General features: G+C 37.6%; 10 protein-coding genes, 3 long non-coding RNA genes and 5 pseudogenes across 20 annotated transcripts; 8 read left to right on the top strand and 10 right to left on the bottom strand.

Moving 5' to 3' along the window:
• Positions 1–21,557: 21,557 nt before the first annotated feature.
• LOC147496155 (tubby-like F-box protein 5 pseudogene) lies at positions 21,558–22,685 on the top strand (annotated as a pseudogene).
• A 6,106-nt stretch (positions 22,686–28,791) lies between these two features.
• LOC147496154 (WD repeat-containing protein VIP3 pseudogene) lies at positions 28,792–29,732 on the top strand (annotated as a pseudogene).
• Positions 29,733–29,859: 127 nt separating this feature from the next.
• Positions 29,860–30,835, bottom strand: LOC147496153 (protein RTF1 homolog pseudogene; annotated as a pseudogene).
• A 37,100-nt stretch (positions 30,836–67,935) lies between these two features.
• LOC147496150 (putative calcium-binding protein At1g02270) lies at positions 67,936–84,186 on the top strand (annotated as a pseudogene). The gene is made up of 11 exons (XR_015198013.1): positions 67,936–68,192; positions 68,369–68,536; positions 68,632–68,736; positions 68,837–68,942; positions 70,261–70,480; positions 70,603–70,682; positions 70,771–71,122; positions 71,937–72,047; positions 72,122–72,229; positions 72,715–73,140; positions 84,072–84,186. The product of XR_015198013.1 is annotated as a putative calcium-binding protein At1g02270 (transcript).
• Positions 79,288–80,347, bottom strand: LOC147496152 (uncharacterized). The gene is made up of 4 exons (XM_086568531.1): positions 79,960–80,347; positions 79,792–79,887; positions 79,588–79,686; positions 79,288–79,504 (listed from the first exon to the last, which is right to left on the bottom strand). The coding sequence occupies exons 1-4, from the start codon at positions 80,190–80,192 to the stop codon at positions 79,288–79,290; spliced, it is 645 nt and encodes a 214-aa protein (XP_086424657.1). The 5' UTR covers positions 80,193–80,347.
• On the bottom strand, positions 81,647–83,777 carry LOC147496151 (uncharacterized). Its single transcript, XR_015199605.1, has 3 exons — positions 83,629–83,777; positions 81,859–81,892; positions 81,647–81,781 (listed from the first exon to the last, which is right to left on the bottom strand). It is a non-coding gene; the product is annotated as an uncharacterized LOC147496151 (long non-coding RNA).
• Positions 84,187–87,149: 2,963 nt separating the features above from the next.
• LOC147496149 (Heavy metal transport/detoxification superfamily protein) lies at positions 87,150–87,978 on the bottom strand. Its single transcript, XM_086568553.1, has 2 exons — positions 87,711–87,978; positions 87,150–87,516 (listed from the first exon to the last, which is right to left on the bottom strand). Exons 1-2 carry the CDS (start codon positions 87,832–87,834, stop codon positions 87,254–87,256), a joined length of 387 nt encoding a protein of 128 aa, XP_086424679.1. The 5' UTR covers positions 87,835–87,978; the 3' UTR covers positions 87,150–87,253.
• Positions 87,979–91,773: 3,795 nt separating this feature from the next.
• LOC147496148 (uncharacterized) lies at positions 91,774–92,294 on the bottom strand. The gene has a single exon (XM_086568552.1). It carries the CDS (start codon positions 92,198–92,200, stop codon positions 91,967–91,969), a length of 234 nt encoding a protein of 77 aa, XP_086424678.1. The 5' UTR covers positions 92,201–92,294; the 3' UTR covers positions 91,774–91,966.
• Positions 92,295–93,610: 1,316 nt separating this feature from the next.
• LOC147496147 (uncharacterized) lies at positions 93,611–94,174 on the bottom strand. The gene has a single exon (XM_086568530.1). It carries the CDS (start codon positions 94,172–94,174, stop codon positions 93,611–93,613), a length of 564 nt encoding a protein of 187 aa, XP_086424656.1.
• Positions 94,175–104,158: 9,984 nt separating this feature from the next.
• LOC147496146 (heavy metal-associated isoprenylated plant protein 9-like) lies at positions 104,159–106,248 on the bottom strand. Its single transcript, XM_086564945.1, is given in 6 exon segments — positions 104,159–104,569; positions 104,572–104,807; positions 105,194–105,284; positions 105,398–105,570; positions 105,665–105,860; positions 105,964–106,248. Coding segments are annotated over 6 exon segments (969 nt in total). The 5' UTR covers positions 105,985–106,248; the 3' UTR covers positions 104,159–104,317.
• Positions 106,249–108,358: 2,110 nt separating this feature from the next.
• On the bottom strand, positions 108,359–115,187 carry LOC147496145 (IAA-amino acid hydrolase ILR1-like 5). The gene is made up of 5 exons (XM_086564942.1): positions 114,730–115,187; positions 114,513–114,638; positions 110,186–110,500; positions 109,193–109,321; positions 108,359–108,933 (listed from the first exon to the last, which is right to left on the bottom strand). Exons 1-5 carry the CDS (start codon positions 115,057–115,059, stop codon positions 108,520–108,522), a joined length of 1,314 nt encoding a protein of 437 aa, XP_086421068.1. The 5' UTR covers positions 115,060–115,187; the 3' UTR covers positions 108,359–108,519.
• LOC147496144 (IAA-amino acid hydrolase ILR1-like 3) lies at positions 115,185–118,789 on the bottom strand. Of its 2 annotated transcripts, none has more exons than XM_086564943.1 (6): positions 118,346–118,789; positions 118,149–118,274; positions 117,144–117,458; positions 116,259–116,387; positions 115,555–115,997; positions 115,185–115,337 (listed from the first exon to the last, which is right to left on the bottom strand). In XM_086564943.1, exons 1-5 carry the CDS (start codon positions 118,673–118,675, stop codon positions 115,608–115,610), a joined length of 1,290 nt encoding a protein of 429 aa, XP_086421069.1. In that variant the 5' UTR covers positions 118,676–118,789; the 3' UTR covers positions 115,185–115,337; positions 115,555–115,607. The 2 variants fall into 2 exon arrangements, with proteins under 2 accessions (XP_086421069.1, XP_086421070.1); XM_086564944.1 differs by having other exon boundaries at positions 115,250–115,337; positions 115,555–116,007.
• Positions 118,790–122,221: 3,432 nt separating this feature from the next.
• On the top strand, positions 122,222–124,914 carry LOC147496143 (F-box protein At3g07870-like). The gene is made up of 3 exons (XM_086564937.1): positions 122,222–122,361; positions 122,453–122,511; positions 123,701–124,914. Exon 3 carries the CDS (start codon positions 123,706–123,708, stop codon positions 124,912–124,914), a length of 1,209 nt encoding a protein of 402 aa, XP_086421063.1. The 5' UTR covers positions 122,222–122,361; positions 122,453–122,511; positions 123,701–123,705.
• A 1,023-nt stretch (positions 124,915–125,937) lies between these two features.
• Positions 125,938–201,084, bottom strand: LOC147496139 (uncharacterized). 2 transcript variants are annotated; one of them, XM_086564935.1, is made up of 7 exons: positions 201,008–201,084; positions 199,664–200,907; positions 192,512–192,751; positions 129,619–129,849; positions 128,927–129,088; positions 126,555–126,732; positions 125,938–126,466 (listed from the first exon to the last, which is right to left on the bottom strand). In XM_086564935.1, exons 2-7 carry the CDS (start codon positions 200,429–200,431, stop codon positions 126,372–126,374), a joined length of 1,674 nt encoding a protein of 557 aa, XP_086421061.1. In that variant the 5' UTR covers positions 200,432–200,907; positions 201,008–201,084; the 3' UTR covers positions 125,938–126,371. The 2 variants fall into 2 exon arrangements, with proteins under 2 accessions (XP_086421061.1, XP_086421062.1); XM_086564936.1 differs by lacking the exon at positions 201,008–201,084 and having other exon boundaries at positions 126,647–126,732; positions 199,664–200,864.
• On the top strand, positions 132,881–136,771 carry LOC147496142 (pentatricopeptide repeat-containing protein At4g15720 pseudogene; annotated as a pseudogene). Its single transcript, XR_015198009.1, has 2 exons — positions 132,881–135,399; positions 136,480–136,771. The product of XR_015198009.1 is annotated as a pentatricopeptide repeat-containing protein At4g15720 pseudogene (transcript).
• Positions 171,483–172,195, top strand: LOC147496141 (uncharacterized). The gene is made up of 2 exons (XR_015198011.1): positions 171,483–171,601; positions 171,925–172,195. It is a non-coding gene; the product is annotated as an uncharacterized LOC147496141 (long non-coding RNA).
• Positions 178,515–179,593, top strand: LOC147496140 (uncharacterized). The gene is made up of 2 exons (XR_015198012.1): positions 178,515–179,159; positions 179,270–179,593. It is a non-coding gene; the product is annotated as an uncharacterized LOC147496140 (long non-coding RNA).
• Positions 201,074–227,164, top strand: LOC147496138 (uncharacterized). Of its 4 annotated transcripts, none has more exons than XM_086564940.1 (6): positions 201,074–201,298; positions 201,410–201,470; positions 203,149–203,196; positions 205,256–205,379; positions 205,707–205,779; positions 226,784–227,164. In XM_086564940.1, the coding sequence occupies exons 4-6, from the start codon at positions 205,295–205,297 to the stop codon at positions 226,875–226,877; spliced, it is 252 nt and encodes an 83-aa protein (XP_086421066.1). In that variant the 5' UTR covers positions 201,074–201,298; positions 201,410–201,470; positions 203,149–203,196; positions 205,256–205,294; the 3' UTR covers positions 226,878–227,164. The 4 variants fall into 4 exon arrangements, with proteins under 4 accessions (XP_086421066.1, XP_086421065.1, XP_086421064.1 ...); XM_086564939.1 differs by having other exon boundaries at positions 201,075–201,298; positions 203,149–203,208; positions 226,784–227,163; XM_086564938.1 differs by lacking the exon at positions 203,149–203,196 and having other exon boundaries at positions 201,084–201,298; positions 226,784–226,936.
• The last annotated feature ends 52,084 nt before the right edge of the window (positions 227,165–279,248 follow it).

Here is a 279,248-nt window from a genome sequence, read left to right as displayed (position 1 = left end):
GCCCAAACCATGGCTCCAAGCCCATGCACGAATTTTGATCTGAATGTATAAAACAAAAGCTTAGTTCATTGTTAATGGTAGATAGTTAGGTTAGAAAATAAATTAGATTAGTTAGCCTCCATTAAACCTTAATTCTAGATCTAGTTTTCATTAGATTAATTAAGTTTAATTTCATTTCAATTCTTGTTTTAGATTAAACTCTCAAATTATTGTTCTTGATTGATTAGATAATAAAATAGTTATTTTGTCAATTTCGATTTATAGATCTAAATTCCATTATTGTTTGTTATCATTTCATAGTTATTAATTAGATTTCGATTATTGTTTAGTGAAATCGCATAAAGTTAGAATCTTTTCATTATGTTTAGTTTAGATTTAATGGGAATTGTTAGTTTGATGAATCAAGGCTAAATCCTCCATTAGAGGGTTGATGAAGCCTTGATGAAAACTTAGTGGTTAGTATAGAATTGGTTGTAGAATCTATTCCACTCTCTAGAAAGTCGTGTTTTCGCCATGAGAATGGGTGGCGACTTCACATGCTAGTTAGTACTTTCGGTAGAAATGCCATGAACACTAGGGGGATTAGAACTCGAATTTCTTGCCGAAGAACGTGAGAATCGAGATACAAGAATCTATACTAGGTTATTAAGTTGGATTCGAGGTGGATTCAATTCCCCCTAATCCTTTATCTAGATTCAAAACAAGCATATTTCCATAGTATTCAGTAGTTAAATTCAACGTAGACTCATTTTAGTTTCATCGTGAGTATAACACCCCTTCAGAAAGCTCTCATTGACTTAAGAGACTAGTTAGACTTTTAAAAAACAATCCATGCTAGGGAACTAGGAGTGGAACTAACTTTCGTACTCCATTTAGTGCAATTCGCGACGAGAGTAGAAGATTTGATAATTGACACGTAAAAGTTTTAAGTTTAGTTTACTTACGTTTGAATTCATAGTTCATTTTCAGAGGTAAACTATTCATTTTAAAGTTATCAAATGGCCACGCCATCTTAGTTGCACTTTAGCATTGTTTTCTTTGTAGAAGTAGTCATTTTAAGTCCCATTAAAACCCACCCACCCTTGTTTGATTCATCTTGTGGTTATTCGTTTTTCGAAAAATTCGGAAAAAAAACGGGCCGCGAGAAGCCAGAGGAGAGCGCCACCCACGCTATATGTTAATGGAATTTCAACAATACACCGAAAGCCGCCAGCGCATTGAGCGAGAATTTATGTTCTGGAATTTCAACAATACACCGAAGCGCCTTCAAAGAGAAGAGCGACCCGCTAAGTTAAGTTCGAATTTTCTTCTTACACTGGCGCCTGGCGCTTCAATGAGAGCGACCAGACGCTTAAGTTCTTGGAACTCGAATTTACACCGCGCCAGCCATACTAAAGAAAGGCGCCAGCCTTAGCTGAAAATTTCGGATTTCCCCTGGGTTTGATTCAACTTCGAAGTTGTCAAGTTTTTCAGTGTTCTAATCTCTTATTTACATTGAACACGCTGCGTAAACAAGACGCTATTCAAACGTAAGCAAGGAGGCATTCATGTACTCCTTCTTCCACTCCTCGCATCTTCCGTCGAGGAGGAGTTTTAATTCTAGTATAATCGGGCTTGTTTTTCAGAGAAATAAATACAACACGCCTATCTAGAATTTCACACACTACACCCGATATTATGGTTGAAGAAAGAGAGACTCCTCTCTCACTTTTATAAAGCTTTGGCGATAGCCCTAAATCTTGCATCGTTTCTAGCGGACCAACGGGGATTTTCGAATTCCCCCAAACATATTTAATCTGTTACCCGTTTTCCATGGTCTAGACCATGAAAAACCTTACCAACACATGCGTAGGATTGAACAAGTCCTTACAACATTCCATCATCCTACCGTTGGTACGGAACAGATTAAACTAAGGGTATTTCCCTTCACCTTAGCCGATAAGGCGGCGTCTTGGTTAACTGCCCAAGCGCCTAATTCTGTGGACTCGTGGGCCAAACTTGTTCATTGTTTATGGAACATTTTACCCACCCCTAAAGACGGATGAAATACTTTCCAAGATTCATTTTTCCGACAAAATCCTCATGAATCATTTTCTGAGGCTTGGAATCGTTTCACCGATCTGCTTATAGAGTGTCCACACCATAACTTAGCTAAAGACACGTTAGTTCGTGCCTTTTTCAAAGGACTTCTACACCACCATAAAGAAGTCCTTGACATAATGAATGGGGGTAGTTTCCTAAGTAAAGGAGCCAATGAGGCTTACAAATTTTAGAGGATCAAACTAAAGCTTTAAATAACAACTGGGGGGTAGTGGCGATTACTCCCGCTCCGCTAGTTCTTCTTCCACGATTAAGGCTACCAAGTATGTTTGAGGTTAAACCCGATCTAGAACTTAAAAATTTAATCGAATCTCTAACTAAAAAAGGTTGAGGCCATTTAAATACAACAACAAAGCCTATCCCCGTCATGAATGTAAATTCAAATCCATGTAGTTTTGTTGGAGTCCCCGAGCATCCCGACTCCCACCGGCCCTATAGCCTATGAACATTCTTGTTCCATTAATAGTGAACCTAACGCCCCTTGGAGACAAAATCCCAACTTCGGTTGGAGAAATAACCAACAAGTCACACCTCCAGGGTACAATAATCAATATGTTAGGCCACCACACAGTTACAACCAAGCTACACCCAGACAAGGATTGTGGTGGGGTAATTATAATAATTATAACAACCAAGCACAACCTCGACAAGGTCAAGCACAAGGTCAATATAGTTATAATAATTATAATGCTAATAGAGGTATCGTTCCGGTAAATAATAACTATCACAATCCGCCCATAAATAACCAACAAGTCATACCACCCATGACCATTACACCCACACAACCGGATCGTCTTGACACCTTCATACAAGTGAGCCAACAACTTTTCCAAACCATGGCTCAATCTAACCAACACATTCTACAATCTGTTAATAATTTAAACCAACAGTTAGCCCAAGAGAAAGCCCAACCAAAAGTGTTTTTCCGTGCCAAGCGATACCCAACCCTAGAACAACAAACACGGCCTTTGAGGTAAACGGTAATACTAGTACGGAAACTACAAACGTGGGTGAGCTAAATGCCATCACCACTCTCCTCCGCTCGGAAGAGTGGTTGATAACAAAGTAACTATGCCTATAGTTACCCCCATCAAGATTCCTACAACGGATATCGAACTAGATACCGAAATAGAAACGAAGAGCCTACAACCGTAGAGGTACCGTTAAACCACAACCTAAGAAACAAAAAGCCAAGGTTAAACATCCTGTTGATCCATATGCTAATTATAGAGAGAAAACACCGTTTTCCCAAAAATTAGCCATGTTAACTAGGGATACAAATTATGAGGAGATTAGGAACGTTTCAAAAATCTAACTATAAACCTTCCCCTTTCGAAGCTATTAAAAAGCTACCACACCATGCTAAGTTTCTTAAGGAGTTGTGTACTACTAGGCGTAGAAGACCAATATACCAAAAGACGCTTTTTAATGAGAACAATTCCCAACGCTTATCCGAAAATAATGGAATTGTTAAGTACAAGGACCTCGGTAAGCCCCATCGCATACAATGCACCTTAGGAGATTCTCACACGACGAATCGGCTTATTAGACACGGGGGCTAGTGTTAACTTACTCCCATTTTATTTGTATAAACAAATAGGTCTAGAGGAGATGCAACCTACTAAAATGACATTGCAATTAGTCGATCGGGTCTATTAAGTATCCTAAGGGGTGTGGTTGAAAACGTGCTAGTTAAAGTCCAAAATTTTTACTACCGGCCGACCGTTTGTCCAAGACCTGAGAACTCACTAACGACTCTGTACCTATCATTTTAGGGCGCCCTTCTTCTTAGCCAACGCTAACGCTCATAAACCGCAGCGATGGTTCGATGTCCTTGTCCTTTGGCCATCTTTTCTCGTTGAGGTAAATGTTTTAAAACTAGGACACACGATATCCGATTCATCTACAAATGGAGAGGTTAGCATGATCGAGAGCTTAGCTCAAGATTACTTCAAAACATGTTTCGAGAAACAGATTTTAACAAATTCCTTTCCTTCGAAATTCGACTTTAACAATCACTCCACGGTAGTAGGCGAAATAGAAGAAGAATTCCTCGCAACTCTTTTGCACCACTTCTTTACCACTTCGCGAGTCCCCCCTTGCCAACAACCATTCATCCCTTGATGCTATGACGGAAGATGAATTTTTCAATCTTTATCCCAGTGATCCTTTTGACCCACCTATTGAGGAATGTCTTGCATATATCAAGATTTCTCGATGATATGGACTTGAGAGAGCTTAGTGAGAATCATTCACCTTCCATCACCAATATTCCCCACCCTCCACCTTTTCAAAGGAACCTCGAAGTTTGCACTTTCGATCCTTTAGTTTCTCCTGCGGCTTCATGATTTTTAAATCCACCTAGTAAACAAATACTTCCCAAGGATAAACCACTTGACACTTTCATTTTCAGACTTGAGGCGGTCCCTAACTACACCATAAATGAGTTTTGTGCTAAACCCACATCCTCATTTTTCCATGCTTTTCTCTAAAACTTATCCCAATCCACCATATATCTTCCACAACCATTCACTTTTCCACATTTATTCACTAGGACACCCTCTCGTTCAAAGATGAAACCAAAGGTGTATGCTCGGTTATGTTATAGGTCTATCCCGGCTTTCATTCCACTAGAACATTGTCCTAGGAAATCTTGGTGCTTGATTGTGTTTGGATATGTTTTCTGTGATATTTATTTATGGAATGATCCACAACTATTTCGGTTGTTGATATATGATAAACTGCATGTTCATACATATGTTTAGATAAAGTCTCGAGTATCTGACTATAAACGACTCAATTTCTGTGTTTGGTGCACTTCCTTTCATTTCAATATATTATTGAGTGCACCATTCAGGTAACCGGGCCCTCCCTATGGAGTGTGTGGCTGTAAGTACCGGATCCTAAGTCCACGTTTCACATAATTCACGTTTTCCACTCTTGCATGTTTTCTCGGTTTTTGAGTCATGTTTCTCTATGGTGTGAATTATGTCTTTACTGCTTATTGTTTTCCTTTATATTAAACCTAATTCATAAAAAGTAAAAAAGTTTAAAGATATAAAAATAATAATCTAGCAAGTCTAGGGAATCTGACTTTAAAAGACCCCGTTTTAAAACAAATTTTTACAAACCTGTTTTCAAAAATTTGTTTGGGGAATGGGTGTTGGTTTTTCCATTCTTGATCACTTAAATTCCTATTCTTACCCCCACCTCGCTCCCTTGAAGAGTAGCTAGATTTGTACTTGTTTGTTGTTTTGATGTTGTCTTTTATTATTTTTAGTAGATAGGATGTTACGTTGTTAAATTCCGTAGTTAATTTTGACTTTTGTAGTGAAATGTTGTTTGAATGACAATATGAATATAATGTCGTTATTTTCATTGGCGTGATTAGTTAATGTTGATCCCACCTTCCCAAACTGTTTGGGGGTGGTGTTATCTATTCCAAAGATGATTTTATATAAACTTCATTCATTCTACACTCACAACCCACACTACACCTAACTTCCATCACTCACCTTTCACTCCCACGTTTCGCCTCATTTTTCAATTTTCAGCAACTCCGAAGACTTTTCAGGCTTTCTACAGGAGCATTCAGCGCTCTGTATATTTTGTTCTGAATTTTGCTCTCAAGCCGAGCCTGACTCGCCATCTATTCTAGAGCTGCCGCCTTAAGTTGAAATATTAAAACACTGGAATTTAAAATTTCAGACGCGACTTCCGTGGACCGGGACCAGAAAAATTCCAGTTTTTCGGGTAGTTTCGGATCATTCATAGCTATTCCAGAGCTGTAATTTTGAGATGACATCTCCTATAATAATACCAGAACAGTCTTTCAAAGATTTGTTCCAAAGCACTACTTATGGTGCTTGGTTTCGCGAGGTGATCACACACGTAGGCTAGGAACCGCTTATGGGTCTTGCTAGCAATTGTTCTTGGACTTGCCATGCCCGCTGAAATACAAGACCCATGATGCTATTGGGTAGATAATATGCATGTCCGGGAGTGGAGGTAAGTTTTAGTTTCTGTTAGTGTCTGCTTATGTCCCAAGCAATTTCATTCTGTTAACCCCATAATGGGTGGAACTCTTATAGAGTTGCGTCAATTTTTATTTCCTATATTAGTACGTTCTAACCTTGTTTTGCAGATGTTTCTGAATTTCACGCGCTTCAATGGTATTTTTCCTACCCTCTTTATTTAAATGCTTTGAGGACAAAGCATGCTTTTTTTGTTTGGGGGCATAGAAACACGGTAATTAAGACATCTGTTAGGATATAGATATATATAATATGCATTTGTTTTCTAGTTAAAATTTCAAAATTTAAAAATATAAATAAATAAGTTTATGCTATACACTTAGGAATATTGGTATTGTTTTCTTTCTCCATGCTCTTAACAATCTAGAAGTCTCACATAGTTGTTGCATCGTAATAATTGTTAGAAACTTAGGTTAATATGTAGGTAATAATCTTTGCATCTATCTATAAATATATTACATGAGTATCTATGATTGTTAGCAAGAAGTTTCTGAAATCTAGGCTAGAGTACTTATTCTACAAATCCGTGGAGAATATAGCCTAAAGCCTTTATATGAGCTAAAAACATTTGAGAAATGACACAAGGGAGAAGTAAAACCGGATAGAGAAATCACACGCCCACTTGCTTGATCACTAAACCATATCCTAAGTGAGAATTTAGGCCTCTTTTGGATCGATATAGCCAGAAATTCAAACCTATGAATTATTTTCCGCTTAGTCGCCACTCGAGCCTTTCATTAGCCCTTCCATAAACCCAATTCCTTTACCCTGTTACAAAAACAAAAACAAAAAAAAAAAAAGAGAATAAATCAACCTACCCAATTTAGAATAAGTCCCGAGAATAGAATGAGTGAAGAAAGAAGAAGAGAAAACCCGTGTAAACAAAAATTGTTAGTTGCTTCAGAAAATAAAGAAAAGAAGTTTCCATCCAAAGAAAAAAAAAAATAGAAATAAAATAAAAAAAAAAAAAAAAAAATAGAATAAAAGGATAGAAAAAGCCAAGGAAAAAAAAAAAAAAAAAAATGGCTAAGGATGGAAACAAAGTGTAGAAGCAAAAAGAAAATAACAAGGTTTTCTAAGTTACATAATAATGAAGACTCTATTATCTCAGACTTGTCCTTTTGAATATCCATTTCCTTCCTTCTTAAACCATCTCCTAATCCCCCGTGAACACCTAATAAAGACCTCTAGCTCAATTAGGAATAGGTTAGTGTGATAGTAAGTGGCAGATGTGTTTGATCGACCCCCGCTTCCTTGTTGTCATTGAGATTGTAAGGTAAAAAGTGCCCACTCGCATTAATCGGAGTAGCTTTAAACTTGAGTGGAAAAATCGAGTGTTGTTTCTTGACTATTATTGTGAGAACCTATTTAAGGACGCTTATTCCGAAGTTCTCGAGAAACAAACCTCGCTAAACATTTTATAGTACTACTCATTGTATATGTTTATTGTAGATGATTGATTATTATGCATATATTAACTTAGGTTTTGACTTGGTTATTCTTATGTAATTGCTAGAGAGATGTATAGATAGTTGAGCATGAATAAGGAAACAATAGTTTTATTTTCTTAGTCGCCAGAAGATAGATAAAGTTTGTGAGTACCTTCATCGAAAACTCTCACACGAGGTTATAACTCGTCCACTAGGGAATTCCTAGTGGTTTAAGGCCTTGTTGCATATGGTCAATGCAATCGCACTCAAATAAACGAGAATAGTTAGAACTCCATTTTTGGTCACTTATTCTAATTTTCATATTTGCTTGAGGACAAGCAAAATGTTTGTTTGGGGTGGTTTGATAAGAGCCCAAAACTGTAGTTTTAACCCCTTAATAATCATAATTGTTAGACCAATTATGTGAATAATAAGTAAGAGTTAACACCGACACGTGTTTTTATGCATTTCGGGCTTCAAAGTCCATTATGTGCGAAATGTACCACTTTAGCGAGATAAAGGAGCAAAAGTCGCAAGAGAACTTCCGAAAGCCGTAATCTTTGGACTCAGACCTCGAATTGGGCCTACCTTATGTCAAAACGACCGGCTCGGAAAGAGCTTTGCAATGGTCTAAGCCTTGACCCAATCAGAGGAACAGAAGTGGACGAAAAGTCTGTTGAAGCCAACTGCAGCTGAAGAGGCCTTTTGGATCGAAAAGAATTGGGTTTTGGGCCCGATTCTTCTCGCCCAAACCATGGCTCCAAGCCCATGCACGAATTTTGGATCTGAATGTATAAGAACAAAAGCTTAGTTCATTGTTAATGGTAGATAGTTAGGTTAGAAAATAAATTAGATTAGTTAGCCTCCATTAAACCTTAATTCTAGATCTAGTTTTCATTAGATTAATTAAGTTTAATTTCATTTCAATTCTTGTTTTAGATTAAACTCTCAAATTATTGTTCTTGATTGATTAGATAATAAAAATAGTTATTTTGTCAATTTCGATTTATAGATCTAAATTCCATTATTGTTTGTTATCATTTCATAGTTATTAATTAGATTTCGATTATTGTTTAGTGAAATCGCATAAAGTTAGAATCTTTTCATTATGTTTAGTTTAGATTTAATGGGAATTGTTAGTTTGATGAATCAAGGCTAAATCCTCCATTAGAGGGTTGATGAAGCCTTGATGAAAACTTAGTGTTTAGTATAGAATTGGTTGTAGAATCTATTCCACTCTAGAAAGTCGTTTCGCCATGAGAATAGGTGGGCGACTTCACATGCTAGTTAGTACTTCGGTAGAAATGCCATGAACACTAGGGATTAGAACTAATTTCTTGCCGAAGAAGCGTGAGAATCGAGATACAAGAATCTATACTAGGTTATTAAGTTGGATTCGAGGTGGATTCAATTCCCTCTAATCCTTTATCTAGATTCAAAACAAGCATATTTCCATAGTATTCGTAGTTAAATTCAACGTAGACTCATTTTAGTTTCATCGTGAGTATAACACCCCTTCAGTAAAGCTCTCATTGACTTTAAGAGTTTAACTAGTTAGACTTAGAAAACAATCCATGCTAGGGAACTAGGAGTGGAACGAACTTCATACTCCATTTAGTGCAATTGATCGATCGAGTAGAAGATTTGATAATTGACACGTAAAAAGTTTTAAGTTTAGTTTACTTACGTTTGAAATCATAGTTCATTTCGTAGGTAGACTATTCATTTTAAATTTTATCAAATGGCGCGCCGCCATCTTAGTTGCACTTTAGCATTGTTTTCTTTGTAGAAGTAGTCATTTTAAGTCCCATTAAACCCACCCACCCTTGTTTGATTCATACTCGTGTGGTTATTCGTTTCGCCGGCCGAAAAATTCGGAAAAAAATACCTGCGCGCCAGCGCTTCAAGAGCCACCCAGCGCTATGTTTATGGAATTTCAACAATAACCGAACCGACGCCAAGGAAGCCGACCAGCTATGTTGTTTGGAATTTCAACCAAAGAGAGCGGAGCGACCCGCTAAGTTATGGAATTTTCTTCTTACACCGACGCCGCCTTCATGAGAGCGCGACCAGCGCTAAGTTAAGTTATCGAACTCGAATTTACAATCGAAGCCGAGCGCTTCTAAGATCGAAGCCGCCACCGCCTTTAGCTGAAATTTCGGATTTCCACAGTTTGATTCAACTTCGAAGTTGTCAAGTTTTTCAGTGTTCTAATCTCTTATTTACACCGAACACGCGTAAACAAGACGCTTATTCAAACGCCGTAGCAAGGAGGCATTCATGTACTCCTTCTTCCACTCCTCGCGATCTTCTCGTCGGAGGAGTTTTAATTCTAGTATAATCGGGCTTGTTTTTCGAGAAATAAATACAACACGCTTTATCTAGAATTTCACACACTACACCGATATTATGGCTGAAGAAAGAGAGACTCCTCTCTCGACTTTTATAAAGCTTTGAGCGATAGCCCTAAATCTTGCATCGTTCTAGCGGAATCTAACGGGGATTTTTCAATTCCCCAAACATATTTAATTGTTACCCGTTTTCCATGGTCTAGACCATGAAAAACCTTACCAACACACGCGGAGGATTGAACAAGTCCTTACAACATTCCATCATCCCTACCGGGTACCTTAACAGATTAAACGGAGGGTATTTCCCTTCACCTTAGCTGATAAAGGCGTCTTGGTTAATCGCCCAAAGCCTAATTCTGTGGACTCGTGGGCCAAACTTGTTCAAATTGTTTATGGAACATTTTACCCACCCCTAAAGACGGATGAAATGCTTTCCAAGATTCATTTTTTCCGACAAAATCCTCATGAATCATTTTTCGAGGCTTGGAATCGCTTTCACCGACCGCTTATAGAGTGTCCACACCATAACTTAGCTAAAGACACGTTAGTTCGTGCCTTTTTCAAAGGACTTCTACACCACCATAAAGAAGTCCTTGACATAATGAATGGGGTAGTTTCCTAAGTAAAGGAGCCAATGAGGCTTACAAATTTTTAGAGGATCAAACTAAGCTTAAATAACAACGGGGGGGTAGTGACGATTACTCCCGCCCGCTAGTTCTTCTTCCACGCGTTAAGGCTACCAAGATGTTTGAGGTTAAACCCGATCTAGAACTTAAAAATTTAATCGAATCTCTAACTAAAAAGGTTGAGGCCATTTCGTACAACAAAAGCCTATCCCCCGTCATGAATGTAAATTCAAATCCATGTAGTTTCGGTTGAGTCCCGAAAGCATCCCGACTTAATCGCCCTATAGCCTATGAACATTCTTGTTCCATTAATAGTGAACCTAACGCCTTGGAGACAAAATCCCAACTTCGGTTGGAGAAATAACCAACAAGTCACACCTCCAGTGGTACAATAATCAATATGTTAGGCCACCACACGCTTATAACCAAGCTACACCAGACAAGGATTGGTCGGGGTAATTATAATAATTATAACAACCAAGCACAACCTCGACAAGGTCAAGCACAAGGTCAATATAGTTATAATAATTATAATGCTAATAGAGGTATCGTTCCGTGAAAAATAATAACTATCACACCTATAAATAAATAACCAACAAGTCATACCACCCATGACCATTACACCCACACAACCGGATCGTCTTGACACCTTCATACAAGTGAGCCAACAACTTTTCCAAACCATGGCTCAATCTAACCAACACATTCTACAATCTGTTAATAATTTAAACCAACAGTTAGCCCAAGAGAAAGCCCAACCAAAAGGTGTTTCCGTGCCAAGCGATACCCAACCCTAGAACAAAGAAACACAGCCTTTGAGGTAAACGGTAATACTAGTAACGGAAACTACAAACGTAGGGTGAGCTAAATGCCATCACCACTCTCCGCTCGAAGAGTGGTTGATAACAAAGTAACTATGCCTATAGTTACCCCATCAAGATTCCTACAACGGATATCGAACTAGATACCCGAAATAGAAACTCAAGAGCCTACAACCGTAGAGGTACCGGTTAAACCACAACCTAAGAAACAAAAGCCAAGGTTAAACATCCTGTTGATTCATATGCTAATTATAGAGAGAAAACACCGTTTCCCAAAAAATTAGCCATGTTAACTAGGGATACAAATTATGAGGAGATTAGGAACGTTTTCAAAAATCTAACTATAAACCTTCCTTTTCAAGCTATTAAAAAGCTACCACACCATGCTAAGTTTCTTAAGGAGTCAGGTACTACTAGGCGTTAAGACCAATATACCAAAAGACGCTTTTTAACGTAACAATTCCCAACGCTTATCTGAAAATAATGGAATTGTTAAGTACAAGGACCTCGGTCGCCCTATCAGACAATGCACCTTAGGAGATTCTCACACGACGACCGCTTATTAGAGACGGGGGCTAGTGTTAACTTACTCCCATTTTATTTGTATAAACAAATAGGTCTAGAGGAGATGCAACCTACTAAAATGACATTGCAATTAGTCGATCGGTCTATTAAGTATCCTAAGGGTGTGGTTGAAAACGTGCTAGTTAAAGTCCAAAATTTTTACTACCCCCGACTTCGTTGTCCTAGACACGTAACTCACTAACGACACTGCACCTATCATTTTAGGGCGCCCCTTCTTGGCATCGCCAACGCCATAAACCGCCGCGATGGTTCGATGTCCTTGTCCTTTGGCCATCTTTTCTCGTTGAGGTAAATGTTTTTAAAACTAGGGACAAGATCCCGATTCATCTACAAATGGAGAGGTTAGCATGATCGAGAGCTTAGCTCAAGATTACTTCAAAACATGTTTTCGAGAAACAGATTAACAAATTCCTTTCCTTCGAAATTTCGACTTTAACAATGACCCCTCGGTAGTAGATCTAAATAGAAGAAGAATTCCTCGCAACTCTTTTGCACCACTTCTTTACCACTTAGCGAGTCCCCTTGCCAACAACCATTCATCCCTTGATGCTATGACGGAAGATGAATTTTTCAATCTTTATCCCAGTTGATCCTTTTGACCCACCTATTGAGGAATGTCTTGCATATATCAAGATTTCGATGATATGGACTTGAGAGCTTAGCCGAGAATCATTCACCTTCCATCACCAATATTCCCACCCTCCACCTTTTCAAAGGAACCTCGAGTTTGCACTTTCGATCCTTTAGTTTCTCCCAGGCTTCATGATTTTTAAATCCACCTAGTAAACAAATACTTCCCAAGGATAAACCACTTGACACTTTCATTTTCGGACTTGAGAAATCCCTAACTACACCATAAATGAGTTTTGTGCTAAACCCACATCCTCATTTTTTCCATGCTTTTTCTCTAAAACTTATCCCAATCCACCATATCTTCCACAACCATTCACTTTTCCACATTTATTCACTAGGACACCCTCTCGCTCAAAGATGAAACAAAGGTGTATGCTCGGTTATGTTATAGGTCTATCGACTTCGCTTTCATTCCACTAGGTCAGGTCCTAGGAAATCTTGGTGCTTGATTGTGTTTGGATATGTTTTCTGTGATATTTATTTATGGAATGATCCACAACTATTTAGGTTGTTGATATATGATAAACCTGCATGTTCATACATATGTTTAGATAAAGTCTCGAAAGTATCCGACTATAAATCCGACTCAATTTCTGTGTTTGGTGCACTTCCTTTCATTTCAATATATTATTGAGTGCACCATTCAGGTAACCGGGCCCTCCCTATGGAGTGTGTGGCTGTAAGTACCGGATCCTAAGTCCACGGTTCACATAATTCACGTTTTCCACTCTTGCATGTTTTCTCGGTTTTTGAGTCATGTTTCTCTATGGTGTGAATTATGTCTTTACTGCTTATTGTTTTCCTTTATATTAAACCTAATTCATAAAAAGTAAAAAAGTTTAAAGATATAAAAATAATAATCTAGCAAGTCTAGGGAATCTGACTTTAAAAGACCCACGTTTTAAAACAAATTTTTACAAACCTGTTTTCAAAAATTTGTTTGGGGGTGGGGTGTTGGTTTTTCCATTCTTGATCACTTAAATTCCTATTCTTACCCCCACCTCGCTCCCTTGAAGAGTAGCTAGATTTGTACTTGTTTGTTGTTTTGATGTTGTCTTTTATTATTTTTAGTAGATAGGATGTTACGTTGTTAAATTCCGTAGTTAATTTTGACTTTTGTAGTGAAATGTTGTTTGAATGACAATATGAATATAATGTCGTTATTTTCATCAGGCGTGATTAGTTAATGTTGATCCCACCTTCCCAAACTGTTGGGGGTGGTGTTATCTATTCCAAAGATGATTTTATATAAACTTCATTCATTCTACACTCACAACCCACACTACACCTAACTTCCATCACTCACCTTTCACTCCCACGTTTCGTCTCATTTTTTTCAATTTTCAGCAACTCCGAGATATTTTGTTCTGAATTTTTTTCAGAAGGCCACGCTTCACAGCCGAAGCGCATTCTCATCTCTGTATATTTTGTTCTGAATTTTGCTTTCGAATTCTAAAAATATGATATGGCGCCTATATGATGCCGACTCCGTGGACCAGAAAAATTCCAGTTTTCTCACGGGTAGTTTCGTTGATCATTCATAGCTATTCCAGAGCGTAATTTTGAGATGACATCTCCTATAATAATACCGAACAGTCTTTCAAAGATTTGTTCCAAAGCACTACTTATGGTGCTTGGTTTTCCGAGGTGATCACACACGAGGCTAGGAACCGCTTATGGGTCTTGCTAGCAATTGTTCTTGGACTTGCCATGCCGGGCTGAAATACAAGACCCATGATGCTATTGGGTAGATAATATGCATGTCCGGGAGTGGAGGTAAGTTTTAGTTTCGTTAGTGTGTCCGCTTATGTCCCAAGCAATTTCATTCTGTTAACCCCATAATGGGTGGAACTCTTATAAGCGTAAGGCCGTCGGTTTTATTTCCTATATTAGTACGCGTTCTAACCTTGTTTTGCAGATGTTTTGAATTTCACGGCGCTTCAATGGTATTTTTCCTACCCTCTTTATTTAAATGCTTTGAGGACAAAGCATGCTTTTGTTTGGGGGCATAGAATCACGTGTAATTAAGACATCTGTTAGGATATAGATATATATAATATGCATTTGTTTTCTAGTTAAAATTTCAAAAATTTAAAAATATAAATAAATAAGTTTATGCTATACACTTAGGAATATTGGTATTGTTTTCTTTCTCCATGCTCTTAACAATCTAGAAGTCTCACATAGTTGTTGCATCGTAATAATTGTTAGAAACTTAGGTTAATCGTGAGGTAATAATCTTTGCATCTATCTATAAATATATTACATGAGTATCTATGATTGTTAGCGATAAGTTTCTGAAATCTAGGCTAGAGTACTTATTCTACAAATCCTGTGAGAATATAGCCTAAAGCCTTATATGAAATAAACATTTGAGAAATGACACAAGGGAGAAGTAAAATCCGGATAGAGAAATCACACGTCCACTTGCTTGATCACTAAACCATATCCTAAGTGAGAATTTCTAGCTCTTTGGATCGATATAGCCAGAAATTCAAACCTATGAATTATTTTCCGCTAGTCGCCACTCGAGCCTTTCATTAGCCCTTCCATAAACCACAATTCCTTTTACCCGTTACAAAACAAAACAAAACAAAATAAAAAAAAAGAGAATAAATCAACCTACCCAATTTAGAATAAGTCCGAGAATAGAATGAGTGAAGAAAGAAGAAGAAAAAACCCGTGTAAACAAAAAAATTGTTAGTTCAGAAAAATAAATAAAAAAAGTTTCCATCCAAAGAAAAAGAAAAATAGAAATAAAATAAAAAAAGAAAAAAAAAAAATAGAATAAAAGGAGTCAAAAAGCCAAGGAAAAGAAAAAAAAAAATATGGCTAAGGATGGAAACAAAGTGTAGAAGCAAAAGAAAATAACAAGGTTTTCTAAGTTACATAATCTGAAGACTCTATTATCTCGGACTTGTCCTTTTGAATATCCATTTCCTTCCTTCTTAAACCATCTCCTAATCCCCGTAACACCTAATAAAGACCTCTAGCTCAATTAGGAATAGGTTAGTGTGATAGTAAGTGGCAGATGTGTTTGATCGACCCGGCTTCCTTGTTGTCATTGAGATTGTAAGGTAAAGTGTGCCCAATTGCATAATCTTTGGAGTAAGCTTAAACTTGAGTGGAAAAATCAGAGTGTTGTTTCTTGACTATTATTGTGAGAACCTACTTAAGGACGCTTATTCCGAAGTTCTAAAACAAAACTCGCTAAACATTTTATAGTACTACTCATTGTGTATATGTTTATTGTAGATGATAGATTATTATGCATATATTAACTTAGGTTTTGACTTGGTTATTCTTATTCAATTGCTAGAGAGATGTATAGATAGTTGAGCATGAATAAGGAAACAATAGTTTTATTTTCTTAGTCGTTGAAGTATAGATAAAGTTTGTGAGTACCTTCATCGAAAACTCTCACGAGGCTATAACTCGTCCACTAGGGGAATTCCTAGTGGTTTAAGGCCTTGTTGCATATGGTCAATGCAATCGCGACTCAAAACGAGAATAGTTAGAACTCCATTTTTGGTCACTTATTCTAATTTCTCATCTTTGCTTGAGGACAAGCAAAATGTCGTTTGGGGTGGTTTGATAAGAGCCCAAAACTGTAGTTTTAACCCCTTAATAATCATACTGTTAGACCAATTATGTGAATAATAAGTAAGAGTTAACACTGATTACGTGTTTTTATGCATTTCAGGCTTCAAAGTCCATTATGTGCAGAAATGTACCACTTTAGCGAGATAAAGGAGCAAAAGTCAGCAGAACTTCCGAAAGCCGTATCTTTGGACTCAGACCTCGGAATTGGGCCTACCTTATGTCAAAACGACCGGCTCGGAAAGAGCTTTGCAATGGTCTAAGCCTTGACCCAATCAGAGGAGCAGAAGTGGACGAAAAGTCTGTTGAAGCCAACTGCAGCTGAAGAGGCCTTTTTGGACTGAAAGAATTGGGTTTTGGGCCTGATTCTCTGGCCCAAACCATGGCTCCAAGCCCATGCACGAATTTTGGATCTGAATGTATAAGAACAAAAGCTTAGTTCATTGTTAATGGTAGATAGTTAGGTTAGAAAATAAATTAGATTAGTTAGCCTCCATTAAACCTTAATTCTAGATCTAGTTTTCATTAGATTAATTAAGTTTAATTTCATTTCAATTCTTGTTTTAGATTAAACTCTCAAATTATTGTTCTTGATTGATTAGATAATAAAAATAGTTATTTTGTCAATTTCGATTTATAGATCTAAATTCCATTATTGTTTGTTATCATTTCATAGTTATTAATTAGATTTCGATTATTGTTTAGTGAAATCGCATAAAGTTAGAATCTTTTCATTATGTTTAGTTTAGATTTAATGGGAATTGTTAGTTTGATGAATCAAGGCTAAATCCTCCATTAGAGGGTTGATGAAGCCTTGATGAAAACTTAGTGGTTAGTATAGAATTGGTTGTAGAATCTATTCCACTCTAGAAGGTCGCGTTTCGCCATGAGAATAGGTGGGCGACCTCACATGCTAGTTAGTACTCGGTAGAAATGCCATGAACACTAGGGATTAGAACTCGAATTTCTTGCCGTAAGAACGTGAGAATCGAGATACAAGAATCTATACTAGGTTATTAAGTTGGATTCGAGGTGGATTCAATTCCCCTCTAATCCTTTATCTAGATTCAAAAACAAGCATATTTCCATAGTATTCGTAGTTAAATTCAACGTAGACTCATTTTAGTTTCATCGTAGTATAACACCCTTCGTAAAGCTCTCATTGACTTAAGAGCGACTAGTTAGACTTAGAAAACAATCCATGCTAGGGAACTAGGAGTGGAACGAACTTCGTACTCCACTTAGTGCAATTCGCATCGAGAGTAGAAGATTTGATAATTGACACGTAAAAGTTTTAAGTTTAGTTTACTTACGTTGTGGATTCATCGTTCATTTCGTAGGTAAACTATTCATTTTACAGATATCAGAAACGGAGAAACACACAAACAAATTATTTTTTATATGCTTACAAGGAAATCAGACCATACTAATTAGTTACCCATACTGATTTATCTCTCGGCCTTTTATTCCTTGAACTTTGGCTGTTTGTTGTGATCGACACTTTGTTGAGATGAGCTATGAGGGCATTCCATAATTTTTGATTGTAGCTCATCAGCTCATGAAGCCATATAGGATGTGAGGTAAGAAGGGTACTACTTTAGTCATGCATCAAGAATTTGCTACATGGACTTCTAATTTGCTCATTTCCTACTATTTTACTGGTTGCAGGAAAAGTGGGGATCAAACCAAAGCAATCTCATATTGGCATGGATAAAGAAGCAAGTAAACCTAATACCAGTACTCCTCAAGCCCTTCTTAGTAAGTACTCATACTCTCTTCTATTATTTTTTTTTGTCGAAAAGATTGTGTTAGAATTATATTTTGAGTTTAGGAAATCTTCAAATTAGTTTTCTTACTAACTGCTAGATATATGCTAATTTATTCTACAGAGTGGTTACTGAATTTTGAGCAGCGGGGAGCAGAGATATTCAATAACAATGCCTTAAGACTTCGTGCTAATTAAGTCAGTATTTGATGAGTCTAAAGGGGACTTTGAGCAAGTGGTTACTGAATTTTGAGCAGCAGGGAGCAGATAATATATATATATACAGACAAGGTAAAACTTCTACCTGCATTGCAGGGGATAATCATTTTGTTGACTTTAGTTGACTCAACAACTTTCTGTGCTTCTTGAAGGTCCTTCGTTCATTTCTCCTCCGAAGATTAAAGTCGATGTTGAGAAAGGGTTACCCCCAAAAAAGGAAACAATACTTAAGGTAGGGATGTCCCAATTGCGAGAAGTAGTTTTACCGAGCTTTTGTTGCGAAGGATCTTGAGGTTGTTAATACTGGTGGAGAGCGTAAACATTTTATGAATATAGCTATGCAGATTAAGTAAATGTTGTAACCATCCATATCTATTCCAAAGTGAGCCGAAGCCGGCCCTCCTTATAATCTTGGAGACCATCTTATTACCGGTCAAGGTATATCTTATTTACGTAATGCTTCGGATTTATTGGGATTTAATGATCAATCAACTTACTTCCAATTTATTCCCCCCCTCCCTCCACCAAAGGGAAAATGGTTCTTTTGGATAAGCTACTTCCAAAGCTGAAAGAACGAGATTCGAGGGTCCTAATATTTTCCCAGGTCAGTATTTGTCCCATGCTCTGTGGTGTTTTACTTTTCTCAAAATAGTTCTCATTCATGGTGTAGTGATTTCCTTTTAAAATTTGGCCTTTTGGCACATTTACTTTGTAATTAGATAACTAGACTGCTGAACATTTTGGAAGACTATTCAGTGTTACGTGGGTACAAGTACTACCGAATTGACTGGAATACTGGTGGAGAAGACCGTGATGCTTCCATTGAATCCTTCAACAGTTGCACATATGATGAAGTTCACAGCTAATGATGATAGAAGAAAACGCAAAGAAAACAGAAAGAGTGGAGACATAGAGATGCGAAATCAGATTCGTTGTTCTGGAGAGACAACGGAGACAGTTAAGAATAAGGCCAGTGAGTACACCGACTCTGCTGCCCAAAAGGCGAAAGAAGCAAAGGACACAACTGCACAAAAGGCAGGGGATGAGTACACCGGGGTCATTGGCGTTTACAATTGCCAAGGCGCAGCATGGAGCAATGTAGAGAAGAAGAATATGTTCCATGAAACCCAAACTGAGGCCTCTACAGGTGCTGTGAGGGGCAGAGACGTTCACCTCATTTCTAAAGCTACAACTGAACCTGATTGGCAGGGTAGAAGGGTTCATTACTCTCAAAACCTGGAAGACTCACTTTGGTCAATTCTGTTCTCTCTGCCCTTCCAACTTATGTGATGTCTTGTACACTGTTACCTTTAAGAGTAATTTATGAAATGGATAAAATCAGGAGGAATTTTCTATGGGGACATATAGATGGAAAGAGGAAACTCCATTATTTTGCATGGGAGAAGGTCATTTGCCCTACGGATCTGCGGTGGTCTTGGAATCAAGGACCTGCAATTGCAAAATATCGCATTGCTGGGGAAGCAAGCTTGGAACCTACTCCAACCGGTTTCTCCTTGGGCTGTTATTATGAAGGCAAAATACTTCCCCAATAGCCGGTTTATGTTTTCAAAGTGTCCAACCTCAGCGTCAAGAATCTGGAAGTATATGCATCTTCTCAGGTCCTTGTTAAACATGGGTCTTAGATGGCAGGTTGGTAGTGGGATTTCTATTCGTGCTTGGCGAGACGCATGGATTCAAGACTCTCCTCTGGGTTTACCACTTCTTGAACAACCACAAAATTGCACTCTTGACAGAGTTGCTGACTTTATCGAACCGGTCACTCGAACATGGAATGTGGAGTTAGTCAATGCTTGGTGGCCTCGAATATGCTCGCAAGATTTTATCTACTCCATTGGCACTTGAATTCCATGATGATGAGTTAATCGGGTAGCAAACAAATATGGTCTATATACGGTTAAATCATCCTACAACCAATTTGCTTAGACAAGTGTGATCAAGCTTGGTTAACCGCATTTCTATCTTCAATAAGATTTGGAAGCGAAATTACCGCGAAAAATCAAGTTCTTCCTATGGCGGGGCCTAAACCAAGTGATACCAACTTCTGACCTCCTTAGAAGATGCAAGTTCGGGTGGACAAAACATGTGCATTCCCGCGATTCCGATGAGTCACGTTACATCTTTTTATCCTTGTTCCTTTTGCAAGGGCGGTTTGGTTGGGTCTTAACCTACACCAAAAGGTTTTAGAACCTAATATGGTGGACTTCAAAACTTGGCTTTTCGAGATTTTACAAACTCTTTGGCAGCGGGATGACGATTTAAGTATAACCTTTACAATAGGTCTATGGCAAATTTGGAAGGATCGTGAATGAGAATAGATTTAAATGCAAGCGGTCGAGCCCCGTGCAATGTCTTTTCGAATTAGAAGACTAGTGGAAGATATAAGCAAAGCTTTTGTATAGAAGATCGAGCCCAAAGTTGAAAAACACCTCTTTAATGGTAATGTGGTCTTTCCCACCTTTGGGTTGGTTCAAACTAAATCTTGATGGATCATGCATTGGGAACTTCGGGACCCATTTGGAGCCGGGTTGTGTCATAAGAGACGCGATCTTGGTCACTTCATGTTTGGAATTGCCGATTCTATCGAGTCGGCTCTTCTTTGTTGGCTGAATTCTATGCTTTAAAGTTGGGACTCATGGTGGTCGTTCGACCTTTTTGAATAGAGTGGTGATTGAAGTGGACTCTAAAGCACTATTTCAGATGATTACTAGTCTGACTAGTCATTGTCCGATGGAGGTTTCAAAGTGTTACTCAAAGATATTAACAAGTTATTGGCTCAAATTCTTACCACAACTTTATCATGGACATATAGAGAAGCTAACAGGGTTCTTTGATGCACTTGCGGCCATGCTTCTTCAATAGCTATGGATGATCAATGGTGGACCAACTACATACCGACTAGACCATTGGATTATCAGCAAATCTCCAACGTTGTTCCTTCTAATTGTTCATTTTGGTGGCTGCATCCACCATCTTTTCTTTTGAATGTTTAGATTTCGATCTTCGTGGTGTAAAGTTTGAAAGAATGATCGGACAATAAAAACGCTGCCTTTAAAAAAAAAAAAAATGTATTGCATCAATTTTCTAATTTCCAATTAATTATTCAAGGTGGTGTGTAATAGCAACTTCTACTTATCCTTCTGTAATGTCCTTACAAACATGACATAAAATAACAATTATAAAGTGCTTCAAGTCTATCGTAAGTGGTCTTATTAATGCCAAATGAAAACTTATAATGTAACAAAGCCTTTTCCAAAAAAGAATACTTTTCGAGATTTGTAAGTTGAGTAGATAGTGATCTAGTAGTCATAATGAAATACTTGCGGAGAAAAAACTAAATCAGTGCGAAACATGATGGCCACTTGGCCATAAACCATGGTGCAGAAGGAGAATGGCATCGGTACATAATGCAATTGAGTTGGTAATTACTTTAAAAGTTCTATGTGTGCTGAATTTAATATATATTATCATATATAGTTGGTACTTGGTTCTCCTCCCCAGGCACAACGTTCTCATATATTATCACAGTCAAGCCTGATAACCTACAAAAAAGTAACATTCAATCTAGTAAATAATACAACCATTCTTGTCGATATTTCCAAAGATATTTCCATACATTAAATTAAGCCAAAGATATTTCCATCAGTACGATAGCATATTGCTTCATCTAATTAAAAAACAAACACGTAGACTATAAACGTCAAAAAGATTGGTGACTCTTGGGGACCATGGACAAATTGGTTTACTAACTATAAGGGATGGGCAATGTTAACTTCTATATATTAGTTCATCAAGAAGTTCCAAGCAAAGACTTCTTATCCTTGTCAAGCATAACTTGTACTAAGATCCCCTCCCCTCCAAAAAAAAAAATATTATAAGATCAAAATTGGACTAAAACATAAGTGAGAGATCGAAGAATTCACTCCAAGCAAGTTTCTCCGAGAGTCCTAGCTGGTAATTACAACATAGGCACCATAGGATATGAGCTAAATGTTTTGCGTGCCAGAGGACCTAGGAGAATGCAATGCACCATGTATTCAATACCCATTTCTTCTATTCTATAAGGGGGCACTGCACCCACACCAACTCTGTTCCCTCAGTCTCTTGAAGAACAATTTTGTCTCTTGCCAACTCCAATCTCCAAGGATCGATCAACATGTTGATTTCAGCTCTAAAAAGCTATCAGAACCACTACTACCAGTACGGGGTGCAAATGAACCACTTATCTTGAAGAACAAAGCACCTCGATGGCATGAGCAGCTACAATGTTGGTGCTTAAATTTTCGAGGATGTGTTACAATTGCTTCTGTTAAGAATTTCCAGCTAGTGGCAGCTGTCGAGCCTTCCCACAATGTTACACAGGAAGAACAGGAGAAAGTAATACTACAATTTGGAAAAATAGGGAAAGATATCTTCACTATGGATTATTGTTACCCACTCTCAGCCTTCCAAGCCTTTGCAATTTGCTTGAGCAGCTTTGATACCAAACCAACATGTGAATGACTTTGGATTATCGGCATGTTTTTTTCTTCTACATAAGAGCTCACTGTAAATATGTCAACTGGAAGCTATTTCGTACTTGCCTCAGAAGTCAGCTCCATTATTTTTTGGATAGGAAACATGACTATTTTCTGCGCTTTTTTTACCAAAGACGACAAAAGTTGTTTGTTCTCCACTCTCATCTTGTACGCATAGTTTAAGTAGGTACATGTTTAATTTTTAAAGTTGTAATTAGTAATGAATTATAAAACCGAAGATGGAGTATTTATTAGTGATTTCTTTACCTGTCTTGTGGAGTCTTGTATGTTGTTTCACAGTTAGTGCAAAAAGGTTCCGATCCTTTGTCAACATGCTTATAAGTGCAGTTCTTGCATGATTTGTAGCTCCATTGGTTTTCAAATATCTTCACAAACTTTGCCCTGCAAGTGAATTGCTCTCCCTGCAAAAATTATGTTGTATTATTAGTTCAGTTTTTATTAATTTCAGCACGGTATTATTTAGGTATCATAAGAGTTCAAATTCTACGAACGAAAATTTATATTTGTTGAATGTCGTCCCAATTTCTTTCGAAGGAGATACTATAGTATCTTTAGTGAAAGAAATAGTGTACTTAGATCTTACTGGACGATATCTTCCGGTTGTTTCTTTGACTTCAAATTTATCAATTACAAATATGTCTCCTTCTATCAGTTTTTTTTTCAAACATGTGTTGGATTCCTAGTGAAATCTTTGCATGAATTTGATTCGACTGCACAATGTAATATAAGTGGATTAAAATTCAAAAAGTTTTTTGATATAAAAGAAGTCATTTTTTTTTAGTCTGTTCTACTTTTTCGTCAAGTAGCAACATGTGTAGACCATATGATTGTGTCTTGTCCTGTAGATTAACAGCTTCCCAGATTCTGCTTATGCATGCTCGAAGTCGTTCACCTCATCGAAAAAATTCAATTTTCCAGTCATAATGTTCTGTTACAATATATATATATATATATATATATATATATATATATATATATATATATATATATATATATATATGCTATTAGAATTACATTTCGATCACAATTATGATGAATATTCAACCGTTTGCTATGTATGCATGAATGATGTATATATATATATATATATATATATATATATATATATATATATATATATATATATATATATATATATATATATATATATAGCTATTAGAATTACATTTCGATCACAATTATGATGAATATTCAACCGTTTGCTATGTATGCATGAACAGATGTATTATTTATGCTAAATTCATGGATTAAAATAACACATGGTTACTAATACTATTAAAAAATCTAATAAGATTGAAAAAGAAATTATTGTCATGTGTACCTTTTCTCTGTAGTAGCTCTATAGTTTTCTGAAAATTATATTACTCGAGGCATTGTTGTGTTATATTTATAAGTTCCAAATGTCTTATTCTAGTTTTAGAAGTATACCTGTTTTGGACTTGTACCATATGTAGAAGTTGAATTAAGCAATACTTATCTAAATTAGAAACGGATTGTGTGTAGAAGTTGAATTAAGCAATACTTATCTAAATTAGAAACGAATATAACTATATAAAATAGAATTGTTTTTAGTATGGTAAAGGCCGGACCAATCCAAGTTTGGCCCACTCTATATAGTATTTAGTGCAAATACTTCACCAGGCATCCCCCTACCAAATCTCTTGGTGTGATCATTCTTAAACATTAAGTAATAGACATGCATGATAATTCCGACTTGATGCATGGTCCTCCTGCATTCTTAGGACACCAAAGTAGTCTAGATCAAATTGATAACTCGTAATTCCAGTGCCCCATTGTAAATCCAACCATTCATTCAATTGACATGTTTAATCTAAATCGTTCCTTTTATTGTGATGGTTACAATAGATATATGAAAGTAAGGACACATTCTGGTAAAGCCATAATAGTTTGGCTTGACGGTTTCTCAAATGTTCAGTCATAGTACTCATCGTATAGTCTAGATAAAACTTTTGGTGTCGATTCTGTCCAGATTGATGGATCCTTTGTGTTTTCTGGAGTCCACATTCTCTAAGATATTAAATTGTAGTACTCCGACCTGCGATTACGTCAAATTAATTGGTTATATGATATTTTCTCCATGGTTAGTTAGAGGGCCATTATTTGATTAGACATGAGTTGAAGAGATTATGGTTTCAACAATTGCTTACCTATGTGGATTAAATCCTATTCTCATGGATGACGAATTAACATGTTCTATTATTTGTGATGTTACCATCTGAACCATGTGAAATCGAAAATGTTTTTTGTCTGTTTATGTTGTAACAATGAATTACTGAAAATCGGAAGTTTAGATACATTCCATGTTTATCCTTAGTCCTCTAACATCACATTATTTATTTGTTTGTAAGCCCTATTCTTTGCAATGTAGTTGAAACAATAAGAGTTCTAAATGCAAGAAAAGAACTTAGAAGAAGTAGTGGTTACAAAAGATCTTAATTAATATGTTCCGAAAGGTAAGTCTTCCATCACAACTTTTTATTTGCTCCTTTTCATCAGCATTTCATCTTCTTCTCCAAATTATTCATCTAAATTCTTCTTTTCTTCTTTTTTTTTTCTAAACGATCTCCCTGGACTTTATTTTCTACTTCATCTGTCAATCCTTTGTAGTCTTCATAATAAATATTATTCTTGTGTATCCTGTAGTAACAGAGTCTGTTTTGCTCAATTATAATCCACGGATCACTTAATTTTTGAGTAATCACCATTCCATTGCAGTTGAAACTATTTTCATCAACATCTATGCTATCTATGTGGTTTACCTGCATTATTTTATAGAATTTTAGTCACAATTAATATAAAATTTGATTCATATATAACAGAAAATATGAATATGATACTGAACTATTTTTTTTTTCTTATTATTCGAATTAGGGTTTTAACCGTATTAGGTTGTAAAACATACACTATTATTTCTATTGTTAAGAACAAATACAGCGAATAAATACCATGGTAGATTATGAAATTACCTCGTAGATGATTTTATCTCTTATTAATAATCTGCAAAAGAAAATAAAAATTGTGTAAGTTTTAAAACAATATTCACTACGATACTTAGATAAGCTGTATAAAAATTGTCAGTATAAAAAGTTTTTTTTACCTTCAAGCCATCTTGAATTGTCGTGATCACGGAAGTTGTGTTGTTAAATTTATAAGGATCTATTGTGATATGATTTTAGAAGTTCAGTTAAACTCATCTTTTATGAAAACTCTAATTCAGTCGTGATGTTTATTTCCAAATTTGGATTGTCTTTCTAAAGCAGAATATGTGCGTCAACATAAGTAGGAGTCCATTGATATGTGGCCTTTTATTGAAATGACTTTCTAACTCTGTTCAAATTTATTGCGATGTACATTCTAACATTTTCAACATCGGTAGAAATTGAAAAAAAATCATAAATGCAAAGAACCCCTTCAGTCAACCAAAGAAATTCACCAGAAGCAGAAAAAAAAAACACAACACAGCCAAAGAAAAGAAAACCTTTACAAATTTATTGGGTATCACGCGGAAACACACCACATAACATATACACTTCCTGTTGTAGTATCAAAAAAACTTTATTTTATCAAGAAAGCTTCTCTATGTTGATGAACTTGGCTTGAGGTTTTACATTCTTCTAGTTGGCTCATTTCTTATTTGCTGCAGTCATGGACCCTTTGCTGAACTTGCTAAACATTACTCCACTTGTCTCATTTCTGATTTGCTCCAGTAATAGGGTAAGAACTAATCTTGGGTAATGTGCCTTGTGCTAATTTCAAAACAGGATGGATTCTCTCACTGGTGCAACACTTCAGCTGTAATAAGGCTTTCCAACAATCTCTTTCCCCCTTGTCGTAGAGCCTAGCCTTAAGGTTGTGCCCTGAGCCTGAGGTGTCACACATGGCGATACTTCTAGGTGCGACATTCCAACTTGCTCCTACATTAACAAACAGATGATTAACAATAAGAAACCATAATACTATGAGCAACCAGAAGGGTTCGAGAATTATTTAACAAAGTAAATCAAAGTTAGCTATTTAGTCACTTTGACTCTATATTATTGTGCTCTGCCTCTCTATCACACATTCACAATTACAATTCAGCTTGTGACAAATACGACAAAATCACAAAGTCATGCAATGTTATCCAATCCAAGTTTAGAATTAAGCAGTAAAACAAATAGCAAATTCATACATATAGACATATAAAGTATGCGTATACTCACAATTTTGAGCTGTGGAGAAGTAGTAATCCTTGGTTTGACATCAAATTCTTCAGTCCCCATCACTACTACATCCAAATTCTTCCCTTCCACTCGTTTTTCTTCTTGTTTTGGTACTTTGATGCACTGTTTTTCTGCCATGATAGAAAAAAAACTCCTTTCGGGTATGTTTTATTGTTTTAAAGTCCGAAACGATATTATGTTAACGTAGTAACGGTATCGGGGATAGGTATGTAGTAGTAGGTTGGGAAAGTGATCATCCTTGCTTCAGAAAGAAAGAAAGAAGTGTATGATATTCTTTACAAAAGGTGGAAAAACACTTGTTATATGATTGAGGATAAGTAAAGTATGGATGTAACCCTTTTTATGAGTCCTTAAAGTACTGACATTTCCACACTCTTATTTAGTCGGTTTCCTTAATGGTTATTTTCTCGCTTCAGTTTTGTTACCAATTATATGATTTTCCTTTCAAATGCTTCCTATTTTATATATAAGATGTACGGATAACCATGAACTATGACCTTGAAATTTACATTAAGTGGGAGTGTACCATTTAGGCGTACATACCTTGTTGTACGATGCAAAGTTGGAGAGTGAACCCTGATTAAAAATTTGTAGTAGTTGTTAATTTGAGGCCAAGTGAGTGGGCGAACTATATGGGGATAGTTTCGATCTGCAATCTCCATCCCCTAGACGTCTTTCAAGGGAAGAACAATTATGTTTTTTGACGCTTGAATCATTGCCTCAACCTTCCAGTTTTGTTTCTTGTGTATCAACTCCCAAGTTTTGATTAAGGTATATAGTAGCAAGAATTTAGGTAATTTTTCTGAGGACTCAAACAACATTTTTCTATTGATGTCAGTATGGCTGTTAAAGTCAAGTAATTATGTATTCACACTATATGGTTGTGTACAATTTTTTATTTGATTGGATCGAGAAATTTTCTGGCTATTTGGGTTCTTGGGTAAGCTTCCTGATTCCATGAACGGATTTAGGCACCTGTCCCTAGAATGCTGTCAACTCTTGTGTTGAGCTAAGCCCGTGTTTGATGCTTTAGAGAGGGTAGCCTATGGGTCTGGTGATGAAGACATTTAGTTTTTTTTTTTTACTTTTGGTTCCTCCTAGCTATACCCAGTTCATTAGCGCATAAGGAGAAGGTTCATTAATGTGAGTAAAAAATTCTGGCATAGAAACTTTGACAGAGTAACTCATCATGATGTGAATAAGACAAACTCGCTCCTTAGGCCTATCCTTGTATTTACTTTGATGCTATAAAGCTTGATTGGTTAAAAAAATAGCTTTCCTTTTACACGTTCAATGTTGTTGTTTTTGTGGTTTGCGTGGAAGTTAGTGAGATTATACTTAAATACGCATGCTGTCTTCTTTATGCTTCACTGAAGTATGCTGTGGCAATAACTAATAAATATTACGCAAAAGCAAAGATGATCTTAATATTTTGATGAATTCTGACCAATTATAAAGTATCGGTTTGTATTATGACTGAAGAAAGATGGCACCCACTACGTGTTTGTCACTCTGGAAAAGGAAGAATTGCATTATTAATAGTAACAACAATATCATTATTTTAATTCGATATGCCCAGATGAATAACTTAGGTTCTTAACAACAGGTATTCTGTTGAAGTTGTGATCATGTTTTACCGGTCGAAAAAAGAAAAGAAATGAAACAGAAAACAGTTGTGATCATGTTTTGTTTGTAGTGATGTTGTGGATGTGTTAGCTTTAGGGAAGAGTTGCCCGTCACATATACATTGAGAAATCCAGAAACCATAGTCTGTCCCTTTAAGTTGTCGTGCCTTGTTCGTTTAAGCATTAAAAGACATCCTGATATATGTATGTGCAGTTGCCCACAACTCCCGTGAAGTATTGGATGAATGTTAGTACTCTCAATCTCTGTGAACTCCTAAACCATTACTGTTCGTCACTTTGTTTTCTATACTTGCTTTTATGGATATATTGTTCCCATGACTAAGAAAAGGAACCTACATGATAAGTATCAACCTAACCATTAACGTGATTTGCATTCTTGCTATCACCGTGTATAGTGAATCCCATTAAATATCGTTGCTAATCAAACCCCTAAGGTAACATGTTCGTTATGTTTATCGTAGTTCTCTCTTTGTAACTCATTGTCACAATTTCATTTCCTTTAGGGAGATGCTTCGGGCAAAGAGTGGAGGGGAAGTGCATCATCAAGTTGTGGGACACCGCCACTTGGCAATTGATTGTGACTCTGTGGGTCCCTCGATCCCCGAATCATCTAAGCCCCTCCGATAAGGGTGGCAGTGGCAAGTCCTCCAGTCGCATGGAGTCTTGATGGGAGAAATTTAGCATGTGGGTCCATGGATGGCACAATTTCTGTATTTGACGAAGCGCAAGCTAAATTCCTACACCACCTTGAGGGCCACTTTATGCCTGTTAGGTCACTTGCATACTCTCCTATTCATCCACGTGTGCTCTATTCAGCCTCGATGATGCACACATACATATGTATGATGCGTAAGGGAAGAGCTTGGTTGGAGCTATGTCGTAATTCGAGTTGGGTGTTGAGCATGGATGTGAGCCGGATGGTACCGCGACTTGCTACAGGATCAAGTGACCGGACCGCCCAACTTTGGGATTTAAGCATGAGAGCTGCTGTCCGCATAATGAGCAGCCACAAAGATCAAGTATGGGGGTGGCATTTCATCCACTGTGAGGATCGCGTGAGGGTCGGGCCGCTTGTGAGCTTGTGTCGATGATAAGAGCATATCATTGTATGATTACTCATAACAACATGGTGGCTGTAGAGAGAAAAACTGTACTTTCAGATGACTTGTTTGGCTAAAATGAACACAACCGATATTCATTTATGTTTAGTTGAGCTAGTAGAAGTCACTTATACAATACTTCCTTGTTATCATACTTCACGTAAGACCTTCAGGTCACTAACCGTCGCAGTGATCGCGTGCCTCTTACCATCATTCTCGACTTTAAGCGCCCAATGGTGGCCTCTATCCTTTGCTTTCTTCCCATATATCCCTTTGCGGAATCCCTAAGAATCGCTTCAAAATTATCCAAATGAGATTTCAAGCTGAAAACGGTGCAAGGAGTTTGATCAACAGAGCATTTGTATCTACCAATTTTCCCTGCATTGGCTCGCTGCGCTTAAAGCTGCATTTGTCGTTACTTTCAAGCCAGCCACTCTAGTGACCCCCGCTACTCATCGATCCACTACCTACACCTAATCGATTCAAGAACAACGTCCCCATTTGCACAAGCTGCAGCCTCATCTCCTCCTATGGTGTTTGATACATAATAGTTTCTTGACCTTGTCCATCTCCTAGAGAATGGATCATATCCTTCTTCACCCTCTTTCAAGCCCGTGTTAATTGCCTTCTTTTCAGATGCCATTTTGAAGTTCACCGCCCTCTTTTTCTTGTTCATTTCCGCCAACCTCACAACCTTGGTGTCCAATCCCCTTTTCTGCTCAGAAATTGTCTCCAGTTCCTTCAACCTGGCCTGGATCCTCTCCACTTCCGCCTTATTCCGCTTGCTCTCTGCCACCTCCATTTCTCTCCTCAGGCTTTCTTTTTCAGCTGCAATGTTCAATGGCCTCGACGACACGGATTTCTTCTCCTGCAACATTATTTTCACAGTTTCCGATGAGTAAACATAACTGATTGCCTTCTGTATTGTCCATAGGAGTAAAATTTTATACCAACAGCCTACCACATCTATTAACTCTGCAAGATATTCCATTCAATGTAGTCATTCTCATCCATCAATTGCATCAGTTGTCGCATTTGTGATCTTCCATTCTTTTCAACATTTCTTAATCTGGCGCGTGCATTGTATATGTGTTGCAACTTAGAAGAATTATTTGGATCTCGCTCTTTGATGACATTAAGAATCTGTTTTGGCTTGACTCCACGTAAGGTCATCTGAAACAAAACCTTTTGCTCCTCAGGTGTTAGCCTACCCCCATATGTATGACCCCCCTAAGTTGGTCTTCGGCGGGTGGTTGTGGCGACCACATTCAACACTCACCTTCCACTTATCATCATGCCCAGCCCTTTCACAATCAAGGAACAACCTGGGTGTCCTTCTTTTGAAGAATGATCAAATTTCTTGATCACAATAATGGAACCAGTTTCCTTCCCTATTCGCCCAGCCCATCCGATAAGTTCTTCACGACTCTCAAAGACCTACAATTCAAACAAAAAACATATAATTTTAACAAATCATAAAGAGAAAAACTAAAACTTATAAGAAGGAAAAGTAATATGTCTGTTATGAAATGTTCTGTCAGATCAACATTCATAAATTCATTCTAAAAATTCCACTTTTAAAAGCGAGATGTATACAAATATGCACAAAGAGATGTTTATACATCTTGTAGGTCTAGCATATTTTCGAAAGAGCTAAAGATGATTTTGCATGAGGTGAGGCAACATTGAGTTTTAGACCGGGTTGTTGACTTTCACACATTCTCACAACATTAAACACGTTGAAAAAGAAGTTATTGATTTGATGAAGCAAGTTTCATTTCCTATGCTAACAAACACATGATAAACAATCCTCTTCTACAGAAAGAAACTGGAGCATGGGGAGAAGATTGGAAGTTTCGTCAAATGGTTCAACTTTCTTGTAAGTCACAACCATCAATCTTGACGCTTAAGTAAATTTTAACTTGGTCTACGATAAGAGAAATTATAGTTAATGAAAAACACAATATAAATTGTGATTTATAAAACCGATAGCCATCTATGTCATGTGGAACAACCTATGAACGGGTTGCGTTTCATAATTGTATTATAATATATTTCCACTCCAACTTTTATAAGTCAGACCTATATTACATGGAATATAGTGCATAATTTACATGTTCTAGTTTTATTGTGTAGGTCTATCTGAAGGATTTTGTGACAATGAAAACAGCTAAATGGGTATAAATATTAAAATACCTGTAAACGGAAAGAGTGTCTGTCCATGATAAGCACTTGCCCCATTCATCCACCTGTTGGGCAAAAGTAACAAAAAAACTATTAAGGCTTTCAAATCTTCTACAACATCCCTTATCACGTAAAGTCTGAACCCATTGTAGACATCAGCAATAAAAAGTTTGGACATAGATACATGATATTCTGAAAAACATATAACAAACCAGAGAACACGCTGTGTACAAAGATGAAAATGAATGATCTAAATAGTATAACCAATGTGCGAGAGGTAAAAATGTGTGAAAGAGCAGAAGTCAATGTGAGACAAATGAAGGGTCACACAAACTTAAAGATAGAGAAATAGTTACATCTTTCTAAGTTTACTACAATTAACAAAGACTCCCAACTTTCCTCACAAAGCTAAAGATGGATATTATCAATGAAGAGAATTATTATTGCTCAGTTGCTTACAAATCGTTAATCTTGTTAGTACCTTCCCACAATGGCCTAATCCAATTTCAAATCATAATTGAAAAAATCTATAAACGATTGATGTAACTCAGAAAAACCATACAAACCATACCTGACGAAGGGATTGCTAGAGCGTGTTGGATTTCAAAGAGAGTATAGAGAAGGATTTCTTTAACAGATATTTTTGAGTTTTGAGGGTACCACAAACTGAATACCATTGTTATAACAATGTAACACTGATCAGATGGTACAAAACCTGTCCAAGTTCCAATTGACAATTGATCTTCATCTCTCTTCCCATTCAACCTACGCTAACAGGAACCAACTATAACCTCAACTTATTTACTGTTTGAAATGTGTTGAGTAAGTTTCAACAGCTAATCCTGCTTCTTAATGCTATTGGAAGCTTTATTACATACTCTGATTGTTGATCACCTTCGCGAACGATGGGAAACGTAATGCATTTGAATGTATCTAGGCGGGATTAAGAACATAACAGATGAGAAAAGATAAACTCATATACTAATCCAAAGAACCAAATAAAGGAAATCTACGGGTTGTAGAACTTCAAGGGTCCCTTTTTTTTTGCTATGGTCCTCATTCTCATCTAGTGGGTTCATCGGACGCTTTGAAATCAATCGGCCTGGCTGGCCCTTCCGTAGAGCAAAAGCATGAAACCAATTACTCCATCGTGACAAAATTGAGCGATAGCATTAACACATAAATCCATTATCCAATCATAACATAATTACAATGGAGGGACACAAACAATTCGGGATCATCTACACGGTTTGAAATTTTGGTTTTGGTTGATTGTTTATGAGAATGATCTGCAATGCAATGTCACACACGATACCGCAATGTCTACACCCACCGGAGGTTAAGTACCAATTGGAGAATTCAGGGTCACTCATTTTCACCTTAAAGTGGAGTATCCTTGGTTATGCTATATATTTTGGATGAATCTGATCTTGTGTGGAGATAATCCATATAGTGAGGAGAACATATCCACGCCAAATCATGTTTGGATAATGAGAGGCTGCATCAAGCAAGTCATATATTGCTCATGAAGTGGCCCAAAAATAATCTCATTCAATAATGGTGTTGGAACTGATGACTTCGTGATTTCCTTTTAAAGCCAAACAACCCTGCAACAATTTCCACCAAAGTTTGCCCTAAAGGCCCCAGTGTTCGGGATAAGCTTCCCCAAATGACACAAAGAAGGCGCCTTGTTGCAGACCGACAACAAAGCTTCAGTAATGCCAGATTATTAGAGAAGACCTTTGAAGATTTCTGAGGATAATGAAAAGGGGAAGAAAGAACTAACCTCAAATCTGTCAAGCAAACAGGAATCATTCCTCAAATCAGCAGAGTTTTGAGAGTGTCCACGTGTCCCTAAGTAATTCGATATAGTAGGCGTTAAAACAGAAAGTTAGCAATTCCAAATTCACGCCCAGGCGTTTATTTACTTAAACAGAGACAAATAAGGAATTTTCGAACAAAACCACACTCCACGAAAACCGAAAAACCCAAACTCTTTATTCTCAAATCTCAATCACTTCGGTCTCCAACTCTCTATAGCAATTGTGAAAAATGAAAAAAAAAAGATCTACTGGCTGCCAACATCATCGATCGCCTCTTTCTCTCCCCCATTCCTCAACAAAAAAAAAAAATGAATTTTTCGAGAGCAAGATGTATTTGGAGAAGAAGAAGATAATCATCATAAAGGGTGGGTTCATTGCAAATGTTCAGGTCATACCAAGTATGGTGCCCAATGATAGAGGAGATCTTTCTTTGAATATTTGAGAAAAGAAAAAGGTGTCCGTGTTCTTCTACTTCAATTTATTTATATATTTATTTATTCATTTTGAATAAGTGTATAAGAGCCAATTGAAATTGTTCTCTGAATTCTTATGTTAGGGGTTGACATGGTGCTATAGTTTTAACATCTTATTATTGAACCTAGAAGTTCGAGGAAAAAATACTTCATGTGTACCCCAGTGTAAACCCACATAAGCAAACTGATTGCTGTTTTTTTGCTGCAATGTACTCTCTTTGTCTCCCTATACATGTAACCAAGTCAAGATGCTTCTATGGTATTGAAAATTAAGACATTCCTTCACAATACAGTTACAATTATGGTGGAGTCCTATGTTGGTTCAATGTGATATATGCCGCCGCCAATTACCCAAGAATTCACTATGAAATGAAATAAATTTGGACCCTCAATAGCTTTGTATGCAAAGACTATTCCACATTTTTCCTAATTCAAGATGGAGGAAAGATTACCATTCTATCTTTTGAGGACCTTAGCATGATGATGGTCATTCCCAAAACTTTTGGGTCGCAACTCATGACTACATGATTCCCAAAGATTACCGTGATGCAGGTTGTGCAGAATTAATGGTCATTAGCTCTTTTGCCACAACCGGGTTGGTGGCTACTTGCTCTGCATTTTCGACAAAAAGATTTTAGGAATATGATTCATTTTGCTCAGGGGCTTAAGGCCTTCTTCTTTTCTTTTTGTGTGTGTGTGTGTGTGTGTGTGTGTGTGTGTGTGTTTTTATTTTTTTTTCCCTACAACCCTATCTACATCCATATGCTCCCCTCTCATTACTTTTTATGTTCATTGAGCTTGAACTTGATATGTATATCAATCAACCAAACTTGCCCATATTTGTTTTCTCGCTACAATATGATGGAGTTTGGACCAATTCTTGACTTCAGATTTTTTTCTTAAGTTCGGACTTACCGTACTGGATATATTTTGCGCTTTATTCCATCTCAACCCCGCCTCGATGATACCACCATTGATATAGGGGCAAGTTTTATCTCTCGATTTTTATTATATTTAATTTTATTCTTTGAAGATTGAAAGACACTTATTTAGTATTTAATAAAATCGGATTTCAATCAAGCTCAATGAACATAAAAATCAATGGTGGATCGTTGATATGAATTTTTAGAGAGTGAGATCCGATTTCAAGTTTGAGTGGCCATATTAGCGTAGATTGCTTAAATACTGTTCAATTGGAGACTAGAGAGTATTTATGATATGCTAAGAGTGTATGACTAGGCCTGAATTGGTTAGGGTGTGAGTGTTTTTCTCTTTTTCTATTTTCCTAGCTACCTAAGCAAACAAGCCGTTCGCTTAGGTTCAAAGTGCTACGGCAAAATTGAGGCTGGTGTTTTAATGTTTAGTCACATAAAAAACTGAAATTGGTCATCATCACTCCCATTTCATCGCTTAAAAGTAGGAACTAATCAATGAACCGAACCTAATCCCCCCCTAATGATCACAGAGGTCTACGAAGTACTACGACTACTATCATAAGCTAAGTTGCCACCCTCCGATTGTCTTTTTCAGACCATTATGTTTTAGTTAGGTTAATTAATTCATGAAGCCCCAAACATTAAACTAGACTTTATGTTTTCGAGTCGCAGCCTTGCAGACGGTTTAATATATTCACTCGATTCTCTTCATTTGTTTTCTCAGAAATCAACTTTGTCTCTTCCTGAATTGAGTTTAGTAATATGAAACTTGGGATATAGACAAAGAAAGAGAGATCCCTTCAAGTTGAGGCAAAGCAACTCTGCGTGTTGGGATATTTTAGTGTTCTCGTTTTGGGCAAGAGTAGCAACTAGCAAGTTGCAACACTAGCTCTTGAATTAGATATCAGAGTTATGAAGCTTAACAGAGCAATACTTGATAAGGTCACAAGGATAATGTTATCATATTGTCGATTATAGTCCAAAACCCAATACTATATACTACATTTTTATAACATATTACTATATTAGGCTTCATTTTTGGCATTGGTAAAACAGTTTAGTACTTTTGTTCTTATGATTTTGAACTTACAAAGTTACATGTAATGCATGCACTATCTCCTTTAAAACCAAACATGACCGAAGTTTGTGGTCCGGAACTCATTCTTTAAACTCAGAAAGTCAAGCTTTATCAAAATCACTATCTTTGAGTGAAACTTAAAGATTTGAGTAATAATGGCTCATGGGCATATGGTTTCCATTTACGGTGTCCGGTTGGCTCCCCTATCCAAATTGTTTAACCCTGCCTATTAGAATGGTTCTGATTTTTGTGAGACCGTGATTTTTGTGAGACCGTGCTTTTGTCTCCAGACACTAAAAAATGTGGAATTCCCATATGGTAGGCTTTATAGTCGTGTATTCAGACTCAAATGTTGTTATTGCATTATCAACTATTATCTCCAATTGAAGTGATACTAAAAAGAATTCTATTACACTTGAAAAGAACGTTATATTAAGAAAAAAAAACTTCTTCGCCATGAATTTTAATTTTGTTGTTATAATGCTGGTAGATTAAATTTCAACCCTGCATATTAATTGTTTGAGGAAAGTCTTCATAACAGTATTACATGAAAGGAACACGTGGGTTTTCTTCCGATGATATATCTCTTGCCTCTCTCAATGCATCTACTCATCCGTAAGTTGTTAAATCTAATATCAATTGAAGTTTTATGCTACCAACTCAACGCTATGTCTTAATCCTTCTCTCTTTTTTCAAAAATAGTAATATAATAAACAATAAGGCCACTGAAATTTAATTGTATGAAATTTACTTACTATGGTAGTTTGATTTTATTAAACTAATGGTATTACTTGATTATTGATTGATTTTTTTGTTTCAGAGTAGTTCGAGAACTAAGAATATAATTCACGGAGCAGATATCTACAATTATTATTATTATTATTATTATTATTTTGAAATGTGTGTTGCAATGTAAGTTTTTTCATTGAGGTATTGTTGTGCTTAAATTGATAAATCAAGAACGAAAGTGTTAACAATAAGAACCCTTCTTAAGGTCTGTGATTGAGTCCACCCAAATTGGAAATTGCTACAAAGCTACAATAATTTTTCTAGGCAATGACATACCTACAATGGACCTGGATTGTCCTTTTAAGTTAGAAGGAACAAATGTGAGTTTTTAGACTTCTTATTTTGGTTTTTATGTTTCATCTTTAACTGAAGTTATATGAGATTATACATAGCTATGAGATTATTGGTCGATTGGTACTTGCATAAATGCATAGCCCGTAAGTTGTACACTTCAAGAAGACTTCTTTTTGGCAAGATTGAATGCTAGATCTTTAGCATTTTTAACATTCAGTGTCAGTATCTTGAAGTGCTGGCCATGGTTTTCCCTTTTCACTAAGTTTCTATTTCACTTTCAAAATTATAATCGTGAAAAGCATTCCTATAATGTAAGGCCATGTAGACGGCAATTAGAAGTCTATCCAACCACACCATGATGGTAAAAGTGTATAAACCGGTGTTAAATGGGGCAAGATCGCTAATATTATATTACTAAGTAATGGAGAGTTCATATTTCAAAATTTATCATAATATTTATCTTCCCTTCCACATAGTGGATAGTTGGCTCAAAAATTTACTTTTCACAAGATCTTCTCCCTTCTTACATCCTCAAATCTCAACTAAGTCTGTAAGCTCTGAGTTATTAGCTAGGAGCAATTTTAGAGGATTGTTCGTAAAAAAAATAAACCGTCTTCCTTTTAAGCGTTGCTAGAGAATTGTCGTCTTGGCTGGAGGACCTTAAGGGAACTTTAAACATTACCACTAAGATTAAGGAGCTTTGGCACACTGCATTCATACATTTTATAGTTCAATTATGGAAGGCTAGAATAAGGAGGTTCACTGATCCCACAAGATGAAGGTTGCATTACAATTTTGTTGTGTCAACTCATTGGATTGATCTTTGATTCTTTGTCCATGCTTGAATACATGGATGAAAGATACTAATAAATAAACTTGGATCGTTTTGACACACTTTTGAGTTGTGACGGAGAGCTGCTCTGTTTGTACTCACCGAAAGTAATCATCAAAATGTCTACTGCAGGCATTAGGGCTCATCTTTGCTAATAACATGTGGCAGAGGCAGTTTTGCTTTAGTTCTGTGTAATGATGTGGTGAATATCTTTGATCTGCCCTTTCAACATGATTGTTGGTTAAATAGCCATTCCTGCTCTTTGTACTCCCTCTAGATTGCCCAAAATCCATTTCCACAACCTTGACATTGTCTTCAATGTGTCTATCCATCTACATGCAGAAAAATCAGATTGCAGATTAAAGGGTGAAGAATTTGTATTGCTTTCATTTATAAGAGAGATTCTCCCATCATAATAGTGGATATGTGATAAGAGCCCAAAACTGTAGTTTTAACCCCTTAATAATCATATTGTTAGACCAATTATGTGAATAATAAGTAAGAGTTAATACTGATTACGTGTTTTTATGCATTTTCAGCTTCAAAGTCCATTATGTGCAGAAATGTGCCACTTTAGCGAGATAAAGGAGCAAAAGTCAGCAGAACTTCCGAATGCCATATCTTTGGACTCAGACCTCGGAATTGGGCCTACCTTATGTCAAAACGACCGGCTCGGAAAGAGCTTTGCAATGGTCCAAGCCTTGACCCAATCAGAGGAGCAGAAGTGGACGAAAAGTCTGTTGAAGCCGAATCTAGTCAAGAGGCCTTTTTGGATCGAAGAATTGGGTTTTGGGCCCGATTCTCGGCCCAAAACATGGCTCCAAGCCCATGCACGATTTTGGATCTGGATGTATAAAACAAAAGCTTAGCTCATTGTTAATGGTAGATTATTTAGTAGAGAATTAGGGTAGATAGCTTATATAGAAAGTAGCCATTAGAATAGCTTCTAGATCTAGATTTAATTGTTTTAATTAAGTTTAGTTCCATTTAAATTATTGTATTAGATTAAACCTTTGAATCTTGCTCTTCAATTTGATTAGATAAATAAAGTAGTATTCTTTATCAATTTCGATTTTGTCATTTCCAATTCTAGATCTAATTTCAATTCCTCGCCCTTATTTCATTTTAGTCATTAAATTAGATTTCATTATTGTTTAAATGAAGTAAATTTCAATCTTGATAGTATGTTTAGTTATAATAATATGGGAAATGATGTTTTGATGACTCAAGGCTAAAACCTCCATTAGAGGGGTTGATGAAGCCTTGATGAAGACTTAGTTGTTTAGTATAGAATTGGTTGTAGAATCTATTCCACTCTAGAAGGTCGTGTTTCGCCATGAGAATGGGTGGACGACCTCACATGCTAGTTAGTATCCGGTAGGAATGCCATGAACACTAGGGATTAGAACTCGAATTTCTCGCCAGAAGAACGTGAGAATGAGAGACAACAACATTCTACGCTAGGTTGTTAAGTTGGAGTCGAGGTGGATTCAATTCCCTCTAATCCTTTATCTAGATTCAAAAAACAATCATATTTCCATAGCATTCAGTAGTTTAAATTCAAATAATCAATTTCATATTGCATCGTTATTTAAATAACATTTCAGCATAAAGCTCTCATTGACTTAAGATCGATTTTTAGACTTAGAAAACAATCCATGCTAGGGAACTAGGAGTGGAACTAACTTCCTACTCCACTTAGTGCAATTTGCATCGAGAGTAGAAGCTTTGATAATTGAGATCGTAAAAGTCAGTTTTAGTTTATTTTTACGCTTTGAATTCATCATTCATTTCGTAGGTAAACTATTCATTTTATAGTTATCAAAATGCCGCGCCATCTTAGTTGCACTTTAGCATTGTTTTCCTTGTAGAAGTAATCATTTTTAAGTCCCATTAAACCCACCCACCCTTGTTTGTTTCATACCGTGGTTGCCCATTTCAGCTTTGACAAATTCGAGAAAAATATAATGAGGCCTGAAGCTTCAAAGGAGCGCCAACCCGCTTAAGTTTCTGGAATTTGACTTTACACCGAATTTCATACCACCCGCTAAGTTACATCGGAATTTGACTTTTTGAGCGAGCGACCGCTTAAAAACACTGTGAATTTGAAAATTACTGAGAGCTGAAGCGCGAGAATGGCCGAAGCCTCGCGGTTAAATTTTTGGATTTCTTTTGATTTGAAACTTTGATCTTTCATATTTTTCAGTGTTCTAACTCGCTTCTATACACCGAACAAGCGTAAAACAAGACGCTTATTCATAAGTTTAAGCAAGGACGAATCGTATTCCTTTCTTCCACACCTCAGATCTCCGTTAGAGGTTTATACTAGTATATCGAATTGTTTGGAGTGTTGCATGTTTAGTTAAGTTCGACTTAGTCTTGCATGAGATTAAGGTCCGCCTAACAAAAACACCTAACGAAATACACAACAACATCAACAATCAAATCTATCTAGTATACCACCCACTACACCTCTAACTACTATTTCACACACACCACCGATATAATGGGGAAGAAAGAGAGACTCCTCTCTCGACTTCTACAAAGCCTTGAGCGATAGCCCCAAATCTTGCATCGTTCTAGCAGACTCCCGATGGGGATTTTAATCCCTCCAAATATTTTTAATTTGTTACCCGTTTTTCATGGTTTAGACCATGAAAAACCTTATCAGCACATGCGTAGGATTGAACAAGTCCTAACAACATTCCACCATCCTACGGTTGGTACGGAACAAATTAAATTAAGGGTATTTCCTTTCACCTTAGCCGATAAGGCGGCGTCTTGGTTAACTGCCCAAGCGCCTAATTATGTGGACTCATGGGCTAAACTTGTTCAGCTGTTTATGGAACATTTTTACCCACCCCTAAAGACGGATGAGATGCTTTCCAAGATTCATTTCTTTCGACAAAATCCTCATGAATCATTTTCAGAGGCTTGGAATCGTTTCACCGATCTGCTTATAGAGTGTCCACACCATAACCTAGCAAAAGACACGTTAGTTCGTGGCCTTTTTCAAAGGACTTCAACATCACCATAAAGAAGTCCTCGACATAATGAATGGGGTAGTTTCTTAAGTAAAGGAGCCCTGAGGCTTATAAATTTTAGAGGACCAAACTAAGTTTAAATAATAATGGGGGTAGTGACGATTACTCCCTCTCCCGCTAGTTCTACTAATACGTTAAGGCCGCAGTATGTTTGAAATTAAACACGATTCCGAAGCTTAAAACTCTAATCAATCACTCACTAAAAAGGTAGAGGCCATTTTGTATACAACAAAAGCCTATCCCCGCCATGAATGTAAATTCAAACCCATGTAGTTTCATTGAGTCCCGAAAGCATCCCGACTCCCATCGCCCTATAGCCTATGAACAGGCTTGTTCCATTAATAGTGAACCTAACGCCTTTGGAGACAAAATCCCAACTCCGTTGGAGAAATAACCAACAAGTCACACCTCAAGGGTACAATAATCAATATGTTAGGCCAACTTAACAGCCTTTTAACCAAGCTCCACCACGACAAGGATGTGGTCGTGGTAATTTTAATAATTATAACAACCAAGTGCAACCTCGACAAGGTCAAGCACAAGGTCAAGGTAATTATAATAATTATAATGCTAATAGAGGTATCGCTCCGGCCAATAATAATTATCAAAATCCACCCATAAATAATTCACACGGAAATAGTTCCAACCACACCACCCGCGGACTACTACACCCACACAACCGATCGCCTTTGACACCTTCATACAAGTGAGCCAAAAACTTTTCCAAACCATGGCTCAATCTAACCAAAGCTTCTACAACTGCTAATAATTTAACCCAACAGTTGGCTCAAGATAAAAGCCCAAACCAAAGGTGTGTTGCCAGTCACGCAATACCTAATCCTAAAACAACAAACACAGCCTTTGAGGTAACCAATAATACTAGTAATGAATATGAAAATGTAGGTGAGATAAATGCCATCACCACTCCGCTCGGGCAGAGTGGTTGATAACAAGGTAACTATGCCTATAGTTATTCCCACCAAGAGTCTCCTACACCTACTATTTTACTAGATACCAAATAGAAACTCAAGAGCCTACCATCGTAGAGGTACCAGCCATAAACACAACCTAAGAAACAGAAAGCCACGGTTAAACATCCAGTGATACCATTGCTAAATATAGATAAAACCACCGCTTCCACAAAAATTAGCCATGTTAACTAGGGATACAAATTACGAGGAGATTAGGGACGTTTTCAAGAATCTAACTATAAACCTTCCCTTCCTCAAGCTATTAAAAAGCTACCACATCATGCTAAGTTTCTTAAGGAATCAGGTACTACTAGGCGAAGACAAATATACCAAAAGACGCTTTTTTAACGTAACAATTCCCAACCTTATCTGAAAATAATGGAATTGTTAAGTACAAGGACCCTCGGGTCGCCCCATCGCATAATGCACCTTAGGAGATTCCTATACGACGCACCGTTATTAGACTCGGGGCTAGTGTTAACTTACTCCCATTTTATTTGTATAGACAAATAGGTCTAGACAAGATGCAACCCACTAAAATGACGCTGCAATTAGTCGATCGGGTCTATTAAGTATCCTAAGGGTGTAGTCGAAAATGTGCCGGTAAAAGTTCAAGATTTCTACTATCCGCTGATTTTGTAGTCCTCGATACGTAAGTCGCTAACCACTCGGTTCCATCATTTTAGGGCGCCCTTTCCCCGCAACCGCCAATGCGCCATTAATTGCCGCGGATGGTTCAATGTCCATGTCTTTTGGCCATCTTGTTTGAAGTCAATGTTTTAAAACAAGGACACAGCCATCCCGATTCGCCTATGGATGGAGAGGTTAGCATGATCGAGAGCTTCGCCGAGATTATTTCAACAACACGCTCCCTCGATAATCATATGCCCAAAATTCTTTCCTTTGGAAAGTCGACTCCAACATTTTCATTCCTACACTAGTCGATACACATATTATTGATGAGGACGGATAGATGACTTTCTCAAAGATGTAGAGGACTACCATAGTAATGTGGATATGACCAATCTAGATGAGGAATTGATGAGTTTCTTCGAAAGTAGGTGACAATTCACCCTATCAAGAACTAACTTGCACAACATCCACCTCGATTCCTCCTTCCACCCTTTCAAAGGAATCTCGAAGTTTGCACTCGATCCTTTTGTTTCTCCCCGTGTTTCATAATTTTTAAATCCTCCTAAAAAACAGATACTCGTAAGGACAAACTATTTGACACCTTCATTTTCAGAAGAATTGAGACATTCCCCCTACACACACAATGAATGAAGTTCGGTGCTAAAACCACATCCTCATCAGGTACAGCTGTCTTTCTACAACTTATCCATATCCACCATATTCTCCACAACCATTCACTTTTCCACACTTATTTACTAAAACACCCACTCATTCAAAAAATTAAAAAGAAGGTGCATGATAGGTTACACAATAGGTTATCCGACTTCGCTTTTCATTCCACTAGGGGCGCCGTCAGAGGGAAATCTTGGTGCTTGATTGTGTTTGGATATGTTTTCTGTGATATTTATTTATGGAATGATCCACAACTATTTCGTTGTTGATATATGATCAACCGCATGTTCATACATATATTTTAGATAAAGTCTCGAAAGTATCCGACTATAAACCACTCAATTTCTGTGTTTGGTGCACTTCCTTTCACTTTAATATATTGGTGAGTGCACCATTAAGGTAACCGGCCCTCCCTATGGAGTGTGTGGCTGTAAGTACCGGATCCTAAGTCCACGGTTCACATAGTTCACGCTTCCACTCTTGCATGTTTTTCTCGGATTTTGAGTCATGTTTTCTATGGTGTGAATTATGTCTTTATTGCTTATTGTTTTTCCTTCTAAAAAATATATATATATATATATATATATATATAATAATATAAAAAAAAAAAAAATAAATAAAAAAAAAATAAATAAAAAAAAAAAAAAAACATAGTAATCTAGGAAGTCTCGAATCGACTTTAAAAGACCCATCGCTAAAACAAATTTTCTAAGCTTCGTTGTAAAAAAATTTGTTTGGGGTGGGGTGTTCGTGTTTCCGCACTCAAAATGTTTTATGTCCCATTAGAGTTGCTTTAGGCCGCTTTATATTGTATTACGATTCGGATTGACATAATCTATTAATTTAGAGTTCATTCGCTCAAGATAACTTACGCCATGCACGCACTTCGAGGCGTTTTCCACTATCTCGTATGTCATCTGAAGTCGGAATAGAGTGTTTTATGGATCATTGATAGGAAATTCTCTCCTGATCATTTCCATATCTCATTCGCAAAAATCGGACCGGTAACGGTTGCAATTTTGATTTGAAGTTCGCTAAAAAAAATCAAAAAAAAAAAAAAATTTCGATTTTGGCTTTGGGCCCAACCCGCACCACCGATAGCCACGACCGCCTTACTTACCTCCCACCTAACAGTTCATCATCTTTTTCCTCCATTCCGCCATTAACAAAGCTCCAAAACCTAAAACAAAAAATAAAAATTAAAAAGAAAATACAATAAACCCACGCCCAAAATCAAATCCCAACCCCAAATCTTTCTAAAACAATACCACCACAACCCCCACCGATTTCCATCACTAAAACCCACCGAAAAATTCATAATTTTTTGCGCCGCCACCACTCCACCACCACCACTTTTTTTCAACCGCCTATTTAAAATCCCACCACCACATCACATTTCAACCCTCACTCCATTCCAAACACTAGATGGCTCAACAACGCCGAATTTTACCGAGCAAGTTTTCATCGCCGACCACTTCGCTACCGCTTTTACGTGACTAAAATGGCTAGTAGAGACCGGAGTAGTTTATGGTATTTCGACCAAGCCTTCTACCACTTTAAGACTTGGTCCGACGGTTCTACAACACCGTGGAGTTGGAGGGGAGTAGGATTTTGTGTTGGTAAGGAAGAAGAGGGAAGGAGTTGACCATCGATCGTTGGCCGAGATTCTAGGCATTCCGCCTAGAATCCATCCGATGCCACTTTACAGAGCCCCAGCTTTGACGGGTAGAGCCTTTGATGGGCGCGGATCGCCATCAATGGGAGCTACAATACAAACTCCCATTGTGTTCGCCAGCATCCTCAGACCAACCCGGCGGCAACTGGATCGGGTCGGAATGTCCTAGGGAAGGACAAGGTCGCTGGGATCGGTCGGTCTGCCCCGCCTCCACATCTTATGGGTACTCCAGAGAGAAGTAACGATTTTGTATCTTGGAGTTTTTGCCGAGCATGATTAGGGGGGTCGGAAAGTCTTTGGCACCTCTTCCCGTGTTAATTACCAAGATCATGTCAAGATGAAAAAATTCCGGCCACCGATAGATTTACATTACCCCGCACCAGAACCCGTGATCTATAGGAGTGTGTCCAACAACGCTGGATATTGCCCGCCGGATAGGGAAAGGATGAGATAGAGGAGGAGGATGAGGATGATTCGGAGGAGGATGAGGAGGACGGACTTGCTTTGATAATGATGCCTTCCAGAGGTGTTCGTCGATGCGTAACGCATGGCTATGCTTCATAGGGCACGCGCTCACTAAACACTATCTGTGCAGACCTCCGACTCGACAGCCACTATTCATCACAACTTCGGAGATCCGCCCGAGAGAGAGGATGAGAGATGGGAACAGCGAAAGGGCTGAGATGGAAGCCCCCGGCCAGCTTTAGAGTGGATATGCTTGCACGCTTCCCACCTCATACGACTCGCCTCGAGGACACAGCCTATTTAGGCATGAGCCGCCGCCGACGAAGGATCGATCATCGCTGGACCTTCGGGAGCCCGTGAGCCACCACTAGAGAGTGCCCTCCGCCACCGCTGGCAGGTGTTTAGAGAGTGAGGATTGATAGTGGTTGTTGTTTTATTTATTTTTGTTGTTTTTATTGTAATGTAACTTTTATTTTCGTGATTTTGAATTTTGTAGTGAAAGGTAATTCAATGAAAATTTTAATATAAGGGTTATTTTCAGTATGTGTGGTTGTTTCATATTGATCCCACCTTCCCAACTTGTTCGGGGGTGGTTTTATCAATTCAAGCTTTATTTTTATATAACCCAAGTTGTTAGAATTTATGCGGAGGAGTAAGGTGAAAATATGGCCGCTTAGGCATATCTATGATTGAGAATCATTGTAGGATGAAATCTAGATTAAATAGGTACATTCAATCATAAAATCAACCTAAAAGATACCGGGTTTGAATTAGAATCAAGAAAATGAGTTGTTTCCGCTTTTAGTGGTTTGGAAATTTTAGATTTCCTCGAAACCGCCAGAAATACTTTTGGCAACTTCCCCGATCCGCTTTTAGCAACTTAAAACCTATATAAACTTCATACATTCTACACTCACAACTCACACTACATCTAACTTCCATCACGCACCCTTCACACCCGCTGATTCCCACGCTTTCGCCTCCATTTTCGCGAATTTGAATCGAGATACCCGCCTTGCAGGAGGCCACACTCTACACTACACAGAAAATTTTGCTCAGAGCCGCCTACGCTTCAAGTCAAGCGACACTCGCGCCAAACACCGGAATTCCAAAATACAAAAGAGCCGACTCGCCTCTTAGTTGAGCCGCTCGCCCGCCTTCCGCGGGACCAGAAAAATTCCAGTTTTCCGCGAAGTTGTGCCCGGTTGTTTTGCAGCTGTTCCAGAGCGTAGTTTTGAGATGACATCTCCTATAATAATACCGAACAGTCTTTTTCAAGATTTGTTCCAAAGCACTACTTACGGTGCTTGGTTTCGAGAGGTGTGATCACATACGCTGGCGGGAACCTCTTATGGTAAGACCGGCTGAACTTTATTCTCCAAAGACTTGCATCTTATTTTTATAATAACCGCATTTTCTTTGAGAGACCGGATGGAGAACAAGTGTTCTCCATCAACATTGACGATGAACCAATGGAAATTACCGTGTTCTTGCTAGCATTTGTTCTTCGACTTGCTATGCCCGCCGAGATACAAGACCCATGGTGCTATTGGGTCGATAATATGCATGTCTACACTTACGAAGTTTTTGCACGAGGCTTATGGGGCGTGCATTTTCTCAGATTGAGGACCAAGGGGACTATAACGCTGTTCCTTGGTAGCCCCGGTCCATGAACATAGGAACTGTTATGTTTTGGATTATGCTAAACATTTTGTGGGAATGGCGTTTTTCTTCCGAATGAATGACGCCACTTGCAGCGATTTTCCTTGCTTTTAGCCACGGGACGCCGGGTTCTATGACCTTCCCTAACTTTGATGTCTAGTTTAGCACGAGCCCATACCATGAGGCATAAGTACCTTCTTATGCCCCGCTCTAATTTCACGATTATGCTATGTTTCTTTCCCGCTTTTTTGTACACGCTTCACGGATTGGATTAGGGTAGACACGGTGACCCACCAATAGTATTATTCGATCTTTCCGCGTAATGACTTGGCAAGGGTGGCGGATACAACCTCACCAAAGTTGCACCCTACACCCCATCGCACCAAGTGGCACTTAATAGGTTAGCAACCATAGATGATAAATGGGTGAAGCCCCGGCAAATTATCATAGCATGGCAGACGCTGAAGGAGCCCCACTTCTTTATAGAAGTAGAGGATGACGAAGATGAATTTAATAACAAATGGTGAGGAGAGGTAAGTTTTAGTTTCGTTAGTGTCCGCTATGTCCCAAGCAATTTAATTCTGTTAACCCCATAATGGGTGGAACTCTTATAGAGTCAAGCGCCGCTTTTATTTCCTATATTAGTACGTTTCTAACCTTGTTTTGTAGATGTTTTGAATTTCACGCGCTTCAATGGTATTTTTCCTACCCTCTTTATTTAAATGCTTTGAGGACAAAGCATGCTTCTTGTTTGGGGGGGCATAGAAACACGGTAATTAAGACATCCGCTAGATATAAATATGTATAATATGCATTTGTTTTCTAGTTAAAATTTCAAAAATTCAAAAAATATAAATAAATAAGTTATGCTATACACTTAGGAATATTGGTATTGTTTCTTTCTCCATGCTCTTAACAATCTAGAAGTCTCAATGAATTTTTGCAATACGTAATAATTGTTAGAAACTTAGGTTAATATATAGGTAATAATCTTTACATCTATCTATAAATATATTACATGAGTATCTATGATTGTTAGCAGAAGAAGTTTCAAATCTAGGCTAGAGTACTTATTCTACAAATCCTGTGGAGAATATAGCCTAAAGTCTTATATGAGTGAAACATTTGAGAAATGACACAAGGGAGAAGTAAAACCGGATAGAGAAATCACACGCCCACTTGCTTGATCACTAAACCATATCCTAAGCGAGAATTTAGGCCCTTTGGATCGATATAGCCAGAAATTCAAACCTATGAATTATTTTCCGCTAGTCGCCTAATCGAGCCTTTCATTAGCCCTTCCATAAACCACAATTCCTTTACCCCCGCTACAAAAAAAAAACAAAAAAAAAAAATAAATCAACCTACCCAATTTAGAATAAGTCCGAGAATAGAATGATGAAGAAAGAAGAAGAGAAAACCCGTGGTAAACAAAAAAATTAGTTAGTTGCTTCCGTAAAAATAAAGAAAAGAAGTTTCCATCCAAAGAAAAGAAAAATAAAAATAGAAATAAAATTAAAACTCCAAAAATAGAATAAAAGGGAGTCAAAAGCCAAAGAAAAAAAAAAGAAAAAATATGGCTAAGGATGGAAACAAAGTGTAGAAGCAAAAGTAAATAACAAGGTTTCTCTAGTTACATAATATGAAGACTCTATTATCTCAGACTTGTCCTTTTGAATATCCATTTCCTTCCTTCTTAAACCATCTCCTAATCCCCAGAACACCTAATAAAGACCTCTAGCTCAATTAGGAATAGGTTAGTGTGATAGTAAGTGGCGATGTGTTTGATCGACCCCGCTTCCTTGTTGTCATTGAGATTGTAAGGTAAAGTGCCCAATCGCATTAATCGGAGTAGCTTAAACTTGAGTGGAAAAATCAGAGTGTTGTTTCTTGACTATTATTGTGAGAACCTACTTAAGGACGCTTATTCCGAAGTTCTTAAAACAAACCCGCTAAACATTTTATAGTACTACCATCAGGTATATGTTTATTGTAGATGATAGATTATTATGCATATATTAACTTAGGTTTCTGACTTGGTTATTCTTATTCAATTGCTAGAGAGATGTATAGATAGTTGAGCATGAATAAGGAAACAATAGTTTTATTTTCTTAGTCGCCAGAAGATAGATGAAGTTTGTGAGTACCTTCATCGAAAAAACTCTCACGAGGTTATAACTCTCGCCCACTAGGGAATTCCTAGTGGTTTAAGGCCTTGTTGCATATGGTCAATGCAATCGCGATCTCAAATAAAGAGTAGATAGAACTCCATTTTTGGTCACTTATTCTAATTCTTCTCATCTTTGCTTGAGGACAAGCAAAATGCCGCTTTGGGGGTGGTTTGATAAGAGCCCAAAACTGTAGTTTTAACCCCTTAATAATCATATCGTTAGACCAATTATGTGAATAATAAGTAAGAGTTAATACCGATTTGTGTTTTATGCATTTCAGGCTTCAAAGTCCATTATGTGCGTAAATGTGCCACTTTAGCGAGATAAAGGAGCAAAAGTCAAAGAGAACTTCCGAATGCCATATCTTTGACTCAGACTTCGAATTGGGCCTACCTTATGTCAAAACGACCGGCTCGGAAAGAGCTTTGCAATGGTCCAAGCCTTGACCCAATCAGAGGAGCAGAAGTGGACGAAAAGTCTGTTGAAGCCGAATCTAGTCAAGAGGCCTTTTTGGATCGAAGACTGGTTTGGGCCCGATTCTTCGCCCAAAACATGGCTCCAAGCCCATGCACCGATTTTGATCTGGATGTATAAAACAAAAGCTTAGCTCATTGTTAATGGTAGATTATTTAGTAGAGAATTAGGGTAGATAGCTTTATATAGAAAGTAGCCATTAGAATAGCTTCTAGATCTAGATTTAATTGTTTTAATTAAGTTTAGTTCCATTTAAATTATTGTATTAGATTAAACTTTGAATCTTGCTCTTCAATTTGATTAGATAAATAAAGTAGTATTCTTTATCAATTTCGATTTTGTCATTTCCAATTCTAGATCTAATTTCAATTCCCTCGCCCTTATTTCATTTTAGTCATTAAATTAGATTTCATTATTGTTTAAATTAAGTAAATTTCAATCTTGATAGTATGTTTAGTTATAATAATATGGGAAATGATGTTTTGATGACTCAAGGCTAAAACCTCCATTAGAGGGGTTGATGAAGCCTTGATGAAAGACTTAGTTGTTTAGTATAGAATTGGTTGTAGAATCTATTCCACTCTAGAAGGTCGGTTTCAGCCATGAGAATGGGTGGACGACCTCACATGCTAGTTAGTATTGGAGGGAATGCCATGAACACTAGGGATTAGAACTCAAATTCTCAGAAGAAGAACGGAGAATTGAGATACAACATTCTACGCTTAGGTTGTTAAGTTCGAGTCGAGGTGGATTCAATTCCCTCTAATCCTTTATCTAGATTCAAAAACAATCATATTTCCATAGCATTCAGAGTTTTAAATTCAAATAATCAATTTCATATTGCATCGTAAAGCATAACATTTCAGAAAGCTCTCATTGACTTAAGACTGATTTCTTAGACTTAGAAAACAATCCATGCTAGGAACTAGGAGTGGAACTAACTTCCTACTCCACTTAGTGCAATTCAGATCGAGAGTAGAAGCTTTGATAATCGAGAACAAACCCAAATAAGCTTTATTCCCGCCATTTCCTGTTGCATGGTTTTCTCTTTTTCTTTGCTCAGTAAAGTAAAATATCACTGTTAAAGCAGGGCTTTGAGAGAAGGTCTACATTACAAGTGGGGAAAAAAATAAAAAAAGAAAAATAACCTATAGAAGGAATAAAACGACCCAAAAAAATCCGGAGAAATGCAACCCATTACCCTGTGCCTAAGAACATAACACTATCCCACCTAGCTACAAAGACTTCCAAAAACATTATATAAGCTCTTTAAAAAACTTTGGCATTTGATTCATACTTTCATTACAATTATCCCTAAAGTGAAGGAATGGAGAGGATCAAAGACTTTCAGCCTATTAGTTTATTGGGTTAATGGGTTCTATGTACAAGATTCTCACCAAGGTGCTTGCTACTAGGTTGAAAGGAGTAATGGGATGTACCATATTTCAATACCTAAGAGTGAAGGAATGGGAGGATCAAAGACTTCGCCCATTAGTTTATTGGGTTAATGGGTTCTATGTACAAGATTCTCACCAAGGTGCTTGCTACTAGGTTGAAAGGAGAATGGGATGTACCATATTTCAACATTCAAACACTTTTGTTAAAGGAAGGCAACATTCTTGATTGTTGCCCCATTGCTAAATGAGATTGTAGGATTCCAAGGTGAGGAAGGGGTGGAGGAATGGTGGTTCAAGTTGATATGATGAAGCGCACTCGACCATGTTTAGGTGGAATTTTCTTGATTATGTTATGGATAAGATGGGGTTTGGGATCAAATGGAGGAGATGGGTTCTGATTTGTATCTCATATTCCCAATTCCTCTATTCTTGTAATTGGTTCTCCAAGGCTTTTAAAAAGCTCAAGGGGATTCGACAAAGGTGACCCGCTATCTTCAATTCTTTTTATCATGGTGACGGAGTTTCTAGCAAGATGACTTCAAGATTGGGGAGAATGGTCTAATAGATGATTTTAAAGCTTCTTCAAGAGAAATGCTATCTCCCAGTCTCACTTGCAATTAGCCGATGTTACCATGTATTTCGGAGGGTGCTACTGAGATGGGAAAGCTCACGACAAGAATCTTCTTTGGTTTGAGATAGATTTAGGACTAAAGATTAAAATGGGGAGGTCTAAAATCTATGGTATAAGAGAAGTGGAGATTTTTCCACGATACTTGGGCTTCCTTAGGGGAAGTAAGTTGAAACCTATATGGGATAAGATATGTGAGAAGGTGGAAGCCAAGTTGGCGGGGTGGAAAGTTAAATTTTGTCCGAAGGAGGAGAGTCACCTTAATGCTTATTCTTAACCAAATTCCCAATTATTATTTTTTTTTCTTTTTCCTATTCCTAAGGGAATGATTGATCAATTAGGAAATGGTGATTAGAAGATTTGTGTGAAGCAGTGAGGATAAGAGGAAGATTCATTGGGTTAGATGAGATAGGGCTTTGCCTCCAATAAGGAAGAAGGGGGGCATGGGTTTGCCATTTATTTTTCATGGGGAAAGTATTGCTAGCAAAATGGTTGTGGAGATATGGAGAGCAATAGTGATTAAATAATGGAAAAGGGAAGTGAATGGAAACCAAAGCAAATTCAAGGCCGTGATGGTATTACACTATGGAGGAGCATCATGACAGAGTGGGTTTTTTTTCCAAAGGGGTTACTCTAATACCGCCGTGAGAATAGTTTCATATCTTTTGGCATGACACATGGCTGGGAGAGAAACCACTTTGTAAGCAATTTGCCACTTTTCTATGATCTTGTGGCAAAACAATAATGCTAGTGTAGGAGATTATGCTAGAAGAAGTGTGAATAGGATGGAACGGGAAGTTAAAGGAGGTTAAAATGATTGGGAGGTATTTAGTTTCATTATTTGTTGGGCAGTATTTATCTAGAGGGGATAAGTTTTTGCTAAGAAGATGGGTGCTTTGGAAGGGATAAAACAAAGTATTCATGGTGAAAGCTATTTGTGGGGTTCTCACCACCGAATCATGTGAGAGCATTGAAACCTCAAGAGATTATAGTAGATTTTTCATATAGGAGGATTTGGGTGCCTTCTATTCCTTTTAAAGTGGCATTCTTCACTTGGATGACTTTTTCTAAGGAAGGTTCAAACAGTAGATAAGCTTAATAATTAAAAGGAATGAATATTGATAATAAAGGCTCTTATTGTGGAGGGATTTGGGATAACGGGTCATATCTTCATTTGGGTGTTGTTTTGTTGAGAGGATGTGGGAGGTACTTTTTGCTTCATTCAACAAGCCTTGGGGGACACTGCCTAATTATAATTGAGGGTGCACTTGGTGCGGATATCATAAAACATGCTCTATCACCAAAGACAAGGTGGATTGGGGAACGCCTTCCTAGAGCACCTGTTTGGGTTCTATGGATTAAAAAGAAATTGGAGAATAATTGAGCAAAAGACCAAGGAAGCATTTAATGTCTTGTTGGAGGATCAAGGAAGTACTTTACAATTGGTCTAGGGTTGTATTTTGGATTTGAGGCCTTCAGATTTCTAGACTGTGTAATTGCTAACATTGTAATGGGAACTTGAATGGTGTCTTATGTTTGGGGTGTCAATGTAACTGACTTAGTATCTTGCTAAGTTGGGATTAACCTTTGTAATTTTTATCATGTCTTTGAATAAATGAATACCTTGTACCGCTAAAAAAAATATATATATAAAAAAAAAACCTTGGATCATCGAAACTAAAAAAATCTATATTGAGGGAATACTCTCCTTATGCATAGTTGAGATGCTTTGCATACATATCATCCGTGTTTCAAAGTACTGCATTTTTTTTTTCTTTTTGCCTCTTATCTTTCCTGGAGATTTTTTAGGAATTGATATTTTCAGTAGGCCATTTTGATGGTTCAAATTCATAGGGTTTGCCTTTTTGCTAGTGAAATTGCTATATTCTTACCAGTGGACTATTGAACTACTGATTACCAATTTCCTATGTTATTTGCAGGCTGAGTTGGCGAAGTGCTTAGAAAGGGATGGTTTCAAGTCTGTCCGTGAAGCAGTTGGCAGATTGCAGATAGCTTTATTACATTCATTCAAAATTTATGATCGAAAGAGCCTAATATGTCCTCATACAACGAAATTGAAAGAGCCTAATGCGCCTTACTTTAAACTTTAAACATAGATGTTAGAGCCGTTTTGCCTTTGGTTCCATTGTAATTTATTTTCATCTCATCTTGGCTATAGGGTACCGTTTAGTTAACTTTCAAAAGAGAAAAAAATATGAAAAATTTAGATCTGAGGTTCCTAATTTCCTTCCTTTTTATCTTCAGGCCATAGCAAAACAAAGGATTGAAGTTCCTAATTTCCTTCCTTTTTTATATATATTTTCTGTTATGTTTCTTAGTGATGAAGGATTGAAGCACAAGACATTCTGTTTCCTTTGTTTTTGCTCTTCCCTTCTTTTTTGTGGTCTCTGCAGCAGTAACCGTGTAATTCTTCACTTTTCACCTGCCCCCTTATTCTAAAATCTAAACGGGTTGCGGCCCTTCCATTCTAGGTTCTGAGTATGTGGATTACTTTCTGATTCGTTAACCTCAAGGACTAAATACCCTCCTCAATGTTGGAATGTTGGATAGGAAAAGTTAGTCTTATCTTGTATCACTGCGAGCTGAATTCAGAATACGAAAAATGGTAACATGCTATGTAAAACTACATGAGCCTTTACTGAAGACTGGAAGTAACACGGAATTTCACACCGTTTATTGTTCATGCAATGCACATTGTTTTGTGGCGATTCGCCTTACTAGAATATCTGCTCCAAAGTTTAAAAATAATTAGAGTATTAATGATTAGGCCAATGAAATTACTCAGTGATCGTCTCAAGCTCATTATAGTTGCAATTTGCATTGACTTTCACGATTGGTCTGCTACTCTGAATTTGAAATTCGCTGGTACAGCTGAAAGCCTGATACATTGCCACTGATACAGCTGTTCTGCAGCGACAGTTTATATATAGCACGATGTTACCTACATAAGTACAAATAGCACAACACACTTAACATACACGATACACGGACACACCTTATACTCCACAGAATTACTATAGGTAACATTCCCTTGCGATGAAAAATTGAAAAATGGTAAACTTAAATAGATATGTGCTGGCGTGCGGCATATCCAACAATATATCTCTGGGAGTTAGCAATATTATACCCCCTGCCATCACTGTTTTCTGCCGCTAGATTTACCAGAATGGTTGCCACTTCGTGAAGTTCCGGTTACCTTTTTTCTTCCCTTTCTTCCCGTCCTTCGCTTCTTTATGCTGATTAGGTTCAAAATAGTCCATGCTGGTTTCAATATGAACACCAGGATCTTTAAAAGTGTAGCTACCACCAAACATGATTGAATTATTGATAGCTTGAAAGTTGCTGTTCGTATAGGTAGTAAATGCTTTATCCTCTTCAGCATCCGATATCTTCTTCCAACTCACCTTGCATGGTAGCGCCAATATTGTTTCCCTGCAAGTGTGATGACTGTTACATCCTGTTCATCTTCACTCTCACCGTGACGGGTCGAACTCGACTTGCCAATATGGTGAAGATCATTGAGGTGATGAGTTAATGCTGTGGTCATTTCTCTGATTTCATTGTGAAGTTGTTTTCGGTTGCCACCTTGTGTTGTAGATTGATCATGTTTTTAGAACCATGGTTATGACGAGGAGAGGCTCTTTGCTGAAAGAGTGGTTCTTTGTTCTTGCATATGTAGCTCTCTAGGAATGGTTTCATCTTATGAAGGAAATGGAAACGTTACTATTTGAACTTTGGGGAACAAAGGCAATGACTTGCATGCAAAACAAGGTATTTGATGCTGAAAGCAAACAAAAATAAAGAACTATATTCTTTAATTTGCTCTTGGTATTAAGGGTTGCTTGATGGTTTTCTCTCAGGTTCCCTTTTGTCTAGTTAGGGACATATTTTGAGCTGTATAATTTCCCAAGCCTGGAAGATAAGTTTAACGTACATAGCCCCTATAAAAATAGAACAAGCCCTTAACCTCGAAAAAGTTGTTACTTAGATGATAGATCCAATGACTAAACAGTGACGTACTTGAGCCTTACACTTGATTTACACTTGATGTTTTGTATGTATTTGTGAACTAGTCTATAAATTTAGAGAATCTTCTCGAATAAATTGGATTGCATAGAGCAGTATTTTTATGTACTAATTTGAAACTCGCCGCCATAAATTATGCTTGATTGAATGAGGTTGAGCGATGAAAAATCGACCCGGTGTTTCGTTTCCCGCCGCACTAAGAAATCACACACTATTTAGACTTTCTAAATAATTAGAGAATCAAAATTGAGAGCTTTGGATTGCAGGATTTGCAGGTGTGCTCAGAGTCTCATACCGCCTGAGTGAATTCTTTAAGCATCAAATTCACTGTTCATTACTTCAGTGTTGAGCACCTAATCTGGGCATCGGGCAGCATTATTATGGGTATGACCCGATTATGTACAAATCTGGTCCCTCTTTGTACGTGCTATAAAATGACCATTATACTGGTACTTCTTTCCTGTGTTCAAGGTGCATTTTGTGCGGATGGTCTGATAAAATGATGTTCCAAAGCATTTATTGAGAAATATACGTTTATCCAACCAAAACAATTCTTAGGGGAGCATGTATTGTCGTGCTAAGGAGTTGCCATTGTTACAGTTAATGATCCTTTGAGACAAGTTTTAAATATTCCTTGAGAAACAGGCATTGATAATAACAACTTTGGAAATGCACGTGGCACATTGGTACCATGCCATAAGCGAAGAATAAAAAACTGAGCACATAAATAATCACTTCATAAAAAGTTTAATTTATTTGCCTAGTTAAAATGCACAACAAGTACAAGAAGTTGCGGGGAACAATTTTGCCTAGTTTTTGCTAGAATGCTTGATGCCACAAGGAGGCAGAGACCAAGATTCTCATTCTCCTGCTACTAACTCGTCCTCTCCTGCCAATCCGGCCTACTCGTAGTTAGGTTGCATTACGCGTGCGTGTCTAACTAGCAATTTGTATTAAGAAGGAAGAATAGAATTACAAGAGATAGATTCTCAATTGTACTGATACTTTAATTCTCAGTTCTCATAAACTTGTTACTATCCTCACAAGACACGAAATGCAATCAGCAGGCTCCAAAAAGGCCCACCATCACTGGAGCAACATTTACTCACTTGTGTACCGGACACAACAACCCACATGACTACCCACAACCTTCTTATCTCTAGTGTTCACAGATGCGTACAACTCGTATTAAAAACACCTAACAATAGGAGCCATTCCAGCACTATATATACAGTTATGCGCACAAACACACACCATATTATATATTCAGTGCCATAGAATTATGTCTAAAAGAATATCACTGTAAACACTTCTTTAATTTTAACTTGTACAAGCAATGGAAGCTAAGAAACTCACTGAGAAGAGAATGAAGAAGCATTCGAGACACTACACAGCTACACTAAGCTTTTCAGCGAGTTTGCCCAATGACGTTCAAGGGGTGTATGCTGATAGTATATGTGCAGTGAAGTACACTATGGACCCATTTGTAGATTTGAGAGAATCAATACTAGAGATGATCAAGAATGTGGGCGTTCGGAACTGGGAGGAGATGGAGGAGTTAATTTATTGTTACGTGGTTCTCAATTCGTCCGAAATCCATGGATTTATTGTACAAGCTTTCCTTAGTTTATGTTGTTCTTAATAATTCTTTTAATTTCTTTTCGTGAAATGAATAAGATGTTCTATTAAGTTAACACAGAACTCATTCTAGACTTCTAGTATACGCAGCTGGAAGTTTTTGAATGATTTTTTTTCTTATTCTTTCTGTCCTACACTAATCAAGTAATCATAGTAAACCTTTTGTGCTTCTCTAGCTCTGGCAATTCACTGACAAGAAAGATGTAATTTGAAGCTAGGTTCATTACAGTATTACACCAGGTAGAAAACAACAACCAAAGAGACAAAACACAAGATTTATAGTAGTTCGGTGCTATTGCGGCAACCTAGGTCCACTGGAGAAGAAAGAGATTTATTGCTTGATTGATTTTTAGGGTTCTATTACATAGATATATATAGGCACAACACAAGTGCACAATCGTCTGTGTTGTTTCTAAAAGAGTGGAGTCTTCCCTTTATAGAAACACACAAATCTATTGAACTGTCACGAACCGACTAGCATGCACGCATGCGGCTTCATCTTGCACAACCGAAGGGCACTTGGCGCTGTCTCTTTCTTCTCCCACACTCCCCCTCAAGTTGGTGCGAAGATATCTAGCGAGCCCAATTTGGAGAGTATATCATGGAACTTGGAAGCTGGAAGTCCCTTGGTAAAAATGTTTGCAAGCTGTTGGTCACTACAAACAAAGGAGGTAGTAACAATGTTAGACTATACTTTTTCAATTAACAAAATGACAAATAACTTCAATATGCTTAGTTCTCTCATGGAACACCAGATTTGCTGCAATGTGCATTGTAACTTGATTATCACAGTAAAGTGTAGTTGGCATATGCAAACCAAAGTATAAATCCTTTAGAAGGGCTCGCAGCCATATAATTTCACTGGTGGTGGAAGCCATAGCCCTAAAACGAGCCACCACATTCTATTTCTTGCTCTTCCAAGTGACCAAATTACCTCCCACAAAGGTACAATAACCAGAAGTAGACCACCAATCAACTGGACATCATGCCCAATCAACATCTCAGATATGTAGTAATAGATGTATGCCCGTTTTCGCATCCAAATACCTCTACGGCGACTGACCCTTTCGGATATTGCAAATATTCTAGAAACTACATTCATATGTTGAGTCCTTTGAGTGTGCATAAAGCGACTAACCAAGCTTACTGCATAAGAAATATCTGGTCGGGTAATAGTTAAATATATTAGTTTACCAACTAATCGTTGATATTGATCAATGTCAGTAAGAAGATCACCGATGTTGTCCAACTTGGCTCCACTATCAGTTGGAGAATCAGATGGTTTTACCCCCAGCTTTCCTACTTCACACAAAAAATCCAACACATACTTTCTTTGATTAAGAAATATGCCCCTCTTTAAATAGGCAATTTCGATCCCAAGAAAGTACTTCATAATACCAAAATCCTTGATGGTGAATTTCTTGTGTAGTATAGGTCCTTGAGCTTAGAGATTTTGATATGGTCATTACCTGTGATAACTATGTCGTCAACATAAATAAAAACAACAACCAAGCCTGACCTGCTAGACTTAACAAATAATGAAGGATCAGCATCACTCCGCTTAAGACTGGTCATGACTATAACAGAACTGAGCTTGGCATACCATGCTCGTGGAGATTGTTTAAGTCCATAGATAGCCTTTTTTAACTTGTATACTAATCCAACCTTAGCCTCCTTTGGATGTCCAGGTGGGATGCTCATATACACTTCTTCTTTAAGATCACCTTATAAGAATGCATTTTTAACATCCATCTGAAATAATTTCCAGTCTTGATTTACAGCTAGAGATACAAGAACTCTAAATGTGTTCATCTTTGCAACTGGTGCAAAAGTCTCCTTGTAGTCCTGACTATATGTTTGGGTGAATCCCCCTTGCAATGAGTCGAGCTTTTTAGGCCCTCTAAAGAACCATCTTGTTGAACTTGTTTCTGAACACCCAACGAAAATCAACTGTCTTCTTTCCGTAAGGTAGCATAACAATCTCCCAAGTTTTTTTCTTGTCTAGAGCACGAAGTTCTTCTTGCATTGCCTTTCTCCATACTGGACGAGAATTAGCTTCTCTAAAGTTCTTTGGTTGTTTGCACATCATCGACTAAACTTAAGAAAACATGATGAGATGAAGTGATATTGGCATAGATTATATACTCCTGTAGAGGATATGAAACGTCAAGCAATGAATAAAAATTCTGATGAGTCACTGGAGGATGTCATTCTCTATAGGATTTATAGTAATCCTTGAGAGTTACTTGGAGGTCATCTCTCCTCGATTTGTCGAGGAACCGGATGGGTTTGAGAATCTCGGTGGAGCAGCGCGTGCCTTAGTTCTTCTTTTGGGATGAGGGGCGACGCTTTGTCTGAATAGGCCCAACTATAATAGGCCTAACACGAGAATCAGAATCAAGAACTTTTGCAGTGAGAGGGTGCACGCGCCTTTAGTTCTCAAGATGGGTGAAGGCGACTAATACCTATATGTAATAGGCAATGTCTTCTTCAGTACAGGTGCCAATAACTTCTGCGGTAGGAACCATACCTTCACCAACTGCTGGGAGAGGTGCCAAATCTGCCAAACACTCCCCCTGGGACCAATTCCCAGACACAGCTAGAGCTTGAAAGAAAGCTTCAGATTCTACAAATCGTACATCACGAGAGACAACCAGTTTTCCTATAGCCGGATTGTAACATATGTAACCTTTCTGTGTGGTAGAATAACCAAAAAAAATACATCGAGTTGCCCGAGCATCAAATTTATCTCAATGAATAGTTTGCTGATGTACATAACAAACACACCCGAAAACCCACAGATGAGAGAGATCCAGCGACCTAGACTTGAGCACTTCCAATGGTGACTTAAAACCAAGAACCTGACTAGGAAGACGATTAATCAGATAGGCAGCAGTTAAGACGCCATGAGACCAATATTGCCTAGGAACATTCATGCCTAACATAAGAGCACGAGTAGTCTCAAGAAGATGTCTGTTTTTTCTTTCAGCCACACCATTCTACTGAGGTGTGCCAACACAGCTAGTTTGATGAACTATCTCCTGGCTATGAAGGTACTCAAGTAACAGACCTTTGCAAAATTCAGTGTCATCTTCAGATCTAAACATCTTGATTTTAGCACCAAACTGATTAGTAACCATATTGTGAAAATCTTTGAAAACAATCACAACCTCAGTCTTGATTTCAACAAATATAACCATGTAAAGACGATTTATCATCAATAAACAACACAAAATACTTATAGTCATCATAAGAATTAACAGGAGCAAGTCCCCATTAATCAAAGTTGATTAACTCAAACAAATTATTAGACATAGTATGCGAGTTTGGAAAAGTTAAACGAGTTTGTTTAGAAAATTGACAAACATCACAAACATCATCAGAGTTTATAGAAACATGCGGAAACAAATTTGATAGGATACAACTAGATGGATGCCCACATCTTTTATGCAAAATTGCAAAGTGCGACTTTCAACTAAACCACTAGCTTGACACGCCTTCTTATGAGACTTCAACAAATAGAGCCTATTGGAATAAATTCCTTCACCAATCGTCCTCTTCGACTTTCGATCCTAAAAGACGATAGAGTTAGGAGAAAAAATGACATCACAATTTAAAGAATTTGTAATTTTTCCAACAGATAGAAGTTGGACAAGGAAGGAAGGAACAACAAGAGCGTCACTCTTGAGACTTCGATAAAAAAAATCCACTTGACCACTACTTATAATGGGAACGGTGGATCCATTGGCTATGGAAATATTATGTTTTTTGGTTTTGGACACAAAATTATGGACAGAGGTAGGGCAATTAGCCATATGATCAGTAGCCCCCGAATCAATTATCTATGAGTTACTATTTTTTGGCATAGTGAAATAAGTATGTAAATTACCTGACACATGAGTTGAGACATATTGACCTTTGCTAGATGGCATGGACTTAGTGAGTTGTTGGAGAATTTGACTCAACTTATGACTAATATCCCGCGTTAGAAATTGATGTCTCGATTCTTACATCATGATCTTTTTTGGACAGTTCCCTTTTAAGATACGGATGTAATTTCCAATAACGGTCCTTGGTGTGCTAGTTTTTTTCACAATGATCACAGTGAGTCGGTTCCCTTTTTCCCTTACTTTTTTTTGAATCCCTGCGACTTCTTTCGAAAATCGTTTTCTGCCAGTAGTATAGTAGATTCAGAGATTGAAGACTTCAACTCAGAGTTCATGGTTTTCTTCCTTGTTTCCTCTCTCTGAATAGTTGCACAAACAGCAGCACTTGAAGGAAGAGTGCTTTCAATTAGAATATTATTTTCCATATTTTCATATTCTGGTTTAAGACTACAAAATATTGCAAAGATTTTATCCTCTTCAGCCCGTTTCAAAAGAGTCTTAGCATCTCGTGGTGTATGGACGATATATGTTTAACTCATCCCACAATTTCTTGATTCCCAAGGTGTTCTATAAAAAGTCTTCTCATCTTGTTGCAAAACAATTGTAAGTTGAAGTTAAAAACACGAGAATTATTATGGTTTCCGTATAAATCTTCAATTGAATCCTACATCTCTTTGCGAGAATCGAGAGAAAGTAAAAATTCGTGAATAGTTGACTCCATCGAATTGAGTAACCAAGATCGAATGTTCGATCATTGGAAATCCAATTCTTATATTCGGCATCATCAATGGCAGGACACACCTTTGCACTGTTAATGAACCCTAGTTTTCTTTTGCCACCCAGAGATAACGAAATAGCCCTAGACCAAAATATATAGTTTGTTCCATTCAAAAGAATTGATGGCAGTTTCCAACCGGGATTAGGTTCAGTCTCTGTTGTTACGACAAACTTTGGGTTTGGTTTTGGATTTGTCATAGTTTTTTTTTTTTTTTTTTTAAGTAAGTTGAGGTTGATTGAGAGAAGAGATTAAACACTCCGCTCTGATACCATGTAGAAAACAACAACTAATCAAAAAGACAAAACACAAGATTTATAGTGGTTCGGTGCTATTGCGACAACCTACGTCTACTGGAAAATAAAGAAATTTATTGCTTGATTGATTTTTAGGGTTATATTACAGAGATATATATAAACACAACACAAGTGCCCAATTGTCTATGTTGTTTCTAAAAGAGTGGAGTCTTCCTTTTATAGAAACATACAAATCTATCGAACTCTCTTTCTTCTCCCACACACAAGACATCCACTAATAAGGATGACTAACGAAATGCAAGCACGTACTATGTCAAATTGTCAATTACAAAATGATGGTAAAAGTAAGCTAACTTCTAGTAATTAATGATACTAGTCGTACTTGCTCAGACCACCCAGACCCAATGAGCTACCAGTTACAAAAGCAAATGTTTTCTGCCAGATGTGTTTACGCCTAGATGGCTTAAGTACCAGTTCAGAGTCCGTGACGTGCACAAAAAGACACCGAAAATTTTGACACTGGTACTTTCCTGGCAATTTCAGGGAAAATAGTGGTTTTCAGCCCATTGAAACTTCAGCCATTTCCAAGACGTAAATCATTTTCTCGTTCTTAGTTTGAAAATGCAGGTAACAAATTGGACTCCTCACTCCTCAGCCACTATGGCCAATTGGGCATTGCGTTTTTTTTTGTCATTGACTGTATTTTCTTCATAAATCCCTTTCGATTGCTTTGCTCTTAGTACAAAGCAGAACACAAGTTTGCTTTAGACCTTTTTAGTCTCTTTTTTTCTCACTATCCACTTTAGACCTTTAGTCACCAAAAGAAGAAACAAACATTTTTCTCAACAAGCAACTTGAATTGGTTTCCTGGGGACAGGTTAGGGAGAAAATTCATAGACTTGGTCAATTAGAGTCATAAACGAAACTGCTAAAAATATGTGATGCCGCTAATTAGAACTCAATTTAGACACTTCTAACACTTCTAAATAACTATTAGAATTCAATTATATACCGCTAGACCTACTAATCCGACTTACTAATTCATGCCTATTGATTTACATCAAAACACGAGTTCTGCCGTGCATGTCAATGCAAACCGGCCAACATTGCAGAATGAGATGATTTTAATTTACATAAATAAATAAATTATATAATTAAAGATGGAGAGAAAAATATTTTGTTTTTAACCCACTTTTCCCTGAATATATTTCTCATTAATTTTTTTTTTCCCCAAACCCTTATACAAATCTCTAAAATCTTCTGTTACACCCACCAGATCACTCATTCTGCAAGTTTGCAACAACTAAAATTACAACTTCCATTTGTATCTTCTATTTTACCCATGAATTGAGATTAAGTACATTTGCCAACAAGGCTTTCGTTGTACCCAAACTTTGTATAAGTTTCTCATCCAAGTATAAAGAAATGTCATCTCTCATCATCGTCTTATAACAAGATATCCACTATTTTTTTTTTTAAATGACAATTAATAGTTCTATAATGATTTTGTTTTTAAAAAATAAGTCATAAAAAATAAGAGTTAAAATGAACAATGATAGAGGAAGAGGAAAAATCATAGTTTTTTTTTTGTTTGGTAAAGATGAAAAAAAGTAGAGAAATATGAGAAGAAAGAAAAACTTACTTAATTGGTTTTACATTTTTCACTTCGAGAAATGTAATACCAAGAATCTTACTACTTGGCTCAACAAGCATCAAAAAGTATAAGTTCATAGTTAATTTGATAGATTTGTTACTTGGCACTAGTCATTCCTAAGAATATTAAAATCTAATTTATCACTTAGTTAAAATGTTATATTTTTTTTTTTTTTTTTTTTTTTTGTAAAAATAAAAATGTTATTGTTGTTGCACATATAATATTGGCTTGCAAACATGTTCATATTACTTCAAGTTTAACTTACATAATTTATCTAATAGTATACACATCATCATACTTGCCTTAACTTGGTCCACTATGAATGAGTGGCTTGCTGCAGAAAGTGATGATATCAGGTTTCACAAATATAAAACTTAAGAACATTTTTTTTAGCTGAATCACCAACTAACATTAATACAATCTTATATAACTCCGGCTCATTCATAATTATCATTGAACCATGCACATAGCCCTCCCTCCCTCTCCCCACACACACACACACACACACACACACAAAAATAATATGGTCAATCCAAGTTGACTTTTCTATTGTATGTACTTGAAAGAGAGATCCTAATTTCCCCATCTAGTGGGGAAAAATTCTAATTGGCTCATCTAGATGGGGGTAATACTAGTTAACCCAACAACTTATTGAGTCTTAGTTGAAGAGAACTGTGAATTATGATCATATTATCTATGGTCATTAGATCTTTATTCAAGAGTGGAATTCAATTAAAGATGGAAACTAACCCTAGAATCTCTAATAATTACATAAACAATAAAAAAAAAAAATGAGAGAAATGATCAATGCTTTTTATTTTTTTAATCTTACTTCTTATTTATTAATTTATTTTAGGAAAATATTGACGGGCCTATAGTGATTCTTCTACCGCCATTAATTGATTCTGATTTATTTCCATTTTGTTTTCTTTCTTTCTTAAATGCCTTTTGTTATTTTCACTTAATTTCTTAAACATTATTGAAGTAATATTGCTATACTAAAGTCTACACCCAAAACGTTATAGATGCCAACTCTCGATGACATGCTCTCCATGATCCCCAATTTCATCTTTTAGCTTCTACTTAAAAACACTTTTAGGTAATTTATATATTTTTTTTCCGTACTCACCACATTCGCATATCACCATTTCACCTCTTCCCTAAGCAAATTGAGTTGATTGCAAGTTAAGTCATGTTCCATTAGACAACATATATTCGTTAGAGAAAAAGAAACTGTAACTTACGTACCATCTAGTGTTCCAAAAGAGATGAATTAATAAATAAAGGAATTTAGGGAGTTTTGAGGGGACATATAGTTATTATACAATTTCAATCAATTTTAATAAAACATTCAAATATGTTGAGACTTGAGAGCACCTTAGCTTGAAAGAAAAAGAACAAATTGAATATGAGAATAGAGTAAATTTTTACAATTGGACTATGGAACAAGTTATTGATAGTAAATTGCACAAGAGGCGGCGTTACCTTTTTCATCTCATTGATTGATTAGAACGAATTTGTGGACAAGCTTGTCCACAAACATCAATTTTTCATTGGTCCAATCAATTTTTAGGCAGAAAAACACACTTTTCGGGGCAGCTAAATAGTTTTTCAGGAAGCAAAACCACCAATCAGCACTTGATGTTTTGTGGACAACAAACAGTTGCCTTTCCACAAATTTGTTCGGTTGATTGATTGACAAATGTGTATTTGATTCATTAATAATAGAATAGTGGTAGACAATTTTTTAGTTTATTTATTTTATTTGATTAAAAAATATCATAATCAACATTATTTCAGCATCACCTAAATTGATAATAATATCTCAAATGAAAAATAATAAAACATACAAAATATCTTAACCTCGATCAATACGCCCCAAGTAACGTATCACTCTCACGTCTCAACAAGAAATTAAATAAAGTGGTCACCAAAGCAAGATTAGCCGTAAGTAAAAAAATTAGCGAGATGACATATTTTGTTTTCTTTGACATGTTTCATAGTAAAACAATGACCTAATAAACAACTTAGGGTTAGTTAGTGATGCCCCCTAGATTAGCCAATTAGGATTCTCTCTCTCTCTCCCTCCCCCACCCCACACACACACACACACAAAACACGGTCAATCCAAGTTGACTTTTTTTGTGTGTACTTGAAGGAGAGATCCTAATTTCCCCATCTAGTGGGGAAAATCCTAATGGCTCATCTAGTTTGGTAATACTAGTTAACCCAACAACTTATTGAGTCTTAGTTGAAGAGAACTGTGAATTATGATCATTTTATGTATGGTCATTAGATATTTATTCAAGAGTGAAATTCAATTAAAGATGGAAACTAACCCTAGAATCTCTAATAATTACATAAACAATAAAAAAAAAAAAAAAAAATGAGAGAAATGATCAATGCTTTTACTTTTAATCTTACTTCTTATTTATTAATTTATTTTAGGAAAATATTGACGGGCCTATAGTGATTCTTCTACCGCCATTAATTGATTCTGATTTATTTCTATTTTGTTTTCTTTCTTTCTTAAATGCCTTTTGTTATTTTCACTTAATCTCTTAAACATTATTGAAGTAATATTGCTATACTAAAGTCTACACCCAAAACGATATAGATGCCAACTCTCGATGACATGCTCTCCATGATCCCCAATTTCATCTTTTAGCTTCTACTTAAAGACACTTTTAGGTAATTTATATTTTTTTTCCCGTACTCACCACATTCACATATCACCATTTCACCTCTTCCCTAAGCAAATTGAGTTGATTGCAAGTTAAGTCATGTTCCATTAGACAACATATATTCGTTAGAGAAAAAGAAACTGTAACTTACGTACCATCTAGTGTTCCAAAAGAGATGAATAAAGGAATAAAGGAATTTAGGGAGTTTTGAGGGGGACATATAGTTATTATACAATTTCAATCAATTTTAATAAAACATTCAAATATGTTGAGACTTGAGAGCATCTTAGCTTGAAAGAAAAATAACAAATCGAATATGAGAATAGAGTAAATTTTTACAATTGGACTATGGAACAAGTGATTGATAGTAAATTGCACAAGAGGTAATATGAGAATAGAGTAAATTTTTACAATTGGACTATGGAACAAGTGATTGATAGTAAATTGCACAAGAGGTGGCGTTACCTTTTTCATCTCATTGATTGATTAGAACGAATTTGTGGACAAGCTTGTCTACAAACATCAATTTTTAGGCAGAAAAACACACTTTTCGGGGCAGCTAAATAGTTTTTCAGGAAGCAAAACCACCAATCAGCACTTGATGTTTTTGTGGACAACAAACAGTTGCCTTTCCACAAATTTGTTCGGTTGATTGATTGACAAATGTGTATTTGATTCATTAATAATAGAATAGTGGTAGACAATTTTTTTAGTTTATTTATTTTATTTGATTAAAAAAAATGTCATAATCAACATTATTTCAGCATCACCTAAATTGATAACAATATCTCAAATGAAAAATAATAAAAACACACAAAATATCTTAACCTCGATCAATACGCCCCAAGTAACGTATCACTCTCACGTCTCAACAAGAAATTAAATAAAGTGGTCACCAAAGCAAGATTAGCCGTAAGTAAGCCACTAAAATTTCTTATTGATCAAAATTTATAGAAGTTGTCGGTGGAAATTACTAAAATATCAAAAACAAACCCACCTTAAAAATTTTAAAAGGAAGACAAGACAGAGGTCATATACTCATATCATCATATGCATGAATCAAATAATTTCATAATCACAAAACGAGTACATGTTTCACATTAGCTTAGCTGGACCCAGTCACAATCCAGCCCAACCCGGCCCAGCTCACTTGATTCTCATTCTTCTATCATCTCAAAAACCATACAACAACAAACGTTTCTCTCTTCTCTTCTTCTTCAAAACTTCTCACATTTCAGCTTCTTCCTTAAAAAACCATAAACACATTCATAGGAATCTTTCTCTTTTCTATTCTTATCTATTCTTTCAACAACAACAACACAACAAGTGCTTTGTTCATGGTGAGTTTCTCTTCTTTTTTATATATTTTCATTCCTTGCCTTGTAACATAGACTCTTGTATTGGTTCATTCCTTCATTTGGCATCAAAGTTATTATCTTTCATCGTTTTTAAATGATGGTCATCTATTGTTTTCAATCATATTGTTCTCAAATTTGGTTTTCTGTTTTATAAATAGGCTGTAGATTCAAATTTTGTGAAGAGTACTTCGGGTTCTATTGTTCAAGAGAGTAGAAGGAAGGGAAGGATTTCCAGAATTGTGAGCCATGCATTAGTGGCTGAACCTTGTATTTCTTGTACTACATTTAACATTCTGGCTCCCATTTACAAAAGACTTGACAAGGAGGTAAAAAAAAAAAGAATGGTCATTTAGTTTTTGTTGAATTATCTGTGTATTTGGAACTTTGGATTGATGCATTGGTGTTTGATGTAAAAAAACAGAACCAAAGTTGTCGCGAGAGCGAGTATAAGGTGTATTGGTTAAGCAGGAATCAAAGCATATTGGATAGGTTGTTATACGATAGATCGTCCATTATATGCCTTCAGGTGAGACTTTGTATTCCTCGTGTTTTGTTGTTTATTTGTGTCTTTTATTGGCGTGTATAGTTTACGGTCTTTGGATGCTGAATTGGCTTTTTGTTGGTAGGAATTTTGGGTTGGAAATGAAGAGCTGGTTGACATTTATGAGAAAAGATTGGGGGATGCTGGTTATATAAATTTCAAGCTTGCAAGGACGAACAATCGGGGAGATGGTATGGTCTTTCACCATTTCTAATTGGTTTGTATTGGTTGGCTATCATGTTGAAATTCTCTGTCAAAGTTGGAATACTCCATGTTGGAGCTTAATCAAGGATGTGGTACTGATTATTTTTTTATTACGTGAGCAAATTCATAAGGAGTTCAATTCAAAATCGTGTCATCGTCAAAGTTAGGAGACTTGGTCTAATCACCTTGATAACATCTTTAAAACTTAGAAGACATGAAAACTTGACAAAGATGTTTTGTGTTTGATATTAATGTTTTGTTTACTAAACAAAGATGTATGCATACATTATCTTGGTGGAAAGAAGTCATTTTCAAGCTATATTACTTTCCTCCTACCTAAAATAGATACTATATCACTTGTTTGTGTTAGGTGAAGTATGTGACCAGAATGGCACTGCCAATCACCTCCCATGGTTTGGGTGGATAATTATTTCTAATATGCTTTGAAAGTTCATTAAATGGAGTAAAAGAAAGTCAGGACTTAAATAGTAATCTTCAAATCTAATGATAATACCCCGTCTGTCTCGTACTTACAACTCTTGCTACTGCTTCTTACCTGGAATTTTGGTGCAGTTGGATGTCCGACTTACCTTCACATGTACAATTTTAAAAAGTTGAATGTGGCTGGGATCGAGCTATGCCAGACAAAGTTGATCTAGGATTCACTGATTCATGATCCACCATTATGCATTAAGGTTTTCATATGTGTATGCAGAGAAATTATATGTATTTTTGGTGTTGTTCAAAACACTAGATCTCTTTGAGGCCTCTCAAAACATTCTTTAGTCCATTATCTGACGAATATTGTTTGACGTTATCTTAGGACTTTGAAAACAGAAAGTCTGGTCTATTTATACCTAGCCACTGGGCTAGTAAGTACTTTTTTTTATATATATGACTTCCACGAATAGAGTCTGTTGCTGGTTAGGTTCTCTAGAAAAGACCCAACCCGTTTAAATTTAATCTGCATACAGACACTTTTTGGGGATTCAAACCGAAATATGTGGTGAATTAGAAAGTCTTATATCTGTACATCCTCAAGCATTCCCATTCCACACACTACCCACGCTGTCAGTAATTCTTTGTACTATACGTTCTTCTTCAGTTTGTCAATAACAAAGAAAGGTACATGAAGATGAAGAGGAATATCAGTAAAAGTGTGACTGTTGATACGTCATTTTGTGTCTTTACCAAAGAATAAGAAAAATAGAAAAAGGAAAGGATCTAGTTTACCATTGTTATTTAGTCCAAGCTTGTGCTGTAGTGTCTCCTCCTTTTTCTGAAGAAATATATCTTTTATTGCAGGTTTGCTTACTGCTGTACACAAGGATTACTTTAGGATTGTAGATTATAGAGATTTGCTCTTCAATGACTTTGGAGACGCGTTGCCCAGATTTTTACCGTGGAATCAGTCATACCGTTTTGGCAATGTTTGAATGGAGGCGTTCAGCAAGAAATCCTCATTGTGAATACCCATTTGCTATTTCCTCATAACTCTAGCCTGTCTATTATGCGACTGCATCAGGTAGATAAACTTACCTTTATATATTATATTATTATTCTATCTCATTTGTTTTAGTTCCATTTTTCTTTCCCTAGTCAAGAAAGCAGAGTTCTTAGCTTAACGCCTACTATTTTGTGTAATAGGTATATAAAATTTTGCAATATGTGGAAACATATAAAAAGAGAACAAGCTTAATTCCATGCCCACCATACTCTCTTGGTGAGTTTTTCATTTATACTTCTGCAGTTGCTGTCTTGTAGATATTGTGAAACAAAGGTGTCTAATATTTTCCGTTACATGTTGTTCTGAAGTGACTTGAATGGGAGCAAGCGTGGGCACGTTTACAAGTTCCTTAGGTCGATAAAGGATTTGTTTCATCATATGATACTGCACATCAGTACACTGACAGCGATGCAGATGCACACAAGGTCATTATATTGGGTTTTCACATTTGTATGGTGGTTGAAGAACATCCCTTCATTTAGTCTCATGACCTATCAATTTGTATTTTAACTATTGTGGTTTCTTCTGACTACAGTGGGTTAGTCACATAATCATCGAGGAAACATCTGTGGTGTAGATTTTATATGGCTTCTAAATCCTACAAAGTACAAAAAACCGTTAAAGACAAGTTGGAGTGAAGCTGTGTTTAGTATCATTAAGGTAAGCAATTGGTTCTACATATATTGCACTTTCTTCGAACACGTTTATCAGTTATAGTTGATGTGTGTGTCAGGATGTTGCCTTTCCTACGATTCATTTGAATTGAGGTATGTCAACTATTAGAAAGTTGGCATATTGAAAAGGAAAAAGAGAAATAGCATTTATATAGTCTTAAAAACATGCTATACCATTGTTAAAATGATCGTGTAGCCAACTTATTTGCTTATTTAATTGGCAATATGACATTGAAAGTTCTGACTCCTTCACTAGCAAAGGCTCTGTGAAATGAAAAACCAGCTAGGGGAAATGTCAAGCACTTGTTCTTTTGCAATATTTGGTAGAAAGAGACACTTAGGCACACACACCTCTGGTCTCGGAAGGGTGCTTCTTCCTGTCCAGAGCATTCAAGACTTTTGATCTTTTTCAAAAAAATTATTTTATTTTTATGTCTTCTATAGAGGTTTAGCTCAAAGCATGAATATCTGTAGTAGGCAGTGGATTTCCCATATTATTGGATTTGATTAGTTTCAGCCATCCTCAAATATTTACATTGTTCATTAGTTGGTCTTCGCTCCCTCAGCTGCCAGCACAAAAAAAAAATGAAAATAAGTTAAGAGTCCATTCTTGATTCTTCTCCCCAGTCATACATTTTCTTCAATTATATATGGATCATAGCCATGCACCCTTGTGTGTCAAATTCAGAGATATCAATTGTATTTTTATTTTTTAATCTTGACCCTTTTTGGAAGTAGCAATCGACTGCACATTCAATTTTCTATTCCTCATCCTAAAGTTCTCTTCTCTCTTCTTTCAGTACCAACTTCGTGAGGCTTCTCTGTTGGAAACTGATGCTTTTGCCTTTCTCAAGGCTGATAGCCCTGGCGAGTATATTACCTTCTCAGGTTTCAGTGAAGCACTTCATCAGGTACTGTACATTCCACTATAGTGATTTACTTATCGATTCCTATAAAAAGTAACTCTAACATTACAAATTTACAGCTATGCTTGACTGGTCATCCTCATGGACTTAGTGCTGAAGAAACAAAGGACTTGTGGAATAAAGCCGACATAGATGGGAATGGTGTTGTGAATTACAAAGAATTTCAAGTAACTTACTTTTAAATATCCTTCTTTTTTTGGGTAACACTACACTACATGATGTTTTCTCCAATCATTTTACTGGTGAACTATCATTCAATTTCCGAGTACAATATTCTTGTATGGTATACTGTACTCAATGAGTAATGAGCTGTATCTCCTTTATTTTCTGCTTAATGAATTAATCAGTGTTTGTTATAAAAAAAATAAAATAAAATAAAAATTACTGTAGGCAATAGGTAGAAGCTCTAAGCCTCTTGAAATGAAAATGTTTCAGTGGATGTGTTATGATTAGTGCACTTGAGCGTAATTAGTTATGCACTTAGGCAACATGGTTAGTATTAATCGTAAAATACTGTAAACCTTAATGAACAAAGATTCCTTCCAGGATTTTTTGTTTAGCTTTTTATGCATTAAATGGAGCATGTAGTAGCTATATTTACTTATGTACTTTATGAATATGATTGTCAATCAAGTTGAATTTGGCATTGCAGAAGCGAATCTGGAATCCAGCAAGGTTTGAGCTGACAGAAAAAGGTTTTGAAGACGGAGGAGCTGAGGAGACAGAGGAGCACTCAGTTGGTTTTAATGTTAAGAATGCAGATCTTTTCCCCAGTGAAGTGGAGAAAGGAACTTGGCCTGAAGATTACTTATTATCTGATCATGCACGGCTGACAGTGGTGTTCTCACCTGCAAGGGTGCCATGTTCTCCTACAGTCTGCTAGTCAACACACAAGCACTCAGGAAAGGTCCTGATTTTGAAAACATAAAGAAAAAAAAACAGAGAAAAGTAAAAGAACTAAAGAAGAAAAAAACGATTTTGTAGTTCAAAGATAAATGTATTTACATAGGAAGATGATCCTCATTGTAAAAGCATGTGTAACACTTACCTCCCAGTATACTGTGTATATAGTACTAGGGTATGCCCGTGCCGTCGGGCTTTGATAGAGTCGCCTCGGCGCTAACTCATAGAAGCGACCTGAACTTGAACACACCCCTCTCCCCGTTTTGATTCTATTATCTGGCTATTGTTCTATTTATGGTCAAGAATGATTATTAGGCTGAGAAACTCGACATCACACTAACTTGAACCACCTGAAGGGTGATTTGGATAGAACCTCCCCATTATTTGATGATTTTCCAATGTTTTGGATCATGTTAAAAGGCTGCAAAGACAATTCTCATTCAATAAATCGGGTAGTGATTTGCACATATGTTCTAGACTCATTCATCTAAATGGACTTAAACATAGAAGAACATCAATTAAGCCAAATGAAATAAGAACAATATGAGAAACAAATACATAATCAGACTCCAACAAGTGGTTTGAATGAGGACATCAAAACAGTACCAAAAAGAGCACCCACAAAAGTACGCCAAGAACAAAAAAAAGTAGCAAAAGTACAGATAACATTGTTGACAATCATAACTCTTCCAGAAACCCCAGCCTCGTTCGCCAATGTCAATGTCATTATCATAAATCCCAAGCCTTGAGGAAACTTCATCGAAGAAGTATGTAATTATCTGTTTTAAATTCGTTAAATTGAGTGAGTAGGAAATACTATATATACTAAAGAGAAGAAGAAATTTACAATTTAGAAGTGAAACAATGAACGATTGTATTCACCTCTAGACTCTTTTTCTAGTTTTGGAACAAGCAAATATGTAACGCCCAAAACTCAAACAATTACAAACCTATGACGTGGTTTTATAGTCAAATTCGGCAAAGATCTCCCTCGTATTTTTAACATTTCATAAATATAAAACTGTCATAACACGAAAATCACAATCATATATTTCTCATTGGTTAATCCATTTACTTAACCGTCTCGACGGATGCGGTACATCCAAATAACCGGCTTACAAAAATGAGACCACTTCAACATTATGACTTAGTACACCAAAGTATTTGACCTAATGCGGATCATCAAAGCACCTGCGTACAAAGTCATTACGAAAACACAAGTAAAATACATACATCGAGTCCCATAACTATCAAAAGGTCTACACCTATAACAAATGATATTTACAATGTATACATATACCATATTTTCTAAAATTTTCATTGGGGTAGTTCCATAAACGCGACTTTGTGTAACGCTAATAAATCAAAGAACAAACAATAGCCACCGAAATGCTACCTACACTAAAATACCTATAAAAGCAGTAGAACCAAATCAAAGCTCAAATCAATCAAAATTAATACTTTTTGACAAACCCAAAACCAAAAAATAGAACCCTTAATAAATAAGCAAATAAATACCTGTAACAACACCAGAAGAAGCTCAGAGTAAACCTTTACATAGAAGAAAACAAATAATTCATCTCTGGCTAAACGATTTTAAAATGAATTGAATCTTTACATGGAAAATCAAAGAGATTGAGTTATAAGAGAAGAGATGTTACCTGTTTCACTTGATCTGAGAATCAGGAGAGATCACTAAGTTATAGTGATTGGCCAAGGTCCCATCGTCCGTTCATGGATGAAAAAATTAAACAACACAATAAGTAGAGACCAGGGGAAGGAAAAATGAAAAATGAAAAGGAACATACCCGAGAATCGTGAGAGATCACTAAGTTTGAAGATATGAGAATTGAAATTTCTTCGTTGACTAAATACCATATAAGCGAGGCGTCACCATTTAGTAGGAATTGAAATAGATTTGTATAGAACTATAAATTCAGGTGTTATAAGATCAAAAAAGAAGAAATTAGGGGAAAAATAACTAACCAAGGTTAGCAAAAGTTCTTTAACGCAATCTTGACAAAATGTAATTACACACCAACTCAAAACCTACATAATTTGAGCGGAAAGCAAATTAACCAAGTAAGAGCAAATACAAATGTATCAATTTGATGACTATAAATTCAATGAGAAACTACTCAACACGTGACTATAAATGAAAAGAACTTACGGATTATAGTAAGACTTACGGGTAAACAAAGTTTGGGGTGTGACTTTCGAATTTGGAGGGAGGAGAATCTTGATTAAATGCGAAGAAGTACACCTTGATAGTCGCGACATATAATTGACCGTGGCTGAAAACTTGGTCGCGAAGGTCAATCCCCACATACTTCACCGATTGTCCTTGTGACTTATTTATAGTCATTGCATAAGCAACACGCGAGAGAAACTGTCTTCTTGTCATATGAAAAGGAAAATCGAGAGAAGGCGATGGTGACAAAGATATTCTTGGAATAAATGCATGATTACCCGCTTTTCACCCAGTCAAAATTCTTGTGAAAAGAGCGTGAGGTCGACAGTAGACCACCATCAATCGGGTTCCATTGCATAATCCATCTTTGGGAGCAATATTTCGCAACAACATTATAGGACAACCGACTTTTAGGTTGAGGCTAAAGCGGTGGTAGACCAATTTGGATCAAGTGAGTTTAGGTACTCATTTGGGTATTGGTTAATATTGGTTGGATTAGATTTGCATCCTCGTCGCCATCTTTCTGCGCAGCTAGAAAGAGAGTACTTTCCCACAGGAACATATTTAAAGCTGCTGCATTAATATCATTGACATCATCATTGCGTCTTGAGATAGAATTGTCGCTTCGAGTTAAATATTCGGTGTAGCTGTGGTAGGTTGATTTAGGCGAGGATATGTAGTAGAAATGAGATCCCGAAGATTTGCACATCGATGAATTGTTGATGGTAGTTCAATTTGTCTCGCTTGGGTCACTTCCTATCTAATTAACCAGAAAATAGTAATGAATATTAGTACGAATAAAAATAGTACAAAGAATGATGCAAATGAATATCAATATTAAGCAAAATAGTACAAAGAAAAATACGGTTTGGTACCTCCATTAAGAAATTTGCGAGCCTTAATATTTGTAGAGTTTCCATTTTCCAATCGCATGTTTTGGGCAAGAGTTAGAACATGAATGTGACTCGGAGGAAGGAAGACCAATAAAGGAAGCACGCACAATCGTGCTCGAACCCCTTTGGGTATAACTGGAAGGCATTGGCGGAAGTCACCACCAAGTACAACTGTTATTCCACCAAAAGGTTTATTATTGTCGCGAGTATCGAAGTGTCGCGATCAAAGCGCCTCCACACAAAACTTATTTTGCATTGGGACTTCATCCCAAATAATAAGTTTAGCTTCCCTGAATAATTAGGCATGCATTGAATTCTTACTAAACCCACAAACAGAGGTATCAAGAATATCTAGTGGGATTTAAAGGTCGAGTGGCGATGCGACCACCGACCCAATAGTAATGAAGCTATTCGGATGAAGCGACCATAATAACAATATGCCCCTCAAAGACCGACCGTAGCGGCGATTGTGTTGTAAACAAAAGTTTTACATTCTGCTTTGCTCCATTCAAAAGAAGAGTTTCCCTAAATTTTGGGAAGCGGAATCTATCAATCATTTGATATGAAAAGCGTTGCTCTGCATTTAGGAGAACCCATTTGCCATGTGCTTTTGCATTTTGAGGATCAAACTGAAATTGTCATTGGTCCCATATGAGTGGGTTTGCAACAACTAAGTTCCATCTTGTAGTTAACAAAGGCAACGGCATTAGAGGGAAATTAGCCGATTGATTTACCCGACTCTATCAAAATCTCATTTAAGAGAAATAAACCATAATCTTGCACTTGCCAGGGTAGGTTCGGAATGTTGAACATTGTCGCGAAGCTTATGTGGAAGGTCATCACATATATTTTCCCAAAAATCATTCCACAATGTTTGGGGTTGCAAAGGATTGCACTCTGCGAGAATAACACAAAATAGTCGGTGAAGATGATATCCAGTCTGCATGGTGAAGCTTCTGTAGACATTGCACCCATTATTTGTCATCTTCCGAAGTCCACGTGCAAACACATGCATCTTTAAAAGTTGGAAGTGGAGGACCATTATCAATCCTTTTCGGATCATCAAATGATTGAGGTCCTTTTACAACGGTTAGAAGTAAGCGCCAAGTAAAATCGCTCACGGAGTTAGGATAGGGCGAAATACATTCTACCAATAGCAAATTTTCCTCTCGTATCCTTCTTGTCCAAGTCGAGATTGTTTGTTCGGACATAGTATTCGGGGAAACTCTTGATAAGTGAGGCTTCTTGCTCTTAAATCGATGCACAACAATCAAAGAAGGCGGTCAAAGTTGACTTTTGGTGCTCCGCCCTTGATAGTATATCATGTATTGGTTCATCGGCTTTATAAACTACGGTGCATTCCAGGGAGATGAAGTGCCAAGCGCCTGTAACCGTGGGAATCTCCTCATGAAGATGAAAACTTAATAATCTCCAAACCTTCCGGTGGGCCAATGTATCTCGCATCCAAGTATTGTTGGATCTCATCCAACTCATTCAACACTATTGTTGTCATGTCATGCCCTTTAAATATATACTTATGAATGTATTTAACACAACGGATCCCAAAGACAAACCGACATTAATATGGCGGTTGAACATCTTAGAAAGATAAGGATTATAAGGAACAACATCCCTGTTATCAAGCAGTATGCCCCTCATTAATATATGATCTACCATTGTCACGACGACGGTAGATGGGATATCCATCTTTATCCATGGTGGTAGCATCCGCAAAAGTCCGTGGATAGTGATGCTTGCATCTACCATTTACCATGCATGGAGAGTTAGGATTATTTAGTCCACATGGACCATGAACCATACATGTGAGGACAGTCGAAATAACTTCGGGTTAGGTTTACGGATCGAAACTCTGCACATACAATGCGATCAACTTGGCGGTATACGGATCTTGTCGGAATGTCGGAGATATATAAGTGCATGCATATGGGGCAACCAGCGTTTACGGAACTCAATGGTGTAGACATGTGCAACGGCATTACCAAGCACACCTTTCTTTTTAATTTCATTCATCAAGGCCCGCCGCTTTAGTTCAAAGACACGGGCCCGCGACCTCCGGGTCGTCGATTTGCGATTTGGTGCTTTCGGACAATGCCTCAACAACTTCGTCCCGGTCGCGGATTTGCGGTCATTGTGAGAAATATATCAGGATGCTTATTGTAGCGATGTGATGGCCATTGAATCTGAAAAATTTGAACATGTGCCTAGGGCCGCCGACACAAGATGCCGGTAAGACCACTCGTCTTCCAATCTGGTTTAGGTTAAAGCTTCACCGCAACAACATCGGTGATACCTTGATAAAGTTCATTTCGAAGCTTGTCTTCTCAGCGTAGCCTATAATATCTCATTTTGTTCGTTCGATCCTTTGCCCATCCATCCACCGAAACTCTTGAAATAGTTTGTGCCCGCGTAAGATTGCGAGAATATTCTCCGTATGTTCAAATATCCGATAAGAGTAGAAATCCATCCGTGTCAATCGGTCATTAGTATTTGAGCGCCTCATATCGGTGACCACCCAAGCTCTCCATAAGGAAACATTAGCACATAATGCAAAGGCAAGTAAAATTTGGATGACATTCAGCGATCTGCATGAATTCTTGCCCTCCTTTAAGATATATCACAATATCCCTCATATTATCCTTCACGCCATCCCGTGTAAAATGGCGACAATCTCATCTGCGGTTGGCAAGTTATAACGACGTCTGTCTCTAGTAGCACCGTAATGCAAATAAGCGAGGTACATTGAAGTTCTCACCATGTTGAAGAGAGGCGGATCTAAGAACATCGATGCATGGCGAAAAGTAGCAGAGAAGCAATTATCTTTGGAGCATAGTTGCATGAATTATCTTGAACATCGTGTTCAAAGCGGGGATTTGAAGTTGGCGATATCCAATGCGACCTTTGGGATCATATATGTAAAAGTGAGAGTAAGTTGGCTGCCGCCCCTGTCGAATTAGAGATCCGGTTCTATGGACTTGGCCCGACCATGTATAGTAAAAGGCCTTGGACCTCGTCCGATAAAGACACGCTCATTTCCTCCAAGGCTCGTAAATGCGAAAAGCTTGGTTGTATTGTCTCATGTACTTCGAAATGACTTTGACTTGCGATCATTTCCATCATATAAAGCTTTTAAGGCTGGAGGTAATGGCGTAGTGGAGGCAATTTGACTTTCCCTTTGCAAACAACAAGTCGAATCGAGGGCGTGATAATGATGAATCTTTTAGTCGTTCATCCATCCAATGGAGTGCATTACAAAATGGACGAACATCCATTCTCCCAAGGAGTGTCTTCCTTGTTCAATCAGACGATTAGAAACAATATTGTCAACTTCGTCTTCATCATCACTTATGTCAGCATTATTAGCAGAAATTGGACGGTCAAAATCATTATGGTGAAACTCCTCACAATATTGTGCAGGATCCCCAAATGGTTGTTGTCTGCAAGATAAATAATTGTATATATTTTGACAAAGGTGCTATTTTATTGGTATTCCAATTTCAATAAGTGTGAAGAAGTATACCGCAAATTTCGGTTAGTTGATGATGATGTAGAAGCTGCATTTGTCGAATGTGATGTTGGATGGACAAAAGATGAGGTAGAAGACCTACAGTTACGCGTACTGCGAAGAAACTTGTGATGTTAGGTCGGATCTTATGGTTTTCTTTGAAACTATAAACCAAACCACAAAGAACCAAGAGAAAGATGTAATAAACCACGTACTAACCTTGCATTTTGGTGAGATGGTGTTGGTACAAAGTTCTCATTGGTTGAATGTGGAATTGCATGAGGTAAGGATACGGAAGCAGAAGAGATACATGTACTACAATAAAACTTGCACAGGTGAGTTATATATAGATTTTGATTAAAGAAAATTGCTAAGTGAAGTACTCACGTGTTGTTTTGATCCGATGAATCAGCATGGGCACTTGATGTGACACGTTCTTCGGAGAGTGTAAATAGCCTTACAGGATTAAGGAATGATAGAGATTTCCGAAGAGACTCTGAAGAAGAAAGACGTCGGTATGGTGTTGCATGAGGTGTAACTGGACTATTATGTGTTTGATGCTTATCAGCTTGAAGTGGAGTTTGTGGAAGTGAATGAGAGTCATTCAATGTTGAACTCATCAGTTGGTGGTCAATGACATGACGGGTGACTACTTGTGCACTTTGGATGGTGAAGTTTGTGCTGCCAATTAGGTTAGTGCTCCTTTCTCTTTCCCTTCGAGCACGTTGTCCTAGTATTCTATTTGTTATCTGCACCTAATTATAAGTATAATCAACCGAATAGATTGGGAGAAAGAGGAATGCATGGATGATAGCAAAGATGGTAGTTAGTATTAAAATTAGAAAGCGTGAAATGTAAAGATGGATGACCACATGCAACACGGTTGGTGGGTAAATATTATACATATATAAGGCATTAAATGGAAGTTATTAAATAGCGATGAATTTACTACAATTATAGTGTACAAAACACCTTTTGACAATGCATGAGCAATTATAGTATTATTTTAATTAAAGCTTTTCTTACATGAGAACCGGATGGCGGAGAAGTGCTTGATGCTTGTCAGCTTGAAGTGGAGTTTGTGGAAGTGAAGGAGAGCCATTCAATGTTGAACCCATGGGTTGTTGGTCAATGACATGACCGGTTGCCAATTAGTTTAGTGCTCCTTTCTCTCCCCGCCGAGCCTTGTTGTCCTAGCATTCTATTTGTTATCTGCACCTAATTATAAGTATAATCAAGCGAATAGTAAAGATATGAATGCATAGATAATAGCAAATATGGCAGTTAGTATTAAAATTAGAAAGCGTGAAATGTAAAGATATGAATAAAGTAGTCAAGGATAATAAGTGATCGAAGACCCAAAAATAAAAAGCAAATTATAAATGAATAGATGGATGACCACATGCAACACAGTTAGTGGGTAAATATTATACATTTATACATATAAGCTAGCATTAAATGGCAGTGAATTTACTACGATTATAGTGTACAAAAAACACCTTTTGGATAATGCATGAGCAATTATAGTATTACATTTTAATTAAAGCTCATCTTACATGAGAATCGGATGGCGGGGAGATGAGATAGAGGAACACTATCGATGGAATGCCGCACATTTATAAAGCAAAAGAAAAAAAATAAGACAATGCAATATACATAAGCAGCAGGTGTAGAAAAATAATTCGCAAGTAGGAAATGAGATTCATAAAAGTCAGTATATTAAATGGCGATTGAAACACCTTATGGACACGATACATCGGGGCCATTACATTTTTTTTAACCGGATGGCGGGGAGATTAGATAGAGGACATTTATAAAACAAAAGAATAAATAAGGCAATGCAAGAGAGAAATACACGGAAGCCAAGAGGAGGTTGAAGATTGAGCCTATCTTGGGGAACAAAGACATGTTTGTTTTGGTTTGAAGGTTCCTTAAAAAGGAGTCCATAGGGCATTTTCCTTTGTCAAGAATTGGTTTGCGAGGGAAGCTATAAATATTTGAAAGAGAGTTGAAAAATGTGATGTAAAACCAATAAGAGGGTAACTCAAAGTATGTTAATAGAAGTTATCAATACCTGGGGGCGAGCAGGTCGTTGAGGAGTAGGTGGCTGAAGGTAGAGTCCATCTTGAACTGGAACATAAATATTGTTTTTCTTGTTCGAAGGATCCTTATAAGGGTCTATTGGACGTTTGCCCTTATCTATGGGATCCTGTAGAAACAAATAGAAATAGATACTCAATAAAACCTACATAAACAAACATAAAAAGATAGGTGGGGATAACATACCATTGAAAGTCGAATCTACAATGAAAAAGGGTGCCTAAAAAAAAGACAAAGCAGTAGTGATTATTTCGCATGTAAAGGTAGTAGTACTTAGGTAAAACACGGATAAAAATTAGGTGGCAATAAATAAAACAAAAGGGATTTAAAAAGTAGAGGGTAGCCGACGGTAGTAAAACCACGAAAGCGATGATTATTTCGCATGTAAAGGTAGTAGTAGGGTTTCGCATGTAAACACAGATAAAAATTAGGTGGCAGTAAATAAACAAAAGGGATTAAAAAAATTAGACGGTAGTAAACCACGCCGAAATTTAAAAAAAAAACGAAAAACAAATGAGAAATAAAAATCAGACGATTTAGTTACATGCTTTAATTTTAACTAAAAGGGAGAGGTAAGACTTGGCACTTAATTTTAATTTTAATTTTAATTTAGTTACATGATTTATTGAACAATTCTTTGTTATATATACCGGTCAAAATACTACACCTATTAGTTCTAGAAAACGGCCTATTAGTGTTATTATTAAAACGGCCTATTTATGTGTCCGAACATTCTTGGATTGCTGTTTTAGTGTTATAGGATTAAGATATTTAATTACATTCTTGGATTTCTTTATATATACCGCCAAAATACTACACCTATCTTCACGAATATTAATGTGTCTTATTATTAATTAATGTGTGCGAACATTAAAACGGCCTATTAATGTGTCGAACATTGTTTTAAAAGCGCCAACGACTATCAATGTCTGAACATTAAAACGGCCTATCAATGGTATAAATGTCTATACTTGAAGCTATTACGGAAGCTATTAACACCTTGGCTCCAATGTCTGAACGTTGATAACATAAGCTATTAAAACGGCCTATCAAGATATTAATGTGTCTAACATTGCTTTTGAACTTCAACACACTTGATAACAGAAGCAACAGATGACCACCACTTAAGCAAATAAAATGTTAGAATCATCGAAAAGCAACAGAAATTTCAGCTGTTTGGCTCCAAGAACCAACCAACTTGAACAATTCATAATACAACCAAACTGAATTGTTCAAACACAGCCATATGATTACATTGTCCAAAAGAACCAAAGATGATTTTAGAAGAATTAGGACGGAAAAAATAGATAACTTAAATAGGGACAACAGGTACAAAGAAGAAATTACTGATGATAAGACTCAAATTCTAATCTCGAACAATACAGTCAATCACGAAATTATTGTAACATGAGCTAGAAAATAAAACAACTACATAACATGAACTAATGTGCATTTCGTCTTAAGGGGATTCGGAACCCAGGTAATGGGACAGAAGGAAGTGAGGGGAGAGTTGGGATAGCAGGCATTGTTGGAATTGGTGGTAGGTCTGGGTTTGGGTGCAAGATTGGATCTGGGTTTAGAATTGGACGAGGGAGGTACAAGAGGATTATTTTCTAGAGCAGGTAAAATAGGGAACATCAGCTGTTCCCAGGTAGTAGGAACGTATTCAAGCGATGGTAGCGGAGATGGAGTGGCTTCAAGTTTGTTATTTGCATTTAACAGTCGACGATACGCCACACACGAGTAAGCATTGCAGTGAAACAATAAGCACAACAATGTGTCTGACGAAATAAAACAACAGATGTAAAGAGTCCAAACTGATTACTGCAAACAGCATGCCCAGTTAAGACAGCAGCATCACCAAGCAGAGCAAACAATAATAATAATAATTATTATTATTATAATAATAATAATAAAAGGGTCAACAGATGTAGTGCCAATAGTTCAGTACGCTACCTTGAGGAGTTCTAAAGTGCGTATCTCAGAGTCGATGTCATAATCAGATTTGTTGAGAAGCTTTTCTGCAAGCATAACACGATATTCATTAACGAGCTGATCCTTTGAGCCAATTATGCCAACAATCATCCCAAGTATGTCAACTACCCTTCAATGGGTCAGCCTCTACAGGATCAGGTTCCCAGCTGCAAAAATGACAGCACCAAGGATAGGGTTAAAGAACTATAAATGGAAGCCATGGATCTTAAATTAAAGTAAGAATAGGGTATTGATGTTTTGTTTGAAGATGAGGAAAAGATCCAGTAGATCCGAGTGTTAGGGCGTAAGGAAGCATACTCTTTGGGATTGCCTTATTTTGCCACGCCATGGCTTAGAAAACTGATAGTAGCTCGAATTCTGGATGGAGGCCTGCCCCCCACAGGTGTGTTTTATTAGATAGATAGACTACGTTTATGCACAACTCATGTGCATCTTGATGTCAGAAAGCAGTTGGGATTATGCGATTGACGCAAATTATTGAACCAAGCTTATAACCTCAAACAGTCCATACTATCTTGATATGCTACTCTTCTCTACACATGTTAATTGGTCAGTATATTTTGTGGTACTGTTCTGCTATGTTCATTGGTGGAGCAGTTAAAAGGCGATGTCTCCAGAAAAATTTAGTGCTCCCTCTGTTGATGCTATATGATCCCAATATAATTTCGTTGAAGCAAGTGCTTCAATTATATGTCTTTGTTTGTTCAAATGTTTTTGGTAAGAGAATAGTTTTTATGTTGCGGTACAGATCAAGTGGATCGTCCTGATCCTCAAATGATGCAACTTGGTCTGGGTTTATACTTCATACAAAGATGCTTTTGCAAATTGAATGGACCTCCGTTCTGAAGCAGAACCTACTTGCATCCACCAAGTGACAGGCTCTGTTGTCTGCCTCGAGGTGTGCTTCTACTGTGAAGGTGCACGAGACGACATGCAAATGTTAACGAAGGTTATATATAGATTTCCACAGCAATCTACACTGGGCTTATCTTGGTACTCCATATATTGTCTTTAGCCATTGGGGACACATGATTTTCAAAATTCGAATATAAACAAAAATTCACTAACTCAAATACTCAATACCATTTTCATAATTGTAAATGAAACTTCCACGATTCTCCAAAATTCCTTAGTATTTATCAACTAGATAAGGTAAATACTAAATTGATCCTATTATCCATACTGATCAATGATCATATAGTCCAAACAGAATAATTATCGAAAAACTATTCAGAGAATATATTTAATAGTCTAGTTAGATATCATTATCACACTATCCACTCAATAATAGTACTCCAAAATTGATGAAAACAAGAAATACCAAAAATGCATTCAAAATTAATCAAAGCACAACATCAAGAAATTTCTCAATTAACTAATAACAACGACAACTCACTCATTTACATTCCTCCTAAAAAAATTAAAAAAAAGTAAAATTTAAATATGCCACAATATACACATCTAGTTTCTAAGGTGGTCAAGCTGAATAAAAGAAGAACAAGCTCCATCTCTCAATATATCTAACTAGTTCTCGTAATGGCTCTTCTATGAGGTGTAGAAGTTGATGTAGAAGAGAATGGAATATTCCTCAAAATAAGAACACGCATACGCCTAGGAAAAGGTGCATCATGGAACAGTTGCTCTAAAACTCTTGCTAATAACACTGTGTACTCTTCTAATAACTCTGCCAGTGTTGACACCAATATCATCTTTCTTTTTTTTCAGTTGTCTGGTTTCTGTCTTTGATAAGTTGCACAAAAAGTTGTATGAAAATGCTCATATATATATATGTAAGAAGTTGCTAGAGCTGTTTTACCTATGTTCTGGTGTATTCTGAAACCTATGGTACCAATTCAAGTGCCCAGCACCCACAGCATGAGACTTTTTGTGTTTGGTTTCAGTGGGTCAGTCTGTATTAAACGTGGTTATCTGTTTGACTTCCACATGGATGTTTCACAATTTAAAACAGATGATGGGTCATGTGATACTGTCGTCCAGTCGTTCTTATCTATTATCATTTCAACAGTTTATTTAGGTGTGCATAAAACCGACAAAACCGGATCGAACCGTTTGGTTTTGGGTCGGTTATATTTATGAGTCGGTTTGGTTCGGTTAAATATATTTGAAAACCGATAGAATTAGTTAAGTTGGTGATTTAGTTCCAAATCCGATCTAAACTAACCTAATATATTGTTGATGTTGTATTTATTGGACAACGACCTGATGACCTGATTGGTAGGGAATGGTGCACTCTTCTTGGGGTAAAAGTTGTCTACGTATCAAATTTTTTGAGATAAATTTGAATCAAATCTTATGTAGTTCATCTCTTTCTATTTATAGATATTTGAGCTGACCTTCCATATTTGCTTTGAACCGTTATAAAGTGTAGATTCACTTTGTGTACTATCTTGATGATTCGTCATTATTATGCTGTTACAAAGTTAATGTCTCCTGAATTGTGGCGTTGATTAAGCTTTGAGATTGTGCTAGTGGATTTGCTTAAATAAATAATCAGAATCTTTGGGACGTCTTGAGAGCTAGGTCGTGGATACGATCTGATGGTGTGGGACGAGCTGAAGGTGGACGACCTAGTATATGGACATGTAAACTGTAGTGTAGAACGGAGAGTAATTACATATATAATATATATTAAAATATATATATATTTAATTGATTTAATTTTAAAATATATGAAAATCGGTCGGTTAATATCGGTTAAACCATAAGCTAATTGGTTCGGTTCGGATATTAATTTGGCTGAAAATTAATTTGGTTCGGTTAGTATAATACATCCGGTTCGGTTCCAAAAAATTATAAACCGATAAAATTGATTGTTGTCGGTTTAAACCCAAACCCACCGGTGCACACCCCTAGTTTAACTACACTGATCATTCCAGAAATGATCAATTATTAGTTAATCATGATACGGTTTTATTTGTAATCTGTTCAGTTGATTTGCTAACAGACACTGGCAAGTTTTGTTGTTACATTCACGATACTTACTTCTTATCCAAGACTTTTGGACTATATGAATATATGATGGTTTTTTATCCGTCGTGATAGCCAATGTGGCAATGTCTCAACATAAGTACATAACCCCCACCCACAGTCTCTTAGTGAAATATCTCGGTACAACAGTGATACTTGTTGAGTAGAGATGAGCCAACTGCCAAGCCTTGGATCATGGATGTGTACGCAAGTACGCAAGCTAATGATCAATAGACTAATCATGTATGGCTGACTTGGATCACTTGCTTACTGGTAACACATGCTCCACTGGACTGGTCCTTTTGAATTTCACTATACAGTGGGCGTCCTGTTTTCTGGCCCGTAAGAGTAGGCCTATTGTGGGGAAATGGGCCGTGGATAATTGGGTGATGTATAACTAACATGCACTTGTGTTTTGAGTTGTGAGTTGTGATTAGAAAGCTAGTTTTATGTTTTAAGTTGTTGATATGAGAAGTACTTCGATTCTTGCAAAGTTGCATGAATTCATGAACAATATGTCATTATGATTCCGAGAAACTCTATATAGTATATATACATCGAAGTAAACAGCAAACATTGAGCTACATAGTTATTTAAGTCAAAATGAAAGTGTTTTTTGTCTGAAACTAGATCTGATGATAGCATTCTTCCATGCTTTCCAGCTCAGGGACCTAAGTAATGGAGCGAACGCTGGCTTGGTGGGCTGATGAGTAATACACGGCCCATTATCAATATCCTCAGAATTCCAAAAACAAGCTTCCTTTCTCTTGCTTCTGATAGTTGCTAACACGTCGAATTTGTTGCATATGCCCCAAATTGTCACCTTTTGCAGCTTATAATCCACGCTTACAGAGTAAATCCCTGAAAATGTAAGCATGGGGTAATTTGTAAACACAGTACTATGGACCTCAAGTAAAGCCCAGGCCGAATAAGCATAAATTTAATCCCGATCTAAATCCTAATGAACTTCTCAGATAGGTGAGAAGAAAATTCACAAATCAACATATTTTTACATGCCACAGTACCATACGATTCAAACATTCAAGTGCACGTACCTTTGAGATTGGATAACGCCTTCTTTACTTTCCTCTCGCAGCCATGAGAATACAAAGGCACCATCATTTCCACATATTGTGCTTCCACATTCTTGTATGCCGGCACAATTTGCAAGTTTTCCATTCAAGCTCTAGCCTATAGTAGCCTAAACTATACTGTGTTTCGACAACTCTTGCTAAGTATATATATTTGGCTTCTCTGTATAGTTTCTAACTTGTTTGATACCATAGTACTATAGAGGAGAATTTATATATATAGGCTTTTATTTGAGTAATTGACATAAGCAGCTTCATTAAGCAACATGATCCAGGCCGTCCGGTTGACAAAGATTCTCTAGTAAAGTAAGCTATGTACATGCATGCATGACTAAATCTCTATCTATTGGAGTTTGGCATTTCTTTTGTTCTTTGTTATGCTTTTCTGTTGGAAAAGGAGGATGGTATAGTTTGTGGTTTGTTTTCTATATTCTTCTAGTGGTCAGTATTTAAAGATGGTTATGGGTAGTGACTCGGAGGATGTAAAAATGAGTCATCGTTCATCATAAACTTTTTGCTTGCCTACTTGCTTTTAGGAAGCTAGCTAGTGTGCGTGGCTCACATGTGGGAAATTTTATCTGATGTATATAGTCATCTGATGTGGGAAATTTCTTTCTTTTTATTTTATTAACAAGAAAGGACGTACTTGTTGAAATGTAGTTTGTTTTTTGACATCATGATGATTTCCTCATCAGCATTTTTTTTCCTTTTACTTTCCCCCCTGTTGTTTGTTTTAAAGATTTAGGGTGAAAACTGAAAAGGTTTAAAAGAAGCAGATTAGGTGGAGCCAAGAGCCAACTCTATGTGGTTCAGTTCAAAATCTTGAACAAAGACATCCAATTCCTTAGAGTTGAAACAGTATAAATACAGGAGTGCAAAGGTAGGTTTTTCAACTTCATCTACATTGCGCTACTCTGTGTTGGCTTGCTAATTATTTCATGGAAGATCCCCCAACTCCCACGTAACTTATGAATTGCATGAAAATCTACTTCCAATACCCACAATCCCACATGCATGCTCTAAGGAATTAAGTAGTGCCATTTAATTTATACTCGAGATAGAAGAGAGTCATAGAGTCATAGAGAAAGCATATAAAGTCTACGGACTTCACAAAAAATTGTTAATGATTGTATTACATGAGAAGTGGTTGATACTTGATAGACGAAGAAAAAATTGCATGTTAATGATTGTATTACATGAGAAGTGGTTGATATGTTTTTTTTTTGAAAAGGTTATGGGGTTGAGACAGACCTTACATGTTGATTAAACTTCAAAGAGTTACATATCTCCCTAAGAGTATGATCATAAGAGGGAGAATCACCACTACAACAATACTAGGCTCTAAGCCTTACAATCATGAGAAACTCAGGAACATAGTGGGCCCACTTGGGAACACACACAAAGAATTAACAACATAAAATCATCTAATGTTGTGTGCCACCAAACAAAAATTTATCCCTAAAGACTGGATGATCATTCCTTAGATGTTTTTGTCTATACTCGAAGTTATAGAAAAAAGTCCCACATTCACCGCAAGCGTATGTTAAACCAAGAGTATCATCCGAAATCTCCTTAATATATCCATCAAGATTTTTACCTTTATTTCTTGCCTTGGAATCTTGCTTAATCATAGCTAAGGTTTGACTAATTTCACCGGCTAAACGCCCCTTGACCACACTTGGAGAGAGTTTTTTCCTAGTTCTCTTTGACCTAACCGTAGTCCATTAATTCCTCATCAGCTTGAGTTTCTTTCTGAACTCTTGACCTTGTACTAGGTAGAGAGATAGGTTGTACTTTATATCTCGTCTGTTGGTTCATGGGAGCACAAGCCTGCTCACCAATCAAGATGTTCTGGGAATCATTTGTAACCACAGCAGCATCCACTTGTGCTAAAGTAGTATCCACTTGAACCACAACATCCACGTCAACATCTCGATGAGTATCTTTAGCTGATGCCACATCTATATGTGTACCAACTACAACCTCAGCAACTAAAGCTCTAGCAGTATCAACATCGATGCTAGCAACCACAGTACATTAACTTGAGTTGGAATAACAACCATAAGAGAACCATCCTCAACCTCACTAACTTGAGATGTAGGAGAAGCCACACTAGTGATTTTAGCAAGACCCACAGATTGTTCTTTAGTATTGGTATCCCTTATCAATTCACTAGCCTCCACTTGTGTTGTTTCCTCACTGATAATCACAGGTGTGTCCTTATTGACCCCATCTGTGATATCTTTCCCATAATCATCTCTTAGACAGCTGGTTTGCTCTTGTTGCCCTTTCTTCTTAGGTGTTCATGTATCTCTGTTGTTATTGTTGTTTTTGTTTGCCTCTTTGAGTCATTGGTGGCTTTGCCGAATGTGTGTTTATTGCTATTTCCTGTGTTGCATTGTCTTTGTTCTTCAAGCACTTTTCATCTGTATGACCAAAAATAGGATTTTTGGCAAAAGTCACCCCTGAACTTGCCCCCGATAACCACTTACCACTCTAAACTTTTTTCTAAGTGAAAAAAACCCTCAACTTGCTAATGCCAAACGCAGCTGTTAGTTGGGTTACTACCGTTAGTAAGATATGACGTATTTCGTTATGTAGATGATGTCATATTTAATTTTTCTGGAGTGGTGCGTGCCCCTTGATTAGTTGGATAGTCAATGCCAACTCAGATTAGTCAAGTCAAAATCCCCAAATTGAAACCCTAGTTCTCATTTCTCAAGTCAAAATTCCCACGCCTACAAAATTAAAACCAAGCCCAGCCCAATAGCCAATAGCTTCACACGAACTCTTCTCTTCTCCAACTCCAAACCCTATCACAAATTCCAAACCCTAGTTCAATCAAAATCTCCCAAATTCTAATCAATTTCGTTCCATTTTCTTAACACTTTTGAATTCAACTACATCATGTCATCTGCATCGGTGAATTCAGTTGGTTCTTGTTTATGTGGGGTTGAGACAAAAATAAGAATGTCAAATACACTGAAAAATCTAGGAAGAAAATTCATCAGGTGTAGATACTATCCGAAAAGGTGTGAATTCTTCACTTGGGAGGATGATCTAGAGAAAGAAAAGATCAAAGCACTTAAGACAGAAAATGAAAGACTGGATAGCCAAGTTTCTGAGCTGAAGAAGGCGAATGAAATGAAGAAAATGGTCATTGTTATTTTTGTTTGTTTCATATGCTTTTATTTGTTTAAGTGACTGTAATGGAGTTTTAGTCTAAAATGGGGTAATGGAGTGTTGTAAGTGATTGTAATGGTGCTGTAGTGGTGTTGTAGTAGTGCTGTAGTGGAGTTTCATTAATGAAATGTTGTTGGAATTTGTATTCGAATACTTACAATGAATGGATGAAATGTTCCTTGAATTTGTGAATAGGAACATTTGTGAATAACTCTGTTCAGTTCGATCAGTTGATTGTATTTGAGTCTCATTGTTTACAGTTTCGGTAACGTGGTGGATTCAAATATCTCTGTTCTCTGTAAGGAAGAAATTTGAGTTGTACATTATTACATTGAGACTGTGCTATTTAGATGTTGTGACAATGTTACTTGGTTTTGAAAGACCACCAAATGGCAATGCACTTCCTTGATGATGATAAATACATACTTGGGCATGAATGCTCTCAGTTCTTGTTTGATATTTGTATGATTTCATGACTACTCTATATATGTTTTTGGATTTTGAAGGATTCCTTTTTTTAATAAACCTTTTTTCATACATCGTTTTGTCTTTGGGCCACTTCCTGTTTATCTCCATTCGTTAGATTGGAAACTCACATCCTTGCATGTAGCTTGATCTCCTTTGACATTTCGATCTGTAGTACTTTCTAGTTGTTTAGAGAAAGGTTGAGTATGTGATCATCTTAACAAAGACTAGCTAGGTGATCATCTTAACAAAGACTTCAAAAAAATTTATTGGAACTTTCGAACCTTGAAGATGCCTAAAATTTCTTACTTGTCTAACTGTAGTTTTTTTTTTTTTTTTTTTTTAAGAACTTCTGAATAACAGAAGCAGAAAACAACTAGTATAGAAGTTTGAGTTTTGTTAACCCCTGCTTCTAAATGTTCATCATCATAGTACAAAGGTGGAGTGGACTTAACAGTGGATGAATTAGTTCCTATTACACATCCGGTGGTAATAGACATGAGTCATAAGACATGAAATCAATATTTACATTATTATGAGTTGAGAGAGTACAAGGATTTCTGGTATTGCTCCTACTCGAAGTTGTAGTGTTTGTCCACAGTCTCAGATACATCCCAAGTGCAGCTCATACCTTTAGGAAACTCGACCAAGTCACCAGCCCCAAACTCAACGAACTCATTATGTCCATCAGGATACACCTTCACCTTACCCTTGGGCCAAGTACGAACACCGAGTTGAGTGAGTTTAGATTCGGGTGGGTTGCTTTGTATCTTTATTCCCATCTTTTCCTCAATCTCAATTGCCATAGCTCCTTCTCCTCCTTCCCTCAGCGTGCTTCTTCTTCTACTTCTGTTTTGGCTGTTGATTATACTTATAAGCCCCTAATGATTCTAATTATTACTATTGATATTGAAGAAACCGAGTGAGAGTGGAAGGGCTTGAATGCGATTTTGGTTTATTGGCCCTATGGCTCCTCCCACAACACTGGCTTGTGATTGAAATGAGAAAGGTAAAGCTTTAGAGTGCAATTGCAGGCGAAGTAATTGTGTCAAAGACTCAAAGCTGAAAATGCAATCTGTCAGAAAATGCACTTGATATAAAACCTGTCAGAAAATGCAAATATCTTACCTGTATAAACCTGTCAGCCACTATTATCAACCTGGTCAGAAAATTGGCAAAAGCACACAAGCTCTTTGCATTAAAAAAAAATGACAAAAGCACACAAACTCTTTGCATTAATAAAAAATTGGCAAAAGGACACAAACTCTTTGCATTAATAAAAAATTGGCAAAAGCACACAAGCTCTTTGCTAGATTATATAGCCATCTGATAACACACTTTGCATTAATCAAACATGGTTCATACATTGTCTTAGACCAACAAACATACCCAAAAACATAAGTAAAAAACAAAACAAACCCCAAAACATAAGAAATAAATCCAATATTATGTCTATCCCTTCTTGTTAGTCATGTCACACAAGCTCTTCGTCCCTGCAACAGTTTGTGATCTTGTACTCTTAGAAGGGCTACCAACACTAGATGACTTTGTTCCTAATGTTGCTCCATCTTTCGAAACTGCGACAACCTGAGATGGGCTGGAAGCACTTGATGATTGTGTGCCTAACGGTGCTGCACTGCTAGCATTTGTAGATGTCTGCAAATCAATGTTTTTGTTAGGTGGTTTCCTCTTTTTTGGCACCATACTTGGGTCGTACATACCTGGCTTATACCATTTGCCCCTTTTCTGCCCCATAAGCTGCACAAATGAAGAATATAATTTCCAAATTAAATCCAACTACATATTTCACAAAATAACTCTTTTACGCTTGTATATCAAAACTTATATGATACCTTCACAAAAGTCCTCCCAGTTATTTCGGATGTATGCACTCCAAATCCAATAGGTGCCTTTTCTTTAATTTTTCTTTGTTGAACAGGTACATTGGCTGGTACATCATTGCTCGGCACTTCATTGGCTAGTACACTAGCTGGTACATCATTGCTCGACACTTCATTGGCTGGTACACTGGCTGGTACATCATTGTTCGGCACGTACTCCATTGGTTGGTACACTGGCTGGTACATCATTATTACTTGGTATTGCATTCTCTACGTCAGTGACCTAAAATTGTTCGAGCACAAATTAAATTAGACAATTTATTGTTATATATACATCAAATAAACAAAATAGACATACTTATTGGTTCTGGTGGTTCAAAGCCAAAGTGGTTCTTTACACCCTGCTTTGTTATGCCCATACTCCTTATAATTGGAGCATCGCATTTGCTTTCCTCTCCTTGATAGTTTTCCTGACTTGTCCAAATTCTCATGTGGATCCTTCCTCCTATTCCTTGCTTGTCTTCCAGGCATTCTTATCTTTTTTGGAGGTAATAACTTAGGGAATTGTGTTTTTTTCCATTGTCTTCCGCCACACAAAGGAAGTATGAACTCTTCATAAGCCTTGGACACCGAATCAGCTGTATACCATAATGCCACATAGTTGTCAGGATTATCTTTTCTACAAAAAATGGCTGATATTGCATGAGCACATGGAATGCCATTTAAGTCCCACCTTTTGCAAGAATAAGTCCTCTTTCCTGTGTCAACAACATACGAATCATAGTTTGACTTTCTTATTTCAAACATATTACCCCCAGAGTAAATACTAGTCCACTTTCTACTCTCCAATTTGTTCTCCTCTAAAAGTTTCCTAATTCTTGGTGCCAACTTGTCAGTCCATCTCTGAATTTTCGTGTTTTTCTTTTGTATCCCGGTCATCAAATAAATTCTAATGTCCTCCAGCATATGAATGATTGGTTTCCTTCTTGCTTCAATGATTTGGCCATTAAAGCATTCACTCATGTTGTTTTCTACTGCATCACAACTAGACGTGTTAAGGAAATATACTCTACACTATTGCTTTGGGTTTTGCTTCTTTCGCAAGTAATCTTCAGCATCTTTTGTAGCAGCCTTAATTTCAGTCATTACACTTTCAAATTCTTCTTCAGTAGGACTCTTACTAGCTTTCCAAAACAATGCCCTCAACAAAGTACCGCTAAAGGTCTTCCTAAAGTTCGCATATATATGTCTTGCACAGCACCTGTGTTCTGCCAAAGGCAATTGTGTATCCACTGCAGCTATGAGACCATTCTGTTGGTCTGAGATCACAGTCCACCCAAGCCCATCTACCTCCCCAATGTCCTGAAGCAGCAATTCCAGAAACTAAACCCAAGATTTTGTGTTCTAACCTTCAATCACTGCCCATGCAATTGGGTACATTTGATTATTCACATCTCTACCCACAGCTGTCAACAGTTCACCTTTAATATGACCCTTCAAAAAGCATCCATCAAGCCCAACCACAGGTCTACAACTTTTCTTTTAACCTTTTTTCAAAACATCAATACAAACATACATTATTTGGAAAATATGGGGATTTTCACAATGAATTTTAACAGTACTCCCTGGATTTCTGCACAATATCTCATGAGCATAGTCCCAAAGCTTGGCATAGTGCTTAAGCATCACTGAGTTGATCTCCCCCAATGTCATCCTCCTAGCTCTAAAACACTAACTCATTGAAACGATTGTTGCGTACGTGTTCAACACATTTTGCTTAAAGTCAGCCAACTTCCACTTTGGATTGTTAAGTATATCCTGACGATATTTCCTTACAAGCCATCTAGAATTACAAACTTTTGCATTGAAATCTCTGACACATGTGTGCACACTCTTGCAGGACTTTATCTGATAGCTATTCTCACATTGCATAGGACTGGCATGCAATCTCCAATTACATCCAGCAGACTTAGCTGTTAATCTCCTACTTTCATTTTTCTTAAAGAATATAGGATGGCCATTTGCAACTCCATAGTCCTTGAGACAGTTCTTCAACTCATCTCTACTAGAAAACCTCATCCCCAAAACAGGTTCAATCAATTTCATATCTATATTTGAATCAAACACAGGCCAACTAGCTTTCTTTCTCTTAATGCACACCCTATCACCATCATCATCAGTCTCCACAGGGCTATCATAGTCATCTGAGTCTCTATAATCACTATCTTCAAAGTCACCAATGTTGTTACCTTCCAAAACTTCGTCCTCTTCACCAACACCACCACTAACACCTTCACCAACACCACTAACATCTTCACCAACACCACCACTAACACCTTCACCTTCACCACCACCACCACCACTAACACCTTCACCTTCACCAGGCCATCACCACCACTAACACCTTCACCAGGACTGATTCTCTTCTTATCTTTAGCATTCCTCAGTTCAATAAATTTCTTCCTCACCTCAATTAGTTCATCATCATCATCACTGACATGGTTTAAGCTAGCCACATCACTATCAGAGTCATTATACTCATCACTGTCTTCTTCACTCCCACTCTCACCAGGTTCTATGTGTTCAACATAAACATCAATGCGTGCAAAAATATCCGTTAGTTTTAACATCTCATTAACATCGTTATCTTTCAAAATCATTCTCAAACCCTCTTCAAGACATAAACCAGGACTGTTATAGTACAACTTACAACTGTTGACATTATACCCCAGTCATTTTACCATTTCCTTCAGAGTAAAAACATTCAAGCTATTTGGAAAATATCCATAATCGCTTTTCACATCCCCTCTTCAAGACATAAACCAGATTTGTTATAGTACAACTTACAACTATTGACATTATACCCGATCATTTTACCATTTCCTTGAGTAAAAACATTCAAGCTATTTGGAAAATATCCATAATTGCTTTTCACATCCCCCCCCCCCCCCCAATATACTATAAGCTAGGACTACTCTCAAACCGACCCCCCCCCCCCCAATGGTATATCTGTAAAAGGTATAATTTCTCCATGGAGCCAGGGTTTTTAATTTGTGGGTTTAGGTGTTCATAGTCGATTTTGGATTTTGGATTTTGATTGAACTAGGGTTTGAAATTTGTGATAGGGTTTGGAGTTGGAGAAGAGAAGAGTTCGTCTGAAGCTATTGGCTATTGGCTATTGGGGTGGGCTTTGTTTTAATTTTGTGGGTGTGGGAATTTTGACTGGAGAAATGAGAACTAGGGTTTCAATTTGGGGATTTTGACTTGACTAATCTGAGTTGGCATTGACTATCCAACTCGTCAAGGGGCACGCACCACTCCAGAAAAATTAAATATGACGTCATCCATATAACAAAATATGTCATATCTTACTAACGGTAGCAACCCAGCTAACAGTTGCATTTGGCATTAGCAAGTTGAGGGTTTTTTTCGCTTAGAAAAAAGTTTAGTGAGGTAAGTGGTTATCGGGGGCAAGTTCAAGGGTGACTTTTGCCAAAAATCCCCAAAAATATTGCAGGCTTCACACTTCTCTGGAACCCAATCATAATCCAAACCAATGTCAGCATCATTCCCTTCTCCTAGTTTAACAGTAGTGGATGTTGGAAATCCAACCCGTATCAACAACCACACACACTCTTGCATATGTGATTCGTGTTCGATTCGCCATTGATACTTGATAGATGAAGTGTTCAGAATAATAGTCTCAACGCTCAAATAAGCAAATTTGTTAGTGGTGATGCTAGAAGAGTTTAAACATGTTTGTAATGGGGAAACCAAGAAGGAAAAGAATAGAGAAGAATGGAGGCTAGAATAATAGGGTTAGAGAGTTGTTAATACTCTACCCATTGTTTTATCTATTTATACTTGACTTACTTGGGTGTCAAACTACTCAAAACAGAAACTCCAAAATACGTATCCACACTTATAGAAACGTGGGATACTTTATATACTTCAACACTCCCCCTCAAGCTGTAATTACGCAAACTATGCAAATTACAGATTGGATTGCAAAAATAAACGATAAGAATACTATAAGAATACTTCTCCCCTTTTCACATAGAACTGTCTTTAGTTGAAGAACTCGAACAACTGTTGAGATGTTCTAGAAAGTGAAACTGTCGGTGTATGCAATGGCCTAACACGAATCTTGAAGGTGTACCCGCGATCCACATCTTTGAAACCATAACACCGGGTTTGATGGCACGCTACTTGGTTGTTGTTCACTCCATTATTTGTTATGTTTTGTCATAATAAATTGCAAACAATAACAGTGATTTGATATGCACTTCTTGGCTGCTACTATCAATATCGCTATTTAAGTCAACAAAATACTGTTCTAGGTACTCCTAAATACTGAAAACCATGAGTGCAGTTTTGGCTTGACTGCTACACCGAATACTAAAAGTGCGATTTTAGGCTTGACTGCTACCTGAAACATACGTGCAATTTAGGCGTGACTGCTATCTGAAACATACGTGTAGTTTAGGCTTAACTGCTATCTGAATATTGAAGAGTCCAGTTTAGGCTTGACTGCTACCTGAAACATACTGAAGATTGCAGTTTAGGCATGACTACTACGAAACATACGTGCGGTTTAGGCTTGATCGCTACACGAATCATCGATAAGCTGCAGGTTTAGGCATGATTGCTACACGAAACATAATGCGGTTTTAGGCTTTAGGCTTGATCTGCTACACGAAACATAATGCAATTTAGGCTTGATATTTATCCTAATAATACTAAATCAAGAACTGAATAGTGGGGATGTCATCTTGTTGAGATGCAAAGGGTAAAAGCCCTGATGGATATGCCTCAGTATGAGGGCGATGCCCTCATGAAGTGAGTTTGCTAAGGCATGATGGAATATGGAGACATGAGTACTCTTCCTCATACGTCTCCATATTCTCCTTGCCTCATATACTACTGAATGTCTTCATATCTCCCTATTCCCCCTCGAGTTGGAATATACAAGTCCGAGTTAGAACATACAAAGACTTGTCTATTCCGACTTAAACTTGAAACAGAGAAACCCAAATACCAACCCAATAAATAAACTAATTATCCCTAAAGTTATGCAACCAACCAATACCCAACTAGCCAATACCCAACGAATACTCTGTTTATCAATACCAATTGTGGAAGCTAGAAACTCAAACATTCATAACGACATACAAACAATACCACCCCTCCAATCATGCTAGGAGACAAAAAAAAATTCGAGTGCTTGAGGAAGTAGGGCGGGCGCCCCTCACAGAAACACTGCAAGAGTGTAGACGCCCCTTGCATGATGCCCATACGGTTCCAGAGAAATCCAATAAAAACAAAACAAATAATCTTTTCGAACTTCTCATCAAACAATCCAACTACTGATTTCAAGCACATAGTAACAACTAACAATTTCTTTAAAGATGTGGAACTTACAAGGACGTGATGACATTCTCCTTGCCGTCGAAATCAATATTGCAAACCAATACTTTCAATCAAGAAACCCAATCATTGTAATAAAGTGTCTGAAACGTGCAAGTTGTCGAGAAAACCAAGATGAAATAGAAGTCTCCAATCAAGATACCAAAGTGGAGAACTTCAAACAATCTGAACCCAAAGAATGCGAGATCTGAGAGATCTAAACTGACTGGAAGCGTGCTGCGCTAGCTTAGGAAGGCTTAAACCGGCGTGTAAGCGCGCCTTCCACTAGAAACTGCGAGATACAAAGCCCAGAGTGCGTGCACGCCTATCAGAAGGCTAAACCGAGCGCGTGTGCGTCTCGTCTAATACTAACTTCAGATACTACGAGATACAGAGATTGCGGAATAAGGAGATATGAGGTTTAAACAATACTAAGAAACTAATATCTTGAGAAACTTCGGATCTCTCTCCCAAGCATTCTTCAAACAAACTTTAAAACCAAAGAAGAAAAACTTCGTGAGAAAGATTAAAACTTGAATTGAACACTATATCTTGAAAAACTTAAAAAGAATTGATTTTTTTTCTTGTATACTTATTTTGAGGGTTACCTCCCAAGTATACCATTTAAACTTAGATTTGAACCTGATGCTCCGATACCATATTAGTAGTGATGCTAGGAGAGTTTAAATATGTTTGTAATGGGAAAACCAAGAAAGAAAATAATAGAAAATAATGGAGGCTAGAATAATAGGGTTAAAGAGTTGTTAATACTCTACCCATAGTTTTATCTATTTATACTTGACTTACTTGGGTGTCAAACTACTCAAAACAGAAACTAATCCTAAATACGTATCCACACTTATAAAAACGTGGGATACTTTACATACTTCAACAAAATTAAAAACCGAGCCCAACTATTATACAAAATTGTTTTTGTTATGAGCGAAATTTAATAATAGCTAATCAAAAAGAAAGTTGAAAAGGAAAGATAAGGAAAGATAACGACTTAGTTAGGTTTCAACATTTTTATATTTTATTTATATATGAAAATAGTATGTTTATAGTATAGAAAACCTAAAAAAAATTTGGTTCTTGTGAATTAATAGATCTCCGCAAACCGGGGGACACTTCGTCAGCCTTCTTTGGCTCCATGCCCCACCGTCGCGGATTACAAGAACTCTAACACTTAACACTGTCAATTGTTCTTTTGGTTTCTGCCTTTTTGCCTTTGCTGTATATCACGTGGGCTGCGGCATGGTACTATGGTAAGATAAATGGTACTTTCCAGTCTTTGAAAAGTGATTAGCCACGTTTGGTTCACATGTTTTGTGGGTCCTTCATTCTATTGGATCTGACTCAACTTATAAGGACTCCCAAAACGCCCAACACTGCTAACGTGGATATGCTACTTTAAACCATACACATTACACTGCCCAGTACCCAGTACCCACGCACAAAGGAGGGTCATTGTCAACTAATCCATACGTTTTAAGCTTTAAGTAAAACATTCACGTGATACTATTTTCTAATTTCCCACTCTTTATAGAACTTTTTGTAAATCTATCACTGGAATGAAGACATAGTCAAGTGGAAATGCTAACAGGCAAAGCACGCTAAGGTGTGAGTTGCATGAGTATATAACACATTTTTTTGTCTTATGAGCATTTCTAGGTGGTGGAGGTATTAACTATATGTTTCAGGCTAAAATTTGAGGTAAGTATTTACAAAATTTAACCAATTTTAGATAGAAGCAAATAACAGTTGCAAATTTGGAGTAAGACCTACTACCTGCGACACTACTTTATCGCGTCAGATTGGGAATGTCGCCCCAAATTGAAATAATAATAATAATAATAATAATAAATCACTTAACATTGGCCATGGTGTGCAATATTGTCACTGCTGCATCTGCATCCGAAACTGCAAATTTGATACCTCCACATTTACCTCCATCTAGAAATGGTTTTTGGCGAAATTACAAAAATGATAGAAACAAATATGCAATTGATGCCTCCACCTAGGAATTCTCTAAGGTTGAGTCCAATGGCTCTCTATCCCCTTAAAAGTAGAGCTAAAGTCAACATATTTTACTCTCTATCATTAATTTTCTCTGTATATATACAAAAGATTTTACTCTCTATTTTTAATTTACTCTCTATATATATACAGAGTAAAATATTTTGTATATATACAGAGAAAATTAATGATAGAGAGTAAAATGTTGACTTTAGCTATACTTTTAAGGGGATATGGAGCTATTGGACTCAGCCTAAGAGTTCTAATGGAGATGGTTGAGCTAGTCAGTAACAGTCCTACTCATTTAGGAAATTATGTGGGAGATAAAGGGATTGAGAAGTTATGGGAATTTGTTGGGGATGCACGCGTTGTTCTTGAAAGGGAATCTGAACGATATTTGTCCACGACAATCATCATCAGGTTAACGATATTTGCCCACAACAATCATCATCAGGTCCACCCCAATCAGATCTCACTATTTCACCAACGAAATTGAGAGAGGAAAAGTTGAAATCATTTTACGAGTGAACTGGTCTCGGTATCATCGGTCTCGGTGTTATTATTTTGTTTATGAGCTAGTTTCACAAGAGAAAAAAGGAATCTCCACCAGATGCGGAAGTGAACCTCGTCATTAATGTTAATCAGGGACGGAGCTAGAATTCTAATCAAGGGGTGCGAGATTATGTGCACACCCCACCACAAAAAAAAAAACCGTATGCAATTTTTTTATTTTTTTTTTGTCAGAGGTCTAAATAATGAAGATCAACAAAATTATACATTTATTTCAATTCACAAAACTAGAGTGCGTTGACTACTAAGAATTTAATATGGACTGATGAAATTAACTACTTAAGCACTTAACTCATTAATTTATACTACTATGTCTATATATATCTACATAATCTAGTACACAAGTCTACAACAATTCAACAAATTATTAACTTCCTATAATGTTATAAGTCTATATAACATTATATAGACTTATAATGTTATGTTATATAGACTTATAAAATATTAACATTTGAAAATAAAAAATACCTTGTTTTATTTTTTGTTTTTTTTAAGTTGAAATTTTATTGTTAATGATAATGAGTTTTATAAATAATTAGGACAAGCATGTAACAAGCTGCGTTGCACCGCAAGTCCTTTATGAAATTTTGTTTTTTGTTTTTTGTTTTATTTATTTATTTTTATTTTATTTTGGATTGAGATCTACCGTTTGTTTAAGAATTGAGAGTGAAAGAAAAGAATGAGAGCATACGAGTTTGTTATGGGTGATTATAATTATACAAACTGAGTGGTTGGGCTTTGGGCTTTTGCTATTTGTTTTAGACTTTTAGGACACATTTGTCCATCTTTAATGGTTTTGAACTCAAAATAAATGATAAATGATAATTTTGTAAGGGCAAAAAGAAAAGTAAAAAAAAATTAGTTTATTGGAATGTTTTTTATTAGTTTTTTTTTCATACTATTTCTTTTGTTGATAATATTCTTACTATAGTTGTGAAAATTTTGGGAGTGCGATAGTGGAATTTTGCTAAAAAAATTAAAATGCAAGTCTTTATAGTTTTAAGATTTTTCTAAACAATTAGTTATGTGAAAGTGAAATTTTTCTGTGGCCTCCGGACACGCACCCCTATATCCGCCTCTATGATGTTAATTCTAACATATAGGTAGGGGTGTCTCTTTTTGCCGAATTTCCAATTTTTCCGAAATCCGACCCGAAATTGGTCTGGCTCTGGGTGTAGTTTTCATGGGCCGATTTTCCGATTTTCCGATTTTAGAAAATTCGAAAAAAAAAATTGGATCGGATTTGAATATAATTCTAAAATCCGATCCGATCCAAAAATTCCAAAATTTTCGATATTATTGCCAATTTATTCAGAAAATATATACTTCTCTCACTATCCACTTGATTAGATCTCGACCGTTCATTCATTTTCTAGTTTTTTACTTCCAAAACAAAACAAAAACATAACAGAACCGCTTACTTCCCCACTTGAATTGGACCATTCTACGGTCATTACACCGTCTGCCATAACAACAATGATATGAAAAAAATGTCTTTGAGTCATACAATGACTTCGGACCAATTCAAAAGCCAAATTCAATAGATAGAATATTGTGTAAAGCTACTTTCGAGTCCAAGACCATAATCCATTATTTATGCGGACACTTCACGGCTTCAATTTCCACACATGAAAAAGATTGAAACATTACAAATACCCGGACCTCAACGAGAATGCAATGCTTGCTATTGGTGGTACGCAAGTTATTTTTTCGATTTTTTTTTGGATCACTTGTTTGAATGAAAATGGGTTTTCTCAAGAAACAAGTCGCGTATTGTTGTTGGTACATTGGTGTTGTGGACATGGTTTTCTCCCTACAATGAACATTTGCATATGATATTCCAAAATAATTGAAAGTAAAGAGATCTTTGAAAATTTACCAAGTATTCGAAATTTCCGAATTATTCAGAAATTTCGAAAGTTTCAAATTGGAAATATATTTTGAATCCGAAAAAAAATTGGATCGGATTTGGCTAGCATATTAGGTTCCGAAAAAAATTTGGAAAAATTCCGAAAGAGGTTAATCCGATCCGATCCGATCCGAAGTCACCCATACATATAGGCCATATATGGCTTTGGCTTGCATGCAACTTCCCAAGCGCGTTGCCTATTAGGCACCTCAATGGAAAACCGACAAGATTGTTGTATGCCTATATGTTCAAGTAGGTACAGAGCCGGGCAGTATGTAACGTAAGGATATGGAGTGTGAACTACAGAGTAGGATTAGACGTCTGTATTGTTTTATAGATGGGCTCCCTAAAGATAGAGAGCTAAGGCGTCATACATACATAGGACAATTGAGAACTGTCAGGCACTATGGCTGTCCACATTGTTTGTGGCTTCGTGCCATCAAAATGATTATGAAAGAATCATATGAGCAATTCACCACAATTTTATGTCTTCGCTCTTCGGAGTTGCGTATAGGACTGCTGCCAACTGACAAATTAAACTCGTCTAAGCTGCAGTCTCAAGTCTCAACCATTCATCGTTTTAGAAAGAATACTGCATGTCTTGACTTACTTTTATCTTGTAAGAGAATATGAAGTTCACCACTGAACGTACCCTCAATTTCGCAATTGTGTATTAGTAACTTCTGATATTCAAAAATATATAATTTAGTTCTTTTTTGAGTTTATTAGGAAATGTATTGATCAATATAGTCCAGTAAGGTTTCTAGTTAAGTCAACAGCCGATGCAACCTGTTTCCTGAAAATGTTCATTTAACTTGTTATTTGTTAAATTGTGGGACACACTTCGAAATTGGAGTAGCCCGCAGTTTTACTTGCTTATCAAATCCAATGACTTAGCAGTTAGCACCATGCTCATACGCTGATTCGGGGAGGGAAGGAATTCTGTCTTTTTCGGTTGACCAAATTGTGCTCATGCTCATCATTTTCGGAAAGAGATCGTTATTACATTGATACAAGTACTATTTCTTTATACAACTAACAATAGATTGTAGTATAAGTTTAGGAAAAGTGTATTCTAAAACAAATTTAGAAACTAGAATCTATTCTTTTCATACAAGAGAATGAAGGTTGTTACCTACCTTCTAAGTTATTATATATATTAACTTTCATTCTAAAGCTGGTCATGAGATGCAACATGCATTGGGATTTTCATCACTGAAGATCTGAGGTGGTGGGATTCTCTCAATCACATAAAGAGGTGGATAGTAATACATCATTCTTGCATTTCTTTCTTCAATGTTGAGCTCATCCAATTTGTGCTCTTCCTTGCTTTCTTCGACCTTTTCTTCTTTAGCATTTCCCTCTTTACTTTCAGCACTTTCCTCATTCTTCTTTTCTTCTTCTGGTTCCTTGTCTTCCTTTTTCTCGGCATTTTTTCTTCTTTCTTCTCTTCAGGCTTTGGGGGCTCCTCTGCCGGCTTTTCACCTTCTTCTTTCTTCTCTTCCCCCTTCTCTGGTTCAGGCTTGGGCTCAGGGTTTGGTTGGGGTTGAGGAACAATCCGGGCTTGCTTTTTAGTGCGTCTATAGACATAATCAACAAGGCGTTGAGCGTCCATAGTCCCTGTAACTGTCACCTTGCTTGTGTATGAATCCGCCTCGGCTGTTTGGACACCTGGTGGACAAACATATATGAAACCTTTAGTCACAACTAGATTAATTAAGATACAAAACATGGTTAATTGGTTACTATTAAGCTCCAGTACACTAAAATTTGTAACTTCATGTATAGTGGATATATAATGCGTGTTATAAGACTATTAGCATGTCCCAATCTTGGTTGTGTAACCAGTTGTGATTATTAGAACCTAGAACTAATGTAATATCATCATGAATGAGTTACAAAAACATATATAATCAGATTAACCATTCATGCATGAAGCAACTATAACTAAGCAATTATGTATATGGAATTATTGAAAATGGATCTCGTCAAGTACTCCAGACATTAGATAAAACCGTTAGGTAACAAAGTACGAAAGGAGGATACTTTGATTGTACCTCTCATCTTTAGTATCTTCCTTTTGAGTTGTTGAGCACAAGCCTCACAATGCATATTTACATTCAGTTCTACAGTGATTAATCCATTAACCTGAAAACAATAAAAGCAAACAAAGATTAGTCTCAGATAAAGCCATAATTAATTACTACATAGCGTTTTTCATTTTATTTTTGTTTTTCTGTTTAATTGATGGAATAAGAGACCTGTGATGGAACCAATTGGGGTGTAGGTTCTCCCTCTGCAGCTGGCAATGGAGACAAGATAGTAGCTCTTTTATTTGTTTTTTTTTGTATCTTCGTACACAGAGCTTGAGGATCTACTACACCCTTTACTGCTATATGGTTCTGTGCCATATCTATAGCAACAGCTTCAACTCCTGTAAACCAACAACAAAGGAAAAAGCCTTAATATCAAATGAACTATATATGAGACACACAAATCCTTACTACAAGGGCGACAAGAGCACATACCTCTGATTCTCATAAGAGATCTCTCTATCTTCTTTGCACAACCTACACAATGTAAGTCTACATACAAGACAACGGGGGAAGGTGGTTTTGGTTCTTCTTTCTTTTCTTCTGCTTTCTCATCTTTCTTCTCTTCTGCTTTCTCTTCTTTCTTCTCTCCTGGTTTCTCTTCTGGCTTAGTTTCTGGTTCAACTTCCTCCTGCACATATCAACATAACACAACCTCATGATCACTTAAACAATACAAAACCTTAACAAAAGCAATAACAAGATGAACTATGCAATAATAACAGCTCACTCACCTGTTTAGCTTCTTCACCCATTATACTTCTTAATTAGCACAACAAGAATAAGATCAAGAGTTCTCTTAGTCAACAAGAGAATGAATTAAGTGGGAGACTCAGCTAGAAGGAAAGAATGTTTTATTTATACAGAAGTTTACTGGTAGTTGAAGGTCGGTGCTCTAATTATATGATTTAAAGTGGCTCAGTGATTCACAAGCACATGCAATGCAACTAACGCCCTATGGAATCTGTTTCTCCTATACTTAAATCTATCTTTTTTGTTTTCTTCCTAAGGCTGTGAGTGAGAGAATTAGATAGGTGGGGGAAGAATAAATAGGAGGGTTAGGCAGATTTATAGGAAAGTGGGATGGTTATGAAGCCAAACAAAGTGAGAGAATTTCAATACAAATGTCCTAATGATGCCACGTGGCACACTATTTGAGGTGCGTTGTGCTTTTAATTAATCCGTGTGTGGATTACTTTCTGTAGAATGTAGATCTAAACAGCACAAATCACCTGCCATGTGAGCAGCACTAATTGCAGTCTGATTGGTTATACTTTGGTCCTTAGATTCTAATGGTCCTTTTCTTTATTGGCTTCTGCATTCAGTTCATCAATCAGAGATTAGTAACAATATGTTGCATTTTCATCCTTCATCTCCCTGTTTCCTGCAGTTGCATAATTACTAGTTATGGTCATATGATTCTCCTGCGCGGTTGTGCTTCTGCTCTTGCACAACAGTTTCTGTTATAGGTACAACTGCACGAGACATGCTAGTTATGCAATGTTGTAGCCACAGAGATAAGTAGTTGCTTTGTTATGCAACCACTTGGAGTAGCATTTTGATGTTCGCGAAACTTGTAGAAAATCAAAATGTCTTCATAGCAGATATGGCCTATGGGTTCTTTTCTGTTTATTAACTACGCAACAATAAGTAGATAGATGGAAAATGACCCTTTGTAAAAATTGACCGACACACGTACACTAATCTTCCATCTTCTCTTGTTTATGCAAAAATGTGGTCGCGAAGGGGTCAATTTTAGATGCTGACATGCATCTGAAGGTCATCCACTCTTCCACTGTAATCCACTTCATATCACACAGCATTGGCGACATTGTTAACAAGTACACAAGTCGAAAAGAAAATGTGTAATGTAATAGATACATATCTAAAGGCTGATCTGAAATCGGATATGATTTACGGTTTCAAAACAATGCCTTCAAATGTCATCATAGATTATGTTTAACATCTCATGTCTGTTATGCATGCCATGAGCCGTGATTAAAGAGATTAACTAGATAATGAAGATTAAAGAGACTAATTAGAGTATACCTTAAGGCTTAAGACACCAAAACAATGTCAGCATCAATGCATGGAATGCAGTGATACATTTTGAATGGACGTCTTTTTTTTGTCTGTTTATGGGGATTAGATATAGCGTGGGGACTTCAAAGTGTGGGATGTGGATTATGGAGGTTCGAAAGCTTAAGCTCACATGGGTTGGTAGTCTTAACGTAGAAATGTTTTTGTGTGTCGAATTAAAGTTTTTCCTACGAAAACTTGATGTCTGGAACAGTCATTTCCTTTTTTGTAACAGTCATTTCTCCTTTCTAGCTCATCCAACCTTATCCTGATTTTGCCTTTCCGCTGAATATAGTCATAATTTTTTTAGGTCCTTTCGGTATCAGCATGAAAGTACTCAGATTGTGACCATACTCACCTTTATGAATGTATTAGTTACAATTTTCTTTATCTCACGCTTTAATGTCGATGCAAACTACCATTAAGTTTTTTAACTGCTGGGGTGGTCGAATTCCGCTAGCATCAAAGAATTACTGATCTCATTTAAAACAGACTAGCCAATTAAAAAAAAAGTGTTTTCAGCTAGAATGTGGCAAGTGGCAACACGGTTAGGTTTGTGGAGCTAACTACCAACCCAAAAAAAATGACAAAAAAAATTTATCTAAACTAACAAACTTCTGCTATAAGTACTTCATACCAAGCGCAGTCCGGAGAATTATGCATTGCAAAGTAAAGTCAAAAGCAGAGGATAATTGCTTAGTGTTGTAGTTACCTTGAAACTTGTTCCTTAAGTTATTCTTTTCTGAAAACCTGTTCCTGTTTCACTTGTAACTTTCAAAATGTTTACTCATGTGACTTTATTATAGCGCGACCATAAAACTGCATCAAGAAGCCGAAAACAACAAAACAAGTGAGTTTTTTCCTTTGTTTTTTTCTGATTTTTTCCCTGGCGTTTTAAGATAAAGAATGTATAACAGATACAACATTTTAATCGCTATATAATAATACACTTTGCCAACTCAAATACTTTCACCATCTCATTATCACAGCTGATTCGTGGAAGACACAAATGCTTTCGTTTTAGTATGTTTAACCTAAACGTCACAGGAATTATGGAAGAGTTGCAGTTCTTATCAAGTAATAACTCACCCAACCAAGAAAAAAGAGCAAGTCATGTAGTGAAAATTTACAATTAGGCTTTAAGTAGTTAAAGCCTCATTTGAGATATCTTACATAATATATACAAAAAAGTTACTGTGGACTATGTTTCATTACAAAGCTCCTTGAGTTTCAATACGAAGATCTTTTTGATCAACTGATTCCCATTGATCGTTAAGATATATCTCTGCAAGTGCAGTATGAAGTGCGGCCCCAAGTGGAAGGACATCTTCATCTAAAAAGAAGTGTGGGGAATGCGGTGAGTGAACTGAACCCAAGTTCTCATTTCTAATTCCAATTCCGAACATTACACCAGGAATAACTTCTTGATAGAAACCAAAATCCTCGCCTGCCATCACCTTGTTAGCCGCTGTGACATTCTTCGGACCAAGTAAGAGCTTGCCAACCCTCTCCACATGTTCGTGCAAGATCTCATCATTGATAGTAGCAGGGTAGGCTGGATACTCCTCTTCCAGGAAGTCAATGTCAGCCTTACATCTGTGTACAGCTGCCTGTCCCTTTATGACCTGCAATGTGCTCCATAGATATCAAGAAGAACGTAGAAAAGATGAGGTTATCTCATGTAGGCATTTCCTTCATTTAAGAAGGGAGGCAGTCCAAATTCGTTTAGTGAAGCCAAATATACAGAAAGTGCTATAGCATATAGCACTTGTTCTAAGTATGATGTTCTCCGACTTATGTATTTAACGGTAACTTTGGTGCCTTTCACCACCCATAAAGATATACAAACAGAGAAAGATCCCAGGTATTCTGGATCTTGCTTACCTCTTTCAGTCTCCTCTGGAGTAAGTGCAGACCATCTGTGGTAAGACTTCTCAAAGTGCCCCCAGGTTCAGCAGACTGCGGAATTACGTTCATTACTGTTCCACCATGAAAATAAGTGACAGAGAGAACCTACATCAAGAAATTAAAGCTTCAGTAATAAACTGCATAAGTTAATATTTAATCTATATTGCAGATAAAGTAGGCTTAGAAACACCGATATAAGGCTACAGAAAATTCTATCATCAACAATTGTGTTTAGTGCTATTCTCTTACTCTCCATCTGTACTTGTCTATCCTAAACATCGAAATTCAGTTAGAAAACCGTAGCTATTTACAACAATGCATAAAAATGTATAGGGTATTAAGGGTGTCAGAAACCTCAGAGACGATACAGACTTTCAGACAGGCGTCCAATTATACAGACTTTCATAAATCAAGCAATGTTGAACAAGTTAAGGGGAAGCAGCGAACATCAATGCCAGTCCTTTGTCACCTAAAGTAGTAGCTTGCTCCAATGTGAGCTAGTTCGATGATATCATCAAACAGTGTGGTATGAAATTTATGGAAATGCCAATAGTCCAGGAAGACTGAGTTGAAAGGTTTGGGGTCAAATATCCTTCATGCTTAAGTGGCCAGCAAACTCATTTTTCTAACGCTGAGACAGAATACTCCAGCTAAACCAGGGCAAATTTACTTTTAGAGAGCCAAACCAACACATTGAAGAGTCCTGGTATAATATATGACTCTTCAAATGGCTTTGCAACACCACTGAAAGTTGGAATGTTAAAACAAAACTTCCTATTTTTATTTTTCGAAATGGCATCATTGGATTCTACCTCCAAAAAGGAGGAGATATAGGGAACCAATTATACTGATTTTAGTACAATCATTAGTAACTTTGTTCTGCATCGTTAAATACAAGACACTGCTGAAGTTAAACTAGATAGCTAGATAAAGCTACAAGTACCATAAACACATACATTAAGGACATACATTGCTCTGAAGGGGATCCGTTTCTCTTGAGATGATTTGTTGCAGGGCCAAAATGGCAAATGATGCAGCAAGTACTGGATCGACATTTAAATGGGGATTTGCAGCATGTCCACCTTTTCCTTCTATCTTGACTTTAAAGAAACATACAGCAGCTAGTGCAGGTCCTGCAAGGGACTCTATGCTTCCTGTAGGGTTTTGGTAGTCAATGTGCATTCCAAAGATTGCTTCAGAATCGCCAAGAGCACCTTCCCTTATCATGTATGATGCTCCAGCACCACCCTCCTCTGCAGGTTGGAAAATAAGTCTCACGGTCCCCTTCATCAAATAATATACGAAGATGAGGATTTCATTTGATTCATCTATGTATAAATGTCCAAGCTGGGAAAAAAATTACTAAAACGAAGGAAGTGTAAACTAAGGCTGCAAAGATTCACAGGAAACAAATTACAAGATAGCAGTCAATTAAGCCAATACCATACAAGTAAAATTAAAAGCTCAATACCATCATGTTTTACCAAGAAATAAGTAAGAAAATTCAATGAAAGTGAATATGAAATGGACATAACAACTACTCTAATGGTTTTTGTGAGGTCGTCAAAGGTGGACTGACACAAGCCTTCTAGGACAGGCTTATCTAGACTTTTAGGCACATGTGGTGCAAACGTGGTCAAACGTTAGTTGGAGCTTAAAGCAGATGAATGAAACAAATAACCCTATATCCAACTTCAAAGTAAGCAACCAAACCATACGCTGGAAAAATAGATAGCAAAAAAAAAAAAAAAAAGTAAAAAGATAAAAGAATGCATCACAATCTGTTGACATTTTCGGGTTTTTGGCATCAAAATCTGTTGAACTTCTCAAAAGATTGCAGAAAGTCATGGACAACAACATGATGACTGCTAGCTCTAATGAGTTTATATTTAGGAGGATAGAAATTGCTATCTAGAAAGGAATTGCAGCACAATTTGTAGCGCGCTTGTCCTAATTGTTTGTAAATTTCGTTATGAAAAAAAATTATAAAAAGTGAAGGGAAGCTGAAATACCTGTTTGTTTTTGCTTGGTAAGGTTTAGATGTACTAAAAAGGGAAAAAAGTGAAAAAAATAATTTGGTATGAGGAGTTGCCAAAGCAAATCCTCGTTTACATTGTATCCTCATGGACAACATTCCAGTGAAGAACACAACTATGACAATCTAGAGAACTTCTCATAGGGGGCCTCCAATTTATGTAGCCATGGTGGCCTCCCCTCAAACACCAATGATTCATATAAATATAAAGCAGCTCCTGCCTTAGCCGGTGTGTCTGCCGAGATATTCACCTCCCTCCATACATGAGAAAATCTGATAGAAGAAAGCTTTTGTTTGCATTCTTTCCATCTTGCCTGAATCTCCCAAGGGACATTGTCAGAAGTGAAAGAGTAGATTGTTGATGTTGAATCAGCTTCTACCCAGAGATGAAGCCTATTTTTGCTGATGGCCAAGTCCACACCTTCCATGACAGCGTGACATTGAGCTATATCATTAGTACCAATGCCCAAATTTTGCAGAAAGTGAAAAGACAAGCTCCTTCAGAGTCTCTGCAACATACGCCTATACTCAAAATTCCAGGATATACGAATGTGGCACCATCAGTGTTAAGTTTAGAGATGTTGAGTTCCTGTGGGATCCAAAACCAAAACTTTATCTGAGGCGCTTGCTTACGTCTAGGGGTTACATTCCAGAAGTTTATAATCTGTAATTCCGAGTTGTACATGGTGGCACAATTCAACCAGTTGGGACAGAGAATCTAAAATTTGATGAATGGTTTGCACACATTGAAGTTAGGAGCTTTGTCTTCAAAGAATACAGAGTTCCTCAACTTCTAAAGACTAGCCATCCCTATAAGAAGACCAGAATTCCAAATTTGTTTTAGCAAAGGACTCCAATTCTTCGACATAAGTATGGCATCAGTGAATCCTTGTAAAGGTTGTTGAACATTGAAGTGTGTGGACACTGGACAACCAGGTCCAAAGTTCAACAGCTAGTGGGCATTGCCATAAGAGACGGTGCAGTGATTCCTCTAAAGCTTTACACAGTCTGCAAGAGGAAGCAAGTCTTATGCCTGATTTTTGAATGTAAACATCAGTGGCAGCACAACCATGTAACAGCTTCCAAGCATTGGCAGCAGTCCTTGGGTGTATATAAGAGTTCCAAACCTTTTTATGCCATCCCACCTTCTGATTTTCCTTTTGTATGCTTTCAAAAGCTGACTTCACGGAGAAAGTGCCTTCGGATTCTAGTGGCTTCACATTGAGTGTTGCATTTAATAGCATAACTAGGTCTGACTCCTATTGTTTCCAAAATATGCGAGGATCTAAGGTATAGTAATTATGTTACCTGTGATAATCGCTGAGAGCTTGGATCTGCATCCCTTGAGATCATTGTAATTAAGTTAGCTGTATGAGCTGTTGTTGATGAGTTGGGCTCCAACCAGTTGTCTCTCTAAAAGTCTTTTGTGTTACCATTGCCAATAATCCATTGGCTGTTAGAACTTAGTAGTAACTTCAAATCGTGCCGCCCTTAAACCTGGCCGGCCATACGGTGGATGGTTTGTAATATTGAATGAAACTTCCATCTATATCCATGAATTTGTGTCTCATTAGGAGAGCAAAATCATCATTACCCACTAGCACAGACCAAGCCAATTTCATTAGCATAGAGAGATTGATTTCTCTCAATTTTATAATTTCGAGGCCTCCTTATAGTGGTTTGCATGTTTTCTCCCAGCTCACAGTATCAGTTCTTCTTTTGGTAGGATCACCAGTCCAAAGAAAGTTCCTCGTGATGCTTTCCGATTCATTTATGACAGACATAGGCCATTTGTAAACAGCCAGGTTGTAAATGCACCTGTGGGCATACCACATCACAGATTTGAAGTGAATACTTATTCCTTGAAAAGATAAGCTTTTACCCTTCCAGCAAGAGAGTTTCTTCTTGATTTTGTCCAACACTGGACTAACCATCATTCTAGTGACCTTTCCTTTCCTTGACATACAGACATCCCCAAATACTTCTCCGGCAAAACACCTCCAATAATACTGAGTTCTGCTATAGCTTGTTGCAATTCTTAAACCCCAAAGGCAAAAAAGACATAGACTTTTCCACTAACACTATAACAGTAAAAGTTTAACCAGAGAAGAAGCCCCAAAGGGCTCCATCAACGACCGTAATGATCCGTCAACCCATTCAAAAGTAGAAAGATTTCCCTCCAAGGTGAAAGAGAGATTGAATATAATCCTAACTTTTATCTAAAAGAAGTAAAAAGTAGTAAATTACTGAAGTACCCTCAAAGCACTCTATATATAATATGCACTGACCAGTTGAGAAGGAACAATATGATCTCCAAAATGCAATGCACGCTTATTAAGAAACCATGATTTCTGTAAGAGAAACTATGCTGCACATGGAAGTCGATCAATTGTGTCGCTTCGTTGTCAACATGTTGGCAGCATTGTTCCTTCTCTCTGACCAGTGTGTTGGAAAGGCACCTAACCCGCAAGAGGTATGGTAGTGCCCATTTTAGTCACACATCAGCTAGGAAGCTGTCCTAGATCCTGGATATATGGTAATGACCTATCATGTACTAGTGTTGCACCTTTGAGGAAAACGATGTGCATGATTTTTGGCATTTAGACATGAGGAAAGAGTGTGCTAAAAGTTCAATGACAGTTGAAGTTGTTTTCTAAAATAATGTCGCAATCCAATTGAGCAAATATTCAATGATGCCTCAACAGAAGGTAGATCAAAATAGAAGCAGTTGGACAACAAGGCCTTCTTTGGTGGTGTTTTTCATCCTAGGAGAGGGTTGATCAATCTGTACACCATGGATTCATGAAATTCAGTAATTTTATTTCAGCCTACAGCTTGACAATTATCACGACTAAGAGCAACTCCGTTTTTCTAGTAGTCTAGTAGTACCCATACTTCAGTTTTCTCTAAAACCCAACACACCTATTTACTTATACTCTAACAGCAGAATTTGCATATCTCGAGCCTACATTCCCATAACCAACACAATCCCCTCATTTCATTTAAGTTCCACCATTTTTTCTGTCAATATTGCTATTTTCAATTCAGAACCTCTTTCTCAGTAAAGGAAAGTGGTCCATTATTGCATATAAAATCTATACATGCCACTGACCATTCTTACATTTGGAACAACAATGGGACAATTTCATACAAATACAGTCAAAAGAAACATGTGTTAACTACGCATTTATCATGAAATGTAACGTAAATGACATAAACAATGGCACTGGAAAAGATACAAGCAATGTGCATAGTAGTCACCTTAAGATAATCTCTCCGTTCATTAAGCAATTTCGCAGCTCCAAGTAGCATAGTCACATGAGCATCGTGTCCGCAACCATGCATTTTACCATCAACTTTACTCTTATGTTCCCACTCTACAAGCTCCTAAAAATCAACAAACACTCCAAAACTCAAAATTCAACAAACTAACATACAACTCAACAAGATTATAAAAAAAAAAGGTTCTTTATTATACCTGCAAAGGAAGAGCATCCATATCAGCACGAAGTGCAACAACAGGGCGAGAACCATTGCCAATTTGAGCAACTAGACCAGTTTTAGCTAAAGGGTAAGTGTAAGAGATGCCAAGCTTATCTAGTTCACTTCTAATAAGTGCACTAGTCTTAAATTCTTCAAATTTAAGCTCTGGGTATTCATGAATTTGTCTTCTTACTGAAACTAACCATTCTTTTTCTTCCTTTGCTGTGTTCATAAGTTGCAGTGAGTAGTTCTCACTGAACTGTCCATGAAATGCAACACAACAAAAAGCAAAGAGATGCAAAAAGAGAATTAAAACAATACCCATTACTCCAAATTGAATAATTTTGAATGGGAAGCATGAATTTTATTCCAAGAACTATTAAAAAAAAAAAAAAAAAATTGCTTTGACTCTGTTTGTGAAACATTTTTAAATTGAAACAAGAACACGTCTTTGTTGGGCTTTTTTATGGGCTTTAAAAATATAGGCCTTATTAGTTGCTCAATATAACGATCAATTACACAATCACCATCCAATTCAGCAGAAGAATGTGACAGCTCAACATGACAAATCAGCAAACTAGTCATACATATTAGTATATTACACTAGCGTGAGCAGAGAATTGGAAAGGCGTGGAGAGTGGAGAGGCAGAGAGAGGAGGGGAGAAGGAGAGATTGAAAAGGCGTGGAAAGTGGAGAGGGAGAGAGAGGAGTTACTGACGAAGAAAAGGGATGAGTACAGACAGAAACCAACCCCCACATACCCCAGGCTCAGAACTCGCTGATTACAAGAAAAAAATTACCAAGTTTTGTATTGATTAACAGAATTGCACAAAGAAAAAAGTAATTATGAAGTTTTGTATTGATCTCCCACAACTAAACGATATTTTTGGTCAACAAATTATGTTGTTCATCAAGATAAATCTCTGCAAGCGCAGTGTGGACAGCAGCCCCAATGGGAAGGGCATCTTCATCAAGGAAAAAATAAGGGGAGTGTGGCGAGTGAACTGAACCCAACTCCTCATTTCTGATTCCAATACTAAACATTACACCAGGAATCACTTCTTGATAGAAAGCAAAATCTTCACTTGCCAACACCTTGTTACACAACTTGACATTCTCGGAACCGAGTAAGTGCCTGCCAACCCTTTCCACATGTTCATGCAAGGTTTCATCATTTATGACAGCTGGGTAGACTGGACGCTCCTTCACCTTCATGTCAATAATAACCTTACATCTGTGTACTGAAGCCTGTTTTGTGACCACCTGCATCCAGCTCCATGCATATCAACATGATTAATACATAATTTTATTTCATGCAGAAGTTGTTTCTTACAATTACATAGAACAAACACGTAATGGAGAGAAATATACTACTAACTTTAAGCAAGTATATCCTGTTCTAAGAGAATCCACAAATATCTTCGGCAAACTCTGTCATACACTAATATTTCATAAGCATCACAGGCTTGATCAATCAGTATGTGTTTAAGCGAAATAGAAAGGTCAATTATGGATGATAGTTACCTCTTTCAGTCTCCACCGGAGTCGGTGTAGGCCATTTGTTGTAAGACACCTCAAAGTGCCCCCAAATTGAACAGATTGGGGAATCACATTCATTGCATCCCCACCTCGAAAGTAGGTAACAGAGAGAACCTATGGAAGGAAAAAAAAAATGTTAAGCTTCAGGCCTCTAAACAAGTAGGCTTCAAACATACCAATATAGGCAGGAAACCAGACTATGACTAACCAATTCATATAAGCATCAATGCATCATTATTTCCAATTTGCAGGTTATTAAAGACGTTAGAAGCTTTTATAAACTAAGTAAACCAAAATTGTATGCAAAGGATTGTCGTTAAGCTAGGACGTAGGAACATACTCACCAATCTCGTCTATAAGAAAATATTGTAATACAGTCCTGATACCAGAGCAAAGTAAGAAGTTTACGAGAGGTTTTATCATGATAATTTTCTATCTGTCTTCTAGATTTGTAGTATAGGGGTCCCAAGAGTTGGTCCTTTTGTGCAATGAAGTGGTACAGAAGCTGTATTCAGAATGTCACTGACAGGTTAGTACAATAAATAGGGAATGCCAAGAGCCTGCATAAGAATAAACTATGATTACTATGCATTTCCTCAAAACTTTGGGACCAAATATTCAACATGCTGTAGAGGTTTTTAACGTCTTTCTAGTTTCTTCTACTGCCAGGAGTAAACGCATGGTAAAATCAATTACGTAGTTCCATATTTTTCTCTTCAGTGGTAAAAAGGGATAAATAGGTTAAGCTAATAAGAATGATGTCACGTTGACACCAACTTTTGGACCGCACCAACAGCGTTCTCACATAAATTAGTTGCAGAAAACATAAATATGGCATTAAATTCAAAGTACTTGGTTGCATGTCCATACTTCACTATTGAGGGGATCCATTTCTCTTGAGATGAGTTGTTGCAGTGCCAAAATTGCAGAGGATGCAGCAAGTACTGGGTCCATGTTTAAGTGGGGCTCGGCAGCATGCCCACCTATTCCTTCTATCGTAACTTCAAAGATACATCCAGCAGCTAATGCAGGTCCTGCTATGGAAGCTATGCTCCCAATTGGCTTTGTGTTGTCGACATGCATTCCAAATATTGCTTCAGAATCCCCAAGGGCACCTTCCCTTACCATATAAGACGCTCCAGCACCACCCTCCTCTGCAGGTTGGAAAAGAAGTCTCACAGTTCCCTTCATCAAATAATATAACAAGTTGAGGATTCTAATAGACCCGGTGATATAGAAATGGCCAATTTATACTACATAAATGCAAACTATACAGTGTCAATTTTATCTCAGGTGAAGGAAGGTTGCACTAGGACAAAACGTGATCAAGTGTATGTCCTACCAAGAATTTCAATCCTTCTTCCTCTTTAATTAAACTTCACACTGGGAGCTTTTTAATGTAGAAACAGAGTAACCTTATATATATGGCTGTGACAGATCTATACAATAAGGATTCAATATTATGCTTTTAGCCGAAGATGCTCTGAGTATTCTACATACAAGGTTGCACCATTGTTATATATAACTCAACCACAGATATGCAAAGACTCTAAATAAGCTACACAGGGGAGATGCAAGTCTCTTGGAGGGCTAGACAAATCGAACTGACTAAGGCTTCCTGCAACTAAGTTAACTTATTGGAAACAAAGAAGAGCATAATCAAAACTTATAACGAAACCACTCCGAAAATTATTGCAAGAGAATCATACAATTCATAAATGCTGCATTTCAACATTCACGCATGTTACTTTGTTGGAACTCCTTAGATCCCTAAACATCACAAGTGCCTACAACTCAAAACAAAAGCAAAGAATACATTTCTATTTGTTTCAACTAATCAATAAAACAGTATAAAACCCTTAATCAAATAATGACCTTAAGATAATCTCTCCGTTGATTAAGCAATTTCGCCGCACCAAGTAGCATCGCCACATGAGCATCGTGTCCACAACCATGCATTTTACCATTCACTTTACTCTTATGCTCCCACTCAACCAGCTCCTATAAATAAAAACTTCAAAACAAACAAAATAGCAATTCAAGTAAAATTAAGCAAATGGTCTTTATTATACCTGCAAAGGTAGAGCATCCATATCAGCACGAAGCGCGACAACAGGGCGAGAACCATTGCCAATTTGAGCAACTACACCAGTTTTAGCTACAGGGTAAGTGTAAGAGATACCAAGCTTATCTAGTTCTCTTCTAATAAGAGCACTAGTATTAAACTCTTCAAATTTGAGCTCTGGGTATTCATGTATCTGTCTTCTTATTGAAACCAACCATTCTTTATCTTCCTTTGCTGTGTTCATAAGTTGTACTGAGTAGTTCTCACTGAACTGTTCATGAAATGCATTAGAAGAAACGGGGAAAATGAGAATTAACAGAAGAGTAAGAACACCCATTTACTCCAAAGGCAATCAAATTATTAAAATTTTGATTGGATTGATCAGTGGGCAAAAGCAAGAACTCGTTCAGTCATGGATGGATAACTTGGTGGAGCCATAAAATATCGGCGATATAATTTAAAATATTGAAATTTATTACACTTGTACTGGACATTTCCGATATTTCTATATATTCCAATTACTTGACACGGAAGATACATCACATCTCGACACATCCATTATAGTCAGTTAGTCACTAGCCTTAGCACACGTGGTTCCCACGTAGGTACTCTCTCTCTTATTTTTTTAGGGTCATATTACTGACGGACCCAATTTGTGTTGGGCGGACTCCCACCAAAAAAACAATTATTACAAGTTTGCTATTAGTTTCAAAAAATCTAAAAAAAACACAATTATTATAAGTATGCCATTAGTCCAAAAAATTTGAATTAAAACCCAAACTTAAACGGAAATTTGGGTCGTTTCGACTAAGTTAAATCGACGGCTTGGCCACAGCGTTTGGGACTTTTCCCAAACGATCCTACCACACCGGCAGAGCCAAAAACGTAACTATATATTTTTTCAAAGTTCAAATCCTAAACAACATGGCCACATTTTGGACTAAGTTTAAACGGTGTGGCCATATCGTTGGAGACTTAGTCCAAACGGTGGGGCCGTGTCGTTTGGGATTTTTCTAAGTCCAAACGGTGTGACCATTTTTTCTGTTCAAATTAAACGACACGGCCACATCGTTTTGGACTCGATCCCGGTGTAGTCAGTATCGTTTAGATTTGAACTTTGAAAAAAAATTCAAAGTTCTCGTTTTTGGGCTCTTAACCCGTGTGTTGTGTCGTTCGACTAAGTCCCAAACGGTGATTCAAGTCGTTTGGGATTTTTACCAAAACGACTGCTAGGTCGTTTGGACTAAGTCTCAAACGCAAGGCCAAGTCGTTTGGGACTTAATCGAACCCAGCAGCCGGCCGTTTAAGTTCGGGGTCAATTCAAATTTTTGGACCAATGGCATACTTGTAATAATTGTTTTTTTTAGATTTTTTAAAACCAATGTTACACTTGTAATAATCGTTTTTTTGGTGGGAGTCCGCCCAACACAAATTGGGGTCCGTCAGTAACAAGTACCTTTTTTTATCTCCGCCCACCTACCGTACTAAGTCTATTATTGTTTTATTATGAAAAAAAAAACTCACTATTTGTTTTTCATTTATTTTAACCCCTTAGATAAACACTAAGTCTATTATTGTTTTATTGTGAAAAAAAAAACTCACTATTTGTTTTTCATTTATTTTAACCCCTTAGATAAACGGTTTTACATTTGAAAATTGGAATTTAGAAAATCTCATTAAACCTCTTCGTTTCCCTAACGTTTTCGCATTCCCCAATAAATAAACAGGCACGCCTCCATAACTAATTAAACTTCTTCAACACCCTATGACAATTTATCAAATTGAAGCCAACACTTCAATATTATTTCTATCATTCTTTTGCCTTATTTGGTTTTTCTATATTGTTTAATTTGGTGTAAAATTCTCTATCTATCTTGTGTAATTATTTGTTAAATAAATCTATTGAAATTTCAAGTTTGTGACATTGTTGTTTGGCCATGATCTACTACGATGTTATGGGTGTAGGACATTTTTTTTATTCTTCCACTCTTCCTCATGTATTTATGGTGTTTTGTCTTAGATCTCTTTGTATGTAAGAATCTCCCTCACAACACTCCTATGTTTCTACTTCACTTTGTATTTATGTTCTTTTTATCAATAAAATTCAATTAAAAAAAAAAGTTTGTGGAGAGACTATTCAAGAAAGAATAAAGAAAATGTTAGGATTAATTTTGACAATAATTGTTATCTTCTAAATTTTTTGTTATATAAAAACAAAAGTTTGTGGAGGAAACTATTCAAGAAAAAAAAAATGTTAGGATCTCCCTCACAACACTCCTATGTTTCTACTTCACTTTGTATTTCTGTTATTTTTATCAATAAAATTAAATTAAAAAAAAAAGTTTGTGGAGAGACTATTCAAGAAAGAAAAAAGAAAATGTTAGGATTAATTTTGACAATAATTGTTATCTTCTAAATTTTTTGTTATATAAAAAAAAAAGTTTGTGGGGAGACTATTCAAGAAAGAAAAAATAAAATGTTAGGATCAATTTTACAATAATTGTTATCTTCTAAATTTTTTGTTATAAAAAAAAATGTTAGTGGGGGAGACTATTCAAGAAAGAAAAAAGAAAATGTTATGATCAATTTTTACAATAATTGTTATCTTCTAATTTTTTTGTTAAATAAACTAAACATTTGTATTCATATGAAATAACGTAAACAAATCATATCGATCTATAAGATGTAACAATTTTATTGGAACTTTGCTTAGGGCTTGAGCCGCCCCTGATTCTAATCATAGCTGGAATGGTTCTAATCTTGACTCGTATTTAGTGCGAATTCAATTTCCGCACGCATGTTACCATTACGTGTACTATAAGATATATAACCAGGTGTAAGACAACCATGTTATTGTAATATATAGTGTGTGATTGCATATGAGCTCACCTAAAACAAAAGAGTTACCAGATGACTAAGGTAATCTATAAGGAATACAGACAAATAAACCATTAGGTCTGCAGTAGTTCTTCACAGGAGCAAAAATGTTGCCAAAGTTAGCCTAAGTATCTTTTGGGGAGATTTTCCATTTAGATCACCAAAAAAAAGTTTCTAAAATGCATTTATTTGATACTTAGTAGTTAGTACCCTTCTGAGAACAGCTAAAATGTTGCCTTTGCTAAAGAAACATATTAGTAAGATATAAATAGAAGTAGAAGAGCAACATAAAAACCAGAAATAGTACCTTGTAACAATTTTGCCTCTTTCAATTTGTCTTGTATGTCTTACGAAACCAATCACTAGTTTAAGACTTCTATTCATTCCATTCAGTTTACTCTATAGAAAAAATCATTTTGGTTAATTGCACAAAAATGTTGTGTACAAACGGCAGAGAAAAGATAATTAAGGTTGTACCTCCACTCTCAAGAGTCGATTTCCAAGTGCTTTGTAGTTTTCCATCTTAGCTTAGGCAACTTCAAAGGTAAATCTGCAATCCAGGGACGATATAGTGAACTTATTCAGTATTATATACACAAAAACGTTTTCCCTTTTGGTGACAAGTTTCTACCACTAATAAATGGATACAATCATACAACAACTTCAATGAATATATTTGACAAAGAAAAAACACGAAAGTTGTAATTTTCATGAAAAGGGTAAGAACCATCACCTGAACAAGGACGAAAAGGAACAGTCTTTGCAAATGGCAGTGCAAAAAAAAAGAAAACAAATAAAAAAAAAAAATGGTTCTTGGAGAGCAAGTTACATTCTGTTCACGTGATATGCACGTGTTTTGCTAAGGCCAATTTCGCCAATGAACCTCTTCCACGTATTGGGACTTTATATGTTTGTGGTACATGGTAGCTACTGTAACAGATTGACCCTTAATTATGTAATTAAGAATTCTAACTAATTTTTTTTTTGGTTTGTTTGCCTAGACGTAGCAGAATCAGTTTACAAAAATCCAGCTAAGCAATCCAAGTATCGCTTGTGGTACAAAGTAATTGAGTCAGAGTCGTAGAATAGTTGGGCAAAATGATTCAACTTCGATTAGAGTTGGAAAACAGAGTCCTACAAGGAGAGGTACGTCCTTCTTATGTATAAGGTGAGTGATCCCCTGTTTTTGTACTCAACGTTTTCCTTCAAATAATGGTTGAATCTTCTTAATCACCAGATTTGAAGTTGCTGCACAAGAGACTAGTTGTTGGTTCCAGACTTCGCAATAGCCAACGGGTCTGTTTTTTTTTTTTTTATGTCATATGTTATAAGTGTTATAGTTTATTGATCTTCCGTAATATTGCATTCTATGAGCATTAAAATATTCCAAAAGATACAATTATTTAGTTGTAAGTAAATTTTAAATATAGACCAAATGCCTTATCTGCATATAAATTGCATGGTGCTGACAGGAGCCATAAACTTTTAACAGAATCTCTAAACTTTTGATATTCAATGAGATTGTGGAAGATCGAGATGTTAGAACTTCTCAACCTTGTTATCTGACCTGATATGCTTAATTTTGCGCACTCTTAAAAAAAGAATAACATCTAGGCATCTAGTGTCTCTAAGGTCTATCAGATTACCAACTTCCGAGTTTTGAAGTAAATTAAGGAAACCTTGGTTCAAAGTGACATTTACTGACGGGGTGGTTGAAAGTCTGAGTTGGTATATGATCCATCCAAGTCCTTTGACCACAGCCCAACATAAACCTCATGCAGCACCTAAACATCTCTAGGCCATTGATGATACCTCTCCGCAGACCACAGATGTAGTTTAGTTCGATATGTACGTGCCATTGTACTTTCGACAATTACTTATGTCCTATGGTTCCTTCAACGTTTTCTGGTGTAGAATATGTTTTCTTTCGTCTCTTGGTACCTATGCATTTCCCAGATGTTGCTAAATATGTTACTCAATTATCCAAAGTACTTGCACAGTAATTCGAAATGTCTCATCTCCCATGGTTCCTCAGAAGATTTTTTGGTGTAAATGTGTTTTCTTTGGTATCTTGTACCTAAACTTGTCCCTTTTCAAATTACTTTCTTCCTTTGGATGTCAAATCGCCTAATTCACAATAATGTATTACTTTTGCCACAAATTATTTGATAATTTCCTTCTTTCTTGAGAAGGAAAATTGTATCATCCAATGCCAGAAATAACAATCTGAACTATCATTTATCCACTGCACCTTGAGTCGTTGGTTCGTCTATTGCACTAAAGTGTAGCCATCTTCCTTTAAAATATTACATACCTGTTAATGTTGACTTGTAGTGTATTTGATAGTACTGGTTGATTCATCAATTTCATTTGAGTATTTATTTCTTCGTAAACCTTAATCTATATTTGTAATAAATTATCTTCTGTTAATATAAGATGGATTCAGTTTTCTGTTTTAATCTAGACCCTTTTTGGTTTATCACAGGTAAAATGGATATAATTCTTCCATGCATTTCATGGATGCCTATCCTGTGGGGTCAGCTACAACTAAACAAAACATTTAACACCGCACTGCACGGCGATACTTCTTTATTAGATGATAATGTTGTCCTCAAAATCGAACCAAAAGAAATAAACGAAGGAATTGTTGTTATCCAAGACATAGTCTCTGATACAGGCTTTTGCTCTGAAAATCCTCCTGCTGATGATAGCCCTCTTCAAGAGGATGGACTTCTCCTCCTCCCAGATGATATCATTATTGATATCCTTAGTAGACTTAGCGCTGAATGTGCATTTCAATGTTTACGTGTATGCAGGACCCTTTGTGCATTCTTGTCAAAACCAAGTTTTGTTGCCACGCACCTTGATAGAGGCACTCCAGTTCTTCTTGTTCAGTGTTTCCCATTCTGCTATCTTGTATTAAGTGATGAAACTGACCATCATGATGAAACTGACCTCCATGCACGTGAAGTTCTGCTTCACTATATTGATGGTTTTGAGGAGGCTGTATCGTCAAGGAGGCGTTTCCGCACTAAGAATGGCTACAAGCCTTTACTTATTGGTTCATATAATGGATTTCTTCTATTCAGAAATAGTAATTCTATTGCTCACTGGAAGAACAGAAATGATGATACTGATGACACTGTTTTCTTTATCTGGAATCCTGTTACACAAGAACAAATAACTATGATTGCTCCAGATACGAGATATTGTGCATGTGGATTATTCTTCCACACACCAACAAGGGAATATAGAATACTTTTTTTGTGTCTAGGATATTCTTACTTGAAGTACTACATTCTTTGCTTGCACACCAAATTGTTGAGGAAGATTGTCAGCTGTTATGAGGTTCCATGTTTTGAAAGACCCCCTGTAGTTTTAAATGGAGCACTACATTGGATGGTTTCTGAACGCAATTATCGAATACCTCCTAGTTGTTCCAAGTCTATCCTGTTATTCAAAATGAATAGTGAGGATTTCGTCACGATTTCACACCCTGGAGATAGATGTTGCTCAGGAGAAAGACATAAACAGATGCAACTCTTGGAGATGAATGGACATTTATGCTTATGTGATATGATAACATCCACTGAAGTATATTTATGGGTATTAGAGGACTACAGAAAGCAGGTCTGGGTTAAAAAATACACTGTCAACATTGCATCATTGATTGCAAAGTATTCTTTACATCCACAATGACGAGCTGTTACTTGAATGGAATTCAAGAGAAGTATTTTATTATAGTCTGAAGTTAAATGCTTTCAGGAAAGTTGGAAGCAAATACTTCAAAGGTAATATCTTATCTACGATAGTCGTCCACGCCGATAGTATTGCCACACTGAACACGGATAGTCTCATTTCCTTGAAGGCCTGCAAACCCAGAATTGGTTCTCTGTTTGCATGATGTATCTACCTTATTTGCACTAGCATAAGAGGCTTTAAGCAGGAGAATCGCCTTATGGAAAAGAAGATGGTCAAACCTATGTGATTGTAAAGGCCATCTCACTTACTATTTGCAAATGACATCTTCATTTTTGGGAATGGTGAGACTAGAATTTCTTTTGAGATATCAAAATATTTCTGGCCAGGCCATTAACAGGACTTAAAGTAGACTCTTCAGGAATGGCATCTCAGGCAGCAGACAGCAAGTAATATTTGGCATGAAAACTGGGTGCTTTTCTGAAAAGTATTTGGGGGTACCCTTGGTGCATGATAGAGTTAAGAGTGCTCATCTCACTGACCTGGTTGACAAAATAAGGAAGAGAGCTACAGGGTGGGCAGGTAATGTACTTTGCTTTTCAAGGGAGAGTTGTGCTTGCTAAATCTGTTCTTTCCAAATAACCATTTACAAAATGTGTACATATATGAGTGGCCAGATAGCTTGATAAAGAAATGTGAAATGATTCTAAGGTATTTGGTCTGCGGTGGTGACAAATAAAGTAGCAGTGAAATGGGATCCATTTTCCAAACCTAAGGAACAAGGGGGGGAGGCAGGTCTCAGAAGACTGAGGACTAGTATCTGCACTCCTCTATTTCATATTTTCATGAAGCCGTATAATATAACCTATATATGGGAAGAAGAAGAAAAGATAAAGAACTTGAATCATTGAATATAGAGGACGGAAAATAACTGAAAGATAGATAGTTAAACTAAACCTGCATACCTAGGGCTGCCAATCACCACTACCTTCAGATCGAAGCATGTTTGTACAGTAAAAGTTCCAACTGGAGGCACCAGTATTAAGCTTCGCAACAGACGTGATTATCGAATTTTACACAAACCCCTCCACCACTTTCTCAATTTACTACTTTCCAGAAAAAACAAAAACTGATAACAAAATTGAAGCCCATTAAAATGCCAGAACTAAACCAGTTCAGCCTCCAGAAAAATGATTTTCTCGCCCGTACTCTATTCTCATATTTCATATAGCTTCAATGCACTGAAGCTATGGATCTTCATTATCTGTATGACCTTCAAAACTGTGTAGCAGTAACCTCACCCACCTTCTGAAGGAACACATGTCTCATCACATCTTTTCAAAATTGTAGGTCAACATGCTACAAGCTTACCCATTTACCATCAGAGGGCCACAAAGAATATGATACATAACTTGCAATTAATCTCTTTTTTGTACAACTAACTATACTGAAAGGAACTAAGTCAGTGAAACCAGTCCCTTTTCAGAAGTATCATACGGTGGAACTGATAAACTTCCACCCCTGCTCCTTCCTTCGTATCCTCCATTACAGTCTGCTTCCAAGGAAGTAAACCGGAAAAACAAAAGATATTCAGTGTTGACAATATCTCTGCTACAAAAGTTTAATTCAACGGCTTATACCTTCCATTGCAAGCCGTACAAGACGCAATAGTCCTTGTACATCATGGAAATTGAAATCAAGGACCCTTTTAACAGAAGAGATGCCCTCATACCGTGACTCTTCCAGACTAGCACTGGCAACCGCGAAAGCATTCTGGGCTTTCCTTGAAGCCTCCATTGCAGAATTTACATCCTGAGTCTGAAGTAAACACAATAAACGTCAGCAAAACTCTAGTGCATTCCTTATTGAATAGTTATAAAACAAAAGCAGTGCATTGAGCAGCTCCTTGCTACTCAGCCTATTATTTGTAACACTACAATTTTATGATATTAATGAATTGAAATTTACCAATAAAAATAAATAAAAACAGTGCATGGAAAACTAAGTGCAATGGATTTAGAAGTCTCGCTTTATATTAACAGACAGCTAAAGTTTGCTCTACCATATCAAATAGCCACACCACAACAAACTAGCCAAGGCCAAAAACATTTCTGCAAGAATTAAAAATTGAGAGGTCTCTGCAATATAAAAGGCTGGTAAGACTGCAAATTATTTAGTTATAGACATCTTCACAGGTACACCTTTTACTTTCGCTCAACTGACATTTTTCATTCAATTAAAATAACTGGTCCATTACAGTTACTGACAGAAACAGGTAGAGGCTCATTAAAAGTCGAATATAAAGCCAGGTGCACCTTAAAATGTCCAGATATTTAGAGCTATGAAACTACCATTTATATTCCTTCATATGCGTGGTATTACTTCATTTACTTGAGTTTAGTACACCAGTATCGTATAAATTCTTTTCATTAACATCATCTAGGAGGAATCACTTGCACATACCTCTAGGTGTGTAATCTTGTGTAGAGCTTTATGGCATTCAATATAGTAAACAAACTGTGATGGAAGTTCTAACATCTGCAGATTCTACTAGTCTGTGTACAGATGCTCTCAATGAGTATGTAGGTATGAGGGCAATTGTAAACTTCATATAGAGACATGAGAAATTCATAAAGATAGCGGAAGCATTTCAGAGCATCCCAAATGGTTCAGTCAAATATGTGTTCCAAGTAGAGTGAACTCTAAAACTAATCCCAATGGTTCACTCAAATAGCGAAAAAGCTATTTCAAAACTCAAATCCGCTCTAAAATTTGAGAATCCTTTTGAGTATTGACTATCTTTAAGCGCCGTGTGGCAAATCTTTAGTGGTACGGCCAAACATCAACCGCGCCGATGATGAATCTTAAGAAAGCTTGCATTAAGTAGGACCAACAGAATAAATAAAATTAGGCACATTAATGGTGCGACCATATATTAGCCACACGATCAAATAACAGTCAGACCACCTAAAAAATGAGTTTTACCGAGGGAAGTATACTTGGTCATAATAACTTATGCACTGGAAAATTGCAATTTGGCCCATTTCGTGTAATATTTTTAAGTACACCATTAAGGATGCTGCAAAGTTAAATACATCCAAATGGAAACCACGCAATTCAAATTGCAGTTTGGCACTTTTAGCATCCTAACTAGCAAACTCATTTTAATAGGTAAGCATTATGCAACAAAATATATGGTATCACTTATCAGAGCTCAAGTATCTTTTTATGGTGGATGCAAGTATCAAAACCATATATTGTGAAAGAACCATCTAACAGCACATACACCAAATTTTTAGATGGGTATTTTAAGATGATGCAGATATATGGCCCACACACGTGGTAAATAGAATTCGTGTGAATCAAGGTCTTAAATATCCAAATCATCATAGGATCCCCAAATAATGGCATATCTAGCCGATATGTTGAAAATTATATATTGCATACTTGTTTAGCACGATTTGTAGCACGATGTGTAGCACGATTTGCATACTTGTTTTGTACTATGGTCTAGGAGTCTATGACTCTAGGTATTGACCTAAGCTAGCAAGAACAATTTTTCCATGTTAAAATGACCAAAATACCCCAACTGACACTAAATAAGTAAATATGAACCTGTTTCCTAGGTACTAGTAGTTCATACCAATGAAGATTCACCTTAAATCCAAAATATTTCTTCTTAATAAACCCTTAATAAACCTTTCCCGCCAAAACCAACACTCAAACTTCCATACAGACCCCCACTTCATTCAACACATCCAAAACTCTAAAACCTTAAAACTTCCATATATTGATGGATTTTCTCATACCCAGTTGCTAACTCTCTTAACAAGACCGTAATTACCTCTGTATATTTATAAATGCAAAAATATCAACTTTTGGACACTAGTAAGGTGAATTGCCACAAATGTACAAATTTTGAATAACAAAATAAGTAGTGGAAGTGCAGAACCAAGTAACTAGCTAGATGCATATAGGGTATTGGGCATGTATAGTATATTACAGGGAATACCTTTTTATCCAGAGCGCGAGTCAGATAAAAAAGAGCCCGTATATCAGCTTCTCTAGCTTGTATCCGTGCCAGAGTGCATGGCTGAGTGTATGTCGATTTTTGAGCATTAACAATTTCACTAGCTGCAGCTTTAGCTTGTGATATAGAATTGATTGTGTCACCCTGCCCAAAGAGGATCAAACTTAAATACTAACACAGTTATGACTATTCCGGCCTCTAACTGTTTATTTCTGTAATAGCAACACTAGGAAGTGTGGTAACATGATTTTAGTGCGTTCACGAGGAGATCCAAAAAACTCCAAAAGGCATTCAGTGTTTCTCACAACTTAATAATGTGTGAGGTTAGATCCGTGAAGAAGTAAAAAGAGGAATTTCCATAGATTTACAGTAGAAGTGGAACACTACAAACAAGACTATCTCAAAGCAAGTTTCCAGCCATAAACAATTATATGATTTGGCAAAAGAAAAAATTGCTGATCATGGCCAACCTGAAAAAGGTTTGAGTAACTATCTTAGTCTTCAAAATATTTTGCACTGTTGGCATAAAATGCTAAATATAAAAACCGATCCGATTTATTGCCAGGTATGGTAGCCAAGGTGGATCGACGCTAACTCCCAAATTTTCAAGATTCTTCATATTACATTTTAATAGAAAGAGCAAAGGTGGATTCGAAACAATGGGAAGCACCAACCTTTGCATGCTTTAACAAAGTGTTCATGGGATAAGCTGGTGGAGAAATGTGGGATATTCCATCTGCATTTTCCTGATTCTCACTTGGTGGAAGTTTCACATGTCCTCCACTTTTCCAATCGTTAGAGCGACCATTCAGTTTGTGCTCGTGCAACTTGTCACTAGCCAAACTCTGTCTTCTAAGCGCGTCAGGCATATAATCAAGAGGATTCAAAGGCATGCAGTCAATATCCTACATTGGAAAAAAATTAATTCACATAAATCACTCTGTTCTACCTGAAAATTATATTCGCATATTAAAGATAATTTTCTCCTCTTTTTCTAATAGCTAAAATGGGTTCACTGATGAAAAGGTGAGTTATATCAATATCCAAAAGACAAAAGAGGGAGATCCTTCCAACCTTTTGCTTCCTTAGCAAAGCACCAAGGAAAACAAGAGAATCCGAAGTTAGAAATTAAGACTACAAAGCAAGGACAGCAGAGATAGTGATGACAGGAACTACTGAGCCGTGACTAATATCAGGAGGTGACATCTTGCAAACAGAAAACAATAACACTTCATTATTACATAGACCTACTTTTAGCTTCTAGTACATAGGATATTTAAGATTTTCAACATTGGCACTACATTTCCAAGTTGGAGCAGAAAAACTTAGATTCTCTCTTTAATGTCATTGACTCATCTCCATCATGTAGCACCACGCTCATTTTCCATCCTACCACCTCGAAGGGGACCAGCAACAACTACAAAACCAAATTTCACTAAATTAAAACAGCCATGCTACAAAAGCTGTCCCTATCAATAATTAAATCCCCATTACCCTCAATGAGTATCTCCAATTCTCTCCGTACATGTGTCAAGTTTCATGTACCTAGAAATGTTCCCCTGAAAAATCTTGATTTTCGGATCTTTCATCCAGAATGTGGCAAAGGCCTAACTACCATGTAAATTTGTTGTCCGGTATCTTGGCTTCTGCTTTCTGCTATTGTCAGGAATTTAGGATCAGAATTACATGGCATATATGACACATCAATGTGCTACGATCTAGGTTCCCGGCATATCTTTCCAAGTTGATTATATAATCATACTCATATTTCTCAATAATTTGTATATATACCCGAATCAAATTGATATAGGATGAGATACATATACAGTACTAAAACAAGGCAAGCAAATGATCAACGGACAGAACTCCTGACCATTCTAAAACACTTCTAAACCAAATTACAAGCTGATGAACTTCATAACTCTTGGAAATAATAAACTATGGGAAGGTCTTCTTTGACGTGACTTCTAAGGTAATAGTGCAATACTTTTATAAAATTCTCTTTCATTCTTGTGATGCCAACCCACAAACAAAATATATTTAATCTTAATATATCACGGATAGAACTTACTTTAGTAATACTCCCTGATAAATTACTACGCTTCTATTTATCAGCAAGACAAGAAAAGACATGAATAAATGAATAATATGCAAAAGCGGTGAGGGACAGCAAATACACCATAACATATACATTGTCTCATATCTACAGGTATTTTAAACAGCATAAAATCATAAGTAGGATATCAAATAATCCATTTTATTCATATAATAGAATTAACATACTAAAGCATAAGCCCAAATCGCAAAGTGCTAATTAACCAAATATCACATATAGCTTTAATAGTACTCAGGGATGATCATTAAGAATATTTGCCATATCTACGAACTCTCTTCTTAGGGTAAACTGAACTAGAACAGATACTAGACGCTGATATTAGTATAGCGTAAATGGAGCCGCAGAACTTGTTAAAATTACTTTCTCATTAGGTTGATAAAGAGCATATTGACCAAATCCAAAAGGCTATGCAACCAATGATAATAAATAACGAACATATTACCATGACAATTTCTGACCCTAGTTCAGGTCTGTCAAATTGAAGCACTTGTTACGATAAACTGTTAGTACTTTCCCGTCATGTAATTCTCTTGTCTTTGGATGCCAAGCAATAACACGATTACCGACTATTGGAGGTTGAGCAAGATCTGCTGGAAGTCCATCCTTTTTCGAAGAGCGTAGGTCAGTGTAATGTGTTATGACAGATTCACGATACTGCTCTAGTTTCTCCTTTTCTTCATGTAGAAACTGTTGGGATAACCTCCGAGGTTTACCAAGAGAGCTGCAACAACATACACGTGCTATATATTAAAAATAATAACAGAATCAACTACAACCATAAGTCCATAACCAAAATAAGCTTAAGCTTAGTCAAAGATATTAAATAATGATTCAAAAGACACACTACCTCCTTATGTGTCAACCTCGGAATATGGCCGAAGCCAACATGATTTAAGTACTCGACAAACTCCCTCTTAGAGAACCACGGATAATCTATAGCACTGTAGAATCACTCGAAAGCACACCATCTGCGTAAAATTTGAGATGAAAGACATCTTGAAAGTTTTTCCTGCATTTAAAATTGCGTGGATATAATTTAAGATACTCCACGATAAATAATTTCTGTATGTGTGAAGAAACACATATAATCTAACCTTGAGATCAAGTGCTCTGTTATGAAGTGATTGAGAAAAGTTATTAGGTCGATCATTTCCAATATTCTCGGGAGATTTCAATTCAAACCGCATCAATGCTTTCTTACGCCTACTCCTGAGTCTGGTTGGGCTGGAAACTTGTACATTTGATACAGCTGAACTAGTTCCTAGTCTGAGTGAATTAGTATTTGAAGAAGATCTTTCTGAATGTCCAAATCTACCATTCTCCATTTATTTCTCCAATACAAAATAGGTATATAGAGAGACAAAAGAGATCACCCAAAAACAAACCAATGGAACAAAAAGGCTCATACAGTTACTAACCATAAGACAGCATAATAGCAGCCATCATAAGTAAGAAGTTCAAACTATGGATGTCACTCAAATCCTTTCACTCTCATCCAATTATGTATGTAATCTAGAAAAAGGAATAGTAAGTAAGAGTGCATCACTTTTCAAACACTTAAAAAAACACTGGTCTACTTTTCCTCCAAAAAAAAATTGGCTTCTTCTCTTTCTTTCTTGGACCTCAAATTCAACTTTTGCATACTTGTTACTTGTTAGCAAGAACAATTTTTTCCATGTTACAATGACCAAAATACCCCAACTGACACTAAATAATAAGTAAATATGAACCTGTTGAAGATTCACCTTAAACCCTTAATCAACCTTTCCTGCCAAAACTTCCATACAAACCTCCACTTCATTCAACCTTAAATTCTATAATTTCAGTCCGTAAAATCTGGATTCCTGAATCATACCATTACAGCAAACCATCTTCTGAACGCCTATGTAAGACTTGAAAATATTAAAGATGCTCAAAATCTGTTTGACGAAATGCATGATCCGAATGTCGTTTCTTGGACATCTCTCATGTCTGGTTATATTCTCTTGGGGTTTTTGAAATGATGTTAAAAACTCATGTTTTGCCTAATTCGTTTACGTTCACTACTGTCATAAATGCTTGTTCCATTCTTTCGGACGTTGAAAATGGTAGAAAAATTCATGCCCATGTTGAGATTATTGGCTTAAAAGATGATATTGGAGTTTGTACTTCGCTTATCAATATGTATGGGAAGTGTAATGATGTTGAAGCTCGTAAAGTTTTTGATACCATGGTTTATAGGAATGTAGTTTCTTGGACTTCTATGATAGCAGTGTATGTGCAGAATGCATTAGGGGATAAAGCACTTTTGTTGTTTAGGGAATTTATTGTGTCAATGTCGCCGAATCATTTTACTTTAGGAAGCATTATTAGTGCTTCTGCAAGCTTGGGTAGGTTAGCTGCAGGGAAAGTAACACATGGAGCTGTATTTCGCCGTGGTTATGATGGTAGTAATGTGATTGCGAGTACACTGGTTGACATGTACGCCAAATGTGGTTGCATTACATATTCGAATAAGGTTTTTCGGATGATTCAGAACCCATCTGTTATTCCATATACATCAATGATTGTGGGAGCTGCAAAGTATGGGCAGGGAAATTTGTCACTAGACCTCTTTCAAGAGATGCTTGAAAGGGGAATTAAACCCAATGATGTAACTTTTCTTGGCGTTTTGCATGCTTGTAACCATTCAGGTCTTGTTGACATAGGCCTTGAATATTTGAATTCAATGTACACAAAGCATGGGATAGTTCCTGATGCAAAACATTACATCTGCACTGCTGATATGCTCGGTCGCACAGGTCGCCTTGATGAAGCTCACTAGTTGGCTAAGACTATTCGTACAGAAGCCAAAGAGGCAGCATTGTTGTGGGGTTCACTTCTATCGGCTAGTAGGACTCATGGAAGGTTAGATATCACTGTTGAGGCTGGACAAAGGCTAATCGATTCAAACCAACAAGTTGCAGGTGCATACGTAACAATGTCAAATACATTTGCAAAAATTGGGAAGTGGGATAATGCCTATAAAATACGGTCTGAGATGAAGCGACATGGTATCCGAAAAGAACCTGGGTGTAGTTGGGTTGAGATCAAAGATGCAACTTACATATTCTATGCAGGAGATTTGTCTTCATGCACGCAAGAAGCAGAAATCGCGACTGTATTGAAGGAACTACAACTGAGAATGAAGGAGAGGGGGTATGTAAGTGCTAGCAAAGGATTAGTGTTTGTCGACGTTGAAGAGGAAGCTGAAGAGACTATTGTTGGTCTCCACAGTGAGAAATTGGCGTTAGGATTTGCCTTGATAAACATTCCCAAAGGGGTGACAATTAGAGTGATGAAAAACTTGAGAATGTGTTGGAACTGTCACGATGCCTTCAAGCTTATCAGTGACATTGTGGAAAGGGATATTATCGTTAGAGATTTAAACAGATTTCATCATTTTAGGGACGGGTCATGCACTTGCAGGGATTTCTGGTAATCGTACATGTATCAAAATTGTTAATATGGGGGAAATGGTCTTTACCTCGGCACAAGTTCTAAATGTGGCAGGTACTCTCGGGAGCACTTCTCACACAAGATAAACTGGTGAGGATCAAGATATTAAACAGCTCTAATTGCCTCTAAATGTATATTCTGCAACAAAGAGAGAGAAAACACTAGTCACTTATTCTTCAACTGTGATTACACGAGCAAGATTTGGAAGGAGGTAATCAGCGTACTGGGATTCCAAAGAAATGTACAAGTCGCACATGAAGAATGGAGATGGATCTTAGACACAGCAAAGAAGAAAGAACACTGCTCTGAGATCTTTAAGGTATGCCTAGCCACCACTCTGTATTAGACTTGGAGAGAAAAGAACAGCAAAAGATTCAAAAAAGAGGCTATGAAAGAACTCTATGTAAGGGATTGATAATAGAGATCAAAAGAATTCTGCAGAACAGGATTACTAGGATACAAGATAATCCTAGGAATAGAGAACTTAGTAGCTGACTGAATATCTCAGTAAAGTTCAAACTCCCTGATCTCATCTCCTTCAAATGGGAGCCACCAGATCCAGGAATACTGAAGCTTAACACAGAAGGGAGTCTCAGACATGATGGGGTTAGTTCAAGTGGCATCATTAGAGATCATAATGGGGACACAAGGTTAGGCCATACAACAGAAGGAGGAACAAGGTCTGTTTTAGCGCAGGAGATAATTGCAATTTTGCAAGGGCTGAGGATATGTGTTTAAATTGCAGGGAAACATGGAAGATGCTTTTTCCTTGTATGACCAGGCCATTGCAACTGAGAAAGGAAAAGAGCAGTCGCAGACGTTGCCCATGTTATTTGTTCAGTATGCACGATTTCAATATCTGGTAATAGATGCTTAACTATATCTAGTCGGTCTCCTTTGAGGTGTATGCATTACATAGGGGCTAAATATGATTGTTATCTTTTATTGACCATTTCTCAGAATCAATTTCACTGTTAGCTGTAGTATAGAACTTCAGGGTTTTTTTTTTGATAAAACGCAATTCCTAAATTAGTGAAATGATTACAATAGGTTACAATGTGGTTTTCATAGCTGCAGTATAAAACTTAAAATAGAAGATTGATTGCATCTTGTTAGAATGGATTCAACTATATTTGTTAAACTGGCCAATAATCAGTAGTGGATACCTTTGCAAGATGTCAGCAAGAATCTAAAATTAGGAATTCTACACGTATCTCTCTCTAAAAAGTGAAGAATCATGAGAAATATTTCTCCTTTTCGTGTCAGCTTAAGCATAAATAGCTGACATCATGTACACTCTGTATAAACTGTTAAAATGAAGAATTAAATAGATAAATGACTAGACGACATATGAAACTGAAGAGCAAGTAGCATGCCCTAATTGCCCTTTAACTGATCTAGGTAAGTTCTTCTATTGCTATATGCAGTAACTTGGTTCTTTTTGTTAGTTGGTTGGGATTTAAAAATTGGCCTGTGGATTCCTTGTATGATTATTGGTTGAAATAATATGTAAAGAAAGTTTTTAGTTTGTGTTTCTCTGAAGGGTATCATCCAAATTCTGTTTGAAGTTTGGAGTACTATTTCTTCCTTCAACCTAATTGCAGTATATTTCTTTTTCAACCTATAAAGAAGTAAAATTCCTTCTCTGAGGGACATGCATTTTGTTCTGTTTTTCTCTAGAGTAGCTTAGAGAGTGAGAACCAATGCCGTTTCTCTCAGATAGTGGTGCTATGCTTAATCACCTTTGGCATAACCTGATGTTCCAGGATTTTTGAAGTTCTGCTAGTATCTCCTGTAGAATTCATAAACCATTTTGCTTAGACATGACATTGGAGTAGAATTGATGGCTATAGTCTGTGGCGTTGTGGTTTATTGTTTCCCACAGTAACCAGCATAACACTCGTTTCACTTAATTTTTTTACCGTATACTGTACTACTGTAGGTTGCAGGAAATTTGGAGAAAGCTAGGGAAATTCTCGATGGAGCTCTTGAGCACGTGGAACATTTTTACTAACCACCAAACAAAGGAACTGGACAAAATCCTTGAAGAGCATAGGAATGGATTACAATATGTAAGGCTAAGATTATAAAGCCATAGATAGAAGTTGCTTTTGAGGAGGGATTACCTGAGAAAGACCTGATGTCTTCAAATGTACTTGTAAAGATTTTTTCGAGTTAATACAAAACTGCTTGCTTTTTTTGCAAAAAAAAAAATTGTTAATGTCTTCATCTTTGTGTTAATACTAGAACTTAGTCCTGCACGTCATGATATTGTTGATGCATCACAAGTTCACAACTCTTTTCAGCTGGTGGTATACTGTTGAGCCGTCAACTTGCCCTTGGTTGTTCAAAAACTACATTATGTTCTTGTGGCTCTCAAATCAACCTGGAAATGAAGCTTTAAGAAAGCAGGAAACTGTTGTCAGTTCCGCGGGTAAACTAGGCCAGGCCAAGCACAGTGAGATCGGACTCACCTAACGAAGTTGAAATCATTTACTCCAGATTGCCGTCAATTGTATACAGTAGATGTCTTGTACATGTGATGTGAGAAATCAAGTTGCATTGACTTAATTTGGCTTCTACTTAGACGGTTGTACAGTTGTACCTTCAATTGGTTGTTGTTCTGTTCTCCTACACAGTTGAAAAGTACTATATGAAGTGTTTAGGATATCCATGGCAGTGTTGCCATTGTTTTTGTTCTTTGTTATTTTCTCTGAAGAATGTACCAATAGTAGATATACTTAAAAGCAAAACATTTAATATACACCCAACTTGCCTTTCAAATATAGAATCTTAGTTACAACGCATGAATCATGATACATATATACAACAAAAATAAAAATATGAGATAATCATCTTTTTTTTTTTTTTTTTTTTTGGTGCTGCACCCAAGTGACTTCTGGGCTGCCTACGTACCCTGGAGGCCAGGGACATGAAACCCTGCCTCACTTACTTGGGATCAAGCTAACACATAGTTCTAAAAGAAATTAAAACAGCCAATACAAATTAAAACCCTGTCTCCTTCTCGAACTGCTCGGAACATTCTTTCTTGGACGGGGATGAAGATACATTACCCCTCCCTCTCTTGATCCTACATAGAGCCCACGATTCTTGATCACATGGATGCTCTTCCAACATGTACTCATGCATTATCCAGCTACCAATAGCATCTTTTTGGGTACCAGCATCCAAAAAAAAATTCAACCTCCTCACATATCCTACGACCTTGGACTTATTCTCGGAATCGTAAATCTTCTTGGCTTTTCCCTGACCCTTCCACGTTCCTGTCGCCGTCTTTCGATCGAAGTAAGTTCCATTACCAAACTTCGTCTTGACCAGCGTATAAACAAAAAACTCATCGGCTGAACTCCCCTTGAACATCTCCCCTGGCTCCTTTCCATCGCTCCCATAAATTTCTACTGAATCCTTTATAATATTAGGAAATTCTTCACCAACTCTATTTACTAAATAGTAAATAAGTTCTTCATCCGTAGGTTGGAAACGAAACCCAACAGGTACATTAATCATCTTCTCTTCTCTTCTCTTCTCTTCTCTTGGTTGCAAAATAATGAGATTTGTGGTGTGGCTGAAGTCCCTTATATAACATTGTGTTATGGCGGTACCTGTGGTTCTTCGATCAACTTATTTACGTTCGTCCGATCTAAACACTGCTCCAACTCCACGCGGATCTTAACGGCTTCCGAAACTTTCTCAAGTTCTTATATGAAATGGGTGCGAGTTTTTAGAACCTTAGATAGACTGGCGGGGATAATACAGTTCAACTTCATACACTGGATTGTCATTGAGATACGAGCATCATTCATCACATAAACTTGATGGCACTAGTAGACACATCACACATCTGCGGAAGCCATACATGCAGGCCCACTAGCTAGTTCGTGGGCAAGCCCATTACAATCTTCTTGTTTAGAATAAAATCTGTCTTCAGGCTAACAACCCAAGCCCGACAACTAAGTCCAACAACAATAGCCCAATACACCCCCACCTTAACGCATACCGGCTACTATTTTTTTCAAACCTTTTTAGCCGGTATCATCTCTCTCGCGAAACTAAACCCAAAAAAAAAAAAAAAACATCGAGTTTTCTGTCATGTTCATACTTCGAGTGTTGAGTTATGAATAAAAAATGGGAATTGAAGTTGACGAGTTCACCCAATTCGAGTCGTGTCCCGTTTGAGTATATGCTCAAACTTGGTTAGGTTGATTAAACATGATTAGGTTGATTAAATTTGATTGGGTGGAAAATTGGGTTGATTAAACTTGATTGGGGTGGAAGATTGGGTTGATTAAACTTGATGATTTCAAACTGATGTTTTTTGGAGTTTGGGTGGAAGATTGGGTTGATTAAACTTGAGTTTGAGTTTGCCCAAGCTTGATGAAGTCGTTTCGAGTTTGAGTTCAAGTTTGGGTTGATTAAGTGGAAGTTGATTTTTAAAATAAACATCGTGACAAACAAACCGAATTTTTTAAGTCCAAACGACCCAGCCATGTCGCCTAAGAGAGTCCCCAAACGACTTCCGCCATGTCGTCCTGGAGACTGCCCAAACGACCCGCCATATCGTTTAGCTAAAAACCAAGAGTTTTGTCTCAAATGATACGTGAGTTTAATAACATGATAGATGATAAGAGCCCAAAACTGTAGTTTTAACCTCTTAATAATCATACTTTTAGACCAATTATGTGAATAATAAGTAAGAGTTAATACTGATTACGTGTTTTTATGCATTTCAGGCTTCAAAGTTCATTATGTGCAGAAATGTGCCACTTTAGCGAGATAAAGGAGCAATGGTTGGTTGCTAAGAAGTTCTGTGATTAAAGGCCAAGATTCAAGAAGACAAAGCCTTTCTAAAGCCCGGTCAAAGCTGAAAAGTCAAAGTCAACGCGGGCAGAAACAACACACAAAGTTAGCAGAACTTCCGAAGGCCGTATCTTTGGACTCAGACCTCAGAATTGGGCCTACCTTATGTCAAAACGACCGGCTCGGAAAGAGCTTTCAAATGGACCAAGCCTTGACCCAATCAGAGGAGTAGAAGTGGTCAAAATATCTGTCGAAGCCAACTGCAGCTGAAGAGCCCATTTTGGACTAAAGAAATTGGGTTTTGGGCTCGATTTTCCGGCCCAAAACATGGCTCCGGCCAAGCCCATGCACGATTTTTGGATCTGAAAGTATAAAAACAAAAGCTTAGCTCTTTGTTAATGGTAGATAGTTAGGTTAGAAAATAAATTAGGTTAGGATAAGAAAAGTAACCATTAAACATTAGTTTCATTTCTTGTTTTAGATTATTTTCTTGAATGATTGTTCTCCCCGGAATTAGATAAATAAAATAGTAGTCTTGATTCAATTTCGATTTTTGTCATTTAAATTATAGATCTAGTTTTAATTCTTGTTAGTTATCATTTCTTAGTTGTTAATTTAGATTTCAATTATCGTTTAGTTAAAATTCATAAAGTTAGAATCTTTATATTATGTCGTATTCAATTTCAATGGGAAATGATGGTTTGATGAATCAAGGCTAAAACCTCCATTAGAGGGGTTGAGGAAGCCTTGATGAAAACTTAGTTGTATAGTGTAGAAGCGTTGTAGAGTCTATTCCATTCTAGAAGGTCGTGTTTCGCCATGAGAATGGGTGGACGACCTCACATCCTAGTTATAATTGGTAGAAATGCCATGTTTAATTAGGGATTAGAGCGAGCAATTCTTTCCAGAAGAACGTAAGAATTGGATTACAATAGTCTATGCTAGGTGATTAAGTTGGATTCGAGGTGGATTCAATTCCCCTCTAATTCTTTATCTAGATTCAAGAACAATAGTATTTCCATATATTTCGTAGTGACATTCAACATATTGCTTTTCATATTGCATCGTAGTATAATTCCCCTTCGTAAAGCTCTCATTAGACTTAAGACTGATTAGTTAACACGAAAACATCACAATGCTAAAGAACTAGGAGTGGAACGAACTTGTTACTCCACTCTATTTCGATAGAATTGAGAGTATAAAAAACTTGATAGCTTCGCTAAAAAATTAGTTTTAGTTTACTTACGTTTTGAGTTCATCGTTCATTTCGTAGGTAAACTACTTCTTTTCACAGATATCAAATGGCGCCGCTGCCATCTTAGTTCCCTTTAGTATTGTTTTCGTAGTATAATTAGTCATTTTTAAGTCCCATTTCACCCACCCACCCTTGTTTGACTCGAACTGTGATTGTCCGTTTCAGCACAAAGAAATTTCCTTGCAAAAATTGCACGGAGCACACCTGCGCCCAAAAGGAGCGCGACCTGTGCTCAAGTTATTGGAACTCTAAGCGCACCTGCGCCCATACCGCGACCGACCGCCTCTAATCACTGGAACTCTGCTTTTCGGCGCTTCAAGGGATGACCAATTTGAATTTTGCCGGATTTCCACAGGTTTGTGTCGAACTCCGATTTTTCAAGTTTTTCGGTGTTCTAACTTGTTATATATTAATGAACACGCGTAAACAAGACGCTATTCATAAGCGAAGCAAGGACGCAATTAGGTATTCCTTTCTTCCATACCTCACATCTCCAATTAGAGGTTTATATTAATATATCAAGATTGTTTGGAGTGTTGTCGTGTTTAGACTTAGACTTGTATGAGATTAAGGTCTGGTCGGAGAAAAACACCGAACGTAATTACACGGCAACGTCAACAAACAAGTCTATCTAGTTTCCCACCCACTACACCTCTAGCTACTATTTCACACACACCACCTAATATTATGGCTGAAGAAAGAGAGACTCCTCTCTCTGACTTTTATAAAGCCTTGAGCGATAGCCCTAAATCTTGCATCGTTCTAGCAAACCCAGTGGGGGATTTCCGCATCCCCCCAAATATATTTAATTTGTTACCCGTTTTTCATGGTTTAGACCATGAAAAACCTTATCAGCACATGCGTAGGATTGAACAAGTCCTTACAACATTCCACCATCCTACGGTTGGTGCGGAACAAATTAAACCGAGGGTATTCCCTTTCACCTTAGTCGATAAGGCGTCTTGGTTAAGCTGCCCAAAGCGCCTAATTCGTGGACTTCGTGGGCTAAACTTGTTCAAATTTTGTTTATGGAACATTTTTACCCACCCCTAAAGACGGATGAGATGCTTTCTAAGATTCATTTCTTTCGACAAACTCCTCATGAATCATTTTTGAGGCTTGGAATCGCTTTCACCAATCTCCTTATAGAGTGTCCACACCATCACCTAGCAAAGACACGTTAGTTCGTTGCCTTTTTCAAAGGACTTCTACACCACCATAAAGAAGTCCTTGACATAATGAATGGGGGTAGTTTCTTAAGTAAAGGAGCCTCGAGGCTTATAAATTTTTGGAAGATCGGACTAAAGCGTAATAATAATTGGGGGTAGTGATGATTACTCCGGCTCCGCTAGTTTTTTCTTCAATAAAAGGCTACCAAGTATGTTTGAGGTTAAATCGGACCACGAGCTTAAAACTCTAATTGAATCCCTCACAAAAAAGGTAGAGGCCATTTACGTACAACAAAAGCCTATCCCGTCATGAATGTAAATTCAAATCCATGTAGTTTCATTTGAGTCCCGAAAGCATCCCGACCTAACCGTCCTATAGCCTATGAACATTCTTGTTCCATTAATAGTGAACCTAACGCCCCTTTGGAGACAAAATCCCAACTTCGGTTGGAGAAATAACCAACAAATCACACCTCCGTGGTACAATAATCAATATGTTAGCTAACGATACGGTTATAACCAAGCTCTACCAGACAAGGAGGGCGAGTCGAGGGGTAATTATAATAATTATAACAACCAAAGCGCAACCTCGACAAGGTCAAGCACAAGGTCAAGGTAGTTATAATAATTATAATGCTAATAGAGGTATCGTTAGGTAAATAATAACTATCACAACCCACCCATAAATAATCAACGCGAGATAGTTCGGTCCACCACCCACCCGTGACCACTACACCCACACAACCGGATCGTCTTGACACCTTCATACGGTGAGCCAACAACTTTTCCAAACCATGGCTCAATCTAACCAACACATTCTACAATCCGTTAATAATTTAAACCAATAGTTAGCCCAAGAGAAAGACCAAAGGCGTGTTTCCAGTGCCAAGCGATACCAAACCCTAAAACAAAAAACACGGACCTTTGAGGTAAGCGGTAATACTAGTATGCGGAAACTACAACCGTAGGTGAGCTAAATGCCATCACCACTCTCGGATTGCGGAAGAGTGGTTGATAACAAAGTAACTATGCCTATAGTTACCCCATCGATACTCTACACGGGATATCGAACTAGATGCGAAATAGACGAAGAGCCTACCAATTTGTAGAGGTACTAGTTAAACCACAACCTAAGAAACAGAAAGCCAAGGTTACACATCAAGTCGAGCCATACGCTTAAATATAGAGTTTTAAACCACCGTTCCCCGAAATTAGCCATGCTAACTAGGGATACTGAACTTTGAGGAGATTAGGAACGTTTTCAAAATTTTAACGATAAACCTTCCTTTTCTCAAAGCTATTAAAAGCTACCTAACCACGCTAAGTTTTTAAGGAGTCAGGCACTACTAGGGCGAAGACCAACATACCAAAAGACTTTTTGGATGAACAATTCCCAACTCTATCCAACATAACGGAATTGTTAAGTACAAGGACCCCGGTCGCCCTATTGTATAATGCACCTTAGGAGATTCTCACACGACGCCGTATTACTAGACACGGGGGCTAGTGTTAACTACTCCGTTTTATTTGTATAAACAAATAGGTCTAGAGGAGATGCAACCTACTAAAATGGCGTTGCAATTAGTCGATCGGTCTATTAAGTATCCAAAGGGTGTGGTTGAAAACGTCTTTGGTTAAAGTCCAAAATTTTTACTACCCAGTCGACGTCGTTATCCTCGACACAGAAGTCACTAACGACTCTGTACCTATCATTTTAGGGCGTCCCTTTCTTAGCTAACCAGCAGCTTATAAACCGCCCGCGATGGTTCGATGTCCTTGTCCTTTGGCCATCTTTCTGTTGAGGTAAATATTTTCAAAATGAGGACACGGTATCCCGATTCATCTACAAATGGAGAGGTTAGCATGATCGAGAGCTTAACTCAAGATTACTTCAAAAACATGTTTCCGGAGAAACAAATTAACAAATTCCTTTCCTTCCGACTTTAACAATGACTCCCTGGTAGTAGACGAAATTGAAGAAGATTTCCTTCAACTCTTTTGTACTTCTTCTTTACCACTTCGCGAGTCCCCCAGTGTCAACAACCATTCATCCCTTGACGCTATGACGGAAGATGAATTTTTTAATCTCTACCCCAGTGATCCTTTTGACCCACCTATTGAGGAATGTCTTGGCATATATCAAGACTTCTGATGATATGGACTTGAGAGCTCTACCTGAGAACCATTCACCTTCCATCACCAATATTCCCCACCCTCCACCTTTTCAAAGGAACCTAGAGTTTGCACTGGACCCTCTTGTTTCTCCTGTGCTTCATAATTTTTTAAATCCTCCTAATAAACAAATATTTCAGAAGGACAAACCATTTGACACCTTCATTTTCAGAATTGAGACAGTCCCTACCTACACCATGAATGAGTTTTGTGCTAAACCCACATCCTCATTTTTTCCATGCTTTCCTTCTACAACTTATCCATATCCACCATATCTTCCACAACCATTCACTTTTCCACACTTATTCACTAGGACACCCTCTCGTTCAAAGATGAAACATAAGGTGCATGCTCGGTTATGTTATAGGTCTATCCGACTTCGCTTTCATTCCACTAGGCTGCGTCGTAGGAAATCTTGGTGCTTGATTGTCTTAGTGATATTTATTTATGGAATGATCCACAACTATTTCGGTTGTTGATATATGATAAACTGCATGTTCATACATATGTTTAGATAAAGTCTCGAGTATCTGACTATAAACGACTCAATTTTTGTGTTTGGTGCACTTCCTTTCACCTCCATATATTGGTGAGTGCACCATTCAGGTAACCGGGCCCTCCCTATGGAGTGTGTGGCTGTAAGTACCGGATCCTAAGTCCACGTTTCACATAATTCACGTTTTCCACTCTTGCATGTTTTCTCGGTTTTTGAGTCATGTTTCTCTATGGTGTGAATTATGTCTTTACTGCTTATTGTTTTCCTTTATATTAAACCTAATTCATAAAAAGTAAAAAAAGTTTAAAGCTATAAAAATAGTAATCTAGCAAGTCTCGGGAATCTGACTTTAAAAGACCCCCGTTTTAAAACAAATTTTTACAAACCTGTTTTCAAAAATTTGTTTGGGGTGGGTGTTGGTTTTTCCATTCTTGATCACTCAAATTCCTATTCTTACCCCCACCTCACTCCCTTGAAGAGTAGCTAGATTTCTTCTTGTTTGTTGTTTTGATGTTGTTTTTTATTATTTTTAGTAGATAGGATGTTACGTTGTTAAATTTCGTAGTTAATTTTGACTTTTGTAGTGAAATGTTGTTTGAATGACAATATTAATATAATGTGGTTATTTTCATTGTGCGTGGTTGTTTAATGTTGATCCCACTTTCCCAAATTGTTTGGGGGTGGTATTATGTAGTCCAACATGATTTTTATATGACCTCCATTTTTTAGAAGTTATTTCGGAGTCAGGGTGAGAATATTGCCGAATAGGCATATCTATGAATAAATATCATGGTAGGATGAAATCTCGATAAAATAGGTAGGTTCTATCCTAAATTCAACCTAAAAGATATTAGGGTTGTTTTAGAATCAAGAATATGAGTTGTTTCCGTTTTCGGGTTCGGAAATTTTATTGTTTCCGGAAATTGCCTTAAAGCTTTTTGGCAACTTCCCGATTCGTTTTAACAATTCAAAACCTATAAAACTTCATTCATTCTACACTCACAACCCACACTACACCTAACTTCTATCTCTCACCTTTCACTCCCACGTTTCCCGTTGTTCGTCACAATTTTCAACCATCAGCACCTCGAGGCACACTGGCTCAAAGTGATGGCCTGCGCCCTAGTCATTTCGGAAATTTTGCCTTTGGCGCACTGCGCCCAAGTTGAGCGACTTGCGCTCAAGTTACTGTAAGTAAAAAAAAAAAAACCCCGAGCGAGCGCTGGCCGCTGCTATGCGACTTCCGTAGACCGAAAATTTCGGTTTTCTAAAATTTCCGCCACGGGTTGTCAGGGTCATTTGCAGCTATTCCAGAGCGTAGTTTTTTAGATGACATCTCCTACAATAATACCGGAACAGTCTTTCGAAGATTTGTTCCAAAGCACTACTTATGGTGCTTGGTTTCGCGAGGTGATCACATACATAGGCTGGGAACCGCTTATGGATGCGAAGGAACCTCACTTGTTTATAGAAGAAGAGTATGAGGAGGATGAAGAATAAAAGCGGGAGATAAGGTAAGTTTTTAATTTCAGTTAGTGTCTGCTTATGTCCCAAGCTATTTAACTCTATTAACCCCATAATGGGTGGAACTCTTATAGAGTTGCGTCAGTTTTTATATTAGTATGTTTTAACCTTGTTTTGCAGATGTTCCAGAATTTCACGCGTTTCCATGGTATTTTTCTACCCTCTTTATTTAAATGCTTTGAGGACAAAGCATGCTTCTTGTTTGGGGGTGGGCATAGAAACACGTGTAATTAAGGCATCTATTAGGATATAGATATGTATAATATGCATTTGTTTTCTAGTTAAAATTTCAAAAATATAAATAAGTTTATGCTATACACTTAGGAATATCGGTATTGTTCTTTCTCTATGCTCTTAATAATCTAGAAGTCTCACGTAGCTTTTGCATTAGAATAATTTTTAGAAACTTAGGTTAATATGTAGGTAATAATCTTTGCATCTATCTATAAATATATTACATGAGTATCTATGATTGTTAGCTTGAAAGAAGTTTTCAAATTTAGGCTAGAGTACTTATTCTACAAATCCCTGTGAGAATATAGCCTAAAGCCTTATATGAGCCGAAACATTTGAGAAATTACACAAGGGAGAAGTAAAATCCGGATAGAAATCACACGTCCACTTGCTTGATCACTATGCCATATCCTAAGCGAGAATTTAGGCCCTCTTTGGATCGATATAGCGAGTAAATTCAAACCTATGAATTATTTTCCGCTAGTTAGCCCCTCCGAGCCTTTCTTTAGCCTTTCATAAACCACAAATCCTTTTACCTGTTGCAAAAAATATATATATATATATATATATATATATATATATATATATATATATATATATATATATATATATATATATATATATATATCAACATACCCAATTTTAGAATAAGTCTGAGAATAGAATGAGGAAGAAAGAAGAAGAAAAAAACCCGTGTAAACAAAAATTAGTTAGTTGCTTGAGTAAAATAAATAAAAGAAGTTTCCATCCAAAGAAAAGAAAAAAATAAAAATAAAAATAAAATAAAACTCCAAAAAAATAGAATAAAATGAGTCAAAAGCCAAAGAAAAAAAAAAAAAAATATGGCTAAGGATGGAAACAAAGTGTAGAAGCAAAAAGTAAATAACAAGGTTTTCTCTAGTTACATAATATGAAGACTCTATTATCTCGGGACTTGTCCTTTTTTGAATATCTATTTCCTTCCTTCTTAAACCATCTCCTAATCCCTTGAACACCTAATAAAGACCTCTAGCTCAATTAGGAATAGGTTAGTGTGATAGTAAGTGGCAGATGTGTTGATTGACTCCGGCTTCCTTGTGTGTCATTGAGATTGTAAGGTAAAGTGTGCCCATCGCAAGACCGGAGTAAATGAAAACTTGAGTGGAAAAATCAGAGTGTTGTATCTTGACTATTATTGTGAGAACCTACTTAAGGACGCTATTCCGAGTTTCAGAAACGAACCTGCTAGGCATTTCATAGTATTACTCATAGTATATATATTTGTATCATAGATGATTGATTATTATGCATATATTAGCTTAGGTTTTTGACTTGGTTATTCTTATTCATTTGCTAGTGAGATGTATAGATAGTTGAGACATGAATGAGGAAACAATAGTTTTATTTCTTAGTCGTTGTAGTATAGATGAAGTTTGTGAGTACCTTCCTTTGGAAAACTCTCACGAGGGCTATAACTTCGCCCACTAGGGAATTCTAGTGGTTTAAGGCCTTATGCGATATGGTAAATGCAATCGCGACTCAATAAACGCAGAGTAGTTAGAACTCCATTTTTGGTCACTTATTCTAATTTCTCATATTTGCTTGAGGACAAGCAAAATGCTGTTTGGGGTGGTTTGATAAGAGCCCAAAACTGTAGTTTTAACCCCTTAATAATCATACTTTTAAAACCAATTATGTGAATAATAAGTAAAGAGTTAATATCGATTCACGTGTTTTTATGCATTTCAGGCTTCAAAGTCCATTATGTGCAGAAATGTGCCACTTTAGCGAGATAAAGGAGCAATGGTTGGTTGCTAAGGAGTTCTGTGATTAAAGGCCAAGATTCAAGAAGACAAAGCCTTTCTAAAGCCCGGTCAAAGCTGAAAAGTCAAAGTCAACGCGGGCAGAAACAGCACACAAAGTCAGCAGAACTTTCGAAGGCCGTATCTTTGGACTCAGACCTCAGAATTGGGCCTACCTTATGTCAAAACGACCGGCTCGGAAAGAGCTTTCCAATGGACTAAGCCTTGACCCAATCAGAGGAGCAGAAGTGGTCGAAACATCTGTCGAAGCCAACTACAGCTGAAGAGCCCATTTTGGACTAAAGAAATTGGGTTTTGGGCTCGATTTTCCGGCCCAAAACATGGCTCCAAGCCCATGCACGATTTTTGGATCTGAAAGTATAAAAACAAAAGCTTAACTCTTTATTAATGGTAGATAGTTAGGTTAGAAAATAAATTAGGTTAGGATAAGAAAAGTAGCCATTAAACATTAGTTTCATTTCTTGTTTTAGATTATTTTCTTGAATGATTGTTCTCCCTGGAATTAGATAAATAAAATAGTAGTCTTGATTCAATTTTGATTTTTGTCATTTAAATTATAGATCTAGTTTTAATTCTTGTTAGTTATCATTTCTTAGTTGTTAATTTAGATTTCAATTATCGTTTAGTTAAAATTCATAAAGTTAGAATCTTTATATTATGTCGTATTCAATTTCAATGGGAAATGATGGTTTGATGAATCAAGGCTAAAACCTTCATTAGAGGGGTTGAGGAAGCCTTGATGAAAACTTAGTTGTATAGTATAGAAGCGTTGTAGAGTCTATTCCATTCTAGAAGGTCGTGTTTCGCCATGAGAATGGGTGGACGACCTCACATGCTAGTTATAATTGGTAGAAATGCCATGTTTAATTAGGGATTAGAACGAGCAATTCTTTCCGTAAGAACGTAAGAATTGGATTACAACAGTCTATGCTAGGTGATTAAGTTGGATTCGAGGTGGATTCAATTCCCCTCTAATTCTTTATCTAGATTCAAGAACAATAGTATTTTCGTATATTTCGTAGTGACATTCAACATATTGCTTTTCATATTGCATCGTAGTATAATTCCCCTTCGTAAAGCTCTCATTAGACTTAAGACTGATTAGTTAACACGAAAACATCACAATGCTAAAGAACTAGGAGTGGAACGAACTTGTTACTCCACTCTATTTCGATAGAATTGAGAGTATAGAAAACTTGATAGCTTCGCTAAAAAATTAGTTTTAGTTTACTTACGTTTTGAGTTCATCGTTCATTTCGTAGGTAAACTACTTCTTTTCACAGATATCAATAGATGAGTTAGGTTTGATTGATTTGGGATATAAAGGCCCAAAGTTCACATGCAGTAACCATTGTAAGATTAAAGACCATATCCTTGAAAGATTAGATAGAGCCTTGGCTACTGATAATTGGTTAATGATATTCCCTAACATACAAGTTAATACGTACTTTTGCTACTGCATCTTCTGATCATCTCTATATGTTGATTACTCTGAATAAAGAGAGGAGCACTGTCAAACATGCTAAATCTTTTAGGTTCTATAACATGTGGCTTAGGGATGATACATGTATGCATGTGATTGATAATGCTTGGAATTTAGTTATGCATGATATGCCTGATTGGAATGTATTGCATAAGATTAAGTCTACACAGAATAATCTTATTCACTGGAATAAACATGTTTTTGGTAATATTTTTACCAATATAAAAAGGATCCAAAAAGAGCTCACTTTTTTTTAAAAGCAAGCCTGTTTTAAATGAGATTAGTAACTCTTTGATGCTGGCGGGATTCGACCCCCAGACCTCTGGTATCGTCACCCAAAGGCTTTATCGACTTTGCTAGTCGGCACTTGCAAGAGCTCACTTCTATTCTTTCAAAGCCTTTCTCAAACATCAACTATATATGAGAAAGCCAAGACTTTGAAGTCTCAATTTTTTGATTGGATGGTTAAGGAATAAGATTTTTGGAAACAAAAATCAACTAATCATTGGATTAAAGAATGGAGGGAGAAATACCAGGTTTTTCCATCTCTCTGCTATCTATAGAAGGAGAACGAACAGAATTGAGAAACTAAAAAATGATGAGGGGGAATAGAGCATTGGTGAGGAGGAAGTAAAAGCTAATGTGAATGACTACTTTACTCACATCTTTGCTTCTGATAACCCTCATCATAATAAGCATATTCTGGATCTGTTCAATCCTAAGGGAGAATGAGATTCTCATTGCTATTCCTACTAGTGAGGTGATTTGGAGAGTGGTCAAGAAGCTAGGGAGCCTCAAAGCCCCTGGCCCTGATGGGTTCCAAGGGGTTTTTTTTCATAAATGTTGGGACATAGTATGCCTAGTATTACTAATTTAATTTGTACAAAGTTTTTTACTACTGGGATTCTGAATCCTAATTGTAAGTTGGTTGGACCACGCACTTAGGTCCGCCCACATTGATCAAGGATCCATCCCCAGTATAAGCTACTCCCTGGATCATAGGATCGTAGTTCTACTGGATAGAATAGAATCTATCCAGAATCTCTTGTTAAGCAAGAGTCGGGTTAGCTGTTTGCTTGGTTGGTTTTATAACACAAGAAGTAGAAGAAAAAGAAAGACTCTCTCTTCTTTTCTCAATTCACATAGAAGTGGGGCTTAAGGTGTGGATACAAAGGGGATTGATTCTAGTAACAATCTTTCTCTAGAGACAAGGCTAGTAACAACTCTCAAAGGTTATCATTCTTTGACTTCGGGTTTCTTCCGCTGGACAAGAGGTATGTTCTATAACTCGAATAGTATGTTAATGTATTACTTACACTAATTTTAATGAGACCTTTATTGCTCTGATTCCTAAAATAACTAATCCTGATCATGTCTTCAAGTTTAGGCCCATAAGCCTTTGCAACTTTTGCCACAAAATTATTTCAAAGATTTTGGCTAATAGGTTAAAAAGTCACATTAATAAATTGTTTCTCCTTTTCAAGGGGCTTTCATTAAGGGTAAAAGTATAGGGGATAACATTGGTTTGGCTTGTGAGTTATTTCATAGCATGAAGAATATGAAAACCAAGGGGGATGGTTGGGTTGCCCTTAAGATGGATATGGCTAAGACTTATGATAGGGTGGAGTGGTCTTTCTTGATAGCATTTTTGAGAAGTTTGGCTTTAATGAGAAATGGAGAAACATGATCCAGCAATGCTTGTCTATTGTCACTTTTCAAGTGTTACGTAATGGCTCCCCTCTGAAAAAGTTCAAACCTGAGAGAGGGTTGAGACAAGGGGACCCTTTGTCCCCTTATCTTTTTATCCTAGTTTCTGAGGCTCTCTCTAGCTACATGGTGAGGTCGTTTGACTGTACATCCAAACTACATTGCGAGATCGTTTGAGTGTACACTCAAACTACATGGTGAGGTCATTTGAGTGACACTCAAACGACCTGAAGGTTTTGTTATGGCGAGACCGGTTAGATTGGTTGTTGGGCCTGGGCTTTGATGGCAAACTTGTAATATGGCAAACTTATAATATTTCTTTTTTTGAGGGGGTTGCCCAATCCGATTTGATGAGTGCCTAATACAAACCCTTAATTAAAGCCACATCGTAGTTGAAAGACTTACAACTCTTTCATCCGGTTCTCTATTTTATTTTCTTATTTTTGGTTAAGAAAAACAAAACAAAATAACAACAAAGAGACACAACTCTCTTCATCAGAAAACCACTTCATCCTTCCAAATTTGATTAACCGTACCAAGGGCTTAATTAGGAATGCAAAATAATATAATGAAAACCGTAGGTTTTAAAAATCTAATTTTTTGTTAAAAAACACTACAATCTTTTGTATTTAATTTGGAAAGGAGCAATTTTCGAATATCTACCAAAATTTAACTTTCTCTACGTGATTCAATGTTGTCAATCTTTTTAACTAGAGTTTTTCAGTCCAAATATTTGTATTTTCTCAAGATTTGAAAAAATTTGGTAGTGATGGAAGTCACGACGGTTATTTGGGCAAACATGGTCAAAGATGAAGAGGCAACCATGGCCTGTTACAATTGAACAAGATGAACTTCTTGCTTTCCTGATCTTGCCTCTCTTTTTCTTCTTATTTTTTTTTTCAAAGCAAAATTGAATAAGTAGCAAGTTTCTCTTGCGTGACGTGGCATTATACCATTGGCCGGGTTGTTAGTCATCTACAAGACAATGGTTGTTCCCGTAACAGTACTCAAAGAGCCACTGCTAGACAGACCTACTTATATGACCTACTATTTCAACCTACTGATGTGTTTAAATAGGTGGCAGCCCCACGTCAGCAACACCCATAATTTTTAGTTTAGAGGTAGAACTGTCCCCACGAAAAATGTAAAATCTTCCCTCTTTCTTCTCCGTCTCTTCTCCATCATTTTTTTTCCCCGATACTAACTTACCCATATTATAGCTATTAACTTAGAAGTACATAGGCTGTATGTTCTGATCCAGCATACACTTTGGAAGACTGCTCATACTTAACTGTTGGTTAGTCCAGCCAGCTAAATCATAGGCATCCCCATTAAAACTCCTACTAATCCAAAAAAACCTACTACAAAGCAAGGAAGTTAAAAGATTGTTTATAGAGTCTCTCAAGCTTTCCAGAGCCCAAGGACAGTTTGGGCCTGTGAATGCTTTGATCACCTCTGCACAATCTCCTTGAAAAACAAATTCCTTCCATCCTGCTGCTAGTGTCATTCGAACTGCCACTTCTACTGCCATCATCTTTGCTTCTTCTGCATTTCTTGCCTTGAACCTCCTTGTTGTAGCTCCCACTATTCTACCTTCATTATTGCTTGCAATACATCCAGCTGCTGCCCATCCAGTTTCCTGTCGAAACGCAGCATCAAACCTGATAACCACATATTGGAAAAGTCATTTGGATAATCACTCGAATTCAGAACTGGTTTAGGGCCAGCAATTAATTCCTTTTCTTTGAAGGCTTGTATACATTTCAAAGCCTCCAAAGAACTTCTTCTTATCACCCTATCTCTATTTGCTTTCCTCTGTTCAAACTTGATCTCATTTCTGGCTTTCCATATGTTATTGAGCATACAGCAAACCAAAACTCCTACAAATGATGTAGACTCCTGAGTACTATGACTCCAGGATATGAAGGTTTCCACCCAGCCTTTTATGGTTCCCTTTTCAGAGCCAACCACCCTTAAGCCCAGTTATAAGGCAAACCACAAGGCTTTGGGCCATTCACATTCAAAGAACAAGTGTATGTCAGATTCCAAAGTCTTGTAACAAAAAGGACAGGATAGATCCCCTAGTACTTTCTTTGGGGTCAATCTATCCCCCGATGGTAGTCCAAGCATATATAGTTTCTAGATGAACAATTGTGTGCTAGCTGGTAGCTTGGACTTCCCGATGTGAGTAATAGTCTTTGAGCTATAACTTGATAAATGTCCCTCCCATTCTTTATGATGTAGCAAGGAGTAGACAGTTTTAATAGTTAACTTTCCAGACCTATCCTCACACCATATCATTTTGTCCTTGTTAGCCCCTAAAGGTCTAACAACAACCTCTTGGATCTTTTGCCTTATAAATGGCTCGAAATGAAGAGCTAAAAGATCAGTGTCCCATCCAGACCCATCTTCTTTAAACAAGCATTATTACATATATATATTCTCCGAGGCGTGGTTATTGATACCCAGTTCTTTATGAGTCCTTGGTTTCCCATTTGCAAACTAGCCAAGGATCTTTTAGAATTGAAGTAGTATTCCCATTATGTATATCCAAATAAGCCGCCCACTTATAGTGTTGAACACCCTATGTATACCCTTCCAGAAGAAAGAGGCATAGTCAGGGGGCTTTTCAACATCCCCAATCCAGTTCTTGTTGTATATGTTATACAAAGTTTAAGTCCACATAGACTCCACATCAGTGGCAACCTTCCATGGCAACTTTGTCAACATGGCCACATTCATATCCCTAGTTTTTCTAAAGCCCAACCCTATGTTTTTTAGGTTTACATATGTGTTCCCACCCAATAGTGTGTACATTTTTTGAGGTTTCTATCCCATTCCAGAAGAAGTCCCTACATGCTTTATCAATTTTATCACAAGTCGAAACTGGAAGCATGTAGGTGGACATAGCATACAGATCGAGGTGTTGCTTGGGCCACAGAGTTGATAAGAGTAACTCTTCCAGCCTGAGACAAAACTTTGGCTTTCTAGCCCTTGATCTTTTTGTGGGCATTGTCCACCAAATACTCAAAATCTTCAGCCTTCCTTTGGGATAACATTACAGGAATACCCAGATATTTTTCTCTGGACTCAAACTGTCTCATTTTCCAAAATCTTTTAAGCCTAAGCTTGTTTCTGAATCTCACATTCCTACTGAAGAACATACTGGACTTATCAAAGTTAATTTTACCATTTGCATGACAATGGTCCCCATGTTTAGTTGGCTTCAAACCCTTCAAACTCAATCATCATCAAACACTTGCTAAGTTTAGTTTTATGTGATGTCTGTGTTTATGGTGGGGAACGTTTGAAGCTAGCTACCAACGATATGAAAGCCATGGTCTGCTTGTGCATGCTCATAGACAAGGAACATCCAACTTTCTGCTTGTTAGTTTATTGCACTTGATTGTAAATTAAAGTGCAAAATCTTCTCCCTAGCTAGCATGTGTCATGACTCAAGAAACTGACTTCCAAGCTATCCAAGTTTAGAGTGCTGCCCAGATTTAGTAGTTACTTTTGATACGAACATGTAGCACTTGTGTATCCAAACAAACTCTTCAACTTCCATAACCGAAGTTAGTGCATTTCATAATTTGAAGTAATGTGTTAGAGAAAAAACTAATCAAAACAGAAACATTCACAATAACATCTTCTCTAAGAAGATTCATTTGTCTCAACAAAAACCTAAATGCTTTTGGTTGTCTTGAAATGTGTTGTGTTTAACTTGCATAGCTGTTTTTTGTTACGTTCGTTATGGTTAGCATCTTTCCCGACTTTTTGAACTGAGATTCTTCTTCTTATCCTTCTTATGGCTCTTGATTTTCCATTGGAAAGTAGTCTCTGGCTCTCTGCGTTCCCATTTTGATATCGCTGTCTATGAGGATATTAGCAAATTCCGGTGAGTTGTGTTTGATCCAGAAATTGATTCATCACCCACCAAAAGCTCCCTTCACCAAACACAATTCCTGAAAATGTCTTTTACATACGGAAATCGGGAGAATCTTGACCCTTTTTCAAATTTACAGTATGCCATAACAAGGCATATCTAGCTCCAGAAAATGCGTGTTATACAGAGTCATAACAGTAATTAAAACACAAGCCAAAGAAAACTAGAAAATCTGATACATTTGTAGTTTTCACATTACAATTTTTTTTTAATATATAGAGAGATGTTTTCATCTTATTAACTTCGTTTACATAATTAATTTAAATAATCGGGATTAATAAAGAAAAAAATAAACAGATAAAAAGAAAAAGAGACATCTCCCTTGCTGTTAAGCGATACACACAACCTTCAACTGTCTCTAGTAACTGTAATTCTCCTTTATCAGCTTCTTGCCAAATGGTTGTAATAAATATATACAAATAACCAACCAAATATAGTGATATCCATTTTCATCCCCTCATCATCATTTTCAGTTAGAATCCGACTGTTACCACCGTAATATTACTTGGCAGCAAATCCCCATTGCCAGGTTTCACTGAGTCACTTACTGATACAAGCTTAATAGTGGTGTTGTCATCGTTCATGGTGCTCGATGACAATGTACCCTTCAATTTGTGAAAACTTGGCACCAAAACCTTTTCAACCCACTCTTCCAATTCAGTTCGTCCAAACCAAATGCCACCAACAATCTGGTCAAGTGCTTCACGATCAACTTCTACAGTTCGCCGTCCGTCTACAATTCTGGAAAACTTTGCAGAAATGGTGCTTGCAACCTTCTTCTGAAGTGGGCCAAAATCAACGGGTCTGAAGACTATGGTTTCATCAACGCTACTGAGTAGCTCGCGGGGTATTGGTGTCACAGGAAACTGATTGTTTATGAGGTTGTTTTCATGGTCATGCTCAACAGTAAGATCACCCCTGCTTTATCATCCTCACCCAAGGCCGCTTCATTCAGGTCAAAAGATAATGTAGAATCAGCACCAGTTCTTGGTTTTGCAGTCTTGTTGTTTTCCTGAAGCCAGTCTGCACAACGTTTACGAGTCTTTTCACCAACTGATAGGTGTAATTGCCAACCTCTACGAGCTAACTTTGCGAGTTTATCCTCCCGGAGTGACACCTCATTTGATACATCCTCTAGATTCTCTGGCAACCCATTTGCAGTAAGGATGAAGATGACATTCTTCAGGCTGACCTCACGACCACGAGAATAATTTGTAGTCCAAAAGAATAGGAATCTAAACTCATTAAGCTACTTGAATACTCGATTGATGAGTCGAACTTGAGCACGAAATAAAGCTCAAACAAAATTTGAACTCGACTCGAGAGACACATGAGCCGAACTTGAGCATTCTAATGCTCAACTCGAATAGCTTGATGACTAGGCCTAATTTTCAAAGCTATCCAACCTTGATTATGCTTTGTACATCCTCTTCATGGAACACCTCACTTGCTAATAAACCAACGTTATCCTCATTGTTTCTCCCGTTTATAAAATTTAAAAGTACCCTAACAAGGTTAAATAATTTTTTAGCTTGTTTGCCAAAAAATTTGAAATAATTTTATAAATTCCCTATACTGTGACCGAGATTTGTCAATATATCAAAAATTATAGACAATACATCCATTCAAACCATAGTTCAAGATTTGGGAATCTCTGGAATTCCAACAAATCCAAAAACCAGAATTTCGGCCCTTATTCCGTTATATTATTCCGAGTACATTATGAACTTTAGGTTTTTTTTACTCTTGATCTGGAATTCCAAATTTTTCAAAAACCGAAAATATTCAACAGAATTCTGAAAATTCTATCGAAATCACGAACTATGATTCAAACATCAAACCTAGTTATCTGTACTTATGAAAATGGCGTGGTCTTTTCTGTCCAAAGATGATGCTTGCTCAAGATTTTTGAAGACTAAGTATTTTATGAGAACAGGAGATATCATTAAGTACGACATCACTGTTTGTGACCCAGGATTCTATTTTATCATCAATCTGTAACTTGCTATCCTCTTGCATAGCAGACAAAGATTTACCTCCGTGGAAAGGCAATATTTATTCGATGCAATTACAAACTATTCCAACGGTCAACCAATTAGAAAAAAAAATATTGGAATAAATAAAATAAATAAAAGGGTCCCGACTCTAGGAATAATTTTTTTCGCTATATTTTTCTGAGAACCACCCAAGGTTCCGACTAAAAAGGCGAAATGATTTTTGATTATCCTACATTATCTAAATTTAAGTAAAGTAATGAGCCTAATGGTGGTGTTTTTCTAAAATTAAACTTTGTTGTTCGTCATCTTGTACTAGCCATCCCTTAGAAGGTATTGTTAAAAGATCGAGGAAAGGCAGTCTTCGAATCACTGACTCTAACCTATTGTCGAATCCTACTCAAAGAATATATATTCCAGAGTTTTATAAAATGGGCACTTAAAGAATTGTTTCCAAGAACTGCTTTTGGGTGATTGGAACAGGAGAGTCTATTGGGTTTTGGAGGGCATTTGGCATCAACAATCTCTAAAAGAGAGACTGCATTTAAGTATTGATGATCTAAGGGTACTACAGAGTCACTGAATGGTACATGCAGATTCCAGCTGAAGTGGAAACGTGCTCTTAAGTGCTCGGGATTACATCCGGGGAGGTACCCAGTGAATCCAACAAAGAATAGACTGTGCCAAAGAGTACGTGACTCCTTGTTCCAAGGGAAATTTCGCGGTGTCTAGTGCGCATAATCGAGATTGCAAGATCGAACACTACATACCCGTGCTATTTGGAATGGTGTGGAAGTTATCTTATGATAGAGTACCAATAGTTTCGTTTCAAAAGGCCTCCACTTCTCTACAAAGTGGAGGATCCCCATCCGGGTTTGTTTCGAATATGTTGTCTCGCTTTTATGCTCTAGTCTTCTTGGCTGGGCAAAGTAATTTGGCTACCCGGCTTTCGAATTTCCTCTTAACCAGGTGCTAAACAAGCTCTATGGATTTTCAATTAATACAATACATGAATTGTTGAGCTGTGGAACCATCGAGCGTATGAAGCTCCGGTATCTCACCAGCAAGCTTTAGAGTTCTGAAACTTTTTGGAATTTCGACAATTTGTCGATATTTCGGCCCCAAACCTTTTCTCCCCTTTTTTTCTATGTACACCTATATAAAGGAAATAGATTAGGGTTTTGAGACAACTTTGAGAGATTCATTTCTTGAGTATTGTGGGAGCTCTATTGAGTTAGGGTTTGAGTGAGGCCTCTTGTTCTTGATTCTTGATATCTCTTGTAAACTCTCCAATCTTTGCTATAAAGGAAATTTGGCTTTTGTGTGGATGTAGGTAACATTTACCAAACCACCTAAATCTTTGTGTCTCTTTGCATATTTACTTCCTTATTTATTGTTTGCTTGCTATGGGTGATGATAAATTAGTGGCTTTGCTTGTTTGAGTTTGTTCGCGGATAACTACCAAAGTCTTGGGTGGGTGATTTCCTTGGTGTGAGCTCCAAGTTGAAATCATTTGGGATAGAAAGTAACTAGATTGAGGTGTGACTTTCTAGTGAAATCTCCCAACAAGTGGTATCAAGAGCTACAGGGTGTGTGAGGAAAAGACTCCACCTTTAGCATGGAGGCTAGGTGTTTGAGGAAATTCCTCCGAGAGGTTCTCCACCGTTGGTTTTGATTCAAGAAAGTCATGACGACCGACAAAGAAAGCTACTGAGGATAGAGAAGTTTGATGGAACAAACTTTGGCTATTGGAAGATGCAAATTGAGAGGCGTTCTCTATCAAAAAGAATTTGATGGAAACGTTGATAAGTGAGAAGCTTGAGGAGATTCCGCAAAGACAAATGGGATTTGCAGGATAGAAAGGCCTTGGCCACAATCCGATTGAGTCTTTCAAGTCGGTAGCCTTCAATATTAAGACCGAGAAGACAAAGGGTCTCTCATGGAGGCACTTTACTACGATGTATGAACAACCCTCGACCGAACAAAGTCTATTTGATCACCAAGCTATTAGTATGAGAATGTCGGAGGGGACATCCTTCAAGGATCACTTAAATAAATTCAACCAAACTAAGGACCAATTGGAGTCGGGTTGAGATTACATTTAGTGATGAGGTGCTAGCTTTGGCGATACTTGGACAAATGCCTCCAAGTTGGAAGGCTACAATTATGCTATTAGTGGCTCTGGGGAATGACCAAGTTGAAGTTTGAGCAGCGTTGTTAGTATGGTACTAACCGAGGAAATTCGGAGACGTGGATTGTCCTTCATCTTCGGGTCGGCATTGAGTTAATCGAAAGTAGGGGAGAAATTCAAACAGAATCGTGGTAAGAAGAAGTGGAGGGGAGATCAAATCTCAAGCCCCCAATTGCAAAGCGTTGAACACAAACCTCGAGACATAAGTGAAGTGGTGTGCTATAATTGTGGTAGGCCTGGCCACTATAGCCCCAATTGTCCGGCACCAAGAAACAACAACAACATTAATAAGAACAAGAAAAAGAATCAAGAAGCTAATGTTGTTGAGATGGTAGATGACGCTTTGATATGTTCGATGGAGCACAAGAAGGAGTCTTGGGTACTTGATTCCGGCGCATCTTTCCATGCTACCTCACATCGAAAGTTCCTTGAGAACTACACCGAAGGTGACCTTGGAACGGTCTTTCTCGGTGATGACCAACCTTGTGACATTGTCGGCAAGGGTGACGTGCATGTCAAGATGAATGGCTCGTGGCCATGGTTATTGAGGGACGCCGACACGCCCGGATTTGAGGAAGAATTTGATTTCGTGGGGCAATTGGCAAGTGAAGGATTTGTTACAGATCTTCACGGTGATACTTGGAAGGTCTCGGGGTTCATTGATTGTTGCAAATGGTAAGAAAGATGGTACTCTCTACATGACCGCACATGGTTGTGAGTCGATTGTCGCGGGCACATGGCAAAGAGGATCCAATGTTTGGCACCGCAGACTTGGTCACATGAGTGAGAAAGGAATGAAAATCCTTCACTCTTCCTCGTAAACTCCCAAAGTTACGGTCGACTGAAATTGACTGGCGGAGAACTGTGTATTTGGAAAGCGTAAGCCGGGTGAGTTTTCGAGAATGGGTCGACCGAAAAGCAAGAAGGCTTCGAGTTGATTCATACAGATGTCCGGGGCCGACTAATGTCTCTTCACTTGGCGGAAAGTCATATTTTGTGACTTTCATTGATGACCATACTAGGAAGGTGTGGGTCTATTTCTTGAGACACAAGTTAGAAGTATTTGAAGTATTCAAGACTTGGAAGGACATGGTTGAGAATGAGACAAGCTTGAAAGTAAAGAAGCTGAGATCCGACAACGGTGGAGAGTATGAGGATTCAAGTTTTAAGAAGTATTGTGCTGACAATGGCATCAAGATGGAAAAGACTTTGCCAGGGACACCTCAGCAGAATGGGGTTGTAGAGCGGATGAATAGAACACTGACAGAGAGAGCTAGGTGTATGCGTACACTAGCAGGCTTGCCCAAGCAGTTTTGGGTAGAAAGTGTTAGCACAGCAGCTTACCTGATCAATAGAGGACCATCAGTACCTTTGGATTTTAAGATTCAAGAGGAAATGTGGAGCGGGAAGGATGTGAACCTTTCCCATTTGAAGGTGTTTGGTTGTGTGTCCTATGTCCACATTAGTGACCAAGCTAGAAGCAAGCTTTGATGCTAAGTCACTAAAGTGCACCTTCATCGGCTATGGCGGTGATGATTTTGGGTATCGCTTTTGGGATGATCAAAATCGGAAAATCATTCGTAGTAGAGATGTTGTGTTTAATGAGAAGGTGATGTACAAGGACAGAGATGAAGCACAAACCAAGGAATCGGGTACAGAGAGCGGCACAGAGTATGTTGAGTTGGAAGACTTCGATGTAAGTCGTGGTATAGTGGGAGCCCCACAGTCAGAGGATGACAGTAGTAGTGACTCAGAGAATAATGAGGATACTACACCACCGAGTCCATCTCCACCTCGCGGCCCCAAGGAAGACATCCAGCCACATGTACCGAAAGTAATGCGAGATATCCACCTCCACCTATGTGAATTACTTGCTACTTATCGATGGTGGGAGCCTCAATGCTATGATGAAGCATTGGAGGTGAGTGATGCAAGCAAGTGGGAGCTTGTTATGCAAGATGAGATGAAGTCCCTCATCTCTAGTGGCGCGGGGAGTTAGCCAAACTACCCATGGGCAAGAAGGCTCTACGTAACAAATGGGTGTTTAGAGTCAAAGAGGAACATGATGGTTCCCGTGAGATACAAAGCGAGGCTAGTAGTCAAGGGTTTTTCAGAAAAAAGCGTTGACTTCCGCAGAGATATTCTCCCGGTGGTGAAACCGAATACCATTCGGTCAATGTTGAGTATTGTTGCAGCGGAAGATTTGTATCTTGAAAGCGGTTGGATGTTAAAACCGCCTTCCTCCATGGTGACCTAGTTGAGGAAATTTACATGCAAAGAACCGGAGGGTTTCATCAAGAAGCGGTAAATAGAATATGGTATGCGTGCTCGAAAAGAGCTTGTATGGTTTGAAACAAGCCCCTAGGCAGCGGGTACAGGAAGTTTGATAACTTCATGCAAGGAAATGGCTACTATAAGTGCGCAAACGACCATTGTTGCTACTTCAAGAGGTTCGACTCCAGCTACGTCATCTTGTTGCTATATGTTGATGATATGTTAGTAGCGAGTTCTGATATGTCAGAAATTGGGAGATTGAAAGAGAAGTTAGCAAGCGAGTTCTCTATGAAGGACTTGGGTGCAGCGAAACAGATTCTAAGGATGAGGATCAGAAGAGATAGGCAGAAAGGTATTCTGGAATTGTCTCAGGTTGAGTATATTGAGAAGGTATTGAAGAGGTTCAACATGGGTAGTGCGAAACCAGTTTGCACACCTTTGGCAGTCCACTTCAAGTTGTCCAAGGAACACTCTCCCAAGACTGTTGAGGAAAGAAACTTCATGGCTAAGGTACCATACGCCTCTGCCATTGGAAGTCTTATGTATGCCATGGTTTGCACGCGTCCGGATATAGCCCAAGCAGTGGGAGCTGTCAGTAGATTTATGTCTAATCCTGGCAAGCAACATTGGGAAGCCGTGAAGTGGATATTGAGATATCTGAGAGGTACTACAGAGAAATGCCTATGTTATGGAAGGGGTGTTGTGAACATGCAAGGGTATGTAGATGCCGATTTTGCAGAGAAGTAGATCTGAGAAGAAGCACATCGGTTATGTCTTTACAAGGGTGCTACCGCAATGAGTTGGATTTCGCCATTCTAAGATTGTTGCTTTGTCTACCACGTAAGAAGAAGAGTATGTGCCGTTCTGAGGAGGCAAGCAAAGAGATGATCCGTTCTGAGGGATTGATGGAAGAGCTTGGGATGAAGCAAGAGAGAAGTGTGTGTTAAACAAAGGATCGAGTGCTATACATCTTGCTAAGAATTCGCCTTTCATTCTAGGACCAAGCACATTGGTCTCCGGTATCATTTTATCCGACTGCGTTAGAGGATGAGGTTTGGCACTTGAGAAGATCCAAGGGAGTGAGAATCCGGCGGATATGTTGACCAAGACCGCGTTTCATCGAGAAGTTGAAGTTGTGTTCAACCGGTGGGTCTTCTTGCTTGAAGACCATGATGGATGAGCCGAAAGTGTTTCTTTAGTAAATTGGAATTGGATGGAGTTATTTACAATTGAGATGTGATGTGCATGTAGAATCTCAAAGGTTCCAAGTGGGGAGATTGTTGGAGTGGAACCGCCGAAATGCATGAAGCTCCCAGATCTCACCAGCAAGCTTTAGAGTTCTGAAACTTTTCGGAATTTCAACGATTTGTCGATATTTCGGCCCCAAACCTTTTCTCCCCTTTTTTTCTATGTACACCTATATAAAGGAAATAGATTAGGGTTTTGAGACAACTTTGAGAGATTCATTTCTTGGGTATTGTGGGAGCTCTATTGAGCTAGGGTTTGAGTGAGGCCTCTTGTTCTTGATTCTTGATATCTCTTGTAAACTCTCCAATCTTTGCTATAAAGGAAACTTGGCTCTTGTGTGGATGTAGGTAACATTTACCGAACCACCTAAATCTTTGTGTCTCTTTGCATATTTACTTCCTTATTTATTGTTTGCTTGCTATGGGTGATGATAAATTAGTGGCTTTGCTTGTTTGAGTTTGTTGTGATAACTACCAAAGTCTTGGGTGGGTGATTTCCTTGGTGTGAGCTCCAAGTTGAAATCATTTGGGATAGAAAGTAACTAGATTGAGGTGTGACTTTCTAGTGAAATCTCCCAACAACATGAATGGGAAGGATCATTCCAAACTTTCTACCGTTTTCAGTAAATGTAAACTATTTCAAATCTAGTTGAAGCAGTAGATGCTTGAAATGGCTTGACCTTGAATTGCTCACATGATTACCCATGTGTTACAACGCATCATAACCATATCGTGCACCATATCAGGTATAAAGTATATTTTATGTTAATATATGACATAGGTTGGCCTGACTAATCAGCAACCAAAATAAAGAACAACATTATACTAAACTTACCTGTATTGTTGGTGGAAGATATCTGTAAATCTCATAAATCTTTTCCTTAAACCCTTGGCTCAACATCTCATCAAATTCATCCTGTCCCAGTATGAGCATATAAAGTCAAGCACATCCTCTCGTGAGTCGATATACCTAATTAAATGACAGAGAGAGAGTTTTTCATGAACTTACAAGGACTAATAATTTGACTACTCTGGTGCGTACCGCTCTTTGTTTAATCATGTCAACAACTCTACCAGGCGTTCTGGCTAGATACCACATGGACTCCATGTTCCAACTTCCTTATATCCTAACCTAAACTTTGGCCTCCAATACATGAATGAACCTGTATATTTATAAATCCTCCAATTGCCAATATTACTTTCCCTGTCTGGGAAGCGAGTTCCCTAGTAGGTGATACTATCAATGCCTGAACTCTGTATACTATCAATATTACATTAATGCTCATTAAAGCAGTTACTTCGGCCATCCCCTCTTACATGATGTAAGTTTTCCAACTACCAACATCTACATGCAACAAGTTGGATTCTCTAAATGCTAGTTTCTTTTGGGGAAGAAAAGAAAACAACACAAATAAGGTGCACTATATCTCCTGGAACAAAATATGCTTACCAAAATCAAGTGGGGGCTTGGGGATAAGGCGTGCATCTCATCACAATATCGCGCTTCAAGCTAAACTATTTTGGAGAATCCTTAAAGAGCCAGACAAACCTTGGGTGGTAAGCCTCCTAAAGAAGTACGTTCGTGGAAATTCGATCTTGAGGGTAAAGTGCCCTAGACGAGGGGAATCCAAGATACGGCAAGGTATACTTAAAGCAAGAGATGAGATCCTCCCTAAGCTATGTTGGCATATTGGGACGGGAAATGACATCAAGATCTGGCTAGATCCTTGGATACCAACTCTACCATACAACAAACCCATGGGACCCATGCCACCTGTAGGCCCATTTAGGTGCTGTGAGTTTAAACCTCATTGATCCAGAAAACCGCTCATGGAAAAGAAATGTTTTGGATACCATATTTCTCCCAGCCACTGTCAAGGAAATTCTGAAAGTGCCTCTCAGTCGACAAGAATACAACGACTCTATCAGATGGTTAGAGGAAACAAATGGGGAATTAACAGTGAAATCTGTTTACAAATACCTCAGTGAAAGCCCAAATGCAGATCAAAACCAAAATCGGCAACTCTGGAAAAACATCTGGAATCTCAACACAGCGGAGAAAGTCAAATTGTTCTTTTGGAAAGCAATCAGAAACAACTTTCCCACAAGAGAAAATCTGGTAAATCGGAATATCATCTCCTCAGCTACTTGCCCACGCTGCAGTAATCAGGTGGAATCTACTCATCATGCACTCTTTCATTGTGTCATGCTCAGACACATATGGTATGGTTCTAAACTCTCTATCATAACCGATCATTGGAATAGCGATGATTCTATCATTTCCATCATCACAAATATCACCACTATGCTAAATTCTAAGAATGATATTAAAGACACCCTAAGTGAAATTGCCTCAATCATGTACTCTATATGGACTAGTAGGAATGATTTTATCTTCAACAACAAACAAACAGATTTTTTTGGCATCATCTCCAAAGCTTCAACTTTTATCACTAACACTGAGAAGCTGTTTGCTAAAAACAAACACATAAATGCCTGGCCTCATATACCTGATAACTGTTGATACCTCACTACAGATGCCTCGTGGGATAGTAATACTAAACAGGTAGGTTTAGGTTTTGCTATTTGGAATAATTTTGGTTATTGCATTGGCGCGGGACATGACAGAGACATAAATGCTGATCCAGAAGAGGTAGAGGCTCGAGCCATCCGAGGAGGCCTAGAGTTTTTACAGCACATGCAGATCCGGAACATTGCCATTTTGACGGACTGTCAGAGACTTGCTGAGATTTTGGAGAATAGAGGGACAAACCTATCTCGAGGAGCTACTTTGGTGGCTCACGACATTTATGCCAGTATTTTTGTTTTGGAGGATTGTACCTTCTATCATATTAGTAGAAACTCAAACGTTGTAGCTGATGCACTTGTGGCTGTGGGGAAGGCACCCAAGACTATAGTTTAAATCCTGCTACTACAAGGTCGTTGATTGAATTATGTATGCACTCTCTGGGGAGCACTTCCTAAAACTCTGTATACAAACATTACCCCCACTTCATTAAGTCCAGTGCAAAAATAAATAAATAAAACACACCACATAACCAAAGTTAAAATCTTTACAACATTAAAACAAAACCCAACATGCCAAAACATCAAAAACCACCACAATATAAAAAGAAAATGAAAAAAAGAAAGAGTTAATGACTATTTAGTACCACGAACTTTCGCTTTTTTTCCTAAATGGTACCCGAACTTTGTTTCTCGCCTATTCGTACTACGAAGTTTCAATTTATTTCAATTTAGTACTTCAGTTAATTTTCCGTCCAATTCCGTCCAATTTCACTAATGGCATTAGCACTATTCACGGTTAGCACTATTCACACAACACTATTCACGGTTATCACTATTCACACATCACTATTCACGTGAACAATGTTTTCACTATTCGAGTAACCAGTGTTTTTTTCAAAAAATCAAATTGTGAAAAAAAAACAAAAAAACTATTTCCACTATTCACGTGAATGGTGATTTTTTTTTAATAATCTTTAATCAACCTTAAAAATTGGTTAAAGATTGGTTAAAGATTTTTTTTAAAGATCTTAAAGATTGATTTTAAAGATTTTTAAAGATTGATTAAAGATCTTAAAAATTATTTTTAAGATTGGTTAAGGATTTTTTTTTTAAATCACTATTCACATGAATAGTGATTTTTTTTAAAAAAAAATCTTTAATCAAACTTAAAAATTAATTTTTAAGATTGATTTTAAAAAAAAATTACTGTTTACCCGAATAGTTTTTTTCACTATTCACGTGAATAGTGATTTTTTTTCTTTTTTTTTAAAAAAATAATCTTTAATCAATCTTAAAAATTAATTTTTAAGTTTGGTTAAATATTATTTTTTTTAATCACTATTCACGTGAATAGTGTTTTTAAAAAAAATCTTTAATCAAACTTAAAAATTAATTTTTAAGCTTAAAAATTAATTTTTAAGTTTGATTAAAGATTTTTAAAAAAATAAAAAATAAAAAAATCACTATTCACGTGAATAGTGATTTTTTAAAAAAAAATCTTTAACCTAATTTTTAAGATTGATTAAAGATTATTAGGAAAAAAAAATCACTATTCACACAAATAGTAAAAAAAAAAACTGTTCATGTGAATAGTGTTTTTGTTTGTTTTTTCAAAATTTGATTTTAAAAAAAAACACTGTTCATGTGAATAATGCTGTGTGAATAATGCTAATAGTGAATAGTGCTAACGCCGCTAGTGAAATTGGACGAAAAATTAACTGAGGTACTAAATTAAAACAAATTGAAACTTTGTGATACGAATAGGCGAGAAACAAAATTCGGTTACCATTTAGAAAAAAAAAGCAAAAGTTCGTGGTACTAAATAGTCATGAACTCAAAAAGAAACATAAAAACTTACTCTCATAGTATCAACGATTTGGCAAACAGTAACAACAATCGTAGAACTTTTCCAGTTTTCCCAGTACTAGATTGAGCTTGGGCAATAACATCACGACCTTTTTTTTTTTTTTCCAAATTAAGCTAGGGTTAGGCAGACCCTCACCTGTATTGATTTAACTGTTTCGTACATAGATTTGCCCACTTGCATCGTCATTTACAATACATTGTAATCTATGATCTAAAGGGGCAATAACATCACGACCTTTAATAATAGGCAAAACAGCTCTTTGTTGTATTGCTGATGGTTTTTCAAAACCATATTCATATATTCCACGTAAATGAAGGAGATTTAAACAAATCTGGGGAGGCGCTAGTTTTATACCGCGGCCCATGCATTACGCGGAAAAAAGAAAACGAAAACAGAAACGAGTGAAGAGGGAAAAAGAGTGGTGTTTTGATTGCTCTTGGTAAGTCGTCGTATCTCTTCTCTCATCTTCAACAATCTGTCTTAGGTTGTGATTTTAACTCTTAGTTATTTGGTTTTTTATTTCTAAGGTGCAATTTGGTATAAATTCGCCTCAAATATCAAACAAGCTTTGCGGATTGAGGGTTCAATTTGCTAAAGGTAACAAATTTATGTACTGATTTATTGCAAGTTTGGGTTTTAGGTCGTGGGGTTTGAATTATTGGGTCAAAGATGCATCCTTTATGGATATATTAGTTGTTTGATTTGATTATTAGTAATAAACTTGATGATGATGATGAAGATTAGATCTGTTTGTGTTTTCTTTTTTGATTTATAGTAAGCATTTAGATTCATAAAGTGATTTCATTGACTGACCGATCTCTGTTTTTAATAGTGATGTTAGTCGGTGATGTTTGTTAATAAAAAAGCATGATGATTTCACTTTTTCATTTCCTCTTTAATTTCAAGCTATAAGCTAGTCACGGTCTAAAAAAACTTTCCATGCCTTTTTGTTTGGTAAAGAGATAACGTTTTAACAGCTTTGAATTTTTCATTCAACTACCTTAAAATGAGTAGAGATCTGAACAAGTCTGGAATCCAATTTTTTCCCACCTAGAGAATAGCAACACCCTTTAAACTCGGCGGTGGACTGTTTTGTTCTGTTTTCAACAAATCCGTATCGTGAGCAGTATTGATAGCATATAGTTCAGGACTATTTTTTGTGTATGTGATGGTGTTTGAGTTTTATTATCTTGGTTCTTAGTGAACGTGTCCCACTTGTGTTGTGCTCTGATTACTTTAACTGTTTTTAGGGATTTGAGTGGAGTACTACGGATGTACTCACTCTCTCTCTCTCTCTTCCATTTATTCATTATTATTTACTATTTGAATTTTCATCTTATATGATTTGTTGGGTTTAGTGACGAGTTTTGCAGATTTAATTGTGTTTAAGATTATTGTTTGCTTTGCTTTGTATGGCATAGTGAAGTTTTGTATAAAGTTTATTTTATTTAAGGTCTTTTATATCTACTTGCTTTTGAGAAATGTTCACCTAGTGATTGAATAACTAAAAAAAAAGGAATGGTATATGAGGGTTTTTTTTTTGGTTTCATTCATGAGGTGTTGGTAAGGGTCAAATGGAATCTCACCATTCACAATAACTTAGGATCATCATGTAAGATACCATGTAAGGTGTATTCTCTAGTGATTTTTTTTTGGCTTTATTGCATGATTTATTTGGTGACCTCATGTCAAAGGCTACAAATGATATATAGAAATACCTCGTCAAACCTTATTCTCCAAATTGATTCACTAACACCATGTTACTATAGATATTTTTTATGCTACGAACTGAAACTGGTTTATTGTTAACTCATAGCAATTAAACAATCAGTCATGCCTTGCATACTTAATTTATTAGGAACTATTTTTTTCTAGTGTATGTATTTGATAGGCAATTTTTCTAGTATGTGTATTTGATATGCAATTACAAATTGCATATCCAAGTGCTTGAGATAATGTTGTCTCTATTGACAAGAGCTCGGTTGATGTACTAATCATATGATCAGCTCATTGACGTAATCCATGTGCCTATTCGAGGACCAATCTAGATGATTGGAACTTGAGTTGTCCATTTCGGGATTGTTCGCAAGGGTATAAAAATTAGAAGCCCCCTCCCTCCTCATGGGTAGGTTAACTTTTATGCTTATTTTTGTCTTAAATTCCTTAACTATAAACATACCATAAGTGCTTTGTTGTAATGCAGAATGTCTGAGCGAATTAAGAAAGATTGGATGGACGAAAAAAACACGAGGTCCACACTTTAGTAAAATGGGGCTAAGTCCTCCCCTAACTATTCTTTTTCATATTTTTAGCTTCTCTTTATAATTTTAATCTGGTTTGCCAGTTTTCTGCTATTCTCTTTGGGTTGAATCACTTCATATTTTGTTGAATGTCTTGTTTTAAGTTATTCGTAGACGAGGCAAACATTTCTATTTGTTATCGCTTGTTGTTTGTACTTTTTAGGTGCATTTGATTCATTTATGTTAAGGTGAAGCTGCTAAGAATGAAGGATTTATTCATTGTAGATTTTGTTTGGTGTGTGTGTGTGTGTGTGTGTGTGTGGGGGTTCAATAGTTTTTGTTATAACTCTACTGTGATCTTTTAGTTATAAAGAAACTAACAATGAAAAATATGTGTGGGTGTATGCTTAGTATGTTTGTGCTGATTAGTTCTTCAGGTTTGCAAACTATGGGCAGTTCTATTTGCTCACTGCATATCGGTGTGCTATATAGTGATTTAATCTAGTCACTTACTTATTGTTTCAAATATTAAAAAAAGATGAGCCTAGTCACCTTTAAAGAAACAGTCCTCGTTTTGCTTGATCGAGTAACCCTTCTTAAAATTCTTTGTAGTTTCTGCTTCTGTTCCTGGTTATAGACCACCATGAGAGTTAGACATGTAGACATGTCTTAGAGAAGATTGTGTGGAGGAAGTGTACCTGTCCTTAATTCTTTGATTACTTGATGTCCTGTCTTGTTTTGATCTTAACAAATCATAATAATAAACTTTCAGTTGTATCGTTCACATCATGTATGTCTTCTTTTTACACTTCTCCATTTTGCTGCTCTCCTTTCTATCGCCATCTTCCTTATTCTTCTCTTGCTCTCCATTGCCTCCGTTTGTCTTTTCAAGCATCAGGCCCCTGTTATCACTTCCTCGTCGTTCACTCGCACTTCTCCTCCCTTCTTCACAGCCCACACCTCTGCCAGTCTTTCTCCCCAATCTCTCTTACTTGTTTGCTCTATGTTGTATGGTATCGTAGTGATTCTAAGCACCGTGATTGTATTTTTGGGATTCGTAGGGTTGTTTTGTTTTTTTGTTTCTCTTGTAGGCCTTCTTACCCTGCTTTATATTAGTAATGAAATAATTTTACGGAGCCAAAAAGATAAAATTTATAAGCACCCGTGTGATGTTTGTTGACCAACGTTAGGAGTTTTGGGTAGGAGGCTAAAAGGTATTTTACTGTGTGTCTCCATTCTCTCTGTCCCACAACTTCTTCTCCCTTCATAGTTTGTCGCAGTTACGATTCTTCTTCTTCTTCTCACGAATCCCAGTTCTTCTTCCTTATTTTATTTTCCTTTCTTAATTGAACTTGACACCAATTAAAGTTCACCTCTCATCATTGGTCCTGATTCAGGTTACAAGTTCATGCCGTCATCCTTTAAACTGGGTTGTAAAATTAGGTCTGTAGTATTGATCACGCTAGCCCATTGTCTGATCAGCTGCCTTCAAAGAAATTTATCTAGTGTACTAGCTTTCACTGTTTCTTGATGATGGGTGGCTCGAAGATGCTATGTATCAACAATTACTACACATTGATATTTTTGCAAAATTATGAGGTTACTCAGGATGTCCAACTAATGGTCATTTTAAGTTTATAACAATGTTTTAGTTGACTCCTTGGCTTATTTAAGGGGATATTGTTTTATCCCTTCCATTATTTCATCAATCAGCTGCAAGTTCGATCTTTATACAATCAGCTATGAATGTGATCTTAAAATAACTAATGTTTGGTTGTGAAATTCTACCCCTGTCGTGCATTGTTAGTGCTTACCATATTTTATCTTTTGGTCTCATGATTTATTTAAAGTTTGACTGATTTTCTTTTCCCAGTCACAAACATATTCCACACACACGGTTTTTCCTTAAGCGAACTTGTCCACAAACATATTCCACACTCACACGGCTACTATGCCAACTCAAATACTCATGTAATCCTTTTTCTTTGACAGGTCAAGTGATTATTCACTTTTCTGTTTAATTTTAAAGCAATGAACTGGGTTCAGCGCAAGATCTACCTTTACAATGTCACTTTTGGGCTTTACATGTTGGATTGGTGGGAGCGCTATATTTTTAGTATCCTTTTATGTATTATCGGATTTGACGTGTTTTACTATCTGTTATGTTAACCCTAATTTCCAACATTAAATGGATAATTTGTAGTTCGGCATATATGTTTAGAAACTTAATTTTATTGTGCTTTAAAGGTCTTCAAACTCATCTTTACGAGTTGTAGTTCTGTAGATTACCTGTCATCCCCCTTTAATGAGCAAACTTCATCGGTATGAGAACACTGGAAGTGTTGAATAAAGCTGTTTTTTTTTTCTTCGGTGCTCTGTGAAATATATATCCATTTTCAATATAGCTTTGTAAATTGGAAGGCTTCTTAACTATGGTAGACATATTGATTTTGGTCTTGCTGTATTTTGTGTGCTACAATGGATCGCAGTCTGCAGCTGAGTTTTACAGGAGGTAATGTATATGTCATGGTTTCCGGTTTTCTGAGACATTTGTTTAATGGCAGATATTAAAATTAAAGTGCCATAATGTCTGTTCCTTTACTTTAAGATTTTGTTTCTATGTTGATAGGCACCATCTTTTAGTTCTTAATTCTAAATCATCAAACTTTATTATCTGGTTTACTTCCTTTGAATCTAGAAAGCTTCTTCCTCTGATTGGTAGAATTAATATATTGTTCCGATGAGATCTAAACTGGGTGCAGGTACTTAGTGGTTTTCTTTGTATGTGTTGAGTGCAGACCACTTTGTGATTTTGTAAAATCAAAATCTATATAAAGAAAGATCTTTGAGATAATGAGGAATTATCACCGTGATCCTGTGCTATTAAAGTTTAAGGAAGTATTCCGGCCATACTCTTTTGAAGAACAAATTCTAAATTATGTCTAGCTTTTCATGTCAACCAGACACCAACTTATCATCTCGTTGAACTATGTATACCAAGACATGAAGTGTTCACCAAGCAAACGAAAAAAAAAAGACATTTTTTTTTGGGTCGATAAGCAGGGTTTTTTAGAGAGGTCCCTTGCCCCTTTTCATAAATACTAAAAGTGTTGATTACATCCTTACATATTCCTTGCCTATAGCATCCGCATATACAATTTTCTTAACATCCTCTGAGAATGAGCTAGGTACAATCTCTATGAAACTGATTGTCGGAATATTGGCAGCTAGTGCATCTGCCAGCCTATTAGTCTCTCTATAAACATGTAAAATAGTAAAACCATCTAGTTGTCCTATATAAAGTTGTATGTCTTCCATGATGTTCCTTGCTTGCCATGGATAGTGTGCTATGTCCTTCATGAATGATACCACATTGCTTGAGTCTGTTTAGGCTTGAATCCTCTTTATGTTGTGTCTTTTGGCCAGCTTAAGTCCTTGACTCAGTCCTTGTAATTCAATAAGCGCTATGTCAGTATGGTCTGCCTTTCCATGTGCTGCTGCTATAACTTGCCCATTGTAATCTCGTATAGCCGCTGCCCACCCTCCTTGTGTGCCTTGAAGTGTTCCATCTGTGTTCATTATGCATACATTTACCTTGTCTTTTGTCCATTTACACCACCTGATATGATTCCTCTCTATTTCTATTTCGACATTCCAACTCTCCTCTAACCTGTTCCAGCTCGGTCCTTCCTTCATCTTGAACTTGCATGCTATGAGTTTGGTCTTTGTGTCATTCAAGATCATTTGAATGAGATGAGAAGCTTGTGCCTGCTTGTTGTTGAATATCCTTCTGTTTCTTTCTTGCCATGCCGTATAGATGAAGCCATTGAATAGCAGCTTCAGTGCGTCTTTGTCACAGCCCTTGCCTGCTGCTTTTTCAATCACCCACTCTATTTCTTCTCGCCATGTATGTTTCCTCTGTGTATTATATCCTGCACTTGTGATTAGATTCTGCCATATATATATAGAGTAATTACAATGAAAAAATAAATGCTCTACTGTTTCTCTCTCCCTCCAACACAATACACACATGTCAGTCCTCACCACCTTCCTCTCCATTAGAACATTCATAGTTTTGAGTCCTCCCCAAAGTGCTAGCCATGATATGAAAGAATGTCTTGGTATTCGATTTGAATACCATACAATTCCATGCCATTGTATACTCTGCCTCGAGCTCCTTAGACTATTATAGGTGTTCTTCAACTGAAAATCTCCATGTATTGAATTAGTCCATACCACTCGATCTTCTCCTCTTCCCAGACTAACAGTTTCATCCATTTGCATTACAATATCAGGTAAATGGACTCTTATGTGATGCGGTATGTTCTACTGTTGTTCTCGATCATGCTCGCTACTGTAGCATTCTCTCTGCAATTAGATCTATGTATTAAAGCTTGCGGGAAATATTTCTTAAGAATACCTGCTGGATGCCAAGGATCTAACCAAAATCTAGTTCCATTTCCATTTCCATTCCCTATTTGATGAAGTGCTATGGATGCAGCTTGAACTCGATCCTTCATCAGATTTCTCCACATCCACGAACAATCATTAAGAGTCTTCAAATGCCAAAAATTCCTATCCTTAATCAGATTCTTCTTCACCCAATCCACCCATAGAGTTCCTTTGTTACTCACAATGAGCCCTATGTGCTTGAGGTTCACTGCATGATTCACTGTACTGATGTTTCTAATTCCCAGTCCTCCTTCTTCATATGGATGACACATATCTTCCCATCCAAGCATTGCATGTGAAGTGTTTCCATCAGGCCCATTCCATAGAAAGTTCCTTAATAGTCTATTGATGTCTTCAATTGTCTTTTGAGGTAGCACAAATGATGAGAACCAGTAAACACTAAGGTTGTTAAGCACTGCCTTAATGAGTTGCAGCCTTCCCGCATAAGATAGAGCTTTACCCTTCCAACTCAGAATTCTGTTACTCACATCAAAGGTCCACAATCCTTGTGAGTAAGTCTTGTGGTGATCAGAGGCAGCCCTAGATATTTGACAGGTAGTGTACCTTTAGCAAACTGAATGATGCCTTGAATTTGATCACATGTGGTCCTATCCATTCCTGCAAAGAAAATATTACTTTTCTCTGTATTGACCTGTAGCCCAGTACTTTCCTTGAAATTTTGCAACACCTCCCTTAAGCTCTTTACTGTTTCAACATCTCCATGCATAAACGCTATAAGATCATCTGCAAACGAAAGATGAGTGATAATAGGATTAAAACATTTGTAGTGTAGTCTGTATCCTCCTGCATGTTCCTTTCTCATCAACAATTTTGAAAATAGGTCCATTACCATCACAAACAAGTAAGGAGACATAGGGTCTCCTTGTCTAATCCCTCTCTTGCTTTTAAAGTATCCATATGGAGCTCCATTGAGCATAATAGAATACCTTGGTGTCTGAATACATATAATAATCCATTTGATGAACTGTATGGGTACTCCAATGCTTGTTAAAGCAACTCCACTGCCTCCCATCTGATAGTATCATAAGCTTTCCTTAGATCAATCTTAGCTACACATCTAGGAGACCCAAAGTCTCTATGATAGTTATGCAAGAGTTCATGTGATAATAGTATATTGTCTTGAATGCTTCTACCAACTATAAAAGCTGATTGGTTCAAAGAAACTACTTGTGGTATGAAGGCCTTCATTCTACTTGTAATAATCTTTGTTATGCACTTATAGACCACACTACAACATGCAATAGGCCTATAATCACTCAAAGACACTGGTGCCTTCACCTTTGGTACTAGTGTAATGCAAGTACCATTCACTTCCTGAAGCATCATGCCATACCTGAAAAAATTCCATATAGCCTTCACAAAGTCATCCCCTACTATTCTCCATGTAGCTTTAAAGAACAGTGATGTAAACCTATCTCCTCTAGGAGCTTTTTCATTATCAATGGTTGATAAACACTCTATGATTTCATCCCTTGTAATGTCCTTGACCAATTCCTGTCTTTGTTCCATCCCAATCTGCGGCATTTCCACATCCAAGTACATAGAGAAGTCCAATTCCTCTAACTGATCCGAGCAGTACGAATCCTTGTAAAACTTCACACATTCTTCCCTTATCTCATTCACGTCATCTAATATCTACCCCCTACTATCTTTTACACATCTGATTTTGTTTACTCCTCTTCTCGTCTTCACTGAGTTAAAAAAATAATTTGTGTTGTTGTCCCCTAACACAATAACATTTTCTCTCGATTTTTGTCTGTGAAAAGACTATTCTGCTACTGCTTCCTTGACATATACTCTGATAGTGCTCTTTTCCTTATGTATTAGTTCTCGATTCATTGGTTATGTTTGTAGTCTCTGTTGTATGTCTTCTAGTTCTTTCTTTGTCTCTAGTAATCTTTCATTTACATTGCCCACTTTTTCTTTGTTCCACTTCATGATTTCTGCCTTGACATGTTTTAACTTCTTCATGAAAGTGTACATAGGGTTCCCAACAACTGATGTGCGCCATGCATTACTTACCACTTCCATGAACCCATCTTCGTATATCCAGAAATTAAAGAATCTAAAGGACTTTTTCCCTTGTCCTTTCTGATGATATGAGTGTACCACCATTGATGAATGATCAGATGTTGCCCCTGGACTTTTAAACTTTGCTTCAGATTCTGGGTATTTGTTCAGCCACTCTAAGTTCACCATTACTCTATCAAGCTTCCTCCACTTCCTATTAACTTGTTTATTGTTCCATGTCAGCATGTTTCCTTTGAATTTGAGATCAACTAATCCAGCTGTGTTAATACACATGAGTAACTATTGGAAATGCTGCGGTCTTGTAGGCTTTCCTCCTACTCTCTCCTGTGAGTTTAGAATCGAGTTATAATCCCCTAGTACTATCCAAGGTTCTTGTATAGTACAAGGCAAGTCCATGATTTGAGTCCACAATTCCCTTCTAATCCATCCCTCTGTGCTGCCATACACCATAGTTACTATAAACGAATCCCCACTCAGTAGAGTTACATTCATAGTTATACATTGCATCTCAGCCTTTATATTACTCACTGAACATTCCCTACTGTTCCAACACACCCATATCCTTCCTAGATCACTGTGTTCATAGTTATGCACTACTTCCCATCCCGGACATACTCTATTAATCACATAATGCACATTCTTCTTCTTCTCTTTCATTTCTACTAGCCCTACAAGACTTAAGTTATTCTTCCTGATTAGTTCCTTCACTTCAGCCTGCTTGAACTTCTGATTCAGACCCCTAATATTCCAACATCCAAGGTTTATCATCATTTGGATCTTCTTTTAGGATTAGAGTGATCGTACTTGGCAACCACTGTGTTAGTTTTCCCATAAACTGGTATCTTAGTACTTATCGGCCTCACCTCTGTACTTTGCTTTTCTTTCCCTTTTGTACTTGTTGCACATGGTTCCTTACTCTGCCCAGGTCTGCTTGTCTCAGTTCTATTATTTTCTTTATTCTGACATTCCTTCTCTCCCTCTTCTTCCTCATCTCTGACTTGCTCCACTTTAACTAGACTTATCAGACCTTCTACTGTTTTTGGTCTACATGTATGCTTCTCTTTCGGAGTCTGCCATTCTTCCTCTTTGTTGTTGTTATACACCCCCACTTGTGGCTCTTGTGTACCCTCTTTCAGTTCTAACCCTCCTTCCTTGCTGTGTATTTCCTCTTGCTCCTTCTCTTCATTTTTTTCATCTTTACTCTGTTGTATCTTTTTCATCCATACCGTAGCATGAGGCTCATTCTTCTGTGGTTTCTTTGGGCAAAGGTTGTCATTATGCCCAAATACTTCACAATTTTTACATTTCGATGGCTTCCAATTGTATTCCACCTTCACCTTGTAAGCTTTCTTCTGATCCAATACACATGTAATGTCTCTCGGATATTCACATTGGGTATCCACTTCCACACACACTCTTTCATAACTAGTTCTAGTCATCTTTTCTGTAGGTTTATCAGTGAACAATGGCAGTCCAATAGCACTTGAGACTTTGCTAAACCCCTTCTTATTCCATAATTCCATCAGAAACTTATTCAATATTACCCATATAGGGATAGTTTTGATCTCATCTGCTTCCACAAACAACTTTCATGGCCTTACCACAAACAGTTGGCTCGCTATATGAAACGATCCGATATCTAACACCATGTTTCGTCTTTCCTCGGGCTCAATTCAAATGAATACATGTTCTCTCCATATGTTCTCATCTCAAATCCATTCTTCACATTCCAAGTTCTTGTCACTATATCCTTCACAAAAGAAAAACCGAGCTTTCGTCCAACAAATGTTCCCACAATCAAATGCTCAAACTTCTTGTGTACATCTCCATATTCCTTAGAATCGAAATGGACTACAGCTTTCGCTTCAACAAAATCCGGTTGGTAGTACTCAAGGCTCTGCTTCCCAACTGATTTCCTTCCCAGAATGTCAGCCCATGAGCTTTTCTTACTTTGTTGTTTGTTTCCTTCCTCTTGCCCCTTTCGTACCTCTGATACAACAAGTTCATCACTCTGCTGTGAAGTTCCTATAGCATATGCCGTTCCAACTCTCTTCGCATTCTCATTCTGTTTCGTACTTTCTTTTCCAGATCCTAAATTTCCGGATTTGTGATTTAGGGTTTGCGCCTCCATGTTTTCGTGTGCTGTTCCACTCTTAACTTGTGGTTCAGGACTCTTACCCACGTTTAAGTGCTCCTCATTGCTGATTGCTTCGCCTTCCTCCTCTCCCTGTACCAATAGATCCTTATGAATCTTGATCATTCTTCATTGGATCAATCTTTCCAGTGAGCCTTTCCCATAAAGCCTCTCAATATCAGTTTGTAGTTTCTCAGATTCCTCATCATCATCAGTATTTGGTTTTCGGATTGGTGTTCTAGGATTCCCTCTCTCATTCTCTCTAATATTTTCTTTTTCCATATTTTTGTGTCAAAATACGAAAATACCCTTAGTGTGAAAATCACCCACTAAAGGCCACCATTAACATAACCTAACTCTTGTTGTACGATACTACTATGCCGGCAAAAAAACATGAAGAGTTCATAGTTATTTTAAAGGTAGCCATGCTTTCGAAGACGAGCATAAGGGACCGTTTTTATTTTTATTTTTAAATTTATTTATTTATTATCAGACATTAGGTCTGAGTCTAATTAGTAAAAAAAACTAAGTTAGCCAGGATTTAGTGGTCAGATTTCTTACAACTCTATTATACAACTTCACTAATTTGGCCTGAAGACACCTGATTTAAATCGGATATAAAATATAGGCCTCATCAAATCAGACAGAAATCTCAATGTAAAGGTTACTGTCTTCGTGTTTTCTCTTTCTCCCCGTTAGGAAGTTGATTGTTGAAGAACTCCTTTACTGGATCTCTTCATCACATTTTCCTAATCCGAGTCACTTTCCAACTGAAAAAAAAAAGCAATTGCCCCATAGGTCTCACTGACAATTAGTTAGGTCTTACTGGATCTTCAGAGAGATTTGCTGAAATTCAGTGTCATTCATTTACACCTTGATCAGCAGGGTTTTCTTTTTCTTTTTTGTATTTACTCATAAACCAACTTCATAAGAATACTAGAAAATTAATATATGGTGCAGGGAAGACTGTCTGAGTGAGCAATATGACATGATGCTCGTAAAGATCTACGTACGATAAACTTTTTAAGGACTAAATGTATGTCTTTGAATAGAAGAAAGCAGCACATAATTAATGGTTTGACTGCAGTAAATGTTTCAGAGCAAACTCCTAAACTATTGATTATTGGTTTGTTTGTGTGTTTTCAGCCATCTTAAGGTAAAGCTTGGTTTTGGTGGGAATATAACAACTTGATGGTAATTGGCTTCGGGAGGCCAACTCTTCACTGAAGCGCGCCGCTTGATCACATCACCCCTTTTAGTCTGCCAATGACATTTATGATCTTGTATGAGTTGTATCAACATTTTTGCCTTGTGTATCTGTATCTATAATTTATTGGCCAGTTTGTTCATGGCCAAGCTATTTGTGTGTCCAAGTGAAACTTTCCAGGAACTCTAAAGAATATTTGAGATTCCATACAAAGGACTTCCTCAAGTCTTTGAGGGACGTATTCAGCACCGCACTTCCTTTTATTCACTTCTTCCAGACAGAGACCCCAAATAGCCTTCAAAGCTTCCTTGTAGCACAACTTCTTGTGTTTTGCTGGACATATATTTTCTAAACTTTGATGTCTTCTAAAGCGTCTGAACTCTGAAGAAGTTTCTTTCCACAACATCTGTTATCTTCTTTGATCTGAACCCACAATTCCAGTTCTTCCTCAACGGATAGACCTGAAAAAATCCATGATAACAAAGCATCACTACTGGGTCGTCCCCTATCTCTCCGATCACTATCAAGAAAATATGTTACAGAACTCCTTTCGTCTTGAAGTGACTGTTCATCCAGGAGACATAGTGAGTCACCATCAAGGATCATCCTCTCTTAGATTTAATTCATGGGTCTAGGTGTGACTATTTCAGGAATGCCACTATTATGTGTCTTAGACAATCATGTAGCTCCCCAAAAAATGTACAGATTCTCTCAAGTTCAGATGCCCCCAACATGCAAATGCAAAAATGTGTTTCGTTCAAGCCAACTTCATAAAGTCTCAAACCAGGATGATTATCTTGTAACCGTTTCATTGTGAATTTTATCACCAAACTTAAATGTTCTTTGGCAAAAGGTATATTTTTCAGAAGCACTTGAATGCATTCCAGGGACTCTACTCGGTCAGAATCATCTGATAGTGGCCAAATCGGTGAACGTGCCCAATGCCTCGACTCATTTTCGCTTAATTTCAAATCTAACACTGAACTCTGTTGCAACGATAGTCCTTGCACATGATTTTCCACAACATGTTGAAAATGCAATCCATAATCAGAAAATGCCTCGTCACATTCGCAGCATATCCAAAACATCCGGTTCGATGATCCCAAAGAAAAGAGACGGCTTTGTGAAAAGAACCCGTGTGCCAACTTTTCCTTTAGTGTACTGAAATAAGCCAAAAGCTCCTTAACATTCAAAGTATGGAAATTTTGCTTTTTCTTAACATTGCAAATAAGCGGTTGATGCATTTTCTTACAACGCTATGTATATTTGAATTAAGGATATAACAGTGGTTTGCCAATTTCATGTATGATGTATCTATGCAAGTTACAAATCTATAGCTCTTACTGTAGGTTAATCCTTTGAACAAAGTGCTTCAGAGTAAGATAGCCATGTGTCACCATATTTTACATGGCCCCCTGCCCTGCCTATTCCACTTCATCGACTTACTTTACGTATATGATCGAAAAAGATTGTGTTACCTTACCCATTCTTCCATTACCGCAAATTTGTATGCAATTGCCAAGAGATGTAAAGAGGAACATAATTCTCGGAGTTTTAAATTGTTGTGCATCTCATGGCAGTCAATCACCATGCACAAAGGGGTGTCAAAATGGCCTCAAGCCCTCAGCTCACCCGCCCGGACCATGCCCAAAAAGCCCCTCAAAATGAGGCCCTCACACATTTATGGGCGGGCCGCCGACCCTCAAGTCTTTAATGGGATTCTAACTTGGTTCTCAAGCCTTCGGGGTTCTTGGAGGGATAATATGGAGGTCGTCATTTTCTTTTGTTTTTACGTTATGCTAAACTTTGATAAGTTTCAATGTTGTTTAAATACTTTATTTTTCTACGTGTTGGCAGCCATGAAGGATGTCGTTGTTGTGGATTGGGATATTGTCGATACTATTTGGGACCATGCTTTCGTGTACTCACTAGTCTCTTGAGTCATGCGTTTTGAGGAACTTCTTTATTGGAACCAAATTTAGTATGTTACAAGTTCTAAGAGGCGGCCCAAAATATCCTTATTGCTCGATACAACAAATTCCCCAAATTTCGATATCGGACAATATGACTAGATAAGTGCTATCAAAGACAATATCAAAGACAATATGACTAAGAGGCGGATGTGAAGTTGTGTTGCTTACAAGCATTGAAGTTCTTAACAGGGAAGATGAATTTGGGGATGGGGCGGGCCTAATATTGTTAAGATTTCTAAGGCTCTTAAAGGAATTGGATGGTTTCATCATGTTTCAAAGCAGTGGCAAAGACAGGGTAAAATGAACACAAACATGTGAATGTATTTATACTCGTTAAATATGTTAAGGCACACAAGTACTCAAAGTAGCAATTTCTTGTACTTTACTTCTTTTTACTTTGCTTCCAAAGAGGTACTTAAACAACATTGATTTGCATCATCCACCATCAAACACTAATTGTAAAATCTCATATCTCATCTTATTCCAGGTTTTTCGGTTTATTTTGTGCTTTGTTCATAAGATGATTAGTGATCGTGAAATTATAATCTCGGTGTTGGAGTTATCCCTCACATGAGGAGAGAAACCGAGTCGATGTAAACGGGCAAACTCGACATCGCTAGAAGTCGAGATACCGCCAGGCCAGATAGGGCGACTCGCCGTCGAGTTCCGATAGAATAGGCTTAATTCGCTTCAGAGTGAGCGCCAGCGCCTTCCAGTCTTTAGCGACTCGCCAGAGAGGATACCGCTTAGGTCTATTTTTCGTGGGCTTGCTACAAGATTCGCTGAAATTTGGTTTTTTTGGAGATAAAACCAAAATCAAGGTTTTGGAAAAAAAAAAAAACCTAACAAGTCAGAAGGATTGGAATCCAGACTAAAACAAATAGAGAGAACCTTTACAGAGATACACCCCAGAAAAGAGATAAGAGTGATCTAGTAAGAGAGAGACTGAAAAGGAGAGATTGTAATCTTCCTTCCCACTTTATTAAGAACCGACTCTTGTGGAAGTAGGCATCATTGGCCAACCACGGTAAATCTTTGTGTTGTGGTTTGCTTTTACCGCTTTTACATTATTATCCTCATTTGTTAATAGTTGTTTTAAATGAAGTCAGGCATGTTAGTATAGGTTGTAGTTGATATTTATATTTTGTCCGGAGTAGAATTGAGTTCAAATACAAGTTATCCGTGGTAGTGGGGAACCGATTGGTATTCGCGAATCTCCCAACGGTGGTATCGTGAGCCTTGGTTAGAATAGCCTAGGGTGTTATCCGAATCTTGGTCGGGCGTGTTTGATTTAAATTCCCGGAGAGAAGATTTGAGGTTAAATAACTTGTAGAGATGGACCATTCCGTGAACACTGCGATGATGAGTCCGAATAGGAAGAACTACACTATCCGAAAGCCAAGATGGAAGACTTGATATACCGCAAGGACTTGGCACTTCCCATCGGAGAATGAGGGAGTAAAACCGAAAAAGAATCGATGAGGCCGAAAGTGGAAAAAGCTTCTGATAAAAAGCCGATTGGATACATTCGACAAATGGATTGACGGCGTTGTCTTTCACCATGTGGCCTAAGAGACTACAAACCTTCGGCCTATGGAAGAAACTCGAAGACCTTTATGAGAGGAAGTCGGGGTGGAAACAAAGTGCTAGTCGTTAAGAAGTTTGCGCATTAACGGTACCAAGAAGGTTCTTCAATGTCCGAGCATCTTAATGAAGTACGAGAATATCATCAATCGATGCATTTGATGAAGATCAATTTGGGAGACGGTTGAGGCTTTGTTTCTATTAGGGCTCTACCCGAAAAGTTGGGAGACATTAGCGGTTTCTCTACATGGAGCGCCAAGGATGGAATTGTTACCATGGAGATGGCTACCACGCCTTTGTTGAATGGGGAGACTAGAAGGAGTGCAAGAAGCAGCTCTTCTCACTCGAGATCCTTTTCACGAGAAACGGGGAGAGGTCGGGCGTAAAACCATCTCGCTCTAGAGGTGATGACGTATAAATCTAGGGGTGAAGTTTAGAACTCCTAAGGCGCAGAGGCAATGTTACTATTGTGCCACCAAAGGCCACCGGATATGAGTGCGTAACAATCAAGAGGGATGAGAAGAATAACTGCGGTACATGAAGACATGGTGCGAGGAACGAAAACACAGCAGAGATACTACCGCACTAGTCGCATCCCACCCAGTGGGAATCAGGTCGATCAGGTGTGTGGCCGCCTTAGTACCTCATGTCGATACTGAGTGGGTGATAGATACAGAGCATCCTATCACGCCAATAATCGCGACAGGGGATTCTTCACTACCTACGGTTGTGGTGAATATGGTGAAGTAAGGATGGGTAAATGATGGAGTCTCAAGATTATAGGCATTGGAGATGTTCATGTACAAACCACGTCGGCTACACCTTGACACTCAAGGATGTAAGACATGTCCCCGACATACGGCTAAGTTTCCTAATTTAAATTTGGGAAATTAGATGATGATGGCTTTGTAAACTCGTTTGGTAACGGGTATGGAACCGAAAGCAGAGGTTCCATTGTAGCAGCCAGAGGAAAGAAAACTTGCTCTCTTTACAAAACAGGGCTAGTTTGTGTAATGCGTAATTAACGCGCGTAAGAAGAAGCTTCATCCGAACCGGGCACAAGAGATCGCGGTCACATGGGCATAAAAGGGATGGAAGTTCTTGCTAAGCAAAAGGCCATGCCGACATTAAAGGTACACATTTAAGTACATGTACTCATCGTTTTGGTAGGAAAGCAACACGGTGTCTTTCCAAAGATTCCCGTCTCACGCGAAAGGACACGTCCTTCGAGCTAGTGCACAATGACTTATGTGGTCCTATGAGAGTGAAGTCCCACCGAGGAGTTCGTGACTTTTGACATTCATTGATGACGCGCCAAGAAAGATATGGGCCTATAGTCCGAAGACCAAGGATGAAGTATTTGGCGTGTTTGAGAAATTCCACAAAGATGGTGGAAAGAGAGACCGGAAGTTGTTGGAAGTGTATTCGCCGATAATGGGGGTGAGTACATTGGGCCATTTGAAGAGTATTGCAGAGTCATGGGATTCGGCCATGAGCGCACCGTTCCCAAGACACCGCAATGTAATGGAATAGCGAGAGAATGAACCGCACCATTGTAGAGAGGATAAGATGCATGCTATCTCACTCTAAGCTACCTAGAAGCTACCGGGTAGAAGCAATGCGACATACCGCAGCATGTGATCAACCTGTCACCAAAGAAAGCCTCAATAGTGATTATCCGGAGAGTATGGTGGTCGCAAAGATGTTGATTATGGATACTGAGTGGTATTTGGGTGCAGGGCATTTGTGCATATTCGAAGGATGAGAGATCCAAGCTTGATGACAAAGCCAAAAAGTGCATTTTTCTGGGTTATGGAGATGAAAAGTTTGGTTACAAACTCTATGATCCGATTAACAAGAAGGTAATCCAAGTCGAGATGTTGTGTTCTTAGAAGACCAAACCATAGCAGACTTTGAGGAGGTGAGAAGCTTCTGTGCTTTCACCAATGATCTTGTTGATTCGTAACCGAAGTTCCTACCGTGGAACGCGCGTAGGCATCGAGAATGCAGAGAACCATGAGTTTGAAGCTCATGATGAGAATCCTATTGCTCATGATGGGATAGAACCTATTGGTATAGAAGATGCAGATGAGATGCATGAACCACCACCGAGCAAGCAGAAGTGCATCCTCCCCGAGGCACCAGATGGGGCGAGGTCCGACAGAGGAGAATAGCTTCAACCAGGTATCCACCCACACGACGCGCGCTACCATCGGATGGTGGAGAACCTATGTACTATCAAGAGGCACTTGAAGGTACGCACAAAGAAAAGTGGTTGAAGGCCATGCATGACGAGATGGATTCTTTGCATAAGAATCATCACACTTATGAAGTTAGTTGAGAAACCCACGGGAGAAAAGTTCTCAAGAATAAGTGGATATACAAAGTCAAGCATGAGGAGAACAATCCTCACCCAAGGCACAAAGCTCGCTTTGTCGTGGAAGGGATTCGGTCAAAAGAAAGGAATTGACTTTGATGAGATTTTTCTCCTGTAGTGAAGATGACTTCTATCCGGGTGGTATTGGGTATGGCCGCAAGTATGAACCTAGAGGTTGAAAGCGCCTAGATGTTAAGACAACTTTTCTTCATGGAGACCTTGAAGAAGATGTCTACATGGACCCCCGAGAGGGTTTGAGGTCAAAGGCAAGGAGCACCTAGTATGCAAGCCGATAAAGAGCTTGTATGGGTTGAAGCAAGCACCGAGACGGTGGTACATAAAGTTTGATTCCTTTATGGTGAAGCAAGGATACAAGAAGTCCGCTTCGATCATCAGGCGTTTGTTCGGAGATTTCCGGATGGGGATTTCATAGTCTTATTCTTTGTATGTGGATGATATGTCGATAGTTGGCCCAAACATCAACAAGATATCCAAGTTGAAGAAAGACTTCGAGTAAGTCCTTTGAGATGAAGGATTTGGGTCAAGCAAAGCAGATACTTGGGATCGCGGATCACTCGTGACGAAAAGAGTGGAAAGTTGTGGCTTTTCAAGAAAGCTACATCGGAGAAAGGTGTTGAAGAGATTCAACATGGATCGGCCGGTCCGGTTGTCCGCTTGCGGTGGCCCGCATGACCAAAGAGATGTGTCCTAAGGGTGAGCATGAGCAAGAGTCGATGGAAAAGATTCCTTTGCATCCGCATGGGCGGAGTTTGATGTATGCCATGGTGTGTACTAGACCGGATATTGCTTTCGCCGTTGGGGTGGTAAGCGATTTCGCCAACTGGGTAAAAGCATTGGGAAGGGGTTAAGTGGATATTGAGATATCTCAAAGGCACTTCCAAATCATGTTTGTGCTTTGGTGGAAGTAAGCCCTTACTTGAAGGCTGCTTAATCGATGCGCATATGGCGGTGATGTTGATTTCGATGAAGTCCACCTCCGGTTATCCGGGTTACTTTTGCGGGGAGCGGTTTCTTGGCAATCTAAGTTGCAAAAGTGTGTTGCCCTCTCCACTACGAAGCCGAAAGTACATTGCAGCTAATCGAGTGTTGCAAAGAGTTGCTATGGATGAAGAGGTTCTTCGATCTAACTAGGGCTAAAGCGTAAAACAGTTTGTAGTTCTATGTGATACCGAGCGCCATCCACTTGAGCAAGAATCCGAAGTTTTCATTCTAGATCCAAGCACATACACGCATGCGTTATCATTGGATTAGAGAAGTACTCAAGACAAGCATTTGCAGGTATCGAGAAGATCCATACCGACAAGAACGGGTCGGATATGATGACCAAAGTCTTACCGAAAGGTAAGTTTGATGTTTGTTGGCTATCGCCGGAATGGCAAAGACACTCCTCCCGCTGATTTGGAAATTGCATGGAGGAAGCCCCTCACCGCTCGGGGGGAGATTGTCGAGTTATCCCTCACATGAGGAGAGAAACCGGAGTCGACAGAAACGCAAACTTCGACATCAAGGTCGAGAGCCGCCTGGCGCCGAAGAAGGCGACCAAGGCCAGAGTGAAGCCGCCAGCGCCAGCTTCCAGTCTTTAGCGCGACTTCGCCAGAGCGAGCGCCAGCGCCAGTCTATTTTTCGTGGGCTTGCTACAAGATTCGCTGAAATTTGGTTTTTGGAGATAAAACCAAAATCAAGGTTTTGGAAAAAACCTAACAAGTCGGAAAGGATTGGAATCCGGACTAAAACAAATAGAGAGAACCTTTCTGCAGATACAACCCCCTCAGAAAGAGATAAGAGTGATCTAGTAAGGTGAGAGACTGAAAAGGAGAGATTGTAATCTTCCTTTATTAAGAACTGACTCTTGTGGAAGTAGGCATCATTGGCCGAACCACGGTAAATCTTTGTGTTGTGGTTTGCTTTTACTGCTTTACATTATTATCTGTTGTTAATAGTTGTTTAGCGAGTTGGGCATGTTAGTATAGGTTGTAGTTGATATTTAGATTTTGTCCGGAGTAGAATTGAGTTCAAATACAAGTTATCTGTGTAGTGGGGGAACCGATTGGTATTGGTAGAATCTCCCAACACTCAGTAACATACGCTCAACTAGCTACGAAGTATAGATACCCGCGGCTATCTGTTATCAACAACATGAAAACTCGGTTTGCATTTAGACACTTTGCTTCCATCCATGAACGGTAAACTTGTCATTATGGGAAGAAAAAGACCGAAAAATCAAAATATTTAGTGAAACAAATGTACAGTGCTTGTAAATTATGAAAAGAAAATTGAAGGTTCGAATTTTGGAAAAATTCTTGACTGTCACTATATATCTAGGACCAGATAACTGTGATGGCAATAATGAACTTGAAACGACTAATCCGGCTGCTTAGAGAGCTACCATAAGTGTATGATGCATCAAAACAGATGTTGCACCAATCTACATACATAATTATACCATTCACAGCTCATCATCAGGCCTTCGAGGATAATCACTCTGCAAACACCAAACAACCAACTTCATAATTTCACATAGGCTTCTTCTTTTCTGCAACATTTTGCAAATCTCAACAGCAGCCACTACAAAATTTTCTTCTCACGTTTTTCTAGTAATATCACTTTATCTGTGTGGAGGGAGGCAATGCTATTAAAATGAACGACGATGGAAGCAGAGACTTGACCATCAATGTAGTCTCGTACAACACTACTGTAAGCATTTTTTTTTCAGATGATAACAATATAATTTATGTGATTTCCATCTAAGTAACAACTCCTCATTATTGTGGATGTGCAAAACCTCCAAAACTGGCTTTTGCCAGGAAAAATCAACATTTAAAAATGGTTCAGGTACTAATGACTGGACACTGATCATATGCCTTTTGACCCAAACCTGCTTTTCCTCCCAGACCCATAAATTTGTTTCTGTAGAAGATATAGCATCAGATAAGCATAAACGCCCTTCCAGCTCCAAGAGTTCCATTCGCTCATGTCTCCACCTTGAACAACTTTCTACTCCAGGATGATGTGGAATTGTGCAGAAATCCTCGCTGTCATTATTGAATAGTAGGATGGACTTTGAACAAGTAGAAGATATGCGGATTCCACACGGGGATAGATCAAATGAAACCATCCAGTGCAGGGTCTCATTTAAGATGACAGGTGGTCTGCGAGTGCAAGGAACTTGAGTACAGTTGGATATCTCCCTCCACAATTTTTTGCCCAAGCTGACAATATGAAACTCAGAACCTAGTAATCCATAACACATGTAAAGAACTCTATATTCCTTTGTTTGGGAATGGAAGTATAATCCACATACTCTATATCTCAATTCTGGAGCAATAATAGTTACTTGTTCGTGTGTAATAGGATTCCATATGAAAAAAGCGGAGTCATCAAGAGTTGTATTTTTGAATAGTAGAACCCGTTATAGGAACCAAAAAGAAAGGGCTTGTACACCTTCTCAGTGCGGATATAGCTCACATTGACTTTTGTCCTTGATTCTAGATTCTTACGTCCATCCAAAAAATGGATGACAATATCAGTTTTATCACATGTTGTGAAATGTCTCCATTCTAACCACTGAACAACAAGGATTGGAGTAGCTTGATCAAGGTGCATGGCAACAAAAGATGGACTTGACAAGGTTGTACGAAGCGATCTACATACACGTAAACACTGAAAGGCAGCCTCAGCAGTAAGTCTAGTAAGGATACTCATGATGATATCATCTGGGAGGAGGAGAAGGCTATCCTTATCAGAGAGAGATTTATAACAAAGAGAAGCATCGTTTAAGTGAGGGGTATCACCACGGAGACGGCTACTGATTTTGTAGGTTGAAATAAATTTTTCATGTAACTGACCCAAAGAATAGGCAACCATGTCATGCACGGAAGCAGTATATACATCATGCCTGAGATAAACCAGAAGGGAAAAAAGAAGTTAGTATAAAGAGAAACTGGAAAACCAAAATCATCTTTCACATGGTAAAGCAATAGAATTATAGAAATATAGGACTGAATAACAGTTGAATCCAATAGATGTAATGTACTTATCAAAGTTAAATACACTACCAAGAAAAAAAAAATTACAATAGGTACTGTTAAGACGTTTAGTAATGACGCAACAATAACTGAGGGTTCAAATTCTCCATATATGCAGTAGAAACGTGTTTTCGGTTTACAAAAAACAGACAGCACTGAAGCAGCAGCATGGAATCTCTTTAGCACGTTACATGAGCTGGCATGCCAGGCCACCTGCTTTCATTTGTAAAGACCTGTATTACGACAATATCGGCGTGTCAACACCGCGTTTAGTATAATAATATGCAAACTTTTGAGGAAAAAAAATTAATATTGTACTTGAAAACAAATAAAAACTACATCAATAAAACTTTGGGCAGGGCCGTGATTGGACTGGACAGGAATTTCTCTAGAATTAGAATTAGCCCAATAACGTTATTGAGTTTGGATTCAATTGGGTTTCGGGCCTGGACCGGCATAAGAAAATCATGAGTTTGTGTCAGGTACCATCCATGATGACATGATCTCATGTTCACATAGGCCCCAAAAACGGAAACAAAATGCTTCCTTTAGCTATAAAAAGCCCACTAACCCAAACAAAAGCCCAAAAAAAAAACATTAGACCCAATGTTGCAGACTTTGCATTGGGCATTTGGAAACTCAGGGGGAACGCCTTGCATTCATATTAGGAACACGGGTATGCCCGTGCCATACGGCACTGATAAATTCAACGTGCTCAATTGGTCATTATCCATAAGCCCAATAACATCAATTGGGCCAATCCTATATGCAATACCATGTTAAATTGGAGGCCCAACAGTATTTATAAGCCCGCCCAGCCATAATTGTTGACTTTTGAGTGATTTTTAGATAGATCACATGAATACTGATTTGGTTTAACAAAATTGCACAAATCCCTAAATCACTTGGATTCGCCATGTCATATTTTGTGAGGAAGATTTGTAGCCACCGGATGGGACCTTTCGAGCCCCACACCGTTCTGTTTTGTTAGATAGATCACAACTCATATTAAAAATTCTTTCCAAGGGACAGATATGAGGAGATTAAATAAAAAAAACAAACGATTCTATTCCACTTCTTATAAATAAAATAACTTAAATCAAAATACTTAATAGCACATTGCGCGATCTAACTCAAAAAGACCATAGCAGTTACGGTTATATGAACTCAATCATTTAAAACTAAAACTAACTATTGGCGAAATTGTTGAGTATCATTAGGACCTAGAACATGCTTGGGTCTCTTTATGAGTCTTTTCCAACAAGGGCTCGTTTCCCTATCATTCTCGCCTTAGTGACTTCTCCGTTCCACGAAACAGTTTTGCACAACTCATATTCTTCTTGAAGACGACTACCACACATGACCCATTACTACTAAAACTTTACGAAGTCAAATCTGAAAGGAACAATCGGGTTATCGAGAAAAATGAAACTCTTAAGAGCGAGGTTCATTCCCTAGAACAGAACTGCAATGCCTACAGTCCAACTATGGAAGACAGGTTGAACATTCCTTTCTTGTAGCCAAGGAATGCAAGCCCTCTGACATGCTCAACATCATTTCTTGTAGATATTGATGCTCCGTTAACAATTGAAAATTTTACCTTGCAGTATCTTGTCCCTACCACTGTGATCGGAGTGTTCTCATTCTTATTCACATTGGTTCTTCTGAATTCGGTGGTTAACAGTTGTGGTTCCTTATTTTCGTACAGTGGTTGCTACAACCCTTACTCATCCCTTGGATACTATTAAAAAGCTTAGGATGAAAAACATAAATACCCTAATGTTAGCACAATATTGTTGATAGTGCAAAGATATAGAAAGTAGGGTATTAAAGGTTTTATTGTAGCTTCGGGCTTGCATTCTATTATCATCCAATCACTTTTGTAGAGGTCTTTTGAGCTCAGTCGGCCAGAGGTGGAGTTGTTGACTTGTACACTGGTTTTTTTCTCTTCAGCCTCTAAGGTAGTTGTTTTCCGCACCGCTCAGCTTGGTTTTTACTAAGCGAGTGGCAACAAATTTGAATTTAAACAAAGTATTATAAATTTATACTTAATGGGGATCAAAGCAAAATGAGAATGCTAATCTCTTCTGCCTATTATGGCAAAAAAGTTAAAGAACGGTTGTTGAATGTCTATTTCACAATTCTTTCAAAAATATAAGAAACAATATTACGAAGAGTGTAGTATATATATACACGGAGTAGGATCAATACACACACCATTTACGGAGATGTGGAGCACTGCAGGAAGAAGAATATAGCAGGTAATGGTTTCTGTTTCTTTGAGATGTGTTTAAGGGCACGCCCTTATGGTAGAGGAATTCCTCATATACCTCACTTGCTAGTGGTGGTTCACCAATGTGGGACTAAACACAATGCACTAAAGTGGAGAGAACACATATTGTTCATCTCCTCCACTTTGCACACACACACAAGTATTTCGAAATACACTTAGAGATTCCAACACAAAGTTCCCAAGGGACAAAGGTAGGGCAACAAGAAGCTAATTGGGAAGTTGACATACGGTGGTCCCAAAATATCCATTCATGACAAATTTAAAGTTTCTACGAACATAAGTGCAAGTAGGAGAAAAAAAAAGTTGGTGGTTTTCAAGTAAATGGCAACTAATTTAAGCTGTATTTTTAGATGAAGATCTGAAAGACAATGCAAGTGGGAACACTGTAGAGTTTTCGACAGGGAAAACAAAACATATGAGAAATTCAATATATGCAATATAACTAATATTTCCGTTGGTAAGATTTACAAATGTGCTGAGAGAATTAATGTTTCCTCTGACGTCAATCCAAACATGAACAAGACAGATGCTCCGGAAAGGTGGTGTAGATCTTTTTCTTGTTTTCAAAAGTGTACGTGTCACAAAATCTTTCCATAGTTTTGATTCTAGTAAAAGGAAATTCCATTCCCTATATTCCTTTCACAATCATCAATGTATTTTAACGTTCTATGTTTCTTCCCTATATTCCTTTTATGATCATCAATGTATTTCACATCCTACTGAATAAAGTATCATGGCAAAAAACTTCAACTCAATTTTTAAAACTTTAAGAAACAACAGATTAACGAAAGGACCACATAATCGCAAACACCACAAGAAGAGGCACTCAAATCTTCCACTCTACTACAGTAAAAAAGTGTATTACTTTAATACTTTAACCCAAGTTATAATAAAATTATCATATTTACCTCAATGAAGGCATAAGGATACGGGCACTCCTGTTTCTTTGACAATTTCAGAGTTTCTTCTGCAGCTGTGTGGCCATCCCGTCTCCCAGCAGCCCGGATGATTCTCACTACATTATGTGCGTAAGCCAGTGAAATATTACTTGTCATGCCAACATCAAGGACGACAAAACGAGGCTTCTCCTTGTCTGTTGAAAAGAGGATATTTCTAGGACTCATGTCCATATTGATAAACTTGTTCGCCTGCAAAATTGAATGCATACAAATATATTGTTAAAGACAGACATCCTTAAGACACACACACACACAAAATAAATAAGCACTTTTATCTCTCACGTCAAATGCATCTTCAACGTGAAGTTTCAAACAAACATGCAAATTACGAAGAGGAGGTTGTGATGATCAAGGAACACGTGAAAGTGATAATCACTTGAGCGCACTTTCTTAGTACAGCTCCCATCCAATGTACTCCAACAAATGGACATCTTCGAGACTGTGTTGCATGGTACAGGTACGAGTGTCGGATTTGGACTCCAGTACAGCAATTCCAACACGGCAAGGTCTAAAAACCAGATAAGAATTGAGTTTACTTAGTTTACTAAAGGCCAACACTCCAAGTGTAAGGCAGCCCATTTATTAAAACCCCATTTACTGGATCAATGGTTTTAAAATTGGAAAATCTGATTGTCTTCTTCATTGAAGCCCTAGATCTAGTTCCCGAGGCATTCTGAAAATATCTACTGTAGAGAAAATTTCTGTTTCTCACGATCGAGAGCCCCAGGCCAGAGTAAAGAAAGCGACTTCGCTCGCCATGACTCAGTGATTTAAGCGACCAGCTCATGGTTTTTAACACATGGCGAATGGCCAGAGGAGAGGCCAGCCTTCGGAGCTTTTTCTCCGTGGGCTTCGCATTTCTGAATCTTAGCGAAATTTTGGTTTTGGTATAAAACAAAATCGATCTTCGAAAATTTAACTTTTCCAAAACCAAGAAAGAGAGTGATTACAAGAGAACAATTCTTTGTGAGTTGAAAGTGTTCATTCTTTGTGAGTGAATTGAGAGAGACTTGTAATCGCCATCTCGGACATCTAGTAAAGCTTGGAACTCGCGATGTGGACGTAGGAAATTCGAACCACGATATATCTCAAATCTTGTGGTTTGTTCTTCTTTACATTGATTGTTTTATTTCATATGCTTGTTATTTGATATCGAAGTGTTGGGATATTGCTTGGAGGGTGTTGAAGTCTTTGTTTATTGAGAAAGATCAATCTTTGTGTAGGATTGATCCGTTTGGTGTAACGTTGTTTCCGCAGCTTAATTATTCACAACAATTGGTATCGAGCGTAGGGGTATACGACTCAGGATTTTGAGTATAGTACTAAAATTTGTGTAGACAAGGTGTTGATTAAATTCGAGGTGAAACCGTTTCTTTTGGGTTATTGTGTGTAACTTGAAAGATGGCTCCCAAGATGTCAAACGCAAAGGTTTGAAGTAGAGAAGTTTAATGGGAAGAATAACTTTGGGATTTGGCAAGTCCAAGTAAAGGACATCCTCATCCAACAAGGTTTGCACAAGGCTTTGAAGGGATTAAATCTAAGGCGGAAGTATGAGTAATGATGATTGGGAAGAGTTCGATCTTGGGGCTTGTTCATCAATCCGGTTATGTCTTGCTAATGAGGTCATGTAAGTGTGATGGGAGAAAATACCGCTGCCGGTATTTGGCTCAAACTAGAGTCTATGTATATGACCAAGAGCATGAGCCGAACAAGATGTACCTTAAGAAAGCGTCTTTATCGGTACATGATGGTCGATGGTTCAACGATGCAAGAGCACGTTAGTGAGTTCCGTCGACGCCTAGCGGATTATTTGAATATTGGTATGAAGATGGATGATGAGGATCAAGCGGCATGTTTAATATTCTCCTGCCGTAAAGCTATGAGCATCTAATGACTACATTCATGAACGAGAGAAGTCGCCGATCTTGACGAAGTTCAGAGTGCACTTCTTTCTTATGAGTTGATGAAGAAGACACGTGTAGAGAATAGCATTGATGCAAGGGGGCTAGTGGCAAGAGGAATTAAATGCGAACGTAATTATTCAAGTAATGATAATTCTAGGTCCAAGTCAAAGAAGCCTTTAAAACATGTGATCTACAATTGCAATGAAAAAGGACATTACATAAAGTAATTGTCCTCACCAAGAAAGAGAACAAGAGAGATGGTCAGAAGAAAGGTAAGGCAAAATTTGAGGCAAATTATGCTTCAGGCTCTGAAGAGGATGAGTTCAGTCTCTGTGTATCCACACAAGACTATATGACCGAGAGGTGGATTCTTGATTCCGGATGTTCCTATCATATGTGCCTAGGGGTGCAAACGGATAGGTTCGGATGCGGATATGCCTGTATCCGAATCCGAATCCGAAAATTTATACCGATATCCGTATCCGAATCCGAATCCGACGGATACTAAAAAATTTATCCGAATCCAATTTCGGATATCCGAAACGGATATCGGATAATATCCGATCTGAAAATTAAAATTAATTAAAATTTTATTTCCTTTAAATAATTCATTTTACCACTTTAAAAACTAGTATAAATATATATATTTGTCATTTATTATTATTATTTTGTTATTATAGTTTTATATTATTAGTTTATGATTTTATATAATATTTTATACAATAAAAAATGAATAAATTAATTATATATAATAACTATTAATTTTTTAAATCGGATCGGATATTATCGGATGCGGATATGGTAGTATCCGAATCCATATCCGAAACCAGTTCGGACATAAAAAAAATATCTGAATCCGAATCCGAATCCGAAATTTTCGGATAATATCCAATTTTTCGAATACGAATTCGAATCGGATTCGAATATTTGGATATCCACTTGCACCCCTATATGTGCCCGAATAGAAAGTGGTTTACTTCTTATGAGAGCATTGATGGTGGTTCTGTTTTAATGGGTAATGACGTTGCTTGTAAGACGGTAGGAATTGGAACTATACGGGTCAAGATGTATGATGGTGAGGACTCTAACCGATGTGAGACATGTTCCTGAGCTAAAGAAAAGTCTTATTTCTCTTGGTACCTTGGATTCCAAAGGCCACAAGTTTGTGGGCGAAGGTGGAGTCCTAAATATTGTTAATGGCTCTTTAGTTGTTATGAAGGGTCAAAAATATGGAACCTTGTATACTCGATTAGTAAATGCGGTGATAGGCGATGTAGCGGTGGGTGCATGTAGTAATGATTCGAAAGTGCACTAAGATGTGGCATATCGCGTTTAGGGCATATGAGTGAAAAGGGTTTGTCCGAAGTTGCGGCTGGCGAGGGTTCTTGAAGAACTTGAAGAAGCCAAGTATATGGGGTGCGTGAGCATTGCGTCTATGGGAAGCAATGCAGAGTCAAGTTCAAGTCAAGCAAGCACATCGACAACAACAGGCATCCTTGATTATGTGCATACGGATGTTTGGGGACCCTCCGTGGTGGCTTCAAGGGAGGTAACCGCTATTATGTCTCATTCATTGATGATCATACTCGCTATGTGTGGGTGTATATGATGAAATCGAAAGATGAAGTGTTTGAGACATTTAAGAAGTGGAAGGCAAGGGTTGAGAATCGCACGAGATAGGAAGGTAAAGACATTACGGTCCGACAATGGTATGCTGAGTATACCTATGGACCTTTCCAAGAGTTACGTCTAAATGGAATTGCCGCATTAATCGGAATCGGGGGCGCCCCGCAATGAGAATGGAATGGCGAGAGGATGAATAGAACTTTGCTTGAAAGAGCAAGATGTTTATTGTCTAATGCCGTCCCAGGCAAAGAGTATTGGGGCAGATGCAATGTCCATGGCGTGTTACCTGCATGAATAGGTCACCGATTAGACTATAGATTGCGGGACACCTTATGAGGTGTGGTCAGTAACCCAGTGATTATAGTATCTTGCGCGAGTGTTTGGATCGTGACTTACTACCATGTGAGGGACAACAAGCTAGATCCCAGAGCTAAGAAGGCCATATTCTTAGGCTTCACAAATGGGGTAAAGGGATACAGATTGTGGTGTCTAGAAGACCACAAGTTCCCGTCGGTCCAGAGATGTTACCTTTGATGAGACTTCCGTGTTATCTTCATGAAGAGGAAGTAGTCAAGCGAATGGTGAGTCTATAGAAGTTCAAGCCTACCGAGCTTGAGTTGTCCGATGCGCCAGATAACCGGTTAGATCATGATGAGGTACCAAATCATGGAACCACACAAAGAACAGGGAAGAAGAAGCATGAGCATCCGCGAACTTGTAGTGGCTGGCCCCAGCCACGAGACAAGTTAAAGAAGTGCACAAGTATGGGCATGAGAAGCCGGTGAAACACTATGGTCGGGGTGGATTTAGTGGCATATGACTTTGAACATATCGAAGATGATGAGGCGATAGCTTCAAGGAAGCCGTTAGAGATGCTCATTATAGAGATTGGTTGGTAGCTATGCAAGCAGAGATGGAATCTCTTGATAAAAATCACACATGGGACCTAGTTTTATTGCCAAAGGGCAAAAGGACTATCGGCAAACAAATGGGTGTTCGAGGAAAGAAAGAGGTCCTTCCCCGAGTCCGACAAGATCGGGTACAAGGCAAGAGTGGTAGCAAAAGGGTTTTCACGAATGAAGGGCGTCGACTACAATGAGGTATTTTCCGGTGGTCAAACATAGCCCATTCGTGTGTTGTTGAGTTTAGTTGCTCACTTCAACTTGGAGTTAGAGCAACTTGATGTGAAAACCGCTTTCTTGCATGGGGACTTGGAAGAAGAGATCTATATGAGACAACCGGAAGGGTTTGTCGTTCTTGTGAAAGAAGATCATGTATGCAAATTGAATCGGTCCTTTGTATGGGTTAAAGCAATCGCCTGTGCAATGGTACAAGCGCTTTGACACATTCATGATGCAACATGAGTACACCGGCAAGTAAGTATGACTGCGGTCTACTTTAGAAGGCTTCGTGGGGTAATGACTTCATCTATCTCCCCGCTTTATGTGGATGACATGCTTATTGCTTCCAAAAGCATGGTGGAGATAGACAAGTTGAAATCTCAACTTAGCTCGAAGTTTGAGATGAAAGACTTAGGTGGAGCCAAGAAGATATCGGGCATGGAGATTGATGAGAGATAGGAAGAAGCGATGGATAGTTGTATCTCGGAAGAAATACCTTCGAAAAGTAATTTCACGATTTGGTATGGAGAATGCAAAGTCGGTTTCTACACCTTTAATTTGGGCATTTTAGGCTTTCGCCTAAGTTCTCTCCTAGTTGATTGGAGGAACAAAAGCATATGGCTAATGTTCCTTATGCAAGTGCCGTGGGTAGTTTGATGTATGCTATGGTATGCACTGCGCCGCACATTTCCTGTGCGATTAGTGTTGTAGCGGTGTATATGGCAAAACCTAGGAAGCAAAGATTGGGAGGCAAGTGAAATGGGTACTAAGGTACTTGAGCGGTACCTTGGATGTGGGATTAGCTTATGGTGGAGGCACTTGTTATGTCGATGGGTTTGTGGATTCGATTATGCTGCGGTGATCTAGATAGGCGACGATCGACTCATCGGTTATGTGTTTATGATGCATGCCGCACCGGTTAGTTGGAGGTCTATGCTCTAGGCTACAGTTGCTCTATCTACTACTGAGGCAGAGTATATGGCAGTGGCAGAGGTAGTGAAAGAGGCACTATGGCTTCGAGGTCTTCTAGGTGATTTGGGTATTGAAAGCGAAACGGTGTTCTTTGTGTATCGCGGATAGTCGAGTGCTATTCATTTGGCGAAGAACCAAGTTCATCATGGTCGGACCAAGCATATTGATGTCCGTTATCACTTTATACGGGATGTCATTGAGGATGGTGATGTTGCACTTGAGAAAGTAGACACCCATGACAATCCTGCTGATATGCTGACGAAAGTTGTCACCGGAGTTAAGTTCCAACACTGTTTGGACTTGCTCCAAATCCTACATGTTTGAAAGAGCCCTGTGTGGGCATAGCCCTTCGGGGCAGTTGACTGCGAGTCTTCCTTGCTGGAGGTGTTCCTACTGGATGTGATCTTGCTGGATGTGTTCGGCTTGGTTTTATGTGTTAAAACCTCACCGAGGTGGAGAATGTAGAGAAAATTTCTGTTTCTCACGATCGAGCCGCTGGCCAGCGCTCGAGTGAGCGCGACTTCGCTCATGACTCCGATGATTTAAGCGCGAATTCGCTTCAAAGAAAGGCGACCAGCGCTCATGGTTTTTAACACATGGCGCCTACCAGAGGGAGGAGTGTGCCCGGCTCGCTTTTTTCTCCGTGGGAAGCCGCATTAAGAATCAGCGAAATTTTGGTTTTGGTATAAAACAAAATCGATCTTTTGGAAAATTTAACTTTTCCAAAACCAAGAAAAGAGTGATTGATTACAAGAGAACAATTCTTTGTGAGTTGAGTGTTCATTCTTTGTGAGTGAATTGAGAGAGACTTGTAATCGCGGTTCTCCGGACATCTAGTAAAGCTTGGAACTCGCAGATGTGGGCGTAGGGAAAAATTGCCGAACCAACGATATATATCTCGTCTTGTGGTTTGTTCTTCTTTACATTGATTGTTTTATTTCATATGCTTGTTATTTGATATTGAGAAGTGTTGGGATATTGCTTGGAGGGTGTTGAAGTCTTGTCTATTGAGAAAGATCAATCTTTGTGTAGGATTGATCTGTTTGGTGTGGGTAACGTTGTTTCCGCAGTTAATTATTCACAACATCTACCTTCTCACCTCTCTTCTCTCTCTTTCTTAGTTCTCTCTTTCTTGAAATACTGGATTTTTCCTTTAAAAGTCCAAATGCCAGTATCTGTGTCATACCAGTGTCCATGTCGGTGTTGACGCTACTCGGGGCACGGCAACCATTTCCACAAGCCCATGCAACACAGCTTTGCGATGATGCCAATGTTTACAGTAATACAGTACATGAAGTTTAGAAGGTTTCAAATTGGAAACTACCTAGAAGCGTAAGATGGTTTATTAAATCCACACTGCTTGTTCACTGATATGCAATGAAGCAAATAAAATCACGCAAACTGCTAACTTTTCACATAAGGAAATAATAAGATGCAGATGTACACCTATTTTAGAGTAAAGTATAAGCATATTTTACCAGAAACATCTTGCACATCAAACGCGACCCATCATGAACAATATTGTCCCTCACTTTAGAACTAGGATTCAAACTGCAATCACTCTGAATAAGGCGTGCAAGGCTTTCCCCTTCCTCAAAAGTCTCTACCAAGACATCAGGATGCACAAGAGGATATAGAGGCTCTGGGCTAGCCAAATAGAAACAACCATTCAAACTATGATGGAAACAGCTCAAAACCTCAGCTTTCCTTGAAAGATCAACTTGAGAACCCATAAAAACTGCAAACTTATGTAAAGTTTCATCAAACCTGGACCACTTAAATGTAGTTGTAGGGATAATCCAACTCAAAATTTTGGCAAAAAAACTAACAATTGACAAATCCATCATAACCAATTCATTAACACCAGGATGCCTAACTTTTACAGCAACCACACGGGGCTTCTCCTCTTTACTTGGATTATGACATCGTAAAGTAGCTCGATGCACTTGAGTAACATGTCCGGATCCTACAGGTGCCTCTTCAAAATCTTCAAAAATGTCGAGAAGGTTGCGCCAAAATGCCTTCTCAACAGTCTCTTTTGTATAGTCAAATCTATGCTCTGGGGCTTTTATAGTTTGAAGCTTTGAGAGCTCAATGCATAGATCAGTGGGGAAGAGATCTCGTCTTGTAGCTGCCCACTGGCCCCATTTTTTGAAGACAGGACCTGCTTTCTCTAAATCAGCATAGACAAAGTTTAACCATACTTTCCTATACTGAGGACCAAAATAATTTGCAAAAGGTGCCATGGCTATCGCTGGTGTAAACAGAATAGAGATAAATAGCTCTAGCAAGAATTTTAAGACTCTTTAAAAACGAAAAGAGCAAAGAGACAAAGTAGGAATCCTCTCTGAATATGGATGATGCAAGCTTGTAGTCCCCTTTAGGATGAAACCTCAGGAGGGCACGACCCCATCCCATCCACTTCCAGACTAGACCTCCAGCAGCCACGGTGGAGTAAAGCGTTATTGCCGTATTAGACCTCAAGAAGGGGTACCAGGAAAAAGCTTCCACAACTTTTCCACCGAATAAACCATCAGTGAAAGAGCGCTTCTGCATCTTCCAAGGAAGTTGAGAGGGATGGTGAATCCTAGTTATCAAAAAAGAATTTTTATTGTGTTGTCTCAGGAGATGAGAGGAGAAATTGCGTTCAGCGTATAGATTCCCACTAGTTGTTGCTGCTGCCTTATTACGCATCATCACCAAAGGCCTTAACAAAGTCATTCTGCAAACAAATAAGATGAATGGGTATAGTGGTATACAGTATTATTAGAAGATACAATTCTAAATTCAAAAATATAGAGTTTAAAGAGAAAACGTTTTACCTGGCCCGTAGTTCAATATGCCCATATGTGAGATTACCAAGACCATATAAATAAAAAATAAATAATGAAATTGAAACATAACACTATCACTCTCCATCTCCGTGTACATCTCCATCTCCGTCTCCGTGTACATCTCCATAATATAAAGGAAGGCACAAGCTAGTCTTGATATAAAGAAATATTACATCAACATATCGGGCCTATTCGTTAGTTCTTCTTCCCCAAGTCTCCAACAGTTTCGCCCATCTAAAAAACACAGTTTCACCCAAAAAAAATCGTGCTATTATTTTGGTAATTCGTCCTCTCTCATTCTTTTGTTCTCCGCCTTCTCTTCTCTCATCTTCAACAATCTGTTTTTGGTTGTGATTTTAACTCTGAGTTATTTGCTTTTTGATTTCTAAGGTACAATTTGGTATAAATTCGCCTCAAATTTCAAGCAAGCTTTGCGGAGGGTTCGCTTAAGGTAACAAATTTATGTACTGATTTATTACAAATTTGCGTTTTATGTCGTGGGGTTGGTTACACTTTGAATTATTATTATTGGGTCAAAGATGCATCCTTTATGGATATATTAGTTGTTTGATTTGATTATTAGTAATAAGTTTGATGATGATGATGAAAATTAGATCTATTTGTGTTTTCTTTTCTTGATTTGATTGATTCAAAGTCAAATTCTGTTATAGTAAGCATTTAGATTCATAAAGTGATTTCATTGACTGATCGATCTCTGTTTTTCATAGTGATGTTAGTCGGTGATGTTTGTTAATAAAAAAACATGAATATTTTGTGATTTCACTTTTTCATTTCCTCTTTAATTTCAAGCTATAAGCTAGTCACGGTCTAAAAAAAGCGATAACGTTTTAACAGCTTCGAATTTTTCATTCAACTACCTTAAAATGAGTAGAGATCTGAACAAGTTTGGAATCCAATTTTTTCCCACCCAGAGAATAGCAACACCCTTTAAACTCGGCGGTGGACTGTTTTGTTCTGTTTTCAACAAATCCGTATCGAGAGCAGTATTGATAGCATATAGTTCAGGACTATTTTTTGTGTATGTGATGGTGCATGAGACTATTTTTTTGTGTATGTGATGGTGCATGAGTTTTATTATCTTGGTTCTTAATGAACGTGTCCCACTTGTGTTGTGCTCTGATTACTTTAACTGTTTTTAGGGATTTGAGTGGAGTACTACGGATGTACTCTCTCTCTTTCTCTTCCATTTATTCATTATTATTTACTGTTTGGATTTTCATCTTATATGATTTGTTGGGTTTAGTGACGAGTTTTGCAGATTTAATTGTGTTTAAGATTATTGCTTGCTTTGCTTTGTATAGTATACTGAAGTTTTGTATAAAGTTTATTTTATTTAAGGTCTTTTATGTCTACTTGCTTTTGAGAAATGGTCACCTAGTGATTGAATAACTCAAAAACGGAATGGTATATGAGGGGTTTTTTTTTGGTTTATGCCTTTTGTCATTCATGAGGTGTTGGTAAGGGTCAAATGGAATCTCACCATTCACAATAACTTAGGATCATCATGTAAGATACCATGTCAGGTGTATTCTCTAGTTATTTTTTTTTGGCTTTATTGCATGATTTATTTGGTGACCTCATGTCAAAGGCTACAAATGATATATAGAAATACCTCGTCAAACCTTATTCTCCAAATCGATTCACTAACACCATGTTACTGTAGATATTTTTTATGCTACGAACTGAAACTGGTTTATTGTTAACTCGTAGCAATCGAGCAATCTGTCATGCCTTGCATACTTAATTTATTAGGAACTATTTTTTTCTTGTGTATGTATTTGATAAGCAATTTTTCTAGTCTGTGTATTTGATATGCAATTACAAATTGCATATCCAAGTGCTTGAGAATCAGTTGAGATAATGTTGTCTCTATTGACAAGAGCTTGGTTGATGTACTAATCGTATGATCAGCTCATTGATGTAATCCATGTGCCTGTTCGAGGACCAATCTAGATGATTGGAACTTGAGTTGTCCAGTTCGGGATTGTTCGCAAGGGTATATAAATTAGAAGCCCCCTCCCTCCTCATGGGTAGGTTAACTTTTATGCTTATTTTTGTCTCAAATTCCTTAATTATAAACATACCATAAGTGCATTGTTGTAATGCAGAATGTTTGAGCGAATTAAGAAAGATTGGATGGACGAAAAAAACACAAGGTCCACACTTTAGTAAGATGGGGCTAAGTCCTCCCCTAACTATTCTTTTTCATATTTTTAGCTTCTCTTTATAATTTTAATCTGGTTTGTGGGTTTTCTGCTATTCTCTTTGGGTTGAATCACTTCATATTTTGTTGAATGCCTTGTTTTGAGTTATTCGTAGACTAGGCAAACACTTCTATTTGTTACCTGCTTGCTGTTTGTACTTTTTCAGTGCATTTGATTCATTTATGTTAAGGTGAAGCTGTTAAGAATGAATGATTTATTCTTTGTAGATTTTGTTTGGTGTGTGTGTGTGTTGGGGGGGTTCAATAGTTTTTGTTATAACTTTACTGTGATCTTTTAGTTATAAAGAAAATTAAACTTTACAAGTCAAAGATAATAAACAGTAACAATGAAAAATATGTGTGGGTGTATGCTTAGTAGTATGTTTGTGCTTATTAGTTCTTCAGGTTTGCAAACTATGGGCAATTCTATTTGCTCACTGCATATCGGTGTGCTAGTATAGTGATTTAATCTAGTCACTTACTTATTGTTTCAAATTAAAAAAAGATGAGCCTAGTCACCTTTAAAGAAACAGTCCTCGTTTTGCTTGATTGAGTAACCCTTCTTAAAATGCTTTGTACTTTCTGCTTCTGTTCCTGGTTACAGACCATAGGTTGGTGTGGTAAGTATGGACCACCATGACAGTTAGACATGTAGACATGTCTTAGAGAAGATTGTGTGGAGGAAGTGTACGTGTCCTTAATTCTTTGATTACTTGATGTCCTGTCTTGTTTTGATCTCAACAAATCTTTAAAAGACACATAATAATAAACTTTCAGTTGTATCGTTCACATCATGTTTGTCTTTTTTTTACACTTCTCCATTTTGCTGCTCTCCCTTCTATCGCCATCTTCCATATTCTTCTCTTGCTCTCCGTCGCCTCCGTTCGTCTTTTCAAGCATTAGGCCTCTGTTTTCACTTCCTCGCCGTTCACTCACACTTCTCCTCTCTTCTTCACAGCCCACACCTCCGCCAGTCTTTCTCCTCTTCTCTTGGCCCCCCCCCCCTTACTTGTTCGCTCTATGTTGTATGGTACCGTAGTGATTCTAAGCACTGTGATTGTATTTCTGGGATTCGTAGGGTTGTTTTGTTTTCCTGTTTCTCTTGTAGGCCTTCTTATCCTGCTTTATATTACTAATGAAATAATTTTACGGAGCCAAAAAGATAAAATTTATAAGCACCCGTGTGATGTTTGTTGACCAACGTTAGGAGTTTTGGGTAGGAGGCTAAAAGGTATTTTACTGTGTGTCTCCATTCTCTCCGCCCCACAACTTCTTCTCCCTTCCCAGTTTGACGCAGTTACGTTTCTTCTTCTCTTCTTATCACGAATCCCAGTTCTCCTTCCTTATTTTATTTTCCTTTCTTAATTGAACTTGACACCAATTAAAGTTCACCTCTCATCATTGGTCCTGATTCAGGTGACAAGTTCATGCCGTTTTCCTTTAAACTGGGTTGTAAAATTAGGTCTGCAGTATTGAGCACACTAGCCCATTGTCTGATCAGATGCCTTCAAAGAAATTTATCTAGTGTACTAGCTTTCACTGTTTCTTGATGATGGGTGGCTCGAAGATGCTATGTATCAACAATTACTACACATTGATATTTTGCGGAATTATGAGGTTACTCAGGATGTCCAACTAATGGTCATTTTAAGTTTATAACAATGTTTTAGTTGACTCCTTGGCTTATTTAAGGGGATATTGTTTTATCCCTTCCATTATTTCATCAATCAGCTGCAAGTTCGATCTTTATACAATCAGCTGTGAATGTGATCTTAAAATAACTAATGTTTGGTTGTGAAATTCTACCCCTGTTGTGCATTGTTAGTGCTTATCATATTTTATCTTTTGGTCTTATGATTTATTTAAAGTTTGACTGATTTTCTTTTCCCAGTCACAAACATATTCCACACACACACGGTTTTTCCTTATGCGAACTTGTCCACAAACATATTCCACACTCACACGGCTACTATGCCAACTCAAATACTCATGTAATCCTTTTTCTTTGACAGGTCAAGTGATTATTCACTTTTCTGTTTAATTTTAAAGCAATGAACTGGGTTCAGCGCAAGATCTACCTTTACAATGTCACTTTTGGGCTTTACATGTTGGATTGGTGGGAGCGCTATATTTTTAGTATCCTTTTATGTATTATCGGATTTGACGTGTTTTACTATCTGTTATGTTAACCCTAATTTCCAACATTAAATGGATAATTTGTAGTTTGGCATATATGTTTAGAAACTTAATTTTATTGTGCTTTAAAGGTCTTCAAACTCATCTTTACAAGTTGTAGTTCTGTAGATTACCTGTCATTTCCCCCCCTTTAATGAGCAAACTTCATCGGTATGAGAACCCTGGAAGTGTTGAATAAAGCTGTTTTTTTTTCCTCCGGTGCTCTGTGAAATATATATCCATTTTCAATATAGCTTTGTAAATTGAAAGGTTTCTTAACTATGGTAGACATATTGATTTTGGTCTTGCTGTATTTTGTGTGCTACAATGGATCGCGATCTGCAACTGAGTTCTACAGGAGGTAATGTATATGTCATGGTTTCCAGTTTTCTGAGACATTTGTTTAATGACAGATATTAAAATTAAATTGCCATAATGTCTGTTCCTTTACTTTAAGATTTTGTTTCTATGTTGATAGGCACCATATTTTAGTTCTTAATTCTAAATCACCGAACTTTATTATCTGGTTTACTTCCTTTGAATCTAGAAAGCTTCTTCCTCTGATTGGTAGAATTAATATATTGTTCCGATGAGATCTAAACTGGGTGCAGGTACTTAGTGGTTTTCTTTGTATGTGTTGGGTGCAGACCACTTTGTGATTTTGTAAAATCAAAATCTATATAAAGAAAGATCTTTGAGATAATGAGGAATTATCACCGTGATCCTGTGCTATTAAAGTTTAAGGAAGTATAACCAACGGATTAGGTTAATCAACCTCATGAGATCATATATACCCGCATATTTGCATTTCCAAAATTGAAAACATAATTTTGCTATAGGATAGTATTCCTTATAACTTAGCAATGAACCATAAACATCACTAATATCATGAGACATTGCTATTATACTCTTACCGTATATCAATGGCATATATAGTTGTTTCACTAGCTTTCTCGTTAAACCTGATTTAATGATTTCATACTTATCACTATCCAATTCTTTAGAAAGGAATTCTTGCAATTGAGACTGCAATATTTCATATAAATCAAATAGATTATCATTATAGTTAGAGTGCGTAATAAGATTTGTTTCCATACCCAGTTTTGGGTTAAGCAAAAAGTAACTCATAAATTGATAAGCACTAGCTGATGCATCTTGAGTCACTGGAACTATATAGAAACCTTCAATTCTCGAACACATTTCCAATCGTTTGCATAGATTGGAATATGTTACCATTGAATGTAAGAAGGGGGAGCAATAGTATGAGGATAAGAGCTAACAGCTCAATGGATTGCGTTAGCATGCAGTGGCATGCCAAGAAGTGGTACAATACTTTGCTGGATAGGGTGCAGGGTGTTAACATGGGAAAGAAATTGTTACGAAGGTATTCTATTGTAACTAAGAGGTGGAAACCTGGTAATATGATGAGTAGCTTAATCATTCCCAGGTGTAGTAAATCGAGGTACTGTCAGAGGGATCCAAACGGGGGTCTATCGGACATTATTTACTTTCATGTAATAGATATCATGAACTCACCCCCCAAGTACTCGTTCGAAGTCTTTCTTAATCTTTCATTTGTGATAGGTTTCATTGCTTTATGGGAAATTGCCCCGATGATTCTCCTTGAAGTTGACCCCACTCTGATCTTACAACCAGAGAAAATCAAAATCCTAAAGATGGTGATGGAGCATTATGGGATGAATCCGCTAAATGCGATGGATGGTATCATATGTATAGAGAATCCGGTGCATAATCAAACAGCTGAGGATTTCCATCAAAAAAGCTTGGAGTTGGGGGGCTCAGAAGAAGCTAAAGTCAAGGGGAGAACCAAGGCTTTAGCCATAGCAATGATCGCAACCCTGATTGTAATTATGATGAATTCAGTTGTCACACATAAAATAGATATATAAGGGGGGGATGAGGAATGAGACTACTTGTCCTAGGTCGTTCGATCCCGTGTATATGTCTGAGGTTATAAGGTCATTCCCAGCAAGAAAGTGAGGCTTGCGGTCGGTGTTAGCAATCAACAGATCTTATTCAACCTCTAAGAAAATAGAATCATTAACTGACGCAAAGGAGAGACTCAAAAGATATGATTGAAGGGTAAGTGGGCGGGCACAAAAAGGGGTTCGAGAAGGAATTCTATGATTCGGAAGCAGTAGAAAAGGTATCGGAATAGAACATCCTTCACTTCTTTCTAGAAGTCAGCTAATCATTCCTGTAGCTAAGCCAGGAGTATACATTGAGAGAATAGAGTCAACGTTCGCTTCCTTTGCCGCTTCTTTCGGATAAGGCCTCTTACTTTGCATATTAGATGATTCTCTTTTTCTAGTTTTTGCTTACTTCGATCTAGTGTTCAGAACGGGCCGGTGTTCTTGAGTTCACTGCCTGCCATGAAGGAAGGAATTGGGTAAAAGAGATTCCGGAGGGTTGAAAGTTACATTAGAACGCGTCATTTATCCTATTAATGAAGAAACTACTGGTTTAGAGATACTGATGAAACAAGATGAAGTAGGATAAACCGATACCTTGTTTCTATTCCAGCCTAGAAGTGAAGTGATATATGTTCATTATACTATACTTCTTTCTTAAAGTCAGAAAAGAAATCAAATTAATTATGTGGATATATGGATTTCTGAAAACAGCAATTGGGCAGTATGATAATAGCGCCAATACTCTTTTAAGATTGAAGTATTATAAGAATGCATTCAAAGCCGCTTTTCTCCTTTATCTCCTTCTTAAGAAAATGCAATAGTGCAGATGGAAGCTTCTTATTATCGCTGCTCACCAGTAGTTCAGTTTAACAGGTCGAATCAGTATCTAATAGAGAATCCAATATAGCTGGAGTTTGATTTACCAGTTCTGGGAATCAATAGAATTGGGTTAGTGTTCAAGTCCAACGATGTGAGTCTTAGAAATTCTTCCTAAACAAATCAATAGTTTATTAACAAAACAAATAGTGAGTTTATTACTTCTCTATTGCTACCGTGAGTGATGTTACAATTACCAACAACCACCTGATCATGCCCCTGAGATTCTGAAGCCTGTGATAGAACGCTGGGATCGGCAGTGGGTCCAAAGGAGAGTCGTGGCACCAGTATATGGATTTCACCAATAAGATCGGGTATCTAGTCGCATAGCTGAGGAGATAAAAGAAAGATTATGTTTACTAACTCAAATTCATATTCCCAAATTCTTTCTGGGGTATGCCCCGAGAATGATTCTAATAGTGCTATTTGTTGACTTAGTTCTTAATAAGCCGGTGAATTATCTGATTCTATTATCATGTCTATTTCTTTATTCAAAGCTCATATGTCTCCACTGCTAGGTTCGCGTCATCCACAGTCTCCATCTTCTAGCGTTTCATATCCCTCGTCTCTTTCTTACAACCCACAAAGGTCTACACAGACCAACCCTGTTATAGCTTGGTTAAAAACAAATAAGACTCAGCCAATAGATGCGGCGGTAAAGGCACCCCAACTACCTTTCGGCTTGCAAGGTATCAAGCTTGACGTGGGGCATCCAACCCTACAACCACCAGCCCATCGGCAAAGCCCTATTGATGCACCTATCGGATCCCATCACTTAAGTGAGATGACAAATGTCTTGTTTAATAAAATACAGCAAGATGGTTACAAGGAATTTGATCCTCTAAATAGACCGAGTTCTAGCAGTTCCATAGTCCATACACCCACCACAATCCCTCTTTTACTATCTCTGTTAACTGGGTTTTCAGTATGGTGGATGTTAGTACCAGAGATACAACTTACAATTCCTAGGAATTCATTTTCTACGGAATATGCTCGCCTGTTCAAGGACGCTGCTGAGGGTAGGCTAAGAACATTCGGCTTTCCACATTTCAATGGAGTGTTTCACGACCAACTTCAAAATGACTTTGAAAAAGAGAAGTTTCAAACGGAGATGAAACGCGAGTTGGCTATAATAAAAAATGAAGCACATGTTGCAATGGGGAAAGATACTGAGCCTCTTCCTCCTACAGTCTTCACTCTAGCATTGGCTACTATGGTCGGTGCTATCCTTATTGCTGTATTATTGAATGAGACCGCTATACCTGATGTTAATCATATTCTAGAAAAGTTTAGAGACATAACATTTTTAGGAGAAATAAGATAATGGAAAGTGATCATTTGAAGAGTGAAATAAGCCTTATCATATCTTGATTTTCATATCAACTCCTTTTTTCTTGCTCTATTAGCTCATTTCGGATTGGATTTAGTTTGGGCTTATAGATAAAGAGATAATGGCCCTAGAATGAGGCCCCGGTGGCCAACTATGGTACTGGGGAGAGGAAAGTGGGTTCCTCTCGCTATTTGATAGACATATTTCGGTTATTTCCGTGTTGCAAACGAATTCAAATCTTGTTTGATTGGTATTATGCTAGTAGAGCAAAGACGGATGATTTCAAAAGCCTGGACTCGGAGTCGCTAGAAGGCTAAAAGCGTGTGCTGTCTCGCTATTTCGGGGCCTCGTGTAGGGGATCGCGCACTAAGGGCTATCGTGTGATTTATCTGGATCAAATCGCTAAATCCTCGAGAAGGAAGATGAGCACTTTCGATACCGCTTTTCCAATCCTCGCAAAATGCCTTTAGGTCGGAGCTGATCTCTTCTATCCAACTAGGCCTAAGATCTCTATCTCTGAGGCCCACACTCCCAGCTTGAACAAGAAAAGTGAAGCCCCCCGTTCCCCTGGCTGACGTAGCCTTGTTGACCCCTTAGCTCCGTAGGATTTCTTCTCTTATTCTCTTTCTGGCGTGAGCTAAAACAGTAAAAAGAAAATACATCGTTTTAACGCGACTTTGTTATCAAAGGTACAAACATGACATGAGGGTGTTCCAACCGATGTTTTTCTTTAGTCAACTTCGCCTCCCGGGGCTGTGAACGAATCAGATGCGGTGAGCTTCGCGGCAAAGCAGGGCCGATTTAGCCAACGGCTGAGAGCAACTTAGAACCAAAAACTAGCATTATTCTCTTTTGGAATAACGTGTAATGATAATTCGCGGAATATGCTACGCTAACATTGTCGAACAATCCGTCCAGACTGGTTGAGTATTGTGGAACATAAGGTACGCTTTGCTTCTATTTCCATTATTGGCGTGGTCAATAATGTTGGTGCGGCCCGGGGATTTTGTCCCTTTCTTTATGCCTCGTTAGCGGCTAAGTCGAGTTGACTGAATCATCGAACCGATGGTGGGCACTTTCTTTTCTTTCCTCTACTTAGTGGAGGAGAGGAAAGTCAAGCCGTTTGATGTGGCGTAGTTGCTTTCCCCGTTTTCTGTGCCCTATCTATTGTTCCATGCCTTCTGTAGTTTAGGGTGACTCTGATCTTTGCCCCCATCGATGCTCCTAAAGTTGGTTTTGAAGTTTATAACCTTGCCAAATATTGAAAGTTGAGGACCGACCCGAAGCTCTATCTGATCTGCTCCACTTGGTCGATGAACTCTTCCTGCTTCCTCCCTTGGTGGATAAGTAAAAAACCATGCTTGGTCTTCAATTCCTTTCTTCTTCTGGTAGCGCAGAGAGTAGCCAACCCAGTCAGCCAGTCCAGTAGCACAGTCTCGGTCCTGTAAGCCAACGGTTGCTAACTTTCTTTCAAATAAGATCTGTCCCAGCGGTCAGTCTCATCGACTGGCATTATTCTTTCTATAAACCACCTTCTCTTGATGTAGAAAATGGTTTTTGAGGGAAATACAGAATTAGCTCTATCTTATCCAATGGGAAACTTTTGAGTTCATCCTTTAGCTGTCCAGGCAGTCCTATCAGTGTAGTACTTGTCCGAGGAGTGCTTCCTCCCGAGCCAGTAGGCTGACTGGTGTATAGAAAAGAACCTTCCCAGCCGGACACGTATCCAGGACTTGCGTATTGGGGAACCTAGTGGGACTGCTCTGAAACTTAAAGTTCCAATGTGTTTTTTTTTTTCAGTCCGGGGCTGCTAAGAAAGCGCTGGAAACTCCCAGTTGATGAGGGAAATGGAAAAAGAAAAGAGAATGAACCGGTTTGGAATTAGGTCTTGCTATATTACAAGCTCATCCTCTTCTTCATCTGCACCTTCAATCTGACTCTACCTTATTCAATTCAAGTAGGCTGTTTTCGGGATAGTGCTAACCTTCCTAGAATAGTTGTCTTTCGATATAATAATCTAATCAGGCGTCAATCTTATTCCTTTCTATCCCTTGATGTGAAGAAAGGGGAAGGGATCGTCATGCAAGAACTAGAAGAGGCTCCTCTAAGAGGTGGTCCTTCTATTGATCGGTTGAGTCGACGAGAGCTTTCCGAGAGATTCTCATAGATCGGATGATCCTGAGACCTATTGTACCTCAGTTGGGGAATCTTCCTGCAACTAAGCTATTTGTCTGGCCATTAGCTTCTCTGTGGGCTCTTGGGAAAGAGTCTCATCTGGGAATTAGTAAAAAGCAGTACCAAAGAGGGTGGCAAGAACTCCTTTTTCCATGAGCTTTGGCTACTTTAGGTCATTAGTGTCTCGTCAACTGGATGGGATATTCATTCTTAGGGCCTTGAAGTGGAAGAAGCCCCGGCTGACTAAGCCAATGAAGAGAGAATCAGGCAACGTACTGAAATGGGATGTGCAAGGTGAAAGCCTTACCCTTACCTAGGATCTTCCACACTCTTTTAGAAAACTCGCGCCATCTATCTGTCAGCAAAGCCCCCTTTTTATTAATAGAAATAGAAAACCATTCCATTGGTTGGATTGAACGAAGGAAGGTACCCCAGGAAGGTATTCTATCGCGACCACAATGCATGTTATGGATGGTGATGGAAGAGTTGAAAGAGGATCCTCCCTCTTCTTCAGTCAGTCAACCAATATCGAGTCTTTCTCTCCAAAGAAGCTCGGGCCCGATCTACTCTCTCTGATAGAAGGTCGTCTTTCTTCAAGAGAAGGAAGCTCCTCCGCGGGATGGTTCTTCGATCAGTCACTAGGAAAGTCTGCACCAACACTTGCTCGACGACCCGGCTCGCATCGTTCCTATATAGTTTCGTTTATATGCAGATAGCTCGAGTACAAATAGATTGGTGGGACTCAATCCATTCTTGAGTCTGGTCTAAGATCTCTCTCTCCCTTGGAAGTAAGCATATTCTTGATTCTCAACTAAATGCTATAACCAAGTCAGATTTTAACTGCAAATTGACCCTTTCTAAGCGTTGTTAGGATTCGTTTAAAGGCAGAAGACTAGGTTATGATACCAGCTCAAGCCTGGCGGATGCTCTAAAAGGCCAACTTGACTACAGCCGAATGCCTGTCTTTAGGGTGCCGTAAGGTAACTATCGTCAGAGTCCTAAAACGTAAGATTGAACTAAGGAGATATGGTCTATAGATCTAAGTCAAGGCATTTTCTCTAGTTATATTGATTCTATATATCAATCTGGAGGTTTTCTTTTCTTCTTAAAGTTTCTTCTTTTCTTCTTTCTTTTTGAATTGTTATTCATAGCTTTTGTTTTGTGATTGTATAGAGTAGGTTGTCCAGTAGTTTCTTGAGGCACAGGTTTCTCTAATCCTTGCTTAGGTTTCCCGGCTGTATTTTTAGTCATAGGATTCGTTTCTTGTTTCTCTAATCCCGGGTTAGCTTGCTTAGGATTCCCGGTTGATCTTTAGGATTCGTATCTTGTTTCTTCTCTAATCCTTGCTTAGGTATTTATGTTCTGTCTTCAGTCATAGGATTCGTTTCTTGTTTCTCTAATCCCGGGTTAGCTCGCCTTTGCTTAGGTATATCTGTTCTGTCTTCAGTAATAGGAGGCCTCACTGGCTTCTCTAATCCCGGGTTAGGTATTGTAGTTCTGTCTTCAGTAATAGGGTTAGCTTGCTCTAATCCCTGCATAGGTTGTCCTGTAGTTTCTTGAGGTGGGATCACTGGTATCTGTAATTTGGTAGTCATAGGATTCGTTTCTTGAGGTGGGATCACTGGTATCTGTAATTTGGTAGTCTCTTTAGTCATAGGATTCGTTTCTTCAGTTTTCTCTAATCCCTTTTTATGATTCTTTTTGATCTTCGGTTTCTCTGTTTTAGATTCAGTTATTTCTTTCTGTGATGTTGTTTTCTCTTGCTTATCAGACCGCTTCACAGTTTCCTCTTCAGGTTTCGCTTTCTTTTTCGATTTTCTCTCTTCAGGTTTCGCTTTTTCTTTCATCTCTTTCTCAAGTTCAGACTTAAGACTATCATTAGTCAGTGCATTAATTTTCTCCTTCAGAAGGATATTTTCATTATTGATGATTTTTAGAATAGAGCTTTCTTGACCACCGAAGTCTATTACATTTTTAGGTTGTGTATCTACCCAAACATTGTTCTTAGGGTTAACCAATATTACCCCCCCACTAGATGAGCCAATTAGGATTTCCCCTCTACTAGATGGGAAATTAGGGCCTCCCCCCTAAATACACACAAAAAAAAAGTCAAATTGGGTTGACCATTTTTTTTTTGTGTAATTAGGGGGGAGACCCTAATTTCTCATCTAGTGTTGGGGGAGAGAGAGAGAGAGAATCCTAATTGGCTCATCTAGTAGGGGGTAACACTAGTTCACCCTTGTTCTTATCAAAGACTGGTTCCCTTTTGTTACCCATTTTGATTCCAAGTCTTACAAGGAAATCCTTTTTTATAATTTGAAGGTTATTCCATTCAATTCTGAAGTTAGATTCCACGTTGATCAGCTCAGTTCGAGACGGATCAGCGTATTGTTTCTCAAACCATTCCTCATTAACCATGTTTTTAGCTGCACCCTTGTGCTTAATAATTAGATCATCTTTTGGAGTTTCTAAGTAATAACTCTTAGGTGCTAAGAAGATACCTTTAGAAATAATGTTTTCTAACTTCAATTTTCCCAATAAAATGGAAGAGATTTCATCTTCTGGAAGAGGACTTCCTAGAATTGTGGAGTCAGTATCAGTGTAGTAATAGTCAGATCCAGAAATGTATTTGTACATATGAATACGAGAATAAGCTATAATAGCTGCGGACATTTGAACAGCAGATTGCTTAGGAGGATTCCAGTCTGTGTCGATAACATTTCCTGTTTGGCTAATATAACATACTATATAGCATTGATCGCTCAGCTTGTTAGCTATGGTAAATTATGTATTTTGTGTCAAATAGTCATAGCTTTCTCTATTGCGTATCTCTGTTAATGTACTTTTAGGATTTATACCAAATCTACCGTACAGAGAGTTCATTATTATCTTATACCCATATGACATTGATTCATTACCATTTTTCTTACCTTCGAGTCTTTTCTCGTAGAGGGATGACACAAAGCTGTCGAAAGGACTAGGCTCCCCGTAGTGGGAATATCTTGTAACCCAAGTTCTGCGCATAAACCAATTCTTTGCTAAAAGGGGTTAACCAATATTACCCCCCACTAGATGGGAAATTAGGGTCTCCCCCCAAATACACAAAAAAAAAATTCGGTCAACCCAATTTGACTTTTTTTTGTGTGTGTATTTAGGGGGAGACCCTAATTCCCCATCTAGGAGGAATCCTGATTGGCTCATCTGGGGGGGTGTTTAACACTAGTTCACCCTTGCTAAAATACACACCCACGAATTGACCTGTTGGGAATAGTAAAGTTTCCTTTTCATCCTTATAGGGTAAGAAAGGTTTAGTTATTGTACTAGGACATTCTACATAAGCCTCAATAAATCCAAACAAGTTTGACAATTCCTGGCCTTCTAAATTACTATGCCAGACTGGTTAACGTCATAGTAGTACAAATTGTAATCTAATGGCTTATACACATCAGAATGACCACCATAGTAACCACTACGAATGAATCCATCTTCGTTCTTACTTGTATATGGATAGGGAAACTATTAGGATCGTAATAGTTCATACGAAATATTAGCGATGACAATGTCAAGCAATTTGTTAGATCCACTTTGAACTGAGTCCAATAAATTTCTTGAGCCTTCTGCATAACACCACCTAACAAACGAATATCCTGTTTCATATAATCCAACAATAAAGATCTCTGATTCTTAAGAGTTGACACCCGCAATTCGTCATGAGCCATAGAGCCTTAGCCAATGTTGCTAGACTTGATGGAACAAGAGTTAAGGAATCTCTTAGACTGAACACACGTTTCTTATTCCGATACACTTCTAACTTGTAAAGTTTATGGTTCCTCATTAGAGGTTTGATATAGTAATCATCCCTATGTAAAGCATAATATTGAAGGTATATTATACCATCGAATCGGGAAAAGTTATGGAAGTAGACATTGCCAATCTTTTCTTTCAATGCTACCATGGCTAAACGCTCTAGAAAGTAGAACAACATTTGATTACTACGATCTTCAAATTCTGGTATGAAAAATAAGGTATCTTCACTGAAATAACTTTCCAGTTCATAATCTGGCTTGATACTAACATCGTCACCGGGATTAACAACTAAGAATCCTGCAGCGTAAGGTACATGAACATCATTTATTAGAATTGTCTCCGTATCGGCTACAATGAAAGCACGCCTTTCCTTATTACTTGCTTTGAGTGCTGGTATATGAGTGGGATAACTGACAGATTTCACTTCTGGGGTTGAGCCTACTATGACAGAATTGATTAATTCCCAAATCTTACTATTTATTTCATCGGTGCTAAGAGATAACTCTTTTTCCTCCATATCTACCAGATACAGTCGAAGGAATATACCTTCTAGCAAATAATCCTCGTAATCCTCCGCTTTTTTAGATATTATTCTCATTATCCCATTATAGACATGAATGTCAGGAAATGCATTACCATTAGTCCATTAGAGTCATTTAAAGATATTGCCTTACCAAGCATATACGATGCATCTCTTGTATGGATTGATACATTACCATTTGTTATTTTCATTCTATAACCTAGTGTAAACTTACCATACTTAAACACTCTAATGTAAGCATACTTCATTAACAGTTGCATTACTAACAATGCTATCATTTCATAGTCCCCACATAGAATGTAAGGCTCTTTAAATAACACTTCTGGGATTCTTAATCCTAAATAAGGATTCGTTATTGATTCCTTTTCTATTAAATGCTTTAAACGGTTCAAATATCCATGGAACATTTCTATCGAATAGACAACTGAATCCTTCTTATCAAAATAAGAAGATGTGTAATGTTTTATGCCCATATGTTTCATCTTAATAGTGCACGCTATTATTATTTATACTAATCGTGTTAAATGTCAAGTGCTCCTTAAATTCTTTCGACTTCTGACTTTCTGAGCATGACTCATACCACCAATGGTATTTACATAGGCATCGTAACAACTCACTATTTCATCTATTTTGTTGTCCCATATTTGAGTCTCATTCTTACTCAAAACCTTTTGATCCTGAGATTTTAAAATATTTCTAAGATCATCACTTGGAATAGGAGATTCTTGATTAATCGACCACTTTTTCTTATCAAAGATTAGATTTTCTAGAATAAAGGAATTGATTATTTTAAGTGGGTCACCCATTTGAATAAATTGTTTTAAATACAAATTGGGAATTCTCCTCGCGTGAACTGCTGTTGTTATGAAATTATCGTGTAATGTGTATACTGGACATTCATTTAATGAATCGACTACATTAATTGCTATTAAGGCATCCTTCTGATGAATAAAGTTGGCCTTGCGCGTATCCCTATCCAATGTAGGAATTCGAAGAGTTACCCTATGCCCCCTTATTCCTTTTTTCTTATAAACCAGAATTTCTACTTTCTCGCTACGAATATGGTTCTGAACTGTTGTGAAATACTCTAATACTATAGAATACTGGTCTCTTCCAGAAAGAACATAACCAACCGATTAGGTTAATCAACCTCATGAGATCATATATACCCGCATATTTGCATTTCCAAAATTGAAAACATAATTTTGCTATAGGATAGTAATCCTTATAACTTAGCAATGAACCATAAACATCACTAATATCATGAGACATTGCTATTATACTCTTACTGTATATCAATGGCATATATAGTCGTTTCACTAGCTTTCTCGTTAAACCTGATTTAATGATTTCATACTTATCACCATCCAATCTTTAGAAAGGAATCCTTGCAATTGAGACTGCAATATTTCGTATAAATCAAATAGATTATCATTATAGTTAGAGTGCGTAATAAGATTTGTTTCCATACCCAGTTCTGGGTTAAGCAAAAAGTAACTCATAAATTGATAAGCACTAGCTGATGCATCTTGAGTCACTGGAACTCTATAGAAACCTTCAATTCTCTCAGAAGTATGTTTGATTTCGTTAGACATCACTTTAGCCATGAACTGAAATGGGTCACTAGCGTGCTTTGCGAAGTGAATGAATTTTTTAAGATCCAAATTGTCGGAGTTCGGAAGACACCAGTTTGGTAGGTTAACCATATACCACTTATAAGATTCAAATAACGATTCAAATTTCTTATACTTAAATGCTGCTGCACATGCTGTTTCATTTCTGAGAGCTTCTATTACTTCTTCTTTCATTTTATAATTGATTGATTCATCTTCTTTGGAAAATAGTATTAAACTTCTTGCTATATCACGCTCGTGAAAATGTAATATACCTGCGCGGTAGATTCTACCACGGAAGTCCATGAACGCTGGCAGATAAAATGGATGGTTTTGGTATGCTGTAGCAAGATTGATCACGAATGATTCATAGCTAGCTCGCTGCACCCATTTCACTAATTCTTCTAACAAAACTGATAATTTATATACTTCTTATTCACTTCTGAGTCATTGACGTAACACAACCGACCCATACGTCCAATGCTTCTTGTATAGGGACATCCGCTTGTCTTCCATCCATAAGAATACCAGCGGCTTCTAAATCAATACGATTCTTTTTAAGTAGATTCAAGACTTCTTTATCAATCCTAAAGACTTGAGACTGAAGTTTATTCAAAACTTCGCAAACATCTTTTTTAGAAATTCTCATAATCCTTAGAAGTAAACAGTTTAAATCGATTATACATTTCTCCTGTTAGTCCACATAAGTAACCACCTGTTATATATATCATTTAATGTTTTTGCAATTCCAGCCTTTTTAGATACCCAATCCATTGGCTTACAAACCATGGGAAGATTCAGTTTCATCGGCAAGACTTTCAAGTCAATAGTCAAAGTAGCGACACATTTCCTGTAAATAGAAACATTTTTCTTTGATACCGACTTTTTATCAGAAATTGTTATTATTTTGATCAATTTTCTGTCACACAAGAACTCTACCAAGTAGATACCGATATTATAATCTTTTGTTATCCTTTTTTGCTTTTTCTTTTTTGCTTTGGTTTTAGTTACTTTTTGATTCTCTTTCTTTATTTCCTTATTGGAAATGTATTTTTTATCATCTTTCAAATTGGAATTGTATTTTTTTTTCGAATAAGCTTGATATCGTACTAAAGATACAAGCTGGTCAATTAAAGTAGAGACCCTTACCATGGGTGATAAAGCAATATTGTGGAACACAATCCCAAGTGCATAAATCATTACGGCTTCCAGTGTATATGGCGATCCTCATCAGTTAAATTTTGCTGCTTTAGATACTCCTTAGCTGTAATCTTTTTCTCATTTATTATATAATCCATTATATTTTTATGATTCTTATAAATACTTTCCTCTTCAAATATCATAGTTAGTCTTTCTATTTTCAACTGTAAGTCTATTTTCTCATGCTCAGTGTATTTGGTACCATCTTTTTGTAAAATTTGATCATTTTCAGACATCCTTTGAAATAATATATTGTGATATTGACTCACATTAGTTTCTTTTTTCCTTTTTTTCTCAATTTTAAGAATTACCTTATTCCAAAATCGATCAAGAATTTCTTCACTTTCAGAAAATCTCATCTTGTAGTTCATTATCAGAACTATCCTCAATACTACTATAAAACCTAATACTACTAAAAGAAATACTGCTAGAACACCTAATACTACTAAAAGAAAGACTACTATCACACCTAATACTACTAAAAGAAATATGACTATTCAACCTACACAAATAGAGACTCCTTCCATTAGTGACGTTCGATCCTAAATTCCTAGATACTCCCATACCATAAATTCCAGTACAAGTAACATGAGTGGAATAAGATCTAACATTTCTAATAGAGAAGGAGAAGGTAACCATTTTTTATTTTATTTTTTAAATTAAAATTTTCATTTTGCTTTTCTATTATTTGTTGTTTTTTGTTATTATTATTATTTTGTTTTGTTTGGTAAGCCTGTTTTAAATGAGATCAGTAACTGTTTTTGTTATGTTTAGGCTTTTTTGAGAATCGATATAAGACTAAAGATTCAACATCCTCCCGTTGCCTTACCCTAGATAAAGAAATATCCCTCTTTCTAAAACAAGGAATGATTGATTGATTATATTGGTTTATAGAAAGAACCAGCTTTGAGGTTCCAATTTCCGGGGAGGAATGCACCTATTAGGATCAATACCTTTCCCTAATTCTCTTTATTTAGAATTTTCTAAATCAGAGAAAATATTCTTCTAGTAAGATTATCTTAAAAGCACTAATGCATACTTTTTGAAGTCAACACTCATTGTTTCTTTCGGTCACTGCCTCTCAATGTATACCTTGGAGTCCGTTCCCTCATTCGCTAGAATAGATTGACTAATGACCCCTCGTTCGGTACCCTTTTTGAAGGGTACCTCACTCCATTGTACCAGTGTTGTTAGTTCTGGAAGGGGTAATCATTTTATCTAAAAGCAGGTAATCGGCTTGAGTGTCTTTCATTCAGAATTAGCGGCCAGCGGTTAGTGACCCTTGCTTGAGTACCCTCACTCTAGAAAGATTGACTTCACGAACCTATGGAAGACTAGAAGTTCGTTTTCCATTCACAAGAGAGCTTGCTTGTAGATTCTTTCTTGAAGGAAGGAGCTAACGAGTGGCTTAGCTAACAACTGCTTTCATTTAGGAAAGCTAAGATTCCACTGAAGAAGTAGCTGCATCGGTTTAGCAGCCCTTATTTCGTGTGTAACTTTTGTAATGGTGTTATTTAGTTCTACTTTACAAATGAGATTAGGAGGAGAATGGGTTTGGAGATGAGAAAGACCGAGTTTGTTTCTGAGAGAACTGCCTACGTATCAAGCTCTCACTTATGTGGGGAGACTTGAATCAGGTCTGACGTAGTTCATGTAGGTGGTATTTATAGTTGTTGAGCATGTGAATCTGTGTGACACGTGTACTGACGAGTACAGATGTGTGGTGGAGATCAGGGATGCGTGTAGGGCTGGTGTTGGTAGGAATTTCGTAATGATAAGGAGTGGTTGCAGTAGTCCGTATATTGTGGTAAGGGGTTGTGGAAGTATGGCCCTGGTAATGATTGCATCTGGACAAGGGATGATGTCATGAGATGAAGCGTTATGAGTGAGTTCGTCCGTTCGACCTGCGTCGCCCTAGAGCGAGCTTGTAGGACGAACATCTTAGATCGGGCGATGATGTCGTTGCTTGTAATACGAGCTGAAGTAGACCACCTACATGAGGCGAGTCACTTATGAAGCAAGTTCGGAGGACGAGGACATGAGGTCGGTAGGATATTTCTATTATGCTGGACACGTGTCTGATATTCCTGGATGAGAATATTACTCCCTCACATAGCCCCTTCTCGTTAGGTCGTGCTTACGTAAGAATAATCTGACGAGAGAAATAATTTGACACGTGTCCAAGTGGAACAGTGAGCATGTTGGAGCTCGTGTGATCGAATGGTCGATGTGAGCGTAGGTCTAGGACCCTTAGTGCTTAAGTAAGCGTTCTGCTCGAGTGAGTGTAGGTCAAGGGACGATTTAGCTCTTGTGGAAGCGTTCTGCTCGAGTAAGCGTAGGTCAAGAGACCTTTTAGCGCTTATGGAAGCGTTCTACTCGAGTGAGCGTATTGCTTTATTGAACATTCTGTACTGGGCTGGCCCTTGACGTATAGGTTCCCAATTAGTGAGAAATGTTAGCGCTATGTAGCATTCAAGTTCGAGTGAGCGTTATTGCTTATGAAAGCGTGTTGCTCTTAGAGAGCGTTCTGCACTGAGTTGATCCTAGAAATGTAGGTCTCTAACGAGTGAGAAGTGTTTGAGCTATGTAGCCTTGAGCTCGAGTGAGCGTTTTAGCTTATGAAAGTGTGTTGCTCTTAGAGAGCGTTCTGCATTGAGTTGATCCTAGAAGTGTAGGTCTCCAACTAGTGAGAAATGTTTGAGTTATGTAGCCCTGAGCTCAAGTGAGCATTTTAGCTTATGAAAGCGTGTTGCTCTTAGAGAGCGTTCTGCACTGAGTTGATCCTAGAAGTGTAGGTCTCCAACTAGTGAGAAGTGTTTGAGCTATGTAGCCCTGAGCTCGAGTGAGCGTTTTAGCTTATGAAAGCTTGTTGCTCTTAGAGAGCGTTCTGCACTAAGTTGATCCTATAAGTGTAGGTCTCCAACTAGTGAGAAGTATTGTGGCTAAGAAACCTATGGGCTCGAGAGTGCGTTTTGTGCTTGAGAATGTTTGAACTCCTGAGAGTGTTTTATTTCGATTGCACATTCTGCTATTTGAGAGCGTTCTGCACTTAGTTGATCCGAGAAATGTATGACCTCAACTAGTGAGAAGTATTGCGGCTAAGTAGCCTATGAGCTCAAGAAAGCGTTTTAGCTTATGAAAGCGTGTTGCTCTTAGATAGCGTTCTGCACTGAGTTGATCCTAGAAATATAGGTCCTCAACTAGTGAGAAGTATTGCAGCTAAGTAGCCTATGAGATCAAGAGAGCGTTTTGGCATATGAAAGCATGTTGCTCTTCGAGAATGTTATGCACTGAGTTGATCCTTAGAAATGTAGGTTCTCAACTAGTGAGAAGTATTGCGGATAAGTAGCCTATGAGCTCAAGAGAGCGTTTTGGCTTATGAAAGCGTGTTGCTCTTCGAGAGCATTCTGATTTGGAGATCACAGTTGATAGCTAGCCTTGAATTGGCGTAACTGTAGTTAGCCTCAGTTTTGGAGCTTGATTGACCTGTAAAAAAATACGAGCTAGCACCAAAGAATTAGTAATTTTGGAGATGCATAGAGCATATGAACAGAACTGAACATGTTTAGATGGCAACAATAAGCCCCAGTCCGGAGATGGTTGTGGCTAGCCCCTAGTTTGGAGCTTGATCGACCTGTAAAAAATGCGAGCTAGCACCAAAGAATTAGTAATTCTGGAGATGCATAGAGCATATGAACAGAACTGAACATGTTTAGAGGGCAACAATAAGCCCCAGTCCGGAGATGGTTGTGGCTAGCCCCTAGTTTGGAGCTTGATCGACTTGTTAAAAATGCGAGCTAGCACCAAAGAATTAGTAATTCTGGAGATGCATAGAGCATATGAATAGAATTGAACATGTTTAGATGGTAACAATAAGCCCCAGTTCGGAGATGGTTGTGGCTTGCCCCTAGTTTGGAGCTTGATCGACCTGCAAAAAATGCGAGCTAGCACCAAGGAATTAGCACGAACTAACAGTAGTAGTTTTGGAGATGCATGGAGATGATGCCACTTGTTGTTCTTCGGTTTGGCCTTGACGTTTCAGGCCTTCTTGGAGCTTGATATATTTGTCAACTCGAGCATACAGCTCGGCTAACTTAACATTTATGGACGTTCTTTCAGGAGTGATCTGGAGAGCGATGTTTTGCGTACACGGCAGGCATTGGTGAATGCCAATGTGGCAAATGACTCTTTGAGGCCGCTCTCCATGCATAGCAGTTCGGTTTTGAACCGACCTAAGAAGGCGCGGATGGTTTCATCTTTGCCTTGTGAGATTTGGCAAAGTGAATCGAGGTAAGCTTTTTTACGCCTGTTGTGGACGTACTAGCTAGCAAATAGATTGGTGAGATGCTCGAAGTTCTTTATCGAGTCTGGCTCGAGTGAAAAGAACCAATCGAGTGCGCCATCTTTAAGGCTGACAGGAAACAAACGATAGTGGAGATGGTCGAACTCCTGGGCACTATAAAGTGCGAGACTTTGAATGTAGTGAGCCACGTGTTGACCGGGACATGTGCTACCATCGTACATTGCAAAACGTGGCTGGATGAAATCTGGAGGAGAGGCTTTACTAAGTAGTTCAGCAGTGAAAGGGGACGCGTGGTACGTCTTAATCATCTTTTGAACGATCTGAGTGGCGTCCTTCTTGACTACACTTTGATCGATTCTTTGAGACAGCTCGTTAATCTGCTGATTAACTTCGTTGATACTGTCCTCTGCTATCGCACCAGGTGAATTTTGCGTGTCCACTTATGCTCGTAATGTAACATTCTCCTGCCTGAGCAGGGTGATGTGCTCGTTCATTGTACCTATCTGACTTGCTAAGCTCTGGATTTGAGCTTCGAGGCTTGCCATGCTTCGTGGGCTTGAGGAGTTTTCTTATTGAGTGATTTGTGAAGTGGTTTCTCAAGAAATCAAGACCACAGATGGCGCCAATGTAAAGGTGATATTTAGTTATACTTTACAAATGAGATTAGGAGGAGAATGGGTTTGGAGATGAGAAAGACTGAGTTTGTTTATGAGCGAACTGCTTACGTATCAAGCTCTTACTTTTGTGGGGAGAGTTGAATCAGATCTGACGTAGTTCATACAGGTGGTATTTATAGTTGTTGAGCATGTGGATCTGTGCGACACGTGTACTGACGAGTACAGATGTGTGGTGGAGATCAGGGATGCGTGTAGGGCTGGTGTTAGTAGGAATTCTGTAATGATGAGGAGTGGTTGCAGTAGTCCGTATATTGCGGTAAGGGGTTGTGGAAGTATGGCCCTGGTAATGATTGCATCTGGACAAGGGATGATGTCATGAGATGAAGCGTTATGAGTGAGTTCGTCCGTTCGACCTGTGTCGCCCTGGAGCGAGCTCGTAGGACAAACATATTAGATCGGGCGATGATGTCGTTGCTTGTAGTACGAGCTGAAGTAGACCACCTACATGAGGCGAGTCGCTTATGAAGCGAGTTCGGAGGATGAGGACATGAGGTCGGTAGGATATTTTTGTTATGCTGGACACGTGTCTGATATTCTTGGATGAGAATATTACTCCCTCACAGCTTATTTTTTGTTTTTCACTAAATTCATTTCTACTTTAGATCCATACTCTTTTGAAGAACAAATTCTAAATTATGTATAGCTTTTCATGTCAACCAGACACCAACTTATCATCTCGTTGAACTATGTATACCAAGACACGAAGTGTTCACCGAGCAAAAGAAAAAAAAAAGACATGAAGAGTTCATAGTTATTTTAAATAAAGGTAGTCATGCTTTTGAAGACGAGCATAAGGGACCGTTTTTTATTTTTATTTATATTTATTTATTATTAGACATTAGGTCTGAGTCTAATTAGTTAAAAAAACTAAGTTAGCAAGGATTCAGTGGTCAGATTTCTTACAACTCTATTATACAACTTCACTAATTGGGCCTGAAGACACCTGATTTAAATCGAATATAAAATATAGGCCTCATCAAATCAGAGAGAAATCTCAATGCAAATGTCACACTGTCTTCGTGTTTTCTCTTTCTCCCCTTTAGGAAGTTGATTGTTGAAGAACTCCTCTACTGGATCTCTTCATCACCTTTTCCTAATCCGACTCACTTTCCAACTGAAAAAAAAAAACCAATTGTCCCATAGGTCTCACTGACAATTAGTTAGGTCTTACTGGATCTTCAGAGAGATCTGCTGAAATTCAGTGTCATTCATTTACACCTTGATCAGCAGGGTTTTCTTTTTCTTTTTTGTATTTACTCATAAACCAACTTCATAAGAATCCTAGATAATTAATAGGCAAAAAGGCACTTTACGCCCTTGAACTTGTCGCGTTTTACCACTTACCCCCCCAAACTTCACTTTAGGCAATTTTAACCCTGAACTTGTAAACTGTACCCAGCTCCATTTTCCAGTTCTTTTTTGGCACCTGAGAGTGACGTGGAATTATGTTTTCTTACGTGGAATTTCTAATTTTGCCATGTGCCAAATTCTAATTTTGCCACGTACGAAAACATAATTCCATGTCACTCTTCAGGTGCCGGAAATGAATTGGAAAAATAGAGCTGGATACGTTTTACAAGTTCAGGATTAAAATTGCCTAAAGTGAAATTTGGGGTAAGTGGTAAAACACAACAAGTTCAAGGGTGTAAAATGCCTTTTGCCTAATTAATATATGGTGCAGGGAAGACTGTCAGAGTGAGCAATATGACATGATGCTCGTAGTACGATAAATTTTTTAAGGACTAAATGTATGTCTTTGAACAGAAGAAAGCAGCGCATAATTAATGGTTTGACTGCAGTAAATGTTTTAGAGCAAACTCCTAAACTATTGATTATTGGTTTGTTTGTGTGTTTTCAGCCATCTTAAGGTAAAGCTTGGTTTTGGTGGGAATATAACAATTTGATGGTAATTGGCTTCAGGAGGCCAACTCTTCACTGAAGCGCGCCGCTTTCTCGCATCCTTTTAGTCTGCCAATGACATTTATGATATTGTATGAGTTGTATCAACATTTTTGCCTTGTGTATCTGTATCTATAATTTATCGGCCAGTTTGTTCATGACCAAGCTATTTGTGTGTCCAAGTGAAACTTTCCAGGAATTCTAAAGAATATTTGAGATTCCATATTTGTTTTGTTTGATTTGCACTTGAAGAGATGGAGCAGTTTATGCAGCACATAATGCAAAATGGCATTAGAAGAATCGCACAAAGTAAATTTGCTTCATTAATTTTTCTCTTAAAGATGACTACACTTAAAGCTTCGTAAATTGCTACAAGGTTATGACAAGGGTCTTTCTACCTAGGCATTATTGTAGAACAAATCCAATAGTCACCTGTACTCCCAATGCACTACATCATATCCATGTCAGCCCAAAGAAGTGGTGCCACGATAGGGATAGGTGGAATTCACCTACATGGTGATATAAAACACCTGTGTGACACTCTTAATAGTCACTGATGAGTCCAAAAGTGTTTGTTTTTTTTAATCTAATCTTCTTCCACTTGTCCTAAAAGTTTTTTTTTAAGCAAATGTTGAAAATGTTGAAACTTGCTGCATCCTAAAACTTTTTTATAATTTGTATAACGGTTGCTCAATTTGAGTGTAAAATGTTTTTTTAATTTAGCAAATGGTTACCACTAAAGACAGCCCTAACAGAAGTTGTGGTGTGACCTCTGGAAAAGTCTATATTACCGGCTGTTTCAACTTAATCATCACTTAATTGTTTGAAAATGACAAAGCCAAGTGCATCCTTAGTATTCTTTTGACATGCAATTTAAACTTTATCTAATTCAATTCAAAAATATTTTAGGTTATTCTCAATTTTGCATAAAATTGTTTTGCATAATAATCTTTTCGAATAATCTTTATAGAAAATAAATATATGACTATTTTGTTATTAAACATCATCAGGTATTTCAACTATGCTATGACGAGGGCCATTACGCTTCAACATGCCCATATTTTGGTATTCATTGCTCTCGTTCTTGGTGTTGCGGATTCATGAAAGTTGAAATAGGCTATTCTAATGGTGGAACTCTTCAACGCAAATATATATCTCAAGTGTTCTCATGATGGCCTGGTTGTGGTGCTGTAACATGGATATACTTTGATAAGAAAGTATATAACAAAGCATGTAACTTGTGCAAGGAAGAGTCTAAAATCTGTGAATTGTGTGGTATGTGCAATGGTTGTCATATAGATCATGGTAACTAAACGTGAGGTTTTGTTCAAAAAGACTATCAGGGCTGACAATGTATGAGAGTTGTGAGGTTGTGGTTTTAAATGTGTAGCGACAAACATGTTCTAGTATTTTGGCTTTTGGTTTTACAAGTATTTTTTGTTGATCTGTGCCCATGTTTATTTACCTTTTTTCTTCTTTTCATCTCAAGTTCATTGTGTTTGTCAGTGATATATCCATATTCTAGTTGGGTACATAGTGACTTGTACCTTTTATAAACTCTCATGACAGAAGTTGTTATTCTACAAAGGTTATTCTAATAGCAGCCACCACATTCCAGCAACTCCATGCAGAATTCTCTGCTTTTGTCATGATTTTAATAGCACCCAGAGTTAGATGCTATTATTGACTCAAATTTATTTACTGCAGAGATAATCCAAATTCCAGCAAGATAATATGGTAAAACAAATGTACCAACATCCATCACATCTGTTATTCATTCCCATGCGGTTACTTCTGAACTTGAATCTTTTTAAAGACTTGCGTTTATCTAAAGCTACAAACCTTCTAGCAAGGCTCATCCAGTCGACTAGTCATTGTATCTGAGACATACTAATTGACACTTCAGTGATTCCATACATTCCATCTGATCGAAATTAGAAAGAAACTACAAAATAATCCATTAATATCCCTGAAAAAAAAAAACGTTCAAATATATTTCTAAACATCGGCAACAACTTTGAAAGTCAACAGATCCACATATTAACCTATTCATTTATGAACATCGGCAACAACTCTAAGAATGTAGAAAGGGATCACTGTTACAGGAGCAGTCCAAAATAGAGCCAATAGAATTAGTCAAAAAACAATGCAAAATATACATTAAAAAATAATAGTTCACTTCCAAACTAGCCTTGTTGTCTGACTTGTTGCCCTTTTCAACCCCAAAGTCTTTGTTCTTGCTCTGACTCTACTTTTTTTGGCATTAGGTGACTCGCGTGGTGGAGCACTAATTGGTGGAACAGTAGGTGCTACTGCTTCATGCATTCTTTCTGGAGTTTCCATCAACAAAGCCGACCACCTCCTTTTAGGCTGGGGCTCATTCGTGGAAGTAACTCTCATATTCCTTGATAGTGTTGTCCTCGATGGTGTTGTCATTGTTAAATTTGTTGTGGTAGTTGAAGCTTGACTCAGTTGAGTATTGTTAGTGTCCACAATATGTGGGAGATCATCAATGTTGATTGGTGGTCCTTGTCCAGACATCTAGTTAAACCTCACATTTTTAGTATAATTAAGACAACAACTAATCAAAAACACATTTAAACCACACATGTTTGTAACTCACCATGAAAGTGTTCCCCGTTTCAGAGTCAGTCAACACACCAATCCCTTTTGGCATTCTTTGTTTCTTCTTGTATCTCTGTAAAACAAGAAAACACAAGTGAGACATAAAACACATTATGATCTAAGTATGAAAATGAATTTCTAAGTATAATTTAATTACCTTATCTATTGGAACTGGTTCTGGCATCATCCCTTCTAGCATTCTTTAATTTGTTTCTTCTTGTATCTCTGTAAAACAAGAAAACACAAGTGAGACATAAAACACATTATGATCTAAGTATGAAAATGAATTTCTAAGTATAACTTAATTACCTTAATTGTTGGAGCTGGTTATGGCATCGTACAAGTTTTCTTATTATGTCCTGGTTGTCTACATATCCCACACTTGGTTAGCCGAGTAGAGCTTTCACTATTACCATCTACATCACTTGTTGGAACTGACCGGTTCTGGCGCAGGATGCTTACATGTTTTCTGATTATGCCCAGTTTTATTACATCTCCCACACCTTATTACTGTCCTAGCTTTACTCACTTTAAAGCTAGTGTTTAGACCATCTCCTTCTCTCATTCTTAACTTCTTTGGCCTACCAGGCATCCTTCTATTTTTTGGAGGCAAAATCACATTACCTTCGGCTAGTGGCCACATAGTCTCACCCCTCATTGACTTAATATAATTCAGATATGTCCTCATGTACTCCTCTAATGTATACCAACTGTTTACATACTTGTCAGGGATATCATGACACAAATAGATAGACGATACAACATGAGCACAAGGGATGCCATTGAGCTGCCACATCTGACAACTACAACTTCTGTCTTTCAAATTCACCGTGTGAGCATCAGCCAACGCTTTTCTCACTTCAAACTTGTACAGTTTAAGTGCTAATTGGGAGCAAGTCGCTCCAAGAGCTTATAGTGATTAATCGGAATTAATCTCCTTAGTTAACCTATAATACATATATCACATATAAGTGATATAACAACCTAAAACAAAATAAAGTCAAAAAAATGAAAGCCTGAGTGGTGGAGTGGCCTAAGAGTTTTCTTTGGTGGTTTTTTCACTTTTTAAAGTTTTGATTGTTTTTCCTCGGTGATGCGAAACGTTTTCAATATATAGATTCGTGGGCTTTTCTTTTTTGGGCTTTTTTGTGGACTTAAATTTAAAAAAAAACAAAACTTGCAAGCCTATTAATCGACGCTTTTTTTATACTGAATTTTCAAAAATCGGCCGATTAAGCGAAAGAAATTGCCCGTTTTATGGCACCCGCTCAGACCTCTAAATTTTTTCTTGATCGGATCGGTCAAGGGGCGCATAGTGCTTATGCATCGATTAATAGGCGCTTAAACTGCCCAGCTTCAAATTCATACTCACCACACACATATGTCTCCTAGAACCTTGACTCATCCTTGTTCTCTTATAGCTTTTTCCTAGCATAAGGGGCTAAAGAGTCAGTCCACTCACCAAATATCTCCCTCTTCTTCTGCATTCTAACAATCATTTGAAGTCTGATATCGTCTAGCATGGCAATAATTGGCTTCTCCCTTGCTTTCACAATTGTCCCATTAAAACACTCACACATATTGTTCTCTACAGCTTCACAACAAGCCCAAAACCCAAAGAATGCCCTAGACCACCACATAGGCTTTTGATTAGCTTGTAGATAATAATTAGCTGCCTCAGGAAGAATCAATCCTATTACAAGGTGAAATTCTTGAGGAGTAGAGCTTTTGCTAGCTTTCCAGAACAAGCCTTTCAGTTGTGAACCTATACACATATATATAACAAATGAGAAAAAAAAAAATATGCATAAGTATGAATGCAAAAATAAATAAAATGAAAATGAAAACGAATAAATAAAAATGTACATGCATATCTCTTTCTAAAGTTTGCATAGATGTGTTGCGCACATCCTATGTTCAGCATTAGGTAGGAGCTCCTATATCACTGGTATAAGCCCCTTTTGCTGATCGGTAAGCAATGTGAGCCCATTCCCATCAATAATCCCAAGGTCTTCTATCAAAAGATCCAGGAACCACATCCAACTCTTCTTATTTTCACCTTCAACCACAGCCCAAGCTATATATTGGGTACATTTGGTTGTTCCCATCCATTCCCACTGCAGTAGTTAATAGTCCACCTTTACAAAACCCTTTCAGAAAACACCCATAAAGACATATCACTTTTCTGCATCCTCTAATATATCCTAAGAAAGACTCCATTATCTTGGTCAATCTTCATTATAGATCCCAGGTTTGACCTCCTAATTTCAGCTGCATATCTCCACAATTTAGCATACACCAGTTTCATCACTTCATTCACATCACCTCTTGCTTTCTTCCTTGCTCTATAACATTGCTCTATATTCACAATCATTGCAGAAGTACGTTAGCCAACCATTTTCATTACCAACCTTGACATTGAAATCCCTCATACAACCATGTTGAGACTTAAGTGATTTTATTTGGACAAACACCTCATTCTGCATATAAGTTGTATAACACTTAAATGGACATTTGTATTGACATTTTGCGACCAACTTCCTTGATTTGTTGGTAACAAACCTAATGGGATAGCCATTACATACTGCATAGTTCCTCAGACACTTTTTTTACTCCTTCGTATTTGAAAACCTCATTCCAAGTATAGGTTTCTGCTTAAATACATCAAGTTTAGGGTTAAATATAGGATACTTACTTGGAACCTTCACCAAATGTACACCTTCTTCATCAGTAAAAACAGGGCTATCACATTCATCTGAGTCTGCATACTCAGAGTCACATCTCAACTCGTTAAATTCCTACATACTCAGAGTCACATCTCCTAACTCATTAACTTCCTCCACTTCAATTTCCCTTATAGTCTCAACACCATCCCCACCACCACCACCACCACCACCACCACCATCATCTAATTTCTTTTTTTCTTCTAATATTTTCCTCCTCGTGCTTTGAACTTTTCTCCTAACTTCTATAAGTTCCTCGTCATCACTAGACACATGGTCTAAACTTTGACTGTCAGTTTCAACTTCAGATTCACTACTTTCACTTTCAACACTTACATCATACAGTTGTTAACCCTCATCCATTTTCGGACTCCAAACTAGTTTTTTTTTTAATAACTTAGCTAGGGTTTTTTGGTTTTTTTTTTCAATCACCGAAACTCTAATTTGGGGAAGAAATCGGTTATCACGTGAGATATGTGTTATCACGTGAGAAAGTGTGTGCGTGTGTTTTGTGAGTCACATACTCATAGTTGTACCACGTCAGCATGCTTTTTATTTTTCAAAAAATAAATAAAAATAATAATAATAATAATAATAATAATAATAATAATAATACAAATTAGAAACGGTGTGTGAGAAATTGGACGGAAGTTCCTAGATTGCAAAAATCAAACAGTTTGGTCCCCAAACTGTCAGGAAAAAAAGTTTGGTCCCCATATTGTCAAAAAGAATAAAGTTCGATACCCGGCCTTTTTATTCGTTTTTCGTTGAACAATAGTAGCCAATAAACATTGTAGTGGTATATTATCTAGTTTGCAACAAACACAACTTTAATATTTATGTCAACACGTTTATTTATTTTAATGTAAACATATCCAATTGCAGTTTCACAATGAGAGTGCAGATTACTTCTTATATATACTAGATTTTTGGACCCGTTCAATGAACGGAGACCCTTTTTATATATATATATATATATTTTTCATTTTATTATTATGTATCAAAAATCTTATTTCCAAACTATATTGAAACTCATACTGTAAATTAATTGATCAAATTTCCAAGAGCCAATAATTTGTTATGGTTATTAAGCAAAATTACAAACATAGAGCGCTGAGCAAAATCCATTAAAAAGTAAAAACTTGCGTTGTTGGTCATCAATGTGGGGAAGACTGGCACGAAGGAGCTCCACTGGCATTTCCTTATAGCACTTGTTGCTTCTAACCCCAATAATTGTAACATTTTGACCCACTAAAGAAAGCAATTAATTATACCTCTTTGCTTCCACTTATACTTGTAAACGACATATTAAAATGAGATTTTGTTATATGAGAAGCCACAATTGGTTTTAATCTAATGGTTCAATCTAAGTTTGTTTTTCTTTTATTTCAAAAAACTACAAAAGAGAACCAACTTTTGAATACTATTTTTTTAGTATTTAACCTCAGAATACTCATATCGTCAAATAAAATTAAGCACAAAACAAAATTTTGTTGAAATCTTGTAGCTAGTAGAGCTTATGCATCAAAATCGATTAAACAGAGATAAGGAAAGAAAACCCGATAAAAAAACAATTAATTATACCTCTTTTTTGCTTCCACTTATACTCACATTAAAATAATATTTTCACAAATGAGAAACAATGGTAAGTATATGGGAAAATATCATAAAGTGCAATATATATGTAATATATGTATTATGTAGTACATTACACAGCAGTTGGGCAGAAGCTAATTAGGATTCATGTAAGCACTTTTCAAAATGCAATTGCTAATCTAATTTCATATAATTAGTTAGAAGTTAACGTATGGTAGTTGTTTAAGCTTTATCAATTTTGTTTGGTGTTCTACTTTAGTAGTACCACAACCTTTATGTTGTTATACTTTTTGGTAGCTTTAGTATCTGAGAGTTTTGGAATCTGCAACGCAACAATCACACAACATAATAATATATTACATAATTTTGAAAGCTGATGCTGCTCAATTTTCAGAGAAAATATATATAGCACTACCTTTTAAAATTGTTTCACAAGACACACCAATGAGAAATGAAAAACCCTTTTGCAGCATAAGAACTCTGTTTACAATAGAGTTGCCTTACAACCACATACAATTGTTGCCTATGTATTAAAGCACTATACATATGCATGGATTCAGACAAAAAAGGATACAACGCTTCTTATGAATAATGCACACCCTTAACGCTATTGAAAAGTGCTTGGCACTAATTTTCTTGTGTGAACCGAGATATCGAACTCTCATAGTTCCATCAAACAAACTGCTCCAGTGCTCCTTAAAGACTCATAAGTCATATCCATCAAATGACATATACTTATTTTTGGGGCAGGCCATCTGAAGTTCATCTTCATGATGCTCCTCTAAGAAATTAGCTATGAAAAACCTAACACATGGATTACATATTATTCCAAATAATTCCATTAACAAATCACTGAAGCTTGCGCACTGCATCCAAAAAAACGGTTCCAAGTATGCATTTAATGATATGTATGCCTAACCTGTACCACTATACTGGTGTTAACGAACTTCTTTGTTTTTTCTCAAAAAAAGTGATTAATCATAATACAAAAATTACGTTGCGTATCAATGTAGGCCTTCCAAAATAAGAAAGTTGTATTTCCGTGTCTACAATTAAATCATGATATTGGTTCCTACTTTTACCTTTATAGCATATGTTTCATGCTAAGACTTATCTAGCTCACCTTAACAATCACTCAATCAATATAGATCTCTCTAACCAACTAAACATTCCAAGGATTATCTCCCTGTTGCAAAAATATATTCTCAGACACCACATTAAGATATCATCTATAGGTTATCTTATTAATAATTGCATATCAGCTTATTAAATGAATCGAAAAGTTGAAACATGAAACACGTGTAGAAATTAATACTGGCTACATACTCTGTAATCATTTCAGCTCATCTCAGCAAAAAAAAAATAGTACTGAGCATCTTTAGTCACCCACTCAACCAAATACCTGCATGTGACAGCTTGAAATCAAAGGATGCATCAAACATAATAACATATCCTGCATCCAAGTAATAATTATTGTTAGTGAGACTTGAGAGGTTGATAGTTGTAGTAAGCCATAACAATTCCATTTGTAATTCTTTGATGTGTTTCACTGAATGGGTGTCTTAAATGAAATAATTTTTTGTTAAAAGACTTGCAAGTATTCGTAATTAAACCTAGGATGACACATAAGACCTACTAAAGAATAACAATAACATTTGCCATTGATTAGTAGATTATGTACTTTCCCTTTAATAAAATTTCCTTTACTAAAAGAGAAAAGAAATGAAAACGCTGACAATATATAGTCTATACACGAAGCAATAGTGTTTTTGAACCTGTCCTACGAACGGGTGCCGCCGTTATATTAAATTATTCTAAAAAATATTTGCAACTATGCATAGCTATGAGATATGAATGTAATATTGATTACTTATCCAATTTCTTGCAAAGTGAAAACCCCATTACCCTTGATTAAACCCTTTGATTTTTTTTTTGTTGTTGTTTAATAATATAAGTTTGATTGAAGTTTTGTGAGAATGCCCAATAAGACAAAGATCATATTGAAGCTACTTGAATAACAAGACATTCTCCATCATACAAAAATTAGAAATATGATAAACGCCATTTTAAATGCAAAACTATACTTGTGGAGACATTCCAGTCCCACTATAAATAACACAACTAAGCTTTGAGGATGTATGGTTCAATGCATTTGCATCCAGTTTCCTATCTCTCATTAATTATTTTTTGAGGTTAGTTCACTACATTTGCATTCAATATTCAATTTTATGTTAATTATTCTTTGAAGCTAGTTAAATGCATTTCCATCTAGTTTTCGATTTCCCGTTAATTATTCTTTGAGGTTGGTTTAATGCATTTGCATCCAGTTTCTGATTTCGCTTTTAATTATTCTTCTTTGAGGTTAGTTCAATTCATTTGCATCAAATTTTCGATTTCTCGTTAATTATTCATTGAGGTTAGTTCAATGCATTTGCATCCAGTTTCTGATTTACCGTTAATTATTATTCTTCTTTGAGGTTAGCTCAATGCAATTGTATCCAGTTTCTGATTTCTCATTAATTATTCTTTGATGAGTTAAGTTCATTGCATTTGCATACAGTTTTCGATTTCCCATTAATTATTCTTCTTTCGAGTTAGTTCAACCCAAGTTTGTAATTTATGTGTCATTTGATTGCCATAACATATGTATAGATGCAATTCTCTTCGTTCCCATGCACTATTCATATTAATTTGAGATATTAATTTTCTACATTCAGAATGACAGGCCGGTGATCTCTTTTTCTGCCACACTTTACTTTAATTTGCCATCAAGGATCTCCATGATCAGACATTGGATTCATGTTTTGCCTTATAGTGATCAAATGATTCTAATTCTCTAGCAGACATCAAATTTAACTCCTTTCTCACTCGGTCACCCTTTTACAACCCAACAGTTTACGTAGACATTGTGTGATCTCTTTGATGTTTGACTGAAGCAAGCATCTGCAATGGAGGGACAACTCGAGTAACCTATAGCTTAATATCATCTTCATTATGACATTCTTGTACTCATAGGAACTCTACAACATTAACCCCAGTTATAACAAAGTCCCAACAATTCCTATGATCATATAGGGATCAGATACAGAGGTTTCTAATTTAAGATATTCTATCAGGCATTGAAATGTCCTAAATAACATGAGATTCCAATGCCTAGGTTGTTTGATTGCTCTTATGACTTACCAAACAAAAAATGAATGCTCTAATGTATTGGGTAGGCTTGCATGCACCTCCTGACATGGGCTGAAGGTTTATGATAACCCATAAAAACTCAATTAGATTACTCTAACCTTGATTCTTATGGTATCAATTATTTTATTCCTACTCTCACATGTATATTCATGCAATATATAGAGTACGGAATCGTTCCACTCCTAAACTACTAAGACATAATAGAATCCAATTAATCAAACACAAGGAAACAATGGTGAGAGTAATATTTATAGAGGGAATTTATACTAACAAGATAATGGGATTTAACTACGAAATGCTACGGGTTGAATCTAGATAAAGAATTAAAGAGGAATTGAATCCGCCTTGATTCATCAAACTATCATTCCCAATTGAATTAAAACTAGACATAATATAAAGATTTGAACTTTACTAATTTAACTACTCAATAATTGGAATCTAAATTAATAACTAGGAAATGAATAACAAACAATAATAGAAATTAGATCTAAACAAATTTAATTGACAAAATAAAAAATATAAAGAACTACTATTTTATTTATCTAATGAATGAAGAACAATGATTCAAATAATTAATCTAAAACAAGGAATGAAACTAATTAATTAACTAATTGAAATTAAAAAAAACTAGATTTACAAGCTATTCTAATAGCTACCTTCTATTCTAAACTATCTAACTATATCTAACTTAAGAGCTAAGTCTTCTTTTATGCAAAGGAGGAGACCAGATCCACAATTTCGTGCATGGGTTGAAGAGCCATATTTTGGGCAGGAAAATCGAGCCCAAAGCCCAATTTCTTCAGTCCACAGAGCCTGTTTCAGCTGTCTTTGACTTCAGCAGACTTTTAGTCCACTTATGCTCTTCTGATTGGGTCAAGGCTTAAACCATTGGAAAGCTCTTTCCGAGCCGGTCGTTTTGACGTAAAGTAGGCCCAAATCCGAGGCCTGAGTATAAAGATATGGTCTTCGGAAGTTCTGCTGACTTGTGCTCTGTTTCTGCTCGTGTTGACTTTTCAGCTTTTGACCGGGCTTTACAAAGGCTTTGTCTCCTTGAATCTTGGCTTTTATCACAGAACTTCTTAGCAACCAACCCTTACTCTTTTATCTCGCCAAAGTGGCACATTTCTGCACATAATTGACTTTACTGCCTGAAATACATAAAAACACGTAATCAACATTAACTCTTATTTATTACTCGCATAATTAGTCTAAAAGTATGATTGTTAGGGGGTTAAAACTGCAGTTTTGGGCTCTTATCAAACCACCCCCAAACAGCATTTTGCTTGTCCTCAAGCAAATATGAGAAATTAGCATAAGTGACCAAAAATGGAGTTCTAACTACTCTCGTTTCGCTGAGTGCGATTGCATTTACCATATGCAACAAGGCCTTAAACCACTAGAAATTTCCTAGTGGACGAGTTTAGCCTCGTGAGAGTTTTCCAGTGAAGGTACTCACAAACTTCATCTATACTACAACGACTAAGAAATAAAACTATGGTTTCCTTATTCAAGCTCCAAATTATCTATACATCTCACTAGCAATGAATACAGAATAATCAAGTCGAAACCTAAGCTAATATATGCGTAATAATCAATCATCTATAATAAACATATATACAATGAGTAATACTATGAAATGCACTAGCAGGTCCGTTTCTGAAAACTCGGAATAGCGTATTTAAGTAGGTCCTCACATAAATGTCAAGACAAAAACCACTCTGATTTTTCCACTCAAGTTTCGCTACTCCAGTGTGCAGTGGGCACACTTTACCTTACAATCTCAATGACACACAAGGAAGCCGGAGTCGATCAAACACATCTGCCATTTACTATCACACTACCATATTCCTAATTGAGCTAGAGGTCTTTATTAGGTGTTGCGGGGATTAGGAGATGGTTTAAGAAGGAAGGAAATGGATATTCAAAAAGGACAAGTCTGAGATAATAGAGTCTTCATATTATGTAACTAGAGAAGACCTTGTTTCTTACTTTTGCTTCTACACTTTGTTTCCATCCTTATCCATATTTTTCTTTTTCTTTGGTTTTTGACTCCTTTGATTCTATTTTTGGAGTTCTAACTCTTTATTTTCTTTTATTTGTTTTTTTTTTATTTGGATGGAAACTTTCTTTTCTTATTTGAAGCGACTGACAAATTCTTGATTTCAAAGGTCTTTCTCTTTTCTACTCTTCATCTATATTCTCAGACTTATTCAAAGAATGGGTAGGCTGATTTTTTTTATTTTTATTTGTTTTGTAACAGGTTAAAGGATTTGCGGTTTATGAAAGGCTAAAGAAAGGCTCAGAGGGGCGACTAGCGGAAAATAATTTAATAAGGGTTGAATTTCTGGCTATATCGATCCAAGGAGGGCCTAAATTCTCGCTTAGGATATGGTATAGTGATCAAGCAAGTGGACGTGTGATTTCTCTATCCAGATTTTACTTCTCCCTTGTGTCATTTCTCTAATGTTTCACTCATATAAGGCTTTAGGCTATATTCTCACATGATCTGTAGAATAAGTACTCTAGCCTAGGTTTCAAAAACTTACTGCCAAACAATCATAGATACTCATGTAATATATTTATAGCTAGATGCAAATATTATTACCTACATATTAACCCAAGTTTCTACAATTTATTCTAATGCAAAAGCTACGTGAGACTTCTAGATTATTCAAAGCATAGAGAAAGAAAACAATACCAATATTCCTAAGTGTATAGCATAAACTTTTTATTTTTATTTTATTTTATTTTATTTTTTGAAATTTTGAATTTTTAACTAGAAAATAAGTGCATATTATACAAATCTATATCCTAACAGATGCCTTAATTACACGTGTTTCTATGCCCCCCCCCCCCCCAAACAAAAAGCATGCTTTGTCCTCAAAGTATTTTAAATAAAGAGGGTAGGAAAATACCAATGAAACGCGTGAAATTTCGGAACATCTGCAAAACAATCTTATAACATACTAATATAGAAAATAAAAACTGATGCAACTTTATAGGAGTTCCACCCGTTATGGGTAGTAAGAAATTACTTGCTTGGGACATAAGCAGACACTAACTGAAACTAAAACTTACCTGCACTCCCGCTTACTCTTCATCCTCATTATCTAGAAAGAAATGAGGTTCCTTCGCGTCTTACCATGCCATGATAATTTGCTAGGCTTCACGCCATTTATCATCTACAATCGCTAACCTGTTTAGCGCCACTTGGTCGGATGGGGTGTAGGGGGCAACCAAATAAGGTTGCACTTGCCATCCCGGCCAAGTGATTGCACGGAAAGATCGAATAATAGAATTGGTGGGTCTCACAGTGTCGACCCCAACCCGATCCGTGTAACGGGCACAAAAAATAGGGAAAAAACGTAGCATAATACGGCAAACTAAAACAGGCATAAGAAGATACTTATGCCTCATGTTTTGTGCTCGTGCTAAACTAGACATTAATGTCTTGGGAAGGTCATATAGCAGACGTCCCTCAGCTAGAGCAAGGAAAACGCCGCAAGTGGTGTCATTCGCAGAAGAAAAATGCCACTCCCCTAATATGTATAACATTATAAAGAACATCACTGTGCCCACGTTCATGGACAGGCTACCAAGGGCGACGTTATATTCCCTTTGGTCCTGTATCTTAAAGATTCCTCCCCCATAATGCTCATGCAAATCCTCATAGTTATAGAGGTACATATTATCTACCAAATAGTCGCATGAGTCTTGTATTTCTGCAGGCATAGCAAATCCGAGAGCAAAGGCTAAAAAGAACCTGGTAATTTCCATCGTTTTATCCTCGACGGTGATGGAGAACACTTGTTCTCCATCCGGTCTATTAAAGAACTTACAATTATCATAAAAATAAGATGTAATTGCAGGAGAATAAAGTTCATCAGGACTTAGCATTAGTTGTTCCCAGCCTGCTTGTATGATCACTTCGCGAAACCAAGCCCCATAGGTGTGACTTTGGAACAAGTCTTCAAAAGACTGCTCCGGTATAATACGAGGGGATGTCATCACAAAACTACTCTCTAGAACAGTTGTAACTATCCTGGAACAACTCTCAGAAAACTGGAAATTATTGGTGCCCGCAGGGTCGTGCGAAAAGCGCTCTAGCTATCTTGGGTTGGTAGCGAGGTGCGCTCTGGTGAAGTTCGGGTTCTAGGTACTTGGGCGCAGGGTGCGCTCACTTTTAGCCTGGGATGGGGGCGGGTTGCGCTCCGGATGAAAACTGGAATTCCAGTGTTTTGGGCGCAGGTAGCGCTCAGGTTTGGGCTGGAGAGGGCGCAGGTCGCGCTCAGGGTAGAATTTTTTCGATGTAGCAGGTGGCTCCTGGCGCAGGCCTTCCAGTTTGAGGGAGTTGTTAGGCCAAAGTACGAAGGAAAAATAAGGTAAAGTGGGAGTGAAACGTGAGAGATGAATGTGAGATGTAGTTGGGGTTGTGAGTGTAGAATGAATGCAGTTTTTATAAGTTTTAAATTGCTAAAACGAATCGGGAAGTTGCCAAAAAGCTTTAAGGCAATCGCTGGAAATAATAAAATTTCCAAAACCGAAAACGAAAACAACTCATATTCTTGATTCTAAAACAATCCTAATATCTTTTAGGTTGAATTTAGGATAGAAACTGCCTAACTCATCGAGATTTCATCCTACCACAATATCTAATTCTATGCATGCCCATATCGGCAATATTCTCAACCATCACTCCAAAATAACTTCTAAAATGGAGGATCATATAACAAATCATGCTAAAATAAATAATACCACCCCCAAACAATTCGGGAAGGTGGGATTAACAATAAAAACAACGCACAATTCGAAAAGAACCACATTAAATTAAAATATAAATTCAAATAACAATTAACTACCGAATTCATATTTAACTACTGAATTGAACAACTTAACATCGAAACTACTAAAAACAATAAAAATGACATCAACACAACAACAACAACAATCTAGCTACAAGATGAGGAAGGGATAAGAATAAGAAGTTGATTGATCAAGAATGGAAAAACCAAACACCCCACCCCCAAACAAATTTTATAGAACAGAATTTAGAAAATTTGTTTTAAATGTGGGTATTTTAAAGTCAGATTCCCCTAGACTTAATGTGGGGTCGTTTTAAGTCAGATTCCCTTAGACTGTGCACACCCCTAAAGAACTGGGGTGGCACAAAATAGATGATACGTGGTCAACTATAAACTAATAGTTGAAAGAGTTGGGGGTCTAGCCATAAAAATATGATACTAACTACACCTCCAAACATAATGAAGTTGTATAATTGGAAGCAATCATGTAGAAGAATGAAAGAAAACTTATGCAACCCATCAAAGAACATATGCAAACCATCATGTTGTAGCTGTGTTAAGGCGTTAGAATGATCCAAAAGATGAATCGATAATACTTTAGGTGAGAAAGGAATGAAATATGGATCTTGTTGTCTTTCATGAGGCTCAGATGCGGAAAAATAAGACAAACTAGGTTTCTCACTACACTCGGTCAAACCTTGGCTCTTAACTACAGGAATGGTGTACTCATAGGATTGTGTGCTAGGCAAACACTCTTCATCGTGAGGGTTGAAAAAATTATAGAGGGTCTCTGAGGCAATAGGCTCAAGTGCAAATTTGAGGTTCCTCTGAAATGGTGGGTGAATGGATGGCTTAATTGTGGTAGATGGTTGGATTTTAGGAGGTGGTAACTCAAGTGGTTGGTGGTCAGTTGGTGGTTCATCAGTTGGTGGATCCTCACACGCTCTTAAGAACTCTACATCTGGCTTGGCTGAATCCACAAGATTGTGGTTCGTGGCTTTATCTTTAAGAAAGTCATCTATTCCTTCCATTGTTGTTTCCTCAGCTGCCAAACTAAATTGAGATTGACATTGCTCTAAAGATGTAACTTCCTCTTTTTCTTGCACATTAACATGTTCATGCCTTAGATTAGAATTGTTAATCTCTATATCCTCACCCTCTTCCTCTAAAACACTATAAGTATCATCAATGGCATCATTCGAATGTGTCGAGGAATCATCAAGCCGAGTGCGGTTAGCAAACACAAAGGCCTGGACATGCTCAATAGGAGGGTCCATATTGAGAGAATGCCAATAGTTATCAAATTCTTCCTTCGTCACACCTTTATAAATATCTTCTAAAGTGTCATCCTTATATTTATTGTCAGATGGATCAGTGGGAGGTTCCTCGGAGACATCACTCAAATTTGAGTAGTCATCCAAAACTAATCCTAAAGAGTCGTTTGCAAGAATTTCCTCATCCAAGTGGGGTGTGGAGTCAACATAATGGTTAATGGGAGGGTTATGTGTAGGTTGTTCTAGTTTTGTGTCGATCTCTGGCAAGGTTGAAAGTTCTTTGTTAGGTGAGGAGATCATGGAAATTATCTGGGCTATGTTCTAAAGCATAGTTAGGTTCTGAAGCATAGTTTGAGAAATTTAGTCTGGGAAAGGTGGTGAACTAGATGGGTGGGTGATTTCTAGCATGGTGGAAGGGTTTGGCTGGTATGGTGTGTGATAGTCATAGTTATTGGTGTTGGAGTTACTCTGGTTGATCTCGTACTGTGATGGGTTAGGTTGAGGCTGAATAAATATAGGACACGAATGGGCGGTGTGGTCTGGATCTGAACAATTGTGCACGGAAAAGTGTTTGGTTCATTGTACACACTCATCACAGAACTAGAATTAGACGACACTGGTTGACTCCCTGTATGGTTTGGATGACTAGAAAACTCCTGATTGTATGGGTCACTATAAAAATTTGAAAATTGAGATTCATAATTATTATTATATCCTATAATAGGCCCAAACTCTTGATATGATGGGCAATGAGAAGCCCAATGGTCAGGACTACCACAACATGAACATGGTGAAGGGTTTTCATAATAATTACATGATTGCTCTTGATATGATGGGCAATGAGAAGCCCAATGGTAAGGACTACCACAGCATGAACATGGTGAAGGGTTTGCATAATAATCATATTGATATGCATATTGGTTTTACAAATATATTATAAGACAATTAATATGCAAACAAAACTCAAACTATAAATTTCTAGATAGGCATGTGCGTTGATGTTTACAAAAAAGAATCCTAATTATACTAGAATTAAACTCCTCTAACAGAAGAGGCGAGGAGTGGAAGAAGGAGTACCTGAATGCCTCCTTGATACGCTTAGGAATAGCGTCTTATATACACAATCTCAGTGTATTGAAGAAGTTAGAAACACCGAATAACTTGAAGAAATGGAAGTTTGGACTGACCTGTGAAAATCGGGCTGCTCCAGAAGAGGGCGCGGGGTGCGCTCAGAATTTGCCTGTGAAGGGCATAGGTCGCACTCATGCCTGAGGCAATTTTAGTGTGAGTTTGAGCTGGGGGCTTTAAAATTTGCTGTGAAGGGCGGGTCTTCGGTGGAATTTGGAATTCCAGTGTTTTGGGCGCGGGTCGTGCTCAGGTTTGGCCTTGTATGGGCGCAGGTTGTGCTCTCCAAAAAAAATGAAATTTTTATAGTAGATTGCTAAGACGTCTATCAAGTATCCTATAAAATTTCAGATCAATCGGAGCTAAGAAAGTCCTTCTACTGCCCTCCAAAGTTTGTGAAACAGTTTTCGGACACAATACAAACAACTGAATGGTTAACCAATCAAGACAGAGAAAAAAATCACCAAAAGTTTACTTGAGACTCCTGACAGATCATGGGTATTCCTGTAAAATTTTTTAGAGCAATTGGAGTTCTACAAACTCTCCTTATTGGCTGTTGTTCCAGACATTAAGTGTTTGCAAAACTGCAGAATACACTGGCAACACTCCACTAGTTAGGAGGTCAAAACAAATAAAAAACTCATCAAATTTTTACTACAAACTTCTGACTTAGGATAGATACTCCTGTTAAAATTTTAGAAATTTTGGAACTGCCTAAGTAACCTTACTAGTCTGTTTTTCAAGAATTTACGGTTTGAAAACTGAACTGCAGCACTATAAAGATCGTATTTGCTTATAAGGTAAAACAATTAGGAAAATTCTGAAAATATTCTAGTAAATCAATAACACCTTACATATTATACCTGAAAATATTCAGAATTTTCGGAAATTTAAAAAAATACCTTTACTGCAGTATTCTTCGCTGTGATTCCGCAGACACAAAGGAGGGCAGGCGCTCTGAACAAGGCAAAATAGAAGGCGTTCGCCCCTGTGCTTAAAACAGTGAACAATGATGAAAATATGAGAAAAAAGAAAGAAAAATGAAAAGGGTGGGTGGGTAGAGAATGGGGGATTGCCCTTTGGATTCAACCAATTGAATTCTTGTCCTGAATGAGTTTAAGATGGCAGCGACGCCATTTGATAACCCGTAAAAACTCAATTAGATTACTCTAACCTTGATTCTTACGGTATCAATTATTTTCTTCCTACTCTCACATGTATATTCATACAATATATAGAGTACGGAATCATTCCACTCCTAAACTACCAAGACATAATAGAATCCAATTAATCAAACACAAGGAAACAATGGTGAGAGTAATATTTATAGAGGGAATTTATACTAACAAGATAATGGGATTCAACTACGAAATGCTACGGGTTGAATCTAGATAAAGAATTAAAGGGGAATTGAATCCGCCTTGATTCATCAAACTATCATTCCCAATTGAATTAAAACTAGACATAATATAAAGATTTGAACTTTACTAATTTAACTACTCAATAATTGGAATCTAAATTAATAACTAGGAAATGAATAACAAACAATAATAGAAATTAGATTTAAACAAATTTAATTGACAAAATCGAAAATATCAAGAACTACTATTTTATTTATCTAATGAATGAAGAACAATGATTCAAATAATTAATCTAAAACAAGAAATGAAACTAATTAATTAACTAATTGAAATTAAAAAAACTAGATCTACAAGCTATTCTAATGGCTACCTTCTATTCTAAACTATCTAACTATATCTAACTTAAGAGCTAAGTCTTCTTTTATGCAAAAGAGGAGACCAGATCCACAATTTCGTGCATGGGCTGAGGAGCCATGTTTTGGGTCGGAAAATCGAGCCCAAAGCCCAATTTCTTCAGTCCATAGTACCCGTTTCAGCTGTCTTTGATGTCAGCAGACTTTTTGTCAACTTCTGCTCCTCTGATTGGGTCAAGGCTTTGACCATTGGAAAGCTCTTTCTGAACCAGTCGTTTTGACGTAAGGTAGGACCAAATCCGAGGCCTTAGTCCAAAGATATGGTCTTCGGAAGTTCTACTGACTTGTGCTCTATTTCTGCTCGTGTTGAGTTTTCAGCTTTTGACCGGGGTTACAAAGACTTTGTCTCCTTGAATCTTGGCCTTTATCACAAAACTTCTTAACAACCAACTCTTACTCCTTTATCTCGCCAAAGTGGCACATTTCTGCACATAATTGACTTTACTGTCTAAAATACATAAAAACACGTAATTTGCATTAACTCTTATTTATTACTCGCATAATTGGTCAAAAAGTATGATTGTTAGGGGGTTAAAACTACATTTTTGGGCTCTTATCAGTTTAGTTAATCATGAGTTTAACTTCATGTGCTAATTCTTTAAATGCATTTTCAAGTACAATTTGTGGGTATTGAATGATTTGCAATTGGGAGTATCTATAAATTATGAGGTTTGAGTGTGGGACAAATTGTAATGCTAAAGTTTGTGTGTTGGTTTGTGCAAATCCTTCGCATGAACTATCAATCTTTTGTTTATTCTGTTTCCAGCTATAATTGTGAAATTTACATCAAGTGTGAACTAATAGTGATGTGCTTAGGTTTGGATGGGAGCCGCTATGAAAGGTTGTAAACTCAACTTTGAGATAAATGAATGATCTCTCTGAGGGACATGCCTTCATAAAAACTTGCAAATATACACTTTACTCTTACTATAAAGGCAATTATCTAATATGCATGAGACCGGCAGAACACATACCAATCAGAAAGTGTTTTAGCACTATAACAAATGTTTTGAATACATTATATTATTTATGTAGCCCTGTTTGCAAAAATTACTCAAAACTGACTGTAATACATAAAGTTGACGAAGGCTTCTACAGTTCTACCCAAGTTCAATTCATTAAAGGTGAAACAAACAAATAACAATCCAAGTTGTGCATTCAACACTATAAAAAGATGGTGGCCAAAAATCTGACATTCTCTGACCATTTGGAAAACATAGTTCACCTTTTAAGAAAATCTCAAACTACAACAGTGAAAAATGAAATTACGCAAATGAAAATTGAAGTAGGATTTTCGTACTTCTCTTGATCATTGGTCTATTTCTTGAGTTGTGTTGAGTAACTATGGTAGTCTGCAGACGTACCTTACCATAATAAGAAACACATTATAGATAGCCTACGATTCATGAAGAAGAAAATAGGTCACATATGCATTAATCGTTTTAATATCTAGAAGACTCCGACACAGACATTCATCTTATTCTATGACTTCGAATTTCTCTATGCAATTTTATTAAATAGCACCCATAGCAGGTGAATCCTTGAATTTATTGATGGCACTCATACTGACCAAGAAATCTTTAATTAGATTACCTAGCTCACATTAAGATCCTATACAATCATTTTTCATAGGTATAAAAGAATCAATGTCTACTTACAATGGATGTTAATATAACTGTTATAATAGCCAATATTGTAAGAACATAGTACAAAAGTAATGGATCGTATAGTTCATGACATAGGAAATTTTTAAGAAAAGTAGATACAATTCAAACTTCAAAACATATATTAAAGATTGAAAGACTCAAAGTTTTGAAATAACATTACAGGAGGCTTTAATAGAAGTTCCCATATACTGCTGTCAAGCAAAGGCAATTTTCTTTTGCAAACTGGAGAGTGTAAGTAAAGGCATAAATTAAGTTTTCAAATTAATACTTGCAACTCAGGGAGCTTTGAATTTGAACTTTAAATTTTGAGACTTTAGATTCCTGAATCATCTCAATCTATACACATATATATAATTAGATTAGATAACAAATAAAACTCCATCCCACATTTCTTTGAACTATAATATCGGAATGAAAAATTGCTTCAACCACGGTTTAATTTCAAACTTGATTGTCATCCGTATCAATTCATGATCAGCTATGTTACACATTTCCAAGGGTCAGAGCTGCTTAACATTTTTCAGAACTGACGTTCAATTCAAGCGCCTTGCAGATCTTATTGCTATTATTGTCTAACATCGCATAAACTTCATGAGAAATGCAACTCAGACTTTAATTTAGCCACATGTGACCTGCTAACCTAAACATTCTCAAACCATGCCAACATCAACAAAATTGGAATAACATTTCAATACTTTATATGGTATAACCTTAAAGCCCGGCCCATGGCCGGACCTGCTACATTGATAGATGAAAAAGCCTATTAATTTTGACATGCTTAAGTCTCTTATTCATGTGTATTGGGCTTTAAATGATTTGGGCCTATCAAGACTTTTTCGTTGTAAAGCTCATTATTTGATAGTGATTTTCCAACAATTTCACTATATTTTGCATACGGCCAGGTTTGCTACGTGATTTTTTTTCCAGTTATACCCACAATTTGCTGTTTTATATATATTTGTACCGATTCCTTACCTTTAAGGTGGAATAAGTATATAGAAATTGATCAATTTTTATTTTGAGCATCTCTTGAAAAACCCAAGTCCACTAATCTAATAGGCAAACAACTACTGTTGATGTCAAAACCACTTTCATTTCTCATGCTCCTCATTTGGTCCATAAGGAGATGAATCAAAGGTCAACTGTTAGCTACTATGACCACATCACCAGGGAGACCATGCTAACAACAAAAAGTTCATTCTGGAGTTTTATCTCTTCATGCAAAGTCACTTTACCGAGCAAAAAATAACAAAGAAATATTGTTCTTTTGTTCATAGAAAAATTGAGACATTTTACGTAAGAGTTCATGCAATCCAATTAAGCTTCTAAACAACCATTCTTACGTTAGACCACTTCTATCAAAGCATTGCCTAAAGTCTCTATTGCCATGTCATTCAATTAAATCAATAAACTAAGAACATTCAAGAAAAAGTCAAATAAAATTTTCCTAAAATTCAAATTCGAAAAGGAGATATCAACGTCATTGTAAAGACATGTCACCACTTGGCTTCCAAAATATTTTGGTTATTAATCAAATATGAGTACCTTAACATCCAAACTCCTAAGGTGGTTGTGAAAAATATATTTTGTAGTTAAATTCTGGCAGACTGATGATTAAAGATATAGATGAAAATAAAGTGTTAGTTTAGGGAACAAAAATTATGTGTTCTCAACCCTTGACAAACCTTGACAAACACAAAATTGCATCATAGTACTATAATTGCAAAGAATACATATGACATCTGACAGCCCGTACATTAGGCATAGTGGGAAAAATCACTATAAGCTAATCATCATTGTAATAGCTTTAGCAAATAAGACAACACTTTCTTTTCCATATTGTTGGTATTAAATTCATAACTATCGATCTCTACGTAATTGGATGAACTTTTGAGATTGGGTGGTAATGTTGTATAGACACAATCGACTATGACACTTCCATCTCCTGGTCAATTCTGTCATCAAAATCAGTTAGCAAGCAAACTGGATGACAACACGAAAACTGAATAAAGAGAATGAATATTTTTTAACTTTGACAGTCTGCTCATTGGTTTTGGAATGGGTATCAAATCACTGAAGCATTAGACCATCAGTCTACTTCTTCTTGTGTAGATTTAGCAACATCTTCTCCTCAAGTTCATTCTTCCTGTAATTGATTGTTATTGAGTAATAATTCATGTTCAACCCATGGATCAATGCATGGAAGATGGATGTCACCAGAGAAAACAAATTGGTTAAGGTGCATTCAACAATAAACTTTGAGCAATTAGTGACAGACTATGTTCAGAATCTACTTACTTGTATGGACGGCTTGCTGAGATGCCCAAGATTGGATGTTGTCTTCCTTGGTTCTTGGCCAAGTGATAAGAGCCCAAAACTGTAGTTTTAACCCCTTAATAATATTATATTTAGACCAATTATGTTTATAATAAATAAGAGTTAGTACTATTTACGTACGTTTGTGTATTCCAGGTATTGGAGTTAAATATGTGAAGAAATATGTCATTTTTGCAAGAGAAAGGAGCAAAGGTTGGCTGCTAAGAAGTTCTATGGTTAAAGCCCAAGTTTCAAGGAGAAAAAGTCTTTTTAAAGCCCAGTCAAAGTTGAAAAGTCAAAGTCAACGCGGCAAAAATAGAGTAGAAAAGTCAACAGAACTTCCGTAGGCCGTATCTTTAGACTCAGACCTCGAAATTGGGCCTACTATATGTCAAAGCGACCGGCTCGGAAAGAGCTTTCTAATGGTCTAGGCTTTGATCCAATCAGAGGAGTAAAAGTAGATAAAAAGGCTATTACATTAATTTCTAACAGAGAAATCCTTTTTAGACTTAAATAATTAGGTTTTGGGCTTGATGTAATGGCCCAAAACATAGCTCTAAGGCCCATGCACGAAATTGTAAACCTAGCCCTCTTCTACATAAAGAGGACTAAGGCACAGCTCTAACTCTCTCTCCCATTAGATAATAAATTAGTTTTCTTCTTTAGTTTTAAAACCTAGTTATTGTTTTATTAGCCTAGCCACCATTAATTCAATCCAAGCTATTTCCAATACAAGTGTTCTTTAATTATGTCTTCTTATCCTTATTATTATGTCCATGATAGTCTAATGAATCATAGTTAAACCTCCATTAGAGGGGTTTTATTAAAGCTTTGATGAAGACTTGATGTGTTAGTATAGAATAGTTGTAGTAAGATATTCCCTTCTAGAGGGTAGTTAATTCACCATGAGAATGGATTTCAATTGCCTCATATGCTAATTATTAGTTGGTAGAGATGTCATGAATAATTAGAGATAAAAAGACCTAATCTTTATTTGAAAACCTAAAGATTAGGATTGTAACAACTTCGTACTAACATATTAGGGATTAATCAAGGTGGATTTCAAATCTCCCTATTCCTTCTCATTCACATCTTCGTATTTAATTGCCATAGTATAATTTAGAATATCTTAATTAGTTATTCCCACGTATTAGTCTTATTAAAAACATTGCTCTCATTGGTATTGTAGAATTGTTTAAGTTAGTGAAACTGTTACGTTCTAAGCAACTAGGAATGGAACGAAATCTTTACTCTAAGTTTATTACATGATAATTGAGAGTAGAAACTTTGATTAAACGTAGAATAACTAGCTTTCTTATTCCTAGCATAAATCATTATTCATAGGATAGAAGCGTTAATTACCATTTTATCACCAAGCATCATGGTACTACCTTTTGATTTAAAGCTTCAAAACTCTGCAAAACACAATTGAGTTAGAAGAGAGGTAGGCATATAGCATAATCGGAGGGAGGGGGATGATAAAGAGTTAACATATACACTAATATGCTACAAAATCATAAAGGCTTCCAAAGTACCAAAGAAAGGAGTTACTGGCACAATAAGCTGCAACTGACCCTCAAATAAGAAAGAAATAGCAACATTGACCCAGAACAATCGCTCAAACTCATTTTTGGATTGTCAATGAACTTGGACATATCTTTAACGAAAATATGAATTGTTAGAAATATATAATAACACGGATATGCTGATAAACTTCTTTCAGGCTTTTGGAAACTAATCCAGCAAGTAAGAAAATTGAAACTGATAGATGAAAAATGCTTAAAATCCCATCAGTAAGTAAAAAGGCAATTAACCCCCCCCTTTCTTTGCTCCCTTTCTCATAGCAAATCACATAGGACCAGGATAAAGTTGAAGGAGAAAAAATAAAATTCAACGTTTACATAACAACTCTGTTTTTCGTTTCTCCATAACTACTACTTTTTTTCAAATAGTTGTAGACAAAATGTTTGAAATGATACCTGAAAATTCTTATAAGCCTGTAACTAAAAGGTATCCAAACACAACCCTCCTCTCCCATTCTTTGCACTGATTTAATATAACCATACTAAAAGAAGACCACACATATTATGTGTTTGTGAATGTTAACTTTACTATATGTCTTCATCCAAGGAACTATATCCTCAATCAGATAATTCAAAGATGTTTGAGAGGCTCAGTGCAAGGAAGATATACCCAAGAGTCAAAAGGTATTACTACTTCTTATTTGTTTCCAAAATAGATATATTACCCCATATTCACCTACCACATATCGGTAACGCCGATAAGAGGATATTATCTTCTAAAGATAGTATCAAACACTGCTTTTTAGTATTTTATATTAGGCAGGGATTTTTATCGTCATTTGAGAAACTTATTATCATACACTAACTTTTAGTATTTTAGGTTAGTCAGGATTGTTTATCGTCACTTGAGAAACTTAGAAATGGAGGTTTTTAAGCTGATCTAACCCATCTAATCATATGGTTAATATATAAGAACTCAAGTTGGACTAATTAAGTACGAAAAAATATACAAAAAATAATAATAAAATTGATTAAATAATAAAGTTGGGAATTACTAAAGCAAAAGAAAATATGATACCTTTATTGTCTGAGCTTGTTGAGAACTATTTGATCAATTCTACAATTTAGAAATTTTGTTCATTTTTTTCTTGCTTGTGAGTAGGAAAAAGCATGAGAAACAAAGAGAGAGGAGAAAGATTATGCATAGAGTTTTTTCTGTTTGATAAATGTCTAGCCAGTTTATGGAGAAATTTTAAAAGAATACCTAGAATGAATAGGAAATAAGACAAATAGTTTTGTTCTTCGTGAGTAGGAAAAAGGAGAAGAAAAATAGATGGGAAGAATAGAAACAAATGCCGGGGAGTTTACTTAATTTGTCGGATGTTGTGTTGCTCACAGAGAAAGGAAATCAATCCATGCCAGTTGTGGATAGGGGAGTCAGAGTCATTACTTTTACCACTTGTATTCTTTAAGTATAGTTTCCCCATACTGAAATCACATGATATTTTTTGTCCACAAATAATGCTTCAGAATTTGAAAATGAGAATATCAGGTGAACTTTATACGACAATGAATTGGAAATTGGACGATTAAATTGAAAGTCTAAATTTTACCCAATGTCATATTCACAAAACAAAAAGGCAAATCACTAACCTTTTTCAAGGCAAGGGGTAAATTGGCATCAAAACAATGTCAAGATATTTGAGAAGGATCATATCCCACTTTATACTCCCAAGACCTAATCAATTCACATAAAACAATCATTGGAAGGAAAAAAATATATCAAAATTGAATGGAAATTCAGGCCTCAAATAAATAGAAAAAAGTTCAACAAACAAAAAACTTGCTATCTCGTTAATAGGGAGGAAGTGAAGAAAAAGTAGGGTGTAAACTGAAAGCCAGGGTTAGCGCATCTTCATTTTGGGGAAGAACCAATTCAATAATACGAAAAATTGTGAATAATTGATTAGGAAAATTAAAAAAACTTGCCTGACTTGACTTATACCGAGTTTAGGCCAATAAATTGTTTTTCCGAGAGCGATTAATGGCCATCCATTGCTCGAGGTGCAAAATAGAGCTATATGGTGAGGAGAGAGAATGTAAAGCTTTTATATATATATATATATATATATATATATATATATATATATATATATATATATATATATATATATATATATATATATATATATATATATATATAAAGCTCGGATCTAAAAAGGACCTTAAATAAGTACCAAATCTAAAATACTCACAACTTCACCTACAAAATGATTTATAACCTAATCTTTTGTGCATATGATCAACTAACCATAAAGAACATCTCTACAAAAATTCAACTCGTTTGATATCCTCTAACTTAGATAAAATTGTTTTCCACTTTTGAAAATACATATAAAGGTCTAGAAATGTCTAGTTTTTGCAATCATCTTTTTCCAATGTTAAAAATTGTCAAACGAGTTGAATTTTTGTAAAGATATTCTTTATGGTCAATAGATCATATGCACAAAATATTAAGTTATAAATCGTTTTGTAGGTGAAGTTGTGGGTGTTTTAGATTTGGTACTTATTTAAGGTCCTTTTGGGAGCCGGGCTGTATATATATTAATAAAACACAATGGATAGACAAAGGGTGGTGGAGATCGCGTGGGGATCTGAGTTAGATGTGCATGGGGATTTGCATAAACCTTTTCAATGGACTGTATTAATTTATAATGGTTAATTAATTTATTATTTAATTTTCATACTAAAAGCACGCTTACTAATAAATAGTATGGTTTTAAAGAGTTGTATTAAATTTTCTACATGCATGGTATTTCTTTATAATAATTCTAACGGTTGGGTTTGATGGTCATGGAAAGTCTTAGGGACTAAGCCCACTTTTAAAGCTCAACTATTTAAAACGGTAATTAATATGGGGGACATGTGTGCGGTTGGGATCGTTTTGAATGAATTAAATGTTATGGATTAAATGGTTTTTTTATTTTCACACTTAATGACTTGAGAGGTTTCATTTGAAACAATTACATTTTTTTATTTTATTATTACGAGGCATTTTTTGTTTCTTTGTGCAAAAAAAATGTGTAAACATTTATGGCATTTTGAAACATCAGTGTTTTCTCTCAAGTTTATGTTTATGTGGGCTTGGGATTTAGATAATTTAGAAATGAAAGGACCCGCCCATCCTAGAGTCCTGCTAAGCGCTTACTGTTAGTGAAGATTAATAAGTAGTATGTCCGGTTTAAAGTATTAAACCTTCTAAACCGTCCTTAAATTCACAATTGAAAGGAAAGAAACGTCTTTCACTTCCCACAACTCCCCTCTCCCCTCTCCCAAATCCCAATTTCTTTTTTTTCCCCCAATAATATCCCAAATCCCAATTTCACCATTAACAACATGGAGTATTCTCTCTCTCCCCTCCCCCCTTATTTGCTTAATGAAATTTGTAACAATTATGAATTATTCAATTTCTGAATACTTCATTTTTTTTAGGAAGACTCCATCTTCTTCTAGGTATGTCTTCCGCTTTTCATTTAGGGTTCTAAGAATATTCTATAGGTTACTAATCTCTTAAATACTCCATAAGAATACTCCCTCATGATATATTTTCTCCCTCAGGTTGCTTCACAGACAATTGCTGCTGGATTTGCATCATTGCCAATTGGTTCAGAAGATTCAGGTTACCTACACTGTTATAAGCTCTCTTTTATTTCCATTACATTGAAAATCTTATACGATTAATAAGAAATTATGTGTGATCAAACATTGAACTGAATTAGATGGTTGGTATTATAGTTTCTAATATAGTTTTTTTTTCAAGAGGTTTTTTTGATGTTATGTTATTTAAACGGATTGTATTCCTGTGAAGAGCTCTTTCTTTGAATGATAAGAAAAAAGGTTTATTCTTTGCATTTGAGAATCCGACAATTTCAGGAGTGTTAAGATATATATAGTTTTTCAATTTAAAATTGTTTTTTTTTTGTTATTCATAGTGGAATCTTACTTTTGGATCAAGTAGTTTCATATTCCATCAGATTTTTCTAGCATTATTATGTAGATTTAATATTGTTTCCCCCTTTTAATGGATTTTTGGTGGTCTTTGGTGTTGTCCAAGTCCGTCAGTGTTTGCCGCTTTCTAGTGGCATGGCACTGTCTTTGCGTGATAGCGTCATTTGATTTATATATTTAATAATTTTTATTTTTGGGTTTTCTATCTTTTCATAGACAAAACCATGTTAGGATTATTTTCTATTTTGATTATTGTTAGATAATTTATTTAGTATGATTATATAATAACTATTGTTTCTTGCATCGAGATGATTGGTCAAGTATTGGGGTTCTTATAAATTTCAAGGTACAAAGTTATTTAAGCATCAGGTTTCAGGTACGACTTTGAAACCCCTCATTTATCAGTCATGAATATATTTTTTCTATTAATTATTTATTTGAAATATCATATGGATGAGAACTTAGGCTATTATTGGAATGTGGTTGTGTCCCTTTTGGATATAGGATGGTATGTAAATCTCAAAATTTTGTTGGTTATTTCATATTTAATTGTTGGTTATACACATTAAACAAATTTTGGTGTTATTAAGTGCCTTAAGTATGATCAGAATAGGGGATTGTAATATTTTTATATACTATTTTGGGTTGTAATATAAGCATTGCATATATTATTGGCTTAACATGGCGAGCTGCAATATCTTATTGTCGATTATGGTTAGAGAATGTGTGGCTAAACTTTCAACAGGATATTGAAATTTTAGTGGAACTTTTTAAAATGGTTGTTGTTGGAAATTCATGGAGAATGGCTACTATTGTCAATGTCAGTTTGAGTTCTAGTAAGGTTATAAACTTTTTGAGTTTAATAGACTGACATAAAATTATAAAACCTCTTTGAAAACCATTTCCTAATATGGCAATGACATCATCTAGCTTTTAACTTTAGAATGCCATCTCAGGCCTTGGTTGGGATATCACCAAATTGACGACATCAACTGAGCAATGATTGCGTTGCTAGGCAATGCTAAATCTCCCTCACTTCTCATTTTTTTTTCCTTTATATATTCTAGCTGTGAAGAGTTTGCCAAGGATAGATTTGTTTACTGCAAATGTGTGTCACTATTAGACGCACTAATTTATATGAAATACGACACGAAGATTTCTTTTCAGGGAATAGTTTCTAATCAAATTGGATTTTGAGGCTTTCAACCTCACGAAGCATGTCTTAATGATTACAACCTTTGAATTCTAGCGGTGATAGATAATTAAACTCTATTAATAGTCGAGTGTCTTCTTAGTTCGAACTATTATTTTTCTTTGTGCTTTTGGTGTTTTGAACTTTCGATATGCAAGGTGCGATGTATCAAGGAAATTGCCTTTTGCAATTTCATGTTTTCATTTATTCTTTAGAACGAAGCCTATTAAGTCTTACCTAACTATCAAATCTTTTTTTTTTATCTCTTATCATTCAAATTGAGACGTGATATTTGCTGACCGATTCAAAGTAGTATTTGATTACGTTCAAACACATGAAAGACACTGATCTTGGCATGAAAAGGTGGTTGATAATAAATATATTCATCTCGAGGTAGCTGTTGGTTGTAGAAATGGGTTGCAAAGATCTTTGGCTTCAGGACTGACTTTTTGAATGAACATGAAAGAAGAGGCACTAATACATTGTGAGGGCGATAACACAAACATGAAACATCTTTAGGTAGCTGCAATTATTTCTAGAATGGTATCACTTTCAAAATGCAGAAATCAGACGATGTTAGAAGGCAAGAAATTGGAGGCAAGTTTTATGCAGAAAGGATTATTTATATATTTTTTTAGAAGGAGCAGAAAGGAATTCAAAAAAAGCAGGTGAATATATAATTTTTTGTTGGTTCTCAAGGGTTGTATGTTTAACATTGTAGTTGACACTATGACATTAAGAAATGGGGGTTGCAGGACATGGTGCTGAAGTTAGGGTCAAGGAGATTAAATGGGAACTACCTGACTAATCAGTGTAAACAGGGTCATCAAATGGCAATCTTGGCGTAGCAAGTTTTAGAGTGATATATAGATATTGTGACTGCCATACTTCAGGTGCTATGTATGAATATTAGTTTTAACACAAGCTCTGTTGTTGAGTGTTTGGCGATTTTGAAGTGCATCGAGGAGGGCATCATCAAAGGGTTGAGGAGACTATGGGTGGAATAAGACTTTATGGCTGCTGTGAGGGCATATGGATCTTCGGAGCTATTGTAGTTAGTGAAGCCTAAATGGTTAAAGTGTTGAAGATGGCTATAATTCTCTTTTCTGTCAAGTACTTGGCTTAAAACAAACTTTACGGCTGCCACACTTGACCAGCAAAATCATGAGATTACAGTTGGTAAACCCACTTGGCTTACTAGGTGGGAAGTGCCATACACAACATACTTGAAATTTGTAAAGCAATTAGAGAGGTGTAAGGGAGTGATATCCCCCCTTAGGAATATCAGGCGCGTACTCAGCATGGTGGAACTATCACACCGACCTGTGGAACCAGATCGCACCTATGGGCTAAGAGAACGTTCTAGCACAGTTCGCTCCAGTACACGAACCAGCCTATAACGTGACTTAGCTTGCCTTCTAGAAGCAATCATGAGCAAAGGAGCATATGCACGGATCACTGCTACCAGCTACTGACCACTGCCGCAAGCTACTTGCCCAGACTACTAATCTCCATCATCACAGCAGACCTATAAAGACAGGTCTCACACGCCTCCTTGATCTAGACCCCATGTTGGTGGTGCATGATAACTGTAAAAATAATAGTTTACCTACGAAATGAACGATGAATTCAATCCGTAAGTAAACTAAAACTGGACTTTTACGAGTCTCAATTATCAAAGCTTCTACTCTGTCTTTAAATTGCACTAAGTGGAGTAAGAAGTTCGTTCCACTCCTAGTTCCCTAGCATGGATTGTTTTCTAAGTCTAAGAAATCAGTCTTAAGTCAATGAGAGCTTTATTGAAATAAGTAACTAGACTACGATGCAACTTACCCACAAGATACAACTAGTCAATTAAATAAACGACTATGAAATTACTAATTGATTCTATGATAAGGAGTTAGAGGGGAATGAATCCACCTCGAATCCAACTTAACAACCTAGCGTAGAATGTTGTATCTCAATTCTCACGTTCTTCTACGTGAGAATTTCGAGTTCTAATCCCTAGTGTTCATGGCATTCCTACGGATACTAACTAGCATGTGAGGTCGCGTCCACCCATTCTCATGGTTAAACACGACCTTCTAGAGTGGAATAGATTCTACAACCAATTCTATACTAAACAACTAAGTTTTCATCAAGGCTTCATCAACCCCTCAAATGGAGGTTTAGCCTTGAATCATTACATAATCATTTCCATTTAGATTAAAACTAAACATAATATAAAGCATTGAAATTTACTTAATTAAACAATAATGAAATCTAATTTAATGACTAAAATGAAATAAACACAAGAATTGAAATTAGATCTAGAATTGGAAATGACAAAATCGAAATTAACTAATAGCTATTTATTTATTAATACTAATGAAGAACTATGATTCTAATAGTTTAATCTAAGATAAGAATTTGATTGAAACTAAACTTAATTAAAACAATCAAATCTAGATCTAGAAGCTATTCTAATGGCTACTTTCTATTCTAAGCTATGAACCCTAATTCTCTACTAATTAATCTACCATTAACAAAGAGCTAAGCTTTTGTTTTTATACATTCAGATCCAAAAATCGTGCATGGGCTTGGAGCCATGTTTTGGGCCAGAGAATCAGGCCCAAAACCCAATTCTTTCAGTCCAAAAAGGCCTCTTCAGCTAGATTCGGCTTCAACAGACTTTTCGTCCACTTCTGCTCCTCTGATTGGATCAAGGCTTGGACCATTGCAAAGCTCTTTCCGATCCGGTCGTTTTGACATAAGGTAGGCCCAATTCCAAGGTCTGAGTCCAAAGATATGGCATTCGGAAGTTCTGCTGACTTTTGCTCCTTTATCTCACTAAAGTGGCACATTTCTGCACATAATGGACTTTGAAGCCCGAAATGCATAAAACACGTAATCAGTATTAACTCTTACTTATTATTCACATAATTGGTCTAACAGTATGATTATTAAGGGGTTAAAACTACAGTTTTGGGCTCTTATCAAACCACCCCCAAACAGCATTTTGCTTGTCCTCAAGCAAAGATGAGAAATTAGAATAAGTGACCAAAAATGGAGTTCTAACTACTCTCGTTTCGTTGAGTGCGATTGCATTGACCATATGCAACAAGGCCTTAAACCACTAGGAATTCCCTAGTGGGACGAGTTATAACCTCGTGAGAGTTTTTCAAAGTGAAGGTACTCACAAACTTCATCTATACTATAACGACTAAGAAAATAAAACTATTGTTTCCTTATTCATGCTCAACTATCTATACATCTCTCTAGCAATTGAATAAGAATAACCAAGTCAGAAACCTAAGTTAATATATGCATAATAATCTATCATCTACAATAAACATATACACAATGAGTAGTACTATAAAATGTTTAGCGAGTTTTTGTTTCGAGAACTTCGGAATAACGTCCTTAAGTAGGTTCTCACAATAATAGTCAAGAAACAACACTGATTTTTCCACTCAAGTTTAAGCTACTCCGATTATGCAGTGGGCACACTTTACCTTACAATCTCAATGACAACAAGGAAGCCGGTCGATCAAACACATCGCCACTTACTATCACACTAACCTATTCCTAATTGAGCTAGAGGTCTTTATTAGGTGTTACGAGGGGGATTAGGAGATGGTTTAAGAAGGAAGGAAATGGATATTCTAAAGGACAAGTCCGAGATAATAGAGTCTTCATATTACGTAACTAGAGAAACCTTGTTATTTACTTTTGCTTCTACACTTTGTTTCCATCCTTAGCCATATTTTTTTTTTTTCTTTTCTTTGGCTTTTGACTCCCTTTTTTATTCTATTTTTGGAGTTTTTATTTTATTTCTATTTTTATTTTTTCTTTTCTTTGGATGGAAACTTCTTTTCTTTATTTTCTGGAAGCAACTAACTAATTTTTTTTGTTTACACGGGTTTTTCTCTTCTTCTTTCTTCATCATTCTATTCTCGGACTTATTCTAAATTGGGTAGGTTGATTTTTTTTTTTTTTATTTTGTTTTGTAACGAGGGGGTAAAGGAATTGTGGTTTATGGAAGGGCTAATGAAAGGCTCGATTAGGGCGACTAGCGAAAAATATACTTAGGTCAGAATTTCTAGCTATATCGATCCAAAAGGGCCTAAATTCTCGCTTAGGATATGGTTTAGTGATCAAGCAAGTGGGCGTGTGATTTTCTATCCGATTTTACTTCTCCCTTGTGTCATTTCTCAAATGTTTTATTTCCTATAAGGCTTTAAGCTATATTCTCACAGGATTTGTAGAATAAGTACTCTAGCCTAGATTTGAAACTTCTTGCTAACAATCATAGATACTCATGTAATATATTTATAGATAGATGTAAAGATTATTACCTATATATTAACCTAAGTTTCTAACAATTATTCTCGATGCAGACTCATTGAGACTTCTAGATTGTTAAGAGCATGGAGAAAGAAACAATACCAATATTCCTAAGTGTATAACATAACTTATTTATTTATATTTTTGAATTTTTAAAATTTTAACTAGAAAACAAATGCATATTATACATATTTATATCCTAGCGGATGTCTTAATTACGCGTGTTTCTGCCCCCCCAAACAAGAAGCATGCTTTGTCCTCAAAGCATTTAAATAAAGAGGGTAGGAAAAATACCATTGAAACGCGTGAAATTCAGAAACATCTGCAAAACAAGGTTGGAACGCATACTAATATAGGAAATAAAAAACCGACTTAACTCTATAAGAGTTCCACCCATTATGGGGTTAAGTAATTAAATTGCTTGGGACATAAGCGGACACTAATGTAAACTAAAACTTACCTCCACTCCATTTGTTATTCGTCATCTTCGTCATCCTCTACTTCTATAAAGAAGTGAGGCTCCTTCAGCGATCTGCCATGCTATGATAATTTGCGGGCTTCACGCCATTTATCATCTATGGTTGCTAACCTATTAAGTGCCACTTGGTGCGATGGGGTGTGGGGTGCAACTGGTGAGGTTGTATCCGCCACCCTTGCCAAGTCATTACACGGAAAGATCGAATAATACTATTGGTGGGTCGACCGTGTCTACCCTAATCCAATCCGTGAAACGTGTACAAAAAACAGGAAAGAAACATAGCATAATCATTGAAATTAGAACGGGCATAGGAAGGTACTTATGTCTCATGGTATGGGCTCGTGCTAAACTAGACATCAAAGTTCGGGAAGGTCATAGAACCGGCGTCCGTGGCTAAAGCAAAGGAAAACGGCTGCAAGTGGCGTCATTCACGGAAGAAAACGCCATTCCCCTAAAATGTTTAGCATAATCCAAAACATAACAGTTCCTATGTTCATGGACGGGCTACCAAAGGGCAACGTTATAGTCCCTTTGGTCCTCAATACGGAAAATGCCACGCCCCATAAGCCTCGTGCAAAACTCATAAGTGTAGACATGCATATTATCGACCCAATAGCACCATGGGTCTTGTATCTCAAATGGGGCATAGCAAGTCCAAGAACAAATGCTAGCAAGAACACGGTAATTTCCATTGGTTCATCGTCAATGTTGATGGAGAACACTTGTTCTCCATCCGGTCTCTCAAAGAAAATGCAGTTATTATAAAAATAAGATGCAAGTCTTTGGAGAATAAAGTTCACCCGGTCTTACCATAAGAGGTTCCCACAAGCGTATGTGATCACCTCATGAAACCAAGCACCGTAAGTAGTGCTTTGGAACAAATCTTGAAAAGACTGTTCGGTATTATTATAGGAGGTGTCATCTCAAAACTATGCTCTGGAACAGCTGCAAAACAACCGGGCACAACTCGCGGAAAACTGGAATTTTTCTGGTCCCACGGAAGTCGGTATGGCTTTTCAACTAGAGGTGCGAAGTCGCTCTTTTTATATTTTGGAATTCCGGTGTTTGGCGAAGTCGCGCTTTTGACTTGAAGCGCTGGCTCGAAAGCAAAATTTTCTGTCGAAGTGTAGAGCTGAAGGCGCTCCTCCGAAGGCGTCGATTCTGCAATTTCGCGAAAATGGAGGCTAAAGCGTGGGAATCGCGGGTGTGAAGGGCGCGTGATGGAAGTTAGATGTAGTGTGAGTTGTGAGTGTAGAATGTATGAAGTTTATATAGGTTTTAAGTTGCTAAAACGGATCGGGAAGTTGCCAAAAAGTATTTCTGGCGGTTCAGGAAATCCTAAAATTTCCAAACAGAAAGCGGAAACAACTCATTTTCTTGATTCTAATTCAAACCCGGTATCTTGTAGGTTGATTTTATGATTGAATGTACCTATTTAATCTAGATTTCATCCTACAATGATTCTCAATCATAGATATGCCTAAACGGCCATAATTTCACCTTACTCCATAATAAATTCTAACATTAGGGTTATATAAAAATAAAGCTTGAATTGATAAAACCACCCCAAACAAGTTGGGAAGGTGGGATCAATATGAAACAACCACACATACTGAAAATAACCCCTTATATTAAAATTTTCATTGAGTACCTTTCACTACAAAATTCAAATTACTAAAATAAAAGTTACATTACAATAAAAAACAACAAAAATAAATAAAACAACAACCACTATCAATCCTCACACTCTCTAAACACCTGCGCCCATTTGGTGGCGAGGGCACACTCTCTAGTGGTGGCTCACGGGCCCGAAGGTCCAAAGAGCAGTAGATCTTCCGTCGACGGCGCTCATGCCTCGTAGTTTGTGTCCTCGGTAGAGAGTCGTATGAGGTGGGGCGTCGTGCAAGCATATCCTTCTCGGGTTGGGCTTCCATCTCGAGCCACCGCCTGTTCCCATCTCTCATCCTCTCTGGGTGCGGATCTCAAAGTTGTGATGAATAGTCGTTTGTCGAGTCCGGAGGTCTGCCGCAGATAGTGTTTAGTGAGCGATGCCCCTATGAAGCATAGCCATGCGTTACGCATCGACCAACACCTCGGAAGGCATCCGTATCAAAGCAAGTCACGTCCTCCTCATCCTCCTCCGAATCATCCTCATCCTCCTCCTCTACCTCATCCGTTCCCTATCCCGGGCAATATCCAGCGTTGTTGGACACACTCCCTATAGATCGCGGGTTACGGTGCGGGGTAATGTAACTCCTATCTATCGGGCGGAGTCTGCTTTCATCTTGGCATGATCTTGGTAATTAACACGGAAGAGGTGCCAAAGACTTTCCGACCCCCTAATCATGCTCGGCAAAAACTCTAAGATCTGAAGAAATCATACTTACGCTCCCCGAGTACCCATAAGATGTGGAGGCGAGGGCAGACCGATGTCACCGACCTTGTCCTTCCCTAGGACATTCCGACCCAATCCACCGAAATGTAGCGGTGGTTGGTCTGAGGATGCTGGCGAACACAATGGGAGTTTGTATTGTAGCTCCCATTGATGGCGATCCACGCCCATCAAAGGCTCTACCCCGATCAACCTGGGGCTCTGTAAAAGTGGCATCGGATGGATTCTAGGCGGAATGCCTAGAATCTCGACCAACTGATCCAATAGTCAACTCCTTCCTCTTCTTCCTTACCAACACAAAATCCTACTCCCCTCCAACTCCACGGTGTTGTAGAACCGTCGGACCAAGTCTTCGCGTGGTAGAAGGCGGTCGAGTACCACAAACTACTCCAGTCTCTACTAGCCATTTCGTCACCGTAAAAGCGGTAGCGAAGTGGTCGGCGATGAAAACTTGCTCGGTAAAATTGGCGTTGTTGAGCCATTGAAGTTTGAATACGGTTTGGTGTTTGTAGAAGGTGTAGGAGTAATGAGGAAATACCTTATTGATAAAAAACGATGGTGGTGGGTGATGTAGTGGTAAAGCGACCAAATTTTATTTTTTTCGGTGGTTTTGGTGGTTTGAATTGGTGGTGTTTGTGGTGGGTGGAGTTTGGAGAAGATTTGGGGTTAGGATTTGATTTTGAAGTGGGTTTATTGTATTTTCTTTTTAATTTTTATTTTGTTTTCGGTTTTGGTTAAAGCTTGGCGTTAATGGCGGAATGGAGGAAGAAACGATGAACTGTTCGTGGAGGTAAGGGCATGATGCGCTACCGTCGGTGAAGCGGGTTGGGCCAAGCCCAAAATCGAAATTTTTGATTTTTTTTTTCGATTTTTTCGCGAACTTCAAATCAAAATTGCCGCCGTTACGGTCCGATTTTTTTGAATGAGATATGGAAATGATCAGGAGAGAATTTCCTATCAATGATCCATAAAACACTCTATTCTGACTTCAGATGACATACGAGATAGTGGAAAACGCCTCGAAGTCGTGCATGGCGTAAGTTATGCGAGCGAATGAACTCTAAATTAATAGATTATGTCAATCCGAATCGTAATACAATAAAAACGGCCTAAGCAACTCTAATGGGACATAAAACCTTTTAATGCGGAAACACGAACACCCCACCCCAAACAAATTTTTACAACGAAGCTTAGAAAATTTGTTTTATGATAAGGTCTTTTAAAGTCGATTCGAGACTTCCTAGATTACTATGTTTATTTTTTTTTTTTTTATTTATTTTTATTTATATATATATATATATATATATATATATATATTTTATTTTATTTTATTTTATTTTTTTTAGAAGGAAAAAAATAAGCAATAAAGACATAATTCACACCATAGAGAAACATGACTCAAAAATCGAGAAAAACATGCAAGAGTGGAAAACGTGAACTATGTGAACCGTGGACTTAGGATCCGGTACTTACAGCCACACAGTCCATAGGGAGGGCCGGTTACCTTAATGGTGCACTCACCAATATATTAAAGTGAAAGGAAGTGCACCATACACAGAAATTGAGTCGTTTATAGTCAGGATACTCGAGACTTTATCTAAAATATATGTATGAACATGCGGTTGATCATATATCAACAACGAAACAGTTGTGGATCATTCCATAAATAAATATCAAAGAAAACATATCCAAACACAATCAAGCACCACGATTTCCTACGACTTGACCCTAGTGGAATGAAAGCGAAGTCGGATAACCCTATTGTGTAACCTATCATGCACCTTCTTTTTAATTTTTGTATGAGTGGGTGTTTTAGTAAATAAGTGTGGAAAAGTGAATGGTTGTGGAGAATATGGTGGATATGGATAAGTTGTAGAAAAGGCAGCACTGTACCAATGAGGATGTGGTTTTAGCACGAACTCATTCATTGTGTGTGTAGGGACTGTCTCAATTCTAAAAATGAAGGTGTCAAATAGTTTGTCCTTACTCAAGTATCGTTTGCTAGGAGGATTTAAAAAATTATGAAGCAATGGGAGAAACAAAATGATCGAAAGTGCAAACTTCGAGATTCCTTTGAAAGGGTGGAAGGAGGGGAATCGAGGTGGATGTTGTGCAAGGTAGATCTTGATAGGGTGAATCGTCACCTACTCGAAGAAACTCATCGAATTCCTCATCTACATTGGTCATATCCACCTTACTATGGTAGTCCTCTACATCTTTGAGAAAGTCATCTATCCCGTCCTCATCAATAATATGTGTATCGACTAGTGTAGGAATGAAGATGTTGGAGTCTGACTTTCCAAAGGAAAGACTTTTGGGAATATGATTATCATGAAACGTGTTGTTGAAATAATCTCGAGCGAAGCTCTCGATCATGCTAACCTCTCCATCCATAGACGAATCGGTAACTGTGTCATTGTTTTAAAACATTGACTTCAACAACAAGATGGCCAAAAGACATGGACATTGAACCATCCAAAGCAATTAATGGCGCATTGGCGGTTGCGGGAAAGGGCGCCCTAAAATGATCGGACGAGTCGTTAGCGACTTTACGTATCGAGGACTACAAAATCAGCCGGATAGTAGAAATCACGAACTTTTACCGGCACATTTTCGACTACACCCTTAGGATACTTAATAGACCGATCGCCTAATTGCAAGCGTCATTTTAGTGGGTTGCATCTTGTCTAGACCTATTTGTCTATACAAATAAAATGGGAGTAAGTTAACACTAGCCCCGTGTCTAATAACGCGGTCGTCGTATAGGGATCTCCTAAGGTGCATTATCTGATAGGGCGACCGGGGTCCTTGTACTTAACAATTCCATTATGTTGGATAAGGTTGGGAATTGTTACGTTAAAAAGCGTCTTTTGGTATATTTGTCTTCGCCTAGTAGTACCACAATTCCTTAAGAAACTTAGCATGATGTGGTAGCTTTTTAATAGCTTCGAGGAAGGGAAGGTTTATAGTTAGATTCTTGAAAACGTCCCTAATCTCCTCGTAATTTGTATCCCTAGTTAACATAGCTAATTTTTGTGGAAAGCGGTGGTTTCGGGTCTATATTTAGCAATGGTATCACCTAGATGTTTAACCGTGGCTTTTCTGTTTCTTAGGTTGTGTTGTGGCTGGTACCTCTACGGTGGTAGGCTCTTTGGTTTCTATTTTGGTATCTAGTAAAATAGTAGGTGTAGGGACTCTTGGTGGGGGTAACTATAGGCATAGTTACCTTGTTATCAACCACTCTGCCTTAAGCGGAGAGTGGTGATGGCATTTATCTCACCTACATTTTCATATTCATTACTAGTATTATCGGTTACCTCAAAAGGCTGTGTTTGTTGTTTTAGGATTAGGTATTGCGTGACTGGCAACACACCTTTGGTTTGGGCTTTATCTTGAGCCAACTGTTGGGTTAAATTATTAACGGATTGTAGAATTTGTTGGTTAGATTGAGCCATGGTTTGGAAAATTTTTTGGCTCACTTGTATGAAGGTGTCAAAGGCGATCGGTTGTGTGGGTGTAGTAGTCACGGGTGGTGTATTTGGAACTATTTCCGTGAATTATTTATGGGTGGATTTTGATAATTATTATTGATGGAGCGATACCTCTATTAGCATTATAATTATTATAATTACCTTGACCTTGTGCTTGACCTTGTCGAGGTTGCACTTGGTTGTTATAATTATTAAAATTACCCGACCACTGTCCTTGTCGTGGTGGAGCTTGGTTAAAGGCGTGCGTTGGCCTAACATATTGATTATTGTACCGCTTGAGGTGTGACTTGTTGGTTATTTCTCCAACCGGAGTTGGGATTTTGTCTCAAGGCGTTAGGTTCACTATTAATGGAACAAGCCCTGTTCATAGGCTATAGGGACGATGGGAGTCGGGATGCTTTCGGGACTCAGCCGAAACTACATGGGTTTGAATTTACATTCATGGCCGGGGATTGGCTTTTGTTGTACTGAAATGGCCTCTACCTTTTTGTGAGTGATTCGATTAGAGTTTTAAGCTCGAATCGTGTTTAATTTCAAACATACCGCGTGCCTTAGCGTATTAGTAGAACTAGCGGGCGGGACTAATCGTCACTACCCCCAATTATTATTTCGCTTAGTTTGGTCCTCTAAAAATTTATAAGCCTCGAGGCTCCTTTGCTTAAGAAACTACCCCATTCATTATGTCAAGGACTTCTTTATGGTGATGTAGAAGTCCTTTGAAAAGGCCGCGAACTAACGTGTCTTTCGCTAAGTTATGATGTGGACACTCTATAAGGAGATCGGGTGAAAGCGATTCCAAGCCTCGAAAATGATTCATGAGGATTTTGTCGAAAGAAATGAATCTTGGAAAGCATCTCATCCGTCTTTAGGGGTGGGTAAAAATGTTCCATAAACAATTTGAACAAGTTTAGCCCATGAGTCCTGAGAATTAAGCTTTGGCGTTAACCAAAGGCCGCCTTTATCGGCTAAGGTGAAAGGGAATACCCTTAATTTAATTTGTTCCGCATCAACCGTAGGAGGATGGTGGAATGTTGTTAGGACTTGTTCAATCCTACGCGATGTGCCGATAAGGTTTTTCATGGTCTAAACCATGAAAAACGGGTAACAAATTAAAAATATTTGGAGGGATTCTGAAATCCCCCGCTGGGTCTGCTAGAACGATGCAAGATTTGGGGCTATCGCTCAAGGCTTTGTAGAAGTCCGAGAGAGGAGTCTCTCTTTCTTCCCCCATTATATCAGGTGGTGTGTGTGAAATAGTAGTTAGAGGTGTAGTGGGTGGTATACTAGATAGATTTGATTGTTGATGTTGTTGTGTATTTACATTAGGTGTTTTTGTTCGACCAGACCTTAATCTCATGCAAGACTAAGTCGAGCTTAACTAAACATGCAACACTCCAACCAATTCTGATATACTAGTATAAAACCTCTAACTGGAAATGCGAGGTGTGGAAGAAAGGAATACCTGATTGCGTCCTTGCTTCACTTATGAATAGCGTCTTGTTTACGCTTGTTCAGTGTACAGAGCAGGTTCGAACACGAAAAATATGAAAGATCAAAGTTTGAATCAAAGCTGCCGAAATCGAAAAATTTCGGATGGGGTTTCCGAGTAATTTTCAAATTACGGTGTTTTTAGCGCTGGTCGCGCTCCACATGGGGCGGTCGGCTCGGTGTAAAGTCAAATTCCGTAAGAATTTAGCGGGTCGCGCTTGGTTAGAAGCGTGGTCGCTTCGATTGTAAAGTCAAATTCCAAAGTAACTTAGCTGGTCGCTCTCTCCTGAAGCTGGGCGGCGCTCAGGTATATTTTTCGCGAATTTGTCAAAGCTGAAATGGGCAACCACAGTATGAAACAAACAAGGGTGGGGTGGGTTTAATGGGACTTAAAAATGACTACTTCTACAAGGAAAACAATGCTAAAGTGTAACTAAGATGGCAGCGGCGCCATTTGATAACTGTAAAAATAATAGTTTACCTACGAAATGAACGATGAATTCAATCCGTAAGTAAACTAAAACTGGACTTTTACGAGTCTCAATTATCAAAGCTTCTACTCTCAATGCGAATTGCACTAAGTGGAGTAAGAAGTTCGTTCCACTCCTAGTTCTCTAGCATGGATTGTTTTCTAAGTCTAAGAAATCAGTCTTAAGTCAATGAGAGCTTTACGAAATAAGTAACTAGACTACGATGCAACTTACCCACAAGATACAACTAGTCAATTAAATAAACGACTATGAAATTACTACGTGATTCTATGATAAGGAGTTAGAGGGGAATTGAATCCACCTCGAATCCAACTTAACAACCTAGCGTAGAATGTTGTATCTCAATTCTCACGTTCTTATGGCGAGAATTTCGAGTTCTAATCCCTAGTGTTCATGGCATTCCTACCGGATACTAACTAGCATGTGAGGTCGTCCACCCATTCTCATGGCGAAACACGACCTTCTAGAGTGGAATAGATTCTACAACCAATTCTATACTAAACAACTAAGTTTTCATCAAGGCTTCATCAACCCCCTCAAATGGAGGTTTAGCCTTGAATCATTACGCAATCATTTCCATTTAGATTAAAACTAAACATAATATAAAGCATTGAAATTTACTTAATTAAACAATAATGAAATCTAATTTAATGACTAAAATGAAATAAACACAAGAATTGAAATTAGATCTAGAATTGGAAATGACAAAATCGAAATTAACTAATAGCTATTTATTTATTAATACTAATGAAGAACTATGATTCTAATAGTTTAATCTAAGACAAGAATTTGATTGAAACTAAACTTAATTAAAACAATCAAATCTAGATCTAGAAGCTATTCTAATGGCTACTTTCTATTCTAAGCTATGAACCCTAATTCTCTACTAATTAATCTACCATTAACAAAGAGCTAAGCTTTTGTTTTATACATTCAGATCCAAAATCGTGCATGGGCTTGGAGCCATGTTTTGGGCCGCAGAATCGTGCCCAAAACCCAATTTTTCAAATCCAAAAGGCCTCTTGACTAGATTCGGCTTCAACAGACTTTTCGTCCACTTCTGCTCCTCTGATTGGGTCAAGGCTTGGACCATTGCAAAGCTCTTTCCGAGTCGGTCGTTTTGACATAAGGTAGGCCCAATTCCGAGGTTTGAGTCCAAAGATATGGCATTTGGAAGTTCTATTCGACTTTGCTCCTTTATCTCACTAAAGTGGCACATTTCTCGCACATAATGGACTTTGAAGCCTGAAATGCATAAAAACACGTAATCAGTATTAACTCTTACTTATTATTCACATAATTGGTCTAACAGTATGATTATTAAGGGGTTAAAACTACAGTTTTGGGCTCTTATCAGTGCACTTTACACGTGGTGGCGAGGATTCATTCTAAACATCTATAAATACCCCTCCTATGAACTACGCCAGACCTGATTCTTCTTTCCCTCACAAATGGAGAGCAAGATACGTAGGCAGTTCGCTCCTAAACCGAACTCGGTCCCCCTAATATCCCTTTTAAGTTCCCATCTAACTGTATATGTAAAGGAAAGCTGGATCACGCCTTTACATTGGCGCCGTCTGTGGTCTCGATTACTTGAGACATCATCTTCACACAAACCAAAAGAACCAAACACCACAAACCAAAAATCGCAAGCCCACGAAGCATGGCAAGCCTCGAAACTCAAGTTCAAGGCCTCGCAAACCAGTTAGGCTTAACCAATGAGAGCATTTCCTTGCTCAAGCAAGAAAATGCTGCTCTTCGTGCACAAGTTGATGCTCAACAACAGCCAGCTGGTAACGTCGCTGAGAATGGCATCAACGAAGTTAATCAACAGATTAATGAGTTGTCGTAATGGATCAACCAGAGCGCAGTACGCAAGGACGCATCCCAGATCGTTCAGAAAATGCTCAAGACGTACCGTGCTTCCCCGTTCACCACAGAGGTACTCAGTAAACCCTCTCCTCAAGATTTTGTCCAGCCACGTTTCCCAATGTACGATGGCAGCATATGCCCCGGCCAACACGTAGCCCGCTACATCCAAAGCCTGGCCCTTTACAGCTCCCCAGAGTTTGACCATCTTCACTGTCGGCTCTTTCCCGCCAGCCTCAAAGATGGCCCACTCGATTGGTTTTTTTCACTCGAGTCGGATTCGATCAAAACTTTCGAAAGGCTCATTTCGATCCGCGTTTGCCGGCCCGATGCGTGCGTAACAAGGCGTAAAAAGCAGATCTGGATTCACTCTTCCAACTATCATTTGGAGAGAATGAAACCATTCGCAAGTTCCTAGGTCGGTTCAAAGCCGAACTGTTATGCATGGAAAGTGGCCTCAAAGAGTCTTTTGCCACACTGGCATTCTCCAACGCCTGCCGGGTGCGTAACACAGACTTCTCCAGGTCATTGATGAGATCGCGTCCAGAAACCCTGTCAGAGCTGTATGCTCGGGTAGACAAATATATTAAGCAGCAAGAAGGTTTGCGACATCACGGTCTATCAAACGATCAAGAAGTTGCGGCAATCTCTGTCGACACTCCACCTGCAAAAAAACGGCCCAGGTCGCAGGCAACCGCTTAGATAACAACAAAGAGTTCGCTGTCCTGACACGCTATCCCAGCTACATACTGGAAAAAATCAAGCGAGCCTCATACTTCCAGCCTAGCGTACGGCAACCCGCAGACCGACCTGACATGCCTTACTGCGCATTCCACAAAGCAAAATGTCACGAGACCGACGCTTTGGCGGGGCTCAAACATTATCTCCAAGATCTCATTGAAGCCGGACAAATAAAAAAGATACACCAACATTGTCGACGGCGACTTGCGCCACAAGCTTATGGCCCGACGAGTGCGTAGCAGATCTCCACCCCGCAGGGAACGCTAGAACGTCCAAGCTTCGCTCCCCTGATGAAGGGCGCCCGTCGACCGTTCCCAGCATGATCGCCGCCCACACTCGTCAGATCGTGACAGTGGCAGAACCATCCATATGATCACTTTCCCAGATGATTCTGTTACTTCTTCCAGAGAGAAACGGAGGCGTGTCGATGCTCTCCAAGAAGTCTATCATTTTTCTTCACAAGCAGCACGCCCCGCGACATTCGGGTCGCCACTCACGGGACATCACCTTCACAGAGGCTGACCTCACCAAGGTCTACCTCCCTCACAATGACGCACTGGTCGTCCACTTCCGGATCAGCGACTGGACAGTTAAGCGCGTCCTGATAGACCCTGGCAGCTCATGCGACATTTTGTTCTACCACACGATCTAGGAGATGAACCTACCCAAATCAGTCTTCATAGATCCTATCACTCCTCTATATGGGTTCAATGGCTCCAGAGCCAACCCAATCGGTGACATTATACTCCCAGTCTCCGTGGGATCAAGAGAAGATAAAGTCAGCTTCAACACGCGTTTTAGCATCTTGGACATTAAGTCGTCCTACAACGCCATCCTAGGACGGCGTTGGATTCATCAAATGCAGGCCGTACCGTCTGCACTGCATCAAGTACTCCGTTTTCCAGGCCCCAGGGGCATGATGGATCTTCGTAGCAACCAGCTCGAAGCCTATCACTGTAATCAAATCCTCTCAGCAAAGAAGACCGTTGAGGCCCCAATCACCATAAGAGACGAGCCCACCAGCTACACTATGGCCAAAGACCTGGTCGCCGCAGTTAGAGGTAATACACCAACTCAGAGCGCTGGAGGCTCCAACAAGAAGGCATATCCATCTGAACAGACTCCGAAAGTTGCCAAGGCAGCCACTCACTCGCTCGTCAAGACAACAAAGATCGCTCCCATAACCAGTGCTCTACCTGTTCAGACCACAGGGGTCGCCCCACTAAATCCCCCAGCGCCGAAACAGCTTCTGCAGCATAATCCAGCTCCTGTTGTCGTAACCACAGAAGTCATCCCAGACTCTGTGGTCATAACCACAGGAAACGCTCCAACTCCTGCAGCAACTCCAATCACTCATCAGACCAACAACGCTTCCACAGAGCTCAACCCCCCAGAGGACGCTCTCCCAACACAAGCTATGTCATCAGCTGAAGAGAGGTAGCGAGTGAATCTAGGAACGGAGGACGACTCTAAGTTCGTCTATATAGGGGCTAACCTCGACCCCACACTCAAAACCCAGCTTGTAAACTTTTTATCCATGAATAAAGATGTTTTCGCTTGGTCGTATATTGACGTGCCAGGAATAGATCCTAGCGTTGCCTGCCATAGGTTGAACGTCAACCCTAGCGCCAAACCAGTTCGACAGCGACCTAGGAGACTATCACTATGGTTCCAAAAAGCAATCAACGATGAGGTCAATAAACTCAAGCAAGTCGGGTTCATCCGGAAGGTCGACTACCTAGATTGGATTGCTAACATAGTAGCGGTTCCAAAAAAGAATGGCACGGTCCGCCTCTGTGTTGACTTCACCAATGTCAACCAAGAAACACCCAAAGACAGCTTCCCGTTACCAAGGATTGACCGACTAGTAGACCAAACCTGCGGCCACGAGCACCTCTCCTTCATGGATGCTTATAGTGGGTACAACCAAATACCACTCGCTGAAGAAGATCAAGAAAAAACATCCTTCATTACCTAACAAGGGGTTTATTGCTACAACGTTCTCCCATTCGGCCTCAAGAATGCTGGAGCGACGTATCAACGAATGGTAACTGACATGTTCCAAGACATGTTAGGAGACACCATGGAAGTATATATTGACGACATGGTCGTCAAGAGCAAAAAAGCAGGTGACCACCTCACTCACCTCGAGCAAGCGTTCTCCAGGTTACGCCGAACTCACATGAAGCTGAACCCAGAAAAATGCCAGCACCGGCGCCCTTCGCAAATTTACGGGCTATCAGGTCTTACAGCGTGGGATCGAAGCTAACCCAGATCAAATTCGCGCGTTCTTGGAGATGCCCGACCCGCAGACAAAGAAGCAGATATAGAAGCTATCAGGCATGGTTGCTGCACTAAACCGATTCATATCCAGGGCATCAGACAAGTGCCGACCGTTCCTGCAACTCCTCAAAAAAGGCGAGCAGTTCTCATGGAATGACCAATGTCACCAGGCCTTCTCCACTCTCAAAGAGTATCTCACAACACCCCCCGTCTTAGCCAAACCAACAGACGGCGAAACGCTGGGGTTGTATCTGGCAATATCCGACTTCGCTATCAATTCAGTTCTATTCAAGGAAGATAACAACTCAGAAACACCAATCTACTTTACTAGTAAGACACTAACTCCAGCCAAAATGAACTACTCTTACATCGAAAGAGCAGTTTTAGCACTGTTATATTCTGCAAGGAAATTCAGACCATATTTCCAGGCACACCCAATCAAAGTACTTACCGACCTCCCATTGAAGACGATACTTCACAAGGAAAACAAGACAACTCGCATGGCGATTTGGGCCGAAGAGCTTGGCGAACATCACATCGAGTTCGTCCCACGCACCTCACAGAAGGGACAAGTCGTGGCTGACTTCCTTGCCGACTTCCCGGTGGAAGATCTACATTGGGGCCAGAGACAGACATCCTACCCCCCAGGCACAACGACAAGACCGTTTGGTCCCTCTTTGTAGATGGTTCCAACAACCCCGGCGGAAGTGGCGTTGGCATCGTATTAGTATCGCCCGCCGGGGAAGTAATGGAGAAGTCAGTCCGCATCGACTTTGCGACCTCCAATAATGAAGCAGAGTACGAGGCAGTAATTATGGGACTTAGAATGGCGCTACAGCTGGGTGTTCAAGAGCTTTAAGTCTTTAGTGACTCGCAACTGGTCGTTCACCAGATTGCTAAAGAGTACACTATCTACGAAGGTAACCTTTCTAAATACCTTAAAGTTGTTAATCAGTTACTTCTATCTTTCAAAAGGGCCACTATACACCACTTTTTGCGCGATGAGAACCGCCATGCAGACAGTTTAGCCTACTTGGCTACTCAAACACCGAGCTGCACCCCGAGATAGCTCCTCATTGAAGTAGTCGACCGACCTGCCTACCAAGTAGAGCACGTCTTAGAAATCGACGACCTCTGCCCACTCTCTGAAGATCAGATGAGCCAAACATGGATGCAACCCATCATAGAGTACATTCAGAAAGGCGCACTTCTGGCAGAACGGAGCAAAGCCAGACAGATACCATATCAAGCACGTCGCTATTGTGTTCTGAATAACAAGTTGTTTCGAAAATCTGCTGGAGGACCTCACTTGAGATGCTTGAGTCCAACTTAAGGTCAATTGATCTTCGCTGAGATTCATGAAGAAGAATGCGGCAATCATGCTGGAGGTCGTTCTTTGGCCCACAAAGCGATCTCTCAAGGATACTTTTGGCCTCGCATGCAGATCGACGCCAAAGCATATGTGCTCAAATGCATCAAATGCCAAACCTTCGGCCACAACATCATCCAACCCGCGCTCGCGAATTGATCAGCATTGCAAGTCCCTGGCCATTCCACATGTGGGGCATGGACATCATGGGACCATTCATCCCACAGAAGAGAACTGGGTTCCGCTTCATCTTAGCTGCAACCGATTACTTCACTAACTGGATCGAAGCAGTTCCTTTGGCACATGTCAAGGAGTCACATGTCAGAAATTTCATTTGGACTCACATTGTCACCAGATTTGGTCTGCCACACACCCTGGTGATGGACAATGGTTCCCAGTTCAAAGGCAAAACGGTCAAAGAATTTTTGGCCAAGTGGAAGATAGTTCATGCATTCTCCACTCCACAGTATGCTCAAAGCAATGGTCAAGCAGAGGCCAGCAATAAGGCCATATTAGAAAACTTAAAGAAAAAGATTAAAAAAAACAAGAACCAATGGCCAAATCAGCTAGAAAACATTCTGTGGGCTCATCGCACCACAGCTCGCTCCAGCACAGGCGAATCACCATTCTCCTTATGTTATGGCACCGAAGCTGTTATTCCCACCGAACTGACAATCACAACAACTAGATCCGAGCTTGTCGAGTCAGGACATAATGACTTGGTCCTAGCCCGAGAGGTTGATTTATTGGAAGAGCGCCGCGACCTGGCAGCTATCAGAGTGGCATCATATCAACAGATTCTAAAGAGGTCCTACAACAAACAAGTACATCCTAGATCTTTCCAGCCTGGTGATCTAGTTCTGAAAAAGACGCAGGATGACTCCAAACTAGCTGCAACATGGGAAGGACCGTACATAGTTGACCGAGTCTTTGGCAATGGGGTCTACTGGATCAAGACACAAGAAGGGAAAGCACTTCCACAACCTTGGAACACTTACTTGTTAAAGAGATTTTATCAATAAAAATTCAGTCTCGTACACAATCATGTCCTTAATATTTGATAATTCAGATAGTTTAGTTACATCCGTATTGTCAACCACTCTATTAAAATACTTCTCGGACCAACTCCGGCCGAGCGCTCTCGAAGCGAGCGCCTCGGGGGCTACAAACGCTCTTTGAACCATATGCCTCGTGACTTAACACGCTTCTTAACTGGCGAGCGCTCTCGGGGAGCTTACAGGCTCATAGCCTCTCCAAATCTCGCCAAGTTGAGGACCCATACCCCTGGGATTAACTTCGTGAGAACGCTCTCAGCGAGCCATACGCCTCCAGCGGCTTAACACGCTCTTCGCGAGCAGAACGCTCTCAGGAGCTTACAGGCTCATAGCCTCTCCAAATCTCACCAAGTTGAGGACCCATACCCCTGGGATTAACTTTGTGAGAACGCTCTCAGATAGTGAGCAGAACGTCTTCAGGGGCTACAAACGCTCTCAGTGAGCCATACGCCTCCAGCGGCTTAACACACTCTTCGGCGAAGCGTAACGCCGAGGAGCTTACAGGCTCATAGCCTCTCCAAATCTCGCCAAGTTGAGGACCCATACCCCTGGGATTAACTTCGTGAGAACGCTCTCAGCGAGCCATACGCCCCCAGCGGCTAAAAATGCTCTTCGCCAATAGAACGCTCTCCGGAGCTTACAGACTCATAGCCTCTCCAAATCTCACCAAGTTGAGGACCCATACCCCTGGGATTAACTCCGTGAGAACGCTCTCAGTGAGCAGAACGCCCTCAGGGGCTACAAACGCTCTCAGTGAGCCATACGCCTCCAGCGGCTTAACATGCTCTTCGCAAGCAGAACGCTCTCAGGAGCTTACAGGCTCATAGCCTCTCCAAATCTCGCCAAGTTGAGGACCCAATACCCCTGGGATTAACTTCTTGAGAACGCTCTTAGCGAGCCATACACTCCCAGCGGCTAAAAATGCTCTTCGCGAACAGAACGCTCTCAGGAGCTTGCCGGCCCTTCACCTATCTAAATCTCGCTAAGTCGAGAACCTATACTTAAAGGTTCATCGCAGTGAGATTGCTCACTCGAGCACTACTTAACAAGCATATCGCTTTCTTAAACTAAGTCTTAAGCTTCATATCCACAATATGCTACAAGTATCATAAACGGAACAGTAGCGAAAATAGATCAAGCATAAGCAAAAACACGAATTCCATGCATATTCGTTAAAAGTACCACGGGCCTGATAAGAGCCCAAAACTGTAGTTTTAACCCCTTAATAATCATACTGTTAGACCAATTATGTGAATAATAAGTAAGAGTTAACACTGATTACGCGTTTTTATGCATTTCAGGCTTCAAAGTCCATTATGTGCGAAATGTACCACTTTAGCGAGATAAAGGAGCAAAGTCGTGAGAACTTCCAAAGCCGTATCTTTGGACTCAGACCTCGAATTGGGCATACCTTATGTCAAAACGACCGGCTCGGAAAGAGCTTTGCAATGGTCCAAGCCTTGACCCAATCAGAGGAGCAGAAGTGGACGAAAAGTCTGTAGAAGTCAACTGCAGCTGAAGAGGCCTTTTTGGACTGAAAGAATTGGGTTTTGGGCCTGATTCTCTGGCCCAAAACATGGCTCCAAGCCCATGCACGAATTTTGGATCTGAATGTATAAGAACAAAAGCTTAAGTCTTTGTTAATGGTAGCATATGGTAGATAGTTAGGTTAGAAAATAAATTAGATTAGTTAGCCTCCATTAAACCTTAATTCTAGATCTAGTTTTCATTAGTTTAATTAAGTTTAATTTCATTTCAATTCTTGTTCTAGATTAAACTCTCAAATTATTGTTCTTCATTGGATTAGATCAATAAAGTAGTCTTTCTATCCATTTCGATTTTTGTCATTTCCAATTCTAGATCTAATTTCAATTCATGTCCTTATTTCAATTTAGTCATTAAATTAGATTTCATTATTGTTTAATTAAGTAAATTTCAATGCTTTATATTATGTTTAGTTTTAATCTAAATGGAAATGATTGCGGAATGATTCAAGGCTAAACCTCCATTAGAGGGGGTTGTGAAGCCTTGATGAAAGCTTGATTCCGATTATCGTAGAGTCGTCGCATTTTCTATTCCACTCTAGAAATGATTAGTTCACCATGAGAATGGGTTTAATTGTTCACATGCTAGTTATGAATTGGTAGAAATGCCATGTATAATTAGGGATTAGGAATAACCAATTGTTTCTGCTGGCGATTCAATTCGGATTCTGACGATTTGTCGTTAGTGGATTAAGTTGAGTTAAGGTGGAATCAATCCCCCTCTAACTCCTTATCATAGAATCAACGTAGCATTCCCATAATTATTTAGATAATCGACTAGTTGCATCTTGTGGGTAGTTGCATCGTAGTATAATTCCCTTCGTAAAACTCTCATAGACTTAAAAACGACTAGTTAGATTAGAAAACATCCATGCTAGAGCACTAGGAGTGGAACGAACTTATCTACTCCACTATATCTCATAGCATTGAGAGTAGAAATCTTTGATAAACAATTTAGAGTACAACATTAAGTTTAGTTTACTTACGTTGTGAATTCATAGTTCATTTTAGTAGGTAAACTATTCATCAGACGTTTATCAAATGCCATTTGCCATCTTAGTTGCACTTTTAGCATTGTTTTCATAATAGAATTAGTAATTTTAAGTCCCATTTCACCCACCCACCCTTGTTTGATTCATCTTGTGGTTGCCGTTTCAGTTTTGGAAAAATTCGAGGAAATACAATCGGCCAAGCTTCAAAAGGAGAGGCGCGACCAGCTATCTTCTTGGAATTTCGCTTTTACAAGCTGGCGCCAAAGAGAAAGCGCGACAGCTAAGTTCTTGGAATTTCGAATTTACTCGGCCGGCGGCTTAAGATAAAGGCGCCAGCGCCGCGAAATTGAAATTCGGATTCCCACGGTTTGTTTTGAACTTCGAGTTGTCAAGTTTTTCGGTGTTCTATTCTCGTGTAAAAACACGAACAGCATACACAAGACGCTATTCATAAGCGAAGCAAGGGCCGAATCGGTATTCCTTTCTTCCACACCTCGCATCTCCTGTTAGAGGTTTATACTAGTATATCAGAATTGTTTGGAGTGTTGCATGTGTAGTTAATCTCGACTTAGTCTTGCATGAGATTAAGGTGCGGTCGTTACAAAAACACCGAACGTAAATACACAACAACATCAACAATCAAGTCTATCTAGTATACCACACACTACACCTCTAGCTACTATTCCACACACACCACCGATATAATGGGGAAGAAAGAGAGACTCCTCTCTCGGACTTCTACAAAGCCTTGGCGATAGCCCCAAATCTTGCATCGTTCTAGCAAACCCGGTGGAGGATTTTGAGAATCCTCCAAATATTTTTAATTTGTTACCCGTTTTTCATGTTTTAGACCATGAAAAACCTTTACTACAAAGACGTAGGATTGAACAAGTCCTAACAACATTCCACCATCCTACGGTTGGTTGAACAAATTAAATTAAGGGTATTCCCTTTCACCTTAGCCGATAAAGGCGTCTTGGTTAGCGCCCAAAGCGCTAATTCTCGTGGACTCATGGGCTAAACTTGTTCATTTGTTTATGGAACATTTTTACCCCCCTAAAGACGGATGAGATGCTTTCCAAGATTCATTTCTTTTCGACAAAATCCTCATGAATCATTTTCGAGGCTTGGAATCGTTT

This window comes from Coptis chinensis, chromosome 6, assembly GCF_015680905.1.
Source record: "Coptis chinensis isolate HL-2020 chromosome 6, ASM1568090v1, whole genome shotgun sequence".
Taxonomy (NCBI): Eukaryota; Viridiplantae; Streptophyta; class Magnoliopsida; order Ranunculales; family Ranunculaceae; genus Coptis; species Coptis chinensis.
The sequence above is the reverse complement of the archived record's forward strand: the minus strand, read 5'-3'. Positions and strand labels throughout refer to the sequence as shown.

Coding starts and splice junctions, on each gene's coding strand:
- LOC147496152 (XM_086568531.1), bottom strand. CDS start 80,192: ATGAGTTCAACATTGAATGACTCTCATTCACTTCCACAAACTCCACTT. Junction 79,687..79,791: donor CCATCTCACCAAAATGCAAG/GTTAGTACGTGG, acceptor GTTTCTTCGCAG/TACGCGTAACTGTAGGTCTT. Junction 79,505..79,587: donor TCAACTAACCGAAATTTGCG/GTATACTTCTTC, acceptor TTTATCTTGCAG/ACAACAACCATTTGGGGATC.
- LOC147496149 (XM_086568553.1), bottom strand. CDS start 87,834: ATGGAAAACTTGCAAATTGTGCCGGCATACAAGAATGTGGAAGCACAA. Junction 87,517..87,710: donor GGCGTTATCCAATCTCAAAG/GTACGTGCACTT, acceptor TTACATTTTCAG/GGATTTACTCTGTAAGCGTG.
- LOC147496148 (XM_086568552.1), bottom strand. CDS start 92,200: ATGGCAATTGAGATTGAGGAAAAGATGGGAATAAAGATACAAAGCAAC.
- LOC147496147 (XM_086568530.1), bottom strand. CDS start 94,174: ATGACCGGGATACAAAAGAAAAACACGAAAATTCAGAGATGGACTGAC.
- LOC147496145 (XM_086564942.1), bottom strand. CDS start 115,059: ATGGGTATTGTTTTAATTCTCTTTTTGCATCTCTTTGCTTTTTGTTGT. Junction 110,501..114,512: donor AACGGAGAGATTATCTTAAG/GTGACTACTATG, acceptor TATTTGATGAAG/GGGACCGTGAGACTTATTTT. Junction 108,934..109,192: donor TCCAGAGGAGACTGAAAGAG/GTAAGCAAGATC, acceptor AGCACATTGCAG/GTCATAAAGGGACAGGCAGC.
- LOC147496144 (XM_086564943.1), bottom strand. CDS start 118,675: ATGGGTGTTCTTACTCTTCTGTTAATTCTCATTTTCCCCGTTTCTTCT. Junction 117,459..118,148: donor AACGGAGAGATTATCTTAAG/GTCATTATTTGA, acceptor TATTTGATGAAG/GGAACTGTGAGACTTCTTTT. Junction 115,998..116,258: donor TCCGGTGGAGACTGAAAGAG/GTAACTATCATC, acceptor AGCTGGATGCAG/GTGGTCACAAAACAGGCTTC.
- LOC147496143 (XM_086564937.1), top strand. CDS start 123,706: ATGGATATAATTCTTCCATGCATTTCATGGATGCCTATCCTGTGGGGT.
- LOC147496139 (XM_086564935.1), bottom strand. CDS start 200,431: ATGGCACCTTTTGCAAATTATTTTGGTCCTCAGTATAGGAAAGTATGG. Junction 129,089..129,618: donor CTTTGTTAAAGCATGCAAAG/GTTGGTGCTTCC, acceptor CTCTTTGGGCAG/GGTGACACAATCAATTCTAT. Junction 126,467..126,554: donor TGTACGGCTTGCAATGGAAG/GTATAAGCCGTT, acceptor CCTTGGAAGCAG/ACTGTAATGGAGGATACGAA.
- LOC147496138 (XM_086564940.1), top strand. CDS start 205,295: ATGAACTGGGTTCAGCGCAAGATCTACCTTTACAATGTCACTTTTGGG. Junction 205,380..205,706: donor GTGGGAGCGCTATATTTTTA/GTATCCTTTTAT, acceptor TAACTATGGTAG/ACATATTGATTTTGGTCTTG. Junction 205,780..226,783: donor GCAACTGAGTTCTACAGGAG/GTAATGTATATG, acceptor AAACATCATCAG/GTATTTCAACTATGCTATGA.